The 269,314-nt window shown below is 33.7% G+C and overlaps 1 protein-coding gene across 2 annotated transcripts; it reads right to left on the bottom strand.

Annotated features, from left to right (window-relative positions):
- Nucleotides 1-42,612: 42,612 nt before the first annotated feature.
- Nucleotides 42,613-140,506, bottom strand: lft (Limb expression 1 family member lowfat). Of its 2 annotated transcripts, none has more exons than XM_076490315.1 (4): nucleotides 139,979-140,506; nucleotides 68,500-68,663; nucleotides 49,629-49,769; nucleotides 42,613-45,887 (listed from the first exon to the last, which is right to left on the bottom strand). In XM_076490315.1, the coding sequence occupies exons 1-4, from the start codon at nucleotides 140,154-140,156 to the stop codon at nucleotides 45,474-45,476; spliced, it is 897 nt and encodes a 298-aa protein (XP_076346430.1). In that variant the 5' UTR covers nucleotides 140,157-140,506; the 3' UTR covers nucleotides 42,613-45,473. The 2 variants fall into 2 exon arrangements, with proteins under 2 accessions (XP_076346430.1, XP_076346431.1); XM_076490316.1 differs by lacking the exon at nucleotides 139,979-140,506 and adding an exon at nucleotides 94,872-95,265.
- Nucleotides 140,507-269,314: the final 128,808 nt, after the last annotated feature.

The raw sequence follows: 269,314 nt of genomic DNA, 5'->3' as shown, positions 1-269,314 counted from the left end.
AAAAGATCTGTATGAGTTTTGTAAGTGTGAGTGAGTGAATGAAGGATTTTCTTCTATTGCAACTGAACAGTTTGTTATTGGTTCTATGGTAACTGGTGAGTATATATTATACGATTTTAGGTAATGTTTGATTCTGTAAATGATGTTCCAACACATCAGCATGGTGCGTGTACTTCAGTTTTTTTGTGTTTTTTTTCATTAAGTTTCCTTAGTAGCTTGAAAGTCTTGCTAGAGTTTAGGTCAAAATCCCGTGTTCTTTTCAAGGAAGATGCAGGGCTTTGCTTTGTACTGAGGAGAAAGTTTAGGATCTGTTAGGTTTAGAAAGCCTTTAGATTTGAGGCTTTGTGAATGGTTGTTAGACAAAGTGTGATATTTTCTTTCAAAGGTTGTAGAAGAATCTGTGTATGGAAGAAAAAAAAAGCCTTAGAAGTATTTGGGTTTAGAAGGTCTTTAGAATAAATTTACTATGAATAAACACAGAAGTTTTAAAATTTCCATAACTACTACTTTTATGAGAAGGGTGGGTCTAAGTGTTAGAAGTGTGGTCTACAATAGTATCAAAGTACTCAAACTATTAATTAACTATTGTTTTTAATCTTAAAGCCAGCCTTTATCATTCATATACTTATCAAGCTTAAATTCACTGCCTCCAAAGGCAATCCAATGCAAAAGCTAGTCATCCTGTTGAAAAATAAAACTGTTTTAGCTGAAGATGATTTATACTTTGCCAGAATTTATGCTTGTGTCTCCTAATCCTACTGTTCTCGCTGTTAGATATGAAAAATATGATGCATCAACATTATCAATTCCCTTTACAATCTTAAACACCTCATTCAAGTCTCTAACACTTCATTTTTTAAGAGAAAACCATTTAAGAGCTTTAAACCTTTCCTCATATGACAGCCCCTCTGTCCAATATTCCATTCTAGTAACCCTTCTCTGAACCATTTTCAAAATTTTAATGTTCTTCCTAAGGTAAGGAGCACAAGACTGAACACAGTATTCCAAATGTGGTCTAACTAGTGAGTGACCTGTACAATGAAGTTATAACCTCTTTAGCCTTGTATTAATTGTTTTTGTAGATACAATCTAAATCTCATTTGCCCTGCTACTAGCAACAGCACACTGCTTGAATGGCTCTAGAGACTGAACAACTACCACACCAAGATTCCTTTCATTCATGGTACTCTTAAGGTTATTTGTATCTAAATTATGCTTATAATTCAATTTATGATAACTTACATGCATCATCTTGCATTTATTATAATTAAAGCCTATTTACTATTTATTTGCTCAACTCAGTTAATGATATAAATCCTTTTGAAAATCAACAGCATCCTCTTCAAGGCTAGCAATACCCAAGACATTGATATCATCATAACATATTTGCATTGTTCAAATAGAAATTGGTATTCTGTTTCATTTGAGCCAACATTTTAAAATTAAAATTAAATTCATCATTAATAGTGAGGAACTAGACAATCAAATATCATTTTAAAATTTTGCTTCTATTATATATTATGTATTTTCTTCATCATACTAATTCAATAAAATCTAGGTCACTCACATATAATTGCTCAAGAACATTAGTACTGTAATGTGTTTTAGTCACAGACCAATAAGATTTACAGTTCACAGGCTGCTAGGACCCAACTGTATGTGGATTAGGGAAGAGATCAATCTTTAAAATTCTAATAGCTATTGCTACAGCATATTTTGATAGGTTGTTGTCACTTTGTTATTGTATTGTACATCACTGTTAAGTTAGAACTTATTCATAGCTGTATATTGGAAAGAAAATTTAATATGTTTCTAAACTTCCCCTTTATAGTTTTACAAATTTTAAGACAAAATATTTGACATTTGATTAGTTTGATGAATTTGGAATTTTTATGTCATTGTGTATTGTGTACTTTTCATTATTGCTTCTGAGATATGAATGAAGTTAATTTTTAGTTTTTAGACTATATCTTCAAAGTGTGAAATATATTTAGAATAAGAAGTTTCAAACTGGAATTTTTGTATGGATCATGTGTTATTACATCTGGCCCATAGGATGCCATTTATCCAAGAAATTGAAATAAGTATCTTTGAACAAATGTTCTTACAGTTCAAAAGTAGTGGCATCCCTAAGAGAAGCTTTGAGCATTTAAGAGTTATTAAAAGTACATCATAGAGATAGTTTATACGTCTATAGTATGTGTGGGACAGTTTTTAATATGTTTTAGATTTAATATTACATTTAATGTAAATTTTGTTTTCAATGAAAAATATCTACAAAACTTGTTATAAATACTTACTTAGCGTTAATAATTTATACTATTTTTATTCATCATTCGTGTTTAATATTTTCTCATTGCAGCTAGTTGGGTTTAAATGCTGATATATTTGTTTACCAGTTTTTAGATGTTATAATTTTATGTGCTTGTGTTACAAATCATTTATTGTTCCACATTATTTTTCTCTGTTTTGTGAATAAAAGTTTTTATGCAACAACCAGATTGACACAGATTAATTAAGAATAAAGTTTTTATTATTTCTACACTATGCAGGTATAAAAACCAGTTATTAGTTACTGTTTTTTCTGCATTTCAGTTTTTTTGGTACATTCAAAAAGAAGAATATTTTAACTGCAGGATATGATACAAATAATACATTAGAAAAGTTTTTTTTTTATTTCATTCCTAATACGATTGATCAAACAAAAGATTTAGTTATTTCTGTAAGGTCCTCAATTTTCTGCTTTTTAGACTTCCTTACTCATTAAATTCAAGTTTATGAATTATAGGTAACTAAAAGCATTAGAACCTTGTATAAGAAAACATATCCTTGCTTTATTGTGTTTTTGTATAACTAACTAAATTTTCCAATATAAATGTATTCACATATAACATAAAACTGAAGTAATTATGTAATACCATTAATATCTCACAAGGTATAACCAGCGTGAGAGATTTAGGTTTGCTTTATGAAAGCACTGATAGAAGTGGTTGAGCGGGATCAAGACATTGACTTTATGCACCAGAAATGCTCTTTTTTTCGGTTTTAAGGAATTAACAATAAAAAGATATGCCTAATTCCATATGATGCTTGTGCGAGTTATTAGAGGTGGGGTATTTCAGTTTTAAAGTGAATGAAATGGCACAGGGACTTTGCAACAATAATAACCGTGATATATCATTAAGTGTTAATACGCAATAATTTACTGTTTAGCTTTATATTTCAAAAGTATGTTTAAAACCAAATAAACAGGAATATGAGAGAATCTGTTTCCTTCTAGTGAGTTTTCTTTTTTTTAAACCTTTTTTTACAGCTTCCTGTAATACTTTCCTCTCCTACCCGAAAAAAAAAAAAAAAAGGTTTGTCATGCAATGGTTGAAAAGTGGTTTTCTACTTTCTCGTGAATGAGACCGTATGTATTAGATACCCTCTGCACTTTACTAAATGTAAGTCCGTATGTTAAGCTAACAACATTAAACTATATATAAACAAATTAAGTAAAATTGTTAATTGAAAAAAGGGAATAAGAATCATCATAAAAATACAGCAACAAGTTTAATCAAATGCAAATATTACAATTTCAAGCCTACAACTTGGAACACTTAAAAAAGTTAACTAATAAGGTTCAAACTAGTGACTACATGACATTCTCATTCTACAAATCCATATTTTGACTTCATGAAAATAGATAAGTTGTACACATGGAATAAAAAATAGGGATATGTAATTGAGAAAAAAATAGTGTTTATTGTTTTAAGTCAAACGTTTGTAGGCTTCTAATTATGATATGCGCATTTTTTATTCAACTTGTTTCTGTATTATTTATGATGATCTTTATTCCCCTTTTTAAATTAAGTTTTTACTAAACATGTATTTTCAGTTTTTATGTCTATTTATGAATAATAAATTTAACCCCCCTCCAGTGGCATAGCGGTATGTCTGCGGACTCCACTAAAAACTGAATTTCAATAACCGTGGTGAGCAGAGCACAGATCGCCCATTGTGTAGCTTTGTGCTTAATTCTAAACAACAAACAATAAATGTAGAGCTATATAAGTATATGGGTTCAGTTGAAAGTTATGTTTTAACAGTTTACTGGCCCCAGTATGGCCAGATGGTTAAGGCACTCGACTTGTAATCCGAGGGTCGCGGTTTCGAATCCCGTCACAACAAACTTGATCTCCCTTTCAACTGTGGGAGCGTTACAAGGTGATGATCAATCCCACTATTCGTTGGTAAAAGAGTAGCCCAAGGTTTGGTGGTGGGTGGTGATGACTAGCTGCCCTCCCTCTTGTCTTACACTGCTAAATTAGGGACGGCTAACACAGATAGCCCTCGAGTAGCTTTGCGCGAAATTCAAACACAAACAAACAAAACAGTTTACTGCTTTCTGCATTGGCTTTCTTCTACGAAACTACCATGAACTTATTCAAAATAAATAATAAATGTATAACAGAATAAACAAGTAAATTGGTATGTGACTACAATAAACAAAATGTAAAGTTGTTCTCAAAAGACCATTTTGAAGGCAAAACTTGTATCATAGATTTTTATCATCAGCTTTCATCAATGTAATGCAGCAAAAGGCGAGCAGCAAGAAAACAATTTCATCAGAATAGAATAATGTTTCTTCTAAAATAATGCTTGTACTAGTATAGCGATATGTTTGCAGACTAACAATGCCAGAAACTTGGTTTCTATGCCCATGATGGGCAGCGTACAGATAACCCATTGTGTAGCTCTGTGGTTAACTACAAATAAACTGAAATATAAGATAATACAACACAGATTAGTGCAGTGTAAACAGATTCGGTCCATGTGAGACATAAATTTATGTTCTTCAACAACCTGTTGCGCTTAGGTGTGTGCTAAAATGAGGCGATAAAAATAATACATGAAAATAAACAACATCCCATTTACAACCACTATCTAAACACTAACTGCTTAAAAAACAGTTTCCAATAATACTGTGTACAGCTGAATACACGCACTCACGATTCCAGCAAAGTATAAGAAACAGTAGAAAATATCATCGCCGTCGCCTGAATAAGGACATCTACTGTGGTAATCGTCCACTTTTAACAACTTGTTGATATATAGTCGCGGAAATTCACGTAAAGCCAGCAAACTCGCGAACTTTTCGCGTGACAGTTTTTACCACTGATGCGCTAGAAAATACACGAGTTGCAGTTTCCAACTAACGCGCACACTAGGAAAATGTCGGATGTTTTCATGGCGGAAAGTGAAGGACTTCGAAAATATTCGCAGCATGACAGAATTAAGGAGGCCGAATTAAATTTAAAATCACTTTGTCGGTTTTTTGCAAAAAAATTCTTTTACGATTCCACACTACAATATAAATAATTTGAAACTTCTTTTTCTTTAGAGGAGTCATAACAGGGATTTGTAGCTTGGGCAAATGTCGACAGTAGATTTACAGCCGGCCTGGCATGGCCAAGCGCGTAAGGCGTGCGACTAGTAATCCGAGGGTCGCGGGTTCGCGCCCACGTCGCGCTAAACATGCTCGCCCTCCCAGCCGTGGGGGTGTATAATGTTTCGGTCAATCCCACTATTCGTTGGTAAAAGAGTTGGCGGTGGGTGGTGATGACTAGCTGCCTTCCCTTTAGTCTTACACTGCTAAATTAGGGACGGCTAGCACAGATATCCCTCGTGTACCTTTGTGCGAAATTCCAAAACAAACAAACAGATTTACAGCCTTATTTATTGTTGTTGGTTTGTTTTTTTTGCAATCTCTCTTTTACATTTTAAATTCTCAGTATTTAATTATCAAGTATGTTGTCTTATTTTAATGAATAGCAATGGGTAAATATATGTGTAAAGTAAGACACAACTCCCACTAATCGCGTATAAAAATTTTACCGGTACAAAAAGCAACCTTTTCAAATAAAACAAATACATTTAAAATACTAAATAAAGACTTGTGACTTTATTGGAGTAAATATTTACCCTGTCTGAGGTTTTGTGTAAACGCATGTGGAGTGCAAAATCAGTTTGCTCTGTTTTGCATTTCGCTCAAAGCTACACGAGGGCTATCTGCGCTAGCCGTCCCTAATTTAGCAGCGTAAGACTAAATGGAAGGCAGCTGGTCATCACCACCCACTGCCAATTCTTGGGCTACTCTTTTTTTAACGAACAGTGAGATTGACCGTAACATTATGTCGCCCTCACGGCTGAGAGGACAAGCATGTTTAGTTTGACGAAGATCAGCCGCTCAGAACAGTATTGCTACTATTATGTATGTATAAAACCACGTAAATATCAGGCCATTCCATAAGTAATATCGTTTATAACACTAAGATTTAAAAGGAGAAAAAAAGAATTCATACAACAACTTTAATCAAATATGTATTTTCCATCGCTTTCAATAACAGTCTGTCAACATCTCAAAATATTTTCAATACCACGTTTATAAAAATCAGGTGGTTTTGAAACAAAAAAGGTACAAAGGCTATTTTTTAACTCATCCATAGAAGTAAATTGTTTTTCATTCATTCAGATGATGTTCCAAGTTTCTGAAAATATGGTAATATGAAGAAGCAAAATCAGGAGAATAAGGGGGATGGGGAAGTTTCTCCCAGCAAAGGTCTTAATTTTTTTCTGGAAGTGATCCTGGGGTTTTAGGACGTACATGCATTGTGATGGTGGAAAACAATTCATTTCCGATTCACCAAAGCAGGTATCTTTTTTTTTTTTTTTGTGCAGTGTTCAGTCGATCCAATTGCTAACAGTATCTTGCAGCACTGCTTGTTTGGTTTGGTTGTAACAACTCCTATGGTGCAGATTCGCTTTTGGCTGTAATGTAGGTGATTCTTCTGCACTAACCCACTGTCGGCGGCGCTTAACATTTTGCTAGAGTACCCATTTTTCATCTCTAGTCACTAGGCTGTTCAAAAATGAAGTTTGAAGTTTACAAGGGTGAAGAGATGTGCAGATGTCTATTCATTTTTTCAGATTATCAGCTGACAACTCATGCTGTACCCATTTTCCCAATTTTGAAACTCTACCAAGTTGTTGCAAATTTGGAATGAGATGAATTGAGTTTTCTGCTGATACTTCAACGGTTACAGCACAATTCTCTTCAAGTGTTGCTAGGAGCAAGTCATTATCAAACTCAACTGGGGGTCCAGTACGAGCTGCATCTGTCAACCTGCAATCACCAGTTCTAAACTTACTGAACTATCTTTAACACTTCCCTACATTCAGAATGTCATTGCCGTAGTCTGTTGAATATTTCGCGTAGCTTCGGTAGCACCTTTCCCTTTTCTGAACTCGTAGAACATTAGATGCTTTATAATTGTATGAGCGTGTACTGTTAATAGTGATGTAATGTATGTTAGTTCAGACATAATGGTTACATAGATAAGTACAAATACTTAAACCATAGAATTATCATTAGATGCTTTATGCCTTCCTCTGACACTTATGGTAACTGGGGCTTCTGAAGTTCAAATGAAAGTGATTGATGTGCAATCCAACGACAATGTTGAAGGACAAGTACAAAGAAGGGAAACTGATAGTTATATAAATGCTTTCCAAGTGATCAATACGTTCATTTAATAAACTTTGCTCGTGGATTTATTTCAGTTTTTGGCACTACCTATTTCCGTGAAAAGACATTTTAAAAGATGAAGTACGTGAAATCTAGTTACAGATAAACCTTATCTGATGAACATTTGCAATCGCTTTTGATGATAGGGAGCACTAACTTTGAACCTCATTTAAGTGTAATTTTATCAGAAAGACACCAGTTTCATGCTTCTCACTAATGCTAAAGAAGACGACTGTGTATCTTAAATACTTTCAATATGTTCTCTTATGAGAAATACATTAATGACGTTGTATTCTGATCATATATGCATCCCTACTTAATTTTGCCAGGACCCATAAAGCTTACTAAGCCTAAAAAGATCTTCCTCTCAGCTCTTGTCCCAAAATGCTTGGAGACCCCTTGTCTAGGCTTTGGTGCAAAATACGCCAGCTGGTTTTGCTGTAGACTTGTGAGACAATAATAATAATAATAATAATAATATGAAAAAATGTTCCCATGAAATGGGTAAATTTTTATCTCGGTCACTTATTTTACTTATTGTCAATGTTTGGACGATTTTAACTATCGAAATGGAAGGTTTTGAGTGTTGTTTTAGGAATAATTCTGTTTTTAAAGTGTTTTTGCCTAAATGTTTTATTACCGTTGTAAGCAAATTATTCTGCTATCCCTATTATGAACAACAGTTGTAGTTCACGATAAAATCAAAACTAATTAAAGTAGGTGTACATGTCAAACATTTTGACCAATATTGTTAACAATATTAGCATTAAAGAAAAAGTAAGGTATATTTTATAGAATACTAATGATTTCATATTCTTTAAGAAAATTAATATAATCCTTTTAACTAATTGTCTGGAATGTAAACTGAAATATTTTGTGGGATATATATAATTTTACGACATAAATTCTTGTAAAATAACATATTTTGTTCAACATTTCTTCTTGAGACATCATCAGGAGCTCATCATTGCAAATACTGGGACGTAAGAAAGATTAGTTAAAATTCAATATAATGAATGTTTTACGAATAGCATCGAATTCATTTACCAAAACACTTAAAAAGACAAACGCTGTATTATTATATTACTATGTAATTTGTCATTGAGTTTAGATGACAATATTTTAGCAACATATACGAAAAACAAATTGGCTGAAGTACCATCACGTTAAATCAAAAGGTTTCAGGAGCGCACTTTTCCAGAACTTCAAAAAATGCTTAGTAGAATTAGAGCTAGAAAGCTTGTGGTTCAATAAAATTTTATATTCCAACGTAGTAACGTAGCATATAAATTCATTTTTACCTTAATACTTCGAAGTCAAAATGACATTAAAACAATATAATATATACGATTAGGAGATTTAAGGCATGAATATTTAACAATTATGATAGTAATATTTCTGTGTTAGTGGTTATTATTGATAAAGCCCAACCTTTCTTTCTATTAATTTTAGGTCTTTTTATTAGTATTAAAATCAATTCTTTTAAATTTTAAATCCAAATAATAATGTCCTTTTTTTCAAGTTTTCGACATTAGATAATTTGTTTTCTTTCTTGTTGTATCATGTTTTTCTCAAAAAATGTTTTTTCTTTATTTTTGAATTTAGCACAAATGTAGAATTTTATTTTGCAAGCAGGATATTCTACGCTAAATTGTTAGGAATTAATCATAGTATCATTTACATTTCAAAATGTGACGTAACTTTTAGAATTAAGATTTACCGTATGTTATTGTTGAGTAACTCTTAGCGTTACCGAAATACACAACAATTATTTTGTACGACGGGCAGTATAAGTAATTCAGAGCCAAAGCACTGAGTGAAACCAAAATGCAACGCAATTAATCTTTTTAAAATCCATAAAGAATTAAACTGATAGATTAACTTGAAATTTTCTCGTCACTGGAGACGTGTATCTTTGCTTGTTAGCTAAAATACTGATGAAATTTCTACAAAATTTAATAATTGTGACGCTTAAAATGTGATAGTAGAATACCTGTTTTGAAAAATGAGAGTGTGTATTAAACAGCTCTGTCCACGAAATCTTGAACACAGTTTTTAATAAACTGTGAATAACAATTGTTATAACGTTTGGTTTGTTTTGAACTTCGGGAATAGGTACACCAAGGCTATTGCTATTTGCACTAGCCATTGCTAATTTTGCAGTGAAAGACAAGAGGTAAGGCAACTAGTCATCACTATCCACTGTAAACTCTTGGGCTATTCTTTTACCAACGAATAGTGGAATTAACTGTAATATTATAACGCTCCCATGGCTGAAGAGGCGAGCATTTTCGGTGATGAAGATACGAGCCCGTAACCTTCACTTTGTGAGTCGAGTGCCCTAACTATTAAGCCTAATAAAATCAAGCTTGCATTTAGAATGGAATTTTTATAACTTTGAAATTAAAAGTTCATTTCTATTGAAGATTTTGAGCTAAAAATTTGAGTATAGATGATTGTATCAAAATCCAGATAATCTACTTTATAGTGAAAGAGCTGCGATGTAAGTGTAACTGATGATCCCAAGATACCTGTGATTCTCAAAATATTATATGATACACATATCAGAGATACTAGGAAGTGTGAAAAACTACGGCCAAAATATGGGAAAATTTTTACTACTTTTTACATTTCCATAAAAATGTATGATTATGGCGTAAATAATATAGTACCTATTTTGGTCTAAGAAAAATAATTTATGACACGGACAACTCCATTTCGACAGTTAGGTTTTCTATGACAGAAAATAGCTCTAGATAGCAGATGATTCATTCTGAAACTGACTATGGATATTGTTACATCTTGGTGAAATTTGTTTACTAAGGGGCCTGGCATGCGACTCGTAATCTGAGGGTCGCGGGTTCGCGCCCGCGTCGCGCTAAACATGCTCGCCCTCCCAGCCGTGAGGGCATTATAATGTCACGGTCAATCCCACTATTCGTTGGTAAAAGAGTAGCCCAAGAGTTGGTGGGTGGTGATGACTAGCTACCTTCCCTCTAGTCTTACACTGCTAAATTAGGGACGGCTAGCACAGATAGCCCTCGAGTAGCTTTGTGCGAAATTTCAAAAACAAACAAACAAATTGTTTACTTAGTGTATTGAAATGAATTTATTAGCGGGTATGTTAACTCAAAGAATTGCCTATATATTGGGTGAATAGTTGATAAGCGAAAGAGGAATGTCAAAGGAGACACAGGAAGTAGACATTAACAGTCAGCTCTACGTTTATCTGTAAAATTTATATATGTATGGCGAAAACTCGTTCTTCAAATTATCATCCTTAATCCAATGGTTTGCAGATTTATGAGAGAAGGTTAAACTGATTGCAGTGACCACTTGTCATATACAATAATGATGTAATATTCAACAAACCAGCAGTTCGATTGCTGTTTTCCAAATGTTCTAATAGCTACCACGTATTTATGCTCCCAGTATATCTCATGTATAGTCCCTACTAGCTACGAAATTGTTGTAATATCTACAATAATACACAGAGTAGTTGTGATTAGCGTTGGGCAACGTAAAAAAGTGGACAGTTAATGGTTGAAAAAAGTAGCCAAGAGACAAAAGATAATGTATGATGAGACAGCGAAAAAATATCAGTTTGAATGAAAATTCTGGATGCAACTTTGGTATACTCCAGTAGAATGTAAGCCACTCAATCTAATTAAACGGAACCTCATTTTGTTTTATGACGACGTAATCCATCAATTCTCGAAATTTAGCATTCATGTGACGTGTAAAAGCATATTGAACACGTCGACACATTAACTATACAGAAAAGTCATGCTAAAACTGCCAGACAGATAAGCGAAGATCTACTTTGTTTATTAGGGAAATTTATTAGAAGGAGAATGGTTAGTTACAGAAAACAGGTTTTCCAGACATTGTAGGGCACGTTTTCTCTAAGCAGTAGTCTGCAATAGTTCCATATGTTAGATTAACTCTGTAAAAGAACCCCATAACATGAATATCACTGTATAAAAGACTGTTAAGTGAAGATATTATTAGTTAGTCTATTTTGTAAATGAATATTTTATGTTTAGTTTATTTTTACTATAACAGGGTTAAAAGTAGACGATTATTGGAAATTATGTAACTGACTCATTGATGTGGAGAGTACAACTAACAGACGATTTCGTAGTAAATATATAAATGCTACGAGATGAGAGGGAAACAGCAGAAAAACAAAAATCATGGCGAAAGAGAGTCGCGCCTGAAGAAAAGTTCAACGTGATACTGGTAGACCTAACGTTTAATATGTTAGAGTAAGACTAGGAGTAAAAAAGGAAATGAGAATAATAATTTAATTACATCAAAGCGTTGTTCTAAAGTAAATTGAGTTTGCCTTGTATTACTTTCAGAAAAGGAAGAGAAGATATGTTCAAGAAAGAAGACCAAACTATTACTGGAAGAACAATATAAGACTGCGGTATATCGTGCAATAATTGTAAATGATCTAAACACATAATAATAGTGCGATAGAAATATAGTAAGGTTGTTCGACTTGTAAACTGAAATTCTAAAGTAATAGAATAGGCCTAACTAGACTTTTGACAAAAGAAGAAAACCGTATAGTCGGTATGATATCACTATGATCTCTAATGTATAAAAAATTGTTTTACGTTTAATTTATTTCCAGTATATATATTATTTTGTAAAGAGGTGAATGCGTGGTGTTACAAATTCATTGAAGTTATAGCAAAAAAATCTCAGGCGGCTACAATAGAATAAACCTAAACACAGCATATATTTGTACTGAAGAAAGTAGTAAAAACTTTTAATTAATAACTGGCAAAGGCAACTGTAAAGTCTGACGATGCACAGCTAATAAATGATTAAATTTTTGCCATGTTGGGAACTTTACAACTTCAGGAAGGTTTATTTCAATTTAATGAAGCTTAAGTCTGTTTATGGAGTGAATGTCTGAAAGTACATGTTTAAAAATTATTTTTGGGTCGGAATGTCAACTTTTATTTATAAAAAAGTATTTTTATTGTTTATTTGTGCATATTTTCGTATAGCAAGGCCACATCGGACTATCTGGTGAGCTCACCGCAGGGGAATCGAATCCCTGATTTTAACGTTGCAAATCCGTAAACTTACCGCTGTACTAGCGGGAGGCATATTGTTATTACTGATCTGTGTTTCTACCAAGAGTGAAAAACATTTAGGAGCAAGAAGTGTGTAGACTTTTTGTATCTGATGCTATCTGTTTATAGGCACTCGAACCTGTGGGTCACGTATCCAGAAGGTTGACATAAAAGCTCTATTACTGTTTGCTAGTATGAGCAAAGCAATGTTAAAACTGTCAGACAGGTAACCAAAGCTCTAGTTTGTTTAATGGTCAGATTTTATTACTAGAATGAGAATAATTGGATAGACAGCATTAGGTTCTCCAGAAACTGTTAGGCATGTTTCTTTTAACCAGTAGTCTGTGATAGTTCTATATAATAGATTGAAACTGTTAAAGAAGTTCACAACAAGCACAGCTAACTAATATATAAAGTTTTCCTTCGGTGGGAAGTTTAAAATTTATCGAAGATTTATTCCAGATTTTAATGAAACCACAGCTTATTTCTGAAGTAAATGTCTGAGAGTACATGGTTCAAATATCTTTCTGTATCGGAATGTTAATTTTAATATTCTTAAAAAGCATTTACAAAACTGTGTAGACTAATAAGCAAGAAATGGCGTACATGAAGTTGCAGGTGATGGGAATGTCATTGTTGAGTAGTTTTCTTATCCAGTAGAAGACGAAGTAGACAACATTGACTTAAACTTTCTGGCTATTTACATTAAGAATCTAGGAATAAGGAGATGCTATACAAATGAGTAAAGTGTGAATTCGCACAGCTTCAGTGCTAGTGGCAGCTTACCATTAGAATAAAAGATAATTTAACTTAAAAATCAATGGCTCTCAAGGCGTTATTACGCTCATAACTTTCTGAGCTTCTTGGTGAAAATGTGTAAATTTTCTTCAGCATACATACTTAAAATTCATTAGAGTTCAACGTTCGTACAGTTAGAATTGTACAGTAATACATAAAACATTCAATTCGTACAACTAGAAATAATAACTAGGAGCTCGAAAACAATTTTAAGCTGGTTTGAGTTTACAGAAAGGGATAGTTAGCTAATTGCAATGATAAGAGCTGGTTGGCTGTTAATGTCAATTTGAATATTTAAAAGACCACTAGTATTGTTAGATGTATACATTCATAAGTTTTGTAGAGTATACTTTTCACACATACCTAGGTGTATTGCCATGAATTTATTTTTTTTTCTTATTGTCTTATATTATTGCACCATGAACGAATTGTGATTTCCACTATTAAGGATGATGGAACAACATTATTTATTCACTGTACCTATCCTTTAAAAACTGCTATTGTGTTGCATTGTTTGCTCCTATTTCATGTTAATAGCATTGGTCATGTAAGCCCATATAAATTAATGAAGAATGGTGAATGAACAGCAATACTGTGTTAAAATGTACCAATGAAAATATGCAACATTCCAACTGTTCTCCTACTGACCGAAGTATGTATGTGTATATTACATACATATGTACATACACACACACATAAGGTAAACATCCATAAAATCACGTTAGTTGAAATATACAGTCAACTTATGCACTTATTTCCAATAGAATAAAAATAACTTTGAAGAAAGCAAATGTTTCTGAGATGTAGTTTCAACTGAAGGTCAGTCTCAAACCTTCAAATGTAAGTTCACCCTCTATTTAGGCTAGGCACAGCACAATGGTTCGTGTGCTCTACTCTTAAATCCATTAGAACCGAATATGTATCACTGTAAATCTACAGGCTATTGAGAATCAAGTAACACGTCGCTTGTCAGTTTTAGGGATGGCAGAAAGGAATCAATACAGAAACGAAATACAAGTAAACCTTTAAATACAACATGACTTTTAAAAAGCTAAAACAGCAGCATGCTTATCAAGATAGCTATGAAGAAGCTCTATTGTAGTTCTGAAAAAAGATTCCTGCTAGACAAAAATAAAATGAACTAAAAATTTAAAATATAAAAAGAAACAATTAACACTATTGCAAACTCTGATCAACTATTGTGCTTGTCATGAAACAGTTTGCTTTAAGTGTTTCATCATCTCTTGTTGGCTGATTGGGAACGCAGGAGCTTCTAGCGGAGCCTAGTTTGTTACGTTACTCTGTAGGAGTATGATGCTAGTAACACAATAGTAACATCACTGTCTGTTCCACACCTTTAAGTAAATGGCCATTTGCGAGTTCACACTCTAGGTTGGCTGGTGGTGATATTGTTGTTAGCATAGTGCTCTATAATTCCAGTATTTATAATTCGTTTCTTTGAAGCCATATATGTGTTATACGAATGATGGTGAAATCACAATCTCACAATCTTTGGTTAGAATAGCCCAAGAGTTGGTAGGGTGTACTGTTGACTAGTTACTTTCTATGTAGTTATCAATTCAAACTCTGGGATGGCTAGTGCAGATAACCCTTGTGTATCCCTATGGAAATAGTAAAAACAAGCTCTCGTTCTCCGAGAAAATAAAAAGCCAACTTTAGAAAGGAAACAGTTTGGGAACTAGATTTAGTGGCAAGTGAGCTCAATTTGATTTGTTTTGAACTTTGTGATAAACTACACGAGTGCTAGCGCTATTCTTAATTTAGCAGTGAAAGGAAATCCATCGTCAATTCTTGGGTTACACCTTTACCAAGGAACAGTGGAACTGACCATCGCATAATAAATCTCCAACGGCTGAAAGGGAGAGCAAGTTTGGTGGGACAGGGTTTCAAATTCAAGGCTAGCTGGGTTTGAATCTAAGTGATATTTTCAAGATATTTCCTACACTTCAAGATGTGAATTAATTATAAAAGTGGCAGCCAATCCTCAGTGTTAATGGTAAGGTGCTGCGTAGTAGCTAACTGCCTTCTTTCTTGTCAAAAGCTCAAAATTAGAGATGGCGGCGGATAGACATAAGAGTTTTGCCATATATATATATACAAAGTAGATGCATAGCTTTGAAACAGAGAAAAAGGTTTCTCTATGACAGCAGAAGCACTTCAATAGCCTTGGAGAAATCTTGATGAGTGACAATAAATGCTGATTTGGCTCTAGGACTGGCAGATAACCCTGAAATAATCCCATTGGGATTATTGAATGTAGGTATCTAAATGTATAGTAAAGACTGCTGGTATGGGTATTAAAGACTTTTATTTAAAACACAAAACATGTAACAAAATATCAGCCTTCTTAAATCATCATCAGATTAAGATTGACTTGGAAAAGTGACCGTTATTAATCACATGTCGTGGGGAAGACATTAATGATAATAAAGATAAGTATATGAGGCACTGTATATATATATTATGTAGTATTTGACTGTGATACACACGTAAGCACATTTAATGAAATAATAAACATAACTATAAAAGGGTTCCTTGGTGCTGTTTCAATGTGGATTTTAGTTCTTGTATCAGAATAGGTTCTGTAATTTTTTTTATTTGTTTCACTGCTTAATTAGTTATAATTTAAGACACAAACTTCTTGTGATACTGAGGTTAAGAAATGCTACTTGTTTTTTTTTTTTTATCTGCTGGTAAATATTTGGGTCTATGGAGCTAATGAGGTTGATAAAGCTTTGTGTATGATAATTAGATGTGAATCCGGTATATGAATCATCTACGTGTTTGTAACAGTACAGCGGTGTGTGTGAAGTTCAGTTGATAACTTGAGATTCAACTTGTGTCATAAACATGTTTACTGTCATTGTTGAGACCAAATTGCCCATACAGAAACCATTTATTTGTATGTAGCTTTGTTTAACATAAAATTAGTTTTTGAGTAGTAAACTCCAAAAGAGTTGATTGCTGGGGATGTGTATCAATAAGTTTGGGTTTTTGATGTAAAGTTCTAAAGCTATGTTACAGACTTCTGTGGTTGGAACTTTATGGTTCAGTTGATCGAATACGGTTGTGAAGTTAAAGACATCTCTACATATAGTTGGTTAATGGCGAGTTCTCAAATATCACCTCGAGAAATGTAGTGTTGGAGAAATGTTATAATTCTTTCCGGGGAAAGTTATTCATGTAACTTACAGGAAGTTTATATGCAAACACGGCTCGTTTGGGTTGAGAAAATATTTTACATAGAAGAGCGAACAACGTTTCGACCTTCTTCGGTCATCGTCAGGTTCACAAAGAAAGAGGTAACTGACCGGAAGCTGACCACATGTTTGAAAGGGGTTGTGTAACTGAGTGTCGGAATGTAGAGGGCGGTGTTAGATGTTTCAATATATAATTTTATTTATTTTATTATATTAATATAGGTATAAAGGCGTCCCTTTATATTGGCTTATTTTGGGTTTAAGTTGTTGTATAAGTAAGGCTTCTTTAATTTTGCGTTTGTTTATGTTTGTTTCTTTATTTAGTATTTGAGTGTTTTCTATGGTTATGTTGTGTTTATTTGACTTGCAGTGTTCGAAAACGTGTGAAGATGACTTTTTATGTTCTTTGAATCTGGTTTCCATTTTTCTACTTGTTTCTCCAATATAGAAGTCGTGGCAGTTATCACATTGTATTTTGTAAATAATGTTGGTGTGGTGTTTGTCAGTGTAGTTTTTACATAGTATAGACCTCAGTTTTGTGCCTGATTTTTGAATAAATTTGGTATTAACTGGAATGTCATATTTTGTTACTAATCGTTGCCAAATGTTGTTATTTGTTTGCTGATGTCAGGAATATATGGTATACAGCAGTATATGGTTTCGTGATTTTTTGATTCATGAGATATATTTACTTTAGTTGGTTGATTTTGCTTTCTGTCTAGGTGTGTGCGTATAATGTTTTCTACGGTTTGTGGGGGAAACTTATTGATGTTGATGAAGCATTGTTTTATTTTGTCTAATTCATCGTTAATTTTATCTGGTGAGCATAGTTTTATGGCTGTGTTTATTTGGTTTCTTAGTATGTTGAGTTTTTGTTTTGTTTCATGTGCTGAGTCCCAAGGAATGTATAGTCCAGTATGGGTGATTTTTCGGTGGATTTCTGTTTTGAATTGTGTGTCGGTTCTTGTAATTTCGAGGTTAAGAAATGATATTTGATTGCTTTCTTCTTGTTCACATGTGAAGTTAACGTTGGGATGTATAGAGTTAATGTGATTGAAAAAATTAAGTATGTGTTCTGTAGATTTGAATCCCGCAACCGTGTCATCTACATGTCTGTACCAGTATAGTGGTGGATGTAATGCTGTGTTAATTGCTTGTGTCATACAAATATTGGCTAGAACTGGTGATACTGGGTTGCCCATGCTTAGGCCATTTGTTTGTATATAGTTTTGGTTGTTGAACATGAAGTTTGTCTTTATCGTGGTGAATTCTATTAGGGTTGCTAACTGGTTACTGGGAATTTCTATGGTTGGGTTAGGGTCTCGGATATAGAGTTCTAAGGCTATCTTGCAGGCTTCAGTGGTTGGAACTTCTGTAAAGAGGGATATAACATCGAAACTGACCATTAAGGCTTTATGATTAAGTTGATTTAGATTAGACTTGAAATTAAAAGAGTCTTTGATGAATGAGCTGGCTGATGTTACATATTTGGAGAATGCCCATGCTATGTATTTACCAAGATTGTCATTAAACGATTCATATGTGGACATTATTAGTCGTAATGGACAATCTGGTTTATGAGGTTTGGGGATGCCGTATATTTGTGGTGTGCGTGAGTCGGTTTTACGTAGGTAGGAATAAAGTGTTTGTGAAATTGTGTTGGCTTTTTTCATTTGTAGTAGTAATTTGTTCAGTTGCGTCTCGTGTGTCTTTGTTGGATTTGTGTGTATTGGTTTAAATTTGTTCGTGTCTGATAGGATGTTATTCATTTTTTGGATGTATTCATTCGTGTTCATTATGACTATAGCGTTACCTTTATCTGCTTTTAGAATTTTTATGTTTTTGTCTTGTTTTAGGTTTTAATGGAATTAATGTCTCTTTTGTAAGGTTGTTTTTAGTTTTCTGTTTTGTGAAATTATGTTGATGGTTTTGTGAGAAAATTCTTTGAAAAATCGTTTAAGATGTTGTTTTTAGGTGTTTCTGGAAAATATAAATTTGTAATTTTACCTGGGAAGTTTGGCTGTTGGATGTCAATAAAATTATCTAAGTTGTCTTCTTTCTGTTGGTTGTTTTTGGTTGTTTCCTTGTTGTTGTTCTCTGTAGAAAGTATCACAAGTTTTCTGGCTAGGTCTTTTAAACATGTTTTGATTTCTATGGTTGGAATGTACCTAGGTGCTATTGCGAAGTTGAGTCCTTTCTTAAGTAGATGTATCTCGTCTGTATTTAATTGTCGGTCGGATCTGTTAATTATGAGGTTAGTCAACGGTTTGTCGTTTTGGTGTCTTTTCTGTTGTTTGCATCTTACCTTTTCTAGTTTTTTGTTGTGGCAGATCTTTTTGTCTCTGTCGTTCTAAGTATTGATTTGGTTTATGTTTCGTTGTATAAGTCCGTAAATTTCTGGTTTAATGCAGCATGCCAGTTGATGGTCTAGGTTCATTTTTTGTTTTTGTAATCATGGAGATCTTTGTATTTTGTGTTCAACATGGCTTTAAGTAGTTTTTTCTGTAAATTTTGGATAATGTTTGTGTATGTATTAATTTTTTTTGGAAGTTTTACCTTTACAAAATTAGGGATTAGTTGTTCCTTCCAAAAAATGAATAACATCCTATCAGACACGAACAAATTTAAACCAATACACACAAATCCAACAAAGACACACGAGACGCAACTGAACAAATTACTACTACAAATGAAAAAAGCCAACACAATTTCACAAACACTTTATTCCTACCTACGTAAAACCGACTCACGCATACCACAAATATACGGCATCCCCAAACCTCATAAACCAGATTGTCCATTACGACCAATAATGTCCACATATGAATCGTTTAATTACAATCTTGGTAAATACATAGCATGGGCATTCTCCAAATATGTAACATCAGCCAGCTCATTCATCAAAGACTCTTTTAATTTCAAGTCTAATCTAAATCAACTTAATCATAAAGCCTTAATGGTTAGTTTCAATGTTATATCCCTCTTTACAGAAGTTCCAACCACTGAAGCCTGCAAGATAGCCTTAGAACTCTATATCCGAGACCCTAACCCAACCATAGAAATTCCCAGTAACCAGTTAGCAACCCTAATAGAATTCACCACGATAAAGACAAACTTCATGTTCAACAACCAAAACTATATACAAACAAATGGCCTAAGCATGGGCAACCCAGTATCACCAGTTCTAGCCAATATTTTTATGACACAAGTTGAAACACAAGCAATTAACACAGCATTACATCCACCGCTATACTGGTACAGATGCGTAGACGACACGATTGCGGGATTCATATCTACAGAACACACACTTAAGTTTTTCAATCACATTAACTCTATACGTCCCAACATTAACTTCACATGTGAACAGGAAGAAAGCAATCAAATATCATTTCTTAACCTCAAAATTACAAGAACCGACACACAATTTAAAACAGAAATCCACCGAAAAATCACCCACACTGGACTATACATTCCTTGGGACTCAGCACATGAAACAAAAGAAAAACTCAACATACTAAGAAACCAAATAAACACAGCCATAAAACTATGCTCACCAGATAAAATTAACGATGAATTAGACAAAATAAAACAATGCTTCATCATCATCAATAAGTTTCCCCCACAAACCGTAGAAAACATTATACGCACACACCTAGACAGAAAGCAAGATCAACCAACTAAAGTAAATATATCTCACGAATCAAAAAATCACGAAACCATATACTGCTGTATACCATATATTTCTGACATCAGCAAAGAAATAACCAACATTTGGCAACAATTAGTAACAAAATATGACATTCCAGTTAATACCAAATTTATTCAAAAACCAGGCACAAAACTGAGGTCTATACCATGTAAAAACTACACTGACAAACACCACACCAACATTATTTACAAAATACAATGTGATAACTGCCACGACTTCTATATTGGAGAAACAAGTAGAAAAATGGAAACCAGATTCAAAGAACATAAAAAGTCATCTTCACACGTTTTCGAACACTGCAAGTCAAATAAACACAACATAACCATAGAAAACACTCAAATACTAAATAAAGAAACAAACATAAACAAAAGCAAAATTAAAGAAGCCTTACTTATACAACAACTTAAACCCAAAATAAGCCAATAGAAAGGAACGCCTTTATACCTATATTAATATAATAAAATAAATAAAATTATATATTGAAACATCTAACACCGCTCTCTACATTCCGACACTCAGTTACACAACCCCTTTCAAACATGTGGTCAGCTTCCGGTCAGTTACCTCTTTCTTTGTGAACCTGACGATGACCAAAGAAGGTCGAAACGTTGTTCGCTCTTCTATGTAAAATATTTTCTCAATCCAAACGAGCTGTTTTTGCATATATATTTCTCAACAAGTGGGTTTCTCGACATCACTGGTTACAGGAAGTTTGTTGAGCAACTGTATTGTTAAAAGATATAGCATTTCGAGGAAGTTAGTGTTCAATATTCTCCAAGTAAGAAAAGAAACTGGCACAGCAAAGCTCTTAGGAGAACAGTTATCTCCGAAACTACTTTTGAAGTCAATTTAAAGCAATACTATAATTAGCTAAGTAGTGGCTACGATTACAAAAAATTGTCCTCCTGCAGAGAAATATCCATTGCAGTGAAGGTGAGCATTTTGTTTGACACTGTTAAGAATAATATAAAGAATGATTCAAATCTGATCAAGAATTACACCCCAGAAGTTTATAAGTTTTCTACCACAGCTGAAATCATTGACTCTTTTCATGATGATAGTGGCTGTGAATTCTGAAGTGACGGTATTTCCATAAGGCTACATATCTGTCAGATCTTCAGGTGGACATTCAAAGTGATTCTGTGTTTTGAGTGTGCTTAATAAACCGAGTATACGTAAAGTGGACGATCTGAAGGAAGCTTGACAAGATGTTTGATATGAGACTGCCGTCACTGTCCATAAAAGTAATTTGTTACAATAGAATTGCTTTGTAGGGTAATAATAGTTGAACTTCATGTAAGAGAGAGAGCTTTGTAGTTAGGCGACTCGATTCGCATTCTACGGGTCACTAGTTCGAATCTCAGTCTAAACATCCTCGACCTTTAAATTCTGGGATAGCTATAATGTGTGGTTAATCCCACTATTCTTTGGTAAAAAGAGTAACCCAATAATTGACAGTTGATGGTATTGATTAGCTTCCTTCTTGATAAATTAGGAAGGGCTATTGCAGATAGCCCTCTAGTAGCTTTGCGTGAAATGTAGTGCAAACAAACCAAGCAAAAAAAGATATAATCGAGAATGAAACATTACCGCATACTGAATATTTGGTGCTCTTGACTTTGCGATCATTATGACTCAATATTGACATAATGAATGAGTTAAAAACTGATATTAGATCCTCTAGTGAAAGTGTGCTGATGTCTTTGTCTATTTACACTTATGTTGTGAATTTTTTTCCCATTTGTGTTTTATTTCAAATCTGAAACTTCATGTCTGCCAATAATAATGAAATACCATAACCTATAAGCAAATAAAAATGTCTAAATATTAAAAAAATAGATTAAGAGAAAGAGCATGATCTGATTGTTATATTATCTTCTTTTTGACTTTCCCCTTTTGGTATCGTGTGACAGTTGTAAAAAGGTAAATTTTTGTTTTTCATAAAATTTAAACACCTTTTCACTAATTCAGGAACAGATACAGTAATTAATTTAAATTAGATTCTTTCTTAACTGAACGAAGTAGGCCCGACGTGACCAGCTAGTTAAGGCGCTCGACTCGTAATCCGAGGGTCGCGGGTTTAAATCCCCATCGCACCAAATATGATCCCCCTTTCAACCGTGGGGAAGGTATTAGCGACAGTCAATTACTCTATTAATTGATAAAAGAATAACCCAAGAGTGGGTGATGGTAACTAGTTGCCTTCCCTCTAGTTTACACTAATAAATTAAGGACGGATAGCGCACAAAAAGCCATCGTGTAGCCTTGTGCGAAATTAAAACACACAAACTGAACGAAGTATTTGGATGTGAGGGTTGATAAACTGTAAGCATCTAGTAAATGTTCATTTTCAGCTGCTTTCTAGAGCAATGCATATCAATAGATATTAGTGTACTCTAGTCCATCAATAGGCCAAAAATCACTTGTACGTTTATTTATTGTATACAGAACTTTCACTTTAAGGTTGTATGTATTGTACGATAAAACAAGCCACAGACAACTACTTTTTGTGCGCACTTATTTTATTATAGGATTATTATTTTTAAATCATAAGATATATAACTAAAATTTAGGATTAGATTTTTAACTGGAATTGTTAAAAGTTTAATATATATTTATTACTGGCGTTAATACAAATTGGAATCCGCGATGCATTTTCATGTGAGATAAGAATATCCTTTTCCTGTTCTTTTATGATGATTTAAAGATTCTATTCAAGTTTTGTTTTATTGCTATATAAAATGTTACTGTCTTTTTCTAATATTAAATATTGAAATATTCCGTATAGCAAGTATTTGTGCATTTTCTTTTTTGAGTTTATACCACACGTAATGTCTGGCATGGCCAGGTATTTAGGCACTCGACTCGTGATTCGAGGGTAACGGGTTCAAATCCCCGTCACACCAAACATGCTCGCCCTTTCAGCTGTGGGGGCGTTATAATTTTACGTTAAATCCCACTATTCGTTGGTAAAAGTGGAGCCTTCGAGTTGGCGGTGGGTGGTGACGACTGGCTGCCTTTCCTCTAGTCTTACACTGCTAAATTAGGGACGGATAACGCAGATAGCTCTCCTGTAGCTTTGCGCGAATCTCAAAATAAACCACAAGTAAACATCGCATGTTCTTTTCCTGTGACGGTGTATGGTGCAACCTGAAGTAACTAAAATACGATTATTAAATGTAAACACGTTTTTCTTTCGATCAGCACTGTAAAAAGGTATTAGGCCTATTTAGATCTTTCTAAAATCATTTGTCTGGCCGGCTTCGTAAAAATTATATTTTTTACACCCAAAAAAAAAGCTAAATCTTCTCATTTTATTAATATTACAGTAAAACCTGTTTAAGGCGGATTCGCCTGGGACCGAGTAAAATTTCTGGCTTAAGCAGGTTTTCCGGCTTAGACAGTGAACATGCATTTTCTTAATTATATATAATTTTTAAGCGGAACGTTATACTTGCTTGACTCAAGGGAACTAAGACGTTTGTGAATAAAGTTATTATACTGTCTATGCTATATTTATCAGAATAAGAACAAAAATAAACGTTCAACATATACGTAAACACACGAAATCTTAATTAGATCTATTTGAAAAAGTGTCTAATTTCAACTGTTTCGTTTCTTTTAATGGGCTTTCTCATGAAGTTAAAAGAAAACGCCAATTCTACGGTCTTTTCATGAAGTTCATATTCCCCCTTCATTTTTGCACACAATTTGATAGCGTTAATATAACTTATCACTTACGATCAAGTAGGAATTTCTATTTCCTTACTACCTTTTCCATTTTGTTCATCTTCAGAATCTCTCACACTCTTACCATCTTGCGATTCTATTATAGATTTTAAATCAATTTCATCAGTTTCTGTTAAAACATTTTTGTCAACGTTTACAAAACTTTCCGCGTTCACAGAATCATCTCCATCAATCTTCTCAATCAGAGTTTGAATATCACTAAAATCGCCATAACAAACAACTTATCCACAATCTCCGCCATTATCAAGAATAAATCCACAGTTTCGAAAACATTTTATTATGCATTCATCTTTTATGCATTTGATTGAATGATTTGAAAATGCAATTGCATCTAACACGTCAGTTTTCGTGGTCATTTCAGATGCTCTGTTACAGTCGTCCATGTTTGCAATAATATGCTGTAGCATCAGTTTTCTGTACTTCAATTTTATTTACTGTATAATTCCATTATCTAGTGGCTGTAGAGCTGATGTTGCACATGGAGGTAGAAAGACTAAACGAATATTTTAAAGTTGAACTTTTCGTTGAAAAGTTGAATTATCTGGGAAAAGTAGAATATTTCTATTTTGTTGTTCCATTCTTTTGTTTAATTTGCTCAAACATTCCTCGAATATAGCACTTGTCATCCACGCTTTATTATTCGTTTTCCATTTCACAGGAAGTTGATTCTTCCTTAAATATTTGAAACAGCGCGGATTTTTACTTCTACCTATTACCCATGGTTTCTCTAATTTTTCATCAGCAAATGCGACCAAAAGTACAGTCAATCGTTCTTTCGAATAGCGACCTCCGAAATAATGACGGCAGGAAAAAGAACAGAATATGTTTAACCAATACTTACTCTAAGAAAATGTCCGAGAATTTATTAATATTTAAACAAATTATTAATTAAATAAGAAATTAATATTTCACCAAAAACATTTTTTCCGCCGTACTAAGGTTCTAATTCTACTTGTTGGTATATGAGGTAGGTGAAAGATTGTTTTCCGTCCGTGTTACGCAGGTTCCGCGATATAGATGGCCAATTATAAAAGAAATCTTAATATAATGCTGCAAAATTTTGATATTTTTGGCTTGTTCGTGTTTCCATTCTATTGCAGATTCCGGCTTAGACAGGTCTTACTGTAAAACTGAACCATTTCTTTAAACAAACACTTTATATGTTACCAGAAAGGCGTTGTCAAAAGACATGTACTTTTATAACGTATTGAAAGATTTACTTACTCTTTTCGACTTTCATTACTCTCTTGTTGCACATTTAGGCAGTTCTTTTTATCAACCATTTTCTTTGGCAGTGATTACTTCCACTGTTAATATGAAAAACGGCGGTGTAAACACATTCTCGCAGACATATGCCCCATTCTCCCTCTCAATAATGTATATTGTTCACGTTGTTAATTTATTGTATATCATTTAATCCTGTACATTGTGGCTGGTTCAAAGAAACCATGTATCAAAATTTTTTATTTGGGCGTCAGACAGGGTGAAGTTCACATTGGTACGCAGATACTCTATGATACAGAAACGTATATGGATTTAAAATTAATAAATTAGTTGGTTACATGAGTAACGTCGATTTTAATAAAAGTATTATAAATAAAAGTCGTTAGTGAAATGCGTTCTCATTTTGTTTTTTTATACTGAAAATTGACATGTGTAGTTTTCCCATTACGAAGTTGCATTTTGCAAAGAAACTTGTGTAATATATTGTCAAAGGACTGTGTAAGTGACTTGATTACTTTTCGTTTCAACAACAGTTTATTCTAGAACTGTTGACGCTGGTAAACATTTTACATTATAGTGATGGTTCTGAAAACTAGTATATTGCTTGTTTGTTTGTTTGTTTTTGAATTTCGCGCAAAGCTACTTGAGGGCAATCTGTGCTAGCCGTCCATAATTTAGCAATGTAAGACTACAGAGAAAGCAGCTAGTCATCACCACCCACCGCCAACTCTTGGGCTACTCTTTTACCAACGAATAGTGGGATTGACCATCACATTATAACGCCCCCACGGCTGGGAGGGCGAGCATGTTTGGTGCAACCGGAATTCGAACCCGCGACCCTCGGATTACCAGTCGAACACTTTAACACGCTTGGCCATGCCGGGCCAAACCTGTATATAATGACAACCACACATCTGACTGATGTTATGTCAAAACAGGTTTGGATGCTTTATCTTTAAGAAAAACTTTAACTATTGCCTTTGTTACAACGGTGATGTGATGTATGGATAATGAATTTCAAGCAAAGCTACATGAAAGTTATCTGTGTTTGCCGTTACTAATTTTGAAATGACAAATTAGGGTGACAAAACTAGCCAATACCACTCATAGCCAAATCTTGGGTTATGCTTTACTAACGAATTATGCTATTGACCGAAACAGTACAACTTCACCACGGCTGAAAGAGCAAGAATGTTTAGTGGTAGTTTTTGATCCTGTGACTCACAGATTGTTCTACAATATTTGTAACATACTTTGCCTTTTAAGGTCAAAAGTACCATATTTCATCACAGAAGTCTACCATTAAATATATGCAACGGTACTGCAATGTATAGAATTTATATCTAAAATGTGTATTCGCATACAAGTAACGACAACCAATCTATATAAAATGTACACTGCAAATCAACATTTTTTCTAACAGTAGGTGTGTAGTTACCCTAAACTAAACGAATCCGTATACCTTTTGCACTCTTGTTCATAAAATATTTTGCTTAAAGAAAAAACTAAACATTAGAAAGAGGACAAGCAGAAACGGATTCCATCTAATGATTTTCTAGTTCTTAGAAGATAATAGTTCTATACGTGTTTAATTACTTTAGACATGCTCGTTTTTCTATGCGAGAGCTATAAAATATTTTATGTGTTTTTTACATGCAAATTTAAAACTTTCCTATTTTTTCCTCTAACCGTTCATTTTATATGAAAGTTTTAATCAAAAGATACGCCTGTCATAAAAAAGCCAGAATCCCAAAGAAACAAAATCCTTATTACAACTATAAGGAGCTGTAGAAGTTATCGGATAAAAGTTGCACACACACAGATGTCTTCCAATTAATATTTCTTTGGCGGTTATATTGAAAGTATGAGTTTTATAAATTTTTAATGGATCTTTATTTTGTTATGAGACTCTAGATATCTTAAAGCCTCTTTAAAAATGAAATAAAATTATAATTGGGATTCTTTACGGAGGCGATGACAAGAGAGGAGCTTTTACGAGCATTATACACAATAGACATCTTCTTTGCTTATTTTATATTTTATTAAATACAAGAATGCACGTCTAAGTAGTTACATTTCCACTTTTTTACACACTGTCCGAGCAATAAAACTTAAATCAAAATATATGCCTGTCATTTAATGATTACTTATATTTTACTAGCTTCTGTTTCGGACATTTATATTATATGTCCGAGGTTTTTCTCCCTATATCCACAGGTGACATTGTTTAAATATTTGTTATGAAATCTGAACCACACGATTAAAGTTGAAACGTTGTTCTCTCCTTATCAATAAAAGTTTTAATATCCACATCAGCCGTTCTGAGATACTTTTTTTATTTCAAGTGGGTTTCTCGTCATTAATAATGGTTCATTCATATTTAGCAGGTGGGTAATCAGAGGATCGCAGGTTCGAATACCCGTCTTACCAAACATGCTCCCCCTTTCAGTCGTGGGGGATTATAATGTAACGGTCAATCCCACTATTCGTTGGTAAAATAGTAGCCCAAGCGTTGGCGGTGGATGATGATTACTAGCTGCCTTCCATCTAGTCTTACACTGCAAAATTAGGAACAGCTAGCGCAGATAGCTCTCGTTTAGCTTTGCGCGAAATTTAAAAACAAACAAACGGTGATTTGTATCTAGAACAAACACATTTAGTATCTACTGGTTAAATGATCTCTACCCTGAACAGCTGTCCACATTATTTGAAATAGGTATTAAAAAAGAAAGGAAAGTTTTTTTATAAACAGTTACCTAAAATAATTCAATTTTCATAACATTTTCATTTTTTAAGTAAACCTTCGGTTTTTAAGACAAGAATTACACAACATAAATTAGAGTTCTTGATATAACACATTAAGAATCACAGTGATAAGCTGCCACATTTAACTATTGCCCCCTTTAGTTTCTCTCAAACTTCTTACTACAGCTACCTTCCCTCATTCCTTCAAGTTTTTCATTTCATAATTCAGCAGATTCTTGTGCATTTTTTTCAGTTCTAGTTGTTTTAGTTTCAAGCTTTGCCTCCTTCTTTCTGCAATTTATTTATCCTTATTTCTGCTTTTTTGTAGGTGCTGAACTGTTTTCGTAAAAGTATTTTAATGGGACTTTTCTTAATATATTAAATGTTAAACATACCTCTTATTTTTCTCCTAAAGGGAAGGGGGTCATTATCAAATGAGAGCTTAAAGTCATTTACATTGAAATTTCTTCCAAGGAAGGTCACTAGCTTTATATATCAGCTCTGAAGAAGATCAGTGTAATTAAGTACGGATAATCAGTTCATCATCAATACCTTGTTTAAAATGGATAGAGTACTTTTTAAGCATACTATGCTCGTTATAGTCACACTTTTAAAACATGATAATAGTTCATTATATTTTATTTCGAATGAATGTTTTTCATGGACAAATTATTTTCGGTTCCTGAAACAGGGTCATTTTTGACAATTCGATAATTTTAAACTTCGCGATTGTTAACGGAATATCACCAAAATTTAAAACACAATAAAATACTCATTGACACGTCCACGTATTTCGACTTCACCCCACTTTTTTGTACTTAAATACCCTCATAGAAGGGGTATATACATAAAAAACTGTACAGGTAGACGAAATAAGTATAATACAGGTTTAATATACACAGTATCAAATTGAATGATAACTAAAAATATCAAAATAAACTAATTACACATGAAAGCTCTTACATGAAACGTGACATAATGATATACCTCCGAGATTCACGTGCCACCAACTTACCAAGAGTAATATATAAAAAAGTAAAAAAATCATCTCTTTTTTTTTTCGAAATATTTTCACAAAAAGTCTCACTTTTTAACTCCGCTTTAAAATAACATGAGGCGGATATGCTGACTTTAAGAAAAATACTTTCCTTGTGTGTGTGTAACTAGTGAACTAAAGGTACGATTTGCGCAAAAATCTTAAATACATCCTCAAAACAACCCATCATAGCACATAGACATTTCTCACGATATGCAATAGAAAAGCAACGAAAGCCTACATTTACAGAACTATATCACACTGAAGAAAAGAAAAAGTAGATCAGTAATAGATTCTAATGATACGTCACAAAAAGAACAACAATCCGTTGGATGGAAGTCCACATAAATCAATTTCACATTGGTTGTGACTGCAGAATTCCAAGGTAAAAACAAATCTAATTCGTATAACATAAAATCTCCAGAAAATGTTTTTCATCAAAATAAAACCTCTAATATTCCCTCCCTTAGTGTACAGTACTATAAACCTCACATTTCTCGAACAAAAGATAAGGAAGCTGTATCTTCGAGATTTAAAGCCGTGTCATTAGTACTTTAGTAAATAACACTTGTATAAGAGAAAGCATAACAATCGAAAACAGACTTACAATGAATAAACATTACGCAAATGTTCAACGCAAATCACATATGAAGAGTGTCAACAAAAACACCTCTGATGGATACCTTTAGTAATTGGTAAAAAATCCGTAGAAAAACCTCATTATAATAAAGGTGCAACCCATGTACGAACTGATAACCAAAACTAGTCCCTTGAAACAAAGCAAATAAATACTTACATTCGATCCTGTCAAAGCCCTTCATTTAATCCAACTTAAATAACATTACACTCTTATCTTAAACTTTAAGAAAATCCATTAACAACTTAAAGGTCAGTACTTTCACAACATCCAGACCCAGAATACATCCAGTTTTATTCATTGAAGCAATATTGCCTATAATCCTATAAAGATACCTTGCCAAGCTTCTTGCCAAACTTTTATGAACCACATTCAACAAAGTGATTGGAGGACCATTAGAAACAAAACGTTTATCACCACCTTTCAGAATAGGAGCTACCATATTAGCGCATACTTTGCAATAAACACCAATTACGAAATATCTGATTAAGTACTCCTACAAAATCATTAACAAAAAGGTATTAAATACTTAAAAATTCTGACGTAATTCCATCCAATTCTCGAGTTGTTGTTTTTTTTGCCATCCGTTCCAGAAACGGTCGATAAAACCCTTTTAGCACTAATTTTCACTCAGAGCAGAAGTTGCAGATACGACGGTTTGATCATGTTTCACACGCACAAATATAGACCTGCTCAATGGATCAAGGAGCTTCACACATACAACATAGAAGTACAGTATCTGTAAATACAACCCAAACATACGTCGTTGTTTTTCAGAGTCACATTCATGTAACTTCTCCAACATACATTATCACAAATATAATTCTGGTACTCCAAGAAACGAAATTATAAGGACACGATGGTAAACGACAGTCATCAGACGAATTTCACCATATCTAACGTCATTTGTTTTTATAACTATGGTACGTCTCACGATATTGATTATTTCATCCACTTTCGGTGACCTTACTTGTTGAAGACGAAACATTATAAATTAGCCCTTCTTTTATATCAAAGTTCTAAATGTTAGAAAAACAGATGTAAAATAAACTTCCAGAAAAACAAATCTACTTCACTCAAAGCCAAACTACTCCCAGACTAGCGAGAATTACCATTTACCAGTCTTTTTAAAAGCCAGAGCAATGATACATGCAGATGAAGTTTGAACGTACCGTCTTATACATTCTGTGTTTAAACGCAAAATAATTACCTATTCAAATAAAATATTTAACTTAAACCGTAAAACTTAAGGATTGCTCGAGTTTATATTTGCTAATAAGCACTGTACAATAAACTAGTTTTGTTTATTTTTTTCAAAGCATATTTACTAACGGGTTGTAATGGTACACAAAGTGTCTTCTTTGGTACGTTATATACCTCCACTTTGGGATTCAAGTTCTACGGATTTGCTCCTTGATTACAATTACATTTTAAACATAAAATTGAAAACACCGCATTGAAGTGAGCCACACAATCAGCCTCATATTATAAAAGAGAGGTATTTTATCATTTGCAAAGTTAATTTAGAAAAGTGAATCTGTCACAATAAAGTAAGTTTTATGAGCTTTGAGGATTTCTTTTATAGTAGAATTTCTTTCAGTTTAGAGAAAAGGAGCCGATGATGTTACAATATTATAGAAAAATTCAAAAATAAGTTACATGGTGCAAGTTTTTTGGAAAAATAAAATAAATGCCTTTTCTTGAGGAAAACTTTGTGGGAAATTTGACTCCTTTTTAATTCAGGGGCCGTAGGAGTCACAATACCAAGTTTGATGAAGATTGTTCAAATAATTTGTGAGAGTTAGCGGACAGACAAACATAAAATTTTGCTTTTATATATATAGAGAGAGATCAGATGGGAGTCCCTCCTTCTTTATGACCTTCCTCGTGCCAGTATTTATCTCTGTGTCAAATTTTTTTCCGAAATTAGGTATGAAGTAAGATTGCGGCTTACCCCACCCCCTTATGTCTTCCTGAATTACTATGTCAAGTTTGGTGGTGATTAAGGAACACACACATGTATATATATTAACATTTATTTATACAGTCTAGATCGGGATTTAACCTCTCTCATGATTTTCCTCGTTTTATCCTATATCACTCTGTAAAGTTGTACTGATTTGGTAGTTTTCCGGAATTAGATGGGTTCATGCCGTCTCCACGTTACTTCCGGGAACTGTAGGTGTTACCATGCCATGTTTGATGGAGGTTAATCAAACAGTGTACGAAGAGTTAGCGGACACTTACTTTTATGTATATAGGTTCCGGAGTTTTCTTCTATCTCTATCTTTCTGGTTTTCGGTTTGTTAGCTTGCTAAGCTGAAGAACCACGCTTCAACTTGGACATTTTCAAAATTGAAATGTATTACGACTAAGCCATGCTGGTTATTTTAGAGCTGTAGCTGAAGGTTCCGATTGGACAAAATTGGGTGATGCTCAGTCATTGTGTTTCCTTGACAACCAAGTAATTGTACTTCGGAATTTTAGCTAATTATTACGATATGTAAGGGTCAGGCTTTCTTAAATGTCAATTTTTCAATTGAGAAATATTGAAAGATAAGTCTCCTATTGAAAAACCTTGTGACAAAAATCTAGCGATCGGCCTACAATCCCCCGCTGGGACAGCGGCAAGTATTTGAATTTACAACCCTAGAATCAGGGGCTCGATTCCCATCGGTGGAAAGAAGCAGATAGTCCGATGTGGCTTTGCTATATAAAAACACACACACGCACACACCCGAGCTACATTCTGTCCTATTTTTCAAACTTGATGAATATATCTACTGTTTTTCAAGTGTTCTACGTCACCAGGTTGTATCGTACGTTAAATAAAAAAGGCAAAAAGCAAACAAGTTGTAAGAAGTTTTTTTTCCCTTCTGCTGCCTTTCTTCTGTGATAAAATTTCAGCTGCCGACTTTGCTATCCATTCTAAAAATATAAATATGAAACCTATTACTGAAATCCATACCACCTCTATATCTGAGCAGAGTGGTGTAGAAATAATGTGATCTCCTTTACATTTTCACAGTAAATGCAGCTATGGGAGGCTAATAAGAACAGTTATTTTATAATAAACTACTTCAGTATATCATGCGCGTAAGCTTTTATTATAATGCTACATTAATAGGTGGAAGGTATATATATATATATATACAAGGAGTTGAATTAAAATGGTGATCTACTTTATCCATTCTGCGATTTCCTTTACATCATTCACAATATTCCTAATTACCTATTTTTATTAATACATCTATAAATATCACTAAGATATATAGCCTTGTAATTTATCAGTCATTTAAACCTAAAATTAACCATCACTCATACCATTTGAATGTTAGTTTTACATTTAAAGAGATACACACCTGTTATGTAATCCCACTTTAAAGGACGTGTCTTTAAGGAAAATTAGTTGATTTGTGACTAATACATTTCTAATCCACCCTATCTTAATCATCTGCACATGGTGGGAAAAGTATTATGCATTTATGTATTCTTTTCTGAAGCAAAATATGAAGTAAAGGAGAACACGTGAAGAAGTTCACGCAATCTCATGTTCAGTGATTTTTTTTACTGAAAAATGCAATTTACTCTTACATTTTTTGTTATTGGTAAAAACAAATGTCTTGACTGTTGTGTATAACGATATACAAAGTGACTTAATTTGAGTATGTGCACTAGATGTATGCCTAAAGAAGATATTACAAGCTCCAAATGGACACACCCAAAATATTTCTTCATACCCTGTGTTTGGGGTATGATCAAATGAAATTATATGCTTCCCTGCTTTTAACACTAATATTTTTAGTTACTAAAAATTTTGTAAATATTCTTTTGAAAATAAACGATCGTAAAGGAGAGCACATTATTACTGCGATATGTTATTTTCCATATTTTAGTATGTGGAAGAGTAATGGGACAATCCGCTAATAACAAAATTTCGCAACATAAATGTTTAATAATTTATTACAATAAAGGCTCGGGTCTTACTTCTAATTTCAGTAGTTGAGTTATTGCTTTAAAGTTAAATTTTGCTGTTGTCGACATGTTAATTTTAACTTCCCACCACTGTTTATTTCCTTGGTTTACTGGAAAAACTTAACATAAACTCAACATATTATATATGTTTGGAAAGCTTTGGCCATCATCTATCATTTAGAAATTATTATGTTTGTGTAAGGTACGTACTCAGAGAAATTTGCCCCAGAACATTGACAAATTGAACATTTAAGAAACTTTGGCCCTAATGCACAATCAATACCAAACGTGGGGCGTGTGTATACCCGATTCGATCTTATTACTCATCTCGGCCTCTGTCACCTTCCCTCACGTCTAATACAACTATCACATGCCCAGAGTTATCGGCGTGACAGATGGATAAACAGAAATTTGACTCCTTCCATGTCACTTTTGGGACCGTAGGAATAACTGTGCTAAGATTATTGGAGATTGGTCGAATAGCGTAGAAGGAGTTGGCGGACAAATATACAACAGGTTTCGCTGTAATATGTATCGATCAATTAACAAAGCAAGCTCTCAGATATGAAACTCTGCTTTACTTATGCATACACACCTTAATAAGCATTCGAAAATCAAAAGAGCTTAATAAAATTACGTGTTTTGTTCCGACACACTGTGTTTTTAAACGTAACGAAAATCGAAGCTAAAATAGAAAGATTTACAGGTCAAATAACGTCTTAGCAAATATCGTATGTTTAATAACAAAAATTAATTTATAATAAAACAAACAGTATAGCTCTAATATACTATCTGCTTCAAACAACATTGTTTTGAAATCGTAATTGTGGAGGTTTGAACATGAAAAATATTACGGGTGTATTTTTTCTATATCCTCAATATAAGTTCAATGGATATTTTTCAATGTGAATTTTATCAAATGATCCGTTGGAAACCTACCAACAAAAACAAAATAAACAAACAAACAAAGGAATAATTTCCTATAGTACAAACAGCTGGACGTTCATTACAGAAGTCTTGTCTACCAACAGACAATATAAAAGCCACGCGGTTAAGCTTCTTTCCAGCCACACTGGACTCCTGCTGATACAGCAAGTGATTATTGCGGCTGTTTAAGAATGCAAAGTACATATAACGTTATTGGAGAGAAAGTGAACAGGCCAAAGTTGAATGTTAGGTAAGTCTAGACGTAACGCTAGGGTGTAACCAGAAAAACGAATATTCCATCATTTGTCACGTTTAATTTCTCCACCAGTTGTCCAGCGCTAACTCTTTTACCATTTATCTTGTTTCTACTCTCAACCAAATGACATGCCTCAATTTCTTTTTCAGTTGTGACAGTTGCTTCATGCTTTTTACATTCTTATTTTATATTTAAATCTACTGTATTATAACTGAAGCTACAACACCTGTTTTGTCATATCTGTCATTTACTTCTGTGTCCAATTTAGAAAAACAACAACAACAAAACTGTTCTTATCCTATTTTTCTTATTATTAGTTTTTCGAAAGGTTAGTTTGTCGTACTTTTTCGAGCTTCTACATATATTACCTGTAAAATGGTTACCACTATGTTTATCATTCATGTAGAAGTAACAAGGATTGAGCGAAACTCAACCATAGCGTACCTATTGTAGGTACTGCAGGTAACAATAATAGTGAGTAACGAAATCATGTTTCGAACTCTGGTACCGCGATGCATTACAAGAGTGAATATTCGGTTTGACAAGAACGGCTTAAGAGTTAGTGGTAGTTGGTGCTGATTAGTTGCCTTCCCTTTAGCCTTTCATTTCAATTTTTTTAATTTTGTGCAAAGCTACACGAGAGCTATCTGTGCTAGCCGTCCCTAATTTAGCAGTGTAAGACAAGAGGGAAGGCAGCTAGTCATTACCACCCACCGCCAACTCTTCGGCTACTCTTTTACCAACGAATAGTGGATTGACCGTTACATTATAACGCCCCAACGGCTGGGAGAGCGAGCATGTTTGGTGCGATGGGGATTCAAAACTAGAGTTAACTAGCGCAGATAACCCTCGTGATTTTAAATTCAACAAAACGAACTGAACATCAATTTTCTTCTAATCATTGCCAAATTCTGTGTATAATTATTCAATTTCTTGATTGTATTGATTTATTTCTTGCCACTTTGATTTACATCATTTATCACCACAACTTGAGTCAGTAATTGCTATTTTCAATTTATTCGAAATATTTATTTTTGTTGTTGTTTATTGAATAATAGTGTCAACAAGCTTTTGACAAAACTATTCAAGTTTATTTATTCTACTTTTTTCAGTTGAATTTCCCAATTAGGGAAATCATTTTTACTACCACAACATATGTTGTATGTTCTACAATTACACACTAAATATAATTAATAATTTTTAAACTTTCTGAAGCTTTGTACTTAAATATTGCCTGGGACTAATTTTTCAGGTGATAGGATTAAAGGATTTCATCCATTGTTGTCAGCAACACTGTATGCTTTGCTGTCTTTACTTTAGGCGCAGACAGCTTAGTTGTTTTGCGTCATAAAACATCAAACCGATCTTTACTTTAATATTATTTATTTCTTATGACGTGTGTAGTCAAAGAATAAATGATGATTTTGAAGTTACATAAACATTAATGAAGGTTTCCTTTACGCACTTATATCACAATGGACACATGTTGAGACAGTTGTTTAAAATTTTTCATAAATATTTCACTTCTCACTTTTTATATATTTTATGGTATTTTACACCGGAGCTTCATCTATAAAGATCACCACAGAATTATTGAACGCGCATGCGTCTCTATATGCCATCTGAGTGAAGTGCTCGGGTGATAAGCTTTTTGAAATTGTAATCACTCTTCCGTGTTTGATGTTGTCATTAGATGAAACCGGTTTAATGATAGAAATGCACATTAAATTACAAACACATATGCTCGCCTGTGTACAGTAACATAAATTTAAGTTTTTTGTTATTATTACTGCATACAAACATATAAGGGCAAATTTTACACATATATTTCCACCTGTACTACACTGCACAAATCAGTGAACCATATTTAACACTAGTTTCATATAAATGTAGTGTGATAGCATGGGATGGACTTGGATAAGCATTAGTGGAGGTATTAACTTTTACATCCTTCAGAAATGGACCACTGATAGCATCGCAATCTACGAAACTTAACTGGTATAACTAATCTTCACTTTGTCTAAATGGATAAGGTTACCTTTCTCAGTTAATGGGTCAACATATTCTTTGAAGAAGAAGTATTTGACCGAATAGAGTGACTTATATACAGTCATGTGAAGAAGTTAGGACACCCTATGAAAGCCTATGTATTTTTGTAACATTTTTGGATATATAGATATTTAATCTCAATTTCAACAATACTGAGATTATAGGAATATAACTAAAAGTAATCTGCGTAAAAGTACACTTTATGGATAATTGATATTTTTTATAACATCTAAAATCCTATAACTTCTTGGTATTTATTTCCTTTTTCTGGAGAAAAAAAATCATTCACACTGGATATGATACTCTGAATAACAGTCCTCTTTGTATTAAGACTTTCTGATAATTGTCCGGTAGTTATTTTCCTAAAATTAAACCAAGCCATCTTGAACTACTTTTTTTATTAACTTCTTTGAAAGCTGCTTTATTTATTTTAACATTTTCTTGCAAACTTACAAAAGGGTTATCCATACGTATTAACATTCCCTAATTTTAAACGGATAGACTAGAAGGAAGGGTGCTAATCAATAATTGTCCGGTAGTTATTTTCCTAAAATTAAACCAAGCCATCTTGAACTACTTTTTTATTAACTTCTTTGAAAGCTGCTTTATTTATTTTAACATTTTCTTGCAAACTTACAAAAGGGTTATCCATACGTATTAACATTCCCTAATTTTAAACGGATAGACTAGAAGGAAGGGTGCTAATCAGTAGCACCCACTGCCAACTGTTGACTGATCGACCGAGTAGTGGGATTTGAGCATGACTCTTTAGTCCATTCTCGATCCTAAAATGCTAAATAAGGGATTTATAGAAACGATTCATAAACCATTAATACTCGGACTCATAGTATGGATACGCTCACCGTTAGCCACACCGGGCCATACCGTTAAATACTGATTAACAGTTATAATATGTACTTGATAAACAACATTTACTTGGAGCAAAAACTTCGTATTCCTTGAGCATAGACAGATTTATTGACACTGATCTGAACTTGTTCAATAATAAATAATATTTTGTCACCAAGTATGTCACAATATAAATTACTCTCTAAATCGTGACTTGAGTTTTATCGATAATATATAGAATTACCTTATCATGCAGCCAAACATTTTTACATCTCTTAGCAGCTGTCACTGCAGTATCAGAAAAATAACACTCTATGTTATTTCAAATTAAAAAATCTTCGTTACTTAAACTTTTGACCAGTGATAGCTCTTTACGTGTGTTGTAAACTTATCATAAGAAATAGAAAAAATGAACTACATACTTAATCAACTAACGTTTATTTGAAATTTTATAAAAGTATTATTTTCAAAGAATCTGCTTGGAGTTTAAGAATGGACATTTGTTTTTCATTTAATTTAAATATCTTCAAGTTAGCTTCAAAACCATGTTTCTCTACATTTTTCTATCTTACAAAGCCTATTTTTATCTTTATCGTGATATAAGGTGCATGGTTGCTTAAACAAACGTAGCAAGACTAGGAATATATGTTTTTTGTCTAAGTAATTAGCAGAAACAAAGCAATTTAAAAACTTATTTAGTGTTTATCCTTGTGTGTACGTCACTGACTTAAAATATTTTTATTTAGAAATTACGAGTACATGCTATTCATTATAAAATCTATAAGAATAAACGTAAACTTGGCCCAGCATGGCCAGGTGGTTAAGGTACTCGACTCGTCATCTGAGATTTGGGGGTTCGAATCCCAATTACACCAAACATGCTCGCCCTTTCAGCCGTGGAGGTGTTATATTTTGACGGTCAATCCCACTATTCGTTGGTAAAAGAGTAGCCCAAGAGTTGGCAGTGTGTGGTGAAGACTAGCTGCTTTCCCTCTAGTCTTATATTGGTAGCGAAGATAGTCTTCGAGTAGCTTTACACGAAATTCAAAAGCAACAAACTGATATCTAATATCAAACCTTGCTATTGTTTAACGTTACTTCACACACATATAATTACTACAATTAAACTATAAATGAAGACTGTATTATTATGACACATTTCTGTACAGTGAACCATTTATCTCAAGTATATTGTAAATAGAAAGATGACGACATTGTATTATAAATAACTTTTATTTTAATTAAAGGTTTCCGTAAATATATTGTAAATGTCTCACATTGAAGTAAAATAACTTTCATTTTATTCCAAGTGTATTGACTTGACGAAGTAATAACAGAAGTATAACAAATATTGTATGAAAACTAATTTAATCTATACATGTTTCAGGATATCATGGAGTGAGATAAAAACTGTAAGAAGCATGATATGAAATGTCTTTACGCGTTTAAATGATTACACCTTCAAGAAGTTAAAATTTTGTAGTTAACGTTGCGTGTTATGTCTAAACAGGGGACTTCAAGATCAAAACTTAGTATAATGGACAACTTATTTGGATTACAAACATACTGGATTTATAAAATGTGTAAGAAAAGGTATGTATTATATTTTATCGTAAGAAAGCTGAAAGGTATTGAAATAGAATTTCTAATTTGTTTTTAGTTTCGTATAAATGATTGTTCTTTTCGATACGATTCCTGTCTATTTGTCTCTAACAAATGTGTTTTATGTACATTCTCAAATGCATATATATATATATTTTCCATAATGTGTGAAACTTTAGAAATTTTGATTTGTATATTGAAGGTCAGTTTTAAACAGTAATTAAGGTGTATGACTGATTTAGTTTTGAAACGTTTTGTATTATTTCTAAAATTAAAAACTGATTACTTGTGTAAATTGAATATTAATTAAAGTTTATTATTATAAAATGTTTACAGTAATCGATGGTTATTGTCACAAATGCTGAATTATTATCAAAACTTCATTAACTTTTCTCTAACTTGTATATTTTTGAGCTAGCCAGTAAGCTTCATTGAGTCAGATTTGGTAAGCTGTGTCGAGTTAAAAGTTCATGACGTCAGGATATTTAAAACACTGTAAAAAAAAGTTGACGTCTTGACTTTCTTCTTACAATAACTCTTTACATGCATGTGAAGTAGTGTTAAATAGTACTAAGCTTTGACATCAGATAACAGTTTGTTAGTTGTATAATAGAAATAACGTATAAGTGTTGTTGTATAGACGTTTTATTTACGATGTATCTTGTTGTATTAAGTAAATTAGTTTTAAGTAACACATGATATCACCCTCTTTAGGGTAATTTAAACCTATAGTTATGTATAGTATGCGTCAGACTGAATAAAATATATTTCTTTTAGGACAGGAACTGTAAAAGTTAGTAATGAAAAATCTTTAATAACTGATTTTGTTACTTTTAAGATATTGTTCTTCAAGGACTGTTTAAAGAGTAAGGAAATACAATTAATTTATTAATAATCATCCTTTTATGTTATTCTTATGAAGACTTAATTAACTGGGATTAATCGTCCTTTTTAGTACGATTTAATTATTAAATTCTTGTTGTGACATGTTTTGAACTCAATTCCGTGGCACTATGATGTAACCATCCATCATGATCTCCTGTCATGGCGGCCCAACAATGTGCCCCTAACGACGCGTCTTTTGGTGGCAACTTTTAGAACCATAATATCTTCATATGCGACGACATTACCCTTCTCTACCTCCCTCGCTACATATGTAGCTTCCTTCTGGTGACGTTCTATGCAAGTGCTAGGCTTACTACAATTTAATATGTAACACACCGAGTTATCAGTCATATAATATTTTTAGAATACAAAAAACCAAAGGTTTTAAAAATGAGAAAAATTTAACAATATCATCTATATAGTATCGATTACACATGTTTGACACACAATCCAGGATTATATCTTTGTTTGCTCGTGTTTATGTACAATATATTTCGAAGGTGCTTTGGCTCCTTTATTTATATTATTTGTTTTTATATCCCATATCTCATCAAGCTCCCATGGAAAAAGTGACATTGTTTAAGAACAAATAAGAATATTTGTAAATATTCAGTAATAGATGTGTTTTTATTGAAATACTGATAAATGAGCATAATGATGAAAGAAACAAGAAACTACAACCCATTCTAGGTTTAGTCAAGTCAAGTCAAGTCAAGTCAACATAAGGGAACACAAGCTTTCAAGAATTGGCAGTTGTAAGACTTTATAGCATCATTCAGTTTAAATGTTTTTATCCAAACAGGAGTTAATACAAATGAAAGGCATCCGACATTTAGTTGTAGATTAACAATTTTTTTTTAAGTGTGTGGTTACTCATGTAGGGATTTTTCTATGGTTTTGTGTATTATTTTCTATCTTGATTCTGTGCTTTTTTGACATTGACATCCTTATATTATCCTTCTGTTTTGCTTTTAGTTTTGTTACTTGTATGTCCCCTGGTGGGACAAGGGTAAGTCTTCGGATTTACCGTCTTAAAAACCGGGTTTCGATTCCCTTCGGTGCATACAGCAGGTAACTCTATGTGGCTTTCGTATAAGAACACACACACACACATACACTTATTTGTATAATATAACGCCAATATTTCATTCTTTCGTTGAGCATGAATTTTAAAAAAGTTTTTTTCTCTTACCTTTACATTAATGGAGACATATAGAGAATGTCATACCTTGGTATAGTACGTTTAAATACATATTTCGTGTTAGTCGTCCTTCGGTAATATAGCGGTAACTCTTCGGATTTACAACATCAGAATCAGAATTTTGATTCTCCTCGGTAGACAACAGATAGTCTGACAAGGATTTGCAGTAAGAAAACACACTTCACGTTATGAAGTTGATGGTATTGGCTTCAATAAGTAATAAATCACAAACAAAAACGCATAAATGGAAGTCTTGTTTTGTTTCGGATATTCGCATAAAACTAGCCGTCCTTAGATTTTAATATCTAGATTAGAGGAAAAGCAAAAAGGTATCAACACCCATCGCCATTTTTTTGCTCCTCGATTTAATCAAATAGCGATTTTTGATCGCCAATCTTATAACTACCTCCGAAATGGAGGTATTTTTTTCTTGCGGTAACGAAATAAGAAATTAAGACCTAATATCCACAGCCTAGTACTTTAAACACTGGGGCCACATCCGGTGTTATATGTAAAAGATAACGACACTTTGATATCAATTGGTAAAAAAGTGTACTGAAATATTACGCAACTGCTTTAGATCTTTAAACAGTTTTACAGATATCTTTGATTACTATAAGACAAAAAAACTTGAGTTGCATTTCTTCACGAACTGAAAATAAATCTACACTCTGATTAAGAGGAAAGCGTTTCATTATCTTAACTTTTGCAACCACAGAGATTTTCTTGTGTGTTGCTCAGCTAAAAATTTAGCTCTGGATCTTTTTCTTTGGTTATGTTTTGTTTTTGCCTGTTTGGTCATACAGGTCACAGTTTTTACGCTCAACTTTAGAATAACGCAATATATTTCGCATACCGAAAAGAGTTTAGCATTATTATAACACCCACATTATTAAGCAAAAAATAATCACTTTCCAACTGGTCTTTGGACTAATGGGCAATCCTTCTTCAAGGGTTACAGATTATTAAAAAAATGAATAATGCAGTTCTTTAAAAGAAAAAAAAAGGTATATGCTACATGAATAGCTTGTAGATGTTTGAGTTGGAATATTTTATCTTCTAACGAACAGCTAATTTAGCGTAAATCCATGAAGTATATTTATTTCCAATACCATAAATAAACAAAGCACATTTTTTTTTTGTTACGATCAGTTATAATCGAGTGCAATCAGTACCATATTTACCTGAAGTTTTCCTACTCCACTTAACTCGAAACACCTAAGTCATGGCACCAGTATGCCTCACTTAACTAAATATATAAAAACAATACAAACAAACCCAGTGCCTTATTTTTAGAATAATATATTATTGTGAGTTAGGGATACAATAACTGTTTAATGGTAGTTTATATACATTTTAATCATTTGAATTTCTGAATTATCACGAATTTAATTTATTGTATGAAATAAAAATGTTCATTAAAATATTTAACTAATGAATTAAAAGTATCTCGTGAGTGCAGGCTTTAATAGCACTCAACAGACATATTATTAATTACAAGAATAAACAATAACGTTAAATAATTTTAAAATGGAATTTTTAAAACTAAATAAGTAGCTCACAAAATTAAAATTGCAATAAAACTAGACGCATTACAGAACATTTATTTATTTTTCAGTTAAAATGGTGCTGAAGTATAAAACCGACATAATTCTCACAGCAAAAAGTACAATTCTAAATATTTACTTATGTTACCATCTGTCTGAAGAATATACGTGAAACGTGCTAAACTAAAAGCTCAAAACTAAATATGTAAAATTATCAATTACTAATATCAGACTCCCAGATTCCGTAATAAATATACATTTCCATGATAGAGTAGATGTAATTCTACACTTCCTATTTCCAACCTTCTAAACAATAACTACTAGTATAGTAATATTTATTAGTATACATAGTTTTCGGGGACTCCGAAGTCCTTTTTTTAACGTCACAACTATTTAAATTACTAGGAAAATATATATGGAAATAGTGATATCATGACAATGATGATTTAAACAATTTGTTTTTCACAGTTTATTATATATGCAAGTAATCAGATATAGGATGTTACACCAGTAATAACATTTCATTTTGGCGATAAATTATTTTTCCACTCCTGATATTGTGTCGGTTTTTATATTTGGATACAATTTGAATTTCGATCGTAAATTCATTTGGTATATAGCAACTGTGGGAATACGCTTGTAGACTTTTAGTTTTAACAATTTATGGAGCTTTAGACTTCAGCTCCATCTGAGCCATGGCATCAGTAGTTAAGCCAGTGACTGTTCAAAGAGTTTGGTAATGAAACAGGTAAGTTTCAACAAACGGCTAGTGTCACGTCTACATACAGTGATGAGATCCTTAAGTGACAGAACAATAAAAAATGTTTACATAACCCTGACTAAAACAACTTTCTTATTTGAATAAGTCAGATATATACACGCATATACGTCATTACAAATGAATGAAAGTACGGACTCTTTAGGCTTCGCTTATTTTGATTCTAACAGGCGGCCAATGATCGCATAAATTTTGAGAATAAGAGGGGGGGGAAAGGCTAAATACACAGAAATGCCGTTATTGTTTGTTATTAAACACAAAGATACTAAAAGAGCTATCGCTGTTCTGCCCACCACGGGTATCGAAACTTGATTTCTAGCAGTATAATTGCGCAGACATACCACTGTGACACTGGAGGGCTCGTTGGAATGAAAATGTTTTTGTTTGTTGTTGAGCGCAAAGCTACACATTGGACTATATGTGTGATATGCCCACAGCGTGTATTGTTGTTGTTGTTGTTTTAAATTAAGCACATAGATACACAATGGGCTATCTGTGCTCTGCCCATCACGGGTATCGAAACCCGGTTTTTAGCGTTGTAAGTCCACAGACATACCGCTGAGCCACTGGGGGGCCAGCGTGTATTGAAAAAAATATTTTTACCGTTATAAGCTCTCAGACTTACTGTTGAACCACTTGAGCAAGGCAGAATAATTAACAATGGATAACAAAACCATAAGAGAGTATTTTTACTATGCCGGAAAAAATAATATCGCGGGACTGTTTTTGTTGTTATTAAAACATGTAAACAATTTCACTTTCATAAAGAGAATTACTAATTTTAGACTGAATTAAGCATTTAAATATACACTATACAATAGTTTTATGCAATTATAAATTTAATTCAAATATATGACAAATATTTATGTTATTGGTCTAATTATAATTATAAAGCATCAGTTACCAAAAAGGCCTACTTTTATTTGCGAATTTCCACAATTTATCTTCATATTTTTAGGTACTAAATAATCAAATACATTTGTGGTTTGTATAACGAGGAAAGTGAGTATTTTATAACAATCTGTTATTGTTACTATATCTCAAACAAGGAAAGAGATTTCGTGAGTTTGTCTCTAAATGTATTTTTTAAAATTATAGATCAGTTAATGTGCATTTGTGAAGCTTGTGAAAAGTAGTTTAATACAACTAAATACAGTAATCTGCTGATAATCCTCACTGCTATCTGTTTTACCTATTTAGCAGCAACAGAAAGACCACGGTCATTATATAGATTGTTTAGAACTAACGTATTAAGTAGTTACTGAAGCAACTACAAGACTGACGCTAACTACAGATTATCGTGGAGCAGGCAGACAACTATCACAAGCAGCTGACTCCACAGTTTTGGGCACAACCGCCAAGAACCACAGTCATAGACAAGATTTTAATTCTGTACACCCAAGGTTTCAGGGAGATTAGCAATAAATTACAAAAAAAAAAGACTAATATTGGAATTACTCCTGGTTGAAATAAAGTGGACAACATGAACAAAACCTCGCTCTTAATGACAGTGCCCAGGAATCTCGCATACATCACAAAACAACATGCCAGCCTCCTACAGAAGCAGATATTGAGTTCACTATTTACAATATGTAACAACACTAGGTCGAGATGGTCAAATTTAACTAAGACCATTCACTGAATTCACCTGACTGCAGGCTAACATCAGAATGTCTCTCTTTTCTTTGGGAAACCTCAATTCCCGTCCTGCCAACCTAGCGGCTTCCAACTCGCGCTCTGCATTTCCTAATTCTCTAGAGATGATACCAGATGATTCTTGCTCACGAGCGATCCAATCCAGCGCCATCTGTGAACGCATGTCATCATCTAGAGTGCGGTGAGAATAATGGGCAACGACTTCTTGACGGGAACACTGCCGTTCACGCATAGCTTTTAAACTTCCATTCCAGTGAAGTAGTTGGAAGACGGTCATAAGCTCCTGGAACTCCAGCATGGTGCGCCCTTTGTTGGTTTCTAGCATAAACTGGAAAGCCTCAATACCGCTGTTAGTAGTGTCAGGTCCATCAGGGTTGCCCTGGAAAAGAGAGAACAAATTAAATTTTATAATGCATGATTAGATATAACAACGAATGCTCGTAAGTTATCATATAACAACAACAAAACATAAGTTCGTCAGTTGGTTCATGAGATTACATCTTATAAATTACTGGGCTTTCTTCTAGTACTCCATCCTGTCGGCCCTTTACGCTATGAGTAAAAAAGAAACTTTAACGCCATCACAACACAAACAGTAATTTCAAAATACAAAAGCACCCTAGTGACACGGTGGTATGTGTTCGCATTTCTACTGATAGAAACCGGATTTTGACACCCGTGGTGGTCAGAGCACATATAACCCTAGACCTGTGTGTAGCTTTGTGTTTAGTGACAAATAATAAAATAAAATACAATAAAAAACAAACAAACTGGTGGCATGTTAAAAAAAAATTCAAGCTTACATGAAAGCTTTGTCATTTGAGGTCACTTTAGTAAAAGACGCATTTATACGATGTACTTTACTAATTGGCTTAAACAGATCTGGTAAGCGATCTAAATACTACAGTTTACACAATTTTCAATGAAATTATTGTGCTATATTCATATTTATTTTAAGAATATATATTTTTGTGACGAAAACTGTAAAGAGCCAATGATTTCAAACTCTTGGAGAAAGTATCCACCATCTCTATCGTAAACGCCTCTGTATCAGTATTACACGTGTCGTTCAAATTTTATCTTTGTCATATCCTTCTCGAACATTATGTGTCTCAATTAATAATAATTTAAATAACATTACTATTATTTTTTGGTTTTTATAACAATTTAATATTTTTATTTAATTTAGTGAAAGTAATCTTCTTTATGTACTTGTTTTGATTCCGAAATACTACTGCTTGAAGGAGCTATAACTTCGTTCTTTCGGGTTTAACAGCTACCCTAGCACTTTATTATTGTGACTCACCGAGTTAGTGTTAGCTTTAAGTTTGACATTTGAGTCACGTGATCGAAGTTATTCCAAACATGGTTTATAATTATAATAAATTTCACGCAAAATTGCGCGAGGGCTATTTGCGCTTGCCGTCCCTAATTTAGTTGTGTAAGATTGAAGGGAAGGCAGCTAGTCATCACCATCCACCGCAAACTCTTGGGTAACTACTTTACCAACCAATAATGGGATTGACCGTCACGTAATAACGCAACCATGAGAGAAAGGGCGAGCGTGTTTGGTGTGACTGGGATTTGAACCCACGACCCTCAGATTAGGAGTCGAGCACTCTTACCACCTGGCCATGCCGGGTCAAGTACTATGAAAATGGTCGAGCGATTCTTATGAAGAATAAAGCGATTGGTCCTCGCAATTTAAAGTTAAAAGAAAATTCACAAGCTTAAAATTCAAAATGCCAAGATAAATATTAATTTATTTTAATGACTTTACATTAGAACAGGAAAAGTGATTTACAGAAAATTTCCGTACAATATTGTATGTTAAGAGTTTAGATCCTAAACACTAACTGACCTAATTTTTTAGTATGTCAGTATTACGTAAGTGTGTGTTTATGTATAAATGCACACTCATTATAGATTCCACTATCAACGTGTTAAAGTAAGGTATATATTTGTAGTTAAACTTGAAAGAGTCGTATACGATGTTGTATGTACTTGCAGCTTCAGAGCTTGGGCCCCAAGAAGCACCTTCTACTTTTCGAAATTATTAAAATATAATTGCAGTCTGCTATGTTATCGTTCACGTAAAATAGAATCTGGAGATTATAAAATGCATTTATAGTACGGTCCTTGTGGACTGTTGCTCAGCGGTCGCCCTGGTTCTTGCTGATGATGAGTGATTTTTATTAAGGTTTAGTACAATTTCTATACAATAACAAAGAGAAGACAACAGGAAAGGAAAGTATTGAAGTGAGTACCTCCTAGAATTGTAGAGAATAAAATAATTTATTACAAAAAAGTTGGTGTACTTGTTTACTTTTGAAAAACTAGTATGACGAAACTTATTCATAACTACAGTAAAAGCTTTAATTTCTGGCATCTGCCCGACCTGGGAAAGGTTTTGATCCATTGTTGATGTGCTAAAGTACAGTATATCTACAGCATCCATAACAGTACCAGTTTTAAACAATAATAAATGTGTGAGAATATTTAACCTGCATAAAAATATTTATAAATACAGAATTTTAAATGTGATTCTCAGTGCAAATGGCTAGCAACTGAAGCTTTACATCGGAAAAGAACGTAAACAAAACCACAGGATCACCAATGACCTACAATAAGTTTGTATTTGGAAATATTGAAATTTCCAGTTACAAAGCATACCCCAGTACAGTGATATCAAATAACAATGTGTTTTTGCTGTGTTTCTGTCACAATTAAACATGATGAATCAATTTATTAAGAAATAATAGATTAAGAATAGTTTGGTATTCTTTTGGATTACTTTTTGGAGCAAAGCTACATTGGACGATTTGTTGCGTCTGCCATGGGGAATCAAACCAGGATTTTAACGTTGTAAATCCATAGACCTACGCTGTTCTACCGAGTGATGAATATGGTATATGTGGATTCCTACGAAACTTAGTAATGATTAATATACTAAAAATAAAGAATTTTTGCTTGCATGAACTCAACAACAATAACTACCAAATCGATTAGATAGGAACATTTTTTATCAGTAACTTATCCGGCGTGAGTATTGTACTTACATAAGTACCTAATAAAACAGAATTTTAATATATTAAATCATATTATTTTTCCCTCAGTTTCTGCTACCAAATTACTATGTCGAAAGGTTATTTCTCATAATTTTTCATCTTGTTCTCACATATATTACATATTCAAGTGGATCAAAAGGCTGATAAAAACTTTTTCCCTTGATAGAATTAGAAATACCACAGTCGTTTTACTGATATAGCTTTAGCAACGTTAAACGCAATCTACTTTATGTGGATAATGAGGCCACAAGAAGTTGATGTGACAATCAGCTAACTTCTACCACTACTGTAACTACTTCCCAACAGAATATCCCTATGCACTGACCTATTTAGTTAGTTAACATCTAGCTATGTTTTTGAAATATTTGAGAAATTGCAAACTTATTTGAAGTTCTATGTTCGTGGGATAATACAATTATTTTAGGAAAATTATGTCATATAGGCAGATGCTTACATGACATGATTACTCCATTTATTTATCTATACCGTAAAGCAGTTTCTTTCTGTATATTTGTTTGGATGTCTATACCTAAACATTTCTATGTTACTGACCTTTGGATCACCATGACACTTTAGTGTTCTTGGTTATGCAGCAGGGAGATAGTACGGCCCTTAAACATATTCATTGTCCAATTTTTACTTTGTTCAATCGAGTAACTTAAGTGCATGGCATTCTGCATTCCATTTAAACCTACAAAATAAGTTCCGCTCTTGGCTAGAGTATCATTGGTAAGTTTGAATAAATAATATAGATTATTCGATTTGGATTTACAAACAGAAAGAGAAACGTTATACTCTTTCTCTAGCAAGTGTTATTAATCATCGCAATTTTAATTATGCATACAAATTACAAAGGAGTACATAAAAGACTAACTAACATAGATCCTGATCTGAGATATTTTGCAAACAGAAATGTAAAGTGCATTGACCATTGTGAAAAAAGTGTTAGTTGACTACACAATAGAAATTAATCAATGAAACGAGCTTGTGATTCACAGTCGCACATCTCTTCGACTAATAATTACAGTTTTCAACTAACAAGAGAGACTTACCTTGAACGACGCTTTGGCGTCTGAAACAGCTTTCTGGATGAAATCGTCGGAAATTTTTCTAGAAGGATGCTCGTTAAACACCGAATTCATGAGGGCGATTTTAGCAGCACTGCGTCTCGCTTCTGCTTTTGTTGGGCAGTTCTGTGGTCAAGATATAAACAAAAGTGAAATAAAGAAATGGTTATTATTTAATGATTATTATTCAAACACATCTATGTAGAACGTTTGACTTATGACTAACACTCAATCATTTTTTTTCAAAAATAAGCTCAAAAGACATGTTGAAACATATGAAATTCTAACTAAGAAACATAAATATCAACACGTGTATTTACTGTTAATGAATATAATAAATAAATATCCCGTTGTTTATTTAACGAAAAGATGATGTGATATCAATTGTTGTTATGGTTAATAGCCTATATTATCATCAATGTCTAATTAGTAGTTCACGCTAAATAACCTAAAACTTAACGAGAGCAAAAACACGTTACAACATCACTTGTGAATGTGGACTCCAATGCACTGGAGAAGTAAAAAGTTAAAATCAAGAAGCAAAATAAAGACATAATACCATGTAATAGTGATGTATTTGCAATACCCCATTAATGCCAGAGAAGAAACTTGCGAAAAAATATAATAATAGTAAAATAATTTGATATAAATCACACACGAGTAGATGAATGATAAAAGAATACTTTTGCATTCATCTAACTGATAAACCATTCAGTCAACCTGACATTGGAGCCAGAAAACACTGAAAGACTCTCTTGAACTTACTTGGATAATTGTTTCAAATCCTAATGAAGCAGATAAAATAAACAAATAGATACAGCACCAGCCTTTCTAACAAGAAGGTCCAGAATCGAGCCCTGGCTCTCCCACTTACACATTCCTTTTTGAGAATATTAGAAGTCGAAACGTGGGATATATAGATGGGTAGGTGTAGTATAAATAAGTTACTAATTAATAAGGAAAATTAGGTATTCATACTGATTATTAACCATGGAAACAACATACTTGTGTATCTAAACTATTTTAAGATCACAAAAATAGAGTTGAAAATGTGATGTTATATCCAGTGACAGCATTTTAATCAATTTGTTGACGCAAAGGGGAATCAACTGGTTGAGATAAAAATCAACGAACTGTCACTAACCAACATATAACTATCTTCCAATGATATAATGTAATCAGAACAAAATACAACGAAAGGAATTTAGACAAAATTCCTATTTCGTAAAATATTGTTTGTGTTTTTTGTTCATGTCAAAGTTATTAACGGCTATCCGCTACCAACCCTAAATTTGAATTGCGGGCTACAGATAAACAAGCAAGCATCACCAATCGCCAATTCTAAGGGTTAAACTTTATCAACGAAAGTGGAATTAACCGAAAAAATCATAAACCCCTGGCTGAAGAGGGAAAGCATGTTCGGCTCTGGGTTTTAGCCACCTGAACTGCAACGTGCGAGTCGAGCGCCCTAACCACCAGACTATTCACTATATGTATATAAATAATTGGAAACTATGACTAAGGTACAAGCGGAGATACTGATAACATCAGTATTGCTTTACTGTGAAATTAAAATCTATATAAAGCGAATGGAGAAGTTTACGTTGTATCAAACAAAATGACTTAATATAAATTTAGTTTAGAAAACAAACCTAATACTCAACACGCACCTTATTAAATTAACGAAAAAAAAAACTGTTCAAGCGTGAATCATCAACTATTACAGTAGCTGATGTTTTTTAACAATGTAATTGCTACATGTTAAGTGTTATCCATTTAAAACTTTTTCTTAATCTAACACCCCCGCTAGTATAGCTGTATGTCTTCGGATTTACAACGCAAAATCAGGGGTTCGATTCCCCTCGGTGAGCTCAGCAGATAGCCCGACGTGGCTTTGCTATAAGAAAACACACACAAACTTAATCTGAATATAAAGAAATAATCACTCAGAGGTGCCTCTTTGCAAAAAAAAATTTTAATAAAACATTTAATTGATTAATTGTTAGCTTAATAAATATTTGGCTTGAAATTAGTTATAAATTATTCGTATTTTGTGCAAATTATGGCAAATTTGCAAACAATGAGAACTGACAACAAATTCTTTTTGTAACAAGTATAAGTACATTTGATTTCAAACTGGGTAATCCAAGTGTGAAAAACTGGTTTCTACATCGAGGCGTTCCTGTGTAGAAGGTGCAACAGTTTCTGCACTTTCCACGCTCGAGTGGATAGGCATTGTAATCAATTTAACGTTCCCGTGATCAAACTTTATCTACTCGTATGAGGTCACTGCCAGAAGTAGTTAATCGAAATAACAATTTATCATTAAATAACTCCGATAACCTATGTGTGTGTATGAAAGTATGATTTACCAGCTTCTTTGATCTGATATATTTAAGTATTGTGAAAGTGTCACCATAGACAGTTTTTCATAAAATCAGATTTTTTGTGAGATTCTTTCATTATAATTAAAATTATTAATAGTACTTTCCTTGAAAAGGCAGACAGTTTCTAGTGATTAATGTAAGAACATTGATGTCTTTTAGTCTAATAGTTTTTCCATTTGATTTACATTTAAAGGTTTTATATAAAGACTTAGCAAATAATTTAAAAAACAATTCATATGCATACACATTTATATAACTATTTCAGGCTAAACGACGAGAAACTGCTGACCTCATACACATGCAATTTCTTCGCCACTACTTCAGAAAGTAGTCATCACCAGCTTTTGAAAAAATGGTAACATCTTGCGGAAGATTTGAACTTCACGCACAGACACACGAGATCTATTTGCGCTGGACGTCCTTAATTTAACAATGTAAGACTAGAGGGAAGGCAGATAGTCATCACCACCAACCGTCAACTCGTAGGCTACTCCCCTACCAACGAATAGTTGGATTGACCGTCATATAATAACACCCCCACGACTGAAAGGTCGAGCATGTTTGATGTGACAGGGTTTGTTTGTTTGTTTGTTTTGAAATTTCGCACAAAGCTACTCGAGGGCTATCTGTGCTAGCCGTCCCTAATTTAGTAGTGTAAGACTAGAGGGAAGGCAGCTAGTCATCACCACCCACCGCCAACTCTTGGGCTACTCTTTTACCAACGAATAGTGGGATTGATCGTAACATTATAACGCCCCCAAGGCTGGGAGGGCGAGCATGTTTGGCGCGACTCGGGCGCGAACCCGCGACCCTCAGATTACGAAGCGCACGCCTTAACGCGCTAGGCCATGCCAGGCTCAATGTGACAGGGATTCGAGCGCGCGATCCTCAGATCACGAGTCGAATGTCCTAAACATTTGGCCTTGCCGGGTCTTCTCGGAGAAGAACAATAAATACTCAGTGACCACGATTTTTACTTACAAGAGGAAAGACGCCAACCAAGGTCTGTTATTAACGTCTTTTTCGAAATTACACATTTCTCAGGCAACTTTCTCTTCTTTTTTCTTTTCACCTTCTATCCACTAAAACGTTAAGCGGCTTTCGCCATAAGTGGGCAAGGTAAGGCAAAAGCAAGAAGGACTTTAGAAAACTTCAGGTAAATGATATTTTAATTTAATGTAGATTATTTGGATACATGACTATAAACTTCAGCACTTTACGTTACCGAGTCTTAAATATTCGCAGTGATCACACATCATTGGAACGAAAGTCACAGGTACACGTGACTTTCGTGCAAGTTAAAATTCATTGCACAATATCAGTGTTAGGGTTAAGAAAATAAGGTATATATTCGATACTTGTCGCATAACTCAGTGTAAACGTCAGGCAAAGCTGTACAGAATTATCACATAACTTTTACATTACGTCACATAATTTCATGTTAACGTCAAGGTGGGTCGGATTTTTAGCTAACAAACACTTACCGGACCTACTATATGTAACATTAAAAACGCAATAACTATGTAAAAATAGCCATCCATTCTTGAGCTAACAGTTTATATAGCTCAACGCTGTGATTAAAATTAATTCTGAGAAATCAAATCAAAAGCCACAGCTAAGCTTAACTCAAATACTAACAGATGACTCATTCAGATAAGATATGAAACGTACAAACAGTCTTTCTTAGAGGAAATATAATACTTGGTTTAGACAACAGACAAATTTAGTAACCAGGTAGTTATTAATGAAATTAGCTTTTTTAAGTAAAACTTTTAGTTTGTTTGTTTCTTATATTTGCACAAAACTGTACACGAGCTACGGTTCCTGTCAATCATTTTGAACTAATATACCAAAAGGAATGGAGGCTGTCAACAGCGCCTAACACCAACTCTTAGGCTACTGTAATCGAACAGTAAATTTTGCCCTTCATTATTATAGCGCGCTTACGACTTTAACAGGATAAAATATATGGGTCTAAAATTCACAGTCTAGTACTATAACTACGAAGCCAACGCATGGCTTTAAAGTACACAAAATCAGTCATGTAAGACTATTACCAAACTGGAACATTCTATCCAATTATAAAAATCGTACAGTGTAATATCATCTCGGAATAGTGCCAAGACAGTTTATTGGTATCAAAGATTCATAAATTATACATGACGAACATCAAACACACTTATAATGAGATCTTATATAGTTTAAAAAATATAGGTTCATTCCAGAGGTTATTGTTACAAAACAACAGAAAGCTAACAATGATCTTACGGTATGATATGAAAATTGAATTTATAACCATTTTAAAAATTAGGAAAAGCTTTCGACTAAATTCTAACACTTTTAATACAGCGTAATTATTGGCCTTCAGAACACACAAACATAACAAATGATGGATGAAAGACGAAATGTGATCCTCTAGATAAAAAAATGCTCTTTATATATACAGCCTTAACAAGAAAACCTAATGAAAAATGGGGAAAGTGTCTTACTGTTCAAGGCCAGCAACCCGGCTTTGTTCACAAGATAATGAAAAATTATCGTCAATTTATCATCAAATATTCATCATTACTGAATTATAAGACGTGTTTCTAAAGCAGTTAAGGCTTATGTTTTAATACTTGGGAGAAAAAGCTGGCAATACATGAAGTGCATAATTTTTGTAACAGTGAATAATCAGTGTTGAGTTATTCTTCAAATGAATTATTTAAAGGTACTGTAAGATCAAAATGTTTCCATAATAATAAATGCAAATCACCGCAAAAATTCTGGGTTTTTTTTTATGAAATGTGTAGTAATTGATGTCCCTGAGTAAATAAATGCATAGTAATTTGTCACCACTGATTCAAATGTTTTTTCTATCATGTTTCAAAATGATAGAAAAAAAAAGACGTAATAAATTGGAATCCAAGGATCATATTGATAAGGCACTAACAGTCACTTGTATTATTCACGCCAGTAACAAAAAAGATCATGAGAATAATATCCACATTTCTAAAAATTCACAAACGTAAAACTGACTAAGAAAAGTAATAAAATAAATCGTTTATTACTTTAGGCATTTTGATTAGGTTTATATTTTGTACTGGTACTTTTTTATTATTCAATTGTATATTAAAATGTTTCAGGGCATGAGAATGACGTTTTGCTTTATAAAAACAAATAAAATAAAAACGTCTACAGTTTCTTATAACTATTGTAATTTTTTTACCATCTTTAGTTACGTGGATAATTAAAAGTTTAAGTGTACAATGTACTTATGTTAGTAACACAGTGAAACCTGTCTAAGTCGGAAACTGCAATATGGCGGAAACTTGTACAAGCCAGAAATATCAAAATTTTGTAGCACTATATTAAAATTTCTCTTATAAAAGGCCCTGTATATGGCGGAACCTGCGTAACGCAAACAGAAAACTATCTTTCACCTGCCTCATCTATCAACAAGTAGGATTAGAACCTGAGTAAGGCGGAAAAAATGTTTTTGATGAAATATTAATCTGTTAGTTAATTAATATATTTTTTTAATATCAATAAATTACTGTTCAATTAATAATTTCTTTAAATATTAATAAATTTTCGGACATTTTGTTACAGTAAGTATTGGTTAAATATGTTCTCTTCTTTTTTCTGCCGTCATTATTTTTGCGGCTAAATTAGATTCATGATTTGTATAAATATATTTCTCTTTATATGCAAAATTCTATTCTTTAAATAATTCTCACGAAAAAATAAATCACTATCTTTCGTAATTTTAAAATTTAGTGAAAATTTACCGTGGGTAATACACTGTAGGTAAAAGTGAAAATCCGCGCTGTTTCAAAAATTTAAAGAAGAATCAACTTCCTGTGAAATGGAAAGCGAATTATAAAGCGTGAGTGACAAGTGCTATATTCAAGGAATTTTTGAACAACTTAAACGAAAGAATTGAACAAGAAAATAGGAATATTATACTTCTTCCAGATAATGCAACTTGCCACTCAAAAGTCCAACTTTCAAATGTTCGTTTAGTCTTTTTACCTCCATGTACAACATTGGTTCTACAGCCACTGTATAATGGAATTATACAGTATATAAAATTGAAATACAGAAGATTGATGATTCAGCATATTATTACAAACATGGAAGACGTAAAACAGCATCTGAAATTACCATGAAAACTGACGTGTTAGATGCAATTGCATTTAAGTCATTCAATCAAATGCGTAAAAGATGAATGCGTAATAAAGTACTTTCAAAACTGTGGATTTATTCTTGCTAATGGCGGAGATTGTGGAGAAGTTATTTGTTATGACGATTCTAGCGAAATCCAAACTCTGAGAAGCTTGATGCAGATGATTCTGTGAACTCGGAAAGTGTTGTGAACGTTGACAAGAATGTTTCAACAGAAACTGATGAAATTGATTTAAAATCTATAATAGAATCGCAAGATGGTAACAGTGTGAGAGAATCAGAAGATGAATAAAATGGAAAAGATAGTGAGGAAATAGAAATTTCTACTTCATCGGAAGTGTTCAGTTACATTAACGCTATCAAATTGTATGCAAAAATGAAGGGGGAAAATGAACTTCATAAAAATGCCGTAGAAATGGCGTTCTCTAACTGCATGAGAAAGCCCATTAAAAGAAACGAAACATATGAAATTGGGCACTTTCTTCAAATAGATTTGATTAAGATTTTGTGTACTTATGTATATTTTGAATGTCTATTTTTCTTCTTACTCAAATTAATATAGCATAAACAGTATAATAACTTTATTCGCAAACGTCTTGTTTCCCTTGAGTCAAGCAAGTATAACGTTCCGCTCAAAAATTATGTACACTGCTGGCCAAAATCTTAAGGCCAATGAACATAAAGAAAAAATATGGATCTTGCGTTGTTACACTTAACCACGTATTTGAGTAGAACTTCAAATGATGAAAATAAGAAAAGGAAAACAAAATAAAACATTTTAGCATTTAATAGGGAAAATGTCAACACTATATAATTAGTCTCAATACATACTAAAACGAAGCGCTAATCGGTAAACACGTAAATTTAGTCATTTGTGTTCAAGCATTAGCGTTGTCAACATCTCCCACTGACATCTCCTCTGTTACATTGGATAAAAACATGGCAATGGCTGAAAAGTTGACAGAGATTGAACGTGGTAGAATTGTAGAGCTGCAAAACCAAGGTCTCTCTCAACGTGCCATCGCTGGTGAGATTGGGCGTAGTAAAACTGCTGTTGCGTGTGTGTGTGTGTTTTTCGTATAGCAAAGCCACACCGGGCTATCTGCTGAGCCCACTGAGGGAAATCGGACCCCTGATTTTAGCGCTGTAAATCCGTAGACATGCCGCTGTACTAACGGGGGGCTCTGATGTTGCAAATTTCTAGAAAAACCCTGATGGATACGGAACGAGAATTTCAAGTGGTCGGCCCAAGAAAATTTTGCCGGCGTTGAGCGGAAGGATTCGACGGGTTGTCCGACAAGACACCAGGCGATCGTCCAACCAGAGTAAGGTCCTTATGGACGCAGAATGCAGCTAAAGAACAATAAGACGGGATCTACCAAAGAAAGGCTTTAAAAACCGTAAACGTTTTCAAAGGCCACGCCTCCTTCCACACCACGAAACAGCTCGGTTAGACTTTGCTGAGAAGCACCAAACATGAGACGTTGAAAAGTGGAAGGTTCTCTGATGAGAAAAATTAACCTGGATGGTCTAGATGGCTTCCAAAGTTACTGGCAAGATAAGAATATCCCACCGGAGACATTTTGTACACGACACAGTGGAGGAGGTTCCATCATGATCTGGGATGCTTTCTCCTTCCATGGAACAATGGAACTTTAGGTTATACAGGGGCGTCAAACAGCAGTTGGCTACATTGGCATGTTGGAAAGAGCATCTTTATTGACTGAAGGCCCTTGTTTGTGTGGAAATGACTGGATCTTTCAGCAGGACAACGTTATAATCCACAATGCCCGCAGGACAAAGGACTTTTTTATGGCGAATAATGTAATTCTTTTGGACCATCCAGCGTGTTCGCCCGAACTGAACCCCATTGAAAATGTTTGGGGGTGGATTGCAATAGAAGTCTATAGAAATGGACGTCAATTCCAAACAGTGCATGATTTTCGTGAAGCCATCTTCACCACTTGGAATAACATTCCAACCAGCCTTCTGCAAACGCTTATATCAACCATGCCAAAGCGAATGTTTGAAGTTATTCGCAATGACGGCCATGCAACTCACTACTGAGACCTCTTGTTGGGCGTTTCCTACCCTGTTTAAAACTTCTTTTTGGTATGGTCTTAAACTTTTCACCAGCTAGTATTTAGGCTAATTTCATAGTGTTTACATTTTCCCTATTAAATGCTATTTTTTTATTTTCCCTTTTCTTATTTTCATCTTTCAAAACTCTACTCAAATAAGTGGTTGAGTCTAAGAACGCAAAATGCATATTTTTTTCTTTATGTTCATTAGCCTTAAAATTTTGGCCAGCAGTGTATATTAAGGAAATGCATATTCACTGTCTAAGCCGGAAATTTTACTCGATCCCGTGCGATTCTGCCTTAGAGAGGTTTTACTGTATATAGCCTATTTAACTTTTTAACAGAGGGTTTATTAGTATTTTTATCTTGGCAACAGACTGTCTTCTTGATTGATAGATGGGATTTTGTTAAGACGCACATCCTATTGATAATTAATTATTGTAGAAAAGCTATTTCAGGACTTGGGTTTTGACACAAAGTTTGAACTCTCAGCCAATGTGTATAAAAACAATCATTTTGGAGAAGAATGTTGTTTACCATTCGGCATAATTATAAAACACTTTATGAATTATCTCAGAAAGTTATGTTTTTATAAGATAATGGAAACTTTTTCTGAAATATGTCTGTTACATAAATGCTTCTTATCATTTAACGGTTTGTAATTATATGATTAAAAGTCGTCTTCAAAATCTTTAATGCGTATTAACAATTAAATAATACATTAACTATGCTCTGTTGTTAGTACAGTCTTTCAGTCTTTTTTATAGTCTAAAAACAAGCCGAAGTAAAATTAAATATAAAAAATGATAAACCGAAAACGTTGCATTAATTGAAAAGATTCCAGGGTACAAGCTGTAATGTGGGATATAAAACTGGTGCCTTTCTTCCATAACGTGGGTTGGAATACTAATTTTAAAACGTAAGTTTTTAAGTTACTTAGCTCAAAATGGCAGTACCTTACTATTATTTTTCTTGTTATTGTTTTTTATTTTTTACTTTTGGAGAGCAGTCGCCTTCACACAACTGTCTTCAGGCGGTGAAGAGTGATATAGATGTGGGGCGTTGTGGGCTTGAACACTAACATCTCTGTCTCCTAATTTCTATATCTATTGCTACTCCTTTATTTCTTTATGTGAGACTGGTGAATGAAGGTTAAAACTGATAGACGGTGTGTCCCTACCACAATATGGGTCCTTCATCCGCAGTCACCTCCAGAACCTGGAGTACATTTTATATCCCACATTATAGCTTGTACTCTGGGATCTTTTTAATTAGTACAGCATTGTTTTGTTTATTATTTTTTCATTTATTTTTGTTTAGGCTTATTTTTAGGTTATAAAAATCCAATATAATTAGTCAAAGATTTGGATTTGCTGTTTTTAACGCAGTCTTTCCTTTTGATTTTGTGTACTTTATCAGTATTAATTTTCTCCAACATATATGTATCAAATATGACTATTTCAATGAAGCAGGTTTATTTCTGAACTACAGATACAAAGAGGTTTTTACTGTAACGTGTATGGAATATAATAACTTTTCAATCACTGAACAAATAAAGTTACATAAGCAGCAAGTTTTGCTTCTTTTCAATTACCTTCCCTAAGACCAAGTTTCAGAGTGTCAATTTCAAAAGCACCTAGTATGAGATTACTTGAAATTAACAGCAATTAATGAATCATGTTTAATTCAATTTGTGTGATAGAAAACGCTGTACTAGTTTTAATCGCATCTATAAAGTAGTTTGGTTATCAACCTCGTAATGCCACCGAGGCGTATACAGGTACATTAGCTTGCTCTGGGTGAAGAAGCTGTTTACCTTGAAAATTCTCACCAATCTCAGCGTAGAACATTTGAAACAAAAATAAAACTGAGGAAATTCCAGCGAGCTTATATTTATTCACTTGTGTGGAAGTTGCAGGAAACATGTTAATAGTCATATAATATCACACGACCAGCAACTAGTATAAGAGATTTAATAATGGGTTCGCATGCTCTATTACACAGGCAATTACAACAGCTACCTGGTGAGCACATTACTAATATATAACAACAATATTCTGATAATCGTTGAAGCGAACAGGACCAGACAGAATAGATGTTGTTTTGTACTTGTGACTTAAATAACCGTCTGTAGACAATGTTTCTTTATTGTACTCCATACACTTGCTGTGGCGAACAATGATACCATTAGGAATTTTCTATTTAATACCACACAAGGCTACAGACCCTGTAAAAAAAATCCAGCTTTTCTTTTGTACGTACTTATAATCTTAGAGTATCGTTGTGATAAGTTATGGTAAGAATTGGGTACGCTTGTTCTCTTGCAATGACAGGGTATAGTTCCATTATGTTGATTCTATATATGACATGAAAAAAGTCATCGTCGTTCACAGATTATAATTGAAAATCGGTCTTGGAACTTTAACATTTTTCTATTGCTCAGAAATTTTCAGAACGATTAGCCGATATAATGACGTAAGTCAATTAAGTATTAGAGGTTTTACATATGTAGAAACTATACAAAATTAGTTTTACAAGTATTTATATCTGAATGATTGGGGACGATAATTTTGGACAATTTTGTTCACAGTGTGTTGTTACTCTTGTTCAATTCAGTGCGTATGTACCCTTACTTAATAGCTTTGTTTGCTGAGCGTGGCATACTTTATGATATTTTCTTATGAATGGTGTCATTGGTTTAGCCGAGTACTGCCATGATTTCACTCCAACTAACTTCAGTCCTACAAGAAAGCTTCCGATACTTGTATATAAGGAAAGTTGTTTCTTCAAAAAAAAAAAAAAAAAAAAACTCGAGAGGGTGTATTCCTATAAACTAGGTATATAAAACAATGCGAACAAATGGACGAAAGTATAAAAGAACAGACATACACACAGATTAAAGGAAAGACAGATAAATATTTATATGTAGATAGATAAGTATTTGAAAGGATGATACTTGGAATAATAGATGGAGAGGAGGGTTGGCTGAAATGACAGATGATCTGGATAATGAACAGATAGTAAAGTTAATAAATCATCGTTGACAGCCAAACAGACACATGAGCTGAAAAAGGGATTGCTGAATAAATAGGTAAATGCACGGAAGGCCGGGCGGTATAACAAACAATTAGTTAAATGAACAGGTTTAGATGGGTAAAAAGGATGAATATAGTGGCTGATCACGACAGATAGATAGATGAAGAGATAATATCGAAATAATTATGAACCGATAGAACATGACGAATGGACAGATAGTTGGAAAATTGGACTAACTAAATTACGAAAGTTCCGACAAATAATGAAACAAACTGTGTGACATTTTATTCCTGTAGCCAATGGCTATAAGTGAAAATCACCGGTACTATTTTTACAGTTACCAAGAGTTTCATAGCATTTACTCGCATAATTAAAGACTGGAAACCAATGTTGGAGAAATTTTAAATTTACAAATATGCTATAGCAGTACCTGATATTTACTACAATGTATAATATTCCTACACAATGCATTTTACATTGTTTCACTATCTTTCTTACAATATTATTTATTCCAGTAAGTCATATTTGTGGTGTGACTCTGATAAAATAAGGAAGAACGCAATGTTTGCTTAGAATAACTTATACATTTAGTTCTATGCAAAAAGGCTAAGTTTTGCTTTTTTAACTCGTTTATTTTATCGCAAAGCTACACAGGGTAAGGGCGTAAACTTACCGCTGATTTACCAAGGTATGTTAAGTTTTGGAATGATCAACAGCCTTTTAATAACATCTGACTTTGTTGTGGAGACAAAATATAAGTAGAATTATTTCACGCTAGTACTTCAGATATTAGTAGGTTCAGTGATGGAGAGGAAGGAAGGGGTAAAAGATGATAATGAAGCATATTTGCTTTTATATATCTCCTACAAGTGTAGAGAAATAAACGCATGATAATTTTCCATTATTTGAAACAATTTCGCTAACTTTAATCAGTGTTGCACTTCATAATGTTCAAATACCAACTTTAACTATTTTAATACGTACAAAATTATAACGCTCTTTAAACAATAAAAAGTTTTTAAAACACATAAAATGATAAAAAATATAGGCGTAAAATTTATTTAATGTTCACTACTTTTAGAATAACAAAGAAGATGCTAATTTTTGACTAACAAAACGTTCATAGTTTGAGTTTTGACGTTTTAGTAATTAAATGTATTATCTTTCATGAAGCAGATTTTGAAATCATACTGCCAACGTGTACGTGACGGGGAGATGGACCTAGCTTTCATTACAGGCACGGCTGCATTCTGATTTATTTCTAGAAATATATCACGTTACTATATATAAGCAGCTGTGGTCCCGGATCTGGTTTCAGGTATATTCATGATAGCCGATTGGAAGGCGTTGTCGAGAGTTGCCAAACTATGACAAATTACAATTGATCACAGTACCCTCGACACTACCATTACAACTATCAACTGTTTGCTTTGTTGCCACTAAATCATATATTGTGGGTGGGTGTCGTTGCTTGGCATGTGAACATCAACGCTACAAGCTCTACTCATTTACCCTGTTGAGTTAATAAATACATAATGCCATCACAGAAACCTGCTATTCGTGTGGTTTACATGCATTACATTACTGGGAATTAAAGTCCTCTAAGTACAGAAATAACATCAGTGCTGTAGCATACGAGTCTACTTGAAAGTAACATTTAATGCTATTAGCGTAATGTTTGTGCTGCAAATAAAGACGAGAGTTTTCTAAACATGTTTCAGTACAATTGACATAGGGAATCACCATCAAATCATGTATAAATATAATCTTGACAATTATTTAACTTCTATAAAATATTCTCTATTTTCACGTTTCACAAAAACGTGTTCATGAAACATAACAATAAAGATAAAGGTAACACGAAAATACTTTTGTCTATGTAACTACTAGTCTCTAAGTAGTTTTAGTTTTAGTTTATATTTCTCGATGATACTCAAAACTACTCAGTTTTCTTTTGTACAGGTAACTAATTTCGTTGCTGTTATTTGTTTTTTTGTAAGGGCAAATCTACCTGTGCTCTGCCCACTGCGGATATCGAAATGTAGTAAACTCTCAGAGCTACCGCCGAGCCAACGTGGCTTTGAAGACAAACCCATTGTGTCCGAGTTATACACATAAGGCACCCTTCTTGTGGCATATTAGACTCTTGTCAATGTCGAATAATACTAACCTTGGTAGTTTAATATCTAAGAAATATTTTGCAAGAAAACATTACCTGCTTTGCTTCATTTTTGTTAAGCACTAAATGGTTTAAAAGGTATTACTTTATTGACATATATATAGAGAGACTTCACTCACAAAAGCAAAAAATCCATAATATTCCTTTGTTCAAATTTAAACTTTGACACACTGTCATCCAAGAGTGAACCTAAAGTTAATTAAAAGAAGTTTTGAAAGTATGTTCATTGGGTAATGATGGAAAAACGCATTATAATTTAAAAATTAAGTATATTCAAGTACCATAAATGTTTAGAATTTCTTTATAAAACTACTTATTAAAGTATTTGAGACATATTAACGCCTATTTAACGAACCAAAGTAATATTTTTGTATGAAACACATTTCTATGTGTTTGCCACACTAAACAGTACTAAGTGAATTCTAAGAGCTAACAGTTATCACCGATACTCAAAACGCACAGAATATTAAATTATTTCCTTCCGTTATCAAAGAAGAAGAACGTCTGAATGTAAATACTTTTCTTTTGATGCTAGTTGTAATAATATAGAGTTTAATGATGTGTTTCATTTGTTGCTTATTTTGAGTATTTCACTCCCTTCCTCAAATAAAGCTGTTTTAAGCTACTTAGCATAAGAGGTAAAAAACTAGTAATACAAAAGCAAACTCATATCCCCTAATGATGGTTAAAATTTTAACTAATGGTGGAATATTCGTGAAAAATATGTGGAGAGATTTTATGTTTGTGATGCTCTTCGGTAAAAAAATGTTAATAACTATTTCTTATGCGGTGAAACAAGGAAGCTATAGAAATAGTAATAACCACGTGTTTGTTGTCAAATTTCACCCAAAACTGTCCGAGAGCTGCATACGTTGGTCGTCTCTAGTTTAAAAGTAATAGATTAAAAGGAAGACAGATAGTCAACGCCACCCATCGCCAACTCATGGGATATTCTAATCGAATTGTGGGATTTGACCATTGTTCTTATAATGCACTCACATTTATAAATTTCGAAGCAGGATTCTTTTTACAGGAATGATGTTATGGTCAACCACAATTATGTTGGAATATGTCCCATAAATTCGATGCAAGTTGTCTGCATTGGTAGACAAGTTCTCTTGTGATCTACATCATCAGGTATAGAGAATGACTCAGTTTTTTACTGAGACATAACATCTCCTCATCTCTGTCACAACATATTTGAACAGCAGAATTAGTTAAAGATTAAATGCTGTACGATACTAAGTTCTGGACCATTCAAAATCAGCAGAAGGAATTTTATTGCTTATTCCTGGTGCTGGGAATTACACACGCTTTCTTGCTGAAGTTTTTGGAGAAATTGATCCAAGCCCTTATTTAGTGCACTTCTGAATGATGTTGAATTTATTTATATCGCCACACCATACCCGAGATAGCGTGGGTAGTCATACACAGTTAGCTTTTTGGTCTGACTAGACTGATGAAATAAATTATATAAGAGGTAAAAGTCTGTAGCTGTTGTCCACAGCTCAGATTTTCATTTGAATGCAGAGCCCATGTTTAGGTTCCATAGAGCAGAATTTTACAATAGTGAGTGCATCACTTGTTTAATTTCCTGGTTTCCAAGATCAGGAATGATCCCTGTCAATACAAATCAGACTCTCGAAATAGGGGGATATATTACCACTGAATTCTGATATCACAATTTCCTGGTAACAGAATTGTTTCAGTTGAGATTATTAATTCACAAGTTTTGTACATTTTAGGTACATTCAGCAAGCAACTGAAACTGTATGCTGATAACTGAAGATTATAATATACAAGTTATTTGTACATTTTTGCTTGGTGGTATCTGACGGTTGGTTACCAATATTTTATCCTCTATACTAAACACCCTTGGTTGGTTGACACTATTAGAGATTTGAGAAGACTTAATTCACTTTACAGCACTTTTAACTGAAGGACAAACTGTAATTGATTTAAGAGTGTAACAGAGTGAAGAACAGCACTTTACGTGCAAGAAGGGCTTCCTCTAATCTCGGTATAGTTTCAACATAAATCCGTTCATCGTGTCTGTAGTTTTCTTATATGAAAAGGTACATCTCTAAAGCTGAAGTAAAAAATAATAATAAGAATGAAAGAAATTATAAAAACAACAAGGGTGTACACACTTTAAAAATGTAATCCCGGTTACAGCATCAAAATAACTATCTAACTTAGAGTATTGTATTCTTGTCATAGAATGTGTGCGAGACGATTAATAAATTCAACAGATACAGGAGAGCCAAAGATGTGGTGGGTAGAAGTGGATATTAAACGTGCAGGTTATACTCATGGAAGAGTCGAAGCAAAATTTACAAGCTTTATTATACGCAAGACATGCAAGCAAAATGTACACGTCTTAAAATAAAGAAAAGGAAATAAGAGGCAGATTAGGTGAATGAAGTGAAATAAATAAATTGAAATTAAATAAAAAATAATTGAAAGAAGTGAAAAACTTGGAGGCCATGAATCAATTTATATTTATGAAATATACATTATTCAATTCAATAATATGATAAAGCTGCTTCCAGGGTGGTTTTCCTATTTTGAAGATTAAACAATATTTCTCTAGCACTGGAACCTCAGTTAGAGAAGGAACATCGTATCCGATAGTTAAATGCATTGAAATCAAATTCACCTGGATAAAGACAGTTCTCATTCCCCACATCACAATCAAGCACAAGCAGATTATTTCGGTTGGTCAAGTGTGAGCCATCACTGTCTGTCCTATCAATGAGACGTCAGAGAGTCTAGATTGACATCAACTACAGAGGTTACACTAGTAGAGCTAAGTTTTTTCATGTTGCCAATAGCAGACATTTTTGGTTCCCAACTCGAGCATACGAATTTTTTTTTTACATCAGTTTCCCAAAATTTATAAACTGGCAGAATTCATGATACGAACATAAAATATATTCCAAAATGCCTTCAACTGTTTGTAAATGCAACATGAGTAAAAACATAGTCTTAAATTACAGAAATATCAAATTGAAGAAAATGAATTGAAATACTTTAAATCAAATGTAAGAAACAACAACAACAACTTTATTTTTATTTACTAAAAGCTCCATAAAGATTTGAAATGAAGAGAGAATTTGACATCACATTTGTTTTTTAAATAAAATAATAGGATGAAAAATTAATAATCCAATTGATAGAAATCACTGATCAAAACTGTCCTCTTTTATCACTGGAAGTGTGTATGTTGATGAAACAGGTATTATTAATGCATAGTGAAGTAAATATTACATAAGTTTAAAAATAAAATTAGTGGTGACTATAATTAGGCAAACAATATTGTTTATTTTAATATATCATTCATTACAATTCTCTATAATTACATATAAAGTAATTTAGAGCAGATCTGAAATACTGATATGACAAATTTATTGAAATAATTAAAATTTATAAAATAAGTTGTATCATAAGCAATAAAGATCAAACTGTGATTAGCAGTTAACAAACTGATAAATTTTATGGTGTATCAATGTATTTAAAAATCAAACACTAACTTTTTTCAAAGAAAACACATCTAGGCCATTTATTGCAGTATAAGATTTTTAAAACTGTGTATCTTCTAAACACAGAAAAACAAGTAAATCTGATATTAAAGATGATTTTTTTTTATCTGGAAATGAATTAAATAATATTAAGGAACAGTTTATATTTTTTCATACCCACCAACTTTTAACATTGAAGAAACAATAAGCATGAGCAGTGTTAATGCTCTCTCTCTACCAAGAACAAAATTAAGAACATTTTCTCTAATTATAAGATGATAGGTGCTATTTTACACATCTTTTTCCACAACACAGAATTGTTAACCGTATGACCACACGAAAAACGTAAACAAAAACTCTCAGCTTTCAGCGTATAAACCTTGCCGTAACATCAACCTCTCGCTATCTTATCAAGGCGAGAAGTCTTAGTTACTCTAAAGCTATATATATGTATATTTTTCCATCTAGGATGTAATATGACTAAAATTGAAGCTGGTTCTTCAGGATCGCTTGTATTTTCTTACATACTATATGTTATATGTGTTAAAGAGAAAACTAATTGTCGCACAACGACAGTGAAAATATTAATGTGGACTGAAATGACAATAATGTTTAAGCCCCAAATATTATGTATATCTAAAGAAGGAATAATCTATAGACCTCATATCTGTTATGTCCTAGCTAGCCGTTATATTCTTCATCATGAATTCGTAGCTGAAAGTTGCGTTTTTTGGTTTTTACGTTTATTGTAAATACTTAATATTCTGTTGAATTATATGTTTTGTCTAACACATGGAGGTACTGGTGTAAAGTACAGGAAACGATGTACGATTTCAGCACACAACATATATCGATATATGAAGAACAAACAAAAACAGCGTGTTCTAGTCATTATTAATTCAGTTTTACTGCCTCTTGATTTACTATATGTTATAAATTTGTTATATAGAAATACATTCTATTTCTGTTTTATGCACTTAGCTGACGGTACCTTTGATAAAAAGTTGTTAACAATAGACACCAAAATTTCGATTAGCATGCAAGAAATCAGATACGTTATGGACTGGTTCAAACATCTACTACTTTTGTTTACACAAGAAAAATGAAATAAATCTTATATGTATTTCTTGTTGTTATTGTTTTGTTGCTTTCATAGATTATAAACAGTTTCAGTGAGCAGTGACAAAGGAAGAAATACGCCTGTAGAGCAATGTAGACCTTAGGTACAAACTTTATTGTCAAATTAAAATTGTATTGTATATGTTTCCATTCTAATTTTATACAATTCTCTTCCAAGTGTCTGATGGAACATTACAAAACCACATAAAACATCTTGCAGTCTTTATCTTAGTAGAATGTTATATAACGACGTCATGAAAACAAAATATCCAATTCTTACACTGTGATAACCTTAGGTATAAATATTATTACAAATACCTAACAAAGCATTCACCTTATTTATAGAATTGGTAACAAATCTCATACCTGAAAGCTACCGAAGCAACTACCACCAGGGAGCGTGACATAGCACACATAGGGAGGACTGGATGATGGTACAGATTCATATATAACGAGAGCTCCGTTCTTTAAGTCCGCCCCTCGAGCTTGTTTCATCTGCCAAAACTCCTGCAAGGCTTCTACCACATTCACTGAAAGAAGAATAGCATTCTTATAAGTAAATCGGAGAAGAAAGCACATTCATGTCGAAGAATAGGGAAGTAATCCCTGCAATCAAAAAAATATAACTTTAGTTTCCTAGTAAAACTTTAATCGGTCACCTTCATGAAAAACAAAAATAAATTATATATTACAATTGTTTTTGCTACGCTTTTAACTGTCATTCTTCAGTACTTTAAACCTTGCAGAATGAGAAGCTGAGAAAAGTTTTAACGATTATTATTTGGAATGTTTTGGACAATATAGTTACCTTCTGATTGCTATAATACAGTATGAGTAACAACAAAAAGTCTAGTCTGGAAAAATGATAAAAATGAAATTCATGTGCTCAGAAGTGGAGGTTCTCGCCTCAAGAGGTCGTACATTTTACATTAAACTTAAGATTTGTTTATGATAGTAAAAGGTGATTACCTTTTACTGTAGTATTATAGAAACATTTATTAAGGTCATCATAAAAGTTCAGATTTTAAGTTGGGATGTTGTATACGTAGAGGTGAGCAAAAATGGTAAAATGAACACTAGAATGTTCGGATTGTTTATAGATTACTATTTATTCTGATGATGACGTTAGGTATAACGCTTTGTTTAGGAACTTTGTTACTAATTTTCGTAAAAGATAAGTCAAGATTAACCTTACTTAAAGCAATAACAATTTAGGTAAACGTGATACTTGTTATCCACGACCTTCTGGATATACTCATTTGTCGATGTGAAACACCACCACCGTCACAAGAGTTTTGTCTAGTTATTTGAATAGGATAACAAACATTACCGTAATTTCTTTTAGAATGCACTTATATTTGAAGATATGATTTGTTTTTGTTTGTAATTAAAGACAAAGCTATACAGTGTGCTCTGACCATTTTCTCGTGTTATAATTCCACAGTCATACCACTGTGCCGCTAGAACCTTAACGCTTTTTGCGGTATCACTAATCAAAAAATATATACGCATTCATGATTTTCTTCTTTTACAGGCACTGAATATGATTTTCCAGCAACAATAAGAAAGTTGTTATACCCTATTCTTTCTTTAAGGGTATTTTCATGAACAATATTTGTTATAATAATTATTATAACTAATTCGTTTTTCGTTATTTCTAATATTATTATTATAATCGTTCTGCGCTATTAACTTAGTATATGGATTTAGGATTAACAACTTGAATATTATACATAAAATCAACTATACTCATTAGTAGGTACATATTATTAGCTTTATGTACGCAGCCTGGTTTGGTTAGAAATGTATAGTAACAATTTGTTTATAGTCGAGCACAAAGGTACACAATGAGCTAATTGTGTTCTGCACGCCAAGAGTATCGACACCCAGATTTTAGCGTTGTTTATCCGCAGGTATACCGCTGTGCTACTGGTGAACTAGTATTAATTAAAACCTTTGTGAAGTTTCATTTAATTACGTTTGTACAAAATAATGATAATTGTCTGTGACTTCGTGTGTAGGTTTGCTCACCAAAACTAGCTCTCAGTGCAATATATTGTTAGTTTGTTTGTTGTTATCTTTTAAAATAATATCGTACTTTACATGGTCAAGTAGCACTACGAGCCTCGACGACAGCACTGTGCCTACTTAAACGTAAATAAATATTCCTACAATGACCAAAATTAAGTAAATCTTCTTTATTAACTTTCCTTAAAATATTTCTAACATCAATCCACCTTAATACCAATTAAATGACCACTAAATTCGGAAAACGTTTCTTTATGGACAACTAGATATGATGAACTAAATGCTTTCTTTCATTGTTATAAACATTATTAAATTACAAAGATGTCGCATAATCAGAAGTGTAGTTCAGTATATGATACCGAAATAAGTATTAGCTTAGAGACAATGTAGTTAGTCCTTGTTCAAAACTGAAAATTAAAGTCTTCACTTACATGAAAATTTATGTAACTGGTTTCAAAAGCAAGTGAATGCTTTGTTAATTTATTAACATTATAATAGGTCAAAATAATTGCTTTTTCTAAATTTTCTTTACAATAAATTGTACAGTCAGAATCTCGATTATTTAGGGACTGTAGCCCAAAGTGAAAGAATAATATACAAACTGTAGAGTATATTGTATTAAACGATTTTGAATATGTAAATAACAAGTCACTTTACAACTATAGCTGATATAAAACCGCGGTGTAATGGTATGTATCAGAACAATATGGTTTTGTATATATTGTAACGCCACCGAAAATTGTTCGTTTTTCACAAACATCAATGGCAAAACCCGTCCTCAAAAACCAGACAACAGTATCCAACAAATTCGAGAAAATCTCCATTTGGAAAAGTGACTTACGTCACGTAAAATCAAGTTACTTCCACAGCAAATTCGTACAACTATCTCACACCTGAAGCAGATGAAGAAAGAAATGATATTAATGTTATTGCATACGTAGACGTACTGGTCAAATCACCGGACGCAGTTTTCATGAATGTCTTTGCGATTTAACTGGAAACCATCTTCCTCATGATCGATTATGGAGACCTGCAGGAATGAGCGGTGTGTAAGACATAGCCTTTTGCAATGGAAATTACGTTGCAGGATTGTTGTTAATTTCACTACCATCAGAGAGACAGCATGATCGGAAATGATGTTGCAGACTATAATGACATGACGATATTCCAAATTTTTTTTTAAATAACTTACTCAAACTCTTCATACCAAAACTATGTTAAAGAAATACAAGTATAGCAAGTAAGCAAATATAAAGATCAATTAAAATTAAAATTCCCGACTTATTACTACTGAAGTCTCAAACATGAGTTAGTGCTCAAAAAAACAAAAGTGCTAGCGTTATTAGAAAGAACCTTATTACCAATCACAAACTATACTCTTCAAAAAAAGAAACGCAAAATGGATATTTTTGTTATTCTAAAGAGAAATATATGTAATAACGTTACAAGCTCAGAGTATGTGATGTTACACGTGTTAAGGCACTGATTGTCAGACCAAAATGACAATAAAAGTTGTGCACTTTGAAAACGGAGGAAAACATCGGATTTTTCGCCAAAACGCATGCGTGTCCAATAAATTTGTTTGAGAGATCTGCATGTTCTGCAAGTGCAACATGTGCAAAATCCCTATAAAAGTGACGGGTTCTCGGTTTCCATAGCTCAGTGTTAAGCCACCTACACGCAATACAGTGACGCCAAGACTAACTGAAGCACAACGCAACAACGCCATTGGTCGTTTGGAAGCAGGCGAATCTCGATCAGATGTTGCCAGAGCTGTGAATGTCCACCCAAGCACCATCACAAGTCTATGGAATCGTCACCAACAACATGGATCAACTTGTGACCGTCCACGATTTGGCATACCTCGTGTGACCACGCCCGCACAAGATCGCTACATCTGGTTACGTCACCTTCGGGACTGGACCACCACTGCGACGTCTACTGCCTTAACCATACCAGAGCTGAGTAGGATTTCCGATCAAACCGTACGCAACCGTCGACGAGATTCTTAGGCCCCATGTGCAACCCATCATGGTGAACGTCAACGACGTTTTTCAACATGACAATGCCCGTCCTCACACAGCCCGACTCACCACGGTCTTCTTGAGACACCACAACATCAACGTTCTTCCCTGGCCCTCCAGATCACCAGATTTAAACCCCATCGAACATCTTTGGGACGAGTTGGACCGACGTCTGCGACGGCGACAACCTCAACCACAGACTCTACCTCAGCTTGCAGCAACTTTGCAGGCTGAGCGGACAGTCATTCCACAGGATGTGGTTCGTCATCTCATCGCTTCCATGGGCAGGAGATGCCAAGCAGTTATCGATGCTCACGGAGGGCATACTTGTTATTGACGTTGAGTGACGTTGAACTTCAACTAGTGAGCGTGGACTTCGCCTTTGCAAACTTTGAATGTTCAGCAGTGAATGTGCAAAGTTTCACACATGTCATACAGAACTACCCGGAATAAACTTGTTAACAATATGTCTCAAATTTTGCCTTTTGCGTTTCTTTTTTTGAAGAGTATATTATTCATCCATTATCAAAAATAATGTTCCACAAAAAGAGCTGAAATTATCACAAAAGATGAAATACATTCTGTCTGTAGTTGTTTGGGTATATAAAAATTTGTATACCTGGAAGGGTCAGGTACAATAGACCTCTTTCGTCCTCCTTTTCATTGTTAGGGTGGACTGCTTGGTATACTTGAAGTTAAAACATGAGGGCCAGAGTGATGAACATTACTCAGGCCATTTTCAGGGCAATGTCCATGTATATTGTACTTTCAGATTCAAAGTCTAGATCATAAGTGCCTGTTTTATTTTTGCACTAATTTATTATTTTTATAATACTATATATTACTTATTATTTTTGTTGATTTTTTTACGCTTGATTTTATCTTAATGATCTAATATATCAATTAATCGGGGAGAGGTGTTTAGGACTCTCTTCATCATATATGCAATACCTGTCTAGTTCGCATAACAGTTCATTTTTTCCAATTTTTATCGAAATACTTTATTGCATTATGTAGAAGTCTATCTGATATTGTTTGTGTATTTGAGTATTTTTGCATAAAGTTTGAGGAGGTGGTGTTTGGGTACTCTATATGCTGTCGTAGCTAATGTATTTTGTAATGATTGTGGTTTGGTTTGCAGTTGTTTTTTTACTAACGTTAATCCATGCAGGAGCTGCATGGTCTACTACAGGTCTTATATATTTATTGTATATTTTAAGGACGTTTTCAGGTGTTGTTCCACAGTTTTTACCAGTTATACTCCTAGCATAGTTTATTTTTCGCCAAATTTTAGTGATGTCATTTACACGTTTTGTTCAAGTAAGTTTAGAATCGTATGTTAATCCTAAAAATTTTGCAGATGTAGCTGTTTGAATAAGCTTTCCGTTCATGTAAATCTGCGGTTTTTTTTTGACGTTTCACTGATTTTGAAAATATCAATAAATGTTTTAGCTGTGTTTGTTTTGATTCTATATTTCTGACAGTATTCACTTATTCTGTTTAGTTGCGGTTGTATGTTAGTGGCTGCCATTTCTGGTGTTGGGGCACTTTTCCAAATTGCTACATCATTAGCGAACTGTGACGAGTATCCACGATTTGGGTCTTTAAGTGGCATATTATTCACATACATGATGAAGAGAATAGGACGAACCACCTCTCCTTGAGGTACGCCTGCTTCTGGAGTGAAGTACTCAGAGAAAGTTCCCTCTACGCTTACTCTGCATTTTCTATTTTCCAAAAAGTTAGATAACCAGCTAATAATTCCACGCGGTAGTCCCATTTCATTCATAGAGACTATTGTGCCACATAGTGTCGAATGATTTCTCGATATCGAGGAAGCAAGCGAAAGTGCATTCTTTTTTTATTAAAGCTATTAATTATCGCTTCAGTTAACCTAATTAAATGATCTGTCTTTTGTCTAAATTTTCTGAATCCGTTTTGTTCCTCAGGTAATTTTGAAGTAATCTCCAAAAAATGTGGAGAGTCTATTACATAAAATTCGTTGAAGAATTTTACCTACACAGCTGGTCAGGCTGAGTAGTTGATAACTATTTGGCTTATTAGCTGGTTTACCTTCTTTGTGAAACATATATCAGCTTGCTTCCAAGAAACTGGAATGTATCCAAAATAGAAATATAATTTAAGATAGCTAATAGGTGGTCAAATAATTTTGGAGTGCCTTTTTTGAGAATTGTTTGTATGCCATCATTTCCTGGTGATTTGTTTTTGAATTCTTGATTGCTTGTTTGAGTTCAGTTAGTGAGATTTTTTTTTGGTGAGCAGTAGAGTATTATATTCATAAGTATTATTAGTGTGATTGTTAGTAATATTGATTGGAAAATATAGTTTGTATAATTCTATGTTATTTGTTACATGGTTGTTTACTTTGTTGTAGAAATAGTTGTTCATGTTTGGTATTCGTTTATGAATGTGTTTTTGGTTTGAACATCGCACAAAGCTACAGGAGGGCTATCTGGATTAGCTGTCCGTAATTTAGCAGTGAGAGACTAAAGGGAAGGTAGCCAGTCATTACCACCCACTGATGATTCTTGGGCTGCTTTTTCACCAACGAATAGTGGGAATGATCAAGACATATTACGTCCCCACAACTAAAAGGAAAAGCATGTTTGATGGGATGGAAATTCGAACTCCTGACCCTTAGGCCGCGAGTCAAGCACCCGAACTAACTGGACATATGCAAATTCCAAATAATACAATAAAATGAACAAAAAATTGACAGTAATTAAAGTGATGCAATAAGAGAGTTAAGTGTTTCACCGGTCTGTGTGTTTTATAGTAACTAGTTTTTCTTCCACCTGCACCTGATCTTTAAAGACTTGTCAAGGAACAAAAAAATCCCTTTTATCTTCTTTGTTTTACGATAACTAAGAAGTAGACCAACCCAACGAAACTCCATAAAGTCAACAGGTGAGGATAATAAATAAAGCTAGCACAGTAGGTCTCAGCAATACCAGTGAATTGCGTTACAACGGACACTGAACTTTTGACATTTTGTAGTTTTAAACGGCTTTAATAAGAATGGTTGATTTAGAAACAATTACCTCACTTGTTCCCCTGTTGACATCTTGTTATTGGGGATCGTCATATAAAATAAATTAGGACTTTTGAAAACAAAAATATTCAACGTATATAGTACAATAAATGCAAATTCAAAAATTACAAAGCACATTTGTAATAAGTGGGATAGGATGCAAAAATGTTTTCAGTGTATATACTATTTACAGTGAATTCAAATATAATATATTTCTAGACAAGTTAATATGACGAATGAACCACGACTAGGTAATTAGTGACTCGTTAATAATTAAGCTTAGACGATCGCATACACTGCTTACTATCCCTGACAATGACTACTGTGGTGTATTTATCACGTATCCATTTTAATATCGATGTTTGTTTAAGTAAATTTATATTTAGAAATGTACATAACTTATGGTGTTAAATTTGTGCTGGAAAAATTCTCGTTCATTCACTGAAATTGTAAAAGATACTCAAGTGTAATAATCAACAACATACGTGTTTACGTGAGCACTAGAGTATTGTCTGTGTTGTTGCCTAAACTGAAGTTTCAAGAACACTCCTCACGCCTATAAATATAATCAATAAGACGTACTAAGTGGCAGTTTATATTTTTGGTTTACTACAATTGGTGTACCATAAATGTCGGAAGCTGTAACTGTGATTAACGCTTATTAATCGGGAACTTTAGATATTTTACCATGAATGTTTATAAATTTCTAACATTAAAAATTATTTAACTTCAGCGAATTCGAATTGGACTGATTTTTTACGAAAATATTATATAATTTCATCAATGAAAAAAAATTGCACGTGTGACCACCGAAGAAAGTCTACAGAGTTAGCTAGCTCCCTGTTAAGCGAGTTGTACCTACATCCACTCGAAATTAATTTGCTCGTGGTGAACCCTCGGATAAGATACCAAGGAAGTTCCTGATCTGAAAGAAAACTCGATACTGCTTGTATATAAAATATTTGTAATAACCGTTTTTTATTTAATCTTTTTAAAGTTAAGTACAAAGTTCTACAATGAACTATCAGTGCTCTGCCCACCATGGGTAAATTGTGTTATTGTTTGTATATTAAAATATATTTGTATTAAAAAAGAAAATGTGTGTATCAATCTTGTTGGCAAGTATCATAAAATGTATTTAATTTCTAAATCTAAAATCACAATTTCATCCAGTTTCAGTCTATTTGAAATTGTAATACGTTGAGCTAAATGTGTATTTCTATTTGCTACCATAGTAATTTTGACTTACACCTGTTGGACAGTAACTTGGATCTTAAAGCTACATAGCGAGTCCAAATCAAGTCAGTGTGACACATTTTGTCTTCATGAGATTGAAATCGTAACCTGGATAAGGATACTATTACCATTGTCTTAAAGAATATACCAGAAAGATTTGGTAAAATATTTTCTTGTTAATCTCTTGAATTACTTAAAACTTAGGAATAAACAACATGTTGAGGAGGATGTGATTGACTGAGACTAAAAAAAAAAAAGGTCGAATAACGTTTATTTCAGTTATGCACAAGTTATTTAAACAAGAACTAAAACAATAATTGAGTGTGCAACAACTAAACTTAAGAAATGTGAATGTAAGATATTGCAAAATAATATTTGTGATACAGAAGCGATTGTGGAACTCTGAAAAAAAAAACAACGTCTACTTTTCAAAAGTACAGTTGAAATACTGCAAAATTAAATTCTATCAACGTGAGAAAACCAATAGCTCGTTTTAAAAATTCTAACATATTAACTTGTTTTTAATCTTTGCATAGGCCAGTTCCACTTGACAATAAATAATGCATGCTATTTTCTTGAAGAGACGTACGAGTTGGTAAATTTTATGTTGTAACATCTGACTATTTACCAGTGTGAGAATGTTTTAATTTATCGTTAGTTTTATTTTAACCAACTCTTTTATCAGGTATGTGAAACATATTTCAGCAAAATCGGACATCGTGTTGGTAGTCCAATGAATACCAAGCAAATCCATGTTTTCGTTGAAACAGCTAACTTGCTCATAGATAGTGGAGTGAAAGAGGCTCCAGGTAGGGCGTGACTGGAGGGGGGTTTGCTACCCTCCAACTGCTAAACTATCAATCATGCCTCCTGCCACTGTCTCAGCAGAAGTGATACGACTTGAATTGGCCAAGCTTGGTTGATATTTTTGGAGTCTTCAATTCGAATACTAAAATACTAAAACAATTTATGCGCAACACAATCACTTACAAACGATGGTTATATATTCTACCTATTTCAATGTGAATTACCAGAAACAAATTAACATTTGAAACAAATCTTCCATTCAGTCTCTATTAAATACCAACAAAAAAGTTAATGTAACAAAATAACAATTATCAATTAACATTACCTTCCAAATTCAGTGAAGTACGAGTCATGACTAATCAAAACTCCTGTTACCACAGCTATCAGTAGGTTGGTGTTTAAAATACTTCTTCAATGATAGGATAAAGATGAGTTCATTAACACAAAAACACCCCAGCTGAGGATTATATCTGTATGCCTTCTAATTAATACAAGCTATTAAAATTTTAGAATACATTCTGATAAATAATGTATTTTAGTTTATTTCTCAAAGAAACCAAATTACTAAAACATAACGTTCTAGGTTTATCGAAAACGGAATTACGTTTTCTAGAACCTATATATATATATATAATAAATTAAGTATCAAACAATTTTTCGTTTCTGTTGATTTTTCTAATAGTTCTCGTATAATAATTTAAAATTTATGAAATTATTTTATTGTCATCAGAAATTATTTTAACACTACAAGCCTTGATGAAGCCACAATTGACGAAACGTTGGCTGAAGTAAAAAAGTTTATTATTATTATCCACTGCTGACTATAAAAATCGGGGTATGGGAATTCTTCACATATGAGCTATACGTATTTAGGCCATACCAGTGCGGTAGCTGTTCAGTAAAGGAAAACTTTCTATCTACAGACGCAACTCCTAAACAATTTGACCGATTCAGACCAAAGTTGATAGGCTAACTTAATAGTCCTAAAACAAGCCAATTTTTTAAAGTTTTGCATATATTGAAAAGTTAAAATATTTTATAGAACAACCCCTATATCGTTACTGCAATAGCTATTATAAATAGTTAAGTTTAAACAAAATTCATACCACAACAAAATTCTATAAATCAAAGATTGTCTAAATAAACATTAAGCTTTTCAGCGTTTTGGCTTCTTTCCCATAATATCCAAAATATACAGTAATAGAATATCCAACTATAAAGCGGAGAATAAAGATATTGCTACTGTTTAAATTTCTCACCATTTTTGACTCATACCATTTAACTTCCACTTTATATTAGGGTTGAATAAACGCTTAATCCTGAATAAGAGAAGCATTTCAAAATCAAAATATTTTTAAGACATTTCTTACTTCTAGATGTAGAATAAACTTTTTCACAGAAGTAAAATTCAAGATTATTATTAAATTTCATGCATTGAATATGCCAAACCAGACAGCAAAATTCTTTACTATATCTCTACTGTAAAATGAGTTGCTTTGAACAAGAAAGAACGCTACAGCTTTGCGATTTCTATCAAGTTTCTCACTCGATTGCTACACCATCCTACTTCCAATCTATTTCCCCTGTCGTACAACAATTTTCCTGGAGATGGAATGCTACTGAAAATCCTGAGATTTCGCTCATTCTTAGCTAACTTTTGGCGTGTTTTCCGCATTTTCAAGGGAAAAAATGACAGAGATATGCAGTTAAAATAACTTGTAAAACCTTAAAATGGGAAATTTATAGTGCATTACAAGAACTTCAAACCGAAAGCCTGTTACGGACTGAGAGTTATCTTTGTCCTGCAGACTTTCACCGGATCTGTCGGGCTTTCACCTAGGTATGTACTTCGTCGCTCAAAAAAATTACCAAAATTGCACATCTACTGAATTATTATTATTATACGAAGAGTAATGGTCGTTTTCTTTTGTACCTTTATTATGAAAATTGTTATCACAATGTTTAATAAGGGGAGAAAGGCAAATAAAATTCTTTTAACTTTGTTCTTTCATTGGCGTTTTTTTTTTAATTATCTATTGAGAATAAATCAAACTCCAGTGCATGTAATGATAACGCTTTGGCAGACTTGAACACTTTTGGAACTTGTAGATCATGTTTACAAATGACGCTAACTTCATTATGCTAACATAAAGAATAAATTTATTTGCACTGCTTTCATGACTAAAATAAAAACGGAGCGAATCTTTTAACGGCTCCAAACAACTCTCTATCTCCTTAATATCCAGAATCTACCCATTGTTAAAGTCATACCAACGCATTTCTCATATAATTTTTACCAAAAGTTTCGCGATTGGTTACTAACTGCGTATTCTAAACATTTTAAAGAACAAATGTCCATTAAGAGTATAAATATAAAATAAAATAAATAAAAATTAATTACGAGCAAAAACAAAGAAATTTATGGTTAATAATAAAGATTTAGATCTAGATAACCTGAACTTGAAAGTATTTTATCTAGTGCGAAGAATTCATGACACAAAAACAATGCACGTAATTTGAAGTTAAAATAGCTTTGTTGAAAATACTGTTTTGTGTTATGATTCAATGATATACAGTTCTATTGTTTCACAAGTTAAAACATTTTCTCGCAAAATTTCGTCTTTGCGACAACTTATGAAAGAACACATTCGTGCTTATAACCTAATAAACCATGCCTAGCAGGCAATAGTTTACGCGAATCCCACAACACACCTGGTTATATAGTGAGACAAGTTCAAGGACTGCAGGCTTAGATCAGCTTCTTTTCTGATAGATTCGAGCTAAAAAATTCCACAGATGTTTATAGCGACTTTGGATTTTTCAGAATAAAAAATGAGTAGTTCTATTTTATAAGGTATATTACTTTATTTCAGTAAATGTAGACAGATAAATAGAAACAAGAGCAGTTGAAAACCCAATTTCATAACAAGTACCAAAATAAAATGTGTGCTGGAAAATTTTAATACTTATATTTTTGTGTTGCTTATGACGTTTGTGGCTGTATTAATAGGACAGTGCTATTGGTCTTGTTTGGAAATCTTTATGAACAAACACTACTTAACTGATAGATGAATTCCCTTTTAGTGAAACAAACTCTCACAGACAGAAAATAAATTCCACATTTTTCTTTCTGACCATGATTTTTTCCTATTCAAAGCAATGATGCAAACAATTTTGGCCAAACAAGTTTTTATAAGTTATTGATTATGACCCATCTAGTTACTGTTTATGCCTCAAACATGATTAGTTTGTTTGTTTGTTTCTAAATTTCGCGCAAAGGTACGCGACAGCTGTCCGAGATAGCCGTCCCTAATATATCAGTGTAAAACTAGAGAAAAGAGAGATAGTAATCACCAATGATTGCCAACTTTTGGGATACTCTTTTACCACCTACTAGTGGGATTAACTTTTATATAATAACACTCCCACAACTTAAAGAGCGAACATGTTTCATGTGACGGGAATTCGAACCACGACCCTCAGTTTGGGACTTGAGCGCCCTAACCACTTGACCATGCCGAGTAAACTATCGAACGTGGTCCTTTTAATTCTTTTTATTTGAAGTTAATTCAGATCTTGTTTTCTATTTCAAGGCTTTCCAAAAAATCTGTTTGATTCTTTCAAGTTAAAAACTAGTTCAGATGACTGTATTAAAATAATACTTAACATAACCTAAAGACGTATTTATCAATACTTTTAAACAGTTGAAATAACTGTGGGTGACAAAAAAAATTTTTCGGAAAATTTCAAAAATTATTCTATGTACATCAGATTGATTTAAATATTTAATCACTAATATTTTGCGAATTTCTTAAATGAGGCAAATGAGAAAAAAACATGAAATATAGCAAAATCATGGTTTCTTTAATCATTTATACGACAAGGTATTCTAATAACATTTCTTTATTAATGTTACCTAATGATGACCTTGTATAATCCAAACAGAAAAGTAGGTGGATGGTAAAAACTCAAGTTTGTTCAAACAGTTTTGGTATTTAATGACTGTCAAAATATTTATTTTTGTTTGAATGCATTTAAAGAAGCCAAGTGATGAAAAACGTAAAAGAAATTATCTTATGTTATTTCAAAAAAATTGGATCTTTGCATTTCATAATGGTTTAATTATCTCTTTTGGAGTGTTACAATATCTCTTTAACAGACGTAGAAGAAATGAAGGAAAAAAACGATTTTAGAAATAAACATGCGAAAGTAACACTATATAAATATCAGCCACGCTTTTTATTTCACTTAAGTATTTTAATTCCTTATTTTTAGTTATAAAATACACTGCTTAACTGATCCCTTAAGAATAAACTAGGCCCGGCATGCCCTCGTTATCTGAGGGTCGCGGGTTCGAATCCCCGCCGCACCAAACATGCTTGCCCTTTCATCCGCGGTGGCTTTATAATGTGACGGTCATTCCCACTACTCGTTAGTAAAACAATAGCCCAAGAGCTGGTGGTGGGTGGTGACGACTAGCTGCTTTCCCTCTAGTCTTACACTGTTAAATGAGGGACGGCTAGAGCAGATAGCTCTCGTGTAGCTTTGCGCGAAAGTCCAAAATAAACAAGAATAAGCTGTAGCATTGGGTTAGAAAACTTCTAGTGCATCAGAGGCTACATTCATTTGTCACACCAATGGTTGATAAGGGACAGCTGCAGAGAGTTGGAAATCGTGTTCTATAGCCACGGAATGCTGAGTTGGCGCCGGTTTGTACGTGGGTAGACTTGCACAGTTGGGCTGTAATGGACAATTAATAACAGAAGCTGCCACCTATTTGAATACCTAAAAAGGCCCACTGTTACAGGTTGAAAGCTTTCATTAGACACTCTAATATATGCAGAGTTACAGCACAAGTGTACAAGAACAAAATGGCATTATGTTCACCTGCATGCTCGAGACCGTTTACTAACAGCTCAAATGCAAATAGAAGCAACAAAGAGTGCCTACTTAATGTCATGCATGCCTCCATTATTATGGCTGGGAGAGGCCGTAGCACAGAGCCATTAGACAGGTCATGAATCGCCAGCCGTATTACTCGTTTTCAAGCAAGTTTTTGTGAAGCAATAAGACAAGGTCTATCTTAGAACATGCCTCCATTACCCGTTGTTGGAATAAGGCGGCACTTATCTGATACAAGCTTTAGACCAGCCTTTCACGCAATAGAACTACTGAATTTGGTGCATTCCCATTACAAGTTTTAATGGAACCACCAGGTTTATGGCGTATCATTGAAAAAATGATAACTTACTAGTAGAATCAAAATCAATTGTAAAGTTACCGATAAAAGTAAGGAATCACGTCACGTTGGCTGAAGAGTTGGTTTTAATATAAAATCTATTGTAAGTCACTGATTAAACCTTAGATAGTCAGCGCAGCTGTGGTTGTCTATTTTAATACAACATCCATTCTAAAGTTACTGGTAAAATCAACGTCACTAGCTGAGGAATTTGTTTACAAATGAAAATGTATTGTAAGCGTTCGATAAAACATCAGAAACCCTGCAAAGTTGCGGTTGAGCAACTTGGTTTAATACAACATCCATGGAATGCTATAGATAAAAACAATGTGTTTGAGAAATTTATTCTAATACAACAACCTTTGTAAGTAAGGATTCACTTTACGTGCTTTGTGAAACCAACTCATCAAATAGTTCTTGATTCTTAAAAAAAAGTCTGAATAATTTCCAGGTTTTAAAATAGAAAAAAAAAATTAACGCTTAATATATTTCTTTAGAAAGAAATAATACAAACTAATATAAAATAATTTTACATGTGCATGTGAAGCACGTGTACATGCGTGGCTTTATTTAGTTTTATATTAAGTGAAAGTACATAATGAGATATCGTAGTTTATGCGTAGAAAAGTAACGTGTTTAGAATATCTCATAAAACGTTTATCAATTTTTATATGAAGAACACGACAAAAAATAATATTTGGTAACTACAAAAAAAGATTTGGTACAACAGATCAATCACTAAACTCTTAATGTATATATATTTGTATCTTAAACACCAGATAATGTTTTTATCGATTTTTTTTCTAAGCGCAAATGAACCTTTTAATATATAAAACATGCACGCACACTTCATGCTCCACTAACTCTTATCAATTTTACATATAAAAGCTTAATTTCAATGAAAAATAATATAATCAATGTATTTGTTAATTTATCTAAACATATACACAGAGATTACGAGAAGTTGGCATTTATGTACTGTAGACCAAGAATTGGCTGAAGCACTTCCATTAACTAAAAAGCATAACTTTAACACACACACACACACACAAACGTATTTGGAGGAAGTCACGTACATTTGAAGAACACAACTTGCAAAATGCTAAGGGTAAAGGGATTGAAACATCGTTTTTGTTCAGCGATAATATCTTTTTATACATCATATTTCAAGCAAGCATCTTATTGCTCGTATATTCTACAAGTGTTTATATAGAAGACTTATAGATTATTGTTAAATTTCTTAGAGCTTTCGGAAAGTTGAATATCTGCGATGCGAAAAAGAAACGTTGAAAACTGAAGAAATTTTGGAGCACTGTATACATGGTGTTTACTAATTGTGTATATTTTGTGAGCCACTAGTTGATTTCAAATGCTGCAATTATGAAAATCACGATGCGATTTTGTTGTAAGTCACTAAAAGACATTTAAAAGAAATAGTAAAACAATGTACAATGGGCACAATCTACAAGAGGAACTTTTTATTTTGTACTAATACACACTAAACTGAAAGAAGAGAGAGTTAATGTTAGGTTTGATTCAGCTATTTGTGAAATAATAGATTTCTGTACGTAGTTTCACATATGTGTTGTGTGTGATCGTGACTCATTGTCAGAGATGAAAAGTTGTACACAAACAAGTATATTATCCCACAAACAGCTGTTTCAAAACTTCATATTATTCCTGAATTACGTAGGTACCTCTTAGAAAGCAACAAACGAAATAAAAGAATATATCCAAAGGTCATTTAATTAGAAAATTCATTGCATATGTTTATACAGATTAAACTTTGTAGTCTTAATACAAAAACAGACCGGTGATCTGTATAGTTATATGCTTAGGATACGGAATTTTGGTTGCAATGGATATGAAGTGTTTTAGAATAACCATTTGAATGTAGTGAAACTGTATGATTATCAACAAGGCAGAAACTTTTTAGTGTGATATATAAGTAAAGAAAACGCGTTTTAGTGGTTGCTCTCTACCGAGTCCACCGCGTGCAATCGAACCCCAAACTTTAGCATTGTAATTCCGAAGACTTACCGCTGTACCAGCGGGAGACTGCTTAATGGGATGTTCAATGTTCAATACGTCACTATAGCTACTGCTTTGCATGACAAACCTAACATGATGTAACATCGATATAAAAAAAGAACATTTACTCACTCTTCAAATGCAAGTAAAAAAATGTAATCGAATCCAAAATAACCAATAGCAATACATTTAAGTGTTTAATTAAAATCAAATGTTAGTTGAACAAAAACATACCAAATATCTAACACGTATTATTTACAAGTAATGTTCTTTTTATGTATCTAATCTTGTGTATAAAACCATTGGTAGTTAACTCATACTTGACGAAGATCTTGTTTTATGTGTATAAATTATCTTTCATATTGTTTCGTAAATATTCCTTTACAGATTAGAATAGATTTTATTATTTTATCTACAAAAACCAGGATGTCATGTATCACACATGGTGTTTCTGTGTGGCACATTATCAACTCTTCAGTGAATAAAGCATGCTGTTACCCATAAATTTATGATATAAGGAACAATAGAAGGCTGTGTAAGGTATTATAGAACATTCAAAAGTAGGTTGTGAATATACGTTTCACGTTTTAGTCCTACTCGCTAAACTTCAATATCTAAATTTTCTAACGCCCTTCCTTCCATACATCATAATTATCATCATAATGTTCTTTTCACATTTACTATTAAAGCAATATATGAGAGATGCGACAACTGACAGCAGCAGGGCAAGCATACGTATTTAATAGATGCCGATTTTGAACAATCTGTTATAAACAAGTCAAGTGATTCTTTTGTTTGTTGTGGATATTCAGGTAGAGTTACCCTAGTTTTAAATTGATAAACTAGAAGAAGAGCAGATAATCAACAACATCCAGCATCAGTTCTTGAGTGACTAACTGAATAGTGGAATTTGACCATCACTGTTTTAAAGGCACAAATTCTCCTAAAGTGCTGAGTGCACCTTTGTTGTTGTTCTTCTTTTTGTTGTGAAGGGATGCGAACATGGACTTTCGGATCTCCAGCCCATCACTGTAATTATTGCGCTATGCCTGCCTAACAAGTCACATAACAACAGTAAACGTTAACTCCTGAGTCATGGCAGAATCACAAAGTGCAATTTCTTAAGGGTCAATAAACTTGCACTTGAAGATAAGACTTCAAAAGTAATTTATTTATTTATTTCATTTTTATCTTCTTACCAAAATTGTAATCACCTACGGTGTGCAACAGGTTCTCTTACAAACAAACAAGCGAGCCGTTATGCTAAATAGGCACAGGTTATTTACCTACAGGTGGAAAAGTAACCCTGTCACAGTTAGTGACAACAGCTTCTGCCTCAGCTGGTTTAGCAAGTACCGAAAAAACCGAAAATAACGATGTTGGTAAAGCCAGCTTAACAAGTTATGACTACACTTCTCACAGTAAGCCTTCCCTAAAAACTGCTGCAGCCACAGGAAGACTGACAAGTTTTTACCGCCGCTGACAAATGAAACATAATTCCATTTAGGAGACAGTAACCCTCCCTCAAGCTTTTATAAGAGCAGTTTCCTTTTTTGTTGTTGTTGGCTGAATTAAGTAAAGTTAAAAAATGATCATATACAGGACTGGTAACATTTAAGACATCAAATCACCACAGCCCTAGTGTCGTACATCTCTTCGTCGACTCATTGACAAAAATTATGAGAATATAATATGAAAAAATGACATCCGAATTCAAAATATGGAAATTGCTTTCATATAGTTTGCAACTCAAAAACTGTAAATTGTAAAAGGCTTACGTACATCAAATTATAACATTGTGAAGCTTCTAAGGTATCTTTGGAATTTATTTTGAATACTTTAAGGTATTTTTCTTTCTATTGATATAAACTTAATTCATTTAGGTTGCAAAATTTTCAAATATAAGATTTGCCCCAAAGAAACACTTTAAATTTTAATTATAATCAACAAAATATTCTTATCGATGTATACAGCAAGTAAAGTTAAACAATACTAATCAGGGTCTATTTTGTACTTATAGTGTTTACTGCAAATCAGATCTCGTGAATACACATATGGGTATGAAACCAAACAACAAAGGAAAAAAAAACTTCAAATAATACTAGATTTCAGTTTAGGGTTTACAATGTCGTAATACGTAAGAAAAGCAGGGACATACAATACATTTGTAACACACGATTCTTTTCGTATTAATTATTCGATAGTAATTGCATTTCGAAATATGAAACTCATGAATAAGAATGTTTGGTCTTTACAAAAAAAAAAGATCAAACATCTGGTTTTCTCTCCCGCTTTTGAACATTAGTTTGTTTGTGCTCTCTTAGATGCTGGTAATAACTTGTTTGTTTTTGTTTTCTTTAATAGACCATATAATCGTTTGTATTCAAATCGGACTGACACCTCGATGAACTGCACACTTCAGTATATTTGCGGCTCACTTGAAATAAATTCTGGAAGATAATTTTCACATCTAGGTTACATGGGATTGTGATTCTCGAAAAATAAAAACAAACAAAGTATCAGTAAAGAAAACCTAACAACACAGTCCTTACAAGGAAATGTAACATTCCGATGAAAAAAATCCGGGTCGTTTCGCTTTCTAGCATCTGTCACGTTACGAGCAAAGTGACGTCACTACCATTTTACAATTACTTGACTTTTGGTTTCTGGAATGAATGCCTAAAATTATCTTTTTAAAATTTCAATACATACATTTAGTAGACATAGTACGACAAATATCATAACAACGTATACGGTTTGATTACATTGTTCACTTTATTATAATATTTTCTAATTTTATAAATCAGATTTTTGAAATAATTAGGTATATCAAGGCTTATCTTTCATTTTACGAGAGAGGGCGTGGAAACACTGACATAACTTCTAGGACTGTGAATCTGAGAATCCACAGTTTGTAATCAGTTGCCGCAAAAATGCAATCTGCATTTTGGGGTTGTGATTGCGCTATAAGAGAGGCACCCAAATCTTACAAATTGGCCAAACAAGAATAGCCCAAGTGTTTGTGGTACAGTTACGACAAAGTGTTCGTACCTCTGCGTCGTGAATAGTTCTTTTCCCTCATAACTTAAAAAGTATCACGATTAGGATAATGAAAGTAAGGTATATTATAAATATTATACTATCACACATCTACATAAATTTTTATGTGAATTGAAGGGCAAGTATACTGTTTATAAATAAATAACCAAACATAGGAGGGGCAGAAAGTGTTCGTGCGTCTACTTTAATGCTCAGTTGTGTAGCCTTTCAGGTGAATTATTTGGTGCAATCTCTCCTCATAGCCCTTCATGATCGTTTGACAGTATTCGAGTGGTATTTTCTTCCATTCTTCTTTACAGAAGGCCTTCAACTCTTGCATGTTTTCAGGATGACGCTGATGAACCCTGATCTTCAACTCATACCAAACGTTTTCAATTGGGTTGAGATCGCCAGTCCAGAACGCTTATATGGTTCCTCTGCAACCAGAATTTCACATATTACGATGTGTGCTAAGGGTCATTGTCGTTCTGGCAGATCCAACGACGCCCAAGCCGCAAGTTCCGAGCATCATTCTTGATACAAGTGCCTAATATATAAACGTGCTCTTCTTTTGTCATGATTCCATTGACGCAGTGAAGGCTACTTACACCAGAAGAGCTGAAGGAACCCCATAGCATGATCGAGCCACCTCTGTGTTTAACAGTAGGGACGGTGTTCTTTGGAATATTTCGTTTTCCCTTCTTACGGAAAATATAGCAAACATCATTGTGGCCGAAAAGCTCGATTTTAGTCTCGTCTGACCAAAGAACTCTTCCAATAGGTAAAAAGTTTATCTACATGCTTTCTTACAAACTTCAATTGTGTTTCTAAATGAAGATGCTTTAAATGTGGAGTTCTACGAGGACGACATGCTTTGAACCCTGAAGAGCGTAACATGTTCGAAACTGTAGAGGTGCTTACTTCAACCCCAGTTTCCTTTACCAGTTTCTGTATGTCATTACGTGTTAAACGAGGGTTCCTACTTGCTTCTCTGAGAACCTTCCTCTTGGTTCTTTCTGGAATTTTGGTGGGGTGTCCAGAACGAGGGAGGTTAGCAGTTGCTCCTGTTAGCTTAAACTTGCAATTATGTTTTGAACAGTATATTTCACATTAAGTTGTGTAGTAATACCAGAAAGAGACACACGGGACTTGTATTTTACAATAATTCGGTTTTTTAAATCACTGGACAGTTGTTTCCTGTTCGCCTTGATGGCCAAGTAGATAATGACGGAGACGGCGCTAAATTGCCAGAAGTAATTTTTTTTTCCTGGCAAAATTCCAATAATTATGAACCCAGTGCCTAATCGAGATACTTTTTAAGTTATGAACAAAAAACTACTCGGGACGCAGGGGTACGAACACTTTCTATCGTAACTGCAGGTTATGTTGGCTAGATACTTTATCTCTAGTCTATCCCTTCATAATTATGGATGGATAGTACAGAGATTTTGCTTAGGTTTGCACAAATATTGGAAACACAGATTACTAAAAAAATAAGCCGTCCAGATATGGAATTGTATGTTAATTATACTGTGACAGATTTACCGATATCTATTTATTTTAATATCTATGTTTAAGTTACATTTACATTTAGAAATGTACATAACTTGTACTATTAAATCTGTATTGCGAAATACCCATCTATACATGAATTTGTAAAAAATCTCGAGTGTAAGAATAAAATATACGTGTGAAATAAACATTAGTGTATTGTCTTTATTTTTGCTTGAACTGAAGTTTCAAGAAACACTCGTTCTAAGAGATAGCATATATTGTTGGTTTACTAGAGTTAGTGTACCATAAACCTCGGAAGCCATAACTATGATTATCGCTTATTAATCGGGAACTATGGATATTTGCCGATGAATGTTTATGAATTTCGAACATCATAAACCATTTAATTTTAGTGGAATCACATTGGACATTAATAACTTTTACGAAAACATTACATAACTTCATGGATGAAAAAACAACATAGAAAAACTCGACATGTGACCATCGAAGAAAGAATACAGAGATAGCTAGCTTCTGGTTAAGAGAGCTGTATCTACATCAATTCGAAATTAATTTGCTCATCGTGAACCCTCAATAATATATCAAGAGAGTTCCAGACCAGACAGAAGATTCAATATTATATGAGAGTTTGTATATAGATATATACAAAACTTTTGTATATAGATCATAATTTGCAAGAGTCATTATTGTAAATTGTACTATTGTTTGTATATTAAAATATATTTGTGTTAAAAAAGAAAAACTGTGTGTATCAATCTTGTTGGCAAGTGTCATGAATTGATTACATATTGATATTCAATTAACTCTAAATTTAAAGTTATCATTTAACTCAGTTTTAGACCATTTGGTTTGATTTGTTTTGAATTTTGCGCAAAGCTACACGAGGGCTATCTGCGCTAGCCGTCCTTAATTTTGCAGTATGAGACTAGAGATAAGGTAGCTAGTCATCACCATCCGCCGCCAACTCTTCGGCTACTCTTTTACTAACGAATAGTGAGATTGATCGTCATATTATACCGCTCCCACAGCTGAAAGGGTGGGCATGTTTGGCTGATGGGGATTCGAACCCGCGACCTTCACATTGCAAGTCAAGTGCCTTTACCATCTGGCCATGCCAGGCCTTAGGCCATTTGAAATTTTAATATGTAATAAGAGATACACTTTTGGATAAAATTTTTGAAGTAAAAGATGTAACGGATTTACTGCTACACAATTGTTTTAATACCTACGTTTGTTTCAGTTTAATACATGAAACGTATATTGTATTGTGCAAGTCCCACGTGTTCTCTCGATATGCAGATGATTCTAGAGAGTAAAAATGAACAATATAGCCATTATTATAAATTGTATTGTTGTTATACATTAAAATGTATTGATGTTAGGAAAGAAAACTGAGTGTACAAATTTTGTTGGCAAAATCACAGATTTGATACATATCGAAATTCAATTAACTTCTAAATTAAAATTAAAATTTCCGACTGCTTAAAAGAGCAATACGTTAATCGGAGACTTACCCGGGATAAATTATAATATTTAACAAAGATCATTACAAATGTATTTAATTTTTTACAATACATTGTGTTTTTCAATATGGCAACCAAAGCTAGCATAGATACAATATATCAGTGTAATTTTCCACAACTATTCTTCGATTTAAATAATATATTTTGAAATATTTTAATAAGAAAACATAATATAGACAAATTATTTTTTTCGAAAATTCTTTCCTACATAACTTGAGCGTTTATTTCTCAGAATTAAAAAACAACAGACTATAATGGCAAATCATTTCTGTAATAAAACTATACTCGACGAATTTCTTCAAGTAGATTATTTTTCATTTCAGACATTGACATATTTGTGGCTTTCAATTTTTTGTCCACTACAACTAAAAATACATAATGCAAATTACATACGTAAGCGGTTATATTCAACTACATGCATTTATACTGATTTGTTTATCAAGCTAAGTACAGTTAGTATGATTTTGCGATATTCCGTTTAAAAAATCAGTCAGTCATGCAAAGCACAATTCAGGATATTATATTCATAGAGTTTCTTACCAGCTTTACATTCAAAAATTAATAGTTTTGAAGATCCAATCTCTTTCCATAATGCAGAGCAAAACAAGAAAACATACTATGTCTTGATATGAGGTCAACGTTGAAAAAAAATAAAAAAAACTGAATGTTTGACTAGACACGCCTTTTCCAGTGGTCCGGCATGGCCAAGCGTGTAAAAGCGTTCGACTCGTAATTCGAGGGTCGCGGGTTCGAATCCCGGTCGGACCAAACATGCTCCCCATTTCAGCCGTGGAGGCGTTATAATGTTATGGTCAATCCTACTATTCGTTGGTAAAAGAGTAGCTCAATAGTTGGCGGTGGGTGGTGATGACTAGTTGCCTTCCTTCTAGTCTTACATTGCTAAATTAGGGACGGCTAGCACAGATAGCCCTCGAGTAGTTCTGCGCGAAATTAAAAAAAAAAACCTTTTCCAGTCCGCTGATAATACTCTCACTTTACCATAAAAAAGATCATTGTTGACTCATGGATAAGTCTGAAGATCTATAACACTAAAAAGGTTGTGATACCTTCGGTGGGCAGATCACATATATCCAATTGTGTAGCTTTGTGCTTAATTAACAACAAACAACCTTTGAGAAACCAAAGAAATTGACATGAAAGACACAACATGTAAGTTTAACACAGTCATTGTACGGAATATACTTTTATATAATTATTTTTAATTTGTAAATCTTCAAGTTCTGCTTTTGAAGTTTGTTTACTTATTTTAATCTCAAGCTACAACGCTGATTTACCTTGATACGTATTTTGTTAAATTATTAGCTTCATTACCAAGTTTAACATTTGAAACAAATGAAAACGAATAATAAAAATTGAACACACTATGTTAGTTTACCAAACACAAATCAATCTTTCAAAAGTCTTAAGGTACAAAGTGTACAACCTCAGCACAAATAGACCACAAAATGCATTTACTATTCTCCCTCCCACAAAACACACAATACTTGTCGAAGGAAAATAGGATATCAACAATGAGCAAAAAATTATACTAAATATTTAGCAACAGCAAGTTTCAAGGCCATACATTTTGCGGTTTTTAACACAAGTAATTAAATATTTCAGAAAGTGTACACAGATTTGTATAGTAAAATCCTCAAATGATTTTAAAATGTTTCCGTACTTTGGTCAAATTGAAACAAAAAGCGCATAATACACAGCTTCAAGCAAAGAAAAAATTCCTATAAAATTTACTTCCCATTCCACTTCAGACACCCGCAGAAAATGACAGTTTGTTTTCCCCCCTCTCTGCAGCCATTTCACTTTACATTTAAAGTGTATAGAATTGTATATGTCATATTCATAAATATATACTTTTTAGTTGTTGAACAATCTCCTACAATAGAATATAGTCATAAATATGGTTAATGTTATTGTGATATTATGCTAGTTATCAGAAAGTTAAGGTTTCTATTTTCATGTTATAGAAACTATTGAACTTGTTCTGTTCATGAAGCTGAATGAACCAAACCTTTGATGAATACCAGCTGTCGTATCTGTTCAACGGACGGGGAAGATGTAGGGACACTGGAATAGGGGTACATAGAGGACAGCAAAACATTAACCCCATGTCACTGTACATGGATCCTCCAAATAAATGTCAAGTTTGGTGACAGTTGATCCAGCATTTCGCTAGTTATAAGCGGACACACACATACATGCATATACCTTTGTTAAATAATGGTTTAATATCTAATAATAGATCTTTGAAAATAGCAATGTAAGGTGTTTTTAGAATTTTCATTAAAATCGTACACAAAAGTTACTCTTACTGATCTTACTAACACAACTACCATGGTAACGACTTATTTTAATTCATATCACTTTTCAGCGAACATCGGGATCTAAAATCTTTGGAAACAAAATTTGTTAAAGTTAGTTTATGACTCTTCGTTTTTTTAATTACAGAATCTTGCAAGTACTCGTTAAATTGTAGACATTTGTTTGTTCCTTAAAGGGCCAAGCTTATGGGAAATGTTTTAAACACGTTCCTTTGCAGTCCTAACTGTTATTTGAAGGTCACTGCTAGTCATGTAGGTAAATAACAATCGTTATAAATTGAAGGCTTTGGAAAGGTTATTAATCAATTAAATATTTAGGAACCTTAAGACCATTGCTTTGAATTAATCTTATAGATGAGCTCCTCAGTTAAAGAAAATTGTCTTATTTTTTTCTTTACGTTTGAGAAATATATTTGTCTGACATCTTCATTGTCTCCAACTGGTCTCGTGAATCTCTGCATACTATGCATAACGAATTTTATGTACATAATAGTTAATATATATGCTTGTTAATGTTCCATTTGAGAAGAAAATAAAAAGAGTTTTGCGAATAATGTGTTTTTAATTTCTAGAAAAACAAATTATATATAATGAAATTATATTGTTGCACTTTGCCCTTCTGGGTAAAGTCTGATGATTGCAGACCTGATTGGTGCTATAACGTAATTTTGGAAATCTCTCTGCGGAGTAATCAGTGATGTCGAGAACCTGACGATGACCGAAAACCGATACGTTTTTCTCAACCTAAACGAGCCGTTTTTACATATATATGTCTGCGGAGTAATATTTATGCTGTTACAATTTAGGCGCGTTCAAATTGTTGTAGTGTATATCCTTATTAATACCACGGGGAATCGAAAATGGAGAAACGTAACGACTCTCTCTCCCCATGGCAAGCGTAGCGAAAGCTAATTAGATTGAGGTTTGCAAAAAATTCTATACAAACTTTGAAGAACATGCGGAAGGTTGCTTTAGAAATGCGTTTCCTGAAAGCGCATACACTCGCAGAATTATACTTTAGCAAAAATAGTTTTTTTTAAAACAAAATTTATGTACGTGTTTTATTTGTACAGTTGTTGAACTGGTAATTTCTATAAGGTAGGCTATACAGAATTATATATAATTTAGTGCTAGGGCTCATCACGTTAAAAATCGTATTTAGATACACGCGGTAGACACAGCACAGATAGTCTACTGTGAAGCTGTGCACTTATCAATGAACAAATGATATCCCCTATTGTTTTCTTATGCAATAAGTCATATACGTAGCAATGGAAGTGAACAGACCTCTGAAGATAACAACAGAAGGATAATGATTCCCAGTGATGTTAATAGCCATAAAAAACGTTTGAATGAATTCATATTGATGACCATAATGTAGAATTACTAACTAACTTGTAATTATATCAACACGTGTAATACAAGGGGTATGGGCTTTCTAGTAGTTTGGGAAAAAAAGCTAAGTACCAATAATGTATAAAAACATGTATATAAGTAAGACAGAAAGACTCAATGAGACAGAAAATAAATATTTCCCAAATTACTGATGATCCAGATAAAATATCTTCTTTTTTTCAAATAAGTTAGTTACTTTCCTATAAGCACTTCCTAACACTCTGTAATTAACACTACACGTACATTGAAAACCATGTCATCATCTTCGGTTGTTAGAAAGTAATAAACTTTGAAAGTTTAAAAGTACTTGTTGTGACAAATATTCGAAGTTGTACAGCAATTTCATATGAGACTACATATGTGTTACACTAATATTGCAATTCTCACAGTCAGAAACGCTGGATCCAAAGACATTTATAAATTATGGTAAAAAGTAATCGTAAGATTTTCTGAAAATTTATATATACATACAAGTCACTTGTCATTAAATATTAAGCACACACACAATACCTTTGCGTCGACGTAGCCTACTCCATATTTGATGATAAGTTGTAAAAGAATGATTATTATTGTTCGATAAATCTTGAATAGCCCATAATAACAAAGCGGTGGTTGATGCTGAGCTGTCGTTTCTGTTGTTGGACACTTTGGCCATACTGGTGCCCTGGTTGTCTCACGGGCCCACAAAACTTTCTTATCAAAAGAGAAACCCACCGAAACACGCGTTCTACTTGTAGTCAAAGAACGCTAGCAATAGTACATCTGAGCAGCACGGTGGTCGACGCTCTTCTAACTTCTTACTATGTTGGATGATTGTCCTGTCCCCTTGAGGCCTACTAAGTCTAGGGGGTGGGGAATAAGCTCTTGCCCACTACCTGTCTGACGCAGCCAGGCCGTACTGGGGTAATGATAACAGCGTCGTAAGATAGCCACGGGCCTCCCCAGAAGCTGGAGTTAGCTGGCCACTTGCTAGATATGAACTAAAATATCAAGTGATGTAATGTTTATATCCTCTGTTTTACTAAGCTGAACTTATTGTATCTTAGGATATCATAAGTGTCTATGATATTTTCTGCTATGACACAAACACACAGCATTCAACTTACTTGCACCTGCATCAGCTTTTGTGCATATTTTAATGACTATTCTCATATTCTAATACTGACACTCTTTTAGTCCTATAAATAACTTTAAATTTACCACATTGTTGACAATGAGTGATGGATGTACTTTAATAACTGTTATGACTATACGAGAAAAATACGAAATAAACGTATAGAAGTCTGCATTTACATTACATATACGTGAAAAAAGCGCGTGCACTACCATCAGAAAAATACATGCACTACCAAGAACATGACATTCGATAAACTTTCAAACATCCTGATCAATAATTATGCTAATAGGAAGTTCTTCTAAGAATAGGCAAGTTAAAGCAAAGAAAAATACGTTACAATAATCAACCATCTTACACCTTCCATATCCACTGTCGACGTAGCCTTTCGTCCAGTACCAAGGATCATCAGATGGGCAGAAATTTTTGGTGTTATTAATACTTTTGTACGGCACCTTTAAATGCTTTATACCCTTAGTAAGCAAAAGAATAATCCAGATTTGTCACTAACAACAACACAAAATAAAATGTTTTACGATTTTTTATAACTGTCATAATATTTCATTTGAATATACTCCAAAGCGGCTATCATCAATCAAAACACAAAGTCGACGGACTATATCTAGAAACGACTAAATTATACAACAAACATTATACAAATACACAGGCTAAAATTCAACAATTGCAGATATCTTTCTTTAAAAGTTTATTGCCGCATACTTTCATTTGTTTCGCCACCCAAAACAAGGCAAGAAACCATCGCTAAGATACCAAAACAGATATCCCTAAAACAACATTATTAACGTCAGTTTTAAGACTAAATCCACTCTCTGTGTCCCTTGGTGGTACACAATGCCACCAATGAGAAAATATAGACTAAAGAACATATTATTCAAATCATAGTTAATGATGATTTTTTTTGTCTGAGGAGGTATTAGGGTAATCTCTAGTGTCCCCACTTGTCAATCGGGATTGAGTGATAAAGACAAGTTAGAGATCCAGTTAAAACTCAAAGAAATTGAGCTTGAACAAGTTTATACCAAACCCTAGAAAGAACTATCTGGTATCGAAGCTGAAAGAGAAAATAAACGTCTCAAAGTCGAAAAACTCGCATTTAAGTAAAAAAAAAATTAGGCTGAAAGTAATGCAAATTAGGTTCACTTCCAATACCAAGGCAAAATGACTACTTGGAACTTAATCGATATATTAAAGTATCACCATTCAGTGCAAATAAAGGTGTTAATATTTTCAGCATTTTAGAGAAGGTTGTCCAAACCATGCAATGGCTCATCAAAAAATGGTTATTATTATTATAAAGTGTTTTAACAGGTAAAGCAGAAAATGATTATGCTACTCTCTCTCTCTAAAAGATTGTACAGATTATGGTAATGTTAAAGCAGCTATTCTCAAAGCATACGAGTTAGTACTGGAGGTTTATCGCCAAAATTTAAGGTTATCACAAGCAAGAAAATCAAACTGATATGAATTTGCAACCCCCACACACACACACAAAAGATGTTTAATTTGATTGATGGTGTAATTCTATATTGACAACAGTTTCGATACATTACAACAATTATGTCTAACTGAGGAGTTCAAACATTGTGCAAGTGATGACTTTAAAACTTACTTGAACGAAAAGAAAGTTGAAACACTAAAGGAAGCAGCAGCTCTTTCAAATGATTACACCTTAACATATGAAACCATTTTTCATAAAAAAGAACTACCTATCTTCTCAATTAAATCCTATGTCTGCTCAATCCATTAAAATTGAAGATTGTTCTAAAAATCCAGCTCCACTAGTTTGAAACCTTCAGACTATCAGGATAAAACTTCAACAAAACTATTAAGGCCTGTCTACCATTTATGTGAAACTATGTCCTATTGCTGGTGTTTGAAAAAGAAAAACTGTATTAATGTCCGTATGTGGACGTAGTTTTACCAGATCAGAGTTGTTGATTTGGTCACTGATATCAAGGCTGATGTAGTCAGAAAGGAATTTAAGCATTTTGTATCTGTTGGTTCTGCGTCTTTGACAATCTCATACCCGCACACATTCTATGTGATACTGGGGTGACTCAGTCGTTACTATTAAAAAGTACATTGACTTTGGATTCGAAAGCACAAAATGACAGTACATGTTATAGGTTTGTTACAGTTGGTATATTATAAACCTTGGAAGCAATAACTGTGATTAACGCTTATTGATCGGGAACTCCAGATATCTGAAGAGGAACGTTTATAGATTTCAAACATTATAAACCATAATATTTTTATGAAGACGAAGATATAACTTCATCAATTAAAAATTCGAGGTGTGACCGCAAATAAAAATTAAAGCTGCATAACTCCCTGTTAAATGAATTGTATGTACATCAACAGAAAATTAATTTGCTCACCTTTAAACCTTGGTAAAACATGTTCCGAATCAGATAGAAGACTTAATATTGTTTGTAAATTTGTAAAATAAATATTATAAATTATTATTTGTAAGAACCGCTACTGTAATTTATGATTTTGTTCTTATATTAAAATGCACTTGTATTAAAAAATAAACTGTGCGTATCAATCTGTTGGCAGGTATCATAAATTAGATACATATCGACATTTATTTAATTTCTAAATCTAAACTACAATTTAACTCAGTTTCAGGATATTTGGAATCGTAATACGTAACAGGGTATACGTGAAGGTATTACTTTATAGATTTGACTCAAAACATTTTGACAAATGTTTGCCTTATAGTTTTGCTCTATGAATTTGCTTCTTGAAAGTCTATAGAAAAATATCCTTTTTTATTTTAATTCTTACTTGGTGAACGAACAATATGTGGATATTTTTGCCAAGTAATCTTTTTTATCATAAGTATTGGGAAAAAAATGTCTGAGAATTAAGAAAAAAGTTGAATTGAACTAAGTTTAGCAAATGGCAACAAACAACGAGAAGTAAAATATTAATCAGAAAATGTTGAAGAATTTGGAGAATGAAAGGAATACAAATAAACACACAAAAGGAAGAAAAATCTGAGAAGCTAAATTAAACTATTTGTTTCTAAAAGCGGTGAACTGAGTTAAGTTTGGAAAATGGCAACAGAAATATCAGTTAAAGAACTGGTACATTGTGATAGCTATTAAGATAATGAAAACACTTGACTTGTATACTGAGGCTTCTGTGAATCATGAGGTGTCTATAGAAACCTCTTAGCAGGGTGTGTGTATTTCATGCTAGTATTTAATATGCTTGTTAGTTCAATCTGCTTATACAGTTTTCATTTTGACGGCCTATGACACACATTATATCATGAAAGCTCTTATTTTATCGTCTTCTGAATACGAATTAATATATTTGTTGCTTTTAGGGAGACACAGGGTTTACGATAGTCTAGTACAAGATTAGAGTATTATTCTTTCCATATAGGGTTCTGGCATGTCCAGGTGGTTAAGCAGTCGAGTCGTAATTGAGGGTTGAGGGATCAAATCCCCGTTACACCAAACATTTTCCCCTTCATCCGTGGGGGTGTTATAATGTGAAGGTCAATCCCACTGTTTGCTGGTATAAGAGTATCCCAAGAGTTGGCGGTGGGTGGTGATGACTAGCTGCCTTCCCTCTAGTCTTACACTGCTAAATTAGGGACAGCTGGCGCAGAGTAGCTTTGCGCGAAGTTAAAAAAAACACTTTTTATAATGATTATGTTTAAAGCAACATCGAGAGAAATTGATAGTATTTAATGCATTCTTTTTTCGGTGTTACACCACTTTCACATCTTCAAACATTTTTGATATCCAATAAAAGCACCACATTGCTTTATTCATGAAGGATAATCCAGCGGAATTTAGTTAAATCAAATGTACAAACAGAGTTTAAAGTTTGTGCTTATAAAATGAAAAAATGCAAGCAGAATAACTCTAAAAACCTATTAAAATGACTATTCATATATTTTGGCTGTAGTCAATGTGTTCTGGAGTAACTTTAAATAAATAGTTTTATTTGTCAATGCCATTTCTCGCAGTAAAGAGACCGAGCACATACTCAGTGTTGTTGTGTATTAAACACTAAGCTCCACAAAGGAGTTGTGTGTGTGTGTGTGTGTGTGTTCTGCCCACCAAGGGTATCGAAATACGGTTTCTAATGGTACGATTCCGCAGACATGACACTGTGTCACTGGGGAGCTCATCCTCAATGATTAACGAATCTATCGAACTGTAAGTTATAAATCTTCATAATGCATTATTTTAGTGATTATTTGGAATAACAATAACAAACATAATACATAGATTTGTCAATAAAACAAATTAGGTCTTTTCACGTTAAAAGGTGGGGAAAGGAGTATTACACCTCACTTAAAACAAAGAGAAATGTCCGCACTTTAATTACTTTTTTGAATAGATAAATTGTTAACTGATATTTTCATTATACCTTACACCTACGGTGGTATCGCACCCCTACAACTATTACAACCCTTTATTGTTTTGTTTTATCAGTTTTAAATTCCATGTTCTTTCATTTATCACAGGAAAATTTTGTTCTATTCGTACAGTTGTATGTTTTCCATCCTGTTAACTGTTTTGTTTCTTCCATTTCATATTATGATGAATAATTTTCTTGTAATTCTGTACCCTAACTAATGCGGACCATATGCATCATTTTCTGAGATGTTTTTCAGTCTGTTTCTTTGTTCATTATTTCCACATCAGTGAAGATATCTCTCTTGCTATATTCTATCTGAGCTATGATGTCAAGCCAGACTAGTATTTATATCTTAAGTTTTTTTCAAGTTCGAATACATCTTAACTTCACTGTCTTAAATTAGTTATTGATACCTTTATTTAAGATTTATTATAATATGTGTACTGTGTTTTGTCTTCAATATTTTTGATAAGTTTAAAATAGACATGTTTGTTAGCCGTTATATATCTGGTTTAGATTTCTCTTCGTCCCTTACATGCATTCCTGTCATCTTCTTTATTATAACTTTTTTATTATTTTACACTCGGTGGAAAATACCAATTACAGAAAAATTCAGATGGTATGATCAAAACATTTACACAAGGTAAGAAGATAGGTAGACGATTTGTGTGGGGAACTATATCAGTAACACAGACCATCATACTGACCCTGCTGTTCGAGGAATGCAGAGACTTAAAGGCTATTAAGTACTTCCGGGAAAAGGGAGCTTCAAGTATTTATCATTTTTTGTAGTTAAGTACAAAGTTGCACAATGGGCTGTATGTGCTCTGCCTCCAATGGGTACCGAAATCCGATTTAGATTGCTTGTGCAATCTAATAATTTTAATAATATCTGTAAACATACAGATATATCGCAGTGCCACTGGGGAGGGGATTTCTCATCTTTCTAAATGAATGTATTTGTAACTTGGGCTAAGGAGCTATGACTGGTAGATGAGACAAAACTAACATTTTTTATTGCCAGATCGAAAATTCCAAACCATGAAAAAGAGGCAAAGGAAACTGTAGGAGGTAAGTGAAATTTGGCTCCTTTAGTTTCTTTTGTAGAGTAACGGTCATGCGAATACGAGTTACCTTCAAACTCTGCTTCAAGGTATAGGTTTTCTCACATTGTGTGCTGCAACCAGTGTTGTGTTTCTATACATATAGATAGTGGTGATCTGTAAAGCTGATTTGATTGTGCATGAATCAACTGCGTGAATATTCGGCTTGTAAAACATTACAGTTGGTAAAATGCAATTACGTCTCATAGATTTTAACTTCATAACTAAAAAAAATAATAATATCAACACCAAGCAATTTCAGACAGAGAAAATATGTTAATTCTGAGCCATATCATTCATTGTATGGGTCGAAGGAGTGATAAGAAGCTTGGGAATATTCTACAAGATGCAGGGAGCTTTGGCTAATCCGACAAGAGAAATGTGAAGTGTTCATTTTTACAAGGATGAGTAAGAGTCATCTTATGAGAAGGCGACACATTAGAAAATGTTGCTTTCAAGGAAGAATCAAATCCTATTTCATTTACGCTAGTCGAGTAAACATTTTTATAAGCACAGAAGTTTCAATGTTATTTTCCATATTTGTTTACTTAAAATCGTTAGTTTTCAGATAAAAATGGCTTTACTCCAACCATGAGACCGTTTACAACATTGATGTCTTCAATGATGTCAGCTTTGTTGTTTTGTGGAATACGAGTTTATACTATATCTAAATTTGAATGGATGGAGCAGTTGGTCAGAACGCCCATGGTCCCATTTGAGTTTTAACGTATGACAAACCTCGTATCTTGATTGATTGTCAAAACAGGTTGTGGTCATATATAGTTATATATTTAAGAATCACTTAGCTGTCGTGAGAAGTGAATCAGTATTTCTACAATATAAAGAGAGAAGTTTTAATATAAAATTGGAGGAAGTAGAACATCCATTTAGGTGACCAAGGATTGTTGATGCACCCTGTGACAAAATCTGCTCCTATGTTCCTAAGAACAATACGTATACCACCACAAAAAGAAGATTATTTCAAGTTTTGCTTATCATCCCTAGTATAATACGTCGCGAAAAGTGCAATAGGGAAAAGTAAAATAAGCAGTATGGTGAAAATGTTGTCTACGTAAAGCCAATTCTAGGCGATTATCTCAGAGAGAATATTTCGATACCACTATATAAAATGAAAATAAAAAGAGAAATAGAAAGTAAAGTTTTACAATAAGAAAAAAATAATATCACCTACAAATATTTAATCCTTTTTTCTCTTAAAAAACACCTACCTTATTTCAGTTTGTTTCGTTAAAATAAGTTTTGAAACTCGTACTTTTTTGAAAATTCGCTGCAGATTCATTGAAAATATAATAGTAACACACTTTTATGTAGTAGAAGAAAATATGCCTCTTCTTTTCAAAAACAATGTCTCAAAGACTAGGAATATTCATATTACTATTTGCTAATGTTTTTATGATGGCTTCAAAGGGGAGTTGTTACATGCAGTCATGTGAAAAAGTAAGGACACCAGATGAAAGCCTGTGTATTTTTGTAACATTTTTGGATATATATATATATATATTTAATCCCAACTTTAATAATACTGAGAGATTATACAAATACAACTAAACAACTAAAACCGAAAAAAAGACTTTTCAAGATCTTCTGTAAATGTAATTCTCCAAAAATGCATATTCTAACTGAGGAAAAAGTTAGAACACCCTACCCTCAAATAACTAGTGTTACTCCCTTTAGCTGAAATAACTGCAGTGAGACGCTTCTTGTAACCATCTACCAGTCTCTGACATCGGTATGAAGAAAGTTTGCTCCCACTCCTCAATGCATAATTCTGTCAGCTTTGAGATGTTTGAGAGGTTTCTTCCATATACAGCCCATTTCAAGTCACCCCACAGCATCTCAATGGGATAAAATCTGGGCTTTGACTCGGCCATTCTAGGACTCTCCATTTCTTAGTTTTCAACCAGGTCTTGATGGATTTACTGGTATGTTGTGGATCATTGTCGTGTTGCAGGGTCCAGTTCCTCTTCAGCTTTAATTTTCTTACAGATGGACTCACATGTTCCTCAAGCACCCTCTGATACACAGTAGAATGCATGGTGGATTAAACGATCGTGAGCTGTCCAGGTCCTGCTGCAGCAAAGCAGCCCAAACCATGACACTTCCACCTCCATGCATCACAGTTAGTATGAGGTTCTTTTCCTGAAATGGTGTATTTGGTTTACGCCAAAATGTCCTCTGTTCTAGTGTCCAAATGATTTAATTTTGGACTCATCTGTCCAAACAACATTATTCCAGAAGTCCTGGTCTTTGTCTACATTCTCTTTGGCAAACTTCCGTCTGGCCTTGATGTTTCTCTTAGAGAGTAAAGGTTTCCTTCTTGCACACCTCCCATGCAAGTTAAACTTGTGCAGTCTCTTTCTGATTGTAGAGGGGTGCACTTTCACATCAACAGTAGCCAGAGCCTGTTGTAGGTCCCGTGATGACATGTTAGGGTGTTTGGAGACCTCTTTTAGCATCTTACGGTCTGCTCTCAGGGTGAACTTGCTTGGACGACCAGACCTGGGCATGTTGGCAGTTGTTTTGAAAGCCCTCCACTTGTTGACTATTTTCCGAACAGCGGAATAGTTGATTTCAAAATGATTTCATAAGCTGCAACAATTTTCTTTCTGAAGGCCTCAGACAGCTCTTTTGCTCTCATCATGGTGTTCACGTTCACTTCAACAGTTGGGAACACACTAAACTAAATGTCTGAGGTTTAAATAGAGCAAGCCTCATTCAAAATGCTGAGTAACGATCTTCTAATCATGTGCACCTGGTGTGATACAGCTGTGTGTGAGTTGAGCCATTTTAAGTGGGTTGATTGAATGATTTAGGTATTTTATGGCACAAAGCAGCCAGGCTATCTGCGCCAAACGTCCAGTAAAAAGGTAAAAATAAATTAAATATAGTAAAATACATAAGAGGGAATGAAGGTAAAACAAAACATCATTGAAAAACAGAAAAAGCATAAAACCAATGTTGACACCTAGTCTACAAAGTTAAGAGAGAAAACAGAGTAAGAGAAGTTGTAAAGGATTTTCTCTAGCAAAATGGTAATGATCATAACCCGCCAAGAACACTAACAGGTAAGTACAAGAACCACCGTCAGTCACCTGAAGTTGGTTTTTCCAGTCCTGGTTCCTGGTTATGTTTTCATAACAGCCATTATCAAAAGGTAAAATAAGAAAAGTGTGAAAAGACATATAGCAAAATCGTAATAAAAATTAGCCAAATGTCCTGTAAAAAGCTAAAAGTAAAGTAAATGTAGTAAAATTCATAAAAAGAAAAAGGTATAAACAAAACAGCAATTAAAACAGAAAATGGCATAGAACCAATATTGACATCGTAATGACCATAACTCGCGAGAAAGACTAACAGGTAAGTAGAAAAACCACCGTCAGTCACCTGAAGTTGGTCGTTCCAGTCCTGGTTCCGGGTTATGTGTCATTATGGCTAGTACTAAAAGGGAAAGCAATAAAAGTGTTAAATGAAATGCAGCAAAAGTGTAATAACAAATCGCCAGGACGACAAACGGATAGTTCAACAGCAGCGTTAGTCACCTGAAGTTGTCCTTTCCAGTCCTGGTGTCGAGTTATTTAATGTTCTGGCCATTTTACAATGTCAAATTGAACTAGAGAGATTGATACTCTGTAAAGGGAATCCCAATTAAAAAGGTGTAATGAATAAATATCAAACACTTAAATGAGGTTAAAAAGATTAACAGCCATTAAAAAACTAAAAACTTTATTAAGGTGGACAGTGTCACCATCACCAATTACACTGCCCAATGTTACAGACAAACTCTGGGACAGAACATGACAGAACGACGGAAGGAAAGTAAAATGTGGCTTTCAGTGATTTGAGTGTTACACAAACTACACACTTGTGCATCAGTTCCACATAAAAGAAAACGATGAGTTAAAAAACTGTGACCAATTCGTAGTCTAGTTAGAACAACTTCCTCCTTCCGAACTTTACGGAAGCTGGACGGCCAAAGCCCAATATAGGGTTTTATTTGAAAAAGCTTTTTGTCACGTTGCTCACTCCAAGTGGACTGCCAGCTGGCACTGAGCCGTGCCTTGAATACAGGACCATAGTCCATGAACGAAATAGGCACAGTGGTGATAGTGCCAGAGCAGATAGATTTAGCTGCCATGTCTGCAAGCGCATTCCCTCGAATACCAAAGTGGCCTGGTATCCAGAAAAACTGGATAAAATGATAAGATGATAATGAGAAATTGGCCAGTCGGTTTTGAATATCAGCGAGAACAGGGTGTGAGCCAACATGAAGTGAGTCCAAGGCCAGCAGAGAACTAAGGGAGTCAGTATAAATAGTGCAGTCCGAGTACTGCTCAGCTTCAATATGATCCAGGGCAAGAGATATGGCGTACAGTTCAGCAGTGAACACAGAAGCTATAGACGGGATTCTGCGCGCAACCACCGAACCGCAACAAATGATGGCAGAGCCCACAGAGTCACCTGATTTTGAACCATCCGTATAAATTGGAATAGAAAGGTTGTTCGAAAGATGTTCAGTAAATAAAAGACGGTACTTCCAATCGGAAGTATCTGCCTTTTTCAGATGACTGAAAGAAAGGTCACATTTGGAGGCTATAATAAGCCATGGGGGGATGGGCTGACCAGTGGATTCTGCAATGTTTTCCAAGGACAGACCCAATTAATCCAATTGCGCCTGGATGCAAAGGCCAAAAAAAGCAATGGCAGATCGTCTGTTTTCAAAAAGTAAGATCCATCGAGGAAGGAAAACACATCCCCAAGCTGGATGCTTTTGTAAGAAGCGAAGTTTCGAAGAATACAATAAAGACAGTTGTAAACGGCGAAGGTGCAGAGTAGGTTCGCGAGATTCCACATATAAGCTCTGAACTGAGAAGGTGCAGAAAGCCCCAGTGCAGAGTTGAAGTCCTTGATGATGAATGGGGTCCAGCATCTTTAAGGCCGAGGGTCTGGCAGAGCTACAGACCATTGATCCATAGTCAAGTTTTGAACGAATAAAAGCACGATATATCTTTAACATAGAACATCGATCCGCTCCCCAACTGGCAGTTGAAAGGACGCGGAGGAGTCCCCCAGGATTAGAAATGGAGACGGCAACTGTTCAAGGAGAGCATCAAGGTCTGATTGATCATATGTCTCTCCAGGGGACAGGTGGAGAGAACAAACAGTGATGGTATGACCCAAGGAAACACGGATGGCTACGGCCTCCAAGGGTGTGTTGAGTGACAAAGACAGGGTGGGCACATGCTGATCAACCAATAGTGCCACCCCTCCATGTACTCGTCCATCACACAGCCTGTCATTTCTGTGCAGAGAAAACTGCCAAATGGTGACTGTATCAGCAGGTTCGAGAAATGTTTCTTGTAAGGAAAGACATACAGGATGGTAGGAAGCAATTAGTGTTTTGATATCATCCAAATTAGAACTTAAACCTCGACAGTTCCATTGTATCAAGGTGGCCATTTTTAATGACGGGTAGGCGAAGTGGATGGAGAACCCTTCTGTTTACTGACACGTCTTTTTTCCTTACTGTCCTTATTAGGAGGAGGTCTATCGACCTCCATGAATCCTGCTCTGGGTCGATTGGGCAGGTCTTTGTTGATGGAAGGGGATTCCAGTGACTGAGGACGCGAAAGAGTGATTGTTTTGCATCGTGGGGTCGGAGAAAAAGATGTTTCAAAAGAAATGCCTGTATTTGAAACCGAAGCATGTGGATCTTGAGATTTGTTGGACTGTGTGGGAGGAACAGAGATGGGTGAGGAAGTCGATTCATCAACCTTTTAACCATGGAGGTCAAAAGGCTTTTCACCTGTTGGAGGTACAGGGAGATCTGTCTGCACTCCCACCGTAGTTGTGGAACAAAGTGCAGCAGCAAATGTCCGAGATGGAGTGGCGGACAGCAATTTCCGAGCCTCAGGATAACTAATGTTAAGGGTCGTTTTCAAACGCTGCACCTCTTTTTCCTCCAACCATTTTGGGCAAAAAAGAAAATAGGAAGGGTGGGAACCATTGTAGTTGACACAATGTGGGTCCATGCAACACATATAGACATCGTTGGAGGATCCATAGGAAAAAGCAAGAATCTCTGACTCGGGGACGTTCTTCAAATCCTCTCAACAATAACTCCTCGAACATTTCGGTACCCACTGACCCCACCTACCATGGAACCCTACGGAGGGACGCACTACAATGTCATGCAAGGACATTGCAGCAACGCCAGGGTTTCGTGAGCACTATATCCCAACACCAGCATCAGACACAATGCCTTTAACACCCGTTGAGAACTTCCAACACTGGTACGTGGTAGACTCTAGCCCAAGTGGACCAGCCGATTGACCCAAGGGGGCCACCCAAAGACCGCCCGTCTACAGGAATTCAAGGCCAAAGTGGTGTGTTAGGGTTGGACTCCTCAACCACTAGGATCCTCTCCTCCCCTTCACGGGTCGCCACACACGGCAAACACGTGGGTGGATGTTTAGATCCCAGAGTAGGTACACTGAAAGAACAGGACCTTCTCTGGGAGGTCCCCTCACCACGTTCAGGAATCCACACCGAGGGGTTTTAAGTATGAATAAATATGGGGGTGTCCTAACGTTTTCCTCAGTTAGAATATGCGTTTTTATAGAATTACATTTATAGAAGGTCTTGAAAAGTCTTTTCTTCAGTTTTAATTGTTTAGTTATATTCCTATAATCTCTCAGTATTGTTAAAATTGAGATTAAATATCTATATATCCAAAAATGTTACAAAAATACACAGGCTTTCATAGGGTGTCCTAACTTTTTCACATGACTGTATTTTGATTGATTATATAGGAGTATGGTTGGTGTTGCACGTTAGTGCACTTTTAATAAAAATGTGGAATTCTGAGGTACTCTTAAACCAATAGTTACTTTCAGTAAAGCAAAGAACTAATGATAAAATGAAAAATGTTATTTTCTCAAGCTAATTAAATATGAAAATGTATCTTGAAAATCACCACAATTCAACTGTATCGCAAGATGGTTAAAGCTTTTAAACTTGTGTTGTTACAGATTATGACAGGAAGGACCAAAGTCATTGGGTACATAAACTGTTTTCAGAAGCTTGAACAATTTGCTGTATGTGTAGTATATTTCGATACTACTATACGCTTTCATTCTGTTGTAAATTGAACACATTGTTCTTGATTTCATGTGATCTACCATGTCAAACTGTTTTTCTTGTTGTTGTTTACATATATATTTTATTATATGTTTGCGAAAGTACAGAAATAAACACTACGTATATCTGGTAGTACTACAAGTTGATAAAGGTCGTAATATAAAGATTATTCATTTGAAAACTGTTTAGTTTTCATCAATTTTAAAATAATAAAATGAAAAGGTTATTATTTGTATTCGGCTTAAGTGTTTCATTAAATTAATTTAAAATGGCTAATTATATACTCTTCAAAAAAAGAAACGCAAAAAGCAATATAGTCCAAAGTCTGCAAAGGCGAAGTCCACGCTCACTAGGTGAAGTTTAACGTCACTCAACGTCAATAACGAGTATGCACCCCGTGAGCATCAATAACTGCTTGGCATCTCCTGCCCATGGAAGCGATGAAATGACGAATCACATCCTGTGGAATGGCTGTCCACTCAGCCTCCAAAGCTGCTGCAAGCTGAGGTAGAGTCTGCGGTTGAGGTTGTCCCGTCAAAGACGTCGGTCCACCTCGTCCCAAAGATGTTCGATGGGGTTTAAATCTGGTGATCTGGAGGGCTAGGGAAGAACGTTGATGTTTTGGTGTCTCAAGAAGACAGTGGTGAGTCGGACTGTGTGAGGACGGGCGTTGTCATGTTGAAAAACGTCATTGACGTTCACCATGATGGGTTGCACGTGGGCCAAAGAATCTCGTAGACGGTTGCGTATGGTCTGATCGGAAATCCTACGCAGCCCTGGTATGGTTGAGGCAGTAGACGTCGCAGTGGTGGTCCTATACCGAAGGTGACGTAACCGAATGTTGCGATCTTGTGCGGGCGTGGTCACACGAGGTCTGCCAGATCGTGGACAGTCACGAGTTGATCCATGTTGTTGGTGACGATTCCATAGCTTTGTGATGGTGCTTGGGTGGACATTCACAGCTCTGGCAACATCTGATCGAGATTCGCCTGCTTTCAAGCGACCAATGGCATTGTTGCGTTGTGCTTCAGTCAGTCTTGGCATAACTGTATTGCGTGTCGGTGGCTTAACACTGAGCTATGGAAACCGAGAACCCGGCCCTTTTATAGGGATTTTGCACATGTTGCACTTGCAGAACACGCAGATCTATCAAACAAATTTATTGGACACGCATGCGTTTTGGCGAAAAATCCGATGTTTTCCTCCGTTTTCAAAGTGCACAACTTTTATTGTCATTTTGGTCTGACAATCAGTGCCTTAACACGTGTAACATCACATACTCTGAGCTTGTAACGTTATTACATATATTTCTCTTTGAAATAACAAAAATATCCCTTTTGCGTTTCTTGTTTTGAAGAGTATATAAATCAACAGAGGATCTTCAAATAGCTGAGAAAAGTATTGTTTGTCTAATAAAAAATAAACACCTAACAATCAAACTTTGCGCACGAAAAAGAATCTCTTTAGTTTACAATAGCTGATATAATTTAAGTATTAATATCTCAATTAAATAGAACAAGTTTGTTTATTTTTGTATGTCATGTATTTCGGGTTATTCCACTATGAAAAGTAAGATCTCACAGAAACTACCACAAAAGATGAAAAATTGAGTTTATGAACATTTTAGGGTTTGAACTTCGCACAAAGCTACACGAGGACTATCTGCGTTAGACGTCCATATTTTGGCAGTCAAAGGAGAGGAAAGGAGATAGTCTTCACCACCCACCGTCAACTCTTGAGTTACTGTTGTTCAACCAAATAGTGAGAGTGACCATTACAATATAACACAACCATTGCTAAAAGAGCGAGCATGTTTGGTGTATCGGGTATTCGAACCCATGCCCCTCAGATTGCAAATCAAGCGCCCTAACCCTCTGGCCATTTAGAGCAAATGAAACAATAATTTAAAATGGTATTAACAGTAAAAGAAAAGCTTGTATATTTGTTATTAACCTGGTCCAGTCTCTTCGTTTCATCACTTACACCTGCTACATCTTTCCTACTAGCTGAATCTTCTGAACTTCCAACTACTCGCAGGTTTTTAGCTTTACTTATGTAGATTTTCTTATCAAAGAATATCCCTAACTAACAACACATTTTTTATGTCTATAAAATATATAAAACTTGGCGATTTCATAACCTGTGTCTTAATTTTTGTGAGAATAGTGTTAACAAAGTTTATTTATGTACTGACATTTAACTTATTTGAGTCTGTATAAAAACTGTAACATCCTTATTAAATACTGTAGACTGAGAAAGTAAAATTCCTTTAATCACAGTATGATGCAACTCTTTGTCGGCTTCTGTAACTGTACAAGAAACTCATTATACTTTTGTTTCACTGGCCTAGTCTATCATTTGCTCAGTTGATAAAAATAATCACATAGAGATTTATCAGCACATAGGGATGTTTTTTTTTTTTTCATAAAGCAAGAAATATGCTGCCAACCAGTCGCTGAAAAAATGAACATGAGGGAATCAAGGTGTTCAACTAGCCAGTAGTAAGCGTTTAAAGAAACCGCTTAGTTCTTGACAAGTTCAGACATTTGATACGTTACATTCTAAATTGTTGAGACTGCGGGTAAACGGACTACCCCAGCACATAACTCGGCCTTTCACCCCCACCGGCTGAACAAGATTCATACTAGCTTTCAAACAAATAGTCTTTGCTGTGTTTTCAGGAAGATGAGTGGGGGGTCCGAGTATAAGTAACGAATAGAATATGCCCTAGTAGCTGAAATAATGCCAGTACTTCTTACATAAAAGGATAGGACATCGATATATTTGAGAATATTTCAACTTATGCTATTTTATTATCAGTAAATTAATTAGGGGTGAAACATATAGCTTTTGTGGCAGAATAAACCATAGACCAAAAGTTAAGTTCGCCATATATAATTTTAAAGATAATGATAAAGTGTAACAAACATAACTTTCAGAGGTTGAATTTATATTAATCCAAATTATGATGCCTAACGATATGAACTAAATTTATAAAAATTACAGTACACCAACTTAATTTAGTTCATATCATAACATTTTTTATTAAAACAATTTGAAGGTATAAATAACGTCTCGACCACTGATGTCTGTAGTATTCACGTCGGTTCGATTTTCCGCAGTAGACGGAATGCAGCCAGCCTAGTCTGTAGCATTACGTTGAGAAAATAATAACTTTCACTCATACGGTTTTTTTTAACTAACTCCTATTCCTTACACATTGCGTCAAAAGATGATGTTTTTGTTCGGGAAGTAGGGGATCGTCTATTAAATACTTCACAATGTTTTTGATCATTTTAATCTTTTTTTCTTGTTATTTTCTGTCACAACATTCTAGACCCCTTTATATAACGACCTATTTGTATAGTTCTTTCACCGATATAATATTTTTTTATTATTTAATTTACTGGATTAAGGGGACTTGGTCATCACCATTGTAATCTTTTTACTCAACGTCTGCCCCTAGAAACTGGTTACGGATGATGCACATAAGCTCCCTTTGTCTCCGGCGAGCAATTTTTCACAGGACTATTTCTGGGTAGTATGGCTTTGGGCTAAGGATGTACGTTACGCATGGGCTTTTAGAGCATGGAAACAATTTTATTTTTCTCGAAAGAAAACACAAGACACATATCAAACAATTATTATCTATTATTAGTCACAAACTGTTAAAGCGATAAAAATCATATTATTTGAAAAAGACTAATATTAGGAGAAAGTTGAATAATTACTTATCTGTGCAAAATTGATACCAATATCTTGATTTGTCATATCAATCTTGCGAAGTCAAAAGCAGGTAACACGAATCTCTCCTAAGTATCGCTAGTGGTAAAGAGACTGGTCTTTTTCTCAAGCAATGTCATGTAAAATACAAAGAATGCATAGTAGGTAACCATTGTAAAGAGTTATTTTACTTTTTTTCCTTTGCGTTTATGACTGAAGATGTCTACTGTAGTCGGTGAAACTGCTAAGTATTGTTGCAAGTTAAAAATGAAGAAAAATATTTCACTGATTTAGCAATCTTATATATAGCATTTTGTTTTTTGTCCGTTTAAATAGTACGTATATATCAAAACCTCTATTAAACTTGAATCCGTCTTTCACTGATTTTTTAAAGATCCTTCTAGCTTCCACTTGTTACAGGTTGGACTGTATTTTATTATTTTTATGTTTGTTTTTTATGTTAAGCACAGAGCTACACAGTGGCTATCTGTGCTTTATCCACCATGGATATTGATAACCAGGTTTTAGCTTTGCAAGTCCGCAGACATAGCGCTGTGCCACTGGGAGAGCTATTATTTATGAATGGTTCAATTAAGTGGATTGTGAAAACAATAAAATAAAATGTGTGTACATCATTAATAAGCGGACCTAATACCAGTGTTGAAACTATTGTTTTCTATACACACATATATAATTACGAACATAATTTATAAAGTGTTCAAACTATAATTTTATGGATAATGTTAAAGGCTACTTCTGATCCTTTGAATTGGTTGAACATGGTATTATAAACGAGCTACAGAAAGTGTAGCTTGAGGTATTTCCAGTGACAGGATAATAATTAAAATATTGTATACACAATCCCTTCCCGAAATCTGTTCTTTAAAATAGCTAACAAGAAACTGTAGGCTTACATACAACTCTCAGCGGCTGCTTTTCATTTATATATGAAGCCGAGCATGGTCAGGTGGTTAAGGCACTCGACACATAATCTGAGGGTCACGGATTCAAATCCCCATCACACCAAACATGTTCGTTTTTTCAGCAGTGGGACGTTATGATGTTAAAGTCAATCCCACTATTCGTTGGTAAAATAGTAGCCCAAGCGTTGGTGGTGGGTGGTAATGACTGGCTGCTTTCCATCTGGTATTACACTGCAAAATTAGGGGCGGTTAGCGCAGATTGCCCTCGTGTAGCTTTAGGCGAAATACAAAAACAAAATCATTTATATATTAATAGAAAGTATTATAATCCTTAATAATCTTGTTTAATTCATCATAAAATAAATTAAAAGAACCATGCTTTCTTAATATAGTAATAAAATATTCACTATAGTTTCAAAAACAAAGTAACAAACTACAAGTCCAAGTACAACACCATTTTGTTCTTTATTATGAAATTGACAGTAACTTTGATGTTAAAAAAACGTTGAGCGCGGTATTTCTTTATGGTGCCCCATTTTTTTTAATATCGTATAAATTTACAAAGTATTTTCAAAACATCAATTTCAAGGATTCCACGAGATTCTAGAACTGATAAACATGATGATTTGTTATGATGCCAACTGTTAAAGTTTTTGTTTTGTTTTGAATTAAACACAAAGATACACAATGAGCTATCTGTGCTCTGCCCACCACAGGTATCGAAATCCGGTTTTTAGCCTTGTAAGTATGCATACATGCCGCTGAGCCACTGGGGGGCGCCAACTGTTAAACCGGTTACTAATACAATGGTAAGAAATGAATATATTTCAACTATAAGTTTATGTTAAGCTTCTTTTGAGATAAACTTAAAACCAAAAAGACTTCAATAAATTGTCATCTCTCGAAAAAAAACAATGAATACAAATTTTCTACGGCTGAGCCAGGCACAAAACATTTCTGAAAACTGTTCTGAACTACACAAATAATCCCTTAAATTATGCACCTGAACTTTAAAATGTGTTGACATGGCTGTTCAGCCAGTGCAACATTTCACCCACCAATCGTGCGTTGTCTGCCCGCCCACATGCTCGTCCCCTGCAATCATATATGGGCTGCCTTTAAACGGAAGTCGCTAAATGTTCTTGTCAGTTTTTTTTTAAGGTAATGTGGAATTTGGCGTATAAACAAATAGCCTCATAATCAGTTGTCTTAGATGTCGCCATTTTTCTATCAGAAGCACTCCTTAAACCGAACTTCGACAGATTGAAAGAAAAGAAGTTTATCAAGCTTTATTTCAATATAGTTAATTAAGTCAATTAGAAATATTTGTTTATGGATATATATATATACAGCAGCTTGTGCGTTATAGTCTGCAAGTTTTCAATAACCGAATAGGATGTTTTCGATAAAAAAGGGTCTGAAAAACAAAATGTTGATTACTTGTCAATACTTTTTTTCAACTAAATAACTGGTACAAGACGATAAAAAATTCAAAGCATAAAGAAAACATTTTGACACCATTTTATCTTTAAAAATAGTTCTTAATTAACACTCTTTAACTAACTGAGAGTTAAACGTTGTGATAATCCAGGTGTTAATGAATGTTTATTTTTATGCTAACCAGTTTAATAAAATAAATAATTATGAGTAGTATTTAAAATACATAACATTGTACTATTTCAAATCACAATGCTGCTCTACTATCACATTGTCGCGTTCAGCTTAACTCATGACTTCAATTACAAGGAAAAGCGGCAGTCAACGAGGATAGAAACATGGGTGATCTTATCACTATGTCAAACATTTTCAAGGTCTGATGAAGACGGGGAAAGGCCCACATCATAGGCCATCAACCTAGCGTAGAGATAAGCTATCAACCAGCCTTACAAAAGCCACACAATCCATTAGCCAATCGAGTGAGACCTCTGTTACTAACGTTGTCTGTTTGGCCTTACTCCGGCCATCGAGCATTAACAATTGCTAACACCTGCTTGTTGTGATGAACAGACAGTTTAAAAGATGATGTCCGATAAACCGGTATTAAAAACAAGCAAAGTGGTGAAACCTTGTACTGAAGCTGTCAGATTTTTCTAGTGTTACAATACAATTTGTTAACACTGGAATTACTCTGAAGTGTTTAGACTAAAAAGTATCAGTCATGTACATTAAAAGTTTTAAAATGGACACCAGTCAAGTTCCTTTTAGAATTTGAAGTACTGTTTGTTAGTTGAAAGACTTAACTTGCCTTTTCTATTTTATAGAAGTATATTGCACAATTTTAAAATTTCTTCATCATGACAATACATAATATTAATGTGGTGCTCTTTTAAATGTATAAGACAGTTCACCACAATTAAGATTACATAGAATCATTGTACGTTGTGCCACAAATGATATTACACAATATTACTTAGCTGTCCACTAGATATATAAGAAAAACACTTATTGGACTTTGACATAAGTATCCTTAAAAATTAAATGTTAACTTTGATTAATAAATCCAACACTTTTAATTTTGGAACTACAAATTTTACCAGTGGCATACTTAGGACTGATAGAAGGAGTCCAACTTCCTGGCATTCAAAGAACACACATATATATATATATATATTCATATATATATATAATAACACCACATTTGTGCCAAGGTTAACATTTGTAAAAGTCAACAAGCACAAACAATGACAACCTTGATACGGAAAAATTAGCTCATTAGATATTTAAACGATAGTCTTAAGAATCAATGTTTCTTTACCAGCGTATGAATTATAATTCTCACAGCAGCAAATGAAAAATACATTAAAATATCAATGATTTTTTTTTTAATTTGACTTTAAGACAAAATAATCGACAACGTAATATAACAGTTTGTGTTACAGTTACTGAAATCGTAATAAACAGTCCTGAGCAGTTTTAACTAATGAAATTTGACTTAAAAGATGAAATATTGTTGATTTCTGTTAAAGTAGGGGCTTCTTAAGGTTGAAATGTTGTAAAAAATGGTGCTTTTACAGAGAAAGGAAATGAGATACCTGAAGACCTACTATTACAACAATAAAGAAAACAGTTTATACGTGTCTAGACTAAATATAGAGCTGCCCCCAAAAAATAGTTAAAAAGCATAAAAATATAGAATTTTTATAAAAAATGCTAAAATTAATAAAAGGCACTAAGGAATACTAAATCAAAAATGAAGAGTAGCAATAAGCATGCTAGAAGGCTGGTTCCACTGGTCAATTTCAAGCCTGTGAAGTTTGAAACAAACAAATTCATTAATGATTTCTTTGGTATCTACTGTTACGTCCCCGTGAAGGCGCATAAAAGGAAAATCAGTGATCCTTTCATTGCCACAGTTCGATAGAAAAAAGGTCATGATGTCCTTTAAGTCATATGTGACCTTTTGCTGGACCAATTAGCTACTGGCAATGTAGTCATGACGGTGCGTAGCTCTCTGATACTGAGTATGATGCTGACTAGTTGGAGGGTATAAAGAGGTGACGATGCCAGACTTTCTTGTCTTTTTCAAAGCCTTCTGATTCCAACTCAGATTTCGCATGTTTATCTCATTTTCCACACTTCCTGGAGTATGGAGGCCCATCTACTATCTGCATAGGTCTTTGGTACGAGAATACAGGTCATCACGACTTAGAGTGCTCAGCTTTTTTGCGATCCGACAATCCACTAAGTAGATTATCTACAAATGGCACAATTATGCATCCTCTGTAGTAGGTGTTTGGCTCATCAATCAGTATATTTTCGTAATGTCACTGTCATTCACAGCAACATAACGTGTTAAATTCAATTTCCACATTCGTAAACAATAGTTGTGGCTCATAAAACTACTTGTTGTGGTAGCGGTCGACGTTATTTCTAATAACCTGAAGAATGATAATAACTGCATCAGTTTAACTGATGGCTTAGGTTAGGTCCTTTCGACTTAGCTTGTTGGATGATGTTCTAGGATCTGAAGTAGGTAAGACACTTGCTTATAATCACAATGGCAAAAGTGATTTCAAAGGTTATGGCCAGCAGAAGTTCTCCGAAATTTGTTATAGAATCTGTTGATTATTGAACTGCAGCAGGTACTTCTTTAGTCTTAAAATAAGAAACAAAGGCGGGATGAAAAAGTAAAAACGTTTTCAATGCATCTAATCATTGTACTCCTTGTTTACCAAAGGTCCTTGACTTTTATCTTTGTAATGTTCAGATGTTTGTAATGTCATTATCTAATACACGCTTTCTCTTTGACTGTAAATCAGAAAAAGTTAAAGGTCGAACTAAAATTCCCATAATATTTCAAATATTGATACTTTGCAAGATCGTTGCCAATTCAAGATTTTAATGTTGAATTATAGAATGCTTATACAACGCGAGAAGATGTTGAGTTGTAATAATGGTTGCAGTGCCTTTTCAATTTTCAGCCATGTCAGCCGCAGTATCGTAACATTATTCACATAGGAGATTTCAGTCTAATTAATCTATGATCCTAGTATCACATTCCGAGAAATTAGTCTCATCTTCCCATAGTTATAGTTCTTTACTACGTTCCTTGACAAAATATTCAAGATACCTTATATTAATCCTCATTTGTTTTTTATTTGAAACATCAGCAGATTCGTCAACTATAACTGTGTAATACTTGATAGCACTGAAACATTTGAAAATACTTTTACAACTTTGTCTACAAATCATGTTAACCAGCTCTTTTCGAATTTTAGCATTAGTATCAGTAGTATTTCCAGTTGCAGATTCACAACGTCCACAAGTGACAGTATCTCAATATTTCACTGTAAAATCTAAGATAGCCAAAACGTTTCCACGATTGATATTAGACTGACTCTCTTTCACTGTCACACTGACTATGTATGGAAATATTCTGGTGATCACGGAGTACAAATGCATCAATAATGCTCTACAAGTTTAGATTATGCCCGCAATTCTCACAGTGAGGCCTAATAAAGTTGTTTAAACATTTTTGCTTTTCGTCCATCACATCAGTAAAAACTTTCTGCCAATTTTATCGCTGTCTGATGACTTTTTTCTGTTGATGTTTGATCTTTGTCGAAAGGGCCTTGATAAAGTTGAACATGTGGAGGCTGACGAGGGTTCCAATATCATTATCACGCTGATACGGGTAATATAACAGCCAAAGTCTTGTCTGGCAATGAAGACAGGCCATCTAAATCTACCAAACCAGTTAAACTGGAAGCATATCTATTTTCTGGATTTTTTTTTTTGAGCAGAACTTTGTATTCATAGCCAAGAGTCAAAATATGGTCATATAGGAATTTGCATTTCTCAGCATTAGATAGGCTTTGTCTGACATTGGTGCCAGTCTAACCTACCACAATCATGCGTATCTGGGCAAAGGATGACTGAAAAAAAAAGGAAGGCTATTTCCTCTAGTTTTACAAAAATAAGTAGACCGACTAGTAATCTGATATTTGTTTTCAATGATAACCAACTTTTAACTTTACTAAAGACTGTGAAAGACCTAATATGCATAATTCTGTACTGAAACATCTTAAAAAGATAGAACATGAACTCGTGTATGTAACACGACAATAAAAGCCAAATAAGTATGTATTACATTATATCTTATAGAAAGTATTTTGTAATGAAACTTTATTGTTGTTTTTCTTTTGGAATTTCGCGCAAAACTAAACGAGAGCTATCTGTTCTAGCCATCCCTAATTTATCAGTGCAAGACAAGAGGTAAGGCAGTTAGTCATTACCACCCACCGCCAACTCTTGGGTTACTCCTTTACCAACAAATAGTGGGATTGCCCGTATATTACAATGCCCCCACGGCTGATAGGGCGAGCATGTTTAGTTTGATTCGAACTCGCGACCCTCAGATTGCGAGTCAAGCGCCCTAACCATCTGGTCATGCCGGGCCGATTATGAAATTTTTGTCGGATATAAGCTTATACTATAAAACTAGTTTAACAGTTATGCCCAAAATTTACATTTGTATTTATAAACATTTTGTAACACCAGAAAGTCGGTTTACTTTTGTGCAGGCCCCCTTTTTTATGTTTTCGTATAAATTTAGTGTGATATTTAGGTTTAATAAAAAGATTTAGTTAACAAGCCACCATTATTATGGGTCTAAAAGTGCAGGTGTAACCATAGAATTTAAATTTATCTTTTTTTTCATGAACTGAATCGCATATAGAAGTTTAGGTAATGGCTTTTCTGGAGAAGAGGCGTCTTGGTAAACAGTAAACCTTTTTTATCATCGAAGATTTAATAAAGTATAATTGACCTAAACGTTGCTTATTATGATGACACTAATCTATTGGATGAAACTATTACACACATATAAAACAGGAATCATAAACAAAGAAACTACGAGTTATATAAAAAAGAAGATTCCTTTGTTTATCGTAACTTATTACAATACCGTAGTTATTTCTTGTCTTAGACTCAGTATTTGGTTTCTCAACTGTATTTTGAATACCACATTTATTGCATTACGTGGTAAATTCATCAGTCTACTATAAAACGCCTACCAGTGGCACAGTGGCATGTCTGCGGATTCACATCGCTAAAAACCGGGTTTTAATACCCGTGGTTGGCAGAGCACGGAAAGCCCATTGTGTAGCTGTCTGCTTCATTCTAAACAAACTATAAGACAAGTTATAAAATGCCCTGACTTTTTTGCAACTCATCATGATTTCGTTTAATGTTATAAATACAGTATTTTCTATTTCACAATTAAAAAAAAATATTGATTTTTAATTTGTCGGGCAAATTTTATATGCTATTACTGACATTTTATAAAATGCCCTGACTTTTGCAACTCATCATGATTTCGTTTAATGTTATAAATACAGTATTTTCTATTTTACAATTCAAAATTAAAATATTGATTTTTTTTAATTTGTCAACATACTATTACTTTTTTCTGGCAAGTAAAAACCATAAAGTAAATAGTTTTAAAATTTAGCACAAATTCATTAATTCAGTTATATTAGCATCTGATATTGCTTTATATATATATACTTTAAAAAAAAAACGCAAAAGGGATATTTTTGTTATTTTAAAGAGAAATATATGTAATAACGTTACAAGCTCAGAGTATGTGATGTTACACGTGTTAAGGCACTGATTGTCAGACCAAAATGACAATAACAGTTGTGCACTTTGAAAACGGAGGAAAACATCAGATTTTTCGCCAAAACGCATTCGTGTCCAATAAATTTGTTTGAGAGATCTGCATGTTCTGCAAGTGCAACATGTGCAAAATCCCTATGAAAGTGACGGGTTCTCGGTTTTCATAGCTCAGTGTTAAGCCACCGACACGCAATACAGTTACGCCAAGACTGACTGAAGCACAACGCAACAACGCCACTGGTCGCTTGGAAGCAGGCGAATCTCGATCAGATGTTGCCAGAGCTGAGAATGTCCACCCAAGCACCATCACAAGGCTATGGAACCGTCACCAACAACATGGATCAACTTGTGACCGTCCACGATCTGGCAAACGTCGTGTGACCACGCCCGCACAAGATCGCTAAATCTGGTTACGTCACCTTCGGGATAGGACCACCACTGCAACGTCTACTGCCTCAACCATACCAGGGCTGCGTAGGATTTCCGATCAAACCGTAGCAACCGTCGACGAGATTCTTAGGCCCCATGTGCAACCATCATGGTGAACGTCAACGACGTTGTTCAACATGACAACGCCCGTCCTCACACAGCCCGACTCACCACTGTCTTCTTGAGACACCACAACATCAACGTTCTTCCCTGGCCCTCCAGATCACCAGATTTAAGCCCCATCGAACATCTTTGGGACGAGTTGGACCGACGTCTGCGACGACGACAACCTCAACCGCAGACTCTACCTCAGCTTGCAGCAGCTTTGCAGGCTGAGTGGACAGTCATTCCACAGGATGTGGTTCGTCATCTCATCTCTTCCATGGCCAAGGCAATTATTGACGCTCATGGGGGGCATACTCGTTATTGACGTTGAGTGACGTTAAACTTCACCTAGTGAGCGTGGACTTCGCCTTTGCAGACTTTGGATGTTCAGCAGTGAATAAGCAAAGTTTCACACATGTCATACAGAACTACCCGGAATAAACTTGTTAACAATGTGTCTCAAAATTTTGCCTTTTGCGTATCTTTTTTTGAAGAGTATATTTGCTACTATTAACATTTCACTATCGATTGGTTGTTATAATTACGTCCATACATACATAGTTTATACACTTAATTGATTCTTGGAGACTGACTTTCTTATTATAACCAACACTGGGCCGAGTGTGGTCCAGTGGTTGCAATCAGGACTGCGTATGGAAGGTTCCATGGTCCACAACCCCTAAACTAACCCCTAAAGTCCACAAACTAACCTCAAAATTTACCCATTTGTTATTTACTTTTATTTTGTCTTTCTCTTCACTGCTGGCTCTACAAATAAACAGTAACATGTAGTGAGTCATCTATCAATGATGTCTGGGATAATATATCAGCTTTCATTAGTCCTCTTCATTCGTTGGGATTTGGTGGCACAAGATCGATATAACGCTCCGGAAATATTGCTGGTGTACTTAAACTTTATAATGGTCCCTTAATGGCACAGCTATATGTGTGCAAGTTTACAATGCTAGAAACCTGGTTTGGATACACGTGGTGGGCACAGCACAGACAGCTCTTTATGTAAATTTGTGTTTAACTACAAACAAACATTATTATTATAATTTGTTTGTTTTCGGTTTTTTTTTGTAACTGACATCAAATTGAACGCATTCATAGAACATGCATGTTTTAAGAGCGAGAAATGACTGAAGTTTTGAAATTAATTTTGTTTGAATTTCGCGTAATGTACTTCAGATATGTTTCTGCTAACTGTACTTAATTTTGAAGTGATAGACTAAATGGAAGCAGCTGGTTAACAGCACCCATCTCTAAGCCTTTAATCATATAGTGGGATTGATCGTCACATTATAAAGCTCCGCGACTTAAAAGACGAACAAGTATGTTGATGGGACTGGAAACTGCCACCTCCAGATTACCAGTTGAGCGTCCTAACTAGTAAGTGATAACACATTCCATTTTTCTTTTCTTTTTGTATTTGAAGTAAACTACGTTTATTTGTTTTAATCTTTAACACAATATTGAATGGGTGTATGTAAAATAAAGACCTAAATATATACTTATTTTAAAGAAATTCAACATATAAGGTAGACAGCTCAGCAGTGATCGAAAACGACTCGTTTTAACAACAGTTCAGTACTAAACTCATTAAGGTAACAATTATGTAAACTATACCAATAAATAAAAGTATCGTACACAAAAGTTTGGAAAATACAATTAAGATACAATTTACATCGTAAGAACGGTAAAATTCTTCAATAATAAACGTACTTCAAGAAGTAGGTAGGACCCATACAGCTGTATGGAAAGGACAATTAGCTTTGACTCCTATTCGCAAACATTATTAGTAGAGAACATGAAGGGTAGATATGGATGGTTAAGCCAACAACATTGGTCCCAACTAGGGGGTTTTCGATCCATATTAAAGCCTTGAAAGTTATTTCGTGAGTTACACTATTATTAGATATTGAAAATATATATTTTATCCAAAAGCTCATACTTGACTTTTGGGTTTATGGTTATCAACTGAGGCGGCGTGGCGTGGAGAATAACTGGATTCTAATAAACTTTCTCTTCATTGTCTGTAGCCCCTTGAGTTTAGGTATTTGCTTCTAATTAAGCAGAAAGAGAAAAAAATTAAAATAACTGGACTAATAAAAAAAGGCAACATGACTTCAGTTACAAGACTTATTTTTTATGTCTAATTAAGTCAGCATACTCAGCCCACCAGTAAGCATGTAGTTACTCCAAAAATACAAATTGATCTCTTTAATTATGTCATATGTAAATAACCCTAACTTATAAGTACAGGTACACTTCATTAAATATGATAATATAAGGAGATATGTCACAAACGAAAAGATCTCTGGAATTAATTGCATTTTACGATGCTTTATAATTAAATGATGAAATGTTAGAAGTCAGCGAATATTACCGAATAATTTCCAATGCTACTATCCGAAAAGGAAATTATGACAACAGTTCCATTGATATAGTAGAATAACATGTTGAAATAGTTTCATGTGTGCTGCCGCTTCTTTCTGCCTAGTTCTGGAAAGGACATTTCAGACTCTGTACTAAGTTTACTATTTGCCATATTAGTTATATATTTTTAAAGACAGGCGAACAGAGAAAACTTTCTACATATTCAAGAGCCTAAAACGAACAGGACAGAATTTCTGTGCTATGTGGAGGACCCACCCCTACTACTGTAGGATAGGTGCAAGTGTGTCCGAATCTCATCGTCAGTTGTACTATGGACTTCAATGATATAGTAGCTACGCGGAAGCCATTCATCATTTCAGACAATATCTTACACAGCATCACAGATGCTATTACACACCTCTTCCTTTTAGGATACTAAGTTTTTTCAAAAGAGCTCTAGAATTGCATATTTCTCAAAAACCGGAAAAATCTGTATTTGGCGATTATCCTGCTAGAGACATTTGTTGCACCATCTGCAAATCCTACAAAATACGGTCGTATCTCATTATGACATGGATGTCGTTTAGGCACTTGTTCATTGTTGTTGACATGCGAATGAATGGTTGGTCGGTTTGGTGTTTTATGGCGCAAAGCAACTAGGTTATCTGCGCCAAACATCTGGTAAAGAGTTAAAATTAGAGTAAAATTATTAAAATTCATAAAAGGAAATTTATAGCATATTCAAAGTAGTTACGTGATTAGATTTTATATGCTTACAAAATTTTCCTATACTGCAAATGTATTTCAATAGGTACATCCCTCCACTCAGAAAATTAGCTACTTTTGTTCCTTATATGCAAATCCTTTCGTTATACAAACCACAAACCCTCTGCTCCCCTCTATTGTAATCAAGTGATTCAACATGTCTCATGTAAATCATCATGCACCATCTCTCCACTAACAGAAACATAGTGCACCTCTACAGAACTATCACTTCAAAAGTTGGCAGAAGGCAGAATCTCTGGAAGAGTGGAAAATGTAAGAAGAGGAAAGTACCTATCAGAAATACATTTTCAGTACAGGAAAATTATAACTTCCAATATGATATTTCCATAGTGAGCATTGAGGAGCCATGGAATTAAAAGCATGAGTCAATAACGCTGTACAATTCAGATTTTGAGCTGTAGAATACCTGGTCAGGTGCCACTCACCACGTAGTGAGATTCATGTAATGAAGGTATGAAGAACAGGCCTATGAAATAAAAGAAAGCATTAACATAGACTTATCCCTCTTAGAGTTTCACCAAAGTTTGAAGAAGAATCACTTATGAAAGGTAAAAACAAGGAGACAGAAACCACAATATGATGAAAATAAAGGAAGATGAATGTGTTACACACAGTCCACACATCCTATTTTAGGATTTCTTCCAATGGTCAATGATTGGTTGGTTGGTTTTGTGTTTTTATGGCCCAAAGCATCTATTCATAAAAGGAAATTAAGGTAAAACAAAACAAAGTTTAATTTTTGAATTAAAAACATAAATAGTATTAAATCCATTTTTTACATATAGTCTACAACGGTAAGAGAAAAACTACAGTAATACAAGTTGTAAAGGACTTTATAGCATAACTGTAATTATCATAACTAACGGGTAACTTCAGAGATCGGCGTAAGTCACCCAAAGTTGGCCTTTCCAGTCCTGGTTTTGAGTTATTTCATGTTACGGCCATTTTTTAATTTCAAATGAATTAGATGAACTTTGATTCTTAAAATAAAATCACATTAAAAAGGTCTAATGTATGAAACTTAAAAAATGTATAAAATTAAAAAACTTAATTAGCATTGAAAATATTATGGCCTTTAAAAACCTAAAACTATTTCTGAAGTGGACAGTGTCGTCATCGCTAATAACACTGTCTAACGTTATGGATAAACCTTGGGACAGCACACGTTTAAAATGGTGCCGTCGTTGAGAGTCCAATAGAGGGTTTTATTTGAAAAAGCTTGTTTTCACGTTGCTCACTCCAGGTCGACTACTAACTGGCACGGAGCCGATCCTTGAATACAGGACCACACTCCACGAATGGAACAGGCACAGCAGTGATAGTGCCAGAGCAGACAGATTTAGCTACAGCATCGGCGAGCTCATTCCCACAAATACCAACATGGCCCAGTATCCAGAAAAACTGGATAGAAATAGATGTTAAAGATAAATAGGCCAGTCGGTTTTGAATATCGGCGAGAACAGGCTGTGAACTAACGTGAAGCGATTCCTGGGCTAGTAGAGAACTAGGCGAGTCAGTAAAAATTTGAGTACTGCTTAGCTTCTATTTGATCCAGGGCAAGAGAAATGATGTACAGTTCAACACTGAACACAGAAGCTGTAGAGTGAATTCTGTACGCAACTACCGAACCACAATCAACCATGGCAGAGCCCACACAGCCACCTAATTTTAAACCATCTATAAGGAAAGGATTGGAGGATGGTTTGAAAAATGTTCAGCAAATAACAGACAGTATATCCAATTGGGAGTGTCTGCTTTTCTCAGATGACTTAAAATAGGGCACAATTAGGGACTGTGAGAAGCCATGGTGGGGATGGGCCGACCAGTGGATACAGAAATGTTATCCAAGGACAGGCCAAATTCATCCAACTGTGCCTGGATACGAAGGCCAAAAGGAGCAATTGGCAGACCATCTGTTCTGAAAAAGTATGGCTCACCTAGGAAGGAAAACACAACCCCAGGTGGGATGTTTTGGTAAGGAACGACGTTTGGAAGCATATAGTAAAGACAGCTGCACACGGCAGAGGTGGAAAAAAGGTTCATGAGACTATTTATAAGCTCTGAACTGGGAAGTGCGAGCGGCAGAGGTGGAAAAGGGTTTGGCAGAGCCATAGACCACTTTTCCACAGTCCGATCGAATAAGAGCACGATAGCGTAGATCCGCGCCCTAGAGAGAGAGGACACGGAGGATGTTCAGTGCTCTTGTACATTTGAATCATAGCTTGTTGATGTGTGGTATAAAGGTCAGCTTACGTTCAAAGATAAACCCCAAGAACTTTGTCTCAGAGATCAAAGGCATCACAACTTTACCGATACAAAGTTCAGGATGAGAGTTAATACCTGTTGGCGGAAAAAGTGCATGCAAACGGTTTCACAGAGAGAGAGAAGTTAAAGCTATTTTCTGGAGTCCACTTCAGTAAACGATTGAGGGCAGTCTGTAGCTGCCACTCAATATACCTCATGTTCGACGATTGACATGAGATGTGAAAGTCGTCGACATAGATCCCGTTTGCAACAGATCTGAGGGACTTAATTTTATATTGAAAGGTGTGACACTCAGAACACAGTTCCTGTAGAAAAAAGAACGAGAAAGTGTCAAACCCACACTAGGTTAGAATCTCCTGTCTAGTAAAAAATGTTTAATAAAAATGGGCAAATGGCCACGTAGCCCATATATATGGAGGTCTCAAAAAAGGCCATACCTCCATGTTGTATCATAAGCCTTTTCAATGTTAAAGAATATTGATACAAGATGTTTACGTTTGAGAAAGGCTTCTCTGATTGACGTTTCAAGTCAAATCAGGTGGTCCATTGTGGAGCGCTATCGTCGGAACCCACACTGTGTGGTCGATAAGAAGTTATTTCATTAGAGGAATCACGAGCAGTAACCATCATCTCTAAGGTCTTACAGAGACAGCTCGTCAAAGCAATTCGACAGTAGTTTGAAGGAATATTGGAATCCTTCCCAGCCTAGAGAAAGATAGGACAATAGCCTGGTGCCAGGCATCAGAAGAAACATTCTCCTGCCAGATCAAAGTTAAAAACAATCAGAAGAACAGCAAGAGAAGCAGGAGATAGAAGGTGCAGCATTTTATAGTGTATATCATCAGGTCCAACCGATGAAGGGCCAGTTAGAGTTTCACCAGTGTAAAGGGACGATTATAATCACAGAGACAATCAGCTCAAAAGGAAAAAAGTGACCACTCTGCCCGAGTCTTGATGGCTAAAAAAGTGGAAGAAACAGAAGTGATAGATATGTGGCAAAAGCTTTCACCTAGAGTATTGGCGATGCTCCAGGTATCAGCTACTTCCTGATCATCAGAGAGCAAGATTGTGAGAGGGACAGAATTATATTTCCCACTGAGCTTTCGAATCTTGTCCCATATGACTTTGGAACTAGTGGAAGAAAATACACTGGTTGTAAACTTAATCCAAGATTCCTTCTGGCTTTGACGTCTTACCCATCGAGCATGTGCACGGGCCCGCTGGAAAGCAGTGCGGTTCGAGAGTGTAGGACATCTGTGGAAAGTATCCCAGGCTTGTTTTTGAGCCTTTCGCGCAATGTTGCAGGCAAGAGTCCACCATGGATGAGGAAATAGTGGAAAACGTATCGAGGGTTTAGAAATACATTGAACAGCTGTTTCTATAATACAGTCAGTTACTGCTGCCACACAGTCGTCTATTGATGACTTACAGACAATGGCATGATCAACTTCTGCGAGAGAAGTGAAAGAGGGCCAGTTTGCCTGATCCAGCTTCCACAAGGGCAAGCGAATCCGGTGGCATCGACCACAGCCATTAACTCTTAAAAGTATAGGAATATGATCACTGCCTCGTAAATTCTTGTCAACCCTCCATAAAAAATGGGAGAATAACGAAGGGAAACAAATTGAGAGATCAGTAGCAGTAAAGAACTGACGATATGCATGGAAATAAGTAGAAGAACCAGTACTGAAAAGAGAAAGGTTGTGATCAAAGAGCATATGCTCTACAGAGCGACCCCTCCTATCAATATCGGCACTTCCCCAGAGGGGATGATGTCCATTAAAGTCGCCCAGGATTAAAAAGGGAGACAGCAACTGTTAAATGAGAGCATCAAGGTCTGATTGATCATATGTCTCTCCAGATGACAAATAGAAAAAACAAGCAGTGATAGTATGACCCAAGGAAACACGGATGGCTAAGGTCTCCAATGGTGTATCGAGTGGCAATGACAGGGTAAGCATATGCTGATCAACCAACAGTGCGAGCCCTTCATGCACTCGTACATCACACAGCCTGTCATTTCTGTAGAAAGAAAACCGCCGAAAGAAAGGTTTCAGAAATGTTTCTTGTAAGAAAAAACACACGGGATGGTAGGAAACAATTAGTGTTTTGATGTCAGCCAGATTAGAACGTAATCCTCGACAGTTCCATTGTATTAGGGTGGCCATTTTTATTTATGTGTAGGCGAATTGGGTGGAAAACCTTTCTGTTTACGACCACATGTTTTTCCTTACTTTTCTTATTCGAGGTAGGTCTATCAACCTCCATGGATCCTGCCCTGGTTCGATTGGGCAGGTCTTTGCTGTTGGAAGGGAATTCAAGAGACTCAGTACGAGAACGAATGATTGTTTTGCATCTTGGGGTGAGAGAGGAAGATGGATCCCAGGAAATGCCTGCACTGGAACCAAAGGATGTGGATCTTGGGATTTGTTGGAATGTATGTAAGGGATAGAGAGGGATGTTGAAGTTGATTCATCAACTATTTTAACCATGAAGGCCAAAAGACTTTACTTGTTTGGAGAATGATTTTATAGGCACGGGGAGATCTGTCTGCACTTCCACTGTAGTTGTGAAATGAAGTGCAGCAGCATACGTCTGAGAGGAGGTGGTAAACAACAATTGTCGAGCCTTATGATAAGTAATGTTATAAATCGTTTTCAACTGTTGCACCTCTTTTTCTTCCAACCATTTAGAGCAAGAACAAAAGAATGGCGGGTGAGAGCCATTGCAATTGATGCAATGAGGGTCCATTTCACACTCATAGGCATCATGGTCCTTGCCACTACAACGAGCACACGTCAAGGAACCACAACATGACGTCTTCGAGAGACCAAACAACTGACAGTGGAAACATTGGAGAGCGATTGGAATGTATGGCCATATTCTGCAATTAAGATAATCTGCCTTGATGGTGGCAGGCAGATGTGGTGACGTAAATGTGAGAATGCGGATATTGGTCGGCATCATAATTCCATCTTTGCGAATGGATATACGCCTTACTGCAGAAACTCCTTGGGTGAAGAAACCAGCGAGAATCTCTGACTCTAGGATGTTCTTCAAATCCTTCTCAATAATAACTCCTCGTGATGAATTTAAAGTAGCATGAGGTTTAACCTCAATAGGTATATTTCCAATTGCCTTTGAATGCAGAAGTAGTTCACTGGATGTTTCCACCAATGTGTCACCAGATCGAAGTTTCTTTACTGACTTTGGAGAGACGGCAAGTCCCTCTAGTGCCTTCTGAATAAAAAAGGGAGACATTTGCCCTAAAGGTTTGTCTGAAAGAGAAAGTAGGATAAGAAAATGAGGTACAACAGGCGGTACAGATGTTGAAGATTGCTACTTAGAAACTTCAAGACGTGTTCGTTTACCTATGGACTGTTTTTCACTATTTCATTTAAATTTTTATTTGTAAGATCCATAATAAAAAATGGGAAATTTCGGTGCCCACTGACCCCACCCACCATGGAGCTCTACGAAGGGATGCACTACGATGTCAAACAAGGACACTGCAGCAATGCCTGGGTTTCCTGAGCACTGTACTCAAACACCAGCATCAGATACAATGTTCACAATAGCTGTTGAGAATATCTAATACTGGTACTTGGTCGACCCTAGCCTGAGTGGACCAGCCGATTGACCCAAGGGTGCCACCCCAAGGCTGCCCGTCTACAGGAATTCAAGGCCAAAGTGGTGTGTTAGGGTTGGACTCCTCAACCACCTGGATCCTGTCCTCCCTTTCACGGGTTGCCGTGTACGGCAAACACATGGAAGGATGATCATATCCCAGAGGAGGTAAACTTAAAGAACAAAATCTTCCCTGGGAGGTCCCCTCACCACGTACAGGAATCCACACCGAGGGGTATTTCTGCAGAAATTATGAATGATTTATTAGAACAGCAATTTTATCAGACACCTGTAGAATTTATTTTAGTTCAGCATTTACTTATCGCAACAAAACCTTTCTAAAACGATTATAACGACAAAATATAACATCTAATGATTATTAGTGTATGTAACATTATATCAACTCTTATTAAACATGAAGTGCTTGGATGGTCCTCCTTGTACTCTAACTACCTCTGCAAGACAACGTGGCATACTGAAGATGAAGTTATTGATGTAAAACACCATGGTTCAATTCCAAATTGTCACTAGAAGGTGCTACAACTCAGCCACAGCAGCTGGTTTAGGGTTGAAGTTAACTATTTTCCTGCTCAGTTCTGTCGAACAGTTGAATGTGAATACAGTCTGGAGGTTTTGGTCGCAATGGTAATCTTGTAATGTTCTCGTAGTCGAGATAATCCCGTATAATATGAGCACTATCATCCTGGAACATAAAGTAATTGATAGATCTTGTCCCAGCATAAGATACAAATACCATTTCCATGTGATGGCTATAGAAGACGCCAATGATGTTTTCCTGGTGGTTATGAAGGACAGTTTTTCCATCACAATGAATAGCTGACCTTTGTGTTCCTTTGTGAGAAAGACAGTCTTCCCCATCTATTCTCCAGAAATCAGCTTCAACAAGACGTGAAAGGCAATGACAGGTTGTAAGCACACTACTTTAAATTGGTATACTGTCTTGCCCGAGTAACACGGTGACGGCAGTGAAATCTGGTTAATATCGCTTTGCAGGTAACCATTCTTGTAAGTCTCCTATTAACTGTTTTTTGATAAATACTACGAAATGAATCTGTTCACGCAGTTCTTGTCGTAAACTGTTGCAAGACTCATTCGATCTTGACTTGCTAACCTGAATAAAAACACGAACTCAGGCATTAGTTTTTCGACGTCTTCCAATACAATTTCCTTGAACATCCTTTCCTGTAGCCCGATGATATTTCGCGATTATGGCTACAGTACACTGGGGCACCCTTTGTTCTAGCAATGTTTGTTTGCTTCATAATTTTTCCGGACAGTCGAGTAATCTGACACCCTGTACTTTTTGACACGTGGCGAGATACAACTTTGAACGAAATACAGAAAAATATATGAAATAATCCTTAATCTCTTTCGAAAACGATTATATAAACAACACACCTTTTTATATCCAACAGGTGTGTAAGCTTGCGCGCGCGTGTTTTAATAAACTAACTCAACATATTTCACAAGCCCCTTTGGGGCTTGCAAGAAAACCAGAGGGACTCAAAAACATTTGTTTTTCTTCAGCTTCGCTCGCGGAGTTAAAGTTTTGTTCTAATCGGAGAAAATAATGGTCATACTTGAGGGCATGGTAAATATTGGATTATTTGAGGTTGATCTAAAAGAACATTAAAATTGAAAGCGGAAATGGGGGTGAGCTACAAGATAGGACAGGATAAAGAGAATGAAGGAAGAGCTGGCTCGGCTGAAAGGAAAAATGTTTTCAAGGAACTTGAAGGACGGCTAAGTGGTCCGTGGAAAGTGAAAGAAACCAAGGTTATGGTGAAGTTGCGAGTTCATGGATTAACAAATCCAGCATAACAACAAAATAAAACAATTTACGCAGCCAGAATAGCAACTTCAAGATGTTTGTCCAATCATACGCTACCTTCTCTGTTACTACTCTGGCATTTCCTCTATAACTACTCCATGCATGTAAAAAATACAGTATGCAAACACTTGGCCGAGACTATATATACTTTTTTGGTGAATGTGCGAGATTTTCGGATCACTTATTTTTATTCCTAAGAGTACTTACCTCATACCTTTTTGTTCAGATGTCTCAGATCTATTATTCTTTCAAAATATATAACCAACCGTTTCTCGAATGATATTTTGTTTGCCTATTCAAACAATAACTACGTTAACAGTAAACTGAACTTGCTAATTAGCTTCTGTAAAATCTGTTGTATGAAAACTACTGGTTACAGGGGAGTGAGAAGGCTTCTCAACCTAATAAAATTTGGACACAATGTCATGTTGAGGCTTGAGTGCAATATCTCAATTCAAATAACCTGTTCAAAGAATATAAACTCCAAACTCACACTAACTTTACAAGGCTTATTACCACTTTCTGAAATGTATATAACAACAACACTACAAAAGGGTTTGAAACAGGATTAAGCAAATTTACACGTATAGAACAAGTATTGTAGTATGTAACATTAATCTAAGCAAAGACATTAGTGCAAGTTTATGGCCTTCCCTAATCCGGTTTAAAAAGATATTTAAGTACGTGAAACATCGCCACGAAAATTTTGTAAATCGTCTGCTACATACTTCTCTCTAAGTTAGACTTGGCCAGGTGGGTTAAAACGTTCGACTCTTAATCGTGGGTTCGAATCCCCGTCACACCAAACATGCTCGCCCTTTCAGCCATGAGGGCGCTATAATGTGACGGTCAATCCCACTATTCGTTGGTAAAAGAATAGCCCAAGAGTTGGCGGTGGGTGGTGATGATTAGCTGCCTTCCTTCTAGTCTTACACTGCTAAATTAGGGGCGGCTAGCGCAGATAGCTCTTGTGTAGCTTTGTGCGAAATTCACAAACAAACAACAATCTCTCTACGTTATACGCTATATACTTTAAATTAATAAATTATTTTCAACGGACAAATAAACGCCATTTTTGAACAGGATAACTTACAATTCACTGATATACTTCGTTTAACTCATTTTTTACTGCTGAAAAATTATTGTATTGGTTACACAAACACACACAAAACTTAGAATTAGAAAAATTCACCCTGATCAGCACCTTTGCGAAAACAGTCAACTCAACCTTCTATGGCTCAAATATATTCACCTCTATTTTTCAACTAATGGATAAAACTGGCCAGCAGCACCAGTTTCCACAATCTTTTATTATTTTATTTGGCTCTTTCAACGGAATATCGAGATTGAATTTTCCTCGTATAACACACATACAGTGGATCATATTCGGTGACATCACGTCTCGAACCTGCATACTTCGATGACCACCCTGAAATACTAGCCCCTAGACCACGCCCATCTACACATAAATGTATTGCATGTTACGAGAAAATGTATATGCATTGTTTAACGCATAAGCAAAAATTCCAATAACACGTAGGTTAAGACTGTCCATTTTTAACTTAAAAGCACAACTATTAAGTGACTACAGTTTTGTTTGTCGGACTCCACCTACAGCTGACAATAACAAAGCATTAAAGAAATGGTTAAGTGGTGGGGTGCACATAGGTGGCGCTGCCTAGACAGCTTCCCAAAGAACCATCCTGACCCACCTTCAGTCTGTGAATACGAAGGTTCGCGATTTATAATCTATTCACTGAATAATAATCGTAATATTATGTATACAAGGGACGTTATTCACATGTACACTATACATTAGTGATGCACGCCGATAAGCCTGGCGTTATGACGAAATTAATTATTTTTATCTTTAGAAAATTGATATAAATAATTATAATTACGAATTTTTCAGAAGATATTTCAAAAGTGGCATCTTGTCCTCTAAATAAATGACATTTTTTTTTAAAAGTACAAACGTCAAAGAGTAATATGAAAGCTTAGTTGTTATCTATGAAATAAATATCTTCGAACTGAATAATTGCAGTTTATGAGCTATTATTCATTCATTTGATTCAAAGGTTGATTAACGCACTACAAATAAACCAAGACATACAATAATTGGGCTAAAATAAGTCTAAAAATAAATATATTTTAAGGTCTTCCCATTTTAATCTGTTTCAGTGGTAAAATATACATACAACGAGATTACAGATTTTGAGTGAAATTATTTTTATTTAAAATTAAAAGTAAGTTATTGTTATCATTCACTATATTCCATGAATTTTATTACTGTTAAAATGCTATAGATTACAAAAAATAACGAAAATTTGCTTTACAAAGCGCTCACTCACAGAGAAAAACAATTTCATACCGTAGGTATTCATTCACCTAAAAATGTTTAATTATATTTCAGAAGTGTATAAAACAGCTCGAGATCGGATTTAGCTTACATAGCAAAGAATGTATATTAATAAAAAACTTACGATATTTCTTTAGTACTTAACTTCCTTTCTTAATTGAAAACTAATTCCAGGTCGCTCCTGAGAAATACGATATACTTACATGTTACGAGTGGTGTAATACAAACCGTGATTTAATTAGTAGAAAACATTCCGCGCAAAGAAGAACATTCTAATACGACTTAGTTTGAGTCATAGTGTAAAATAAAATGTTTACGTGAAGATATATATATGAAGTCGTTAGCGTTACATTACTTTTACTAAACATGGGGAAAAGCTGTAATATCGTTAATGTTGTCTATTCTATAATGACTAAGCAATCGACTCTAATTAATCCGTCAAACCGATGGGGGGAGGGAAAAAATGTGCGGAAAAGTGAAAAATATTTTTAGGGCTAGACCTGGAAACGAGCAATTTCATTTTCCTGTTTGTTGTAGATTATGGCTCTGCACTACCCTAACCACAAGAAGTGAAAGTTATGTTCCTACCGCTAGGAGAAACCCTTTCGTTTTCTCTTGTTTTGCGTGATTGGCTCACGCTTCAGGTGCTGAAAATAGCCCATACTTTTTAAGTCTGGCAGTTAGGCCGTTTCTGCCTGTAGAGCAAACGCGACCACAAAATGTTAGGAAACAAATAACACAAAATGGTTCTAATTCGAAAAATTATTTGCAAAGTAAGATTTATGTGCTTTATATAAAAAATATTCTACTGATAAAATTCTTTAAAAGACGTTTTCAATTTTCGAAATCTTAACTGAACTTAAAGTATATATAGCGCGATAAGACAAATGAAAGAAAATAAATATTTCTTATGAAACTATAGTGTTGCAACATACACATTTAACAAAGAGCTAAAGAAAATCGTAAAACTGTCCTACTCCAAAGAAGTACAAATTTAAATCGCTCATATCAGACATTTTGTGCTGTACAAAATCATAACAGATTTCAACGTTTTACCTCAATATTTTCTTCTCTACCTTTTCAGTATTTATACGGATTGAATTCAGTAAGCTTTTCATAGAAAATATATATATTACCTAAACTGACTGAGTTTTATATGAAGTGGTCTTCATATTTAACACGAAAGTAGTCTATGCTCAATGATCAATATGTAACGTTTAATACATAAAATACACTGAATATGGCTTGTACTGAAGGAAGGAGAGAAGAGTAATTAGTTAAAGCGCCATTTTTTGGTCAACATGGCATCTAAGGTTAAAATAAGATATTCTAGCAATATACTTATATATACCATTAACGAATTTGAACGAAATATGGATGCGTGTTTATCTTTAACACATATCCTTAAAATCAGTGATCGTATTATTGGATGAACTGCAGTAATTTCTCTTGTAGATTTAGCAGCAGGGTATTATGACCTAATATTATATTTTTTCATCTTAAATCACATACATTTTTGCTCACAAAGAATGTGTGTAGAATTACAATCAGAACCAATATACAAAATGCTTTCGAAAGAATTACTTCTTGTAAATAAAAAACCTTCGACAACAATTTAGCTATTGTAAATTAAAAACATAACTTAGCCCAATCTTTTCAGTACTAATTCTGAATGAGCCCGGCATGGCCAAGTGTGTTAAGGCGTTCGACTCGTAATCCAAGGGTCGCGAGTTCGAATCCCGGTCGCACCAAACATCCTCGCCCTTTCAGTCGTGGGGGCGTTATAATGTGAAGGTCAGTTCCAATATTCGTTGGTAAAAGAGTAGCCCAAGAGTTGGCAGTGGGTGGTGATGACTAGCTGCCTTCCCTCTAGTCTTACACTGCTAAATTAGGGCGGCTAGCGCAGATAGCCCTCGAGTAGCTTTACGCGAAATTAAAAAAACAAACAACATCTCATTCTGAATTTCCAAATGGCGTAATTTCGGTGACATCCATTTCGAACCGTGCTTAAAACAAACATATTATACGGCAAAAATTACTTATAGTATGTTTTCCCAGTTGGTTTTGCATGCTTAAAATACTGATACAGTTTTTTCTCTCTTGTTTGTTTAAATTTTTTATTTCTTCCAAACCACACAAATTACTGTTACTGTCGAATTTTTCTACTACAAATCGCACTCCTACTCTTCGCCTGGCCTATCCGAATGGTTAGGGCACTCTACTCCAATCTTAGGGTCGAAGTTCGAATCCCGTTACACCAAGCATGCTCACTCGCCATGGGGACGAAATAAAGTAATGGTCAAGCCCACTATTCGTTGGTAAAAGAGTTGGCGGTGGATGGCAAAGATCATCTCCTTTTACGCTACTAAATGATAGAAGACTAGCGCATACAGCTCTCGTGCAGCTTTGAGCGAAATTAATATATATAAATATTAATCTTTATACTTAAGAATTTAAAATTATTTTTCGTTTTCTCTTTTTTTTGTAATTATATATTTGTGTTTAGTCATTTGTAAGAACAATGCTTAGATCGACAAATTGGAATAAATTCTGTATTTAAAGCGATTGAAGAAAAACAATATTTAAGAAGGAAACATTTCTCAAATATTTACTCTGTAGAAAATATAATATTTAAGTCTTAAAGTAGAAAAATATTAGTGTTTTTGTTCTTAATTGGCAAATTACAATTTTCCCATTGACGCTTTCCCAGATTGCAAGGCATGCGCCCTAGCTACGAGACCATGCCAGACCTAAACATTTGCTTAAAAAAAATTCAGACTTAAAAGAAAATCGCTTATATTTTATACCTTATCAAACTTTTCAGTTGAATTTTTACTTGGGGGCATAAGGAGATAAAGTTTGTTTTACGGACAAAAACAATTAACATTTTCATATCATGGGAGTTCTAACGTGGAGAATTTTAAACTTTTAAAAGACTATATCTGATACGAAGAGGGTGCTCGGAGAACAGATTTCTCCAGTGGGGCCTCCTTCACATCATCTTGGTGAACATGCCACTTACATACACGCAAATATACGAAAAGCTATTTGAAAATTACGATTTGGACACTCTTCAATGAAGCTCCAGTAACAATACGTTTTCACGTGAATTGAATACATAAAACAATTTCGTTTACTTTCTATGTTTTAGTTTGAGAAAGTAATCTCTAGATGGCGGTAGTCAAAAACCTCATCAGCCGGGTCTAGGCTACTTATTTAGTGGCAATGACCTACCTTCGCTCATCTTTGACTTGAACCACTGACATTGCTATCTTAACGTACATAGTACTCGTAGTTATAATTAATCCTCTATTTTACTTATCTCATAATGTTCCTTAGCAAGTGAATTTATGACAACATTTTTTTTTTTAATTTATGGTATTTGTTTCATTAGAATGATAAAATTTCATTCTTTTTTTTTTTTTACCGGTTTTTGTCTAAGGTTTATCAGTGGTAGCACATTTGTAGAAAATAATATCTGGTAAATGTGCAAAAGTTCAAAAATACATACATCCAATGTTACATCGAAAAAAGGAAAAAATAAAGAAGTGCAAGGCGAATTTATAACAGTAGAAACGTCAACAATTAGCTCACAGTAGTAGTGTTTAGTAATACTTAGAACAAACAAAGATAAACGGTGCATTGAACTAAACGTTTAATACATGAGAGCAAATACAAACTGAAAAAGTAAATATTTATATTGTATAGCAGTATCTGTTTGTAATTAAGCACAAAATATAATAAAGGACTATCTGCTCTTGCCAGAACAAGTATCGAAACCCGGTTTCTAGTGTTGTAAGTCCGCAGATATAGCACCATGCCACTGGAAGTCATCTAGCAATAAATATCTAAACTACCCAAATTATATTTAAACGAACAACACCAAACAGAAAATAGTACTTGTTCTGAGAAGTATTAATTGAATACTTTATCTGAATAATGATGTGTACTAAAAATTTATATTTTTAACAATGTTCTATTAAAACCAGTTGGTAAATCGTATGCGCGAGCCGAGTTGACTTTTTGTTTTCCGACCTTCAAATAACTTGGGGTGTAGTGGGTCTAGACTCACGTGTTCCAACCGGTAACTTATCAGTCAACCCGAATAAGAAACTAGTAGCTAATGCAAGGAATTACGAAGAAAGGTTAAAGGCTTTTTGTACGCTCAACCGGGTTAACACGTGATATCTTTCCTCCATTTCTTTTGCAAGTGCTTTACTTTTACCGTACAGTATAGTGGTTCTTTTTTATTAAAAGCATAAAATATACTTTTCACTGTTTGGTCTGGTAAAAAACGCAATCTCCTTTTTTCCTTTTTAAAATCACGCTCGAAATTATACAGAATGTGTGAATACCAAAGCAATACGCTGATATTCAAATAATATATTCGTGCTATTTAGATGTTTATAAATTGAGAAACGGATATCATAGCATCATCACTTTCAGCTATTTTTATTTAGTTGGATATGGCTTACATGTTTCGAAGATTGTTCACGTATCATTAAAGCGATATAATTTCCATTTTGCTGCTTTTACCTTAAAAAATTCGTATTTCGCCTATGCTCTAAAACTTAGAGAAGTATTTAGTTTTATGAACAACAGACATTATTACATTTCTTTCGTAACATTTTATATTGTGAATCGGACGCAGTTAACTTCACACTATAAAGAAATTAGATCCGTTATGTTCAGATTAAATATGATGTCTGATTTTCAGTCATGTAAGTTTTGATTTACTGTTAATTTCAGTTAAGAAAACTTGAGTTGATAATTCACTTAAAACTATTCTAGGCGACTATAAATTTTGCTGCATCTGAGTAGCTTGTAAAATATAAATCCATACTAATATTTCTTTAAAAAATAAAAACATGTAATATGATACCAATTAATTTGCTAAAATATGTATTCAGACATGCTTTAAACCTGTGTATTAATATATTTCCATTAAAAAAAAACAGTTGCATAGAAATTCTGTTGTAATATCAATGGGCTAAACTACGCTTTTTCATTCATAAGCTCTATTTCTGCTGCCTTCGTAGCTACTAAATTAATTGTTCAGTTCAACCAGTCTTTCGTTTTATTAATACAATTTGTCACAATTGAGTACCATATATAGGTTTTGGTTAAAATTAAATCAGTGAAGCCAACATTACACCCCTATACATTTGATTACAAAATTATCCCATTTTCTAATAATTCTTCACTTTTTAATTTTGAAAGTGAAAAGAGAAGCAAAGTTAAGATAACAGCCGGCATTACATTATACCTACTTACACGACAAGCTGGCAAACGTCATTTCTATTGTTAGGTATTTCTTTATAAAGTACTTAACTGAGTATTTATACAAAATATATTAACATATTTCCTTTTATGATGATGACCCTAATCAAATCAATAAAACCGATATTTGAAACGCGGTATTTAAGAAAAAGCATGCAATGTTGTCAAAAATTATAAATAATACAAATGTAGTTTACATTGAATAAATGAAAAATCCAACCAGACGGAACACTTTTTTTTTTTTTTTTTTATTGTTACACTGTATAATGAGGTTATTTTGCAACTCTGCTTAACCTTTAGCATATTAGTAATTCCAATTCTATAATTAACGAAAATAATGTCCAAATTAAAGTAAGAAATTATAATATTTATTATCTATCTATCTTGGTTCCCTGGCGAAACTGAAGGAGATTCAACCATTATTAAATTGAAGATAACGATCTCATTCTTTAAGTGTAGCATTAATAGCTCTTGCATTTTCTTTACTCGAGTTTTTTGTTTTGTTGTTTCAAACAACAACGTGTTTAAAGGTATAATTCATTAACTGGTAACTTATAAGTTTATATAATTGGTATCTTTCAACATCAAATAAGCAGCAAACTAATGTCTGTAAGAATATTTTCTCAGTAATAGTTTAAAACAGGTAAAATTAATTTTTTGAGGTTCTGTTAAGTGGTTTACTAAGCAGTTTCTTACAAACAGAGGTTCTTTTATTACACATTGTGGAGTTCTGCGTAGTTATTACATTATGGAATACTAGCTTTGGCGTTCAACTTCTAAACTCACTTGTACATATACTATGTTACAATTAATAATTATCTATTGTATTATCTAAATATTGGTTTTCTTGACCTGACTCTAAGGTATACTTACGTTACGCGATAACAATTTTATTTAGTACGATATATTCATTCAACAAATCTTTTTTGTACTCAACACAAATATTTGTTATACATACGAGGTCGTGAAACAAAATGAATGACCTTACCTCGTCCATAACCTTGTGTGTGTTTTGCAAAACTATTGACCACTGCATCAACAGCTTCTTTAAGCATTGTCTTTGCACGTGCATCTGAAACTGAGCCCGTTGTGTTACCTCTTCTTGCCGGAGGTACCGGAGGAGCTTTCGACTTCGGATGTGCGTGAGGTGCAGAAGATCGCTGCATTCTAGTACTATTGAAACTTCTTGAAAACGAAGGAACAATCTATAACAAAAACATTTGCGAACTTTTCTGTTTATTTATGTTTAATGATAGCTTTTATATTGCAAGGGTATAAAATATAAGTAGTTTATTTATCATTGAGGCAAACACTTGACTGAACACGTAAACTCTAGATTCACCCAAACACCTTTTAAAATCGGCAACCTCTTTGCTCCTACGCAATACTTCAAACTACACAAACAATTCCTCTGTAAGAAACTATTAACTACAGTGACAAAACGTGCAATATAACTAGTGATCCACAGCTTCTTTCTTGCTCGATTCATGAGACTGTCACACTCCACTAGCCAACAACAGTATCTGCACACGTAAGGAATATAAACAGTTATCAACTCTAGATGGCGCTATTAATAGTTGGCTGTTACCGAGAGTTTCAGATTTTGTAACGAAACGAGGTATAGTATGAGTAAAGCGAGAGATGATTTTGATATTTAGAGTTGGGTATGTAAGTAAGTGGGAATTATTACTACCAGAGGTACACTGATAAACATCTAGGCGATAACTTGAGTTAGAGCCTAAATTTTTATAATTTACTTTTGAATTGTTTTTGTAGTATTGACTCAACTAACTGACCTTTAAATTTTCTGAGCTGTAATGGTACAAAACACTACAAAGTAAAAGTAGTCTTAACGCCACAGAACTTACACTTGAAAGTTGAATTGAACACGAGTTGAAGTAAGAATAGGAGTTAGAATAAGGTTCAGTAAGTTAATTTGAGGTCACTGGTAGTTTGGGAAAATTATATAAGTCGCTTTAAATTCAATCTAGGCACATGCATCTTAAAAGAAAAATATATTAATGCTAACAGGAGATCAAACCTGATTCATTCAGTAATTAGCTTATTGGAAACAAAAATAATGGAAAGTAAGATTGTTCATAGAACTATGGGAAATGTAGAGTTTGGGTTAAAATACAAAATAGGAGATCAAAAGGACTTTGATAATCCGTTAATAATGTTAAAACTAAGAGCAAGGTTTGTTTAAGGATGTTACTTTGTTAGATAGAGGTAAGAATGCTAAATTGGGAATTGGACCGAAAAATATTTTGATTGTAAAATGTTTATTGAAGACTGTAATATGGCTGAATTTTTTTTAATATTCTTTTTCTTTATTACAAGAAGATATTAGCAATATTCTAGTCCGTTTTCAGTCTAATTCTGTGGGAAGTATACAATTAACCTGAATTACGTAGATATTAATGCATCGATGGTAAATAACAAGATTGAGATTGAAAATAAAGCAGCATGACTAAATAAATGTGTTTTGTTGTTGTTGTGCTGTATTTTTCCACTACCTTCCAGTGTTTAAAGGAGTTCAAATATCAGATAAGCAAGACCCTCTATCGTTTTCAAGTGCACAGACAGTGCCTAAGATTTGGAAAGTTGTTAGTGTTACTTTGTGTTTGAAGGCGTTGATAAGAAGTGTTGTAGAACTTATAGGATCTATAAACCAGTTAGGTTTACATATTTAGTGGGAAAAATTCTAGAGTTTGATAAAAGTGTTGAAAAGTTATTTATTGAAGTTACTGTATCATAAAAGAGAGCCAACATAGATTCACTAAAGAGGAAACTTGCCTTACTAATCAGTTGACTTTCTTTTCAGAAGGTTACCTTGTTATCTGAATGGTGGGAAGGGTGTAAAATTGGTCACTTGAAGTTTCAGAATACTGTTGGAAATCGTTCAGAGCACAATTATGGAGGAAGGGGGGACTTTTGGTAATAGGTTAAGATCTTGTAAACAATTTGTTAGAGAGAAAAGAAGGTTAAAAGGTGATCCTAGTGAAGTTTACAAAATTATCCAGGTGATTAACAGGATGGACACCTCTCATTTCTTTGAGCTGGAGATAATAGGATAAAAGAACACATTTTAAGGTTTGAAAAGACAGGCAGGATCAATAAAGATGGTTATCACCCACTTCAATATTAGAGTAACATTAGCAACTACTCAGGCCATTGGTACCTCTCAGTATCTACTAACCAACCAAAATGAAGAGAGATACTTGCATATGTTTGATTTTCTTTCAACCTCTGGCAAACTACTTTTCTATTTTTGGTGCCTTATCTGTTTTTTAATTGATCAAATTTTCATTTTTACCATTGTGAGAGTAATATTATATGATTCAGGTATATGTCAGTATTTTTCACAGAATGCTCATGGTCAGAAATTTTGTTAACATTTTGTAAAATAGAAAACATTTAACATCTAATAATTTTAAAGTCTTAGACAGAATCCATCATCAACATCCTTAAAAAAATTATAATCACTTGCTGTTAATTGTAACATTAACTGTAAGTTATTTTCTCATAAATGCTTTTGGATATTTAACTTTTGTATAGTTTCATAAATCTTCAAACCTATCAGTCATTTTAAATCTTAAATTTATAGCACATTACCTTTATTTCTTCTCTTTTATGTCATGTCAGTTAGATTTGATCTTTTCTGTTTTCAGGAATATTTCTACCTTGAATTAAAACAATTTATTTAAAAAAAATAATTTCCAAATCCGTCTGAAATTTCCTTTTGTTAATTTTAACTCCTCATGAATTGGATAAAGACGAATATAATCTTATAGGCTTAGAATTGGAATTATAAAAATTTAGGTTCTGAGATATTTTTTATTGTTATAGCATTAGCAAAACATCAAATTTAATTATGCAATGATCACTTTTCCCAAACTACTATTTTCCCACTTGAATTCTTGCAATCTCATCCTCATTAGTTGTTAATAACATGTTAAAATTGCACCCTCTATGAACAACTTTGTTAAATTTCTCTTTCCTAACCAGTTGACTCTAAAATCTGTCGAAGTCTTTTAAATTAGTTTCATAATTACAGCATTAACATTCCTGTTGATAACAACCCTGTTCTCAATACAAAATTTCTTGTAGATATCATGTCTGATCATTTGATTTTATAACAACAGTTACCAGTTTAGACCTTTCTACCTTCAAACTCTTGCTTGTATCTTTTGTAAATTCATCTTTTTAATAACAATTCCCTATATTTTCATTCTCAATAGAATAAAGTTCATCCCTTATATAAATACCTATCCTATCCTTTCATGTAAAAATTCTACCACTATTAAATAATCTAAAATATGAAACTTCAAAATACTTTCTGTTATCAATATTCTCTACATCTAACCAAGTTTATGTAATTCCCACTTTCCAGTGTATAAAGTCTTAAATTAGAATTAGATTCTTCAGCTCCATTTTGTTCCTGTTACCTCTAATATTAGAATTGTAGTAGTTATGATGAAATCTAAATGTGAAAGACATTTTTAAAACTATTATTTGACTAACTTTTTTTTCTTTCCCTCCAATCTTGACAGTACATGAAGCTTACAACCTGTGTTTGTGTGTTATGTATGTGAGATATGCTGTATTTTATCTTTAATACTACTTTTTTTAACTGTGTTGGTTAAAGTGTTTAATATACCTAAGTTTATTATAAAAATTTATCATAGAGTTTGGTTTGCATTGTTAGTTTAGTATATAGCTTTAGGATTAATCAAAGTTTTTAAGCTATTCCAGCCTGCTAAGATATTATTGGGTTTATTGTTAAAATGTTATTAACAGCAAGGGTGCCCAACTGATCAAATAATGCATTCTAATCTTTTTATGTAAGAAAAATATATTTGATTAGGTATACTCATTGCTGGGTTAATTTTTGGTTTTGATCTAAGTAAGTAGCTTACTCTAATTAAAAGCTTATAATAGTTTTATTGGTTAGTTTTCAGGTTTCCTCATCTTTGTGCAAGTTTACTTAAAACTGTTTTTTTATGAATTTCTTTATGGCTTTTACAAAATATTTTGCTACCTGGGCTGCTTAAGTGGAGCTCATTTCTAGCATATAATTTACTCTTATCCTGAAACTGTCTAACAAGCCAAATTAGCCCACATGCTACTCTAAGCATGTTCTTGATGATATTTCTTTTAAGTCTTAAATCTTGCTACATAATTAATTTCTGTAACTAGTGCAAAAGAGCACTGTCTGAAGAAGTTCTTTATAATTTTTAATCAGCTCTTCTGTTTAACATCTTCCAATACCATTCACCTCTACAAGTACTACAGAAAACAACTAAACTGTAACATGCTCTATAATACAAGCAAACTCTAGTCTTAATTTTTTATGCTTTCCAATATAATTAATTTTATCCAGGGGCACACTGACAAACTGTTTTTTGTCATGCCTCAAATGTGGGTGACTTGGCCTCTCTGCTTTTAATATGTTAGGAAATTGAATGCTCCATGAGTGAGCCTTCATTCCCAACTCCCACCCCTCAGTGTGGATTCCTATACGTGGTGAGGGGACCTCCAAGAGAAGGTTCTGTTATTTCAGTTTACGTCCTCTGGGATATGATCATCCATCCACGTGTTTGCTGTACACGGCAACCCGTGAAAAGGAGGACAGGATCCTGGTGGTTGAGGGGTCCAACCCTAACACGGGCAGCCTTGGGGTGGCCCCCTTGGGTCAATCGGCTGGTCCACTAGTGCTAGGGTCAACCAAGTACCAGTGTTGGATGTTCTCAACAGATGTTGTGGACATTGTATCTGATGCTGGTATTCGGGTATAGTGCTCACGAAACCCTGTCATTGCTGCAGTGTCCTTGTTTCACATTGTAGTGCGTACCCTCGTAGGGCTCCATGGTGGATGGGGTCAGTGGGCACCGAAATTTCCCATTTTTTATTATGGATCTTCCAAATAAAAATTTAAATAAAATAGTGAAAACAGTCCATAGGTAAACGAACACGTCTTGAAGTTTCTAAGTAGCAATCTTCAACATCTGTACCGCCTGTTGTACCTCATTTTCTTATCCTACTTTCTCTTTCAGACAAACCTTTAGGGCAAATGTCTCCCTTTTTTATTCAGAAGGCACTAGAGGGACTTGCCGGCTCTCCAAAGTCAGTAAAGAAACTTCGATCTGGTGACACATTGGTGGAAACATCCAGTGAACTACTTCTGCATTCAAAGGCAATTGGAAATATACCTATTGAGGTTAAACCTCATGCTACTTTAAATTCATCACGAGGAGTTATGGTTGAGAGGGATTTGAAGAACATCCTAGAGTCAGAGATTCTCGCTGGTTTCTTCACCCAAGGAGTTTCTGCAGTAAGGCGTATATCCACTCGCAAAGATGGAATTATGATGCCGACCAATATCCGCATTCTCACATTTACGTCACCACATCTGCCTGCCACCATCAAGGCAGATTATCTTAATTGCAGAATATGGCCATACATTCCAATCCCTCTCCAATGTTTCCACTGTCAGCTGTTTGGCCATAGCTCAAAGACGTCATGTTGTGGTTCCTTGACGTGTGCTCGTTGTAGTGGCAAGGACCATGATGCCTATGAGTGTGAAATGGACCCTCATTGCATCAATTGCAATGGCTCTCACCCGCCATTCTTTTGTTCTTGCTCTAAATGGTTGGAAGAAAAAGAGGTGCAGCGTTTGAAAACGATTTATAACATTACTTATCATAAGGCTCGACAATTGCTGTTTATTACCTCCTCTCAGACGTATGCTGTTGCACTTCATTTCACAACTACAGTGGAAGTGCAGACAGATCTCTCCGTGCCAACAAAATCATTCTCCAAACAAGTAAAGTCTTTTGGCCTTCATGGTAAAATAGTTGATGAGTCAACTTCAACATCCCTCTCTATCCCTTACATACATTCCAACAAATCCCAAGATCCACATCCTTTGGTTCCACGTGCAGGCATTTCCTGGGATCCATCTTCCTCTCTCACCCCAAGATTCAAAACAATCATTCATTCTCGTACTGAGTCTCTGGAATTCCCTTCCAACAGCAAAGACCTGCCCAATCGAACCAGGGCAGGATCCATGGAGGTCGATAGACCTACCTCGAATAAGAAAAGTAAGGAAAAACATGTGGTCGTAAACAGAAAGGTTTTCCACCCAATTCGCCTACACGTAAATAAAAATGGCCACCCTAATACAATGGAACTGTCGAGGATTACGTTCTAATCTGGCTGACATCAAAACACTGATTGTTTCCTACCATCCCATGTGTTTTTCCTTACAAGAAACATTTCTGAAACCTGGCTTTCGGCGGTTTTCTTTCTACAGAAATGACAGGCTGTGTGATGTACGACTGCATGAAGGGCTCGCACTGTTGGTTGATCAGCATATGCTTACCCTGGCATTGCCACTCGATACACCCTTGGAGACCTCAGCCATCTGTGTTTCCTTGGGTCATACTATCACTGCTTGTTTTGTCACCTGGAGAGACATATGATCAATCAGACCTTGATGCTCTCATTTAACAGTTGCTGTCTCCCTTTTTAATCCTGGGGGACTTTAATGGACATCATCCCCTCTGGGGAAGTGCTGATATTGATAGGAGGGGTCGCTCTGTAGAGCATATGCTCTTTGATCACAACCTTTCTCTTTTCAGTACTGGTTCTTCTACTTATTTCCATGCATATCGTCAGTCCTTTACTGCTACTGATCTCTCAATTTGTTTCCCTTCGTTATTCTCTCATTTTTTTTGTGGAGGGTTGACAATAATCCACGAGGCAGTGATCATATTCCTATAATTTTAAGAGATAATTGCCGTGGTCGATGCCACCGGATCCGCTTGCCTTTGTGGAAGCTGGATCAGGCAAACTGGCCCTCTTTCACTGCTCTCGCAGAAGTTGATCATGCCATTGTCTGTAAGTCTTCAATAGACGACTGTGTGGCAGCAGTAACTGACTGTATTATAGAAGCAGCTGTTCAATGTATTTCTAAACCCCCAATACGTTTTCCACTATTTCCTCATTCATGGTGGACTTCTGCCTGCAACATGGCGCGAAAGGCTCAAAAACAAGCCTGGGATACTTTCCATAGATATCCCACACTCTCGAACCGCATTGCTTTCCAGCGGGCCCGTGCTCATGCTCGATATGTAAGACGTAAAAGCCAGAAGGAATCTTGGATTAAGTTCACAACCAGTATATCTTCTACCACCAGTTCCAAAGTCATATGCGACAAGATTCTAAAGGTCAGTGGGCAGTATAATTCCATCCCCCTTTGATCTTGCCTTCTGATGGCCATGAAATAGTTGATACCTGGAGCATTGCTGATACTCTAGGTGACAGCTTTTGCTGGGTATCTAGCACTTCTGCTTCTTCTTCCACCTTCATAGCCATCAAGACTCAGGCAGAGCAAACACCTCTGTCCTTTCACGCTGATTGCCTCTATGACTATAATCGTCTTTTTTCACTGCTGTAACTTAAACTGGCCTTTCATTAATCTGGCAGTACATTGGTTGGACCTGATGATGTATACTATGAAATGCTGCACCATCTATCTCCTGCTTCTTTTACTATTCTTCTGCTTGCTTTTAACCGAATCTGGCAGGAGAATGTTTTTCCTGATGCCTAGCGCCAGGCTATTGTCCGAACTTTCTCTAAGCTTGGGAAGGATCCCAAGATTCCTTCAGACTACACCCTTGTGCAAATTAATTGAAACAAATGGTCATTTTACAATGTTTTCAGCATTGGCTGGACCCGCTGATTTCCTTTAATAGTAATTTTTCCACACAGTCGGCATCATTTCCTCTGTTTTGCAGTACAGTCGATCCATTTTTGGGATATATGACGAAATTGTGAAAAGTATTACGTCATTCGAAATTGCGTTAGAAGAGCAAGGAGACCAGTCAAAAACAACTTCTTACCAACTCAGTGAAGAAAAAACGGTATCAATGGGGTCTGAAATACAAGAACTGGACGCAAGAACAATGGAGGAAGGTGTTATTCAGTGACGATACTCATTTCTTCGTACAGGGTCAAAGAAGTCTGCATGTTCGCAGATCTCCAGGTGAGAAACTTCAGGATTCTCACATCAATCAGTTCGTAAAACATCGCTTGATGAAGATGTTTTGGGAATTTTCAGCTACTATGGCGTCGGAGGCTTACATATCGTAGAAGGTATGATGCGAGTACCACAGTACATCGACGTTTTACAGGGAACAGTTATTCGAGAATTGAAAAAGAGATTTCCAGATAGATCTGGCTTTTTCTCAGCAAGATCTCTCTCCGTGCCACACATCGAAACTTGTGACAAATTTTATGACTACAACGCAAATAAAGGTGCTGGACTGACCTGGAAACTCTCTGGACTTAAATCCTATTGAAAATCTTTGGGCGATTTGTAAAGAAAGACTTCGGGATGAAAGATTGTACTACGAAAGATAAGCTAATTGAGGCCATAATTGAGGTGTGGTACCGCAATCCAAATATAAGTAAAGATTGCAGTCTACTCGTGGACTCGATGCCAAAGCGGATTAATGATCTTCTGAAAAATAAAGGCAGTCATATCATGTATTAATTTGTGAGTAATTTTTGGATTATCAGAAAGAAAACGCATAAAATTGAAAAAATCGTAATTTTTCGTCTTGTTTCAAATAATTTGCACAAGGGTGTACCATCCAATTACTTTGACAAGCTGTCTCTGTAAGACTTAAGAGAGGATGGTTAATGCTCATTTCATTTGGTTCATCGAATGAAATAAACTCCTTTCGCCCACCCAGTGTGGGTTCTGATGACTGCTCTACCATGGACCACCTGATTTTACTTGAAATGTCCATCAGAGAAGCCTTTCTCAAATGACAACATCTTGTATCAGTATTCTTTGACATTCAGAAGGCTTACAATACAACAAGGAGTTATGGCATTTTGCGAGACCTCCATATATATGGGTTACATGGCCATTTGCCCATTTTTTATTAAAAAAATTTAATGGACAGGAGATTCCAAGTTCGTGTGGTTTCAACACTTTCCCTTTCTTTTTTACAGGAACTTGGAGTCCCTCAGGGCTGTTTTGAGTGTCACACTTCTCAGTATAAAGGTTAATGCCATTACTGAAGAACTCCCTCTCTGTGTTGCAAACAGGCTCTGTGTCGATGATTTTCACATCTCCTGTCTGTTGATGAACATGAGGCATACTGAGGGGTAGCTACAAACTGCCCTCAATCATTTACTGAAGACTACAGCAAACGGTTTTAACTTGTCTCTCTAAAACCGTTTGCATGCACTTTTTGCCACAGACGAGGTATTCACCATGATCCTGAACTCTGTTGTGCTTCCTGTGGTCCCTTAAACAAAGTTGTTGGGGTTTATATTTGACCGTAAGCTGACCTTTATATCACACATCAAGCAGCTACGGGTCAAATGTACAAGAGGATGTAATTTGACATCCTCCATGTCCACTCTTCCATCACCTGAGGAGCAGATCAATGTTCTATGCTGAAGGTATATCGTGCTCTTATTCGTTAAAAACTTTACTATGGATCACTGGTCTATGGTTCTGCCAAGACTTTGGCCTTAAAGATGCTGGACCCCATTCATCATCAAAGACTTCGGCTCTCCACTGGATCTTTCTGCACTTCCCCAATTCAGAGCTTATACATAGTCTCATGAACCTTCTTTGCACCTCTGCCATTTGCAACTGTCTTTACTATATATTTGGAAACTTTGTTCCTTACCAAAGCATCCCACCTGGGATTATGTTTTCTTTCCTTGGTAGGCCATACTTTTTCAGAATATACGATCTGCTATTGCTTCTTTTGGCCTTCGTATCCAGGTGCAGTTGGATGAATTGGGTCTATCTTTGGATAACATTGCTGTATCAGCCCATCCCACCATGGCTTCTTGTAGTCCTACAGTGTGACCTATCTTTAAGTCATTTCAGTAAAGCAGACACTCCTGATTGTAAATACTGTCTGTTATTTGCTGAACATCTTTTAAACCATTCTTCAACTCCTATTTATTTAGATGGTTCAAAATCAGGTGACTGTGTGGGCTCAGCCATTTGTTGTGGTTTAGTGGTTGTGCACAGAATTCGCTCTACAGGATCTGTGTTCACTGGTAAACTGTGTGCCATTTCTCATGCTCTGGATCACATAGAAGCTAAGCAGTACTCAAATTGCACTATTTATACTGTCTCGCTCAGTTATCTACTGGCCCTGGAATCACTTTACGTTGTATCACACTCTCTTATCGCCAATATTCAAAACAGACTGGCCCATTTCTCTTTAACATGTACTTCTATCCAGTTTTTCTGGATATCGGGCCATGTTGGTATTTGTGGGAATGAGCTCGCCGATGCTGCAGCAAAAGCTATCTGCTCTGGCACTATCACTACTGTGCCTGTTCCATACATGGACTATGGTCCTGCATTCAAGGTTAGGCTCCATGCCAGTTGGCAGTCGGCTTGGAATGAGCAACATTGGACATTAGACGTCGTGCTTCCGTAAGGATTGGAAATAGGAAGTTGTTCTAATTAGACTATGCATTTGTTACAGTTTTTTAACTCATCGTTTTTTTTTATCTGGAACTGATGCACCATTGTGTAATCTGTGTGATACTGAGGTCACAGTAAGCCACATTTTACTTTCTTACCGTCATTATGACTCTCAACGACGGCGCCATTTTCACCATATTCTGTTCCAAGGTTTGTTCATAACGTTAGATTGTGTTATTAGTGATGGTAACACTGTCCACCTTGGAAATGTTTTTAATGCTATAGACTAGATGTAAACATAAGTTTTATGCTTTTTTGTTTCCTTTTATTTCACCTTAAATTCCTTTTATAAATTTCCTAATTTCACTTTAATTTTATTAGACAGTGTTATTAGTGGTGGAAACACAGTCCACTTTGGAAATGTTTTTTTGTTTTTTAAAGGCCACCAATCTTTTTAATGCTATTTAAGTTTTCATTTATTCGTTAGACCTTTTTTAGTGAGATTCCCTTTTATGAATCACAGTCCATCTAGTTTGATTTCTTTTATATTACCTTAAATTCCTTTTATAAATTTCCTAATGTTCACTTTATTTTTTTACTGGATGTTTGGCACAGATAGACTATCTGCTTTGTGCCATAAAACACCTAATCAGCCAATCAACCCAACTCCCTATAGTATCTTCCTGAGTTGGCTGAAGTTCTTTAAACTTATGTAGATTTTGATAATCCTTTTCTGTCTCAAGAATTTGCTGTTTCTTCCCAATTGCAGCCTGAGTAATCACCTAGGCCTAATTCAATCTTCATGGATTTTATGTTTTAGATTTGTGATGTTTTATCCATTTTGTGCCACCTAGCCACACAAGAAATTGAGTTTTGATATCAGTGGTGGGAAAAACACAGATAGACCTTTGTGCTTAACTACAAACAAACAATGAATATTAATTGTCCCTTTCCCCTGTCTCTTATTCACTTCATCCTTTCTTGTTAGATTAGCCATAATCTCAGCCATTTCTGGTACTTCTTATCTATCCTGTTATTGGGTCCATACAGATCAATTTGTCACATAATTTAGTAAAAGGATCATTATTCCACATCCTCTGTGTATATCATTTCTTATGATTGTGTGGACTGTTTTTAGATCAGCAGTTGTTGGATTTATTGTTACCTATTTGTGGTGGAGGAGCTCCTAAATCTAATGTTAGTCTTACCCACTCCTGATATTCTCACTTTTCTCTTACTCTAATTAACCTTTTATCAAATTCTCTCCACAGAAATCCTGGGGAGTTTTCTGCAGATATCCTTCACTTCTCTCCTCCACATTAGTCTACATTTTATCCTTGTCTGTGGTGTTACCTACATGGTTTCTTTGTTGATGGGACCTTATAGTTATGGATAAGAATGCAGTATTGATTTAGGCTAATTTATCCTCTCTATATATATATATCTTAGTGACTTGAACCTTGCGCCTTTTCTGAGATATTATGTATTTAATACAGTTCCAGGAAGTATCAAGTCTCAGGTGACATTGGCCCTTCAGAAATTCACACTTATGGGCTTTGTAGCCCATTTGTATCACTCAGAGCCTCATATGCCACATATACTTATCCTTTGTCCTCTAATCCCATACCCATTTCTTCTGATTGGGGCATTTCTTTTCGTTGAATTCCCTGACAATATAACATCCATTATCCCCAGTGAGAGTGACAACTCTGTGGGTTTGGGTCCAGTGTCTGTTGGATTTTCTCTCTCACTGACATCTGTGCATGGGTGATCCATAGGTGATATTGGTTGCAGTATCTACTCCTGTCAAAACCTTGCCCTCTTCCACTTTCTCCATCTCTTCTTTGTCAACCTCGATCTTACATTTTACTTCTTAATTTCCCCATCATGCATTTTCATGCCTGGATTTTGTGTAGTTCTTGGCAAAATGATCCAGTGAGTCAATTCTTTATGGCAATCTTCCATGGAAGTACACTGGAGTAAATGGAAAGTCTTCTGCTGTTGGTCATCTCTATCCCATACCTTCCATTTTTCCTGATAATGAAGGGTATTCACTTTCTCAGTTCTTACCATGCTTATATGTTCTTCCATACTCTGAGACCTTCAAGGCATTCTGCTTTTCTAGATTGGGACATTAATGTGGTCCTCAATGACCTCGCATTACCTCTGTTTGAGCTACTTTCCTCATGCTTATTATTTCTTTTGTCCCTTAAAATATATTTTCTTCTTCTTTTCGGCTGTGGATGTCACTGATCTGGTTTGTTTGCTCCTAATGATTCATGTACCCTCTATAATCCCACCTATCTTTTTTATTTTGTTTCTTTCTTTCCAGGATGCATATCAGGTCATTTGTTCATCCATTTCTCTTATTTCCCTTTCTTTTATATCACATCTTAACCTTTTACCAGATCCAGATAGGCTTTTGTGTCTGGCCAGGGCCCTTCGTTGTTATACAGCACATATGGCTAATTTCTGAGTAGATGTAACTTTTTATCCCCGTGAAATCCTCCTCACTTTCTCTTTCTACCCTTACAAATTGGGCCTACCTTTTGGTTCATTTGGCCTACTCTTCTCTTACTTCTTTTTCCTGCTTGTTCCATGTTTCCTACAATTTCCTCACCCTTGTCATCACTTCTTGGCTTCATCATTAGGTGGAGAAGATTGAAAGTTAATTATCATGTGATAATTTGATTCATGAACATGCCTGTCCCATATAATGTCATCCATGAACTACATGGGTAAAGCAGAAGGGGATTGCTATCGGTTCCTCGTCTTGCCTCTAGTGATTTAACTTTAATGTTTTTAATGTGGTCTGCTTTTAAAGATAAAGTATGGTTACCCATTACACTGTGTCTGGCAATGATGTTCCTCTGGGCTCTCCACCACATTTCACCCTTCTTTCCTCCAGTGGATTATGGGAGTCTTTACCACTTCTAATTCCATGTTGCTGAGGTGGTTTACCATGGAGGCACCTTCCTGTATGTGTTTCACAAAGGCAAAGTTGGAATCACACAGTCGAGAATAGGGTGGTGTAAATGTGATGTGGCCTCCAGAAAAGTCAAGCAATTACATTTCTGGTTGACGTGACCTCTTGATCATGTTTAGACAAATACAAACACTGTAGCTGGGCCATCACCTTGCTGGTTGATTTGGCCTCCTGATTCACTTTAAATAAATACCGGAGTTAAGATATCAGAATTACAATTCAACCCTTCAGTTGAGAGACCTTATCCTAACCTTCCCTTGATAGTTTATTTTTGTAGAGGTTTTGGATTAGAGTGAACCATTCAACATTAGTCCTCACATGCATTTTGGTTGTCTATCTTCCTCGTCCAATTGCTTCATCTGTGTCTTTGGTCACAGTAGTAGTATGTGGGTTTGTTCTGCTGCTACTGCAGACTGTCCCTCATACTTTTCCTGTGGAGATGTTATTGTTGCTATATGGTATTGGCCCATGCCATGGTTTGGGTTGTTGATTTCATGTGATAGATGTCCTTTTGATACTGGTTGTCAATTCCTGAATCGATAGATTGGTAATGATCTTTGTGGCACACCCAGGAATTAGTAGGGGTCTTAATCCCATATTCTTGGGTTTGAGGTGTAGACAGCATAATCCTCATTCTACTCTCACATGGATGTTGATACCTTAAAGGAGGATTTGGATGTAGTTAACTAACCAAGTACCGTCCACATTACCTTAGCCATTCTGTATCTCACAATTTCAGCTCTTGTGCATTTCCCAATATTCACATGGGCATAGAGTATACCTGACTCAGAAATGTTGTTCTGCTTTTCTGATCTTCAGATCTATGTCTTTCAATGTTAGTAGTATGCTTCGGATGTTTTTGGAGTACTTGTTTCATTCCATCCTTAGTGTGGGATTTGATGTACTCTTGTGAGTAAAGATAAGTACAGTATTGGAAGCTAATTTTTTTCTATATTCAAAATGTACTTCATACACTTTCCACGCTTCCTTATCGTTTCTACGATACTCGTTCCTTCTGTTAAACTTCAAATTGAAGGTTTTGTAAAGGAGTATATAGGGAGTTACACATGTTACATGAGTATGCCATGCTGCTTTTGGTTAAGAGATGATGTGTGATGATTTGTATGAAACACATGTTGGAATATAGTAATTAAAAAAGGGGGAGTGCAAGGCTTGTGGCTGGAAAATAGAAAAAGTTTGTATTTAGAGGACATCACTGAAAAAGAAGAGGTAACTACCTATCAGAAATACTTTTCAACATAGGTAAATTATAACATCTAGGTCACGAAAACTTGGATTCACAAAGTCTTTAATACCCCACTGTTAAAGGTCATCCTATACTAAAAAGTATTACATAATTAAAAGTTGTAGTTTAAATGACAAATCTGGTAAAGTGTTATAAATGAAAAGGCCTAATATTTGTGTTTATCATAAACAAATTAAGAGAAAAATGTAAAGAACAACAAAAACTTACTTAATGAGAAATTAAGTTAGCATTATTTCTTCCTTTTTAAGCAGGCATTTGTTGGTACATAGTAATTGCCTAACATATTTTATCATTACATAGATACTACATTACACTTACATAATTTGTATTTAATAATAATTACGTTTCATACTTTTTGTGCAGTTATGTTATCTAAGCTTAAACTGCAGTATGCGATGTAAATCAAAAATCATATACTTTAAACAGGGTGGCATTTGATATATACACTGCTGGCCAAAATCTTAAAGCCAATGAACATAAAGAAAAATATGCATTTTGTGTTGTTAGACTCAACCACTTATTTGAGTAGAGCTTTGAAAGATGAAAAGAAGAAAAGGGAGAATAAAAATAAAAAAACTTTAGTATTTAATAGGGAAAATGTGAACACTATGAAATTCGCCTAAACACAAGTTGGTCAAAAGTTTAACACCATACCAAAAAGAAGTCCTAAACAGGGTAGGAAATGCCCAACAAGAGGTCTCAGTAGTGAGTTGCATGGCCGTCATTGCAAGTAACTGCAAACATTCGCGTTGGCATGGTCGATATAAGAGTTTGCAGAAGGCTGGCTAGAATGTAATTCCAAGTGGTGAAGATGGCTTCACAAAGATCAAGCACTGTTTGGAATTGATGTCCATTTATATAGACTTCCCTTGCCATTCACCCCCAAACATTTAAATGGGGTTCAGTTCAGGCGAACACGCTGGATAGTGAAAAAGAATCACGTTATTTACCATGAAAAATTCCTTTGTCCTGCAGGCATTGTGGATTGCAGCGTTGTCCTGCTGAAAGATCCAGTCGTTTCCACAAAAGCAAGGGCCTTCATTCAATAAAAATGCTCTCTTCAACATGCCTATGTCGTCAGCTGCTGTTTGATGCCCCTATATAACCTGAAACTCCATTGTTCCATGGAAGGAGAAAGCATCCCAGATCATAATGGACCCTCCTCCACTGTGTCGTGTAGAAAATGTCTTCGGTGGAATATCCTTATCATACCAGTCACGTTGGAAGCCATCTGGACCATCCAGGTTAAATTTTTTATCATCAGAGAACAAAACCTTCTTCCACTTTTCTACATCCCATGTTTGGTGCTTCTCAACAAAGTTTAAAGGAGCTGTTTCGTGGTGTGGAAGGAGGCGTGACCTTTGAAGACGTTAACGGTTTTTAAAGGCTTTCTCTCGTAGATGCCGTCTTATTGTTCTTGAGCTGCATTCTTCATCCGTAAGGCCCTTAATCTTGTTTAACGATCAGCTGGTGTCTTGCCGGACCACCCGTTGAATTCTCCTGCTCAATGCCGGCAAATTTTTCGTGGGCTGACCATTTGAAATTTTCGTTCCATATCCCTCAGGGTCTTTTAACAAATTTGCAACAGCAGTTTTACTACGCCCAATAAGTGATGGCACGTTGAGAGAGACCTTGCTTTTGCAGCTTGACAATTCTGCCATGTTCAAGCTCTGTCAACTTTTTAGCCATTGCTATGTTTTTACCCAATGTAACACAGATGTTGATAACGCTAATGCTTGAACACAAATGACTAAATTTCGTTACGTGTTTACCGATTAACGCTTCGTTTCAGTATGGTCTTAAACTTTTGACCAGATAGTATTTAGACTAATTTCATAGTGTTCACATTTTCCTGTTAAATACTAAAGTTTTTTTATTTTTATTTTCCCTTTTCTTGTTTTCATATTTCGAAGCTCTACTCAAATAAGTGGTTGAGTCTAACAACGTAAAAGGCATATTTTTTCTTTTTGTTCATTGGTCTTAAGATTTTGGCCAGCAGTGTATGACTGTTTCAGTTGAAATTTAATGTGAGGGTTATGATGGTTTATATGGCGTGAGTGTTAAATTTAGTTATTTTTAGAAGTGATAGTTTATTGAATGTTTGCTTACAATGACAAATTCATACACCGTTTTGTTCAACAGTTATGGATTTGTGATTGTTATAGTATTGCATCATGCTATTACAACATTTTGAGTTTTTCTCATTCTTTTAATTAAGAATTATTGCGTCAAGATAACTAATAGTATGTAGAACATTCTACACATCTTGCAGTGTACAAATGAAGGTAAAAAATTTAGTTCAGTAGAGTTAGGTTTAAAGTGGTGATTTTGAAAGTGAAAATGTGTAAACTAGTTATACAGTTTGTTGTAAGGGCTTGTAAATAAACTTCTGGAAGCTAAATACGACTGTGGGACATATATTTGACATAATTTGTACATTCAATTATAATTAATTTTCAAAAGGTTTTTAATATACTCATGATGTTAGAAAAGAACACCAAGATTCAATAAATCAATCAAACACAAAATTACAGTACCCTATAATCCAAGAATTTTAAAGGTGGACCTTTTGAAAGCATTTTAATATATAAATGTGTGTGTTAAATAAATGTATATTTTTTAACATTTTCATGGAATATTTTCAAATATGTCTTTTAATACTTTAAGCATGATTTATATTTGTAAAGGAGATTAGAATACAGAAAGCAAAACCTAATTATCGTCATGCTTATGTGGCAAAAATGAACCACTTGCTAAGAAAAAGACTGTATTTTAAGAAATAAATAAAATGGTCATAAAATAATTTTCAAGTTTTTATTTCTAACAGTCACTTAATTTCAATAGATATATGGGGAAGAAAACAAAACTATTATTCAATGATACTTAAAAATCAGGTATTTAAATACAACATATGACAAATGACCTATTTATATTTTGTATCTTAATGTAATGTCATGCTATGGGTATTTTGCATATTTCCTCATTAGTAATTTTGTTTTCATCATTTACATGAAATGGCTGTTTTTCACATATTGTAGGAATTGTATTATTTGAATCCAATAAGGTAGTACAGTAAATTAATGTCCCCCTTCCAAGTGCATTATGTCTGTAGACTTACAAAGCTAACAACTGGATATTGATACCTGTGGTGGGCAGAGCACAGATAGCCCACTGTGTAGCTTTGTGTGTGACTACAACCACCTACTTTATAATAATCAAATTGTAACACACAACAGAGAACATGTACAAAAAACACAAAATAACACCTTACTGAAAAAATGCAGTAATATTGCCTCAACCAAAGTGTATTAGAAACAATAATATCCACAGATCATTAGAAGTAATGAAGTTTTTGAAAAAGACTATGAATTATTAAATAAAGATGAACGTTTGATGAACAGTTATAAGACTATGACAGGACTCCATCTGAGAATTATGCAAAAATGTAAAGTAACACATTGATTACATGATATAGTTAGGAAGATATATGACACTTATGTCTTGCAAGTTCACTCTTGATGATGACATGGTAAACATTAAAACATTCAGAGCATACATTTTAGATACCATAAATTGACCTGAATTAAAAACTGTTTGTAATTGTATTATTTATTTTAACATTATACACAAGTGCCAAGAAAATAAGAGATTTCCTCTCTTGAGTACTGACATGTATTTTTAGTTATTTATAGGACTCTGTAAGTAATGCTTCAAACAGTGGTTTATTATTTATAATTGAGATTAGCTACACGTTCTGCGATATCTTGGAAATAAATCTTGAAGATGAAGTGCATTAAAAGTACCTTCAGAAATAAGTTATATACTTACAGTTTTTCCAGGCAGATGGACCTATTTGGATAATTATGTCATATTTCATATTATTTAATTTATGAATGGATTTACTCTTAATTTTTCAAAAGAGAAATACCTTTCTTGCATCATTTTTAGTGAGTAGGGAAGATAGTGCTATTTATGTACTTCAAAAGCATGTGATTGAGACTGAAAAGTATAACTGATTATTTATCCCAGTATTTGATGTATATTTGCTTTTTACCTGCACCTCTATTCTTGGATAGTTGGTATAACGATTTAAGTTAGGAAAAAAATTTGTATCTAAATTTAACTAAGTAGTATATGAATTATATTGGAGTTTAACTGTTACGACACTAGCGAATCCACTGAAATATTTCCACTGAAGTATTATTTAAGAGTACATGCAACATAACTTGATCTTTTATGTACTTTTTGGGAATGATTTAGCATACTCTGTATAAAATAAGATAATGTTTTGGGACATCATGGGACCTGTTAGACCATTCTAGCTTCTCAATACTTTGAACTAAATTAATGTAAAGAAAACCAAAAATCTTAAAGCCTTCCCTTAGCATTCATAAACTTATCAAGCTGTTTCTTAAACTCATTTATATTTATTTCCTCTACAACATCTGAAGGCAACCCATTCCAAAGGCCAACCATCCTCTCAAATAAAATTAAGTGTCTCAGCTGAAGATGGCTCCTACCCTTCCAAAATTTATACTTGTTTTCCCTAGTCCTACTATTTTTTGTTAAATATGAAAAAAGGTTTTGGAATAACACTATCAATTCCATTGTCAGTCTTATATACCTCAATCAGATCCCTCCTAACTCATCTTTTTTTCAAGAGAAAACAGTTTGAGATATGATAACAACTCTATCCCAGGCACCACTCTACTAATCCTTCTTTGAACATTTTCCAACAATTCGATGTCGTTCCTAAGGTAAGGAGCCAAGTCTAAACATATTATTCCAAATGTGGCCTAACCAGTGACATATAAAACGAAATTATAATATCATTAATCTTGATTTCAGTATTTCTGACGATACAACCTAAAATGATATTTGTCCTACTACTATCAACAGCACACTGCTTGAATGGGTTTAAACATTGATTGACTGTTACATTAAGATTGCTTTCTTTCATAACACTGTTATTCCAAATCAAATTATAGTTATAATTCAAATCATGATAATCCATTTGTATTATTTTTCACTTATAATTAAAACCCATCTGCCATTTATTTGCCCAATCACACAATGATCTCAATCCTTTTGTAAATCAGCAACCTTCTCTTCACAGCTAGCTACATAAAAGACCCTAATATCACCAGTAAATTTAAATTACTTATTGGCTATTTCTTCATCTCTGTCATTTATGTAAATCAAAAAGAGCAAAGGTTGCAAAACTGAGCTCTGAGGTACCACACTTTTGCAATTAATTCATTTTGACTGAATTCTAATTGTAAAAATCCTCTGCATTCGTCCACCTAACTATCTATATAATTTACTAATTTATCTCCCATACCTACACATATAATTCTTTTACAAGTCTTTTATGTAGAACCTTGTCAAATGTTTCGTGAAAATCCAGATACATCTTATAAGTGGACTTTTTTCTTTCTAAAAGTCCAAAATATCTCTAGATCGCCACAAAGGAAATGGTCTGAAAGATAATTGTTATATTTTAATTAGTGGGTCATTCCAGGTCTTTTATCATATTAATTTTTCTTTTCATATTTTAAAAAACTCGGAAGACTGAGAACTCAGTAACTTGTTAGGGGGTTAATCAATCCCAATATACATACTAGCTGGGGAGACATAAGTACCTATAGATATTTTATATAGTACAAAAATAGTTGCAAAATTTCTGACTTATGTCAACTGAAAGCAAAGTTGACGACGATATAACTGATATAAGGTGAATAAAAAATCCTGAATTATCTATCATGTTCAATATTTTGTAGTTTATCAAAAGATGATAATTTAATGTTACACGTAATTATTGAAACTAGGTATTTAGTTTTTAGGGTAATTTTTAACATGTTGGTTATATGCACAAAACAATATTTCCGTACTTTAATCTTCAACAATGACTATTAATCTGATTTAAAATATTACTTTGATAAGATTCTTAAATAATTCTTATTTAAATAGTACAGTATTGTGTTTGAACAAGCTGAAAGTGAATAGAAAGTTTCACACAATTTCTTTAACACTGAGAAACAGAATAATTATTTACATACATGTTTATAAAGAACAGCTCTGCTAATTTTAACTCCTTTTTTAAAAAAAGGAAAAAAAAAACAACATGATAAGTAGAACATTCCTTCCTTCACTGGATTATTTTATTAACGTTTAATATAGTCACTGCAGATTTATACTTCACAAAATACAGTAAATAGGCCCAGCATGGCCAAGCGTATTAAGGCGTGCGATTCGTAATCTGAGGGTCGCGCCAAACATGCTCGCCCTCTCAGCCGTGGGGGTGTTATAATGTAACGATTATTCTCCCACTATTCGTTGGTAAAAGAGTAGCCCAAGAGTTGGCGGTGGGTGGTGATGACTAGCTGCCTTCCCTCTAGTCTTGCACTGCTAAATTAGAGACGGCTTGCACAGATAGCAGACGAGTAACTTTGTGCGAATTTCAAAAACAAACAAAACAATACAGTAAATATAGTTTTATATACATATACATATCATACTGTACTCCTTTTGAAATCAGTTAAGATTAATATAAACATAGGTGGTTGAAATATGTAAAGATTCTGTTAATAGGTTTGTTTCATACCAATATATGAGAAAACGTTTAAATTATTTCGAATGTGTAAAATTATTATACGTCGTAAACATAAATCGGCTAATTCATACCAACATAAAACAAAGGGAAAAGTAATATACGTCTTTAAATGGTGTAATCCTTTCTGTTTGACCCAAAATGACTAACATACGACTTTTATAGATTATTTATAAACTTGGCTTAAAATCTGCCTTTTTACTACCTTGCACTTGAAGAGGTATAAACCTAAACTTTCTATTTGATATGTGACATTCACACCCTGAACAGTTTCTTATGGAACACATAAGTTAAAATAGCAAGGTAAGAGACCCATAGAGCCACAGTTATCCCTAATTTGGAGTTACTGACGAAACATAGAGCTGCTCTTCTTAACCAAATATCTCACTGACTACTGCAGTTATAATGTTCATACAACTGAAAGTGCAAAGCGTGTTCATCGGCATATCGCAGCTCGAGTCTTGAACTTTTTTTCATCCGCAGCTCGGAATGCTAAAAACTAAGCAACATTTAGCCCAACATCATTTTGTGCTTTCGTTTCAAATCACCTGAAAAAAATAAACTGTTAGATTATTGTTACCTTGAAAAGAAAAGACGTTATGTCAAAAAGTGAATGCGTTTTACCCCATAAGACCACGGTTTAATGAAAGATACAAATCTTTAATGAAAAAGAAATGTAAACATTTTATAAGACTAGTTACTCTAATATATCTTTCAAAAGTATGTGAGAAAACAAATCAGTTAAAATCCATTGCGCTATGAATTTCATTTTCTTTACTTAATAAAAAAATGCACAGCAGCGACAATAATCGATGATAAAGTTTAATATGAGAAGACAGCACCTCGTCTTCTCAAAGAATTAAATATTTCTTGTTTTCACTGTGATAAACACTATCTTCAAACATCAGGAATTCTGAAAGAGGTCGAAATGTCCTTGAAAGATAAAACTATGAGAAAATATCTTGATGAAAATGTGACTATTAATCTACATAACTATTTGCTGTTATAAGAATATTTAATTAAATGTTGTTGCATTATAATATCTAATAACGTGTGGAACGTTCTAGACTCGAGTCGGAATGTAAACACGCGTCGAAAATTTAGTTCGAGTAGATCTAGACTGCCTGATTATGAGTTCAGCGGTAAAGTGCGTCTAGTGGCAATCTAAAATTTTAAAGTGAAATGATTATAGACTATATTCTAATAACAGAGAAAGAATAATAATCTGTCTTGTTAAATTGTGTTCTAAAGTAACTGAACTATTTTGTATTAACTTTAACAAAAAATGAACAGTTATTTAAAGCTCTGGATATAACTCTGATAACCAATAATGTAACGTACATTTGCACATACGTTTAACTTGTTTAAATATATTTTAAAACAAATGAACTGTGTATCATTTGTTTATATGGCCAACAAGTCACAAATACCTACTGTAAACAATCCTGCATTCACATATATATAAAAACTTGACAAAGTTAATACAGAAAAGTGGCATTTTAAAAATATAATCGTCATTAAATTAGCAATTTATTTTCTTTTACATTTTAAAAGCCAAAATCTTCTAAGCGATACTAATATTTAAGGAGTTAATAATAAATTTACAAAATTAGTTTACTGCTCTAATGCATCCTAGAAAAACTCACTGCCAGGCCAACTGTATTATAATCTTCATTACCATTTATTATAGACATCTCAAATTATGGAAATAAAGGTATAACAGTATGAAGTAGTTTAAATAAATATACCATAATATATGAATAAAGTTACTCCTCTTTCTTCCGTAAAAGATGTGGCTATCTAATATATACATGAAAAATACAAGATTTAGAATGTATACACCATGTATCCAACACTAACTCTTTCTTTCTTAATGTTTGTAAACAAAATTTTGGCATTTTGATGCTCATATACACTGCAATTGTATATGTGTATGATGGGGCCTAGCTAAGATTTCGAAGTGAAACTTACAAAGATATTAAAAATCAGTTAATTGAAGTCAGATTACGATGGCATTCTTAATTTGCAAATGAATCACCACAATTTTTACACTGATAACAGTTTACAGTATTTCCTAACTATTATTGCACGTGTATTCATGTGAATTGTATAATAGTGTTTTTGTCTTTGTTTAACTTACGAAAATAGATAAAAGCAGATAAAAAATCAAGTCTTTTAAGATATTTTCCGTGCTTATATTGCTGAATATATTACTAATTTACATGAATGTTATCAAAAGTGATTATACTTCGTTTTCATTGATAAAAACTTGTTTCAAAGTATATTTTAATTGATACACTGTCTGAAATCTGCAATGTTCACATTTAGTATAATGATTATGTATTTCATCATTTAGAAAAAGCGTGCTAATTTAATGATATTATTTCATTTAATTTCGTAATTTTAAAAAGTAATTTTTATATCTTCATATTTTTATAATTGTTTTGAACGTTTTAGACGTGAAACCAATTTTATATACATAGCAATCCTTTTATGATTTTTATTTCACATTTTATGCTACAATTGAAAATATATTCTCAATTACACCCAATCGAAATATATTTTAACCCGCTCCAAATGAAAAATTATGCTTGCGAAATATTTTACATATGAACTTCATAGCCAAGAGAAAACTTCATATTATTTTAAAGTAATATTTTACGGCCTGTAGAGCTTGTAGGCATATTTAGAGAATAAAGCTTTCTTTTACAGTTTAAACAAAATAAAAACCAAAAACTTGTCGTCAAAAATAAAACACTGATTTTACAAGTACTTCTAATTTACGAATACTAGCATTTTAAAGGTAATGTTTAATTTTCTGAAGTGATATTAAGAAATAGACATTATAGAAACACAGCTCTCTTGTATTTGAAACATAAACAAGCGACACATATAACATGAAGTAGATTATAAAACAACAACTTTAATTTAACGTAACTACCTAAAATAGATAGTCTTATTTAAATCGAGACTGATAAGATATTGCAATTATGTAGTTTGTTTGCTAAAGAAATTTCTTCCATCTCGAAACTATTAACATCAGACTTTATTATCGAGACAATTCTTCTTGAACCAAAATACATTTCTGTTTGTTTCTCTTCCTTCAGAATAAACATTTCAATGCTATAGAACTAAAGTTTTTTGGAATACAATGATACGAGAGATAAATTAATCATATATGCAATGAATCAGATAACATTGTTATACAGAGAAATATATTGGTTATAATAAGCCTTTTAGCAACAGAAGTGAAACCAAAATCATTTTATCGACCTATTAAAAGTATCGAACTTCTTATAAATGAGGCACTACGTAAGCAACCATACCATCATATAAGCTAAGTTACATTCTAACCAAATAATAGAAAACAAAACAATTGAAACATTTTAAGTTATTTTATTCTAAAAATAATCTAGTTAAAACCATCCTCAAAATTATCAGAACTCTAGCAGTAATCATAAAGATAGAACATTAAGTGTTAGTGGCTGAGAAAATGAAACCAACTTTCTTTCTCAAAAAAAAACACCTAATTTTATGTTATCTCCAACTGGTAAGAAAAATTATTTAATAGTAAAGTTTATTGTTTTCAAACTAATAATTAATTTACTTTCACTATAGGTGCTTGATATTTTATTCGTAAAATTTTTAGAAGTGCTACGACAACTAAATAAATGTTTTGCAACTTTATTTGACATATATCGATTCTTGTTCAGAATCTTATTACACATCCCGAAGCAACGATAAATAGATTGAAATAAAAATGTTACTCTGTTGATATAATTTAATGTAGATTTTTATTGAAGGGCTAGAAGTCCCAGCTACGTTGCCATGATGTCTATTGATTATTCAAATATTTCTGAAATGATCGCATTTCAAGAAACCATAACAACAGATGAGTAATGTAACAAATTCAAGATGGATTGTAATGAAATGTTTTAAAGTATCATGAACCGTTTTGGCAACATAATTATAAATACCAAATGTTAATTTACTTCACAACATACGCATGGCATAATGAAGACCGATAAATCTAGGATATATATATATATTATTTAAAAATATTAATATGTATATACATATTTATTTCATTAAAAAATCAAAACATTTCTTAGAAAGTTTTTAAGACTTAAGCAACTTCTCTTCTATGATCGTTATTTAGAATTGTATTAGTCTACTAAATTTGATGTCTGATTCCAAATAAATGGCAATATATTCATTTTCGTAAAATATTTGGCAAAACACATACATTTTAACAAATAAAAAGCCCTAAAATCTGTCATATAAATACAAATTAAAAAAACTTATGAAAAATTTGAAAAAACGCGTATAAAATATATATCTGCTAATCGATTTCCTTTACTGAAGGTTTATTTGTTTTGTAAAGATTTAATACACATTAAAATCTCAGGTTGCTTTTTCGAGTATATGAACAACGTGAAACAATTGATTTTTCCTACAGTTTTAACGATTAGAACTAATTATAGACAGTATTTTTTTATTATGGTTTAATATTGAATGTTGATATTTGTACATTATTTTATTTTCAGAAGTAATCTCTTACAAAAAAAAGTGTTTTTTTAAGTAATGAAAACAACCAAATTCGACTCAATTCGACTTTTCATGAATAAAGACGTTTCAACACAAAATGCTTTTGTATTTCCTACAAAGAAGTATTTCAAACTTATTGGGCTGGCTAAACAAGGACACAGTGAACAATAAAGAAAGGAATTCATATTTCATATCTTTCTTGGAAGGGTATTACATACTCAATGGATGTTTCATATAGTAGAAAAATATAAATATATGTTAGTTATTGAAACCATTATAGTACGATATTAAAACTTGTTGCGTATTATGATTTCAAATAGCTTGAAACTAAGTTAAACTGTAATATAAACTTAGAAGTTAATTAAATGTAGATATATCAAATCTATAATATTTGCCAAGACTGATACACACAATTTTCTTTCTCAACACAAATATATTTGTGTCAGTTTAATATATATACAGAAATATATGTAACCCATATTGTTAAATGTGTATTGCAAAATTTTAGCCTATTCTATAAATTTGTTAAAGTGTCTCGAGTATAAGAATCAACAATGTACGATGTATGTATGCAAAATATTAGTGATTGCCAGTATTATTGTCATCTAAAATTTCAAGAACCTCGAGCTAAAGTTTATAAATCGACGTGAGAAGAAAGAGTTCATATTGTTGTTCTGCTGCAGTTAGTATACTATAAATCTCGTAAACTATAATTGTGTTAAACGCTTATTAATCGGAAAACTACAGACATCTGACAGGAATTTTATGTAGGTTTCAAAAATTACAAACTCTTTAACTTCAGTGAATTAGCTTTGGACGTTAGGATTTTGACGAGCACATCAGATATCTTCATCAGAGGAAAATTAGTTTTAAACGGCGTGAGGCAAGCCATTAGGTGAAGTGTAGCAATATCTACTCAGAATTAATTCACTTGTCGTGAACCGTCTACGAAATATTCTGTTTCAGACTAGATAGAAGACTTAGTATTGTTTGTAACTTTGTAAAACTTTTGAATATAAACCATTATTTCTTGATAACAAGAAACCCAGCTGAAATGAAATATATCTCAAAACGGCTGGTATGGGTATTAACGCTTTTACTGAGAAGAAAAGAACAACGTTTCGACCTTCATAGGTCATCTTTAGGTTAAGAAAGAGAGTTTGAATGTGACCGTTGACGGACACGTCTTAGAGACGAGAGTATAAACGAGATTGTAGTGGGCGTTGCAGGTGTATGTTAGATTATTAATAAGTATAGGTATAAAGGTATTCCTTTATATTGGTTTAATTTTTGTTTTAGTAGGGCTTCTTTGATTTTGCGTTTGTTTATATTTGTTTCCCTACTTAATATCTAAGTGTTTTCTATGGTTATGTTGTGTTTATTTGATTTGCAGTATTCAACGAACGTGTGATGGTGTTGTTTTGTATTATTTGAATCTAGTTTCCATTTTCTGCTTGTTTCTCCAATGTAGGAGTCGTGACAGTCATTGCATTGTATTTTATAAATTATGTTGGTGTTGTGTTTGTCAGTGTAATTTTTACATAGTAAGGACTTTAGTTTTGTACCTATTTTTTTAATGAATTTGGTGTTTGCTGGAATGTTGTGTTTTGTTGTAAGTTTTCCAAATGTTGGTTATTTTTTTGCTGATATCGGGAACATATGATATGCAGCAGTATAAGATAAGAATAAAGGTTTTCTTACCTACGAAATACCGACTTACGCACACCACAACTATACGGCACCTCCCAAACCTCACAAAATTTTGATTGTCCACTACGACCCATAATGTCGACCTACGAATAATTTAACTACAACCTCGGTAAATAAATAGCGTGGGCATTTTCTAAATACGTAACATCAACAGGTTCCTTTTCCAAAGACTCTTTCAACTTTAGATATATCCTTAATCAACTAAATCATAAAGCCTTAATGGCTAGTTTTGATGTAATCTCCCTCTTCACATAAGTCCCAACAACTGAAGCTTGCAAGATAGCTTTACAACTGTATGTCCAAGACCTTAACCCATTGACACACATCCCCAGCAACCAATTAGCAACCTTTATACAAATCACTACCACCAAAACTAACTTTACATTCAATAACCAAAACTACCTACAAATAAATGGCCTAAGTATGAGGCATCCCCTGTCACCAGTTCTAGTCAACATTTTTATGATATAGATTGAATTACAAGCGATCAATCCAGCCTTACACCCACCGCTATAATGGTAGCGGTATGTTGAAGATATATATATGTAGAAATGGTTGACATGGATTGAGAAAATTCTATGTAGAGGAGCGAACAACGTTTCGATTTCCTTCGATCATCGTCAGGTTCACAAAAAAAGAAAGAGGTAAATAACCGATAGCTGACCACATGTTAGATGGGGGTTGTATAATTGAGTGTACCTTTGAAAGAAAAATGCCATTAAATTGCGCATTGAAAATTAAAGTATGCATGAATTAGATTTCAGCACTTAATGATTTATGTTTGAAACAAATCGTTGAAATATGTTTTAAAGTGTTCATAAAAAGTCCAATATACTCATAGTTCATAAATTGTATAAAATATTTTTTTAGAAGATAAGCTTTAGTTTCTTTATCAAAATTACAAATTATTTAATTGATACGTTAATATGCTGTACAAGCTCCAAATAATAAAAATCTTTATCCAAACATGGATGTGAAAAGAGGTCAGATTTACTCAAAAAAACTTTTTAGTTCTATATAGCATTATGTAAGAAAATATTTAACAACTTTCGGGTTTGGTACTGATAGTTAAAACTGAACAATTCTTTATACATGGGCCAAACGACCAGATGAGAGGCCGTCTGTAATTTTCAACTAATGAATAGTGAAAGAAAGCCTGTAATCGGTATTTCTGCCACCACAAGAGTTTTGTATGAATTTAAGCTAGATAACTGTATTGACTGTTACTCTTATAATATACCCATAGCTCACATTGTGAAGTGTATTAGAACCATCGCGGCACGAACTTCAGCTCTTTGACTCTAACTATAGCCCGGAAAGCTAATCATCAGGCCATAATCGACCAGTTAGACATGATAAATTTAGATGTTTTAGTATATAAAGTAAATTACAATTTTAAAACTTAAGGAGGTCATTCAAAACGATTTTCGTTTGACTTTGTAATAATGTATCCAAAACCAGCAAGTTCTCCACCAAGAATATGTTTAAATAAAACGTTTGTTGTTTTTTAAGAAGCCTGTAATACCATATTATGAAATGTCATTTTTTACATAAGATTTCGTAAGAAGAAGTTTAACACTTATAACATCGATAGCTTTCAAAGCTCTTCCCAATATTTACGAACCATGCAAATTAGTAATGATCTTCATAAGAATGCAAAGGTTTTCGTGGCCTACAGACAAAAAATTTTGATTTCTTTGTTGTTTTGTTTTGAATCTCGTGCAAAGCTACACGAGGATTATCTGCGCAAGCAGTCCCTAATTTGGCAATGTAAGACTAGAGGGAAAGCAGCTAGTTATCACCACCCATCGTCGACTTTTGGACTACTCTTTTACCAAGACATAGTGGGATTGATCGTCATATTATAACGCCCCACGGCCAAAAGGACGAGCATGTTTGATGTGACAGGAATTCGAACCCGTGGTCCTAAGAGTACGAGCCGAGTGCCTTAACCACCTCGCCACACTGGGCCATTTTCTTTGTTGCTTTACACAAATTTGAACTTCCAATTTTATCGATTACATCACATTCAAATAACGACAATTGTACTAAAAGTTGAAAGGATCTCATAATTAGTAATTGTGATCATTTTTAACTACATTTTTCAACCAAACATTCATTTAAGAGATTTTTAACTAAAAATCTTAATTTAACACTATTCCAGTTAATAAATTAAACAACAGAAGAATAGTGTCTCAATATTTCATAACATTTTCTCACAATTTTCTGTAGTAAAAGAAAGTTTTATTTTACCTTTTATTTTGTCTCTTCTCTCGCTCGTGTAATTCAACATTGTTTTATAATTGTGACCTAGGTGAAAGTTTATGTTGTAGATGAATTTTTACAGTCCCACTCGGAGACAGCTGTAAGTTTACGGGTTTACAACGCTAAAATCAGGGGTCCAATTCTTAGTGTGAGACACGGCAGAGAACCCAATAATGTGGCTTTGATATAAAACAAACAAACAAACAAACAAAATGTTTTAAAAATTATCTAAATGCTACTGCTAAACCATTTCTTTCAACTTTCAATAGAATATTGTCTTCAACTATTTTGATATTTTCTTATATAATTTCGAACATTTTAAATCAGATGTCAGTGAATAAAACATTTATGACACATTGGCCAATCCCTAACACATGGGAAAAATTAAACTGCCATTGACTGAACGAGATAATTATTAAGGAGAGCAAGATAACAAGTTCCAACGAAAAGTATTTCTATGACGATAGTTTAAGATATCTAGTGCTTGTGTGCTCTCTATGAAAGTCATAATATATTGTGTATTAACCATGACGTAGGTGTACAAGGGCTACAAGCGGCGAGTGCCTCCTACTGATGATCTGGATCTTCAGTTTCACTCTCTTTCTTTCAATAAATCTTCATATTTTATTCATTAATTGTTTTATTTTCACTCAATACAGACTAGATCACATGGATTGATCTCTTAATCACTATAAAAAGTAGAAAATAATTAAAATACCATTTTTTAAAGAATTACTTCAACATTTATTTACATTAAATAATTTAAAACTTCTTATCTTTATACAACTGTTTGTAACAAAATTTTATTGTTTTATTGCCTATTGGACTGTGATTTTTAAAATTCTCACCATAAGAAGTGTCAAAATATGCGGTAACCCTGAATCAAATGTTCATAACCAAGTTACATAAAGTTCGTGCTACTCATGAGATGTTACTGTTAGTCCTAGTGAGCGTACCTCGTAGAAAAAGTTTATTATTATTATTATATTTGTCTGTGTTACCTAGATTAGCCATATCTAGCTTAAAAGTTTCTAAGTTTTACATTTTTAGTTACTTTATAATAATAAATAAAGACCAGATAAGAAAAAAAGAAATATATCACTCACCTGTGTATCTGTTTTGTTTTAGCCGTCAGCTGTCAGTCTGTGTTAGCCCTACTACCTTTCATCAAAGCTACTAGTCCACAAAATATTTTTTTAAGTAAATAATGCAAGAAAGAACAATTTCATCCGAACAGATGAAATATAGTCTTTCTGTGAGAATTGTTTGGCTCTACAATCACGTGACTTGAGCAATTAGAAATTCAACTTTAACTTCAATATATTTTCGTGGGGAAGGATTTCTCTTCAACTAATTTGTCAATTATCTGTAATATCACGTAATATAAAACATATGTCAGTAACTCAATTTAAATATAAGCTATCTATTAGTTATAAATTTAATGGTAATCGGCTTTAGAAAAATCTATTAACAAATTGTAATTTACAGCAACGTAGAGGTAGACGTAGTAATTATTTACCTTTTAGGGATAAAATATTTGAAACGTTAAATTACAAAAGTTTATAAGTTTTATAAACTTAATGTATAAATATTTAGGTTTATTTAATAATAAGTTATCTAAATATTTTTGCGATGCTTGCTAAACTTAAATGTCTTTTCCTTGTTCGCAACAGGAAGGATATTGCTGAGGTAAATATATTATGAAGCTACATTCAGAGATTTTGCCTCCGCCAAACTAAATCAAGTAAAAAACAATTTTAGGGGGATGTTCTAGCATGTTTTCCTAACTTTGTACAATAATTATTTTGTGTTTTTATGTATCCAATACATTCTTACTTACCATGTCGAAGAATAAAATGTGCTGTGACTATTTTATAGTCGTTTAATTTTTAATATATCATTCTTATAAGTTAGATGCACCATTTTCTAATTTAAATCGAATCATTAACTCATATTCTGTAAGTAACTTAATATGTATTAATTATAATTCAAATTCGCTAGTACCCTAGTGAAGGGGCCTCAAACTATACTTAATACGAGCTTGATTTTTGATATTACGATATAAAATATCGTTAACAGCAAGGATAAACAATTAACGAAACAGTGTGTTTTAATTTTTACAAGGGTAAACGTAAAAAGAAAAAAAATCGTTAACTATAATGATAGTTAGATTGACTTTCATTTAGTTCTGAATACATAGCTTACTCTGATCGGGAGTTATTTTCCATTAAGAGAAACGTAATCTTTCAGTTTTTCTTGACTGCGTTACCTTTTGCAGGTTCTAGAGATGACATATAGCAAAAGTCGTAATATTATACCAGTCCTAGAATCTAGATTAATCTTTTTAGAAACATACAACAACTAGATTATAATATCGATATCGCGTCCTTTGGTAACTTTACAAATTACTTTATTTCACTAAATATTTGTCCTCAGAAGAGTTTTTAACTAACTTTTAATAAGTAGATCATAAAAATAAAGCAAAACAGGTGCCATAGTTCAGTCCCCGTCGCACCAAACAAGCTCGATGTGGAGGCGTTATAATGCGACAGTAAATCCCACTATTCGTTGGTAAAAGAGTAGCCCAAGAGTTGGCGGTGTGTGGTGATGACTAGCTGCCTTCCCTCTAGTCGTACACTGCTAAATTAGGGACGGCTAGCGCAGATAGCCCTCGTGTAGCTTTGCGCGAGCTTTAAAAACAAATAAACAAACCATAGTTCAGATACTATAATTGCCGTTATTTGTGTAATCATTATTTTAAATAATCAATGTTGTAAATCGTATTATTCTTTGTATATTAAAATATATTTGTAATATAAATGAAGCCGTGTGTATGATAAATAAGACACATATCAACATTTATTTAACTTCTAAATTTAATTTATGATTGCCTGTTTTGGTTTTGATAATTATTACTGGTTACAAATTGGTTGTTCATTGCTTTGGATTTTTATCAGAAACCAGAGATAAAGAATCAGTAATTAAATAAATTTAGAGAAATGGATATCCCATATAGTGTGTGTGTGTTTTTCTTATAGCAAAGCCACATCGGGCTATCTGCTGAGCCCACAGCGGGGAATCAAACCGCTGATGTTAGCGTTGTAAATCCCCAGACATACCGCTGTACTAGCGGGGGACATCCCATATAGTAGCAATTGGAAAGAAATGATATATGTCAAATTATAATTGAGGTAGGAGTTACAATAGTAAAAATACGAAATCCGTTAGTGATGTTCGCAAATGTTATCGAGGTAGTGATTTAGAACTTATTAAGTTACATCTTTTAGGTTTTTGAGTCCTATAATATGGCGAGTAAACTAATTCTTAAATTAAATGAAAAATACTGACAGCATACAATAAAATTGGAAACATAAACGAACTGAAATATTATCTAGCAAAATCACCTATTTCAGAGACTTATGATTTTGTTGCAGAAAATTATTGCAAGTAGTTCAAAGAGTTATAAACAGGGCAAATCATACATTTAATAAATTATTACTATTCTGGACACAAAACAAAGGAAGAATTCCTGCGTATGTAGGAAATGCTTAAATTCTAAATTAATATTGTGAAATGAATTATCAAATGACTCTGCTAGTAATAAACTTTGTGCTATTATTTATTGTGACATGTGTTATAACCTGTGTGTTACTACATATGACATATCCTGTGACATTATATAATGAAATTTTTTGTAATGTAAAATTTAAGAAATAAATAAAGCAATAAGAACATCTAATATATTTCTGTAATTTTTTGCTCCGGTGAGACATTGCTCTAGATCCGTCGAGATAACACACACCAAAGTGTAAGTCTGGTTTGTTCAAGACAGCTAGGAGACTACATCTGCTACAGGTTAGTGTAATTATTTTGTATTTCTTTTTTCTGTGTTTGTCAGGCAGATTTTACGCTCCTCTGTTGAAGTTCGTTGTTGAAAAGTTTGTCTAGTAAAATCGATCTACGAATAAGATTTAAAGCCGTTACAATAATTAATCGTTATTTTTGCTGCAGTGAAATATATTATTGCAGCAAGACAATTTTTACTTTCGCAGTGAGAATTTTAGTTAAAAAACGTATTGAAATAGCTCATCTTAAATAATAAAATTTAATATGAAAATATTTAACTATAAAGTAATAAATAGGTTTATTTTGTTTGTAATTAAGCACAAAGTTACGCGAAAGGCTATATTTGCTTTGCCCACCGCAGGTATCAAAAGCTAGTTTCTTAGAGGGGGAGGCCATAGACACACCTCTGTGCCACTAGATGGAAGCAGAGCAAATAGGAAATTAAAAGCAATTTTTATTGTTTTATGGAGAAACAAAAATTTCATCTTTTGCAGTCTTTTGTGTTATGATTTGATAGTTTTCAATTACGGAATAATTATCATCAATTTGAAGTTACTAAATAATTGATGAGGGAAAGTTTAAAGAATCATGTAGTCAATAAAAAAAAGGAAAATTTTGAGAGTAACAATAGACAATAAAGTTGATTTTTTTTGTGGATGATAAAACCCGAAAGTCATTTACTACATCAACATTTACTGACAGTGCTAAGAGAAATGGCAGAAAAGATAATTTGCATCACTACTGGATGAATACAAATATGAATGACGTCACAAACTTTATCTGACTCTTATAAATTGGTATATACTGTTAATAGTACAATGTGATATTTAATACATGTAAATGTTTCAGAACTGTGATCGAGTAACACAGGAAAATCTAAAGCAAAGCTGTAACTTGATAACGCATAATTATTTGTTTTTTGTTTTTGAATTTCGCACAAAGCTACTCGAGGGCTATCTGTGCTAGCCGTTCCTAATTTAGCAGTGTAAGACTAGAGGGGAAGGCAACTAGTCATTACCACCCACCGCCAACTCTTGGGCTACTCTTTTACCAACGAATAGTGGGATTGACCGTCACTTTATAACGCCCCCACGGCTGAAAGAGCGAGCATGTTTGGCGCGAAGGGGATGCGAATCCGCGACCCTCAGATAACGAGTCGCACGCCTTAACACGCTTGGCCATGCCGGCCTAACGCATAATCATAAGATCTATATACCTACACATAAAAACGCAGCTGATAATAAATTATGTATTAAGATAAAATAGGCATTTATCTGTGATTTTCAAACATTACTGATGGATTTGAAAGCAAATATAAAATAGGAATATTAAAAATCAACATGACTAATTATTGCTTAACATATCTTATTTTTGGCCAACCAATAAAAAATGATTTTTATCAACTTCAGAAATCATAATTTCTTTATTTCTTGTTAATTTGAGAAAAACAAAGCTTATAGATTTCGTTATCAATAGAAATGATTATTTGCTGCTTTGATTCGTCTTTACGTAAGGGAGCGAGTTAGCTCTCTGTAAGAAATTTGGAATTTTGAGATGGATATGAATGTGTACGATGACACCACAAAATAATACTCCTCACTTTAACCTGTGAGTGCATTATAATAGTAACATTCAAACCCTCTGTGTAGATGTGATTGTCTTCACTGTTATCAGTAGTTTGAAAATTAAGGACGACGATAGATAGACGGTATGTCTGTGGACTTATACCGCTAGAAGCTGGGTTTCGACACCTGTGGTGAGCAGAGCACAAATAGGTCTTTGTGTAGCTTTGTGCTTAATAACAAACAATAACTGCTTGATTAAATTAAAATAAGAAATTTATACACTTAATTCCTGAGGTGTAAAATATTTGTATATTAAGTTACGAAAGTGAATTACAGGTACTAGAAGTTAAAAGTTATACTATACAGCTGGGTAACACATACAGCTTTTGGATACAACCAGCTTAATGCTTTATAAGACTCGTTGCATACATGCTGTGGTGAAGATGATTCTTGTCAGTATTAGTTTATATTGGCAAGTACTTTGTTAATAATAGAAATGCTTCTCTGCTAGTGTTTTGGTGCGTCCAGTGGGGGAGCTGAGGTAAACTGTGAAGGGGCTTCTCAAAATGCCATCAATATGAAGTATAGATGGTAAATCATAATAATATAAATACCAAGGTACATTTCAGAAAGGTGTGCTATTTTGAACTGCGTTTTCAATGCAGTTTTCATTGGAAACCCATACTCTGATTAATAATCCATTATTACAAATTAGATATAATCTGTTTATGAAAATATGCATATATGTAAAAGAGGAAGATTACCTAAATTCCACTCAAGGTAATACATAATAATAAAGAATATCAAGACTAGCTTAGATTGAACATTTAATATACCATTAAGAGTAAAGCTACAAATCAAAAGAAATATAACATAAAGACATAGTTTACATAGCAGAAACGAATTATCCCATGTGAAGTTAATACACTCTGAGGAGAAGTAAGGTCACTTTCAAGCTAACTATCTCTCATCATGTTGTGTTTATAGTCAATATTACTTCAAAACAATGCGCCTGTTCTGTTGTAATTTGAAATCAGCGTGGTTGTCTTATCTTCGTCAAAGCTCAAGATAGAATGGCATTATACAGGGAGCAGCAATACAGTGCATGAGTTTCAGTGCATTCAGTTCGTTGCTATGGGATGCATGACACATACTTCCATCTTAATGAAGACGTTGAGTTTTACAGATCTATGTCTCTTTGATGTTAATCGTTAAGGAACAACGACGATTGTGTTTTCAATATTTTATGAATATGTGTAGGTAACAATATTGGGGTTGCTGAGGGGCACTCAAGCCCCCCTAAGCCCCCCGGCACCACCACTGGGTGCGTCTTTACTTTAGGTTGCGACTTAACCACATAATAGTTTTTCCTTATTTTGAATTGACAGATTAAAGGTAAGGCAGCCATAGTTTATTATATATGATGCTACAAACACGATAGCAGCATGATACAAAATAACTTGTGCAAGTGTTGATACCAAATACTAAAGCAACCAAATACCAGCTTAACTTGATAGCAGAAAGATCGATTATAAGAGTATAACGGAATTTAGCTTGCTCCATATATTTAACTCTAAGATTTTTATTCGAGCTATCAAATAACAAGATTAATGTTATTTCATAGCTTAGCGTATATTTATCACACACTTTATTTCATGAAAGGTCAATTATAATTGTGGAGTTGTTAGTTGTCTCTTTGATATACAACATGTTGAGGGCTCTATTCCTCGATCGCAGTTTCGCGAACATGAATAGTTTTTTCGATTGACGATGTAGAAAATTACGTTATGTAATTTTTAAGCAAATATAATTTTTCTCTTTGCAAAACTATAGCAAATACGCACACAGGTGAAAGTTTTTTTATAAAATCCATTGGCAGTGTCAAAAAGTCTCAATATTTTTTTGTGGAAGAAATGTAATTTTTTATTCAGATGTTTAAAGTTCTTTAATTCTGTTATATTTATATCTGTCATAATGAGTCTAAATTTTTGTTTAACATAAGGGTTTTATGTTTATATCTCTTATAAAGGGCTTAACTTGTGTTTCGGCGCATGGAGTTTAATTTTCTCCGATTGTTTAAGAATTCTTCAAGGGTACGGATTCTTAGACACAAAAAAATACAGAAAATCCCAAAACTTAGCATGCTTCATTTAACTGTATATAACTGGTTTTGGTATCGTGTTTAATGATTTTTAGCTTCATTGATATTTCTATCAAAATAGAGTCATTAGGGAATATAATAAAGTTTATTTTAAAATTTTTAGCAACGTTAAACGCAATCAGTATCATTTGTTGCTTCTATTTTTGCTTTTAGAAGCCAAAAACATAAAGTAAAAATACGTCTTATGCTCTTATTACTGTTTCGTGTTTCAGTCACTAGTAAAAAAACATTTTTTATGAGCATCAGTTACAAGTTTCAATGCTTGGAACTCTCAGTTAACAATTCTTTTTTAACAGGTAACTTAACTATTAACACGTTCCATTAAAATTGTAAGTTGAATAACTTGTTTTTAAAACTGATTTTAAAGCATAGCTCTTCAAATTATACAGTTAACAACATAACAGGTAGTCCAAATTGTTGGAATATATACGTTTTGTGTACTATCCAATGTTTCTTCTACACTTTGTCAATAACTCTAAAAATGTTATTTCAACAATGGACTAAAAGCGACGCTACAAATATTTTCATATTATATGCAGTTGGCCCGACATTGACAGGGTGTTAAGGTACTCGACTCGTAATATGAAGGTCGCAGGTTCGAATCCCCGTCACACCAAACATTCTCACCCTGTCAGCCGTGGGGGCATTATAAGTTTTTGATCAATCCCACTATTCGTTGGTAAAAGAGTTGGCAGTGGGTGGTGATGACTAGCTGTCTTCCCTCTAGTCTTACACTGCTAAATTACGAACAGCTGACACAAATGGCCCTCGTGTAGCTTTGCGCAAAATTCAAATAATATTTGCAGTATACACCTTGTCCGTTGGCCTCCTGTTAGGTTATCTGTGGTAGACACAAAGCAGACGCTGTGTAGTAAACAAAGCGTTTAGTTGAATGTTTGTGTTACATGACTAACCATAAAACTAATCACACGAGCTGAAAAAGGTTTTAGCTATTTCAATAATTATGAATAAAGTTATTTACTTTCATAGTTGATGCCACAAACACGATAGCAGTATGATATAGAATAACTTGTGCAAGTGTTGATACTAAAGCAAGCTAATACCACTTCTATATATATATATATTTCAGTTTTTGTTTTACGTCTTTAAATTATTTTAAATATCAGTGTTAATATAAAGGAAGTATTTGAAGTATTTTGATTGTAAAATGTATCACTTTATTTTTCTGACAATTTATAAACAAACAAAAAAAGAAAATATCGTTGCAGAAAATGCCGTGTTACTAGTATAACGCTAATCCTGCTTCATGTATTTCGTCATAATATTTGTGCAAAGCTAAACGAAGGGTGCCTACGCATAGCTGTTCCTTATTACGAATTGAGAGATTAAAGGAAAAGCAGTCAATAAACATCAAATCTTGGGCTATTCTTGTTTTCTCAAGGCATTGAATGCATTTTTTGCGGTAGTAGGCCGTGAAACAACAATCCTTGAACTTAAAGTCTGAACAATTTATGTATTACGTCACATTTGACCTAAAACACATCGTTTACTTGATTTGGTGTGTTACATTAACCCGTAGTATTTCTAGAAGAGAGCCTTTTAGGAATTTTTTATACACTTACAATCTGTTTTTTGAGAAGTGGTTATATTTATCCTTCCGTTTTTGACGTCATTCGCTCTTACTCCTGCGATTTTATTTTAAAACTATATAGGTATTTTACTCTGAGTTTCTTATTTTAAAATTATAAATGTGTAAGTCATATAAACGTACACATAGTTATTAAAACATTAATTTTCTTTTAAAAGAATTAAAATTTTCTGAAGTTTAATTAATATTTCCTTTCTAAAGCGAAGCAACAAGTGTTTGACGTGACTGTTTTCTGTCGTTATCGCCACTGGTGACGAGAATAGCAGATACCTCCTGTGTTGCATCAAACCCCAGGAGTTTCACACAGACCGAAATCAACAATTTTCCAATAACTCTTGCGTAGTAAAGCTTAGCTTCCACTTAAGATAGTAACCACGATGAAACAAATGTCTGCTTTTGGAAATTAATAAGAAATGCAGGTATTGTTTCACTCACTTCGTGGACGCTCAATAATATCGCTGAAAACCTACGTAGCTATTCTAAGATCATCCAATGTTTTCATTAAGTTTTAGGAGTTTTTAGACCCAGTATTAATGTATCACTTTTGTCAAAACTTAGGCTTATCTCAAATTTTGTAAAGAGTTTACTATTATCAAGAGCTGACTTAGTCATTGTGGAGCCACGGTCAGGATTCAGTAAATCTAATAGTTATTACAAATGATGGTTTATATACAACAGGTTTATAAACTTACAAACAATACTGAGTATTGTATCCGATGTGTAATTGAATATTTTACCGACGATCCGGGTCCACGAAGAGCTAAGTAATTATGAGTTGTTACTATCACACCTCGCTTAAGGTGGTTCGGTTGGCCTAACAATATTATTGTTCTCAATAATAAGAAAATTCAGAAGTCGAATAACGGCATAGTATGAATAGCCCCCGGCAATTACCCAGTTCACCGAAGAGATAAGCCCGTCTATGATTATTATAGCTACGTTTTTCAGAAATCAGTTTAGCCTTTGGTTACGTCTTGTTGCGTTTTTTATCGTTTTCTTATGTTGTTTTAGATATTATATACTTTAATTATCCCACGTTTCTTGCTATATGTATAAAGGACATTGTTTCTAGAGCCTTCTATAAATAATGTTCAAATGAAAGGAGTATTACACATTCCATAAACGTTCTCTTCACCATAAACGTGAAATATATTTTCTAACAGTTTGTTGGATTTATATAAAGCATTGTACGACTGTTTTTTTGTTTTTTTTTTTCAATTCCAGATGTACAAATCACACAGACACACACACAATTGTGTGTATTTGTTGCTTTAAATGTTACTGGTAAGCTTAGTCTATTTGTGAAACTTTCTGAATATATTTAATAAAGTAATACGATATAAAAAATATCCCCCCACATAAAAACTTAGTCGTTGTTGCATAGAAAACTAAGAAAAGTAAGTAATCATGTAACCAAATCTTACAAAGTTCTCTCGTCAAATTGATAAAACTAACAATTGTTTTCAAACAAACCCACAGAATCTCCCTTTAGCAAACCGTTGAACTTCCAGATGATATTTTAGTATTATATAATATGACCAGAGTAAGTTTCATCAGAGACTGAGATAAAGTTAATATTATTATTTTCTTCCGTGAAAATTCATCCTTTAAATGTAAAACTAATGATTGTGTGTTAAGTATTTAATTCAACAAGCATTTCTCTAGACATGCATTAATTTACTTTTATTTCAGTGGAATTCAAGACATAATTATAATGTAGAGCCACTTTTGGTTTAGTTATTCTAATGAAAGACGTTTCTATGTCGAGCTTATAAAAAGTACATTCGTTACAAAACCCAAGGATGAAACAACGAACAAGAACTTATAAGTGTACAAGATTTTAGAAACTTTAATAAAATATGAAAACAAAGTTTTAAAAAAATATATAAAAATAGTTATTTGCGTGATAAGTGCTAGATAACACAAATGATAAGCAACATAACGAAATGCTAGTTTCATTCTAAAGTAAATATCCTAAAAACAAAACAAAAATAATCATAATTTCATTTTAGTTATTAATGCGAAAACAAATAAAATTATTTTTCCTTCACTGTGTGAACATGATTTATAAGTCGAAATAATTATAACTACTCCAGTAAAAGTAAGGTATTAAAGAAATATAAAAAGGGCAAGAAACACAATAAGAGGAAATGATTTCACTTGTTTCAAGCTCCCAAACTGTACATAACAAAGTGCCAATGGCAAAGGTTGAGAAATAGCACAAAAAATGATAACGAATAGAAAAACTTACGAAGGAAGCATATAATGCTAAATTAAAAAGAAAGTTAGCTGTGTAATATTTTAACAATATCTGAAATTTCATGTCATTGTGTGATGTAAATTTATATAAACGTAATTTCCTATAATGGGGTAATCGAAGAACTACTGCAATGCTAAAACATGTTATAATAATAATAATAATTAACGAACAGTAGTACGTTATTGTGTAGGTACCGAACACAATTCTTGTCTGATCTATTCAAATCTTAGAAAACCTTACAATCTCATTTCCTATTGTCGTATTTTCTACTCAATGACAGACGTAAATGAAATAAAATACTGTAAGAATGAGAACAGGCGAGTTACACTTCTTTGTCACTACATGCCTAATTGAATGATTCATCTGGCGCGTGGTACTTTAATGTTGCAGGTAAACATAATTGATAAAATTCACGCGTAATCTAACCACAGCTGGAATTTACTTACAGCATAAGATAGAATTAATATAAACGGAATTAAATATTTCGCTGTGAAACAAAGTTACTAAACGTGAAAGCATCTCAAAAGGCTCCAGTTTCCTTTCAATGATAATGAATTGTTCACAAATACGACGAGTATTATAAACACTCTAAGAAGTTGTTTTAAAGTGCCTCCCCCCCAGTGGCTCAGCGGTATGTCTGCGGACTTACAACGCTAAAAACTGGGTTTCGATACTCGTGGTGGGTAGAGCACAGATAGCCCATTGTGTGACTTTGTACTTAATTCAAAACAACAACAACAACTTTAAAGTGCCTTCTTAGGAAAGAAAAATGCTAAAAGTTATGGTAGTGTAGTGTGACTTATACTGCACTTAAAACTAAATAATATATATATTAATAAAGTTAATAAAGGACGTATTAATAATATATTTTTTCACAGAGAAATATGATCGTCTAATTAGACGTGTTACGTCATATAATTTCTTTCGAACCAGTCTTCGATTTGTATGTTAACATAGTACTATTATAAATAACGGGAAATTTTAATTTTATTTTAGATGTTAATATGTTTCAAATTTATGGTATCTGCAAACAAGATTGATACACACAATTTTCTTTTTTAATACAAATATATTTTAATATACAAACAAAAACAATAAAATTTGTAATAATGGTTATTACTAATAGTTATTACAAATGATGGTTAAAATATACAACAGTTTTATAAACGTACAAACAATACTCAGTATTATATCCGATGTGTAACTGAATATTTTACCGACGATCCGGGTCCACGAAGAGCTAAGTAATTATGAGTTGTTACTATGACACCTCGCTTAAGCTGGTTCGGTTGGCCTAACGCCGTTTATAAGTTGACTTTTACCGATGAAGATATATTTATTGTCCTCGAAGCAATACTAATGACCAATGTTATTTCACTGAAGTTGAACAGTTTGTAATGTTCGGAACCTGTAAATGTTCCTAATAAATTTTACGGTTTCCCGATTAATAGGCGTTAATCACAATCATAGCTTCCGAGACATATAGAAACTGACTGCAGCTGAACAATAATATTATTCTTTTGTCTCTCGGCTAACTATTTTTATATGAATAATGCGAGTTTCTCGAAGTTTCGACAATGTTCAAGCACCATGGCGCGTTTTCTTAAAACAAATATTGTTGATTCCTATTTACAAGAATTTTCTAGAAATTTAGAGAACGGACGGGATTTGCGCAATACACAGCCAACAGTACACGTCAGATGCAAAAAAGAAAACTCTACTGAAACAAACTTAGATATTAGAATAAATGTATAACGGTAAATCCGTTACACCTACATCTTTAGCGAATTGAAAATAAGCATTAAGAATGATTAACTAAAATATTATATACGTGTGTATATATATATATATATATATTGATAACATTACATTAAATACAATAGATTGTTAAAGAATTATACAACTTCAGTAGTCATGAGAATGTATAACACAATAAAATAACCTTATGATAATAAAATTACATAGCAACTGAAAGTGCATTAGCACTGATGTCATCAACCCTTTTTGACATGGATTATCTTCAAATTGTATTCTTGTAATTAACCTGTAATTTAATAGCTTTCTGTTTTATTACCCTTCATTTAGTTCAAAAATTTCTGTGAGTTGTGATCAGTGTAAATGACGATAGGTTGTTGCGATTCAGATACATATACATCAGAGTGTTATAAAGTTAATAGTAGAGCCAATGTTTTATACGCAGTTGAATAGTTCTCTTGGTGAGAGTTAATGTTTTTAGAAAAATAGCAAACAGAGTGTCTAATACATCTGTTGTGTGATTGTAAAATAATGACACCAGCACCACAACAATTGGTATCAACAGCTAATGCGAAAGACTTATCAAAGTCAGGTGCCATTAATACAGGATAAGAGGTTAATAAAGATTTGACATTTTCAAAAGCAGATTAGCATGTTTCAGACCACTTAATTTTTTATTTTTCTTCAGTAGGTTCTTAAATAGTACAGTGATGTTAGCATAATTTTTACAAAACTTTGTGCAATAACCAGCCATTCTAAAAAAAATCTCATCAGACTTTTCTTGTATGTGGGGGGTTGAATAATACACAATGTTATCAACTTTGTCCTGAAATGGAACTTATTGATGGTAGCCTACCGTATGACCTAAGCAAAAATTTGGCCTTATTATAAAAGTCACTTTTCGCCAAATTTACAGAGAGACTGGATTTCTTAAAGCTATCAGAAACGCTACATAATACACATGAGTGTTCTTTCCAGGTTTTGCTGTAAAGTACAATATTAACAATATAAATTCCGGCATCTGACAGTTTTTTTGAGGTATTGATTCATCATTTGCTGAATTTTTCATTCACAGTGGTAATACATTGTACTGGTATAATCCATCGGATGTAATAAAAGCAGAAATTTATTTTGTTCTGTTAGTCAGAGGCAGTCCAGTATCCCTTCAGCAGGTTACGTTTTTTGATATATTTGTTGTTTTTTTTTCAATTTTGTAAGTTTAGCCCTCAATTTTTGGAATGGGATTAGAATCTGCATTTACTCAGCAAAACTCTATACGGAACCTGACCAAACCATCAGAATTAGTAACCAGTACACAAGATGAAGACCAGTCACTTTTACTGGGTTATATAATGCCATTTTCCATCATATAAGTTTTTTTTTTATGAAAAGTGGCCTTATGAGTTACAGTGTAATCATTAGAATGAGCAGCTGCTTCCTGTAGTGTTTTAATTTTGTATTCACCCAAATAACTTATGAGGTCATCATTTGTACAGCGTTTAAATTTCTCAATTAGACATAATTGTCGTAATTTGTCGTAACTGTTGCCAGTATGCACAGAATTACACCGTAGACCAAATACAACCTTTTTTTTCATGGGCGATCCCATATAAGATTGGCTATGTTTCTTGGGATAAACCAGAAATGTTTGGCGATAAGACTTCGGTAACAATTCATGTGATTTGAGGATAGTTGCTTTAACCTTATCATAATTGATGTAATTGTAAAGAGAGAGAGCAGCATAAGCTTCTTGGGCTTTACCAGTCAAAACACTTTGTAACAATAATGACCGTTTTTCAGTGGGCCATTCCATGGTTTGGGTAACTTTCTCAAAATGTTGGAAAAATTTATCAACTTCATTTCATTGAAATGTGGTACCTTAACATACCAATTGAATTTAAAGTTGTAATTTTCTTGTGATCGATCAGAACTGAGTCTAATTTATATTTCTTTCCACCAAATTTTATTTTCGGCTTCAATGTGAGTTTACTCGGCCTTGAGACGTTTACTTTCTTTTCTAGTTTCGGAACGATCTCGGTCTTTTCCTTTTTCGGCTTTTTTATGAGCTCGTTCGTTTTTACTTTCGATACTGTTTTTTTTTTTTTTGCTCTTTCTGGGTTCCGTGCCGGCTTGCTCAAACTCGATTTGCATGAGTTTCATTGAATTTTTAACTTATCTTTGTCACTCAACTCTGAGTGACAAAAAACAAATGATCGTCGACTATTTTTTCAATAATTCGCTTTATAGTTCATTTTTTTCATTGATTTCTTTACTTCTAATTCTAAAATTTTGGCAATTTCTAACAATTTGCTTTTGTCATATATTTCTATTTGTTAAATAGAGGGTAATTAAAGAAACTTGGATACTCAGATATGATCAAATATTGTTGGTACTGATAAGTATAAACTGAATTAAGATTTTATTTTTAGTTTAGGTTAAAATTTGTCTCTGATTCACATCTAAAAGACCCAGCATGGTCATGTGGGTTAAGGCACTCGACTCGTAATCTGAGGGTAGCGGGTTCGAATCCCCATCGCACCAAAAATGCTCGCCCTTTCAGCTGTGGGGGCGTTATAAAGTGACAGTCAATCCCACTATTCGTTGGTAAAAGAGTATCCCAAGAGTTGGTGGCGGTGGGTGGTGATGACTAGCTGCCTTTCCTCTAGTCTTGCACTGCTAAATTAGGGATAGCCCTCGTGTAGCTTTGTGTGAAATTCAAAACAAACATTCAAATCTTGGACACGGGCCCCCAGTTTTATTCTTACGTATTATAATTTATCTTAGACTAGTCTCCGATTTATTACGCTATGTATTATTACGATTTCAAATTGCTAGAAATTGGAATTTAGAAGTTAATTGAGTGTCGATATGTATCCAATTTATGATAATTGCCATCAGGATTGATACACACAATTTTGTTCCTTAACACATACATATTTTAATTTCCCAAAAACAATACAATTTATAAAAATATTTATTATAAATAATAATTTAAATACAAAAGCTTTACAAACTTACAAACAACACTGAGTCTTCTATCTGGCCTGGAATTAAATGTTTTATCGACGGTTTACAATGATCTGTAGGTTTCCGATTAATAAGCGTTTATGACAATCATATCTTCCGAGATTTGTGGTATATCACCTATAATAAAGTAGCACTATATACTGTCTCTTGGATCGTTGTGTTGGTTAATTTTACAGACTTGATATGAGATTTTCATGTCGGTGAAAAATATGATCTGATGCAAAAACTATAAGTTTGTTTGTTTTTGAATTTCATTTCGCGCAAAGCTACTCGAGGGCTATCTGCGCTAGCCGTCCCTAATTTAGCAGTGAAAGACTAGAGGTACGTCAGCTAGTTATCACCACCCACCACCAACTTTTGGGCTACTCTTTTACCAACGAATAGTGGGATTGACCGTCAGATTATATCGCCCTCACGACTGAAAGGGCTAGCATGTTTGCTGCGACGGGGATTAGAACCCGCAACCCTTAGCTTACGAGTCGAATGACTTAAAACAATAAGTACTCTGTATACTCATGTTGGTACTCCAAATATACTCTTCAAAACAAGAAACGCAAAAGGGATATTTTTGTTATTTTAAGGAGAAATATATGTAATAACGTTACAAGCTCAGAATATGTGATGTTACACGTGTTAAAGCACTCATTGTCAGACCAAAATGACAATAAAAGTTGTGCACTTTGAAAACGGAGGAAAACATCGGATTTTTCGCCAAAATGCATGTGTGTCCAATGAATTTGTTTGAGAGATCTGCATGTTCTGCAAGTGCAATATGTGCAAAATCCCTATAAAAGTGACGGGTTCTCGGTTTCCATAGCTCGGTGTTAAGCCACCGACACGCAATACAGTTACGCCAAGACTGACTGAAGCACAACGCAACAACGCCATTGGTCGCTTGGAAGCAGGCGAATCTCGATCAGATGTTGCCAGAGCTGTGAATGTCCACCCAAGCACCATCACAAGGCTATCGAAACGTCACCAACAACATGGATCAACTCGTGACTGTCCACGATCTGGCAGACCTCGTGTGACCACGCCCGCACAAGATCGCAACATCTGGTTACGTCACCTTCGGGATAGAACCACCACTGCAAAGTCTATTGCCTCAACCATACCAGGGCTGCGTAGGATTTCCGATCAGCCCGTACGCAACCATCGACGATATTCTTAGTCTCCATGTGCAACCCATCATAGTGAACGTCAACGACGTTTTTCAACATGACAACGCCCGTCCTCACACAGCCCGACTCACCACTGTCTTCTTGAGACACCACAACATCAACGTTCTTCCCTGGCCCTCCAGATCACCAGATTTAAACCCCATCGAACATCTTTGGGACGAGTTGGACCGATGTCTGCGACAACCTCAACCGCAGACTCTACCTCAGCTTGCAGGCTGAGTGGACAGCCATTCCACAGGATGTGATTCGTCATCTCATCGCTTCCATGGGCAGGAAATGCCAAGCAGTTATTGATGCTCACGGGGGGCATATTCGTTATTGATGTTGAGTGACGTTAAACTTCACCTAGTGAGCGTGGACTTCGCCTTTGCAGACTTTGGATGTTCAGCAGTGAATGTGCAAAGTTTCACACATGTCATACAGAACTACCCGGAATAAACTTGTTAAGAATTTGTCTCATATTTTGCCTTTTGCGTTTCTTTTTTTGAAGTGTATAGTTATAGTAGCGTAAATAAATATTAATGTTTTTATTTCAACAAATATGAAAATGAATATTTTAATGCCTACCTCCTATCTATCTAACAATCTAATATTTTTATTAGACTTATTCATAACGTTAAAACTTTTTATATAAAATTGTGTTCTTTCTACGTCATCTGACACCGACGTTGCATGTTCAAATCAGAATGTTGATAACATATCTGGATATTTTCGACAAATCCCTTGATAAAGCTGGTTCAAGACTTTTTTGGTATCTGGAGTTGGTTGAATGAATGTGACCCATCTCCCAAGTTCATTCCATGCCTCCTTCACTGGGATTAAGTGAGATGAGCGTGAAAGATGTTGTCAATCCCTTCTTCTTCAAGGTGTGTTTCAATAAATTTAGCGAAATTGGGGCAGACGTTGTAATACAGCATCGGGTAACACAAAATGTTCTAGAATGTGATCCTTATAATATCTAGAATTATAAGTACTATTCCGTTAAATGCACATTTACCGTAATATATTACATGTTTTCAAAAGTGAGTTTTATGATTCTGTGAGGTTAGGTAGGCATTTAAAATTTTATGCATGAAATAGTTTCGCAACATTCACCCCTTCATTTAGGTCATTTTCGACAGCATTTTAACAGTAATGATATAAAAAAAATCAGATTCCCAGTTTCTGTTATTTTCAACTGGCAAGTTTCACTTTATTTTAGCCGAAGTGTGACTATTTTAACGCGAACCTACGTGCAAATTTACCATGGAGAACGTGTACGAACGTTAAGGACAAGCGTGTGACTTCCGTTATTTTTTTCTTTTTAAGTGTCTTTGATCTCAGGTAAGCACATTGAATATTTAAGGTTACAAAGAAGATATCTGAGGGAATTTGCACTTTGTTGATTTTAAACAGTGAGGAACTATGCCATGAGGGTATGCCATGAAAGGAACACATTTCAAGTTTACTGCGACGACTTTACTATGAACGGTTTTGGTTGTCTTACACAACATTAGTACTTAAATTCTTTTGCGCCATTTCCTAGATAACGCAACTTGCGTGCAGTGCATGACCTTCATTTCTTTCCATTCTAGTTCGAGACAGTAATCATAGAGAGATTGGGCCTGAAAGACAACCTGGGATATTGATTAACTTTGTTTTCTCTTCACCTCTCATGGTGGAAAGGTTAAACCAAAAGGAAAATGGAATTGATAAATGCAATATTTATTTTTAGTTGTAGTAATAATGAGCTAAATGTAGACAATTTAACCTCCTTTAAGAAAGAAGAGTACTTTTTCTAATCGTATGGGTAAAACAGCTCACGACCATGAGAAGTGGATTATGTTCAATATCAACAAAGCTTTATGTAGAATGTTTGTTATAACTAGAAAATAAATTTATTATAAATTTGTTTTTTATGACTTTCATCTTAATTGATGAAAGCCGAATTTAAGGCTATGGTGTCTGTCTTATCTCACCTTCCGCTGCTGGAGTTATAATTTAGGAAACATTAAATCCTAAGATAATTCTTACTTGATCTGGACAAATGTTAACACTGGCGTGTCGTGTGCTTTATATCTTTTGCTATTCCGCTTGAAAAGGGCTCTATATCATATTCTTCCATTTGTATAATTTGTATTGTACTGTTGAATGTTTGGTAATTCACTGTATAAACATAAACAATTCGCTCTAAAATAATGCGGTTAACTCTTCGTATGCTACAATGGTACAGATAAACGACTGAGATAAAATTAGGACTTTTCTCAATCATAAACAAGATTTAACAAGTATCAAAAATTGAGCTCTAGGCATCTATTCGTCACGTATCATCATCTAAAAAAACATCATCAACAAGCTGACAAAGGACTGCAATAAACATGAACCAAAACGTTACACAGTAAAATTTCATATACTTTATTACACATAACAGTGATTTTGAAATGTCGTGAATTATTAACTGTATTTTGTAGATTCTGCATAATTTTATTACAAATGGCAAACCTTAACAATTATTTATAATACTAATAACAAGATGGCAAGCTATGAAAGTTAAAGTGTTAAATTTAAGACAAAACGTTAAACTCAAGTTGTAAGCCCCGACAATTAAACTATTAAAAGTATTTGAGTAGAGTCTAAGCGACGTTATGTGAAGATACCTGTTCAGTTAAAGAATAATATTTCTGTATCGATATTTTTACAACATTGATACTGACTCGACGAAGTTTTATAACCATAGAACTGTCATTAAATAATTTGTGTCATGCTTCTAGAATAGTCCAAAACAGACAAATTCAATAATTTAAAATGTTTAGAAAAATTAGTCCAATTTGTTTAACCAGAAGAATTAATTTCAATATTTATTCATATATTAAACTATTTTACTTATATATAATTTTTCCTCACTCTTTAAAATACCCTTGAAATTACTTCTTTTACATCATACATTACATCACAATTACACGTACGTAACAAGCTCCAAGTAGCCTTTTTTGTTGTTTAAGGATCTCAGTTTCTATACTGCAAGAAACTGATTTATTTTTAATTACTATAATTAAAACATCTGTGAATTATGAAACACATCTTCAATGATCTAGATTTAATGACAAACATTAATATCGTATCTTTTGAGATCATAACTTACATACCAATAACTTCAATATTTATTTTCAAACACATTAGATTTTTGTCAAATATTATCAGCAAATGATACTACGAGGTCTGTTCAAATAATACGCGGACTGTTTGAATTGCGCGGCTCCAGTTGGTTCCAGGGGAATCCGCTTGGTGTCGCTAGGTTTGCACAGATCAGCTGATTACGACGCTACTTCCCGATTGCAGATATCTTCATTTGTGTATTAGCTACGCGGTTTTAAGTGAAGTGCGATTTTTTCGTTTGGCGTATTTCAGAATGAATGACTTGAAGGAGCAACGACTTGCTGTGAAATTTTGTGTTAAACTTGGAAAATCTGCGACTAAAACTTTTGCTATGCTTAACACGGCTTACGGTGATGCTGCTATGAAGCGTATGACATGTTTCAAGTGGCATGAACGTTTTAAGGATGGTTGACAGTCCGTTGAAGATGATAAGCGTCCTGGACGTTCTTCCACGTCAACTGACGACCCACACGTCGACAAAATCAACACCCTGGTGCGGGCAAATCGACGTGTGACTATCAGGGAGCTTGCTGAAGAGTGTGGGATATCAGTTGGATCTTGTTACGAGATTTTGACCAAAAAATTGAAGATGTATCGCGTTGCTGCGAAATTCAGCCCTCAGAACTCGTGAGTTTTTGGCCAAACACTCGATCACTGTTCTTCCCCACCCCCCCTACTCACCTGACCTTGCTCCTTACGATTTTTTCTTGTTCCCCAAACTCAAAAGACCCTTGAAAGGAAGAAGATTTGAGACGATTTCTGAGATTAAGGCAAATGCGACGAAGGAGCTGGAGGACATTACAAAAGAAGCGTACCAGGACTGTTTCAACAAGTGAAAACACCGTTGGGATAAGTGTGTGCGTTGGGGAGGAGAGTACTTTGAAGGGGTCCCAGACCTGTAACTTCTAAATAAAGTACATTTTGTTTTATGACGTCAGTCCGCGTATTTTTTGAACAGACCTCGTATGTTCTCCACTACGACAGCTGTAAGTCTATGGGTTTTACATAGCTAAAATTGGTGTTCGATTCCCCTCGATGGACACAGCAAATAACAAACTCTTACTGAATGAAACAAAATTGTTCACCATCTGCTTCCTATTAACACTGAATCAATTTGTATGCGCTTTAGGACTTTACTACCTTCAATATTATAACACACTCGCTTATCACCTGTAGAGGAGAAAAATCTTAACATGATGAATATTTTTAATCATAACACAAAAGTTATGATGTTTTTCCAAACTATTTCAGGCTTGGCATGGCCAAGCGCGTTAAGGCGTTCTACTCGTAATCCGAAGGTTGCGGGATCGAATCCCGGTCGCACCAAACATGCCCGCCCTTTCAGCCGTGGGGGCGTTATAATATGACGATCAATCTCACTATTGGTTGGTAAAAGAGTAGCCCAAGAGTTGGCGGTGGGTGGTGATGACTAGCTGCCTTCCCTCTAGTCTTACACTGAAAAATTAGGGACGGCTTGCGCAAATAGCCCCCGAGTAGCTTTGCGCGAAATTCAAAACAAACAATCAAACTGTTTCAAATAATATTCTTCAAGACATAACTAGTAGAGATAACAAACTAATAAGCTTGTAGCTACTAAGATCCTGTCTAGACCATTACATTTTCAAAAAATAAATCCTTTTACCTTCAGAAGATCTCATTCCAGTGTTAACATAGCTTTTCAGAAAGCTTAGAGTAAAAACATCTGCTAATTCTTCTTTTGTAGATATTTATTATTTCAGGACTCACATCAGAACCTGAGGTTTCACTGTCTTGTCTTATATAATTTAGACATATATCTAGGAAAGTATTACATTATTTTCTTCTTCAAATCATAAGTCACTACAAAGCTATTTATTATTATAGTTAGATAAAAATCTCTTCCTTGTCTGTTTTATACTTCTAATCGACAATTATTTGCGTTTTTCTACAAACCGCATTTTATTAACTAGCTTGGGATATTCTAGGATTTTATGGCAATATTTAAATATTTTTTCATTTAGTTTTTCACCAGTTTTAACAAATGGAAAACATCATTTCAATTATGCTGTGATATGTTATAACATGTTGAATTGTTTGTTTTTTTTTCAGAGCAAAATTACATTGAACTATCTCTTATGTTTGCTGCAAGAAATCCAGCCCCATATTTCAGTTTTAAATTTCTAAACTTATCCTTTTCCAATTAGGATCTCTGTAATTGTAATAAATGGCATGTATTTTCGAAAGTTGCAACGAAAAAACTATAAAACGTACAGAGTCACTTCAAAATTTCCTTTTTTAGTTGCAACAAAATATAAAAGGAAATTAATACTATTTTAACATGTATGAAAATGCAAGTTAACAGATATTTGATTTTGAATTAAAATATAAATACATTTTAAACATCAGTTAGTTCGTTGCATAAAGAACATTATTGGAATTATAAAATAATTTGAATTATTATGAGCTATTTTCATTAGACCTAGATATATTTATTTTGAAATACAAAGCTTCTGTCAAAATATAGGTCTCGCGCATTACAGTAATATTTATTTATTGTTCTGAGTTTATTTAATAAAATATTTTATACTGATATAACAGTCATTTGTCTGCGTATATGACAGTCATGGACTGAAACTTTTCGATTTAATATGAAGAATAATTTGAATTTACCTACAAGTGTCTTTAACATATGTATAAATGTAAGTAAGTTTCAAAATGAAACAAACTGTTTTTAGTTTTTATTTAAAAAACAACTATAGTGAATTTCAATATACACTTTTCTGACATCTCAGGCACTAGTTGACTCGGGTGAACCGGTTCGAATCACTGCGATACCACAAAATATTCCACACACTTCAAACAGGATGAGAAAGAGGTAAAATGTGCCTGACTCTTCTAAGTCTACAAAGACTTAAGGCCCGATACAGACAAGAGAAGAAAACAATTTTTCGATATCTACGCAGCACAGATAGTGCGTTAAGTAGCTTTGCTCCTAATGCGAAATATTCAATAACTCTTTGATATTTATAACAATTCGTTGAAACAAAAATATTATAGGTGCCGTGTCTTCAAAATCCAGAATAGTATAGTATTGTGGGTGATTACCATAGTAGTTCAAATGATTTCGTTGCACAACATAGATGTGTACTTGTTTTTAGTTCTTTTTTTCATCGTCACATAAAAACGTCATTTTTTAGAAAGTAAATTAAATCACATTAAAAATACGTAGAACATTGTAATAGGTTTGGTTTGAATTTCACGCAAAGCTACACGACGTATATCTGCGCTAGCCGTCCCTAATTTAGCAGCGTAAGACTAGAGGGAAGGCAGCTAGTCATCACCATCCAATATCAACTGTTGGGTTACTCTTTTACCAACGAATAGTGGGATTGACCGTCACATTATAACACCCCCACCGCTGAAAGGGCGAGCATGTTTGGTGTGACAGGTATTCGAACCCTCAACCCTCGGATTATGAGTCGAGTGCCTTAACCACCTGGCCATACCGAGCCAATATTTTAATACAACTAAGAGTTTTAAACTCTAAGGTCATATCTAAAACCTTTCCAGTGTAATTGTGTTTTGATATTTTTCGTTTGATACAATTCACTCACATTTACTGAAATAAGTAACAACTTTACGTAATCACAACAATACCTGATGATATTTAGAGACGAGAAACTTGCTGTAAAACACATGAGAACAAACACAACTTTTTGAAATCAAGTATGCAAAATATCTAGATTGTTGCGTGATAAAAATAACTGACAAAAATGTTTATAAGCAGAATTTGATTCAACAGCTTTTAACCCATTAACAAAAAACTGCATGCTTTTAATATTATGATTTTAAGCACGATCTTATGCAATGGGCTTTGTGCTTTGCCTATCGATGGTATCAAAACTTGAATTTTACACGCCCTCAAACTTACCGCTAAGACAGCAGGGGTACAATATAGGATAACCCAATTATCTGTGATAAAAATCTACACTTTGGCTTGAGGAATTGTGAAAGTATCACACATAAACTATGATAACCTATAAATGTAATAAATATTTACATTTGCTGATAAATTTTAATTGCTAAAGTTTTAAACTTTGTGTAACAATATTAAAAATAGGTAACCTATTTCATATAAGTAAGACTTTATTTTACTTTTAAAGTTACTTTAAGGCTGAGAGGTATATTTGGTAGTTGTTGTGTTTTTTTAGATTTATCTTATATAGTTCCAAACTTAGTCATTTTGATATATCCAAACCTTCATCTTCCGATGCATTCCACTGCTACGTTTTTCTTTGAAGACAAATCAATGACTTGAATATCAGCGTCTTGAGAATATTTAGTAATTTCTATAACTAGTTCAACTTCAATGAAACTAACTTTACCTTTTTATAAATAATTATAACAATGATGTGTAGTTATATATTAAAAAGAGCTGGTATAGGTGGAAGAGGCACTAATAGAGGAGTAAACAACGTTTCGACCTTCTTCGGTCATCGTCACGTTCACATATGATGCGTAGTATTTTTATTAGGCTACTCAAATTTCATCTGTTTTTTGCTTGTTTTTTCAGCTGATCGTGACTTAATGATTATTGTAATTGGAATGCGAATCCACGGGTTCATGGTTCACGAATCGTTGCTAAAAACTCATTCCGTAACTTAGGAAAATTGTTATGCTATAAGAGTGACAGTGAAATCGAACTTGTTAATCAAATAAAAATAAGCAGTGAATCTTGTTTACTAGCTGCATTCTTTTTGATCTTTAACCTCAAAATTAGGGGAACCTATGTAACAATATCCCTGGTATAGTTGAACATAATAATTAAAATTAACGAACCAATGTGTTACTCTCTTAATCTCTGTATGATATTTTTTTGTGGATACTTGGACTTATGTTTCGCTGTATGTATATATTTTGTCAGCCACTTACCAAACGTTACCATAATAATCAGAGAACTGTTTTAAAGTTTAATATCTACGTTACTGTTTTCGAACGTTCGTAATTCAAAATGTTTACTATTGTTTCTCAGAGATGTTTAATGCAGATCCCTAGTTTTAGGGTACCGTAAAAAAAACATTATATGCAACGTTCTATAAGGAACTCGCAATCATTCTGAAAATGTTTACATGCATTTGATTTGAAAATGTTGCAAATAAGTGCGTCATAGAACGAACAATCTCTTTAATATGTTAATATGTATTAAATGTATGATATTTGCCGACAAGATAGATACACGCAATTTTCTTTCTCAATACAAATATATTTAAATATACAAACAATAATACAATTTATAATAATGGCTATTACAAATACTGATTTACATACGACACTTTTACAAATTATTTTGAGTCTAAAACGTAACATTTTATCGATGATCCAGGTCCACGACGAGCTAGTAATTCTCAGTTGATATTGTTACACCTCGCTTTAATTAGCGTTGTCTTTTCTTGGGTGACCTCACACCGGGTATATGATGACATTTCCCAGCAAAGATATTTAATGTTCCAGTAGAAATAATAATGTCCAAAGTAATTCACCGAAGTTGAATGTTTTGTGATGTTCGAAAATTGTACACGTTCCTGGTCAAATTCTGTAGTTTTCCGATAATAGGCGTTAATTCCAATTATAGCTTCCGAAAAATACAGCACACTGATTATAGCTGATTAATAATAATCTACTACTGTCTCTCGGCTAGCTGCTTTTATAAGAATGACGCAAGATTCTAAAACGTTCAACAAAGTCCGAGCACACTAGTGTTTTCGTAAAACAAATATCGTTGATTCTTATTCTCAAGAATCTTCTACAAATTTAGAAAACAGGTGGGGCTTATGCAATACGCTTCCAACGATATACGTCACATGCTGAAACAAACCTAGGTATTAAGCTAAATGTACAACAGTAAATCCGTTACAACATGTAAACAAATCACTTAGTATGAAAAAAAAATTCGAAAGAGAGAAAAACCCATAAACATTCTTTTGCTGATGTGTTTCAAAATACTTGCATGTAACTATTGAACGTAGAGTTTGCTGAATTGCGTTGTCTTTCATTCTTACGTACATTATGATAAATCATCGAATTATTATTACTATTAAAACAAAAATGAAGTAGTGGAAATGCGAAATGCTGAATAAAAGTAGTCCTCTTCTCAAAAGTGTGTTTTTAATCGGTATATTCATAGAAACCTTAAAGGTAATACATCTTGCAAAATTTGGAATTTTTCTGTAGAAGTAAAACTTCAAAGACAGTGATCCAGCCATTTTTTTGCTTTCTGAATGTTTCAGTTTTTGGTTCCTTTATTTAAGCCAGAATTTGGAAAGACTCTAAAGCTCTTTCATTCGAGCGTATAATACTATAATTATATTTTTGTGATTGTAAAAGCTGATTTAAAGAGTTTTATCTAACTGAGGTAACTAAAAACTTATGCGAAATGAATATCTTTAATAATAATAAATGAGTAGATTAACAAAAATTGTTCTATTTGAGGGAACTGTTATATTGAGACAGATGTGCCTTATATGTGTAAACAACTACCTTCTAAGTAAGTTTGGATGGTTAGAAAATCATATCTTTATCATAGCAATGGTAATCTCATAACTAGCCGATTACTTGTAGCGTCAGTGCTCACTTGGGGTGCCAGCAGTTGGTTAAGGCGAAAGTATGTTGATTTCTTATTTTTTTTCTTGTCTAAATACAAAAATATTCCAAATACTCCACAAATGTTGAATCTGTCCTCTGTTTTTCTGGTATTTAAATGGAGAAAAATAAAGTTATTCCTAACAGGAAACAGAGGAGAAGCGGAAAAATTGTGACCTCTATTGCAAATCTACATACACACAGGATAAAAATTTCGCAAAGTTGGGGGTTGTATATAGCGTAATAAAAAGGTTTTTAATATAATACATATAAGCAATAGTTTCATTACTCTATTATATAAAAATGATGTGAAATGCTATTCTACATTTAATTATTTCATTATACGTTTTGTCTATACTTATGCAGGCTTTTCTCGTTGTTTATTATGAATACATTTTTGAAAAGATATCATTGTTCTTAAAATAAAAATCTCAAAAGTGAGAGATTTAACATTAACTTAAATAATACGCAAGTCACTCTTAGTGTTTAGGTAAAAGACGCATATTTCTAGATTAAGTATTTATATAAGTCCTTAAAGAACATTAAAACACATTAACTTGACATACACAGCTAATAAAGGTGATAGATAATAGCTTATTATATATAAATCTCAGGGGCTGGAAGTAGTTTGTCTTTATTAAACTTCACTTCACCTGTAAGCGCAATGTTTTCTCTGCCTTATTAGATCTTTTGTTTATAGACATTTTCGCTGTCAGCGCACATATTACGGTTTTCCTTCTTAGATGATCAAAAATTAATATTATAGCAACCTAGTCTTAGCAACAAGTCGGTGCTTTTCACGAGCCAATAAGAGTTCTCGTTATTTAAACGTTCTTATTAGCCACGCGAGTATCACGATTGGAACTGCAAAATTCAAAGTAGTAATAAATAAAAAATAAAGCGTAACAACTGTGTAGTTTTTGTTGCAATGTTGTCGAATGTTAAGATGTATATCTACTGAAATATAGTGCTCAACGGCCTTAATGGTGGCCATTGATAATTTTATTCTATTTAAACTTACATGGGATGTAGAACCCACAAAACATTATTAGCCCCTAGACCCACTCAACCTTAAATCCTGTACTGCTAAAATATACAATTCGTAAAACAATTTTTTTCTCGAATATCAGCTCTGGCTATTGTGAACTGGTATAATGAAGAAAGAGGATTACACATTTGATGAAAGGATCATATGTTACCACATATTATTGTTACTGAAATACTGAAAACTTGGATTGATGTATATTGGTGCGTGCTTTTATAAATCAACGTAAATTATTCTATATAAAAACATGAGATTATTAAACCACAATAGTCTAAAGCAATGGTAGTTTGCCTAGGAAAGTTATGATTATAATAAAATACAGTTATGCTTTTAATGAGTACGTTTGGGTTTCAATTCATTTGTGATGCTTGTGAATATCTGATAGTCTACTTCAATGCTGTACGGGTTCCATTCCTAGGTACATCTACACTGATGAACTTCTTATCCTTCCAAAGATGCAGTTCCTTCCCTTTTTCTTTTGTCTGGCTGTTATGTGTGATGTTCTATTATGAGTTAATTATATGGACTTTTTAAAATACACTGCAGTTTCTTATGTTGTTTAGAAATTTTAAATAAAGCTATACAAAGGCAATCTGCATATAGAAATCACTAATTATGAATAAGAGATAGACACCACAAACTTTTGGCCTATTTTTCTCTGAAGAATATCAAGTTTTATGTTTGGACTAGCACAATTACAACGAACCCAAGGCCCCAAAGAGTAAAGCTTGTTTCTGTACGAATGAGATATAAATCTTGAACTTTAAGATACACTATTCTGGCATACTAACCGTGTGACATATCCGACTTACTTTCTGTGTAAAAATATATTACTGTGTTATGGTCTCGCTCCCTTGCAAGTGAAATTACCATATGAATAACTCAGTATAAATAATTTATGTGTATTTCTTATTCTTCATATATATATGCATGTATCTATTACAATAATACTCAATTTTGTCTTTTCTGAGAATGCCCGCGCACTTCATTTCAACGGATGTAAATATAATTTACTTGGAGTTTTGTATACCAACATATTAAAACTTATCAAAGTTTTTAATAAGGCCTTACTCTAGTTCACAGAATAATATTAAAAGTTTATTTATTGACAATATTAATTACAGTAAAGTTTGTTCCTAACTAAACTTAAACAAAAATATACAAAAGTAACTGTTAATGTATTTCTTTATCGAATTTTTGATAAAGGCTTAACTAATGTCAGGCATACGGCAAGTGAACTTGCAGATTTCGGTGTCCGCAATTAAAATTATTTTGTATTATTCTAGAAATCGTGTATTTAAGAAAATACTGTAGCAATAAAGACATTAATTTTTCGCAAATCTCCTGCGGGTCTTTGCTAGCATAAAATGTTACAAAGACAAAGTATAGAGTATTAAAACTAATTTTCAGATACTTTCAGACATCCAATCACATTTATTTTGTCGACCTTCTCTGTTACGCTTGTAGCTTTTGAAGTTTATTGCTTTTGTCACCTTACAATGTAGATCCGCAAGTAAGCAATGGCGTAAAGAAGTTGTCTTTATTACAAAAGAAAATGGTTTTGGCCATTCTTCCTGACAAAAAACACGTTCCAACTTGATGGGTGAATGACATACTATAACTGTTCAATAAAAGAGACCCAAAAATTACAAGTAACAACACGTACACATACAGATTTTTATCATCTGAACAATTTCTTCAGCTATGGAACACACCAGGTTTCACAGTCGATTGCAAAGAACTGAATAAAATCAAAAGCAACCCGTTTAGACTTAAACACAACAAACTACTTATTCAGTCTTGAAATATAATTGGACTGGCGTATAATTTGCTTTCTATGAGTTGGACGTGATAATGATCCTGCGACTGGAAGAAAGTAACTTTTCCTATAAAATGTGACTGAGAGATTGCAAAAGTTCAAGCGGAAGACGTCACAGCAAGAAAGAATAGAAAAAAATCAGGCTACTGACACTTTATTGAAGTTAAAAGCACCTAAATTTGTCCATTTCTCCAACCTTTACCTCACGATTAAAAAAACGACTGTTTGGGATATTTTGAATATTCACGTAAACCTACACTATGGCTATCTATATTACTAACTGTCGATAATTTTTAACTTAGAGACTAAATGGAAGGCAGAATTTAACAGCTCTCATTACTAACTATTAGGCTACTATAATCAAATAGTGGAATTTAATTATTACTCTTATAACGCACCCATAACCTTAAAGTGCGAAGTGTGATTTTTTCAGTGTGGGACACAAACCATTTACATTTCGACCGACAGTTTAACTTGCTAACCACTAGGCCACTGAAGAAACGATAGAAATAGATAATTCTAACGTGAACTTTAATCAGGCTCATTTCATATTGTAAGATGTGTATAACTTACAAAAATTAAGAAACTAATTAATATATTACTTGAAATTTAAGGCCAGCGAATTACCACTTTTTTCAGTAAGCTAATATTAAGTTATGACTGTAATAAAAAAAACGTGGAATTTTATTATGAGCTCTGGTTATCTAATGCGATAAAAAATATGATTCCAGAAATATGTTAATCGTTTTATTATTTTTCTGATCCATAGAATTTTTTGAAGTAAGTAGGTCTCTCACTCATAACAGCTCTTTTATTGGAAAAAATGCCTTATTACATAGTTTCACCTTGTTATTCAATATTAATATTTTGTACAGTATCCAGGTTAATCATTACGTGAAAACATAATGGTAACGGTTTAAAAAGTTACTTTGTTTATTCTAAGAATCAATTGTCAGTATGAAATACCATTCCTCGCTTTGTTAACGTTGAAGATTGTCGAATATTTCATTCATAACATACATTTAAGTAAATATAACTGTGAATTGAACGCATCTTTTTTTTGACCGACATATAATGAGGTGTTTGTTGTTGCTCTATTAGCTCAAATCTTCGTAAAGGCGTATGTGTGCTCTGTCCACTGTTGGCAATCGAACCACTGATTTTAGTATTATAAAACCGAAAACGTACCGATGATTAACTGGAAAAGTATAATAATGATTTATGGATGAATGTAAATAAATATATAAACGAAAATAACAGACGGACAATAGAGGATTGTAAGTTGGACAATAGTATAGCCTTTTATAGATAGATAACTATTGGTATAACAAACATTGTAAAAAACACCGAAACGTCAGGAAAAAATATTGGAGGTTCTTTCTCACTGAAAACTAACAAATTAAGAACCACAATGAAGAGATGATGAAACTGCAGTTGAATGAACCTGCTGAAGGAAGGATATCGAAATATAGAAAGTCTCAAAGTGTTATTAATATCAACTAATAATAATTAAGATGAACAACAAACAACAGAAATGAAAGAGCAGGTATGAACAAGTGATCCTGGTTAATGTTGAATAGAGAAATGTATCAGAGTCCAGAGCTTTGTTGGATAGGGTTCAACACTAGTTGAGAACAACATGTGATAGCATGACAGTGCACTAATGTAAGGAATCTCATCTGACATACAAAACGATACGAGAAGAGCCAGAGATGTTTCGGAAACTAATGTACACACTTTTATCTGTTAAATTCATGAAAAAGAAAGTCTGGCTCTCCTAAGAGAAAGATTATTGCAGTGATGTTCTTAGCCAACTATTGGAATATTAGTTTTGATAAACTACCAGTTGTAAAATTGAGAAAAATTATTATATAAGAGAATGAGCGCCATCTCAGTTACTTAAAAATAGTTTTCATTACAATATGATAACTGATTGCACAAACTTGCATATGAAATATTACGCACGGAAAATGGAATTTATTGTTGGTATTTAATACAAAATACTTGTAAGTGTAAAAAGTAATAGTTAATTGAACTCAAGCATGTAATCTATTAAGTCGTAAGAAAATTTTGATACAACTTAATGATGATTTCGGATCTGTCAACTCTGATCAACCATTTTTAACTGTTGGTTTGTCTCTCCTACTCCTACCCCAAGTGACTCAGTGGCAACCTTGATGGCTTACAAATTATAACATACAGATACATCGGATGAAGTCAGTACGTTTCTTTCTTTCATTTTTTGGAACATTTCGTGTTAAATTTCACAAATTACGCTGACTAAAAGAACATCATTTGTAATTATATAATCGTTAATCCGATCTAAGAATAAGCTATCTATTTCACTGATCAAGTTGCATAAAAAAAATTATAATATCCTAACTTTCATTTTCCAAACTTTTATCCTCTTATTCGTTATTATTTTGTATTCGAGTGTGGTATTCTTTAGTTTCTGCTTTTTCTTACAATAAGAGTTATTTTAATTTCCTCCATTAGCTTATCAGAGTAGATATCACACATTTACGTTAAAATATTTATAACGCATTTTATAATGACATTTCGCGAGCTGCTCTAGTTTTTAGCTTTACCTTACTTGTTTAAGTAAAATCAAATCTACAGTTAGCTACCTCTCCTCCAATGTCTACTCTTTACGTCCCCTAGTGAACAAAGTAACAATTACTCCTAAAATTCGGACTGCAGTTTCAGTGAGCGCAAGGCAGTATTAGAGCGTGTGTCGCTGAACTTTCTTGTCAAGTTACAGTTCGCCAAGTCTAAGAAGTAAATTGTCATACAGGGGCAACAGTCGCTGTCAAAGACTATTTTTACTTCTCCGACTTAACGGAGTTCGCATATTCCTTGCAATTTAAAGTGTATTATCGAATCATAGACAAACTTTGAGCATACTTGACTTGGCTATCATTAAAGTAGAAGGAATACTAGGGAATACATTTAGAAAAGCTATTGAGAGACGCATCATTCTGAGATCAGTATAAATATAATTCATGTGACCGTGAGCAACGTTTAATCCCTGATCAAGTAGAGCATGCTGGAGGAGCCTACAATAACGAGCGGGCATACTCATGGACTTCTTATTTTTGGATTATGGCTTGTTTTGCAAACTGTCGCTGCCACACCTATGCAGTTGCAGATCGGCGGGTTTTCCCAATCAGCGAGAAGGTTCCGGAAGGAAAGATAGGATTAGGGGTCATTCCAACAGTTACCATGGCTTTGAAGCATGCCAACAATTCCCCAAACATCCTCCCAGATTATAATCTAACCATGGAGTGGAATGACAATCAGGTAAGAAGTGATGATTGTAAAATAATGTATTTTGTAGCTGATAACATGTCCAAATATTTTACTTTCAATGTAACATCAATAATTTTAATACAAGCTAAATACTTCAATATTTGTCTATTTGTTCTTTACAATTTGAGTGAGATAAAGTAAATACAAACGATTGAATTTAATTTATAATAAATACCGTTGAAGTAACAATTCTTATCTAGTGTATAATTGATAAAATTTTATCTTATGTGTTGAGTATGTTGTAAATGTTTCAAATACTTGCATCTACAATTACGATGTAAATATTCTGTATTTCCTTTGTCTTAAATTATAATTCATATCAATATCATTCCAAGTTCAATATTACATGAAATTATATTACAGTAAATCAATTAGATTAATCATACGCGAGCGAACATTATAAACTTTTTTTCCCTATTATTATAAGGTTTAAATTATTTTACTTTCGCCTTATAACATCCATATTATCAAATCTTTTTGCCCTCCTCCGGTATAGTGGAGCAGTTCTGAAATACATATCTGCGGACTTATCCTGCTAGAATCCGTTTCGATACTCGTGGTGAGCAGAACACAGATAGCCCATTGTGCAGCTTTGTGCTTAATTCCAAACAATCAAACGAAACGTATTTGGTCTAGTCTTCAATGTAGACAGAAAATACCTGGAATATTCAATAACATTAAACTGCAGGTTTTAATATTTGCGTTTTGTCTTCCAGAGATATACGTTGCTCAAAATAGTTTTGTTTTAAAATTGGTAGTTTTGTAATAGCTCTTTCTGAGTTATTCCATATTTAACAGTTGTATAAGCACTCTAGAGAAAAAGATGTGTTATGTTCTGTTTTTACCTTGCAGTACCTGAATAATATTCAAAAGAAATACTTTAAATATTTTGTCATGTTGAATCCTCTGTCATTCTTGTTGTTATTAAATCGAACACGATTTCCCTATTAAGACATTTTTAGCAACACGGTTTCATAAACAAAAACATGATAAGCATGCTATATAAGTCTTGTTGCTACTAAACAAAACAAAATAATTGTTTTATCCTTGCTGTAGTGACTTAACTATGTTCACCACAAGGAGTAAATATTCTACTATCGTCCTCATAGTATCTTGTCTCCATAATGAGTTGATGTTACCAGACAATATTATTATCCAAATAGCCACTTAATGCTGATAAACAGAATATGTGTATCTTATTATAATTCGTATAATGACTCAAAGTTGAAATAACAATATATTTATTCTACTATCTTTCCAATAATATTTTGATATTCCTAAACAGAATATTATTATCATACTGTCTTTCAAGCACTAGTAAACTGATGATACTAAACAGAAGACGTTTGTCCTATTACTGTCCTTATAATGACTTAATGTCACTAAACTGAATATATTAATCCAATTATTATGGCTTATTTTAACTTAATGTTAACAAGATGGATATAATTATTCAATTAATATAGTAATTATAGTTACTTAATATTATATAATTATCCCATTATAAGCCTTACATAGCCATAATGTTGCCTACCAAACAATATATTTATCGTATTGACGTCCTTATAATGAATTAATGTTGGTAAACGGAATATGCCTACAGCATTATCATCCTTGAAATGAATTAATGTTACTAAACCAAATACATTTATTTTATTGTAATTATTATGTTGATTTAATGTCAGTAAAATGCATATAGTTTTTTGTTATCATCCTTATAATGTCTTAAAGCTACAAAACAGAATTTTATTTTCTAGCTGTCATAGGTAGAATATTCCTATAGAAACCTAAGTCAGTTAGTAAGATAAGGTCATGAATCAAAACACGGTTACAACTCGTTGTAGAAAATATTTTGTGACTTGATATTAACCAAATATCATCCTTATTGTGAGTTTACAGTTCAAATGAACACTCACTCTGTGGTAATGAGTATTGTTATAAAAATCTTTCCCATTTCGTAAGCCGATGCTGTTACACAAAACATAATTTTCCTACCATTATTTGTTTTGGTAACTGAATTATTCTTCTAATGTAATACGTAACATCACCATGTCTTAGTATTTTTTCTGATTTTTTTACTATCTTTGACTTTCGCTAAGTAATGAATTAATGTCTTAATATAGAACATTGACATACAACATTTCTACAGTTAGTTAAAGGTTTTTAAATTAATAATACTTTTATAGCAGTGTGTAACATTTCCCTGTAAAGCTGTATTTTCAGTAGTGACTTGACGTCACTAAACATTTTTCAAACTAATATGTAACACATGCATCTGGGAATTGCTGTTATGTTAGAAACTGACGTTATAAAAGCTACCTTAATTATTTACCTTATTGTAGTGGATAACAGTGACTCTTGGAAATCACTGCCTTGAAAGAAGTTAACGTTATTACATATAACATAGTTATCTTACAGTGGTAGGTAACACATATTAGCGGAACATTTGATCATATAATAAGATTATTAGTTATCTTAGAGTTGTGTAACATCAATATTTTTTTTCACCAATAACAACATAACTAAGTTTAGTTTTACTAACGACAAATAGGTACTTTACAAATACTTCCACAGGTAACTGTTACCCACTGCAGTAAGATAACTCATTTTTATAACAACATTACATACACGCAGTGGTGTCGACAGATAGCTATTTCCCAGTACACTAGAATAATTAGATTATATTTCAAAAAGTCTATTCGTCAGAATGCAGAAGTTTCTACAGATACCTGGTATCTACAAGTTATGTTTTAAAAAAAGTTTCTCCGAGTATAATATGCAATATATTCTTCTGTAAATTTGTATGATGTAGTGGATTAACGCTATTACTGGGTAACGGCTAAGTGGAAATTCCCCTCGTGTAGTGAGTTAAAGTTATTCAACAGAAGTCTATTCTCTTGTACTGAGCTCTGCTAACTGTGAAAAGTACTGACGTAGGAAGTTGATGCTATTAAACATCACTTATTTATCCTATCATAGTAGGTAATAGTTACATGTAGAAATCTTTATCGTGTTGTGACTTGAAATTATCAAACAAAATTTAATAATATATTTGTGGTGGGTGAAAGCGACATGTAGAAATACCTGTTATATTGTGAGTTGACGTAGTTAAACAGAACTTAGTCATTCTGCTAAATAATTTACAGTTGCTTATGAAAATACTTGCGACTTAATGAGCTCACTTTCTTAAAGAGAATTTAGTTATCTTACTTCAGTGAGTATCAGCCATGGGTTATTAAACCATTACTTAGTTATCGTATTGTAGCGGTTTACATCTTCCTCTGGAAATCTCTACGTTGTGGTGATTTGACATCATTAGAGAGAACGTATTGAATATATTGCATTAAGTAACAACTACATGTGAATATCTTTGCTAAGTAATGACTTTACGCCTTTAAACATTCTTTTATTATTTTATTGCAGTACGGAACAGTTACACGTGAATACATTTGCCATATAGTAAGTTGAGGGTTATTAAGCATAACTTAGTTATCGTAATGTATTAGGTCATTCCTTAAGTAATGCCCAATTTTAGGTCCAGAAAGAAAGAAAGGATTTCAAACGCTTTTAATGTTATTTAATCAATTATAATATATGTTCCATTATTATTAATTACTTTCTGCCAACGATTCACAAGCTTCTGAAATCCACTCTGTAAAATTCTTGGGGTCTGGAGGAAAAGAATGTACAGAGAGTAGTTTTGACATATTCATGCATTCCAAGCTTTTTTTTATCAAGATAGTTTTGCAAGCTTCAGAATAGCTAATAATCAGATGGGGCAAGATCTCGAGAATAAGGAGGATGTGCAAATGTTTCTCATGTATATTTTTTCATCTTAAATCACATACATTTTTGCTCACAAATAATGTGTGCAGGATTACAATCACAACCAATATACAAAATGCTTTCGAAAGAATTACTTCTTGTAAATAAAAAACCTTCGACAACAAATTAGCTATTGTAAATAAAAAACATAACTTAGCCCAATCTCTTCAGTACTAATTCTGAATGGGCCCAGCATGGCCAAGCGTGTTAAGGCGTGCGACTCGTAATCTGAGGGTCGCGGGTTCGCATCCCCGTCGCACCAAACATGCTCGCCCTTTCAGCCGTGGGGGCATTATAATGTTACGGTCAATCCCACGATTTGTTGGTAAAAGAGTAGTCCAAGAGTTGGCGGTGGATGGTGATGACTAGCTGCCTTCCTTCTAGTTTTACACTGCTAAATTAGGGACGGCTAGCGCAGATAGCCTCGAGTAGCTTTGTGCGAAATTCAAAAAAACAAAAACAAACAATATTTAGATGTCATTGTATTAACGTTCAATATGTGTGATAAAAATGATAAATGATTGACTTACTATATTCGTCTGTTTTTTATATAACCAAACAGCATTGGTAAACGTACACATAAATTGTAAAAGTATAGAATACTTTTCTAAACTTTTTATAGTTTTTTTCAAACAATGTTTCACAAATCATACATGAATAATGATCATCCTTACACCTAACTATAATAAATAATCAAGTTACTGATCATAATATTTAAAACACAGCTTTCAGACTGGTTATCATGAAACACACATAAATATTTGTATATGTTGTTTCTTAGTTCATATAACTAACCTATATTTGATGTCTACGATATAGACAATTACTTTTGACAATACATGATCAAATGTAAAGTTTTCTCCTTGGAGATATCGACGCCATCAACATACACACAAATTATCGAAGCACATTATTTAAAATACAAAAATTTCAGACTGTCTAAAGTTAAAACGCTAATAGTTAGTCGCACGCAAACAATCTGGAAACAGAAGTTTAAGAATTACAAAGGCCGGACATAATCAGAGTGGACACTGACATCAAGAAAAGATTGTTTGTTGGGTATCAGTATAGAACTGTGACTTAAAAAAACAGTCGATGACCTTTGGTTATTAGTTCATTGAGAAGAAAGTTAATTGTTACTTTTTACATCTTTCCAATCTTTATGTACATTTAAACTTAGCTAGACTATGTAAATACTGCGTTGCAATGTAGAAGCAGAGTTGAAAGAAATAATGCATGACAGTGTTTGATATTCTAGACCAAAGACCATCTTGGTTAAGAAAATATAAAAACTGTAAAACCTATAGGGTTAGTATTACCAAGTCCATTTCACAATAACTGGCTTACTAGTACATTTTCAAATACACAAATGAACATCATTGTAATTATTTGAATATTTCACTTTATAAGTAAATTACAAAAGAGTCCTCTGTGATTGTATATAAAGATCATATGTGTCATAGTGACTGAAAAACTGTCATGGATATTTAAAGATACTGATCATCTTGATTAAGAAAATATACAGATTTAAAAAGATCATAGGATTAGACCGTCCAAAGTCTATTTTATAATAACTGGCTAGCTAGTCCAAAGACCAAGTGATTAAAGTTTTGTTTGTTTACTTTTGAATTTCGCGCAAAGTTACACGAGGGTTATCTGTGCTATCCGTCCCTAACTTAGCAGGGTAGGACTAGAGGGAAGGCTTTTGTGGTTTTAAATTAAGCACAAAGCTACACAATAGGCTATCTGTGCACTGCTCACCAAGGGTATCGAAACCTGGATTTTAGCGTTGTAAGTCTGCAGACATACCGCTGAGCGACAGAGGGAAGGCAGCTAGTCATCACCACCCACTGCCAACTCTTGGGCTACTCTTTTACCAATAATAGCGTGATTGATCGTCATATTATAACGTCGCCACGGCTGAAAGGGCGGGCATGTTTGGTGCGACCTGGATTCGATCCCGCAATCTTCGGATTACGAGTAGAACGCCTTAACGCGCTTGGCCATGCCAAGCCTGAAATAGTTTGAAAAAACATCATAACTTTTGTGTTATGATTAAAAATATTCATCATGTTAAGATTTTTCTCCTCTACAGATGATAAGCGAGTGTGTTATAATATTGAAGGTAGTAAAGTCCTAAAGCGCATACAAATTGATTCAGTGTTAATAGGAAGCAGATGGTGAACAATTTTGTTTCATTCAGTAAGAGTTTGTTATTTGCTGTGTCCATCGAGGGGAATCGAACACCAATTTTAGCTATGTAAAACCCATAGACTTACAGCTGTCGTAGTGGAGAACATACGAGGTCTGTTCAAAAAATACGCGGACTGACGTCATAAAACAAAATGTACTTTATTTAGAAGTTACAGGTCTGGGACCCCTTCAAAGTACTCTCCTCCCTAACGCACACACTTATCCCAACGGTGTTTCCACTTGTTCAAACAGTTCTGGTACGCTTTTTTTGTAATGTCCTCCAGCTCCTTTGTCGCATTTGCCTTAATCTCGGGAATCGTCTCAAATCTTCTTCCTTTCAAGGGTCTTTTGAGTTTGGGGAACAAGAAAAAATCATAAGGAGCAAGGTCAGGTGAGTAGGGTGGGGTGGGGAAGAACAGTGATCGAGTGTTTGGCCAAAAACTCACGAGTTCTGAGGGCTGAATTTCGCAGCAACGCGATGCATCTTCAATTTTTCGGTCAAAATCTCGTAACAAGATCCAACTGACATCCCACACTCTTCAGCAAGCTCCCTGATAGTCAGACGTCGATTTGTTCGCACCAGAGTGTTGATTTTGTCGACGTGTGGGTCATCAGTTGACGTGGAAGGACGTCCAGGAAGCTTATCATCTTCAATGGACTGTCGACCATCCTTAAAACGTTCATGCCACTTGAAACATGCATACGCTTCATAGCAACATCACCGTAAGCCGTGTTAAGCATAGCAAAAGTTTCAGTCGCAGATTTTCCAAGTTTAACACAAAATTTCACAGCAAGTCGTTGCTCCTTCAGGTCATTCATTCTGAAATCCGCCAAACGAAAAAACCTAAAACCACGTAGCTAATACACAAATGAAGATATCTGCAATCGGGAAATGGCGTCGTAATCAGCTGATCTGTGCGAACCTAGCGACACCAAGCGGATTCCCCTGGAACCAACTAGAGCCGCGCAATTCAAACAGTCCGCGTATTTTTTGAACAGCCCTCGAACTGTTTCTATTAAAGATTCATGAAGCATTGAAACGAACTCATAAATGCGATCTCGAACATGTGTTAAAGATCATCGCGTAGTCACTTATGCATGAGCCAATAATGGTGATATCCTTGTTTGAGTAACATGATCAGTAATTAAAAAAAAGAGGAGTCACTATTTTAGGGGAGGATCACATATTGGTTCACTAATACTTAAAGTAGCAAAACTTACCATTTTCTATAGATTACTCACTTCAAATCATATTATACAAATAAAACACGTATAACTTTGCAGTTATAATTCTATGCCATTGAAAGCCACTAAATACACAAAATATTCAAAGTTCTGTTTGAATTTACTAACATTTGAGTCAAACTTCGTCACTGATATATTATAAGATAATCGTCAGATAAAAATATAATGCTTTGGAAACAATAAATACAGATTTAATGATAAGCAGAATTGGTGACAAAGGTCACTTTTAAGTTGACCAAGTTTATTTCGCAGTACACAGCCGAATGTTTTAGCTCAACTATATTTAAACAGCTGTCAATTCATATATAAATATCCTTTATCTGTCATCACTAATAATTAAAATGATGCAATTATACTACATGGAAGAAAAAATGACGAACAAGCCTTTAAATGTAAGTATATCGTGATATAATAAAAATTATTTTTAGTCATAATCATTATAACAAATAAAAATGATGCGACTTACTAAGTATATACTATTTTATTTTATTATAAGAAAACTGCTGTTGACTTTAAAAATGATGGAAAAGATAAAAACCATCGGCGAAGAAATAATCAATGAAACAAAAAAAAAGACATTTAGTTCCTCCACTATTATACAACATAAAGAATCACCTAATTCGTCTTTTGCTTATCCTATTTGGAATGATTGCTACATTATTCTATAAACGTACAAGAATAATTTGAATATTAATATTCGACAGTTTAAAAACTTTAGAAAAGAAAAATAAATGCAACCAAGGACGTTATTACTTTTCTTAAACATAATGGGAGGATTTTAAACTGGATCTCAAACATTAGGGTTGCTGTAATGAGCAAAACTGAACAAGATTTTCATATAAAAGAACGGAATCGTTAAATCCGTATTGCATGATTACAAATATCCCCTCTATATTGTTCACGTATCAGTTTTATTACTATAGTATTGATGTGCTATCAAATTCAGAATGGCACGATTTATGTGTACATTTTTCTTGAAATGTATCAAAGTATAGGTTAAAGGTGAATTTTACAGAAAAAAGAAAGCTTTGCAGTCAAAAGAACTACTCATACTGATTTTGCAAGTTCACATTTTTTTTTATAAAAAATATGCACTAATAAATGAAACATAGAACTTGGTGCAGAAAGAGCACTTTCCGAGCGGCAATCCGAACGTTTTAGTTTTTACGTTTGCCGCTAGGAAAAGTACTGTGACGTAATAGTTGCCAAATAAACTGCCAACACCAGCGCGTTGAATGTAAATAAACATGGCCAGTGCATACGAAGAACAGAGGCGGAGTCTGTTTTAAATTTGTGTTCTGAACAGTCTCGAGTAGCGCCATATCAATTCGAACCTACTCTGAACGAACCTAGAACAGTTACTTTTGACACAGATCTGACAAGTTCTAGTGATGAGGGCAGTTCCAATAGCGAGAGTAGCGGAAATGTGAGTGATACTGATAGCGCCCAGGCTGGTTGCGAGTCGGTCATACCTCCAGCGAAAGAATTGTAAGCCTAAGTCATGACAACAAATATGGTCTCTATTATTTCTCATGCAATTTTAAGCATCTCGAAATCTGCCTGGTGTTTATAAATTATTGGTATCGCAAATAAAACCTAGCATTAGTTACCATAATCGGCCCTTTCACAATCATTGTACCAGGTATTTATGACTCGTAACAAAATGAATTTCAATTATACGTCATAATTCTGTCTATAAAATCAAACTATATGTAGAAGTCTGAATAGTTAATTTATCTTGAAATGTTAAATTTGAAAAATGAAATTCTTCAAACGTTTCCATATTTAAAAATGATACAAAAACATATACAGAATGATCTACCAGTTTTTAAACTTGGGATATACTCTATTGGGATAGATTTGTCCACTGTCTAGACTAGGAAATCAAGGTTTCACTGACTTTTAGGTTTCACAAATGCGAAACACGCTGATGAATGTGAAAGGTGTATGTCTAGTTACATTCTTAAAAAACTTGTACTTTTTAATTTATTATATTATACTAGTTATTGTTTATCGCTTTATACTGCACACATTCCTTTAAGTTTGTTCTTTTCGTGATGGCAAGGGATGGCTTCAGAGGGGGTGGAACCTGTACCCTGCAGGTTGAGATCAGTCCTCAGCTTTACACGAGGAAAGATAGTGGGGACGATCCTGTCTACTGCTGATGGTTTTTTCAGTCTCAACCTGCCTGGCGTGAAACCCACAGAATCCAAAACAATGGGATCCGACACAAAACATGAGCGTTCAAAGTGATCTTGACAAAGCATTGCATGGTGTGAAGGAGTTCAGTTCTTCCTATTGACCATCCGCAACCACTTTTGTCACCTTGCCGGTTCCTTTTCCTTGCTCGGAAACGAAAAGAAGCTTTTGCCCGATGCCGAACCGTTTTTATAACCATAACCAACGCAGTAAACCATGTTATCCTAAAACAAACATAAAGTAGCAATATCAAGATAAAATATAGTCTCACAAAGTATGTAATCCGAAAAAACACCGATAGATTTACATAAAACACCAGCACTGAAAGGAACACAATGGTCGGTGCGCAACGAAGAGTGTTTGGCAACTATTACGTCATAGTTGTAAAACGTCACGGAAACAGCCGAACGACCGAGAGGAACTTGAGTTAGAGGACCCGCATATTTTGTTTCATTTTTTACTCATAAACTAAAGTGTTTAAAAATATGGCAACCACACAGGAATTATACCTAACCAAAGTACAGTTTGTAAGGCAATTATTAAATTTGTTGAAAATTCACCTTTAAAACATTATTTCAGTTATTAGTGTTTCAACACTTAGTTATATCGTTAATTTTAGATAAGACACTCCCAGCCAGCTGGAAATGAATCCAAGTATCTGTTAAAATACTATAACAGTTATTAACTTCAAATGAAACACCAGGTTCTCCATCAGCTATAAACTTGTATGTTCGGACATAAGAAAGTCGTCGGGCCCGGCATGGCCAAGCGTGTTAAGGCGTGCGACTCGTAATCTGAGGGTCGCGGGTTCGCATCCCCGTCGCGCCAAACATGCTCGCCCTTTCAGCCGTGGGGGCGTTATAAAGTTACAGTCAATCCCACGATTTGTTGGTAAAAGAGTAGTCCAAGAATTGGCGGTGGATGGTGATGACTAGCTGCCTTCCCTCTAGTCTTACACTGTTAAATTAGAGACGGCTCTCAGAGATAGCCCTCGAGTAGCTTTGTGCGAAATTCAAAAACAAAAAAAAACAAGAAAGTCGTCATATATATATACATAGGTTGAATATAGGTTTTCTTGTAGGTGTGTACGAAATATTATTATTGCGGTGTTTGTCTCTTACTTTTACCTAGCCTGAGACCTAATTTTTTTCATTTAAGTGGCAGAAATAGCACTGTAGCGACAGTACGTACGTTAATTGACCGTGAAAAAACATCAACGATCACAAAACTATCGTAAAAGTACTTTCTTCCTTCGCTAGTCTTTAAAAAAAAAACTTATTTCAGTTGTGTTATTTGTAAATATCAAAGATTATTATATTGTCAGATGATTTTGATCCTCACATAAAAATTGTCCAAATTGTAAGATGGACAATACTATTATTTTTATACTTGTCTAATGTCTAAATGATTACACTTTTAACAGTTAGTCTATGTTTATAACTTTGTGTGTTTTATTTAAGCAACAAATACGTGAGTTGTAGGTCAAAAATAGAAAGCAGCAACCTAGAAGTAGAAAATAATTTTCTATAGAACCATCAAATATTGTGAATGTACATTTAGCTTTCTGTGATATTATATAATGTATAAGAATGCATATATTTATTTTGATACAAATCATTGCCAGAGTCAATGTATAGTGAACAGTTTGTTTTAGTTGCATAGTTTATTATGTAATGATAGACAGTAAACTTATGTATGTGTAATACTTTACTTGCATGAGTTTTAAGCTGTGCTCTTATGTTTCGTTTATAATATTCTACTTGAACAAGTGTAAATGATAGTTTATGAGTCAGTGTCATGTTGGGCTTATATGAAATGTTAAAGATATTATCATTTATCACAAGAGACAACAGTCGAAATATTTTGTCAATAACTTTTTAATTGTTATCATAGCTATTTTACACATTTTGTTTGTTATTTCTTTAAAGATATGATAACTCTTGGTTAAAATGTCTTTCTCTATATTATTTCAGATAGTTTCATTGTTAACTATTGTTCTTCAATTATATCACTTATTGAACAATGAATTTAGTTAATCTTGTCAACATTGATGTCATGAATTGTTGTGTTACCATAATAATGTGTTTAGGTGTGATCATCGATATCTTTCTTCCTTTGTTGTAAACTGCGGTACAGTTGTTTATCATATATATTAATAAAATCATGTTTAATCTATTTATTCGGTTACATTTTCGTTATGAACGATTCTATGTAAGTATCAGAATGAAAAATCTGTGCACAGAGAATGTTATAAGATAACATATTAATACCATGATAATAAAATCAACACGCAAACAATATAGAGAGAAGATTAAATATTGAAATAATAATCAGTGATGTCGAGAAACCCACTTGTTGAGAAATTTATATGCAAAAACGGCTCGTTTGGGTTGAGAAAATATTTTACATAGAAGAGCGAACAACGTTTCGACCTTCTTCGGTCATCGTCAGGTTCACAAAGAAAGAGGTAACGGACCGGAAGCTGACCACATGTTTGAAAGGGGTTGTGTATCTGAGTGTCGGAATGTAGAGGGCGGTATTAAATGTTTGAATATATAATTTTATTTATTTTATTATATTAATATAGGTATAAAGGCGTTCCTTTATATTGGTTTATTTTGGGTTTAAGTTGTTGTATAAGTAAGGCTTCTTTAATTTTGTGTTTGTTTATGTTTTTTTCTTTATTTAGTATTTGAGTGTTTTCTATGGTTATGTTGTGTTTATTTGACTTGCAGTGGAAGAAATAAGTGGAGGAAACTTATTGATGTTGATGAAGTATTGTTTTATTTTGTCTGATTCATTGTTGATTTTATCTGGTGAGCATAGTATAAAACATCAATAAGTTTCCTCCACAAACCGTAGAAAACATTATACGCTCACACCTAGACAGAAAGCAAAATCAACCAACTAAAGTAAATATATCTCACGAATCAAAAAATCACGAAACCATATACTGCTGTATACCATATATTCCCAACATCAGATGAAAAATAACCAACATTTGGCAAAAATTAGTAATAAAATATGACATTCCCGTTAATACCAAATATATTTAAAAACCAGGCACAAAACTGAGGTCTATACTATGTAAAAACTACACTGACAAACACCACACCAACATTATTTACAAAATACTATGTGATAACTGCCACGACTTCTATATTGGAGAAACAAGTAGAAAAATGGAAACCAGATTCAAAGAACATAAAAAGTCACCTTCACACGTTTTCGAACACTGCAAGTCAAATAAACACAACATAACCATAGAAAACACTCAAATACTAAATAAAGAAACAAACATAAAGAAACGCAAAATTAAAGAAGCCTTACTTATACAACAACTTAAACCCAAAATAAACCAATATAAAGGAACGCCTTTATACCTATATTAATATAATAATATAAATAAAATAAAATTATACATTCAAACATCTAATACCGCCCTCTACATTCCGACACTCAGTTACACAACCCCTTTCAAACATGTGGTCAGCTTCCGGTCCGTTACCTCTTTTTTGTTAACCTGACGATGATTGAAGAAGGTCGAAACGTTGTTCGCTCTTCTATGTAAAATATTTTCTTAACCCAAACGAGCCGTTTTAGCATATAAATATCGAAATGATGAGACATGTACGAGTCTTGTCCTCCATAAGTTACTTCCGCCATCTGGTGACACTTTGTTGAAATATGACGTCATAGCCGCCTCTCATGGCAGCCCAGCAACACTTCCTCAATACGCTTTCTCTAGTGACAAGATTTGGAATAATGTCCTCATTACCTTTGATGGCATCGCAGTATTCCTTAACTTCTGTCTTCATGCACAGCGTCACTTTAGTTGCTGAAGTGGAGAGGGCTTATTAATATTATTTTGATGCTGTTTCTGTCAGCATTCTTCTTTAACAAATTTCTAAATAACTCATTATTACAATTCTGTTGTTAAAACACGTTTCAATGTGGTGACTGTGTTTTTACTCTGAATTATTTGTATAGGTGTGGAATATTATCCTTATATATTTAATATTATCCTTTATTAATGTTGATGAAGAGCTTGCCAGATAAGGACTTTTTTTATTTTTAATTAAATGGTTTATGTTTCAGTGTAAAATATTTCCTTATAATATTTTGCCATCTTTTTTTTGTTACAAAAAAACAACACACACACACACACACACACCCCTTTTATACAAGTACAGAAAATATTTTTATTAACTTTATTTTATATTTGTGTGGAACGACTCTATAATTTTCATTAGAACATATTTTCTCTTTGAATTGCGTAGCGCTACCTACTTTTCACCCGACTATGTTATGTTTTAGTAATTTTAAATGTTTTAATATGTATTAGTTTTGTTTCTATAATGTGTTATTTACTTTATAAACACTACTGAAGTGTCAAAGTTTCCTTGATTCCTGGCAGTGGATATACGTTTCACCAATGATTAAAATGAACTACATTATCGTGATGACAAGGAGAAACAATTAAACTTATTTAGTACTTACAGTTCATTCTGAATCAGCTATATTTTTATAATGTTTCGAATTTCTATATTCATTACGTAATGCTAAATTTGAAGCACCAGTATGATGGCCTTAAAGAATTAGTATCACAGAAATAATAGTACTGATTAGATGAGTAAGTATAAATTGTTAAATATGTTTGTAAACAATTTATTTATTAACTTCTTGAGATATCTTGAAAAATATTATTATTTTATAATATAGACTTCTTTCCATTCTAGCAAAGGTAGAATTACCGTACATATTACTGTGAATTATAATTTCGCTTATTTTAAGGCTCTGTTTTGGTTGTTTTTAGAATTTCGCACAAAGCTACTCGAGGGCTATCTGTGCTAGCCGTCCCTAATTTAGCAGTGTAAGACTAGAGGGAAGGCAGCTAGTCATCACCACCCACCGCCAACTCTTGGGCTACTCTTTTACCAACGAATAGTGGGATTGACCGTCACATTATACGCCCCCACGGCTGGGAGGGCGAGCATGTTTAGCGCGACGCGGGCGCGAACCCGCGACCCTCGGATTACGAGTCGCACGCCTTACGCGCTTGGCCATGCCAGGCCTATTTTAAGGCTCATCAGCATAGTTTGGACCAATAAACCAAAGAAATACAGTAAGGGCACTTAAATTGGTGGTGCATAGTAATATTCACTGGTTTCGTAAATCAATTTAATTCAGTTTAGTAATCTACATTAATTTACGTATGTGAATAATATTATGACATTGCGCTAAATTTGTTATTTGGTATTATATAGTTGTTCAACTGTTTGATCATGTACGGTTGATTTATTGTATTACACTGAGTAATAATTTTGTCGTAATTTCATAATATTATATAACTAACTATATTAATTTAGGTTACTCAGTTGTGAGTTGAAAGCGTTAAACAATCCATAAATATTGCCATTTATCAATATTTATACATAACTGTGGGTTAATAATGTTTTATTAACCCAGAGTCAAAACTGGCGATTCGAATGTTTATGTTAGGTTAGATTTATCTACATTTATAAAATACGCGTATTATATACTAATCCAGGATAAAATCACAATCATTCTTCAACTATTAGTAGGTAGAATCATATGAAAAGTATTTATTTAAGTTAAGTTTATTAAGTTATAATATTTAACGAGACGTAAAATAGGTCTAATAACATTGTGTTCAAAATATTGACTCTAAAAAAAACAACTTATTTATTGTTCTTTGTATAAATATTTAGCACTTAGTATGAGAATAATAAAAAGACTTTTCTGACACAGAATGTACAAACAACAAAAGAACCTTTAGATAACCGTAACAATTAAATATTAATGTGCATATTTAAACGAAATCCGCCTGACCATTTTTTGGTAATCGAGTGGTAAGAAATGCAAGAACTTAAACCGCAAGTTGTTGTGACAGATAGAAAGAAAGAAAAGATCATATCTTCTACTTGAATATCTAGAAACCATTAAACTAACTGAAGACAAAATGATATCGCACAGAGAAACGTTCATATGAGACTCAGCGTAAAGACATGAAGTGGTGTTAAATTATTTTACATGACAGTATGATCTCTCGATAAATGTACTCATTTGTTGTGTCGTGATTCAAAAAGAACTTCCAAAGTTTCAGTGTACGTAGCAAATTTTATAGTGAAACAATCTACACACAAAATTCTGTGGAGCATTTCAACAACGAATAGTATAACTGAATCTGGAAGAGCATTACCCCTACACATGCACACAAAACTCAATTAATGATCCTTCACACATATATAAAAAATATAATTAATGACTTAAAATCCTATAAATCTTTAAGTATTTTCTATATTATTTACACAATATATAATTTGTTGTTTTTTAAGTTAAGGAAAAGCTACACAATGGGCTCTGCCCACCACGTGTATGAAAACCCGATTTCTAGCATTGTAAGTCCGAAGACTTGCTGCTAAGCGACTGCGGGTGGGGTAGTAAAATTTGTGATGGTGAATGTTTGTCTGGCTGGCTGCATTTATCTGAACTAATTTTTTCCCATGAAAACTCTCTCGTTTCAGGCTGCGATAAATCGGTTGGTTAAAAACTTATGCCTCCTAAAGTGTGTACTCCCCTGGTACGGATTTACAACGCTAAAATCAGCGGCTCGATTCCCCTCAGCAAATAATCTGATGTGGTTTGGCTATAAAAAAAACACATGCACACAAACACACCCTTAAAATTTATTTTTTATTAATATGAATGAAATAGTTCTTAGATTTAAACCGCGACTTGAAATATCACAACTCTACGTATCTGCCGAATTTCAACACATTTTACCAGTGGCAGAATAATATCATTTAAAAAATATTGATATTTGTCTGTTACGTATGAATATAAAGAGAAAAACAAGTATATAAAAATAATTTTATGTGTAGATGTGAAGCTTACTAAGTACAACTCTTACGGATAAATGCTAATTTTTGTATGTGTATGTTTTTAAAGTATAATAAACTTTTAGACTGCAAAATTCTTTTATAAAAGCCGAATTTGAGAATATTGTTTATGTCATTTTATGCTAATAAAAACATTAAGCTATTAAAAGTTAAAGTGCACTTGTAAATAAATATATTTGAATATGTTTTTCAGTTCAGTAGCTATTAGGATTATTATGTAACTTGCCAAAGTATTTGTTACAAATTAAACATTTTGTTCAATACTGGGAATTCCGTTAACAAGAGCAAACAAAATGCGGATAACTGAATAAATCATGTAAAAATGGAAGTTTTAAAAGAAGTTTGGAAAATAGCATATCTTAGTGGTCGAATATTGTAATTCAATATTTTGGTCAAGTTTCAACATATTGTAGTAGTATGCGCAGGCAACTTAAAAAAGTTAGTCATAGAAATATTTTGAGTTACCAGGTGGTGTCAAAAACTGAAAATCTATCCAGTTTTATCGTTTGAGATTAGTCAGACACGAATTGAGAAGTTACTTGACTTTTGTTAAACCGCCAATCTGATATTCTTTATCATAGGAGTTCCTGCTGGTTCAGCGGTTACTCTGAGGTCTTATAGCGTTAACATCTGGTTTAGGTACCTGTGGCAAGAGTGGCACGTTTATTCCACACAGTGCATATTTTCATAATAAAATGTTAGTATATCTAATCTGGTGAGTGAAATCAAATACAATATAATAATTGTGTGTCTTATCACAAATTATGAATTAATAATTAATGGAATAATTATTCCTTTAATTTATGAATAATGATTCAGTAATCTTATAATTTAAATTTAATCTCCACTTCCTAAGACATCATTGGGCATTGTAGTCTCATGAAGCATATTTTAGTTCACCATATTTTGGTTGTTCTCTCGTATTCACTTAAAAACAAGGACAAGATTAACCATACCTTAAATTGGAATTCTGTTTCAGAAAGTTCGTGTTTTGAAAAATATATTACGAAAGAATACAATGACACCAAAGTATGAGAATTGATAGTTGATATAAAGAAAATAAATAAAATATCAACGTGATGTCATCATATATTTATATTTTAACCTGAAATGAAGGGAGTACTCTGATCAGTGTAATATTGTTTAAATGTAATTTTTCTGGTGGAAGAAGTCACATTTATATTAATAGGTCGTATTATTTGCCATATCGTTGTTTCCCAGTTGGACAACGGTAAGTCTTCTGATTTACAATGTTAAAATCAGGGGCTCGATTCCCCTCAGTAGACATAGCAGATAGCGTGATGTGGCTTTGCTTAAGAAAATCACTCACACGCTATATGGTCACTGTCACCTGAAGTGATTAATAAAACTTTTAATAAGTAATTCGTGAATGATATACTGCAACTTTTAAGTGAAAGTTTGATAGGCATAGTGTGATTTCGTATCTATGTGCTTGCTGTTAAAGTAATAATATGTTGTATAAAATATAGTAGAAATAATATGTTACATCAATATGTGATATTATCAACTATGACAATTACTAACATAATATTGCCAACTTAAAGAAATGAATGCAAAGAATGAAGCCGAAATATATCCCTAGTAAAGATTTCATTCTATAAAAGTTCAACATACTTGTGGTTTTTTTAATCTGAAAATAGCAAACATTTTGTAATATATATATATATCTTTACACCTGCGAAATTGAGGTTAAACTGGATGGTGGTTAGCCCTATCGCAATTTGGTTCTTACCTTCGCTAGCACCTGAAAAACCAGGACTCACTGCATAACTGCCCACCTTATGACTTTATGGCGCGTGACCAGTTGTTAAATATCTATTTTGTAGCTGCATTGTTTTTTTTATTTGTTCTACGTAATATTACAATACATGTAAAGCAGTTTAAACCGGATTATTTTTCTTTCTAAACTAGAAGTTGTACGGGTAGCTTTAAAAATACATATAGTGACTGTTAACTAGTTTTTATTTATTTCATTCTAAAAGTTATTAATATCTCAAGATTTATTAAATGTAGTTTATATTACTGAAACACTGACGTAAAATAACAACGGATATACTGTTTGAGTTAATAGCTATTTCGCAGTTATAAAGTTTCCATTCAAGCTCGACTTACGCTGTGATGTGAAGATTCTAATATTAAAAATGATTCTCAGTTCCTGACGTTTAAACATTTATATAAGAGAAAGTCGATTTGTCGAAGCCATTGAGCATACCACATCACTGTGTTGATTTGAAATTTGAGAAAAAGTAAAATTTCACAGTTGGCGACTTTGGACTCATAGTGGGGTAAAAAAAAAAAAGTGAATGGTATAAATGCGATGTATGAGAAACGAGGCAAGTTAAATATACTACTATAACTGGAATGAAAATGGGATTAATGCACAGATTCTTTTAGTACTTTCAGTACCAATTTTCTCAAAATATATTGTCAATTTCTTTAACAATTACTTAAAAAACGAAAACTACTGCACGAGACAGTTTTTATATTAAAGTGTTTAGTCATATCTCTTACTTCATGCATTGCCTAGTTCTGTGATGCATATTATCAAAATATTAAATTCGAAAGAATGTTTGTTAGTATCAAAATATTTTTATTTCGGACAAAGCAACTAAGCATCAATAATTTGAATGCTTTCTTGAGCTTAATGACTTAGTTAGGCTAGAGTTTAGGGCTAGCAATAATATCTACATGAGTGAATTTTTATTTAATGTTAAATTCTTTTGGCAATAAAAATTGTTCAGCTTTGTTAATTACTTCAGTTTCAATGCAAACCTGACCCATGTAAATGAGTTGTTTGAAGCAGAAAGCTAAACAATGGGCTGGCTATCTGTGCACTGCTCATCACATATTGGAGACAACAAATAAGTAGCCAGGATTTAATGAATACTATGTAATTGTAATTGTAGTCTTTGATAATTACACCATTTAGTGATAATACTCAATTAGCCGGTAATATTGCATTACATTTTAAACGTTTCTTGATGTAAAGTGTGTGTGAAAAAAATAGTCGGAAAATTACAAAAAGAAGTTGTTTGCTATTGATTCACGAGAGAAGAAGATACCAAAAATGGTTTGGATTAAGTAGGTGAAATTATGAAGCTTAATTTTTGAATATGTTTTGTTTAAGCTGATATCACACTGATAAAGATTATTTTCAATGGCCCAGCATGGCCAAGCGTACGACTCGTAATCTAAGGGTCGCGTGTTTGCATCCCCGTCGCGCCAAACAAGCTCGCCCTTTCAGCCGTGGGGACGTTATAATGTGACGGTCAATTCCACTATTCGTTGGTAAAAGAGTAGCCCAAGAGTTGGCGGTGAGTGGTAATGACTAGCTGTCTTCCCTCTAATCTTACACTGCTAAATTAGGGACGGCTAGCACAGATAGCCCTCGAGTAGCTTTGTGCGAAATTCAAAAAACAAACAAACATTATTTTCAATTATTAACTAGGTAAAATTAGAACCTGGCATGGCTTGTTAGTTAGAGCTCTTGATCTGCAATCTGCGGGTTGCAATGTTGTCCGTCGGGGTACTAAATGTTCATTGCAAGGTTCACATCAAAACAATCCATGTATAAAGACACAAAGTGTAATAAATGAAATTAATTGAGTAAGTCTTAGAATTAGTTTCTCAAACTTACTATAATATATTTTCATGCTATTAAATTTTCGTTTTTAAAATCTACATTCTACATTATTTTTTTACAAACATTCTAAAACACCGCAACAAATCTGTTATTAGTATTTTAATTGGCATAATAGAAGTTTATTATGTGTAAGCTTTTTACAGGCTGTTTATTTTATCCTAGCTGGTCTTAAAAGCTTTGAATTACGCGAAACGCGTATTCGGCAATGGATGCGACAGAAATGGAATATTATTATTTTACACTATTTTAATTGTTGAAAATCCCTAAGGGGCTAGATAGAGAATGCAGTTTTAAAGTTACAATAGGTCTAATACTAATGCCTTATGACAAGTATAATTTTAAAAGGCGTTTTACAGAAAGAGATCCGTAAATATCATTTCGCATTACATTCTATGTTCGATTTACATCATTGCTGACATGACTTTAAAATTTCCATTGTTGGACCGAGATCATTGTTGACAAGACTTGTCAGTTGACTTTGTTATTTCAAACTAATTGTATGTGAACCACTAAATACATTTTGTTCAAGCCCAATTCATTGTAAATAATATTTTACTTTTTATTATTTCTGACCCACTACACTGGGCTTTTTAAGACATCTTGTTCGAATTATATCACCGCAGATGAGATATTGCCGATAATGCTTCTTATTACATCATGCTCAATCAAAATCACTGCAGAATAGGATTTCTTTATTAATTCTATGTCACTGCGAGTGAAAAGTTCTGTTGTTAGTTTTAAGCCGCTACAGGCGAGAATTTTCGTTACTTATCTTTAGATTTTACTTTGTTAATGTAAATCACAACCGATGAGATTGTTGTATATATTTTATTCTATTTAAACAATCATCTGTGAGACTTAAATTAATTTTGTTCGATCTCTTTTACTTTAAACGAGGCTTCTCTCGGATATATTTATATTCTGACTGGGAACAACCTAACAGTCTAAGCTGTTAACTGAACAAATCATGTGACTGAACATAGAATCCTTCATGATGAATGTGATATACTTCTTCTTCTTCATGTGTCATATCTGCGGTAGACATCGACGACCATGGCATGCCAGACTTCTCTGTTGTCAATCCTCCTTATTAACTCGATGTTGCTCATTGAGTTCTTGGTGACATAGTTATTGAGGCTGTCGATATATTTAGTTCTTTGACACCCTCTGCTTTTCCTCCCTTCTATTTTTCCACATAGCATCTGTTTCTCTATCCCATTCTTTCTACAGATGTGTCCTAGAAATTCCATTTGTCTCTTTCTTATAGTTTTCATGAGGGACCTTTTGTATCCTGCCAGTTTCATGACTTCCACATTTGTTTTTCTTTCAGTCCATGATATTTTTAGCATCCTTCTAAGGAACCACATTTCAGCAGCTTCTAATGTCTTCTCTGTATCTTTGTTCAATGTCTAGGTCTCACAGCCATATAAGAGAACAGACCATACATATGATTTCGAGGTGTTAATTTTAGTGACATTTGTTATGTTCCTGTTTGTGAACATGGACTTCATTTTATTGAAAGTATCCTTGGACATTGCAATTCTTTTCTTTATTTCTGTGTCACTCTTTGGATTTGATGTTATAGTATATCCAAGATATTTGTTTTATTCTCACGTCCTTGCCGGCTATGCTACATGTGGGTGTAATTGATAACCATGCACTCTGTTTTCTTTGCGTTTAACTGCAAGCCTTTTTCTTCACTCTCGTCTACTGTTGTTGTGAGGAGAGTCTGCAGATTTCGTTCGAAGTCCGCTGAGGACTGTGTCATCAGCGTAGCGCAAGTTGTTGATATTGCATCCTCCTACTTTGACTCCTGATGTTCATTGATGTTTCGTAGGATTATTTTGCTGTATAAGTTAAAAAGATTCGGTGAAAATACACAACCCTGCCTCACCCCTCTTTCAATTGGTCTATATTCACTCAATTCATTTTAAATTTTGATAGCTGCCATTTGTTGCCAGTAAAGGTTTCTAAGGATTCTTATATCTTTAGCATCGATGTTCAGGTCTGACAACATGTCGAATAGGTCACCATGTCTCACTTGTCAAAGGCTTTAGAATAATCGATAAAACATAGATATAAATCCTTTTGTACTTCCAGTGATCTTTCCATGAGCATGTTTAGAGCAAAAATTGCATTTTTAGTGCCTTTATCGGCTATAAATCCAAACTGAGTATTAGAAATCTCTGGTCTTATCTTATTCCTCATTCTAGACATGAGCACTCTTAAAAGAACCTTAGTAAGATGACTCATTAAACTAATTATCCTGTGCTGTTCACAGTCAGTTGTTCCGGGCTTTTTCGGCAATACAATAAAGACTGATTTTTTGAAGTCTTTCGGTATTTCACCCGTGTCATAAATAGTGTTCAGTAGTTTTGTCACTTCCTGGATTCTCACTTCTTTTAGGGCTAATAAAAGTTCAATGGGTATGTCGTCTGGATTTGTGATATACAATTTGAACCAAAAATTATAAATTTCCCTATGAAGAAATGCTGCTGGAATATCTGGACCTTATCTTTTGTTAGCAAGTTCTGTGTTAAAGATGAGGAACATGAGTGACTGATTGCCTGTGGCGCCAAATGTTCGACGATGCCGTATACTCTGGGGAGCAGGTCTGATATGAGTAGGTTCGCGCACTTAGTTTCAGTTTAGGGCGGCTTTTAGGTTACTGGTGGCTACCTTAAAACCTTGATCTTCGTCACCTAGTAAAAGTTTTAATTAAAATGTTTTTTCGCAGCTTCACTGATTCTTCTTTTCTTCTCAGCATGCTTTCTCATATATATATATATTTTCATGTATATATTTGTGAAAATGTTAAGTCAATTATTTGTAGAATCTTCATTCTCTTATTTTAGGAGAATGTTGAACCGTTTCAACCAAAGAAGAAGCTAATAATTTGTGTTATCAGACAAACAAACATTTTAATAAACCATAAGTACAATCATTCCAAACACGATACAAATAACTAAAATACTAGAATGTTTTCGGAGAAGGGTAGGTTTTAACATTTCGAAATAAGTTGCTGAACGGGAATAGGCCGTTGCTATTTTGAAAATACAGAGATAATCTTATTTTTACTACGCTCCATAAAATAACAAGGAATTGATATGAAACTACAATAAAAAGTATTAGTTTGTGACTGTGAGGCGAACAATGAGCCAAGTTGATCGAATTCATCTCCATAATAAAGCACTCCTAAAGCTGTGGTTCAGTGAGTAGATCTCTGAGAGCATGAGAATACCTTGAGCCGACTGCCGAGTGGCGTGAAGACGAGCCTTGAATATGGGAATGTAGTCTACAGAGCAGTCGGACTGTAAGGGAGCTCGTTCTCGAGAATACCGGCATTGCCAGATATGTAGTAAAATTAGATAAAAACACAAAAATAGATAAAAATGGATTGTTTGTTTGTTTGTTTTGGAATTTCGCACAAAGCTACTCGAGTGTTATCTGTGCTAATCGTTCCTAATTTAACAGTGTAAGACTAGAGGGAAGGCAGCTAGTCATCACCACCCACCGCCAACTTTTGGGCTACTCTTTTACCAACAAATAGTGGGATTGACCGTAACATTATAATGCCCTCACGGCTGGGAGAGCGAGCATGTTTGGCGTGACGCGGATGCGAACCCGCGACTCTCAGATTACGAGTCGGACGCTTTAACGCGCTTGGCCATGCCGGGCCAATAAAAATGGACCAGCCGTCTCAGAATGTAGGCGTGAACAGGGTTAAAACTAAGGTTAAGCGATTCTAGGGCATGTAGAGAGCGAAAAGAGATAGTGTAAACAGTACAGTTTGTTTACTACATAGCTTCTACGTGATCCAGGAAAGATGACATTCAGCTGGGCAGTGAACACAGAAAGTGAAGATGGTAACTGTAAGCAGCAACTGAGCCACATCTTCATTTGATTGCGAGCCATCAATATAAACGTGAATAGAAGAATGGCTCGAAAGATGTTCAGTAAAGAGAAGACGAAATTTGGGAATATCAGCATTCCCCAAACGATTAAACAAAAGATCACAGATGAGAATGCTAATAAGCCCTGGCGAGATGAACTGACTAGTGCAGACAGCAGTTTCATCCAATGACAGACCCAGCTCAGTCAGTTGTGCCTAAATACGAAGGCAAACCGAAAGAATGAAAGACTATCCCACGGAGGAAGGAAGAAACAACCAGAGGTGAGATGCTGTGATACGTATCGAAGTTTAGTAGCATACTACAAAGAACGCTGCAAACAGTAATGGTTAAGGAAAAATTCATGGAACTCAGTGTACAAACTCTGGACTAGAAAAGTGAGGCAAACAATCATGCAGAACTGAATCTCTAGATTCTAAATGGAGTCCAGCATATTGAAGGCTGAAATCCTGGCAGAATCATGGGCCAGAGACTAATAATCCAATTTGGATCAAATTAAGGCACGATTGATCTTAAGCATAGAACGCCAATCCACTTCCCAAGAGATGGAAGAGAAGACATAAAGTATGTTCAGTGTCCTCGTACATTCAACACATAGCTATTTGATGTGAGGAATGAAAGAAAGATTACAACTGAAGATAAGTCACAAGAACTTTGTTCTATCAACCACAACAGCATCACGACAGAGCTCAGAATCATGGTGTTAAAAATGCATGCAAACAGTTTTGGATAAATATAAGGTAAAATAATTTGCTGTGATTCATTTTAACAAGTGATTGAAGGCATTCTAAAGCTGCATCTAAATATATATCATATTTCACGACCTACATTAAATGTGGAACTCATTGGCATGATTGCTGTTTGCAACAGTAGGTGGAAATTGGGGAGTAATAGCATTGATCCTGATGCTTAAAATTGTGACACTTAAGACATATTCCTAACGGATTCAAAGTTCCTTTGTGAAAGAATGAGAAAGGGTCAATGCCAGATGGACTGGGAATCACCTGTCGAATTCAAATTTATGAATGAGAATGAGCAAATGACTACACAAACCATATGAATGGAGGTCCTGCAAAATACCATACCTCTATGCGATGTCTTACGCCTTCTCAAGATCGATGAAGACATAAAAAATGTCTTCTCTCTTTCAGGATTCCCTGACTGATGTTTTAATTTCAAATTGGTGGTCCTTGATGAAGTGCTGTTGAGCTGCAGTGGTTGGGCGAGAGAAGGTTGTTTGATTCAAGGAACCAAACAAGAAGGCTTTAACCATCCTTTATAAGACTTTAAAGAGGCAGCTAGTTAAAGCAATTGAATGATAATTAGATGGAATCTTGATATCCTTCCTAGGCCTAATATAAGGTAAGACAACAGCCTTATGCCAGATCTGTTTAAACCATTAACAAAAGGCAGAAGAAAAATGGAAAAATATCTCATAGTGAATATCATCAAGTTCAACTGATATACTGCCACCTGGAATAAAGCGACCTAGAATTTCACAAGGGTAAAGCAGTGATTACGTCATTGAGACAATAAACCTGAAAGAAAATAATCAAATGCTCTTTTCAAAACTTGACGACTAAGAAATCAAGGGAAGAGATAGAAGTGCTGAAAAGTTCTTACTGAGAGTATTGGCAATATTCTGTACATCAGTAGCTTTCTTGCCATTGGAAAGCAAGATGGAAAGGAGATGGGAAGCATACCTCACATTGATCTTTCGAACCTTGTCCCAGGTTACTTTAAGACTGACAGTAGAAAAGTTACTTATCGTAAACGTAACTCAAATTTCCCTTTCACCTTGACATCTGACCAGCCAAGCAATGGCATGGGCCTGCTGGATAGTTCCACTGTATAAATCGACCATTTTCACTTATGAGGAGGAGAAGTGGAAGGAAAACTTTTATATTTATGATCACGCTATTTTTATTTATTGGAAGAACGTCTGTCAACTTCTATACATCCTGGGTGTATACTCAGTCATATAAAGCTGGCACATATGGTAATCTCCATTTTCTCAAAAGCACACCACATTTGAAACAAATAACCATGTGGATTTTTTTTATTCTTATATTGTAAAGCATATTTAATTAGTGAAGAGATTTGTGGACCATGTTCTTGCTGGGCGAAAATGTTTACTTCTAGAAAATGAAACTTCATCAGATTAGCCAGATTCCTCTCATTCACCATTGTCACTCACAAAGAAATTGTCAGTAAGACAATTACTCGCAAGATCTCTATTGAATACAAAAGACGTTTCAGTCAAATCTGTAATATCGTACTCTGAATGCTTGTTTATTTGTTTGTTTTTGAATTTTGCGCTAAGCTGCTAGCAGTCCGTAATTTATCACCCACCACCAACTCTTGGGCTACTCTTGTATCAACAAATAGTGGGACTGACCATCATATTATAAAGCTCCCACGGTTGAAAGAGTAAGCGTGTTTGGTGTGACGAGGATTCGAGCACGCGACTCTCACATTACGAATCGAGTACCTCAACCACATGACCATGCCGGGCTCTAACTTCGAATGCATGTCTGTCGTTTATTTTTGGCTTACTTTCTTTGCCTGAGCATGAGTCACATCACATGAAGGAAACACATTAGGATTCTCGTAAACAACAACATTATCCGTAAACGAAATAATAATTAGCTTTATAACTTTTTAAGTTCGGCAACAATTTTTCCCAGCCAAATCATTTCCCAAAAATAATGATACACCCTTAACACCCAAAACTAGGTCTGATGCTAAATAAATATTATGAAAAAGAATATTAACAAAGCTACCCTCAGTACCCTGAACAATAACAGACTCAACAGTAGTAGAACTCAAATCTAACAGCAGTATATCTTCTAACAACATTGATTGAGTCGCTTTAGCATCACATTGAACACGTGTGCGTATGGGATTAGCGGTATAATTTGTTAAAGACACAGCACCAACGGACACAGAGAATCTTTATATCGGTGGCCAAATCAATAACATTGGATAATCTGGATAAAACTGTGTTCATATGTGGATACAAACCCAATGGGTCTTACCTCTTTTCTTTTTTACTTTTTTAAACACCAGTAACCAGACGAGATATGACCAGGATTTTTACAAAAATGGTCGATAAGTCTTCACGATTTTTTTTTTGACTGGGATACTAAAGTAGACGAGGTGGATTTTTTTCAGAGAATCTTTATCTTTAGTGAATTGAAGAGATATAGGTTTTTGTTAAAATGGTGGGAACTTGTTTCTATAAAACGTGGTTTACTGTATTAAAGTGATAAACGGAAATAGCAGATGTTTCCTGTTGATTTTAAGCTTTCATTTTGTTTGTTTTGAATTTCGCGCATAGCTACTCGAGGGCTATTTGCGCTAGCCATCCCTAATTTAACATTGTAAGACTAGAGGAAAGGCAGCTATTCATCACCACCCACAGCCAACTCTTGGGCTACTCTTTTACCAACGAATAATGGGATTGACCGTCACATTATAACGCCCCCATGGCTGAAAGGGCGAGCATGTTTGGCGCGACCAGGATTCGAACTCGCGACCCTCGGCCTTAACATGTTTGGCAATGTCGGACCGTTTCATTTTGTATTAGAAAGTTTTGAGGTTATCACTTGTAGAACGTTTAATTTCTTCAATTAGACATAATTGTCTTAATTTGTCGAAAATATTGCTTATATGCAAAAAACAAAATACACCAACAGTCAAAATCAATTTCTTTTTCGTAGGCAAATTCTATATAAGTTTCATTATCTTGCTTGCAATAACCTCGAAACCTGTGGCAAAAAGCCTTTGGTACTAACCAGTATGTTTTGAGAATGGCTGCTTTAACCTTATCGTAATTCGTATAATCTTTTAGAAAGAGTGTAGCATAAACGAGTTCTATTTTATCAGTTAAAACAATTTATAATAATAATTATCATTTTACCTTTGGCCATTTTATAGTTTGAGTAATAATCTAATCATGTTGAAAATATTTATCAATTTTATTTTCATTAAATGAAAATACAAATTATATAAAGTTTTCATCTTGCCTTGATCGATTGGAGTTGAGTATAATTTCCATTTCTTTCAGCCAAAGTTCATTTTTGGATTTAATATAATCTTTTCGACCTTCAGACACTTATTTTCTCTTCAGCTTCGATTCAAGTTTTTTTCAATTCCGAGACGGTTATTTCTTCTATCAGCTTCGATACAAGCTTGTTTAGCTACGAGGCGTTTGCTTTCTCTTTCAGCTTTCATACTAGCTTGTTCTTTCTTGAGAGCCCAGCATGGTTATGTGGTTAAGATAATCGACTCGTACTCTGAGAGTGGCGGGTTCGAATCCCCGTCACACCAAATATGCACACCTTTTCAGCCGTGGAGACGTTATAATGTGACGTTCAACCCTACTATACTTTGGTAAAAGAGTAGACCAAGAGTTTGCAGTGGGTGGTGATGACTAGCTGCTTTCCCTCTAATATTACACTGCTAAATTAGGGACGGCTAGCGCAGATAGCCCTCGAGTAGCTTTACGCGAAATTCAAAACAAATCAAACCAATCTTTCTTGAGTTTGTTGCGGAACTATTTTTTTCATTTTCGGTACAGACTTATTCAAACTCGATTCTACTGTTTCAACTGAATCGCTAACTAATATTTATCACTCAACCACAATTGTACTTCTTTCTCCTCCACCCACATAGAGGAAGATCGATAGTGAAAAGTGTAGGAAACCGCCACAATTGATGCTGTGACTATTCTGTTGACATTCATAGGTGTCATGGTCATCACAACGACCACAAATCATAGAACCACGACAAGATGCTTTCGTATGTCTGAACCGCTGACAGTGGAAACAGTTTGAGAGGATTAGAAATGTATGGCCACATCTTACTGTTAGACTGTAAGATAAACTGCTAATGGATGTGGGTGGCTATGTAAAAGTCAAAATTAAAACATTTATTAGCTGCATAATTCCATGTTCGAGTGCTAGATAAGGCAAACAGATAAAACGCCTTGGCTGGAGAAACTAGTAAGGATCTTCGATTTCAAATCCCTCCCACTGATCACTTCTCTGGAAAATTTCAAAGTAGCATAGAAAACAAATTCAGTTGATATATCCCCAGTGGTCTTCAACTTCAGAAGAGGTTCAGTTCAGTAGGCAATGTTTCCACCAAAATGTTTCCAGAGTGCAACTTCCTGACTGATTTGGGAAATTTAGTAAACCCCTGTAATCTCTTTTAAATGAAAATGGAGACATTTGCCTAAAGGGTTCGTCAGGTAAATAACAAAGAGCTAAAAAATTGAGATATAAATTCTGATTGTGGTGACGATTGTGTAACAGTCGTTTAAAACGCGGTAGTTTAAAATGCTTTGTTCATAATTGAAACTAGTATCGTAGGATACAAATATGTATCACCCTTCCCCAAAAGAAGGTAGTAGTTACTTGCAGAATGTAAAAGTGTTATGTTCCTCAAAGGAATTGTTTTTTTTATAAGCGCCATTCTCGTAATTCTTCCTTTCGGAGATAATTACATGTATTTCCATCTACAAGTTTTAGAAAAAGTAGACTTCAGAAGATTCACATATGTGTTGGACTCTAAGTTAATCTCCAAGCCCAATGTTTGCATTCTTTAGTTGGGCTTGAAGATTAACTTAGACCCTACTAAATACATCATGTGAAGAGAGAGAAAAGGAAGAGAACTTGAAGATCAACCAGGAATTCACTAAAATAGCAACATGAATGACATCAGATTTAGTCAGCCTAAACAAAATACACAGGTAGAAGGAATTTAAAAAACTGACTAAAATTCGAACTTTTTAAAGCATGATGCATGACAGAAGCTCAGTTTCTCTCGATTTAAATGCAAGCCAGAAAAGATAGACAAAAACTAGAGCTGAGATATACTTCATCAAGTAATTTACCTTAAACATTTTAAAGTATCTGACTATTAACAAGTTCAGTACTATACAAGTGATGAGAAAAAACTATGCAACACGTTTTAAATATTAAACTTTATAATTAGGAAACGGCAAAAAATTTTGGCGAAATGTCGTCTAATATAAACTCAGGGAAAAATGGAAATATTTTATATGGAACTGAAATTTTCATAAAATGATACTTAGAAATAAAATATAACTATTCAGGTCTATTTATTTATTTATATGAAAAAAGAAGAATGGAGACTCATAATTACCAACATTTTAAAATCTTAACATTACTGTGTTGAATTTGTACACGTTCCAGCTAGAGTGTTTTTCTTACGCCTCTTATGCCTTGGAATTTGAATTATCGTGACCAGATAATTGCCTAGCCCCAAGTAAGTTAAACGTACCATCCATTTAACATTAATATACTTTCCTCCCATTAATGATCTGAACATCGTTATACCTTGAAAAATATCATAATTTTTAGATGCGGCGTACTAATTCATAGATCAGCTCTGAGTTTGTTTTTTGTTGTTGTTATTTTGTTAGCTAAGTCATCTTTGACCGAGTTGAGATGTAATTACAGTTTTGGACTCCATTAATGTATTTCACCACGCCCAAGATCTTATAGGTTAATTTACTCCCTTCCTGTCTAAAAGGCATGGCAATTAGGGGCGCTCGACTCGTAATCTTAAGGTCTCGGGCCCAAATCTCCGTCACACCAAATAAACTCGCCCTTTCAGCCATGAGGGCATTATTATGTCACTGTCAATTCCACCATTCGTTGGTAAAAGAGTAACCCAAGATTTGGTGGTGAATGGTAATGACTAGCTGCCTCCCTCTTGTCTTACACTGCTAAATTAGAGACGGCTCGTGCAGATAGCTCTCATGTAGCTCTAGGAGAAATTCAAAAGAAACAAACACAACAAACCTGCCTGAAAGAATTTCAATTTGAGGATAGGCTGTTAGAAAAATCCGATGACTAATAAAATTGAGCTGGGTATACTCGTGGACCACAAAGATATAGCTCATAATAGGAAAGAAAGGGTCTCGCAGATTAATTAACTCTAATCCTGCCTAAAATAATTTCAAGTGGCGCGTCTATTGAATATTCTTTCTTGTTTGCAAGTAGCTTGTATCGTCTTTTATATCTATCAAGTTTCGCAACATATCATGTTTAAAAGATAAATTTCCTTATGTGTACGTGTGTTTACTTTTGATTTTCGAAATATTTTTTTCAATACAAGGTAATTTATTTTCACGTTTCTCTGTGGACAAGTCAAGTTTATAAACTTTTCAACCTGTTGGATGACAATAGAATAGCAAACTGTAGAAAACAACAGTCACTTCTTTATCTTCCATAATGATAATCCTCTACCTTGTTTTCATCTTTCCGCATGAATAACTGTCAGCTTGATATTGTAATGCCACAAAAGATTATTGAAGTGTCACTTGATGTAACTTTCTTGATGACTGGTGTTTGTTCGAAAAATATTTTATCTTACATCTTCTTTCACTAAAAAATATAATATAACCATAATCACTTTGTCATGACTTTTGCTATGTTCAAAAAACTAATAATTCCGTATGAAGGAATCATCGATTGAACTAGCTAAAGATTTGTTTATATTTTCTATCTTCCACTATTTGAAAACAAATCTCTACTTATGTAGTAAGACTTTTATTGCTGTAAGACTTAGGGTAATGTATAATCTGCACAAATTCCAGTATTGAAGACTTTATATGCATGGACTTGATTGCTTATGGTCACAGGACGTCTTATGATCATGTCGGCCACGGACAAAGAACCTGGATACTAGGAAGATCTTTGTAAGCTATAATACTACAATTTCCACTGCTTGAGAAATTAGAAGAATGTTTTCACAGTAGGACCTGCATTCGGCCTGGCAATTTTCGGAGAGTAGAATCGATGCCTGTCTCCAAACATGTTTGCTCCTTTTTTCGTGTATCGTTATAAAGTGACGGGCAATGACACTTTCATGTAGCCCAAGAGCTGGCAGTGTATGATGTTTAGGAGGTGCTTTTTCTCTGGACTGTTACTTAAAAGAAAGGGAAGACTAGAGTAGTGTACCCTCAAGCAGTTTGCGATAATTAAATAAACAAACGACCTCCATCACTGAAGAAATTTGAGAAAAACCCTTTTCTTCTATAAATTTTATTCTTCATGGTTCTAATAGACAATGAAATGAAGATATATTCAAACCAAACCGGCATTTGGGTGAGAATAAGTTAAGATGTGCTAACTTGGATTAATATAATGGGTGTTAAGTCGTAAGGAAGAGATTGTAGTTAGGTCTGTAATTTTAATGAAGTTTTTTCCATGGAATTGTAGTGAATAATGACAAAAATAACGTAAGGTACATTTCATAATATTGTAAGTCGTAAAGCAGGAAAGAATATGGAAAAGCTTTATTAAGTCTGTAGTTAAGATGTTCAGCAGAAAATGCGATTATACAAATAATGCTATAGCTTCCACTTTTAATGCGCTCAAAAACAAGCTAATTAATATTTTTCATTTTCTCCAAATTCTCATAACTTAGTAAGCAGCTGCATAAAAGAGAAGACAAGTACGTCTTGTCTTATGTTATCTTTCATTGATGGCTTGCTGGTCCCAATTGCCATATTTCAGTTTTTTTTGCTCGTTAACAGATGATACTGACGTATGGAACTTTTTCTCAAGTATAGAGAATTCTGGAGCTAGTCTGACGTATTTCCTTTTCTTTTTAACAATTCTATTAGTCCCAAAAGACATCTAATTATGACTGAAGGCAACGATCAATAGCTGTTCAGAAAATGTATGTTCTACAAAAAAATTCAAGGTTCAACATGTATTTCAGACGTAGACGTAGATCTTTTATGTTCTAATTCATTTAAAATTCATGTTAATCTCATGTATACGGAAAAGTATTTTAGACATGTTTTGTGGAATATCTTAATGTCTTTTCGCTGATTTGGTAATATCATGATGTAAAGTGCAAAAATAATAATTAGAAATTCGAGCTCAAAATTGACTATTGTTTAAGGTACGAATGTTTATTTAGAAATATTTTGTATATGTATATCTGCTAATATCCTTTTCACATTATAATTTTTCTATTAGAATTTGGAATGTTGACGTGCTAAACAAGTCTAAAAACATTTCGTAATTATAAAATCTAAGCGATAAATTATTGTATTTTAGGAATAAAAGTAACAGTAAAAATCGTATTCAATGTTAAGTTAATAAAGAAAAACAAAAAATGGCGATAATGTTACAATAGAATTAAACTTACATGTTTCTGTTTTCACTCAAATTTAAATGCTAATAAACTACCTGTAAAAATCACCAAATTATGCATACATCTAGGGAAACATTAAGGAAAACGTTAATTCTTCAAATAAATAATTGTTTTAATTTCCTGTGGTTATTTTTTAATTCTACTTCACACAATTACTACAGATATATCAGCATATCTTGACCTCATATTTCAAAGCTAACTGTGAGCTAGTCAATATCAGAACCATTCATGAAATGAATTCGTCGCGTAATCATAGATAGAATAATTATAATATTAGTCAAAATCAGTTGGATTAGCAACTTCTAATACATAGAAAAGCCAATGCGTTTTGAAAATATTTTTCTCCAACACTGTTTTTTTATGTTGCTTAGCAAGAAAAGCATAAGCTAATATTTTTCTTTGTCCATACACTGAAAGTATAAGATGAAATGTATAGACAACAGAACTGGAAAAAATATATTTATTGAGTTAAAGTATTGGTTGATTAAAGAGGTGTGTTTGTTTCTTTGATTTTTTATTAAAACGTTTGTGATATAATATAAAATTGTTTAATTCAGAAATGATTTAAGTTCAAAATCTAATCGATATTTTTACTTTCGTGATAAATTTTATGCATTTGGCTCTAGGCTAGGTGATCCCACAAGTCACTCTCCTCATAGCTCCTTTACATCCCCATTACTAACATTGTAGTAGGCAGACAGTGATCGAACAAATCTATCTGGATAGGTTATTTGAGCTTTTATGCTCTTCTTATTTCGGGAACTCAAGCATGAAGTGACACACACTGGCTTATATGTATGTTACGTATCTTTTTAAATACGCAGTCATATTAATTAAAATTGTTGTGATACCGAAGAGGAGTAAAATTCTCTGCACCCATTGTTGTAAAAGTTGTCAAGTGGTTAGAAAGAGTTTGATATAGATTGAGTAATAAGAAGGTATGATTGCAAAAAAACTTAAATATGTTTAGAGGGATTAAGTTTATTTTTTGCTACTTTCACAGTAGTAATATTCTACAGATGACTGGATACATTGTGGTAGAATATTTCAGTTAGTACAGTGACAGTCACGGAAAATATGAAGTCGTGGTAAAACAGGAAATAGCAGAACTACATTTTCGACATTGTTTGCCTTTGCATAGGCAGTATGATTCTGCCGAAACATTACTGTTTGGGCGAATGGCACATAACAGCGCATCAGAACGCAAAATATCCACTTACTTAAATAATAAGAATGTGTTCAAATCGGAATTTTTTTAATTTCTAGTACTAGCATATCCCATGTACTTACTAGCATTGGAAAACACAAGAATATTAATAAAATTAGGGAACCACTTTCATCCAGAAAGAGACTCATACCAAGGTGTATTGCAGCCGTGATAAGCAAAGTGCGGTATCCTGTAACTGCTGAGAATCCATTGAGATAAACGTCAGTGACGGAAAGCCCTCCACAAGTTATAAGCAACAGTACGCAACATGATCGACAAGAGACTCCGCATCGAAGAAAACGACACAAATGACGAGAACACAAGATGCTTCCATGACTTATAACTTATATAACTTACTCAACCTCCTTAGTATAGGATTACTTGTATATCAAGAAACGTTTTAGCATACATTCATTATTGTTCTTCATATACTTATACAAACAAGTTGATAAACACTTTCTAAATACTCAGCCTCCTATTAGTACAGCGGTATATCTCCGGATTTACAACGCTAAAATCAGGGGTTCGATTCTCATTAGTGGATTGAACAGATAACCCTTCGTGGCTTTACTATAAGAAAACACACCCAAATACACTCAATACTCAATTTGAAAGAAGAAGAATTTATTGGTTTGAACATATGAACTATAATAATAGGAGGCATATTTTTCACATTACTTGTTTTGTAGGTTTTAGTAAAAGTTGTAGCACAAAATAGTGCAAAATCAAATATTTCTGTAACAAAAATAACAGTAAAACTTTGTTCTGTGGTGCAGATTTGGTTCCAGAAAAGAGATAATTTTAATTAAGTTCACAGAAAAGAACTGTTATTTTTGTCATATATTTTTGTATACTGACAGTATGACATGAGAGAAAAAGTAAAATAATCCTTTAATTATACATTGGTAGTAAAAAAAAAGAAATTACTATATTTCACTCTTATAATTTTCGAATGTCTTACAGATATAGAATAAACCTGAGCTTTAAATGCCAATTTATATGATACCAAATGCATTTGAAAATATAAATTTGCACTGTCTTGATATTATCTCATTTCCCTATAAGAAAAGGGTATTTTATCCCTTGGAATTCGACGAACAATTGCCTATACAGTTTTGGTGATAAATTTATATTAAGATTTTATATATTTGATAGGAAACGTAAAGAACTAGTTCTACGAAATATGTATTATTATTTAGAAACTGACAAAATTTCACTGTGGCAATGAATGTCAACTTACAGTAAGTGATTCTTCAAAGGAACCATTGACAGTAACAATATTGTTGTAACCCGTTAGCAGTCAGGTATTCCGCAACTATTATGTAATTAAACGATGCATGCTGGTGGATAAACGGCAGGTCTATGACGTTCATGACGCTGAAAATCACCCGTGATGAGCAGACCATAGGAATCCCATTGTATAGCTTTGTGTTCAACAACAAATAAAGTAAAGTGAAAGATTCTATACAGCACAAACTTTTACTTTCTATCGCATATACATTTCTACACCTTGCTTTCTTGGTGTTACTTCAGCTGTAAAACAAATTTGACACTAATTTGGCAGTGCTTATGCGGGTATTATTCAGCATCTGATAAAAAGAAAAAGAAACTGAATGACCCCTAATTGAAAAGATAAATTGCTGAGGTTATATAACCGTCCAACCCACTGTTTAAAATATTTTTGATAGTTCATACTTAGTGGGGAAACAGGTCACCTTTTCTTCAAAATTACTCCGATTTGTATAAAATAAAAAATGACATAGCTTTATTTTCAACATTTTCAGCATGCATATATATATATATGTATCTAATAAATAAATAAATATGCTATTTATGAAGTAGATTTTCCTTCACAATTATATTTCATTATCAAATAATATCTAGAGTGTCCAGTTTATGAGTTATCGTTAAGTGGCTTTTGTATCGGACAAGCAAAATGTTAGTTCGCTTTAGAAAGCAATTTGATATTCAGGGTAAATTTGAACGTTAGTTATGCGCAGTATCAAGTTTTACGCGTTAATGGTGACGTGGGTCATATGTTAAAGCACTCATATGAGAGAAGAACTAGACATAGTGATATTTTAAACATAATGACCTAGTGTGGCCAGTTGTTACAGTGACTCGACTGTGAATCAAAACGTTTGTTCAAGGGTACTTCCTGAGGCTACAAAATTGCGTTAAACACATTGGAATAGTGGGTGCGTTATAACAATGACGTTCAAGTCCGTTGTTTGGTCAGATTCATTGACTGTGGCTTTTTTCACTCTAGTCTGTCAATTCAAACTTCTGGAGAGCTAGCGCACATAATTATTATATAGCTTTGCGCGAATATATGAAACAAAGAGTTGAATATTTTGAACTTCATATATGACTAAACCAAAGTTTCAAAATTCTTCAATTTACATTTGTCTATTGTGGGAGAAAGTGCAATTATGAAATTAAACATTCGTTGGAGTATCTGTTATATACATTTCTTAATTTAAAACATTCGTGATGACGAAAAGCTCACATGAAGTAAAAAAATGTATCCTCAAGACGGCTGGTATGGGTACTTAAACTTAATTAAAATAAATTACAGAACAACATTTCGACTTTCTAAGGTAATCTCTTCGTTAACCCGAAGATGACCTAAGAAAGTCAAAACGTTGTTTTGTATTTTATTTTAATTAAAGTGTTACTATCCATACCAGCCGTCTTAAGAATATAATTTAAAATATACTCTTCAAAAAAAGAAACGCAAAAGGGATATTTTTGTTATTTTAAAGAGAAATATATGTAATAACGTTACAAGCTCAGAGTATGTTTTTTTTTCCAACATCAGTCAAATTCTTCATTCTTCATTTTGAACAAATGTAGTCCTTTAACGATAAATATAGACCACTTGATACTTGCAAAATCGCGATACAAAAACTTAATGCTGCATACGTCATTAACTATTCCAAATAACATTCAAAGAAACAAAAGATTAACTTATGTCAATATAATTATCTGTTATATTATTTGACATAGGTTCACATTTCTCCAGAAGGAACATATACAAAGTCAAAGTAATACCGTTGGCATACTCAACCTTTAACTGATTGAAAAGATTGATACATATTTATTACATTTCAGATTTTCAAATAAAAAATAACAAACAACATGCAGTACACCTGCATAAAAATTTAAAAACATTTACCTGAGTATACATAGATATATATATGCAAATTACGAAAGGACGAAAGCCCTGACTATTTCAGTCATTACAAGAACAACAATCAGAAGAATCCTTTAAGAGTTATATATTTACAACTGATAGGCATTACGCTTATATGCTCCTTTAGTAACGTTACAAATACAGCAGCTGAATCCCTTAGGTTCCTTACATAAATAAATTAATAAACATTGCTTCTTTTTTTTTTTTTTTCACTGGTTGAAAAACATAAACATCCCTCGAAAGTGCAAGGGTACAATAATATATCAATTAAAATGTTTAAGTATGTAACCTGGTAAACATAGATTCAGTGTAATATTCGAGTGCCATAGCTGTTCCTAAAAACTGCAATCGTACCAGCAGAATATTTTAGGATAATCAAATGTACAACCTTGAGAACGTCACCTTTGATTATTACGAGGTAATAAAATGTTCTACAGATACAATGTAGTGCCCCAGAAAAAAAAACAAAAACTTCTGAAGCAATACTGTTTACGTTTATTAGTGTTGTTTTAAACGTCTAAAGTAGCATTAACAACCTATTAAATCAGCTAACACATTTTGTAATAGCGGGTTCCTTCAATAATAATATAAAATGATACTGTTATAAAAAAGCTAGTAAAATGGTTTGCGTAATCACGTTTCTCAAAATTTAGTAAATTAGTTTGTATTAAGTAACAATCACATTTCTTAAACTGATTGATTATACTAATTTCAGGAAGTTTGAAATATAGCACAATTCAAGAAAATAAAGTTACAATCTCTTAAAGATTTTTACCCTACCATCTTTACCAGTTAACATCTACACCTGATAAACTGGTTTAGCTCTAAGATCCATCAAGAAAAGAGGTTACAATAGCATTATTTAAAGTACATTAGACCTAGAATTCAGAAAATATGTAAAAATATAGGTTATTTGAAGAGTTGAAAACATTTGAAAATATTCAATAATTTTTAATTGAAGTTAATCCTGAAATAAAACGAAAAGCAAATGTGCAAGTGAAACTAGAACGACTCTATTATCTTAAAAAGTTACAGACTAATAATAACATTCATTGAGATAAACTCGTCACGACATTCTTGCCCAGAATCTTATAATAACAGTGTATCTTTAGCTAAAATAACCAAGTTATACTAAAAGCACGTGAAGTTATCAATAAAATCCATTGAAGTCTTAAATTTAACGTTGGATGAATACGAAATATTAACTCAACACAGATAAGCTGAATTAGCCTTGTAATCTTGCAAGTCAATAACATCACAGTAAACATTTCTGAAGCTGGAATACTTTTTAAACTCCGACAAAAAACAAACAAGAACAAAGAACTTACTGAAACTGAACTAATATGTAAACCTTACAGTAAATAAATCAGCATTTAATTTGCTTAAACTGTTTGAACTATTTAAAAAGTTAAAACAATGATCATTATTAAGCTGGAATAGTCTTGAAACCCTGAGGACGTAAAATAAGATCACATGGCGTTAAGTGTTGAAAAAAATATAATCTAATTTTTACATCGTATGAAAGTTATAGTTTGATATTTTATTTAGAGTATTTTTAATTAAAATCGTATCCTTCCAAGTTCTGCTTCGATTGTTAATAGTATTGTTTTAGTATAGTTTGTATTGCAATCACCAATATTTTGTGTACTGTAGTTCTGTTTGAAATTACTAACTTTAATGAGACCAAACGTTACTGTTTTGTTTTTACGCAATTTTTTGATGTTTTTAACACTACGTGTAGAAGCTTTTCTGTTTGCCTGAAGAAGAAAAAAGAAAACGTTTACCGAGATTGAGTAATAAAAAGTTTATTTTCCTTCGATCAACCGTGTATTTTCTCTATCCATACCCTCACAGCAAATTGCTGACTGAGCTGGACACTGCCAATATCGAAATAGTTGCGCAGCAAAGGTTTGTTAAAGTTCGGTCGATTGTATTGAAACTTAAGGTGAGTCTATTGCCATCTCACGACAAAATAGAACACTATTTTAATAGTTTTGTTTTTAACTTGGAATGAAAACGTTCTCTGCCAGTTTGTGTTTTCGTATTTTTAATATAAGTCCTTATACTAGAACAACGCACCATGTATGACTATTTTTGAAAACACAAACCCTACAGAATTTGAATTAAGAATTTACCACTTTTATCTGTTCTTATGGTTTAAAAGCACGAAAAATGTGGAAAAATAGAAAGTATTTTATTTTTATTGAAAAATAACCACCTTAAATTTAAAGTGTTTGTTTGTTATTAAGCACAAAGCTATACAATGGGCTATCTGTACTCCGAACATCACGGGTATCGAAACCTAGTTTCTAGCTTTATAACTCCGCAGACATACCACTGTGAGGCTATTTTGAAGTGATAGACAATAAAGATGGCAGCTAGTCAACACTACTCACCACTGTCAACTTTTGGGTTACTCTATACAAAGAAATATTGGAATATATATGCAAAAACGGCTCGTTTGGGTTGAGAAAATATTTTACGTAGAAGGTCGAAACGTTGTTCACTCTTCTACGTAAAATATTTTCTCAACCCAAACGAGCAGTTTTTGCATATATATTTCTCTACAAGTGGGTTTTCTTGACATCACTGAAAGAAATATTGGATTTCATTGTAATATTATAAAACCCCTACAGGTGAAAGGGCAAGGATATTTGATGAAAGGATTCAATTCTTCTTTCCACAAATCGTAATTCGAGTACCTTAACTAAAGACTATGTCAAGCTCTTTTTTTTTTTAATTAGATAGTTCCCAACTTTGCAAAAAAGAAAGTCTTACGTTCGTGGAACGTCTTAGAAATATAATTACCACTTGTGTAAACTGAATATTGTGCATATAATTAGTGAAAATTCTAGAGTCAACAACTTGTTTGACGTAGACTAGCGTACTCAAAGAAAACCGGTTTCCTACTCACCTATCTGAAAACGACCTTTATGCGCTATAGTTTATTTAACATTACTTGGTATTTACCTTGGACATCGCAGTGTGTATTTTCTTGGTTATTTGCACTTGGTTAAGCCTAACTTGAGTCAATATAGTTGATAAGTCTTTAAATCACTTTTCCCTTTTGGGTACGAGATGGTCCTGAAGTAGGTGGCAAACTGTGTACTAATACGTGCCATATCACATATGCGTTTTCCACTTTTAGTGGATGATGGGTGGTAGAGTGTTGCTGACTGATCAATACCTTAAAGTTGGGAATGACAGCAGATAATGATAGCTTTTTCACAAAATATGGGTTGTCCACGTGAATTATTTACTAAATGTCATCAGAATTGGATTAGTCAGGTTATTACAATAAACTGTAAAACTGAACAAACAGGCAGATAGCTGCTTTTATGTGGGTAGACGGTACTGTTATTTTTTTGTATAAAGTATAAAGCAATCATACTCAAAACAAAAACTATTTTTGGAATAAATTCGAAAGATTCTTGAACGTGTTTATTCTTTAAAGTTAATTGTACAGATGATCATGCAATTTCTTATGTAATTCAGTTTATGGCTGCAAAAAGAATCTTGTACTATATATGCTTAGAACAAAGATTTCAGTCTGTTTTTGCACGTTGTTCTAAGGAGCTGTTTGAACCAGCTTACGTAAAGTTTCACTAGAGGACAATCAACAATATCCATCCTCTCCTCAAATATTGGATTTAAAGAAAAGAATAAACAATGTACGAACATTTCGTGTGATTCAGCTGAAAATAGTGAAAGGGGACGGTCCACTACTTTATTTATAGCATTTCTTTTTAAACTCAACATTTCGATATTTGGCTAAAAATCACAAAATAAACATAAGCCAATTCTGCATTGTCTATGTGTCTTTAAAAGAGAAGGCTATATAATTCAGTTCTTTATCACTGAAATTACTGATTAAGTCCATTTTGAAATACTTTTTTCAATATATATTGCGAAATTATCTTTACGCTAAATTGCAATTAATTCGATTTAATACTTCTAGTGATTCCCTGTGTGTTTTACATATGAAATGAATCGTTGAACCCCCAGTTTCTTTTATCAGTTATTTGCGTTAAATGTTGTAACAGGCAAAAGTTGAATTTTCAGTAGAATAAAATAAGTGAACCGAATCTGGAATGTTAATATAAAAACAAACTTGCAGTTTAACAAAATATTTTCATGACAGGTAAAGTCATTACTTACCACATCAACTTCTTCCAAGATTTGTATTCTTAAAACTTTTACAAGAAAAATGACTACGTTCAAGTCCACTGGAAAAAAATAGGTATAATTCCTAACAAATATGCACGGAAATAAATTATGACCTCAGTGTAAAAACTAACCACTTTGCATTTCATTTAACTGTACATATAATGTAAATGAGATAATGGAGAACCAATTATATAAAAAAATATAGAATGTGTGTTTTTCTTTTAGCAAAGCCACAAAGGCTATCTGCTCAGCCCACCGAGGGGAATCGAACCCCTGATTTTGGGGTTGTAAATCCGGAGACATACCGCTGTACTAGCGGGGGGCAGAAAGTATAGAAAACGGTGACTTTCTTAATTAATCATTCCTGTACTAATCAGAGGGGAGCTGCATTTGTTTCTATCATATTTTCTTCAATATCTCATTTTTGCCGATACAAAATGCTAAGTCACTGTATTATCAATAATTTTAATGCTTTTCAGGAGAAAGGCGTTCGTATAATTCTTGGTAACTTCGATGAACACTGGGCAAGGAAAGTATTTTGTGAGGAAAGTTTAGAAAGAAAATATTACAAAAAGAATCCAGTCCGTTTCAAAAGCCCCCCGCTAGTACAGTGGTATGTCTCCAGATTTACAACGCTAAACTCAGGGGTTCGATTCCCCTCGGTGGGCTGAGCAGATAGCCCTTTGTGGCTTTGCTGAAAGAAAACACACACACACCCCCGTTTCAAAATGTTAAAATTGGTGGCTAAGCGTTGCATATTTAATACGCAAATGTATTAGAGTAACGTATGTTGAATCATGAAAAGTCCAAATGTGTTTCATTTGTAGAAGCATGAACAGCTTTCTTTATTATGGTAACTTATCAAACAAAAATTGTTGAAATCATCCGATGACAAACAAATCAAAGCTTCCAAAATTAACATCAAAAGAAAATCTTAGGCTTATACTTTGTAAAAAGTTTTCTAAAAAAAAGAAATACACACTCACGCAGGGACATACATGTATCGCGTTCATGCTTTGGTTTGAATTTCGCACAAAGCTACACGATATAATCTGAGCTAGCCGTCCCTAATTAAGCAGTGTAAAATTTCAAGGAGGACAACCAGTCGCCAGCACCCACCACCAGCTCTTGGAATATTATTTTACCAACGAATAATGTAATTGAGCGTCACATTGTAATGTCTTACATTCTGAAGAAGTGGGCATACTTGGTAGAATGAGGATTCAAACCCAGGACTATGACATTGGAAGTAAAGCACCCTATCTCCTGGCTGTGTGGAGTCCCTAGCGCTTTGAAGTCGTTGGTGAGTTGTAAGAGAGACAATTACATCTAATGTCTGGTTAATGCAGGCTTAGTGATGGATGCATTGACTAACCATCTTCCTTCTAGTCTATGAATTAAAATAAAAACTTGTGATGGCTAACGCATTTTGCTTCTGTAGCTATTTGCGAAATCCCAAACCAAACTGTGCAAATTTAATAATTATTTTAACTACGCTTTTACTTAATCCTTGTAACCTCTCTTGAGAAGAGGAAAATTATCAGAAAATGAAAAAACTTAATCTCCGTTGCATTGTTTCACGACATGAGAAATTCAAATGTTGAATCTCATTTGAATTTCTGAGTTTGTTGCTGATCAAAATTCATCAATAGAATTTTAATTTAGGCCAAACTATTCGTAGTTGAAATTTCTTAAAAAACTGACCATGTATTGCAACAGGATTTCACTTGAATGTGCGTTAACTCATTTTATGTATTTTTCAGCATCTTTACTTCTAAAAGATAGCGATAAAGCAGTTTAAATATATAGAAATCTGCTCTTAATATTCAAAGTAGTTTCCGTTTAATTTATCTTTATTTCAAATTCACTCGATGAGAAAAAAAAACTGAAAAAAAGTGTCAAAGAAAACCAAAACAAAATCTGTTTCACGACATGAGAAATTCAAATGTTGAATCTCATTTGAATTTCTGAGTTTGTTGCTGATCAAAATTCATCAATAGAATTTTAATTTAGGCCAAACTATTCGTAGTTGAAATTTCTTAAAAAACTGACCATGTATTGCAACAGGATTTCACTTGAATGTGCGTTAACTCATTTTATGTATTTTTCAGCATCTTTACTTCTAAAAGATAGCGATAAAGCAGTTTAAATATATAGAAATCTGCTCTTAATATTCAAAGTAGTTTCCGTTTAATTTATCTTTATTTCAAATTCACTCGATGAGAAAAAAAAACTGAAAAAAAGTGTCAAAGAAAACCAAAACAAAATCTGTTTCACGACATGAGAAATTCAAATGTTGAATCTCATTTGAATTTCTGAGTTTGTTGCTGATCAAAATTCACCAATAGAGTTTTAATTTAGGCCAAACTATTCGTAGTTGAAATTTCTTAAAAAACTGACCATGTTTGCAACAGGATTTCACTTGAATGTGCGTTAACTCATTTTATGTATTTTTCAGCATCTTTACTTTTAAAAGATAGCGATAAAGCAGTTTAAATATATAGAAATCTGCTCTTAATATTCAAAGTAGTTTCCGTTTAATTTATCTTTATTTCAAATTCACTCGATGAGAAAAAAAACTGAAAAAAAGTGTCAAAGAAAACCAAAACAAAATCTTTTTCAGAATGCAAAACAGAAAAATAAATTGAAGATCTTTAGAAACCACACTTCTTTGTTTCACTTGTAAATTACTTACATAAAACCTATTTATAATAGAGAAAACATTTTCCATTTTAGTAATGCTATGTTTAGGTAGTTATTCTCCATGATTTCATGATTTCTTTACTAACATCTCTTATATGAGGGACTGCTAAGAAGCATATACAGAATGCTGTTTTTGTGTGTTTTTTTACAAATTTACACACACACATACACACCCTAATATATATATATATCAGCATACCCAGTATACCAAAGAATTTCAAAATTAATATCTAAGGTTTAATATTACACATTTTAAATAGACATGACACTTTATTTTATACTAGATAAGGCTATTATAGATTAAAGTTCCATCGTTATAAAGTAAACTATAAATATTTTTTTCGGTCTAGGAATATATGTATACTAATGATATACAATGCTGCCTCTGAGCTAAAAGAAGGTGTAACCAAATCATAGTATACTTTAAATTGTTTTTTTTATTATTTAGTGTATACACAAATTTATACAATAGTATTCAAACTCTCTTTAAAAGAATACGTCGTAGAAGTATACACATTTTAGCACTTTTTTGATAAATAGTTTTTCTTTAAACACGTTCAAAATGCCCCCCCCCCAATCATTGGTTCAGCGTTATGTTTGCGGACGTACAAATAGCCTATTGTGTGGCTTTGTGCTAAATTTTAATGCTTTTGCCTTAAGTAGCTTCACAAAGTAACATTATTTATACTTAACTTAAAGCAAACACTAAAAAGTTTTCCTTTCTCTTTTACACGGTAGGAAAAGACATTATGCTCTAGTTAACTTTGACACAGAAACATACAACATACGCGACTTGAATCTTAAATATATGACGCACTGAATTGAATTATTCTAAGATTAATTTTACATAACATATAGTTTTGATACAGAAAATTTTTAGCATACACGAGTGGAATCTAAAATATATGCTGAACTGAAATGAATTCTCTTTTTAGGCTCAGAAATTGAAGGATTAAGTTGTTAAGTAATACATAGAGAAAGTAACATTTCGTTTATAAAATATTAAACTCAGGATGTACTTAAAAAGATCTTTTACTCTTCAGATTTACTACTTATAATTAGAGATGAAAAATTCTAAGCAGCTGGATTTTATTTGAAATAAATACTTTTAAATCGGGCAACAAAAATACTAAGAAACTGTGAAAGAGGAGCTGCAAACTGAAAATACAACTGAAGAATTATCTCTATTTAGGCCTATAAAACGTGACTGTATGGGAGGAAATACCAATGGATCATTGATGGAATGTATGATAATGAATGGTGGAAAAAAAAAAAAAAAAGAGCTCGGCAACCTTACCTGTAGCCAATCGCAACTCAGGTAAGCCATAGAAGGCTATTTGGCAACAGATATTTTATCACTTAGTTCAGCCAATGATATCACAGTTTCAGGTCTAGTAAATATAAAAAATTCTTAATTTTTTAGGAAAGAAATATTATTCAAAACTTCGTAGACGCTGTACTACAGAAAAAAATCTGTAAGCGACTTTGTGTTCTGAAACAATTTGTTCTATTTATTTCTTGCGTCGTCACTAAACCATGCTTTTACAACTGATGCACATCAAATCAAACTATGTTCCCTATAATTCTGAATTTTTTACTATTACATCACATTGTAGTTGTATTTGCTACACACACACACACATATATATATAAATCATAAAATCTTAAACAAATAAACATAAAAATTCTAACATATTGTTATGTCTTAATTGAGATTCACACTAATGACTTTTTTTTTTACTATAACTTATGATTTAAACAATTTTAAGATCCTACTTATTCGGAGTTCACTATAACGATTATTTATTTTTCTTATTTTTATTTAGTTGTATAAATAAAACAGTGTTTGCCTGCGCAATTGTTAAAAAATAAAGTTGAATACAATCTTCTATCAACTGCTAAAACATTTACTACTTAATAAATAAGTACATAGATTTACTCATAAAAGTTATTCTATTCATCTTTAATCTTCCCTGAACGTAAACATAGTTAAATATTCATTTTTACGTTTTGTTTTAAAAAAACTTTATTGATCCATATAAGACAACCACGACAAATTTATATGTTTATGTGAAAGTTTTTAACGTTATTTCAGTATATTATAAAGCTCGCTTGTAACTGAGCTTGGATGTGCGAATTTAACGTCATCTTTGACGTTTGTTTACTTGGGTCTTAAAGAATGCCTATCTACTTAATGAGCTTAAAATCTCATCTGTTAACCTTGTAGGATTTAAATTTCTAGTTTTATCTCCATATGTTGCCACCCTCAAACGTTAATAAAGTAAAGTTGCAAAGGCATTTTCTGTTGTTTTTTATGAGTTCTTGCCACACGTAAAACTGCTTTACCATATAACAAAATTTTGATTTTAACTGATTCATTACCAGTCAAACTAATATTCCCTTGATTACCTTTCTATATCGTATCAGACGACAGCGGAATATGACGCTCAGTACGAACAACATTACAACAAAGACAGCAACCTTGGCCATGCCGGGCCAGAATGGTAAGTAAATTTTCATATGCTAAACTGTTTCTCAAAGGTGGAATGATGGTATTAGTTTTAAAATGCTAACTAATGCCTCAACATTCATATGAAATCTTGTTATACCAGTACCAAAGAATTTTTGTTTTATGCAATTGAAATAATATTTTTTTATTTATAGGGGCACTGGTTACTTAACTGGCAAATACTTTGCAAATAGAAAGTACGATACTTTGTTCAATTAATCTCACGCACCATTAAGTTTTAACTCGATCTTATTTTTCACTGGAATTGATGAAATAGTACTAGCATTGAAATAAAACTACTGCTAAAAACGATATAATTTTATTTGATGACGAGGTAACATTTTTCTTTTTTAGAGAATAAAGTTTAGAAACGGCATACATTTATTGCAAAATAATCGTTTTTAAAAATATATTACGTTTCGACAAATCTATATACCTGATGATGACAAAAGCTTGTTGAAACGTTTTGTGTTTACAATAGTTTCTTTCGCTCCCAATTCAAGCCTTTTCCACAGTGTACAATGTAATTTTGTTTTATTGTAACTGTTCATGTTACTTTCTATATATAATTTGAAAAGATACACTGATTTATTGTAATTTAGTCACATGACAATCTTTGCTATTCTAATCATGCTTTAACAAAATACAGTAATTCGCTGCCCTACTATAATAACATTGTAACAAAACATTATAGTTTATTCATACAGACTCTTGACAACTTGCTTTACTCTAATTATACCATGAAAAAATACTTTAATATTAATATTCTTTAATGAAACTATGCAGAGTTTAATGTTATATAAAACTTCAATATTAATATCCTTTAATGAAACTATATAGTGTTTAATGTTATATAATTACGCATGTTATAATTCGTTACAACCTAATTTTTACCTTTATTCAGTGTAATGCATTATATTATAACCAACTTCACTATAACAGTATGTAGAATTAGCGCGCTTTGCGAGTTCATTGTGCTTTGTACAAAAAATATTGCCTTTTGACTTCACAAGTTACAATCCCTTTCAAACATTCTGTGCACAGGCTACACATATAGTTTACTTAATTGAATTACACTTTGTTTATTATTTTCGTGAAAGCTGATAGAGGTAATTATAAATAGATCGAATTAATAGTAAAATTATAACCTAACAAAAAGAAATGCGTGTTGAAATGCATATTTTTACACAATAGCTGGTAAAATAGATAAAATAACAGTAGTTAATATATTTTTAACATAGTTTTGTTGAACAAAGTTTGTAGCTTCATTGCCTATTATTCAAGTTTATTAAAGAACTGAGATAAAACCAGTAAAAAGTATACATTAACATATAAAATATATATCTATATACATATGTGTGTGTATATGTGTTGTATGCATGTATTTAACTATATAGCAATAGGATCATAAAGTTTTATAATTTAAATACGTGTTTATTTTAGGTACATCAAAATGTCCAGCCCGTACCTAAATAATATAATAATTGTTGAGTGTATGCTTACCTATACCAGCGTCATTCTGTTGATAGTGGTTTGACGAGTGAAAAACACTTTCCGTATATTTGTGCCGTAAGTCAACAATAACCCCTCAATGATGTATTTCTATGAGGAAAAATATGTATTCTAAAACGTATTATTTGTGTATTATAAAACTCGTGTAATTCGTTCATTTATGTGATACTAAATGTTATTTGTCAAAATATGCTTCCACATCAACTACTTGTTTGATAATTTGATAACTGTCTTACCAATAATATTAAGATATGTTGGTGCATTCTCGTTTCATCTAAAAGTGTAATGATATATGACTTATTTAACATTGAAGTATACTAGTATATAAACTGGTAAATATTGAACTATACTAAAATATGAACTGTTGAAGTACAAGATATATAAATAATTTAGTATAAAATATGCTGGTACATAAACTATTAAGGGCTTTATGTATAAGGGTTCATGAACTACTTGTATTAAAATATGTCGGTTCACAATTAGTTGCAAACGCAAAACGCAAGCTAACGTGGGAGGGGTTTAGTTTAGAGAGAGAGAAATCATAAGAATTCTCTCTCCAACTGGGGTGTTCAGGAACGTTGTGGTTCCTCTTCGTCCCCTTTTGTGAAAGGTTATTAGGTTTAGTTTTATTTATTTATTTATTAAATAATTTTTGACTCTTTTTGGGTGAAGGAGGTCATTCTTAATGTTATCCTAGACCGAGGCAAAGGCAGCACCGGAGAGAACGGCCAGGTCCCGTCCCGAAAGGCAGAAGTCAAAGCAAATATGAACATGACTCAAACGACCCGACTCAGGATCTGGCAATAAAGTTGCCTGGGCTGGGACCTAAAAATCCAATGCCTAAGTTTTTTGCTGTGGGGGGAAACGGGAGTGCCCCGAGAAAACCCACTTTCACAGGACAGGCGCCGAAAGTTTTGCCTGTCCTGTGCCCGATATCTGAAAAAGAGAATACATATTATTAACATGAGTTTAATTCTTTAGACACTTTGTTGTGTAATTTGTGATTCTTGAGATATGTTGTAAGGTGAAATGTATTTTGTTGGTGCACTAGTTAATTTGTATAGTGATGCCGTTAGTTTGTTTCTGTTTTCTGCTTTTGGATAATATTTGTGTGATATTTCCGTTAGTCTATTTCTTAGTGTTGGTAAGTTACTGATTTGATGTATATAATTTACTGGCGTGAATGACGGAAGACTGAATGCAGATCTTAGTATTCTGTTCTGTTGAACTTGGATTTTCTGGAGTGTGTTATTTGACATATTGTATGTCACTTGACATCCGTACTCTGTTAGTGGACGGATGTAAGCCTTGTATATTTGGATAATAGTGTGTTTGGTGAACATTTCGATTGTCTACTGGTTAGAGTGATTAGGTGTGAAATCCGTTTTCTAATTGATGAGTGTATATTGTTTAACATGTTTTTTCCATGTTAGTTTTGTGTCGAAATTGATGCCAAGGAATGTGATGTTTTTGCTCATGTTAATGGTCGTATTTCCGAGTGATAATTTTATTTTTTCTAGATTTTTTCTTTGTTTTTTTAATTTCCTGTAGAAGGTGATTGCTTGTGTTTTAGTTGGATTTAACACTACTCTCTACTTGTTACTCCATGTTGAGACGTTGTTCAGAGATTCTTGTACGCGAGACATGGCCATCACTGGGTTTCTGGAGGTGCTCCAGATAGCAATGTCGTCTGTGTATTGTGAATTATGCGTGTATGTTAGACACAATTAGTCAGTATTGAAGTATCTTGATATATGTAATACTAAACATTGAAATATATTCATATGTGAGCTGTTATTTGTTAGAAATATTTGTGTTCCCTTTATGTGTCACAAAGATTGTGGTAACTTGGTTATTTAGAAAAATACACCAGGCTGAAACAGAAAATTTAAAGAATAAATGTAAAAATTAATATTTTATCATGACAAATAAAACTACTGTCATAAAATCTCAGTTATTCTCTTCATGTCATTGTTTATACAAACCTAGTGATCTGTCATTAGATCTAAATTGTACATAACTGGTCATTTAATTTACGTCCGCAAATAAGCATTTTTATATGTAGCTTTACGTTTTTTACAATTCAACATTTCATTTCAATGTGAAGTATAATTAAAACGAGCAGAAATGGCAATTTGGGATTGATGTTGCAATCAGGTTATCAACAAGAGTTTTCTAAACAAGCCTTTTCCAAAGTATATTTTGTGCCTTGAGCCACGTGACGGGATATGAGTTTATTTCATAAGAGTATCCAATGCAAACCTGTACTGTAAAAGTACGCAGTATATGTAAACGTTTTTCACTCAATCAGTTTCTTCTTGTGCAATGAATATGTCAGTCAGCTTACCACGGTTGTTACAGGTACTATCATCTATTAACTGAAATAAGGGTCTACTTCATTAGCATGAAGTGGCTTAAAGAGTCGTAAGATGCAGTCTTTATAATGTGTGATATTCCTAATACCATTCCCCAGGATCTGGTCCTATAATAAATGATAACTATGGTACCATAGTGCAAGACGTAGAAATAAGTATGACTTTCAATACTCATTCCCGCCCACACCAATGCTGACACCACCAAGATATGTATCACGTTATTGTTTGAAATAGGAATTAGATATCGTTCCAAACCCATTCCAAATAAGCATAATCTGTTATTTACCTTAAAGGCGAAGACATTTCATCGGTAAAAGTAAATATTACTCAATAGGGCTTTCTTAATCCATTCGTTGTGTTCTTGAAACTGTTGCAGGTGGGCTATTTTGTGTATCTTTGTGAGCAGAATAAGAAGTATGGGCGACTGGTATACACAACAGTTTCCTTAAGTCTTCGTATGAACATCTGTACAATGATATGGAGTCCAGTTGTGAATGCAAATATCTGATTCAATCTTAGAGCAAGTGCCTTGGGACTGACGCAATCCAGAATTGAGAGATAGTTGTCAACTGTTTTTATAATGAATAATAGCATACCTTGCCCGGATATTCGAGCAACCATATCATTGATTTAGAAGCAGTTATATGTTTCAGTAATGACCCATAAATATACTTATAGTCAAGTTTAACATTATTCTGTGATTAGCAGGATTTAATGCATTTTATGGCTTTCCAAATGTTTAAATTATCCCTATGTAAATTTTGAGCACTAACAACGATTTTTGAACAGCTTAGAGCACTTTAACGTCTGTAATTTAATCAAAGACGACAACTGACTGAAATAATAATATGTGAAGTTATCACATACAGCGTAGAGTAAACGACCAATGATTTGCATTTCATATCACATTACTGACCATAAGATGTTTGATTTGCATTTCATATCACATTACTGACCATAAGATGTTTGATTTGCATTTCATATCACATTACTGACCATAAGATGATTGATTTGCATTTCATATCACATTACTGACCATAAGATAATTGATTTGCATATCGTTGAACTGAAAGGAGTGGTTGACATCTCTTTATAATATTTTATAATAATGAATTTTGTCTTATTTAGCTATGAATTTATATATGTGTGTGTGTGTGAAATTTCTTATCGCAAAGCCACGCCGGGCTATCTGCTGAGTCAACCAAGGGAAATCGAACCCCTGATTTTAGCGTTGTAAATCTGTAGAATTACCGCTGTAGCAGCGGGGGACATTTTATATATGCAAAAATTGATTTCCTTTAATTGGGGTCTCTTAACCCATTTGAGATCTAATCACACTTCTGGACTCAGTAGAACAATTTCTTTCGGTTGACTCATTTGACCACAACTTCGTTCTCTTGTATTAATTTACTTTAATCCTGCTTAAAATAATTTCAAATTCTGTAGCAACTGAGGAAGTTCTTTTTTTATCGATGTATTTAAAAAATTAGACATTTTTTACGTTATATTATTTATGAAAGTTTTTATTTCTGTTCTCATGCTTTATTTGTTTTGTGGTTTGGTGTATTCTAATATTATTGTGAGAGCTCGGCATGGTCAATCGGTTTTGTGTGTCGGGCTGCGAACCTATTAGGTTCGAACTTGTGAAATGTCATTGAATACATTCCACACTGTGATCTTTGGATACTTTATAAAAGTGACAGTCAGTCACGCAATTTGGTTTAGAGTGGCTGATTAGACAGCCTTTCTATTAGCTGATCGCGCTCTCTCTGGTTAAAATTTCTAAATTAGAAAGACTATATTTGAACTCTGAGTTTGCTTGCCTGACCATTTAACCCACTGTCGCACCGAGTGTTGATCAGGTTGAAAAAGACAAATACATTAAGTTTTCTATTTTTGTTCCACATTATTCATATCATTTTATTACATTTTCGCTAGTTGTTTTTTTTTTATTTCTCGCAAAGCTGTACGATTGTTATCTGTATTAGCCGACCCTAATTTAGAACTAACAGACCAGCGGTTAGGCAGTTAGTGAATTTCCTACTCTTGGTCTACCCTAACCGAATAGGGATTGATCATCACATTGTAACACCCCTGAGGCTAAAAGATCGAGCTTGTCCGGTGATTAGATTTGATCCTACGACTTGCATGTGCGAAAACCACTAGACCATGCCAGGTCTCTACTTTATTAAAGATGTTTTCATTTTTTTCGAGTTCTGTTCTATCTTCATACTTAAGTGTAGCTAGAACAGCGCTATTGGAGGTAAATGAAGAGGTTTGCCAAATACGTAAGAGGGAATATATTTATGAAAAAGTTGCAACTGAAATGTAAATTTACTATGATAATAAATATTTTAGACGAATGTTTTGATGAGGCAAAACTAGGTAGTTTTTTGTTGTGTTTTTTTTTAGATATCCGTACAGAAGAATGCTGAAAGAAAAATTTCAGTTAACAAATTTTAAAAGAGAATATTACCATGACGTTGTAAAAACTAAAATTATTTTAACATGTTGATAAATATTTTAATAGATTTAACTGAAAATGCCGTATTTTACAAATGATGATATAGATTAAAGCTGAAAGTAATTTGAATTACATTATATATGGTATATGAAAAACACACACTCAAATGTATAAATCAATTATAAATAGTTTCACGTTTATTGTGGTAGAATACCAGGCTATCCGCTAAGTCCCCTGAGAGAAATCGAACCCGTAATTATAATGGTATAAATCCGTAGAGTAAATATATATTCGACCATAAATAGCATTGTAATAGCAACTTAGAACATTAATTTCGTAAAATTGTTTTTCAGTTGTAATACTTTTTTTTATTTCTACTTTTTTAAGGAACTCTTGTAAATTCAAACTACTTCTTACCTTTTTATTGATGATGGTGGTGATGACTAGCTTCCTTTCTTCTAGTCTTACACTGCAAAATTACGGACGACTAGCGCAGATAGCCCTCATGTAGCTTTGCGCGAAATTCAAAACAAACAAACACTTTTGTAACGTCAGTACTTCGTTACTCTACTACGATGAAAATCAATCTCGTAACTATCAGTTTGAAGCAACAATGAAATCTTATAGAATTAATCGCGTTAAACATCATATATTGATGAATATCTTTATTAATTTTGACATTTCTTTATCAAAAGGAATTTATCAACTTTAACTTACTAATTTCCTATATAAACAAGTAAAAAATTGCATTAGTTAGTTAGTTATCACTATTAGATTCCATCTAGGAACATAGGGCCGCAATCGCTTGCGGATTCTTCAACAAGTATTTAAGCAAGTAGGTTGTTAGCCCACTGCACCGAGCCGTCCCTAATTTAGCAGTGTAAAACTAGAGGGAAGGCAGCTAGTCATCACCACCCACCGCCAACTCTTGGGCTACTCTTGTACCAACGAATAGTGGGATTGACCGTAACATTATAACGACCCCACGGCTGGGAGGGCGAGCATGTTTAGGCCTGAAAAAATTGCATTATTAAACAGTTTTTACTTCGTCCATATTCAGTGATTTAAAGGCCAGAAACGTTGATCGTTTGCCGGTTAGATTTTGTTATTAAAATAAAATATTTTTAAAGTTGAAGTGTGCCACAACAAAAATATATTTGTTTTAACACTTTTACTAACTTTTCATATCAAAACGCCACTCAGTGGCACAGCGATGTTTGCAAATTTACAACGCTTTAATCCGAGTTTCGATACTCGTGTTGGGCAAAACACAGATAGCTCATGTTGTGGCTTTGTGTTTAACTTCACAACAAACAAACAATAAAAATCCATACCAAAACATGATGTTTGTGTATAAATTAAAAAGTCCACTTTAATTAATTTTACTTTAAGTTCGCTTCATGGTAATTTATAATCCTGCAGTCTAGCAGAATTATTGAATGTACGTTAGGATACATTTTAAATAAACGCATTTTAATAAGTTAATTTTAAAACCGTCCTTCCATAAACCTTAAGTAAATAGTTATTTTAGTTGAAATATTCCATTTTATAAGGGCCTGGCATGGCCTAGCGCCTTAAGGCGTGCCCTTCGTAATCTGAGGGTCGCGGGTTCGCGCCAGTAGGTTTAAAGATTTTTTAATAAAATATCATACATATATATATATATATATATATTTGTACAGTAATAAGTATACGGAAATGGAACTGCATCTCCGCAATATTCTCCATCGACAACAGATCAGAAAGCTGAAACATGCTCGCCCTCCCAGAGTATTCAGTGATGTCGAGAAAACCCATTTTTTACCCTTTTACATGTATATTTTCGTACTATTGTTAGTGAAGATTTATTTTCTTGTAGCAAAGCCACATCAAGTTATCTGCTGTGTCCACCGAGAGGAATTGAACTCCTGGTTTTGGCGTTGTAAATCCATACAATTACCGCTGTCCCAACAGGGTACTGTTAGTGAGGTAGTGTCATAGGAAGGCTTGAAGTTAATATATTATTGCAACGTTTTATTACTCTGTTATCATAGTTTTCCACACCATTAAAATATCTTTAGGTAAAAACTATTTTGGTGCTGATCACAAATCTTATTGATAGTTGAACACAATAAACTAAAAAAATAATAAACTTTGTTATACCTATAAAACACATAACAATTTTACTGTTAGTGACAAAACGCAATGGAAAGGATTGAAGTTAATGTATTCTTGCAACATTCTTTTACTTTGTTATTTATGAGTTATTAATTAATTCAATGTTACATGAGCGTGAATCTAAACTACTTGAATTTTACTAGAACGAAACTACAATATCACAATGAAAATACGTTCTTCTTTAGTGCTAGCTGTCTTTGAGTAAAGATATTTTGGTTGTTTGTTATTAAAACAGTATTGACGCGGAGGGTTTGTTAAACCTTAATGAAAAATAAGACATTACTGTTATTTTTCTCAACTAGTGTTTACACAAGACAAAGTTGCGTATACTAACTTTAAGTAGGATATGATGTGTTTTAGTAAACAGTTGTGTTTGTCAAAAGATTATGGTTACAAAAAGTGCGTTTGTTATGTAACAAAATACGAAGATCCTTATATAACTCGGAAAAGAAGTAGGATAATACGATTAAAGCGTATTATCAGCTTCTGCTCGTGTTAACATGTACTAACTGAGACTTTACGGAACTCATAGTCGTTCGAATCCCCAGGGATTTTATGTTACTTCATGCACAAGAGATCAACAACAAATATTCTATTGGCAAAAGTGCACACGATCATAAAACAAAATAATATTGGGCAGGTATTTCAGCATCAGAAAATTAGAAAATACGAACAATTTGAAATTTGTTTAGATTATTTGCACATACTCAAGCATTAAGTGACGAAATTAAAAAATTTACAAAATGTTTTGACCAACTTGTTAAGATGGTCGACGTTAGAGAATTTTATGAACAGAGCCAACGTTATCTCAGTAAGAATGTTTTTCTTCCTGATTTGTAAAAAATCCTTACATGATTAAAAAATGAATATTATTATCGAAATCTGTGCAACTGATTTATGGAAAATCTGTATAAACAAAACATCTTTATAAAGTTTAAATTCACAAACCTGTGTAACCTATTTATTGTTGATATAGTGCATAGTTTGAGTATCCTTCTCAAAACAATCCTCTTAAAACTATGCAAACGAATGTCTTACTTTTATTTTAAATAAACATAATTTTGACTGCTACTTATTACAGTGCTAAATAGTGAGCTCCAAACCAGATACAATACAATTTATTTGTAACTTGATATACGAGAATTTGTAATGGTTGATTTTAGTGTGGTTTGTTTGCTTTGGTAAGATTTATAAGAACTAATAGAAAAGTATTTCGTGAGTACAAATAAATTATTAGTTGATGAAGAATAAATAACTTCTAGATGTAAGATTTGAATGTAGGATAATGCCTTTTGATGGTGAGGTCTACAAACTCTTGTTGTGAGAAAATTAGAAGGTATCTTAGAATAAAAATTATAAAGTCTGTACGAAAATTATGGAAACAAATTTATCAACATTTTTTCAGGAACGTGCGAAGCATTAGAACACACACTCTCTGAATTTAAAGAGTCTATTATTTTGAAAACTGAGCACTGGCAATGCAAAACATCTCAGTACTAGAGTTAATGTTTTGAAATGCAAGTTAAGCAACTTTGTTAAAATGATTTCCGAATATTCTGTATAATGCATAAAAAATAGTAATTCAGATACACTATATAAATGAACTCAGCTTAATAAACAAAAGCCTGAATGCATGATTTGTAGAGAAAAGAATAAATTATTTACAACACTCAAAATTTTCTTAGCACTTAAGCTATAACTTTTACTGAAATCAATTTATGTTTTTAGTGCTTGATCGCGGATCCTTTTATAGAAAGCACGATGAAGAGTTAATTATAATGTTCCAAGAGTGGAAATAAACGTCCTTGATTTTATAAAATAAACCAAAGAATCCAGCGTCAAAGATGCAGTACAAAAATTATGTTGTATGAGGTTTACACGTGTTAAAATTTATTATTAGAAAATGTTAAGTATATCACTTCAAACAATTTCACTTCAAGATATATTTAAAGGTAATATTTAACTTTGTGTTTTGTAACATATAAAATGTCTGGTTTTTCTGTGTTACTTAAACTTCGAAACTTATTTATAATGCTTTGAACAGACACATTTTGCCCACAATTTGATTATTAGTTTTTTTTTATTTTGGATTTCATTAATTATAGTTTTATTATATTACATCTATAACCATAAACAATAAACAGTTTTATATGACCCAGTGTTTGTGGTTACTAATGATGTAATTACTTTTCCTCGCAGACCATAAAGGATTACAAGTTATATATAGTTGTTGGAGTGTTAGTATTATCGGATATAGTCATTCTAAAAACCTAACAATTCATTGATCCTATTTATCGAAAAACCAGCCTCGGCAATCAGATGGTAAGTCTTTTTGATTTACGTTAACCAGAAGTACGATATCGAATACGCATCTTAGATTTATATATAATATGCCTTCAAATATAGCATTGAATTGTAAAGAAAATAACTTCATTATCATTTTTAATAGCATAGTGAATCCTGACGAGGTCCATTTGCACGTCTGCTGAAATATATCTAAAATATATGAAAATTGTTTATACTATATTCTGACACTAATAAATCAATAAGAGATATGAATTACTTTTATTAAATCATTTCAAAAAGCGAAGTATTTTGAAAACATTATAGACTTCATAGACCTATTAATTTGCTTTTTCTGACTAAAACGCTCACATTTAAATCTTGTTTTAATCATTCCTTATAACTCTTGAAAAACTGTAATGTGTATATGCATGATAAAAATACCAAGTCAAACCTATATTGTCTTCATTAAAAAAAGCATTTGCCCAATATATATTTGCCCTACGCTAGTACAGTGGTATGTCTACGGATTTACAACGTTAAAATCAGACGTTTGATTCCCGTCGGTGGGCTTAGCAGAGAGCCCGCTGTGGTTTTGGTATAAGAAAACATATACACTCTAATATCATTTAACAAACTAGTTCCTCTTCCCTTCACTGGATATGAAGCTACTGTTAAACTCTTTTTAATAACGTAGAACTACTATTTGCCTATTTTAACATGTTTATAGGCTTTTAAATTCTGAAAAGAATGTCTTTATATCAATAAGCGTATTTACTTGATTTAGGAGAATTATATTTAGCTTAATAAACAGATATTAAACAGGTCTTGTCAAAAAGTGTCTTAATTTAAAAACTGAAAAGTATCCTAGAAAATAAAAAAAACTGATATTTATGCTTTTATGCTCATTTTATCTTAAAATAACAATTAAAAAGAGTTATTAAATTTTTAAACATATGTAATTTGCATCATTTTATCAATCGCTTCTCCGAGCTAAATACATACAGCAATGATATTCTTTAAATATTTAGCATGAGCACTTAGCATTTCGTAATTTCGATATTATTATATTCCAGTCATCTTCTGAATACGAAGACCGTGTAATTATTCCATAAATTGAGTTTTGTTAAAGTCAGAAGATGACAATTTTTTTTGGATGCGTTTACGCCTATAAAGAACTACTTATGGTTAGTGGAAATGACGTAGGACCTTGTTATTGTAATCTTTAATATATTCTAGAGAACAAAGAAGTAGCTCCTGCTAAATACGCTTTTACAACAGAAACATACGTATTTGCCTATTTTTGTATTTTAAAAAACCTTAACAAAATTATATATGCTATTTTAGCGAAATTATATTCATCTCCAAAATATATTTGATAATTCACTTTCAAATTGAGAATTTATTTTCGCTAACAATTGTCTCAACACATTCTATAGTAATATTAGTTCTCCTTATGCAATATTTTCTTAAGTATTTATTACAGTATTTTCATACTTTTTGTAGGTTCTTGGCTGTTTCTTGGCATGGAAAACTCGGCACGTGAGAATTCCTGCTCTTAACGATTCCAAATATATTGGTCTGAGTGTCGTCGGAGCAGCAATCTTCTTGGTGCTCAAAGAACAGCAGGATGCTGCTTTTATCATAATTTCTATCTTCATAATATTTTATTCTGCAACTACACTGTGTCTGGTATTGTTCCAAAGGTGTGACTGGTTAGAGCAAAGCCTATGTATTTCTCTTATGCTACTTTCCTTGTGGTCCATTTTTCTTTATTTAGGACAGTTTGCCGAATAATTTTTATATTACTTGTACACGTTTGTTTGTTTCTTTTATAAACTCCACAAAACTCAATGGTAAAAGTTAATTCTTTAAAATTATATTTATTAAATTATATTAAATTTCGTTTTTTTATATCTCTTATTTCCTTGTTTTACATTTTATGATTTTCTTAGTATACCAGCTTTCAATGTACAGTCATATCAAAAAGTTAGAACACCCTATGAAATTCTGTGTATTTTTGTAACATTTTTGGATAAACAGATATTAATCTCAATTTCAACAATACTGAGAGATTGTAGGAATATAAATAAACAATTACAACTGAAGAAAAGACTTTTCAAGATCTTCTGTAAATGACAGTCTACAAAAATGCTTATTCTGACTGAGAAAAAGTTAAGACACCCTACCCCCTAATATCTAGTGTTACCCCTTTGGCTGAAATAAGTGCAGTAAGACGCTTCTTGTAGCCATTTACCAGTCTCTGACATCGGTCTGAAGAATGTTTGCCCCACTCCTCAATGCAGATGTTTGAGGGGTTTCTTGCATGCACAGCCCATTTCAAGTCACCCCACAGCATCTCAATGGGATTAAGATCTGGGCTTTGACTCAGTCATTCCAGGACTCTCCATTTCTTAGTTTTCAGCCAGTCCTTGGTGGATTTACTGGTAATTTTTGGGGTCATTGTCGTCTTGCAGGGTTCAGTTCCGCTTCAGCTTTAATTTTCGTACAGATGGTCTCACATGATCCTCAAGCACCCTCTAATACACAGTATAATTCATGGTGGATTCTATGATTGTGAGCTGTCCAGGTTCAGCTGCAGCAAAGTAGCTCTAAACCATGACACTTCCACCTCCATGCTTCACAGCTGGTATGGGGTTCTTTTCCTGAAATGCTGTATTTGGTTTACGTCAAACATGTCATCTGTTCTGGTGTCCAAATAATTCAATTTTGGACTCATCTGTCCAAAGAATATTATTCCAGAAGTCCTGGTCTTTGTCTACATTCTCTCTGGCAAACTTTAGTCTGGCCTTGATGTTTCTCTCAGAGAACAAAGGTTTCCTCCTTGAACACCTCCCATGCAAGTTAAACTTGTGCAGTCTCTTTCTGATTGTAGAGACATCCACTTTCACATCATTAGTAGCCAGAGCCTGTTGTAGGTTCCGTGATGACATGTTGGGGTGTTTGGAGACCTTTTTTAGCATCTTACAGTCTGCTCTCGGGGTGAACTTGCTTGGACGACCAGACTTAGGCATGCTGGAAGTTGTTTTGAAAGCCCTCCACTTGTTGACTATTTTCCGGACAGTAAAATGGCTAATTTCAAAATATCTTGGGATCTTTTGAAATCCATTACCAGACACATAAACTGCTACAATTTTCTTTCTGAAGGCCTCAAACAGCTCTTTTGCTCTCACCATGGTGCTCACTCTCACTTCAACAGTCAGGAGCACACCAAACTAAATGTCTGAGGTTTAAATGGGGCAGGCCTAATTCAATATGCTGAGTAAAATCTTCTAATCATGTCACCTGGTGTGATACACCTGTGTGTGAGTTGAGCCATTTTAAGTGGGGATAAATGAGGGGTGTCCTAACTTTTCCTCAGTTAGAATATGCATTTTTGTAGAATTACATTTACAGAAGATCTTGAAATTCTCTTTTTCAGTTTTAATTGTTTAGTTATATTCATATAATCTCTCAATATTGTTAAAATTGAGATTAAATATCTATATATCCAAAAATATTACAAAAATACACAGGCTTTCATAAAATGTCCTAAATTTTTCACATGACTGTATTTATCAATTGTTACTTCTGGCTCATCAGTTCATTTTTTCTTCTTCTAAGTCTTCTCGTCGATAGCACAAGTCGATCGTTTTGTTCTTTTGATCCATCTGTAGTTGCATTCGTTTATTCCTCCTCCCTATTATTGAACATTTTGATGTCTCAAATTCCTATCTTGATAAATAGAAATTATTTAACCTTGTGAAAAAAATGCCATTAATACTGTATTGCTCATATTTTATAAAAATATTAGATTAACATTGTTTCAGGTAATTTAAAAATGTTTTCATATTATTCAGTTATAAATAAAGAGTTTTTAAATCTGATGACGAGGAACACACTTTTTTATAAAATAATATTTGAAGACGGCTTGAACGAGTAGTGGAAGAAACTTTATAACAATATATATGCAAAAACGGCTCGTTTGGGTTGAGAAAATATTTTACGAGCCGTTTATGCGTATATATTTCTCTACAAGTGGGTTTTATCGACATCACTGAAACTTTATAACAAATATGCAACGTTTTGATCAGTTTTTCTCATCATCAGGTTGATTTGTAATATACTTTCATCAATACTCATTCAAGCAATCTCTAAACCCTATTAAATAAAGAGTATTCTGATATGTGGTTTCACAGATATAGATAATTCAAATTAACGCTTCTGAAGGTTAGACGGAATAACACGTTAGATATTTCTTGTGTTGTTTTTATGTAGCGATTTGTGCTTAAAAGAATACCCAATGCAGAAGACAAATGTGTGCGAGTTACATTAAAGCCCTTCAAAAAGTCACGCAGAAATTCAGAAGACTTTGAATTACATAATGAAATCAGACTTCTTCATGATGAAAATTATAGTTACAGACATAATTTGGAGGAGGTAAGCAACTTTAAACTTTAAAGTTTGTACTCTGATTAAAAAAAAAAAAGTTATTTATTGAAATCTGCTGGCCACATACACTTGATTGTCCATGAGACATTTTTGGCTTTGTAAAGCTACTGTTTTGCTTAACGTATACGTTTAAGATAATTATCCAGACTTCTTGTAAATATTGTAATCAAGTGAAGCAGTAACGACTGCAAACTCACATAAATTCATTTATTATCAAATACTTTTTTAAGTTTTCTGTGCCTGTTGTGGTGATGTCGATAAATTAAACGATGCAGTACATAAAAGAGCACAAACGATGTATTATAGTTGCACAATCAGCTTATCCGTTTTCTTCTATTAAATGTATATGAATAAAGCACAAACTCAAGCTTGACATTTAAAAGGAACTGAAATATAGTGACAACTTTAAGGGACAAATTAATCCATTCTTCACGAACTTAAAAGAAAATTCTTGCTTTGAAAATGAAGTTGGTTGACGAAACATAAGACATTTTATTTGCAGGTTCGAAAGTTTCGGAATAAGTTATCTCATCATCAGCGAAATCTGAAAATCATGTTATCGTATTATAATTTTAGTAATAATCATCTTTATAACACGGTTTTAAAATTTCACTAACGATGGAATAATTTATTTCGAAACGTTCAAACATATAATTAAATTGTTTTATGTTTTGTCAATCGTCTTCATCTTCGTTATTAAACTTCGGTGTCACTATCACAATTCTTGCTTTGAATTTTGAATTCTTTCTCTTCCTCTTTTTTTCTTGCAGTGTAACCTCCTGTTATTCATCGAATGGTAAACATTTTAGCAAATATTCTTACAATTCTCTATCAAATTTCATATCGGAATGCAATATTGATTATTTTATTTGAAAAATTATAAAGAGCTTATGTCTCAACATTTTAATAATTTAAAACATGAAAGTAGAATTAAAACTCAATTTTGTTTGTTTTTTGAATTTCGCACAAAGCTACACGAGCGCTATCTGTACTAGCCGTCCCTAATTTAGCAGTGTAAGACTAGAAGGAAGGCAGCTAGTCATCACTACCCACCGCCAACTATTGGGCTACTCTTTTACCATTGAATAATGGGATTAACCGTCACATTATAACGCCCCAACGGCTGAAAGGGGGAGCATGTTTGATGCTACCGGGATTCGAACCCGCGAACCTTGGATTACGAGTCGAACGCCTTAACCCACCTGGCCATGCCGGGCCTAAAACCCAGTTCATAAAATGACAAAATGAATATGTATATCTACATTGTATATAATTTATGTACAAGAAAAGTAAACAAGAAACTTATATAACATAGTAGTTTTATTAATTCAGTATGTGACGGATTTACTGTTTATTTTAATATCGATGTTTATTTTAGTTAAATTTACATTTTTAAATGCATGTAACTTATACTTTTAAATGTGTATTGCAAAATCTCGGCTTATTCCCTAAATTTACGGGACTGGCATGGCCAAGCGTGTTAAGTCGTTAAACACTATGATGTAACTTGTTAGCCTTTTCAGTGATGTCGAGATGATCGAGTAAATCTAACTAATAAACCATTTTACAAGACGTGAAAATTTAATATGATCTGAAATCTCTAATGTCGCTCAGAAATTCTTGTCATAGATATCTTCGTTGGGGAGAAAGTCGTTGTAATGGTCGACGTATTCGTTTGGGTTGATGATGACATTGCGTAGATGGTCTTTTGCTGCTGTAGCAGTTGAGCCAAAGGGATGTTGTAATCTTCATCTCAGCTGTTGTCACTTGAGGGTGAACTGATAAATCATTTTGCAAAACACTTCGTTCCTGTGCTGGTCTTGATTTCATGCATGGGTGTAACTGATCCAAGCACAAGCAATTATCACAGTAACACTTTTCACCAAGTTTATGAGCAACATCCATTTACATATGTTTGATAACATAGAGGGAACTGGGTGCCATTTGTAGTGGGCTATGAATGCAAGAGGTCAAGATGTTTTAGCACAGATGTTACATTGGGAGGCAAGAAAACAATTTTGACATTGCTAAGATTCACTTGACTGTGCGATGTGACATTGTCAAACAGTAAAATAATGTTGCGACACTATGATTTCATGTGATTATTGAAGCTAGTAACACAGTCTTCGAAGATAGTGTTAGTCATCCACGCCTTCTTGTTAGCCTACCAAGTTACAAATATGTTACTTTTTATGTTAAAGGTTTTAAAGCACCAAGGATTTGCGCTGTAACAGATCACAACAGTGCATTCAAATTCACTAATGCTATTGTAACATATCGTAACACTTAATCTATTTTTCGATCACTTCTATCCACTGCACTGATCGCCTTTTACACACAACATTTAATTTGGCAAACTACGATAGCTGACCCATTCATCAACTGTTATAGCATCGACATAGTTACGAAATGTTTTCTGGCTTTGTATTTAGTAAATCATCCAGATAATGCTTTGAAGTCAAAAACCCATAGTAGTAGCTACTGTAACTGCATGTTTTTGCAATATAGGTTCAGAAACTGGAATTTTCATAACCCGTCAAGGTCATTACTCACAAATCTAAAACAAATGCATTTTCATGAAGACGGCTGCTTTCTTCAAATGCTGTCATATATTTAGCTTTTTGCTTCAAATTTTGCTGTATTTTTGTTTTGCCAAGATTGAATTCTTCAGATAATTTGCGCTGGATTTCATAGTTGGCTTTATGGGCCTAATTAACTCTGGCTTTATATGTTAATCATTGCTCAACACGATTGTAAGAGCCATTGACAATAAATTGAAGCATATTAAACTGATGTTTTACTCATTAATTGGTTCGTTATTTTGTTTGTTTGAAGTTAGGCACAAAGCTATACAATAGACTATCTGTGCTCTGCTTACTACGGGTATCTAAACCCTGTTTTTAGTGTTGTAAGTCCGCAGACACACGCTGTGCCATTGGGGAATAATACGGTGTTTTATAAACCGTGTATCTCTCAGAGTTATGTTATCAAACAGTATTTGAAAATATTGTCTTTTCAAATAGCTTCTTTGGTAGATGCCTCTCATTAAATTTATAAATAATAGAAAACCTAAGTTTCAACTGATTTATTGCAATATGATTCTTATTACGTCATGGTACAGATAATTAACAATTTAGGTGATGAGAAAAATTATTCTCTTGTATTACGTATTATAATGGCTCAGTATGACTAGGTGTTTAGGTTGCTCGACTTGTAAACTGAGGGTTGTGGGTTCTAGTCCCCGATACACCAAACAAACTCGCCTTTACAGCCATGGGAGCGTTATAAGTTTACGGTCAATCCTATTATTCCTTGATAAAATAGTAGTCCAAATAGTGCTGAATTAGGGATGACTATCAAAGATTGCCCTCGTTTAGCATTGCGCCAAATTAAAAACATAAAAACGTATTATAATTTATCTTGAAGTTTCCAACGTATTATGTTATGTATAACAGTTTTAAATAGCCTGAAAATTTAAATTAGAAGTTAATTGAAAGTCGATATGTATTAAATTTATAATATTTACCAACAAGATTGATATACATAGTTTTCTTTCTTAACACAAAAATATTTTAATATACAAACAACAATATAATTTAGAATAACAGTTATCACAAATAATGATTATATACAAAAGCTTTACAAACTTGTAAACAATACTGAGTATTCTATCTGATCTAAAACTCAATATTTTGTCAACGTTTCATTATGAGCGAATTAATTCTATGTTAATATCGCTACACGTCCCTTAATGTCTAGCCTAACGTCATTTATAAGCTGACTTTTCTCTGAACAAGATATCTGAACAAGATTCACTGAGGTTGAATTGTTTTTAATGTTCGAAATCTATAAACATTCCTAATCAGATATCTTTAGTTTCCAACTGATAAGTGTTAGTCACAGATATAGCTTCCGAGATTTATAGTATATTAACTGCAGCGAACCAACA

This window comes from Tachypleus tridentatus, chromosome 2, assembly GCF_004210375.1.
Source record: "Tachypleus tridentatus isolate NWPU-2018 chromosome 2, ASM421037v1, whole genome shotgun sequence".
NCBI classification, from domain to species: domain Eukaryota; kingdom Metazoa; phylum Arthropoda; class Merostomata; order Xiphosura; family Limulidae; genus Tachypleus; species Tachypleus tridentatus.
Note: the sequence above shows the minus strand (reverse complement) of the source record. Positions and strands in the feature narration are given on the sequence as shown.

Coding starts and splice junctions, on each gene's coding strand:
- lft (XM_076490315.1), bottom strand. CDS start 140,156: ATGCAGCGATCTTCTGCACCTCACGCACATCCGAAGTCGAAAGCTCCT. Junction 49,770..68,499: donor GTTGCTTCGGTAGCTTTCAG/GTATGAGATTTG, acceptor TCTTGACCACAG/AACTGCCCAACAAAAGCAGA. Junction 45,888..49,628: donor ACGCCAAAGCGTCGTTCAAG/GTAAGTCTCTCT, acceptor TCTCTTTTCCAG/GGCAACCCTGATGGACCTGA.